We start from the raw sequence: 239,636 nt of genomic DNA, 5'->3' as shown, positions 1-239,636 counted from the left end.
AAAGTTATCTTAGGTAACTTGCAGTGACACCCAAGAAACTTATTTAATGTAACAAAGTATTTGTAAAATTTCAAAGTAAGTATGGTTCGCGACGGTTGTTTCGTTATTCTTCGGCATTGTGTATTTTGAGTTCAATATAAAAAGTCGACAACGTTGTAAACATCATTTTCTAAGTTAACTATTTAAATGAATACACCAGCCTTGAAGTTAAAGAAGGTAAGTGAACATACGGGGTAAAGTATATCAACCGTTCCACTTAGAAATCTTCATCGCTTCGATTTGAATGAAATTTGGTGAAATTGCTGTGCTATATAGTAGTGTTAATTTCGCTTAAGTTCGCTCCTAAATTTTGGATGGTTACGGAGATATAAGCGTCTGAATTCTCAATTTTTTTGTGGAAGCCTTTTTTCTATAAATCATAAGTCGTGTAATTGGCTTTCTAAGAAGAAATGAATAAAACGGTTTCTAAATTATGTTTTCCATTCTTTTCGAATATAAATATAAAAAAATTTTAGAAAAATTTGAGTAACAATTTTATAAAAAAAAAAATTTTTTTAATTTTTTTTAAAGAGGGGCATTTTTCATATTTTTATTTTAAAATAAAAGCTTGATATTTTTCCTTTAAAACGATACCTATTTTATTTTGGCACGCGAAAATTTCTTTAATACAATAATTTTTAAAATGTCTTTAAAATCAGTTCTTGAAGATTTTTCTATATCTTTACCTTTGCATGACAGAAGAACTTTTATCTCACTCATGCTTGCCTATAATGTAATAAACTTAAGCACGAATAGCTCTGATTTATCTAATTTGTTCATTCCATATATTCCACTGCGTGACCTTCGGCATAATAGATTACACAGGTCGACAACATCTCAGACTCAGGAACCGGACTATATATTTTCGAAGGATTTTGATGCGATGAATCGAAATCTGGCCTTGCTCTATCAGCTCTGGTTTTCGATATATCCTAACCTTTGCCCATATTTGAGCCTTGCAGATGTTTTCTTTCACCAAAATTAAAGGCCAGCATCTTTGAATATAAGTCTTATTCTTTCAAATGGCGTTGAGTTTGCTCAAATATAATTTTTTTTTTCGCTGAGATATCGTATTTTGAAATTTTGTGGTGTGGTTGGAGTGGTTTCTAGGGGTTAGGGATGTGTGTGACTTGGTACCCGATGTGTAGATAGTGTAGGGGTGTGGTCAGTTAACAAATTTATAGTGTGAGACAAAAGTTTAAGAAAAATAAGACTCAATTCAAGAAAAATAGTAATCGACTATATCATGTCTATGTTATCTCAATCGATTTTCAGGTGTAGGGAAATTTAGAAACATGAAAATTTGAAAATGCGATATCTCAGCGAAAGAAAACGATATTTTAGCAAACTCAACACCATTTGAAAGAAGAGTACTTGTTTTTTGCACTTTTAGGTTAGGATATCTCAAAAACCAGAGCTGATAGAGCAAGGCCAGATTTGGATTGAGCGCATCATAAACCTTCGGAAATATATATTCTGGCTTTTGGGTCTGAATAATGGTTGAATTTTGTCGGCCTGTGTTATTTATCGAAATAACTCCTAAAAGGAATTATGCCATGAATCAACCTATAACTAGGACTATACATCTACATAGCAAATAGATTCAGTAGTGTTATTAATTTTAATAACAGCTTATATAAGTTTAAACGTGAATTATTATCTATTTTTAACTAGTCTGTAAGAAAGCGTGTAGTTATCGACATGTAAAAATTGAAGTAGATAAAAGTCAGCGCAAAGCATTTATCAAAGACCAAAGGCATGTCTCAATTGGGTGAATCCAATTTCAAGGGGTTGTGTTCGCAGCCCTCTCAAGGGGCTGCGAGCGCAATATATAGCTTCTCCAACCCAATTGTCAACCTCACCTACCCGTGGTGAAACATGTTTCATTGACAGCCGAGGCTCTGGCGACCCCAAGTTCATCATGGGGTGGGGAGGACGGGATGGCCTGGAAGGTTTAATGTGGTCATATAAATCGTTCCCGAGATGGTCGGGCTAGTACTTTAATAGTGCTTTGTTACCGGAACGAACCGGCTCTATATCCAACAAAAGACCATCAACATCGGCCCAAAGCCCTCTGGGAGTGTATTTATCGTTAATACAACAACAACAACAAAGCATGTACTTTTAGACTGAATGAATTAAATAAGTAAATAAAATACGCGCACAAAGAAATGACTAGTAATTCAGATTGATATTATTGACTGGTTGACTTAGCACATTTACACATCATTGCCCATAGCACGTAAAAATGAAAAATTTAAATATTTTTTTTTTGTTGATGTTGTTTTTATTTTTATTTTCGGCCTTTCAAAAGTTATATCAAAAAGGATTTCCGAGCTCTAGGCGACACATATATATTAATAATAAAAATGCAATTAATTATACCATATATGTTGTATTTATTTATTTTGTCGATATTTCGATTTCAATTAGAAATCATCTTCAGGGACTTGTGAATGCACCTTGTCGACTAATTTATGACCCTATTACGGTGAACAACACAACTTAATTGGGTTGTAATTAAAACAACTCAACTTTTAGACAACTCAACTCCTGTTTGGTATTACGAATTACAACTTATTTCAGTTGAAGTTGAATTGAGTTGCCAACGTCAGAAAGTGTTGATTTGACAGATAAATGAACAGCTGATCAATTTGTGGAGGAAATTTAAGCATATACGAAATAAAAGCAAAACGGACATTATATGAAAATCTATTTTATAATGGCGAAAATGTTGGAGATTGACATGTCGCGAATGCGGAAAACATTCGCGTGATCATTCCAATCCCTTGGAACTACCAAGCACCAAGTAAGAAAATGTTTAAGTGACAAATGATCAGCTCCTCATGAAGTTATTTTGCAGATTTGAACCGAAGCATTTTGCTCATTACTAAACAAAATTAAGGACCATTTCTGCATACGCCTTCGTATTTTAAAATTATGCGCCACACTCCGATTCCTTGCTGACGGCAGCTATCAAATATGCTGTAGAAATGATTTTGGTGTTGGACTGGTTTTAGATATTATTGAGGAGCATATTTGTGCGAAGTGGATTAAAACCCAAACAGCAACAATTGTATTTTACTCTAAAACAGGATTCCCAGGAGTAGTAATTAGTATCAATGGGACTCATGTTCGCATTATTTCACCTATTTTGGCTGCATCCGAACTGCGGCCAGCCTCGTCCAACTTCGGAATGTCGCTCCATAGAGTCAAAAAATTATTCAATGTAATCCTTCGTTTTAAAATTGTTGTTTATTGTTTGATTAAAAAAGGTTTAACTACCAGCTTTCAATTTTTTGTTTTTATTAGGTAACGTTTTATGAGACCGTGCACCATTTAACTCTTATTAAAGGTGGTACCAAAAGACGTGTTTCGATCTCCGTTTTTAGGATTCGAAAGCGGAAATTAAAAATTGTATTCCTGTCGAAAGATATTTACAAAAACTCACAAAATGGCCCCAGAGGCTCCGAAATATGAGGTCCGATGCACAGTTTTTTTGCACAGAACATCTTTCTGCGTTCGCGGCCTTTGCCCGCGATTTGTAAAAATAACCCTGGGTGGATCGAACGCCTTTCTGCATTAGTGTGTACAAAAAATCTGGCAAAATACAACAACCACATGAAAATTTTAACCGAAATGATGACAGAAATAAAATTTTTAATTTTTGTTTTCGGATTCTTAAATCGGCGGTCGAAACGTGTCTTTTGATACCAACTTTGAAAATTTTTGTTAAAAATTAGATGGTGAACCGTCTTCTAAAACTTAACATTTTTTCAAAACAACTGCAAAATTGTATGAGACAACTGCTAGTAATCAGTTGTAAGATTTTGAAGTCTTTGACAACTACACCAACACAAGGTTGTAAACGGTATTGCCAAAGAGGATAGATAATAAGAGCAAAGAGGATAGATAATAAGAGACACCAGATGACAATGTCGGGCAGAATTGCAATTTGCCAATGTACCTACTTCTTGGGCTCGGCCATTCCGTCTCTTCCTATTTTTCGTAATTTCTTGTCTCATATTTTTTGTTTCGCCTGACGAAAATTAAGTAGACAATAAGTCAAAATGAGTGACATTGAGACATTGAGTTATTTTCTGCATTTAAGCTTTTTGAAATTTTGTTAACTTTTGTACAAATGCTTACAAAATGCGATTTCATGCAAAATAGCATGTTAATACTTTTGTACAAATGACTAGAATATTTATGCACAATTTATGTTCAATATTTATGCAATATTGAAAATTTTAACTTAAATAAATAAATTATACCATATTACAATTTAATTAATCAGGGGGAGATTTTGCGTTTTGCCGACGGCAAATCTTAATAATTTGCGTTTTGCCGATGGTAAACCATATTATTGGTCACTAAAATTTACATACATTGCATAAAGTAGATATGTATGTATGTACTTATAATAAATAAAAATGTAATTATTTTATTCGCAAACAATACGAATTAAGCGTTTTCATTGGGATTTGGGGGTGGTTGCATGGCTGCATTTAAATATATGTACATATGGACATGTGTCAGCTGCCATTGAACATATACATATGTATGTATAAACGAAAACATATATCTATTTATAAATACAAATTTACGTATACGAATGGTGAATACAATCGAATACGAAGGGCTGGCATAGTTGTCGGCTGTCAAAAGTGCTGCCGCTTACAGATTTCAGATAACGGGAGACAAAAAAGGGAATTAAATAATTGCTGGAATTAACTAAATTCTAGCTGTTTTCATCAATAAGGCTATTTAAGTCATCCATACTATTCTGGAAAGACTGTTCGCAACCTCCTTTTGTATATTACATTATAAAATTAGCGCAAATATGCTACTTAAACGAAAAAAATAGCAACAAATGCAAATTTTGCCATCGACGTGTCAGTGCGAATTTGTGCCATAGAGGGCAAATTAGAAAGACTTCAGCCGCAACAGCAACATTGCCGCATAAAATCATGGCAAGAATAAAATAAGCGTATCCATATAAAAGATGAAAAATATGAAGCGGTGAACCCGCGAAATTATTCACTTTAGATAAATATTAAAAAAAAAAATGTATTTAAATTTATTCGCATAATAGGGGGGAATTTATTCATTATTTTTTATACATCTTTGCTATGCGATAGCTATGCTTCTTTGTGAGATACACTTTTTCCGAAATACTTATTTCCACACAGCCGTATGACCGTACAATCATTATTGCTTTGCAAAAATCTTTCATTTTTAAAGATAACTTTGTTTTATATTAAAATACTTTACCTTTTTCCTTCGTTTTACATTTGAAAAGCGTTGTGTAGTAACACCGCACCTAAACCATACATTGCATTCACTTGGTAAAGTGAACATCTCAGCTAAACCTTGCTTGCATATTTCTAAATGAATATCTGAAATAAAGTAACGTAGCTTCATATGCGCGGTTTAGTGAAAGCCCCTAATATGAAGTCAAGTTGGAAATTATAAAAATCACAAAATTGGACTTTTGATGATTTTGTAAGAATGCTGTGTTGCAAAGTTTCATCATGAAGTTTTTGGAAGTAAAGAAGAAGCATTTTTATGAATCAACATTCAAGAGGAAGCATCTTTATGAATGAAATGTTTGGACTTTTGCAAGAAGCTACGTTGCAACATTTCTTTCTTCCTCACGAATTTATTTCATTTGCAAATAAGTAAAAATGATACAGATTTTAGTGGTGGTTTAAGGAATGTATGTATGTATGTTGCATGTTAGCAGAGGGGTTAGTGCGGTAGAGGTATGTATATTAAACGACATTTGTACAAATATATATGTATGTGCGAATGTTTGTTGGTTTTGCCTTTGTTAACGATTTTGTAGTTTGGATATTTTTTGATAAGGAATTCAATATGAGGTTAGTTAGGTGTATGTACATATGTAGGTATATGAATGTATTTGCATTTGTAATTTAGGTGCATTTTGCTAATCTTGAAGGAATTGTATACTTACTACAAAACTTTTAGGTAACCATTGAATTAAAAGATTGTTTTTTATGGTTTGAATTTAATTATTATTTCGATAATAAAAATTTAACTTACATCTTAGCATTTTGCGATGACTAAAATTTTTAATGGTTATGCATTATAGCAATTTTACCATTTTTCGAAAATTTTAATGTCGAAAAAGCGGTGTGGTCATCGCTTTATTTTGAGCATTTTGAAATTTTTAATTTTTTTTAAACTGTAGCAATTTGAAAAAAACAACCTAATTCGAGTTAGGATAAAAATGATATTCTGGCTTCATAACGCAAATCTGTTACAGATCTCCCTGTGTTACTTACTTTTTATCATTTTTCATTCAGATTTCTGAATATATACATAGGTCACTTTCACGTGCTTAAGGAAATAAAGTTATTATGTAGTATCTTATTTTGAATGAGATATGAGGAATAAATGCATCATAATCGTATTCAAAAATTATTCAAAAATTTCAGCCAAAACTATTAACAAAGGGATTCGGTGCATACTATTATGTAATAGGCTAACACCAATCACATATATGTTAGAAACTCTGAAATGGTTAAATATCAATCAAAGAACAATTATGAACGTACTTCTTTTTGTGTTGAAAATGAAATATCACCTACTACCAAAGTACTTAACGAGCCAAATAGCATATGTAGGAGATGTGCAACCATACGGCTTAAGGAACAAGAATGATTTTAGAATTAAATTTTATAAATCCAATAAGGCACAAAATGTTTTAATGTACAAAGGCCTAAAACTTTTTAGCTGCACATAATAAAGAAGCTAATAATAATAATAATAATAATCTATTGCTTCTTTCTTTAGCCGCCAGCAGATTTTTGAAATCCTTCACCCATCATTAATCTACGCGCGATGTGCTGTACCAAAAACATCATTAACCACTTAACTGAATTTACACAATCTAAAGTATCACGAATTTACACAATCTTAAGGTATCACATAAAAACTTGAAAATAAAAAAAATTAATACTTACCTAAGTTGGCAGTAGGAACTGCATTCTCCTTCAACCTTTTGTTTGACCATACGGCTTCAGGCCTGAAGTGAAGGGAACATAGAAAGTTCTCCTTCTTCTTCAGGCTTGAAATTTTTAAATTATCCATCCATTTTCTTAATAGGTCGGGATCGGCGGAAAACGAAAAGAAAGTTAATTCTGGATCTGCCCTTGAATTTCTGCAGCACCCAGGAGCGGAACACTTTCTTAATGAAGGCATTGTTCAATGTTAAAATTTATTTTATAATTATTATTTTCACAATTTTCACAAGTTAATTTTTTCAATTATTTAAAATTTATTTTAAAAATTTGTTTTTGTATGTTTGTATAAATATAAGTAAAAATTTGTTTGTTAATTTTTTTTTTGATTTTCACAATTTTCACAACTTTTTCACAGATTTTGATTTGCACAGAAATATATGCTTCTACTTAATTCGAAGTTTTCTGTATATTAAATGTTCATTGGAATTTTACCAATTTTGGCGCAATTTTCTTCCGATAATTTCCATTAAATCAGAGGTTAATAACTTTATTGCTGGAATCCAAATACATATACATTTATATAATATTGTATAGACTTAAAAACACATATACAATATATATATAATACATATATAAATTTTGGAAAAACTTATACACCTGCATAATTCCTTTTAGTTTCTTTAATAACACACAAATTCTTTTTGAAATTATATACCACGATTTCAAACTTCACTTAACACTTTACAACATTTTTCACAGTTTTCTCAACTTTCTGCACAATTTTCCGAAACAATTTTTTTTAAAATGTTTATTTATATTTCCACTTTTTTGCACAATTTTCCGTAACAAATTTTTCTAAAATTTTTGTTTATATTTCCACTTATTTGCCTTTTGAGCATAAACAACACAACACAATCTTCTTTTCACTCATTTAAGCTCAAACGAACAACTTCTTTTTTCAAGAAATCTTATTTTTATGACAATATTTCACATCACCTAACTTTTTTATCCTTTTTTACACAATTTAATGAACTTTTTACACAATTTTAATCACTTTTTTACTAATTTGCACAGAATATTTATGTACGTGTTTTTATTCCTTCACTTTTTATCCTGTGTTTTGTTTAACAGTTTCATTTACACTGACATTTCACATTCTCACTCAATTTATGCTTTAGCTCAAACACAAAACTTTTTGCACAATTTCTTGATTTTAAGCCAATATATCACTTCACTTCACTTTTTTATATGTTTTTACACAATTATAATAAATTTTTACACTATTTATTTGCCTTTTTTATTCATTTTTTACACTATTTTAACACAAAAACACAATATTTACTTCACACTCACTGAGTTAATTCTTCACTGCATTTTACCAAATCTTCGCGGACAGGCACAAAGTGGAATGGCCGAGCCCATGAAATGGTACATTGGCAAATTTCATACAAAACGCAGTCGGTTTTCTGAAATGGCGATATGACGCCTCTTATTATCTATCCTCTTTGGTCGTGCCATATTCACCGATACTGTCAAAAGTTTTTCAGACTCACACAAATGTTGAGTACTGTAACTTAGTAAAGTCTATCAAATACATTTGTAAATATGTGAATAAAGGAAATGATATGGCTGTTTTTAGAGTAGATGGTGAAAATAGAAATGATGAAATCACTCAATATCAGGCATGCTTAACGAACGAAACGATATCATTTCGTTACGATAATCAACGTTAATAAACGAAACGAAGTCATTTCGTTTCGTTTATTAACGTTAAGAACGCCAAATTAACGTTAATTTGACGATCTTAACGTTAATAAACGAAACGAAGTGACTTCGTTTCGTTTATTAACGTTGATTATCGTAACGAAATGATATCGTTTCGTTCGTTAAGCATGCCTGCTCAATATCAAATGGGGCGATGATACATAAGCAGTAATGAAGCAGTTCGGCGTATCTTTTCGTTTCCTTTGCACGAAAGACATCCTGTTGTTGTTCATTTGGCAGTTCATCTGGCAAAGCCGGCCAAAAGTTGCACATTGTGCAATTTGAGTTCGTATTTTCACACCGACACTAACGATGTGTAATCACGGTCGTTTCCTTTCGCTTGTCACTCACTAAAATCAACAGTGAATGCAAAAGGAAAAGTCCATGCTACTTTTTGGGCACATAATAAAAACAATATGCTGCATTGTTAAAGTGGCTTTTAATACGTTTTATTTAGTATTATTAAGTTCCTTTGAACATACATATTAATATTGATAATTTAAATATTAATAATTAATAATAATTAATTAATTATTAATAAATATTGTCAATTTAATATAAATATATTTTTATACGTTCTACTTAGTTTCATTAATTTTCTTAATTTTTTTTTTTTACTGAATAACTTTATGTTTTATTTTTTTATTTGGTATTTTTTTAAGTAAATTTTGCATTGAATAAACACGATACCTTATTTTATAAAAAAGTTTCATCTGACTAACTCGGACTCCGCGTTTTTAGTTATACGAATATAAGTAAATATAGTCAGGATTAGCTTGAAATCAAATAACCAAAATCCTTCTTAATTTCAAACTTCACCGTCCACATTTTCTTTTAGCACACTGTGGGGAGTTGTCACTCAATTTTTACACACACTCATGCAATTGTTTTAGTATTTGTGTGGCCGGCTCTGATCTGGATAATGGCAAAGAGGATAGATAATAAGAGACACCAGATGACAATGTCGGGCAGAATTGCAATTTGCCAATGTACCTACTTCTTGGGCTCGGCCATTCCGTCTCTTCCTATTTTTCGTAATTTCTTGTCTCATATTTTTTGTTTCGCCTGACGAAAATTAAGTAGACAATAAGTCAAAATGAGTGACATTGAGACATTGAGTTATTTTCTGCATTTAAGCTTTTTGAAATTTTGTTAACTTTTGTACAAATGCTTACAAAATGCGATTTCATGCAAAATAGCATGTTAATACTTTTGTACAAATGACTAGAATATTTATGCACAATTTATGTTCAATATTTATGCAATATTGAAAATTTTAACTTAAATAAATAAATTATACCATATTACAATTTAATTAATCAGGGGGAGATTTTGCGTTTTGCCGACGGCAAATCTTAATAATTTGCGTTTTGCCGATGGTAAACCATATTATTGGTCACTAAAATTTACATACATTGCATAAAGTAGATATGTATGTATGTACTTATAATAAATAAAAATGTAATTATTTTATTCGCAAACAATACGAATTAAGCGTTTTCATTGGGATTTGGGGGTGGTTGCATGGCTGCATTTAAATATATGTACATATGGACATGTGTCAGCTGCCATTGAACATATACATATGTATGTATAAACGAAAACATATATCTATTTATAAATACAAATTTACGTATACGAATGGCGAATACAATCGAATACGAAGGGCTGGCATAGTTGTAAAAGTGCTGCCGCTTACAGCTTTCAGATAACGGGAGACAAAAAAGGGAATTAAACAAGTAAGGAAGGCTAAGTTCGGGTGTAACCGAACATTACATACTCAGTTGAGAGCTATGGAGACAAAATAAGGAAAATGAACCTGGGGTAACCCTGGAATGTGGTTGTATGACATGTGTATCAAATGGAAGGTATTAAAGATTATTTTAAGAGAGAGTAGGCCATAGTTCTATGAATGGACGCCATTTAGGGATATCGCCATAAGGGTGGACCAGAGCTGACTCTAGAATTTGTTTGTACGATATGGGTATCAAATGAAAGGTGTTACTGAGCATTTTAAGAGGGAGTGGGCCCTAGGTCTATCGGTGAACGCCTTTTCGAGAAATCGCCATAAAGGTGGACCAGGGGTGACTCTAGAATATGTTTGTACGATATGGGTATCAAATGAAAGCTGTTAATGAGTATTTTGAAAAGGAGTGATCCTTAGTTCCATAGGTGGACGCCGTTTCGAGATATCGCCATAAAGGTGGACCAGGGGTGTCTCTAGAATGTGTTTGTACGATATGGGTATCAAACGAAAAGTTTTACTGAGCATTTTAAGAGGGAGTGGGCATTAGGTCTATAGGTGGACGCCTTTTCGAAATGTCGACATTAGGGTGGGCCAGGGGTGACTCTAGAATGTGTTTGTATGATATGGGTATCAAATGAAAGATGGTAATGAGTATTTTAAAAGGGAGTAATCCTTAGTTCTATAGGTGGACGCCTTTTCGAGATATCGCCATAAAGGTGGACCAAGGGTGACTCTAGAATGTTTGTACGATATGGGTATCAAACGAAAGGTGTTACTGAGCATTTTAAGAGGGAGTGGGCATGAGGTCTATAGGTGGACGCCTTTTCGAGATATCGCCATTAGGGTGGGCCAGGGGTGACTCTAGAATGTTTGTACGATATGGGTATCCAACGAAAGGTGTTACTGAGCATTTTAAGAGGGAGTGGACATTAGGTCTATAGGTTGACGTCTTTTCGAGATATCGCCATTAGGGTGGGCCAGGGGTGACTCTAGAATGTTTGTACGATATGGGTATCAAACGAAAGGTGTTACTGAGCATTTTAAGAGGGAGTGGACATTAGGTATATAGGTGGACGCCTTTTCGAGATATCGCCATTAGGGTGGGACAGGGGTGACTCTAGTATGTGTTTGTACGATATGGATATCAAATTAAAGGTATTAATGAGGGTTTTAAAAGCGAGTGGCCCTTAGATGTATATGTGAAGGCGTTCTCGCGATATCGACCAAAATGTGGACCAGGTGATCCAGAAAATCATCTGTCGGGTACTGCTAATTTATTTATATATGCAATACCACTAACAGTATTCCTGCCAAGATTCCAAGGGCTGTTGATTTCGCCTTGTAGAACTTTTTCATTTGCTTCTACTTAAGTGGTAGGTGTCACACCCATTTTACAAAGTTTTTTCCAAAGTTATATTTTGCGTCAATAAACCAATCCAGTTACCATGTTTCATCCCTTTTTTCGTATTTGGTATAGAATTATGGCATTTTTTCATTTTTCGTAATTTTCGATATCGATAAAGTGGGCGTGGTTATGGTCGGATTTCGGCCATTTTTTATACCAAGATAAAGTGAGTTCAGATAAGTACGTGGGCTTAGTTTAGTAAAGATATATCGGATTTTGCTTAAGTTATTGTGTTAACGGCCGAGCGGAAGGACAGACGGTGGACTGTGTATAAAAACTGAGCGTGACTTCCACCGATTTCGCCCATTTTCACAGAGAACAGTTAACGTCATAGAATCTATGCTCTTACCAAATTTGAGAAGGATTGGTAAATTTTTGTTCGACTTATGGCAATAAAAGTATTCTAGACAAACTAAATGAAAATGGGCGGAGCCACGCCCATTTTGAAATTTTCTTTTATTTTTGTATTTTGTTGCATCATATCATTACTGGAGTTGAATTTTGACTTAATTTACTTATATACAGTAAAGATATTGAATTTTTTGTTAAAATTTGAATTAAAAAAAATTTTTTTTTAAAAAGTGGGCGTGTTCTTCATCCAATTTTGCTAATTTTTATTTAGAACAAATATAGTAATAGTAGTAACGTTCTTGCCAAATTTCATCATGATATCTTGAACGACTGCCAAATTACAGCTTGCAAAACTTTTAAATTACCTTCTTGTAAAAGTGGGCGGTGCCACGCCCATTGTCCAAACTCTTACTAATTTTCTATTCTACGTCATAACGTCAACCCATCTATCAAGTTTCGTCGCTTTATCTGTCTTTCGTAATGAATTATCGCACTTTTTCGGTTTTTCGAAATTTTCGATATCGAAAAAGTGGGCGTGGTTATAGTCCGATATCGTTCATTTTAAATAGCGATCTGAGATGAGTACTCAGGAACCTACATACCAAATTTCATCAAGATACCTCAAAATTTACTCAAGTTATCGTGTTAACGGACGGACGGACGGACGGACATGGCTCAATCAAATTTTTTTTCGATCCTGATTATTTTGATATATGGAAGTCTATATCTATCTCGATTCCTTTATATATGTACAACCAACCGTTATCCAATCAAACTTAATATACTCTGTGAGCTCTGCTCAACTGAGTATAAAAATGGAGTATATTCGGTTAACGCGGTTTCGAATTCAGTAGCGCAAAATTCTTTGGCTGAAAATTTGGTAAAAACTACTTCTTTGATGATTGAAAATTTTCAAAAACTTTCTTTAGAATTATCTGAAATAAAAACTCAAGTTTATCAAAATCAATCTAGATCACGGTCGAATTCCAGAAATTATTTTAGAAATTCATTTAGACGTCGTTCCAATTCGCGTAATAATCCAAATTGGCTGTGTAGATTTCACTACAAGTTTGGAAGTAATGCCCGAAATTGTGAACAACCGTGTTCTTATAATAAAAATAATAATTCAACAAACTAAATTCAACCGTTGTTGCAGCGACGAACAACAGTAATTTGTAATTTACAACTCGTCGCTTGTTCATTTTTGATAAAGATAATAAACTACATTTTTTGATCGATAGTGGAACAGAAATTTCAGTGTTACCATTGTGTAAATTTCCACATACGAAACGTACAGATATAATTCTTATAGCAGCTAATGGTTCAACAATTTTCACATACGGGAAAGGGCTTTTAAACGTAAATTTAGGTTTAAGACGTGAATTTCCCTTTACATTTTTGATAGCGGATATAGCTAAGCCAATTATTGGAGCAGACTTTCTTTGTAAATATGGTCTCCTTATTGATATGAAACATAAGCGCTTAGTAGATCCTTTAACAAATCTTTCGGTCAATATCATTTCTTCTTTTTGTGGCATTCCTTTACCAAAGTTATTTGCGGTTGATAATAAATTTACGAAATTATTAAGATAGTTTCCGTCACTTATTGCAGAACCAGATTATACGAAACCTGTTAAACATACAACGGTACATCGACTTGTAACGGAAGGTAGTCTTCCATTTTCTAGACCCAGGCGCTTGGATCCGATAAAATACAAAATCGCTAAAACGGAATTTGATTTTTTAGTTAAAACAGGCATTTGTCGGCCTTCAAATTCTTCAGTAGCATCTCCACTTCACTTAGTACCTAAAAAAGAGTTGAATGATTGGCGTCCTTGCGGTGATTTTAGGAGATTAAATATTGTAACTGTGCCGGATCATTATCCTTTACCACACATACAAGATTTTAATATGAATCTTCGTAATAAAAATATATTTTCGAAATTAGACTTAGTTAGAGCATATCACCAAATTCCTATGACTGAGGAAGACATTTATAAAACTTCGATTACAACTCCTTTCGGTATGTTTGAATTCATGCGAATGCCCTTCGGACTTAGAAATTCTGCACAAACTTTCCAAAGATTCATTAACGAAATAGTCAGTGACTTAGATTTTGTATATTCTTATATCGACGACTTACTTATTGCAAGTAAAGACAAAGAACAACATTTAAAACATTTGCGTATACTTTTTCAATTCCTTTCAGAGTACGGTTTAAACATTAAACCAAGTAAATGTACTTTTGGCGTATCAAATATAGACTTTTTAGGACATAATATTTCTGGTACAGGTATTCGACCTTCTGACGAAAAAGTAGCAGCTATTCGTAATTTCGAACGTCCGAAATCAGTTAAGCAAGCCCAAAAATGAATAGGCATGGTAAACTATTACCCTAGATATATTCCAAAATTAGCAGAATTTACGAACAAAATTTATGATCTAATTAACAGAACAAGTAAGAAACGTGACAAAACTTTAATATGGGATGATATATCGAGTGAAGCTTTTGAATGCATTAAGGATAAATTTGCATCTACGATATTGTTATATCATTTTAACAAAGATGCCAAATTATCTTTAACAGTAGATGCATCTAATACGGCTATTGGTGGTGTTATACAACAAACGTATAATAACAAAATTAAACCTCTTGCATTCTTTTCTAAAAAACTTTCTCCAACCGAAATTAAGTACAGCGCATTTGATAGGGAATTATTGGCAATTTATTTAAATATAAAACATTTTCGATATCTTTTGGAAGGACGACAATTTACAGTCTTTACGGACCACAAACCTTTAACTACAGCTTTAAATTCAAAACCAGAACGGAGTCCCAGACAAACGAGACATTTGGAGTTTATAGCACAATTTACTGATGACATACAATACATTAAAGGAGAATCCAATGTTGTAGCAGATACGCTATCTAGAGCTTTCGAGATTAATGCAATACACAATACAGAGCTGAATTTCAAAATTTTATAAAGCGAACAACAAAATGACAGTGATTTAAACGAACTATATTAAATTTCAATATTTGGTGTGAAGTTTCTGGAGATACACCTAGACCATTTGTACCGAGTAAATTACGGAAGACGGTATTTGACATGCTGCATGGAATTGCACATCCTGGTACAAGAGCTACACGACGGCTCATAGTTAAAAAATATTATTGGCCTAATAAGAATAAGGATATTAATATTTGGTCAGAAGTCTAAAATTAATCGTCATACAAAATCCCCTGTTGTCAAAATTCAAATTCCCAAAAATAGATTTGACCACATCCATTTAGATATACTTGGACCATTACCTATTTCAAAAGGACATCGCTATATTTTAACGATTATTGAAAGATTTACTCGTTGGTCTGAGGCATATGCATTAAAAGATATTTCAGCATCTACAATTGCAAATACGTTTTTTAGAGAATATATTTCTCGGTTTGGAGTTCCGTTAAAGATAACAACTGATCAGGATAGCCAATTTACATCGAAATTATTTTCAGAGTTAACTAAATTACTTGGTAGTCATCAAATAACAACATCCGCATATAACCCCCAAGGAAATGGTATGGTTGAAAGGTTCCATAGGCAATTAAAAGCTTCTATAACGGCTAGAGAAGACACAAATAATTGGTATGACGAGTTACCTGTCATATTACTTGGTTTGCGATCTATTTACAAAGAAGATATTTCGGCTACACCGGCGGAAATGGTTTTTGGCCAGAGTTTACGTTTACCCGGGGAACTTGTTGTTCCATCAGCTGAGAATAGTTCATCAACTGAAATTTTGAGTAGTTTACGTGAACATTTTCGGAATATTAAATCTAATTTAAATCATCATAAAAATGTCGATACCGGAATTTACGTTCCTAAAGATCTACAAACTTGTAAATTTTTTTTGTTCGCGTTTTAAATAAACATTCGTTGCAACAACCATATGAAGGACCTTTCAGAGTTGTTGAAAAGGATAAGAAATATTTTAAACTTGAAATTAATGAAAAAATTAAAACTATTCCTATAGATAGGTCAAAACCAGCGATTATTGAAACAACGTACACAAACAATACCACTAATAATACACATAAAAAGAGAGTAACATTTAATTTGTTTGATATTAATTTTTCGTGAAGGGGGAGTACTGTAGGGTTCTTATATTCAATTTGTTTATTGTTTATACTAAGTTATATTTATTCTACTTTAATATTTATTACTTAAAAATTTTGTTATTGTAAATGTAAAAAATATTTAATTTTCAGTTTTGATTTTTCTGTTTTTCAAAAATTTTCTTGTTTGAAAAATTATTTTATTTTTGTGGTGTTAGAAATCATACGTTGGTTTTGATAATAAAATAATTTAAAATAAAACCAACATCTATCTTACTTAAATGGATAGTTACATAGTAAACCTAAAAATGTCACAATCGACAGTAAAGGCAACCCTGCCTAAAGCGAACAGCAAATCAAAAATTCGCATAATTCCTTTGATGGCTCCTGACAAAAATAGTCATGAAGCAATATAAAATTGTAGGACAGTGGAAATAGGCAAAAACTAAGAACAAGAAAAATTTTAAAAACCAGCCCATAACAACAAAAAAGAAAAGAATGAAGAAAAGTCACAAAGAGAACCCATAAAAATATAAGTGAAGCGATATATAAATTTGCAGCAATAAGACATGTCGCGCTCCTAAAATGGTAGCGTAAGAAATACAAGCCACCTGATTGTGGATGATAAAATTGACTTAGGACAATTACTTATCAGGCTGTACCCACGTTGTACAAATGCCGCCAATCCAGGACTTGAAATTTTTAAGAAAAACACAGTTGTCCTGAGGGACAAATTGGTGAAAAATAATTGAATATTTACTCGAGTAGGCAAATTTAAAATAATAAAAGTAGGTACTCAAATTTTCAAGATCAAACAATTGCACAAACCCAAAAGGGTTGTGAAAGTGACAAATCCCGGTATAAAAATAAAAATAAATTCTTCATAAAAGTCATGACGATTCTGTCTTGGTGGCCGCTGCAGAAATCACATGACAAATAAAATCAAAATAAAAAAAAATTCCACTTATCCATTAATAAAACTACCCCGCTCTTCCATCAGCAACCCCCTCTATTATATATACAATTTATTACAGATTTACCTAATTATGAAAAAAAAATAAGGTCAAGTGAACAAAAAAAAAATTCCTTTTTCCTTGAATAAAAATTAAATTATTATTAAATATTAAATAAATACGATCATTTATTACCTAGGTCTCATAAGCTCATATTTTTACATATTAGGAAAGTATTCTTCTTTAGCCCCAATAGATTAGAAAATATTAATAGCAACACTTTTTTTCTCTAACCCTAGGTAGATAAATAATAAAAATTATTCAATAAATTATATACATAGAAAAATTTCGATAGGAAAATAATTTGCATAAGTTACTAAATAATAGTAGGATAAAAATGGTACGAACTATAAAAATAATTTAGAAACTAGTAATAGAAGCAAGAAATAAGGAATTAGTAGTCCATCTAAGATATCTCTATCTAGTAATAATTAGTATCTAAGCAATTGAAAACAAATCTTTTTTCTGCTTCATATTTCCATATAAATATTAGAAAATAATTTTAAAAAAAGCGGATTTTAGATGGGTCGACACATTTAAAATGCGGCTATAAAATATATACAATAAATACAATAAGTAAAATAATCATTAAACTTAAAATTTTGAAAAAAAAGGGATATGCATAAAATGTAAACAATAAAAATATCAAGGTCAGCAAATCAGAAGCAAAGCAAACAACATCTTTCACTACAATATCAAGTTACAGTAAAATATCAAAATCATTGAAAATACGACAAAGAGTCTTATACAATTGTTCGCAAAACAATTATATAACTCTCTTTTTCTAAGGCGGTTGGTGTAGCATTATGCGTCATACCCACCTATGTAATACACTTGCGGCATTACGCATCATGAACTTCTATGCCAAATACATTTTAGTAATAATCATATTACAATATTATACAACATAAATTATTGAACTAACCCAGCGGTTAGCTAACATCAATGAAATGCCGAATATGAAACCCTTGTCCGTTCACAGCTAATAAATTCTGCTTATTATTTACATACAACCAATAATGTGAATTAACCAAATACACACATTGATCTGCTGACTTTGCAAGCATGCATACAAATCTACATGTATGCATAGCATTAACCAGGCATGCTTAACGAACGAAACGATATCATTTCGTTACGATAATCAACGTTAATAAACGAAACGAAGTCATTCCGTTTCGTTTATTAACGTTAAGAACGTCAAATTAACGTTAACGAAGTGACTTCGTTTCGTTTATTAGCGTTGATTATCGTAACGAAATGATATCGTTTCGTTCGTTAAGCATGCCTGGCATTAACCAAATTACTCGCATTGACCTGCTGACGTTGCAAGCAGGCATACAAATCTACATGTATGCAAGCATGCATACAAATTTACATGTATACAAAGCACGTATACAAACCTACATGTATGCATACCCCATTACCAATGTACATATTTTTAATTTATTAGTATTAAGATAATTATGAATGTATAGGTTAAGAAAATAACTATAAAAGGGAAAGAATTTATTTAATAAAAAGAATTAATGTTTGACTACCAAAGGTGAAAGGTATCTTTTATTCCAAATCAAACATTTCAGGGTATTCTGACTGGACACTGCCTTCTGGCGTTACATGCCTTTAAAGTAGGCTTGGTTAGTCATAGCAGATGCAGGAAGTGCGGGTTGGAGGAGGAAACGATCGAGCACGTTCTGTGCTCGTGTCCTGAACTTGTCAGGCTAAAACTCCAGCTATTAGGAGTGATACAGCTGTCAGATCTAGAAGCAGCACGTGGCTTAAGTCCTAGGAGGCTTCTATTATTTGCCAAGAGGACGGAGTTATTTTATAACATAGATTCTGGTTTTTGATACGATTTTTCAGTTTGGTCGTTAAAACAAACTTCTGGTAGCACTACGGACTCAATCAGTATATGTGAGGTCCTCATGGACCGGCCAGTTTAACCTATCCTAACCTAACCTAATGCCGAAATTGTCCTTTAAGTAACTAGAAGTTACAATCTTTTATACTAACATCTGTATAAACCACGAACCCTGCTTACATATATATATTATATAAATATAATATAAATGTGAAAGTTGGGATGTTCGATGTCTGGATTAACCAAAGTACTAAGGGGATGCAACTGAGAGGGGATGCAACTGTTCACTTCACCATAATTTGCAAACCTTGACCTATGTGGTCATATACTAATTGTTTAGGCCAGCGGTTCAAAACCTCATACTTTTGAGGTAGCCCTAGTATTTATTTTTGTTCAATAATATTAACAGAGGCGGTCGAACGGTTTAAGCTATCTATGTTAAAACATAGATAAACCGTTTGACCACAACCGGTGCTAACATTTTTATAAGTTTTCTGCCACTTGGATTTTGATTGCTTTCCGATCGCACGCAGCCGTCCTGTTCCAGATTTTATAAGGTAACCTGTAATTACATATATTTACATATATTAAACAAAACTTTATAATTATTAAAGAGCAAGTTTATACTTAAAATTAATACCAACCTTTTTATTGTTTTCGTTCCATTGAAACTTGACCGGTCAAATTTTCCGAGTTTTTGGTTCGCGTCAAGACACTAATATAATGGCCCATAGTCATAGTCAATGTTATGGATACGCATTTTCTATGGGAGCGACAAGGAAGGCAGTCGGCATGATCTAGTGGTGCTCTGTGGCTAGTCATGTCGGCTGAGCGGGGTTCTTGCCAACCTTGCCTTCCTGCGCCATAAACAGAAAAAAACCTATCATGCCTTAAAAAATGGTCAAAAGCGCATAACAAATTCAAAACGGTCAAATGGACTAAAAACAACATCCGGTAGAACCGGATGTCACGGACAGACCGTTAAGCATTCAAATTGAAAATTCAAAAGACAAATCTAAACGCATAAAAAAATTAACCGGGAAATAGGACTCGGATTTGAATTTAAACTACAACTGAAAACTACCAACTGAAATTTTAAAACGACTCACAAAACAAAAAAAATCCGAACCGGATACGAGCATTTGCACGCTGAGAACCAAATAACAAAAAAAAAGCTGAAAATTAGAAAATGGGAAAACAACAAAAAAAGGTCGAATATACATAAGGGGCGCCGCGGGTGTTGTTGCGACGCCCGGTGCTTGACCCCACCCTCAATAACCATGGCCACCGACGCACCTATATTTCGGTGGCCCCTGACCTGTGTTACCTATACCTTCTAAATCAAAAGAATGCCAGCATTCCCATTTTAATTACAAAAGTTTATTCAAAATTCGTTTCAAAATAGTTCATAGACTATGGATTCAACCATTTGCGATTGTCGTTAAACGTATACCGCATTCTTGAAAATGTTCAATACTATTATATATATATATATATCTGTATATGTATGAATATTAGCTTATATATCTATATTTCTTTTCGTACGTTTAATTATTTCATTTAATCCCTCACACGCCTAGTGTGGATATAATATATAATTATGTAATACAAATTATGTAATGAAAACAAAACTATGTGTAATGAAAACTATATTAAGATTGTATTTATGTGTGCAAATAAATAGCCCTCGTATAAGGTAGTGGTTTGTCTAAATGTTGTTTTAAAAACAACATTGTTTAATTGTAACGAATAATTAAAAAAAGTGTACCTATAGGTTCCTGCAAAGATTCGCAAACGAGCTCGCATACGACTATCGCCAGGAAAACTGGGAAAGTAAAAAATGTTAATGTATTTGTATTTGTTGGTTATAAAATATAACTTCATTTTCTAATTCCCTTTTTTTTTTTGTTTTAAATAACTTATCTGTCTATTTTAAAGAAAGTTTTCGGTTGTTTTGCAAATTTTGCAATATTTTAATTGTAGGACTATATAAATTGTAGTATGTGTTTTATGAGTGTAACTTGTTGAAATATGTATTAGGTTCAAAATTATTCGCTTCATAGCACATAGAGTACCAACATGTTACTTTGTACGACTCACGAAAAATTGGATCTTAAATACAAGCGCGCAATACGGCAATCAACAATCTTCGGATACCATTATATCAGTAAAATCGTTTTCGAATTTCTTACACCATTTTTGGTTCATTTAAGTACATTAATTTTTCTCTACCATGCAGGTATATAGTGTAACGAATTTACTTGCAAATCCTCTTATTTGCAATCCTCTGCTAAGTTCGAATCACTAAACTGTTGAATAAATAACTCCAATGTTGAATAATGGAAAAATGGTCTTTATTAAAATACTTCACAATAACACTCAAACTGTGGAACGAATAGCTTAATAACCAAACTGATATCTTAAATGAAACTGACTTTCAAAATAATACTGCTATTGCTCGCTAGATATCGTCTTAGTCGTAACTGCTTGACAACTCAAATCAAACTAAATTTCTGCGCCTCTACAATTGTCGCCTTTTATACTCTTTGATTTCAACCTTCGCATCTTCTAGAATCTACTAGTCAAGCAGCTCTCAAACTTCGCAGCTGTAACTACAATTGCACAATTTTATACATCTTCTAGGAGCTTCCAGAATCTACTAGTCCAGTAGCTCTCAAACTTCTCAGCTGTAACTACAATTGCACAATTTTATAGTTTTTCTCATTGCATACTTATAGGAGTATCTCAGATATATGCATGTGTTTGTGCATTGACCCTCCGCTGCTCGCATACGTACATGGTACATATATGTAAACTCAGTTATTGTTTCGTTTATGTAGATACATAATGATTGAATTATTGATGTGAATGTTTGTAGTTTACAGTCTCTCGCGCACACATAGGCGTATAAGTAAATGCATATGTGTGTGACATCTCTCGGCTGCCTTATATATGTGTATACATGATTTGATTATTGACGTAAATATCGCTTAGCATGGCCTTAGCATCGCCTTAGTGATGGTATAGCTTAGTGATGCTAATATCCGTGACACTGCCCTCCACCTAAGTCTGATCGTCCCGATCAGACAAATCTCTCGATCTAAACGCTGCTAATCTCTCCAAATGAGCCACTTTCATTTTGGTTCGTGGTTTGGTAGTGGTTTGTATGCGGTACACTACATCGTTGATCCGTTTTACAACTTTGTATGGGCCTTCCCAGTTACACTGCAGTTTCGGGGACAAACCTTTTTTTCGTTGTGGGTTGTATAGCAGCACCTTCCTGAAACCCTTCAGAATTAATTGCTTTATCGTACCTCGCTTTCATGTTGTCACTCATAATCTTTGCTCGTTGCCTTACCAGATCGTGTATCTCTCTCAGCTCTTCTTCCAAGACACCAGTGGATTTCTTGACATTCCTCTCCGCATTGGCATCTATCCCATACTTCAAATCAGCTGGCAGTCTAAGGTCATTGCCAAAAATTACTTTTGCTGGGGTTTGGCCCGTTGTCTCATGCACTGCTGAACGGCAAGCCATCAAGAATAATGGTATGCGGGAATCCCACTCTTATGGTACTTGCCTACTACTTTCCTTAAGTGCTCCTCCAATGTTCTATTGAATCGTTCTACCATACCATCGGATTGAGGATGCAACCCAGTTGTCCGTGTTTTTCGAATGCCCAATGATTTACACATTTCCTGGAACACAGCTGATTCGAAATTCCTGCCTTGGTCAGAATGTAACTCCATTGGTACACCATACCTTGCAACCCAATTGTTTATAAACACTTCTGCTACCGTTTCCGCTTCTTGATTTGGGATTGGGTATACCTCTGGCCATTTGCTGAAATAATCCATAACTACCAGTACATATTTGTTTCCGCCGTTGCTAGTAGGAAATGGACCGGCAACATCCATAGCGATCCTTTCAAATGGCGCACCTGAGTTATATTGCTTCATCTGGCCATGACTTCGGGTTCTGGGCCCTTTCGCTCTGCTGCAAACCTCGCAGTTCGCAATCCACTCTGTGACCGACTGACGGCAACCAACCCAATAGAATCTCTGTTTGATCTTCTCGATCGTCTTCGTGATTCCAAGATGACCTCCGCTTGGACCATTATGCAGTTCGCTGAGCACGTCAGGAATCCTCTTTCTGGGAACAACTATCAGTTTCTTCTTGCATTTACCATCCTCACTCTCCCATACTCGATGAAGGCAACCGGATATCAATTCTAAACTGTTCCACTGTGCCAAATATGACTTCGCAATGGGACTCTCTGCTGACATCTCTTCTCTGTTTGGTCTTCCGTTTCGTTCGAGCCCTTGCATAACACGTGGCAGATCTGTACCTTCTAGCTGACATTTTCTTAGCTGTTCCTTGTCCCATTCATCTGTACATATTATAGTCATTAGCCGAACATCTATAATGTCTTCTTTAGCCTCGGCCTTTGAACAGTGCTTGCATTCCAAACTACATGGTCTTCGTGGCATTGCATCAGCATTTCCATGGGTACTAACTTTTCGATGCTCAATGGAAAAGTCATAGCTTTGTAGTCGCTCGATCAACCGTGCCAATTGTCCTTCCGGATTACGGAACTGCAGAAGCCATTTCAACGCTGCGTGATCTGTCCTGACGCGGAATCGCTGGCTGTAGAGGTATTTGTGGAAATGTTTAATGCACTCTACCTATGCCAACAGCTCTCTTCGTGTAACGCAATAGTTCCTCTCTGGTTTTCCAATTGAACAGCTGTAATATGCAACTACCTTCTCTTGTCCATCGACCAGTTGTGATAAAACGCCTCCTATAGCATATCCGCTCACATCTGCATCTAGAATAAACGTTGCTCCTGGAATTGGATATGCCAACATTGGGGCAGTGCACAAACGCTCTTTCAATGTTTGGAAAGCTACTTCTTGCTCCTTCTTCCATTCAAAAGCTTTATTTTTTCTTGTTAACTGGTGGAGACTATGGGCTACGCTGGCAAAATTTGATACAAATCGGCGGTAATATGTGCACAAGGGAACTTCTGAATTCATGCAGATTCTGTGGTCTTGGCCAATCCTTTACTGCCTCTATATTTTCATTCGCTGTACAGATACCTTCTGTCGATACCTTGTGGCCCAAATAATTTACTTCCTTTTTAAACAGCGTACACTTTTTGGGACCTAACTTCAGACCAGCGCCAGCTATTCTCTGGAAAACTTCCTCCAAGTTCTTAAGATGTTCATCAAAATTCTTGCCCAATACGATGATGTCGTCCAGGTATACCAAGCATGTTTTCCAATGTAGTCCTTTCAGTACCTGGTCCACGAGTCTCTCAAAAGTAGCTGGTGCATTACAAAGTCCAAAAGGCATCATTGTAAATTGCCAAAGACCATCACCGACATTGAAGGCTGTTTTCTCTTTATCTTCCTCCTTCACCTCAACTTGCCAGTAGCCGCTTTTCAAGTCCAGTGTGGAAAACCATTTCGTACCAGATAGCGAGTCCAGAGTGTCGTCAATTCTTGGCAATGGGTAGCTATCCTTTTTCGTAACGTCATTCAACTTCCACGCAAAACCTCATTTTTCCATCCTTCTTCTTTACAAGTACTACCGGTGAGCTCCATGGACTAGCTGATGATTCAATGACGCCGCTGTCGCTCATTTCTTGTATGATTTGACTCACAACTTCCCGCTTTGCCAGTGGAACACTACGTGGAGCTTGACGGATCAGCCTCGCATCTCCAGTGCCAATTTGATGTTTCACAACATTGGTGCGGCCTGGTTTGGAACTATCCTGGTCAAATATGTTCGCGTACTTTATGAGCAGTTCTTTTGCCTTACTCTGATAGGCTTCCTCTAGCCCATGCGTCCATGCCGTGATGTCATTTGAAAGATCAGTATTACTAGATGAAACGTGTTCCTGGAGCTGTTCACAGTTAATAACTACTTCGGCCTCTTGGCATCTTCCCAAAAAAGCTCCTTTGGTCAAATTGAATGGTGACTTGAACTCATTGAGTACTCTTACCGGAATACGTCCATCTTGTTTTGTCATAGCCAGGGTTTTTCCTACAAGTATGTTCAGTGCTGATTTATTTGCTGCTTCGACAACCCACAATTTGTTTGTCCACAATCTACATCAATCTTTGCCCAGATGACTGCTTCTGATTTTGGTGGTATTTGCAGCCTCTCTCGTAGCCGAAATTAAGTGGCACATCCATGTTCTTATATCGCATCGTCTTGCTTTGCATATCGATTTTGATGCCTTGGTTGATTAAGAAGTCCACTCCAATTATGATTTCATCAACAATACCTGCCACTATAAAATTGTGTAGTACCGTGACGTTCCCAATTGCTACTTCACACTCTACTTCTCCAATTACCTGCGTGTCCTCTCCCGTGGCTGTACGTAATCTTGCAATGGTCTTATCTTTTTGTTGACTAAATCCGCTCTAATGATGGAATGAGATGCACCCGTATCTACAGTTAGTAAACGTTCCTTTCCATCCACATGTCCTCCGACAGTAAGATTGTTTGACCTTCTTCCAATTTGTGAGATAGAGATTATGGGGCATTCAATTGCGGGAGCCAGCTGTCGCCCCTTGCGGCTGACTCGCTTTAGTTTAACGATTGAGTGGACTTGGAGATTTGCTCATCTTCAGCTCTGCGTTTACGGCCACCCACATTGTTGGAGCTATTGGAACGGCTGCTGCAATGTCGTGCAATATGACCTGGGTTGCCGCACTTGAAACATTTAATAACTCCGGCATTTTTCTGTTGTGATTCCTTCAGTGCTTCCAAAATTGTGTCTACCCAATCTGGTCTTTCCACTTCCACACGATGAGCTTTGTATGCTGGTTTACTCAATAGTGAGGCCGTTTCCTGAGTCAATGCATGTGATACCGTTTCAGCAAATGTCAGCTTTGGGTTTGCGTATGTAGCTCGCTTTGTTTCCACGTCCCGTATGCCATTTATAAAACTCTGGATTTTTACCCTCTCGGTGTATTCCACGGGTGCGTCCGCATTTGCAAGATGAGCCAACCTTTCAACATCCGAGGCAAACTCCTGCACAGTCTCATTAGCTCTTTGGTGACGGTTTTGCAACTCAATTTGGAATACCTGTTTCCTACGCTCGCTTCCGTAACGTCTCTCTAAAGCGCTCATCAATGTTTCGTAGTTGTTCCGCTCGTACTCTGGGATGGTCTGTAAGATTTCCGCAGCTGGTCCTTTTAAAGCTACGAACTATGCAGCAACTTCATCTTCAGCATTCCAGTTGTTCACTGTTGTGGTCTTCTCAAATTGTACCTTTAAGACCTGGAAAGGAACAGAACCGTCAAAGGATGGTGTTTTTACCTTTGGATTACTAGTTGAAACTGCTGGGCGATTTAGTTGCAACTGCTCGATACGTCCTCTCAAAGCATCTACCTCGGCCTCGATTTTTTCTTCAAATTGTACAATTTTTGTATCTTGCGCCTCCAACTTCGAGGAATTACGTCCCTCTTGCTCTTCCAGTTGAGCAGAGATCTACGATGATATCTGTGCTGAAATTTGAGCCGATATTTCGGATATCCGTGCCTCTTGTGCTTCAATCTTCGCTGTTATACGGTTCTCCTGCGATTCCAGCTGAGATGACATTTGCGACGACATTTCGGATATACGCGTTTCTTGTGCTTCCATCTTCGATGTAATCTGTGTCGACATATCTAACATACGCGTTTCTTGTGCTTCAATCTTCGATGTTATTCGTGTCTCTTGGGATTCCATCTGTGATGACATATACGTTTTCTGTTCTTCTAGTTGAGATGACATATACGTTTTCTGTTCTTCCATCTTGGATGTTAAACGTGTCTCCTGCGATTCAAGCTGAGATGCCACTGTCGATGTTTGAGCAGTTATTGCAGCCAATATCATGTTCAAGTCTGTGCTCGTAACTGTCTGCGATGTTTCGTTTTTCCTTTCAATTTTTGTTGTTGTTTCGTCCCCATCAGGATAAAAGACAAACTCGTCCACATCAATTCCTTGCGACTCCATTACCTCTCGTAGCCGTGCTTGAAGTTCGATCTTATTGCCGGTTATATTTAATCTACGGTTCTCCAACTCCTTTTTCAGTTGCTGGATCTTCAATTCACTGAACTTTGCCATGTCCAAGTTATATTCCCAATCTTCGGAATTTGTTCAACAATTCCTCTTCTGACACCAATTGTAACGAATTTACTTGCAAATCCTCTTATTTGCAATCCTCTGCTAAGTTCGAATCACTAAACTGTTGAATAAATAACTCCAATATTGAATAATGGAAAAATGACCTTAATTAAAATACTTCACAATAACATTCAAACTGTGCAACGAATAGCTTAATAACTTGCAAATCCTCTTATTTGCAATCCTCTGCTAAGTTCGAATCACTAAACTGTTGAATAAATAACTCCAATATTGAATAATGGAAAAATGGCCTTAATTAAAATACTTCACAATAACACTCAAACTGTGCAACGAATAGCTTAATAACTTGCAAATCCTCTTATTTGCAATCCTCTGCTAGGTTCGAATCACTAAACTGTTGAATAAATAACTCCAATATTGAATAATGGAAAAATGGCCTTTATTAAAGTACTTCACAATAACACTTATACTTTGCTACTCGCTGGCTTACTAACCAAACTGATTGATAACTCAAATTAAACTCTACTATTGGCCGCCAGATCGCGTGCTTAATCCATAACTGATTGATTGCTCAACTCAAACTGAATTACTGAATTACAGCGCCTCTACATCTGTCGCCCTTTAAACTCTTTGGTTTCCTCGTTCGCATCTTCTAGACGCTTCCAGAATTTACTAGTCCAGTAGCTCTCAAACTTCTCAGCTGTAACTACAATTGCACAATTTTATAGTTTTTCTCATCGCATACTTATAGGAGTATCTGAGATATATGCATGTATTTGTGCATTGACTCTCTGCTGCTCGTACACGTACATGGTACATATATGTAGACGCAGTTATTGTTTCGTTTATGTAGATACATGATGATTGAATTATTGATGTGCATTCACGTCACTGCTTAGCATCGCTTAGAGCTGGCAGCACTCCTTAGTTTTGCTAATATTCGTAACAATACCTTAGATGAAAACTTTTCTTTAATATATTCAAAACCTTTAGTTAATGTGTCGTCCCGTATTAAAGTTTTATCGGTTTTTTTTTTTTTTTTTGTTCTATTAATTAAATCATATTGTCACGGATATTAGCATCACTAAGCTATACCATCAGTAAAGCCATGCTAAGCAGTATTTGCGTCAATAATCAAATCATGTATGCACATATATAAGGCAGCCGAGAGATGTCACACACAGATGCATTTACTTATACGCATATGTGTGTGCGAGAGACTGTAAACTACAAACTCACATACATCTGAGAGACGCTAAAAAGTAGAAAATTGTAAACAAGTAGAAACTATATGAGAACTATAAACACTCGAAATAGTTGGTAAGTTCTGGAAATAGAAGAGCCTAGATGTATGCATGTAAACTATAAAAGCGGCACAAGCGAGTAAAAAGTAATTCAGTTTGAGTTGAGCACTCAATCGGTTATTGATTAAGCACGCGATCTGGCGGCCAATAGTAGAGTTTAATTTGAGTTATCAATCAGTTTGGTTATTAAGCCAGCGAGTAGCAAAGTATAAGTGTTATTGTGAAGTACTTTAATGAAGGCCATTTTTCCATTATTCAATATTGGAGTTATTTATTCAACAGTTTAGTGATTCGAACTTAACAGAGGATTGCAAATAAGAGGATTTGCAAGTAAATTCGTTACAATTGGTGTCAGAAGAGGAATTGTTGAATAAATTCCAAAGGACAACAAGGACATGGCAAAGTTCAGTGAATTGAAGATCCAGCAACTAAAGGAGTTGGAGAGCCGAGGATTGAATACAAGCGGCGTTAAACTCGAACTTCAGGCACGGCTACGAGAGGCAATGGAAGCAGAAGGAATTGATGTGGACGAGTATGTCTTTTATCCTGATGAGGACGAGACAACAGCAAAAATTGAAGAGAAAAATGAGACAGCGCAGACAATGGCGAACACAGACCTGAACATGATGTTGGCTGCAATATCCGCACAAATATCCGAAATGTCATCGCAAATATCTACCAACATGTCGTCACAATTGGCATCCCAACTGGAATCGCAAAAGACAGAAATAACATCTCAACCGTCATCCCAGATGGAATCCCAAGAGACACGTATAACATCAAAGATTTAAGCACAAGAAACGCGTATTTCGGAAATGTCAGCACAAATTTCAGCACAGATATCATCTCAGATCTCCACACAACTAGAAGAGCAGGAAGCCCGTATATTATCTAAACTGGAAGCGCATATGGAAGAAAAACTAACCCAGTTTCATGAAGGCTTCATTGGTCGACAGGATAAAATCGAGGCCGAGGTGGATACTTTGAGAGGACGTATCGAGCAGTTACAACTAAATCGTCCAGCAGTTTCAGCGAGTAATCCAAAGGTAAAAACACCATCCTTTGACGGTTCTGTTCCTTTCCAGGTCTTTAAGCTACAGTTTGAGAAGACCGCAGCAGTGAACAACTGGAATTTGGAAGATAAAGTTGCCGCACTCTTCGTAGCATTGAAAGGACCAACTGCCGAAATATTACAGACGATTCCAGAGTACGAACGGAACAGTTATGAAACATTGATGGCTGCTGTAGAATGACGTTATGGAAGCGAGCACAGAAAACAGATATTCCAAATTGAGTTGCAAAACCGATACCAAAAAGCAAATGAGACATTGCAGGAGTTTGCTTCAGATATTGAAAGGTTGGCTCATCTCGTAAATGCGGACGCACGCGTGGAATACACTGAAAGGGTAAAGATTCAGAGCTTTATAAATGGCATACGGGATGTGGAAACGAAGCGTGCTACATATGCAAATCCAAAACTAACATTTGCTGAAACGGTATCCTATGCAGTGACTCAAGAAACAGCGCTGAAGAGATCTCAACAGAAGAATGCCGGAGTTATTAAATGTTTCAAGTGCGGCAACCCAGGTCACATTGCACGTCATTGCGATCTTGGTCCTAATAGTTCCAACAATGTGGGTGGCCGTAAACGCAAAGCTGGCGGAAAGGAGCAAGAGCGTGTCGGATGTAAAGAACGAAAACTTGCCCCTGCTATTGAATGTCCTGTGATATCTGTGTCGCAGATTGGAAGGAAATCAAGCAGTCTTACCATCAGAGGGAAGGTGGATGGCAAAGAACGAGTACTGACTGTAGATACGGGCGCATCTCATTCCTTGATCCGATCTGATTTGGTCTACAGGAGAGTAAAGTCATTACCTGGAGCAAGGTTGCGTACGGGCACAGGCGAGTATAATCAAGTCCAAGGCGAAGTGGTATGTGAGGTATTAATTGGAAAAGTCATGGTTCTACACAAATTCGTTGTGGCGGAGATCGTTGATGAAGTCATATTGGGAGTGAACTTCTTGGTTGACCATGACGTCAGGATCGATATGCGGAGAAAAATTATGCGCTATAAGAATCAGGACATACCACTTAACTTAAGTTTGGAAAAAGGGTTCAGCAGTAATCGGGTACTGGTGGAAAAGACTCGACAAAGACCACTAAAGTCAAAGGCAAAGGTTGATAGATCGAATGGGCCAAATAAATCAAAATCAAAAGTACCTGCGAGATAAACACTGGCCTTGACAAACCCTAATGGACGCACTAAAACGACTGAAAGAATTTTCCAGAAAGGAAGCAAGTGTGGTTTCAAGCCAGCGTGCACTACTGTTGTGAAACGTCAAGACGATACTGATGATGCAAAGTCAATCCGTCAAGTTCAAGCTCTGCGAAGTAGTTCTTCATTGGCCAAAGAACAGAGTATGAGGAAACGGCCCAGGGTAATGAGTAGTAAGATGAAACACAGGTACGACAAGAACGATAATTCGGAAGGTTTCCGGGAGGGAGATTTGGTGCTGTTATACAACCCTCACCGGCGGAAAGGTGTTCCAGCCAAATTTCGGTGCAGTTGGGAAGGCCCGTACAAAGTTGTGAAGAAGATCAGTGATACCATATACCGCATACAAACCACTGGGAAACCACGGATTAGAAGAGTGGTACATTTGGAGATGCTAGCGGCAGTTAGATCGGGAGATTTGTCTGATCGGGACGATCAGACTTAGGTGGAGGGCAGTGTCATGGATATTAGCATCACTAAGCTATACCATCACTAAGGCCATGCTAAGCAGTATTTGCGTCAATAATCAAATCATGTATGCACATATATAAGGCAGCCGAGAGATGTCACACACAGATGCATTTAGAGCCTCCTGCGATTTACAACCAGATTGACGGAATTTTTGTATGTGTGCGTGTAGGGTATTTGACGCTTGCCCCGCGACTATCAAATAAAAAGCCATCAATCAACATTTGCATTGAGAAACCGTAGCGTTCGGACGTGAATATGCCGTCATCGGATGATGACTTTTTTTTACTTGCAACTACAGCAGTTTTATTAAATAATAAAAAAATTAATAAAAATTGTATTAAATAATAATAAAAGCTTTACATTCCATAAAGCTGCTAAACATTGATCATTTTCAATAAATTTTAATATGAATTGCTGTTCTTCCGCGCACTTGTTCATTTTGAATGTCGACACAAACTAAATACAACACTGCTGTTTTGTCAATCACACCCCGCGACTATCAAATAAGCAAGCGTCAAATGAAAAAATCAAAAATTTTTGATTTTCATCAACGTGTAGCCGACAACATATACGTGAGTCACGAAGCCACCCGACTGCACTAACACACACAAAATTCAGTCAATCTGGTTGTAAATCGCAGGAGGCTCTTATACGCCTATGTGTGTGCGAGAGACTGTAAACTACAAACTCACATACATCTGAGAGACGCTAAAAAGTAGAAAATTGTAAACAAGTAGAAACTATATGAGAACTATAAACACTCGAAATAGTTGGTAAGTTCTGGAAATAGAAGAACCTAGATGTATGCAGCGTTAACTATAAAAGCGGCACAAGCGAGTAAAAAGTAATTCAGTTTGAGTTGAGCACTCAATCGGTTATTGATTAAGCACGCGATCTGGCGGCCAATAGGAGAGTTTAATTTGAGTTATAAATCAGTTTGGTTATTAAGCCAACGAGTAGCAAAATATAAGTGTTATTGTGAAGTACTTTAATAAAGGCCATTTTTCCATTATTCAATATTGGAGTTATTTATTCAACAGTTTAGTGATTCGAACTTAGCAGAGGATTGCAAATAAGAGGATTTGCAAGTAAATTCGTTACAATATATTATATTTGTGTACTCAGCAAGATTTGGAATATACTTATGGTAATAGTTTAACATTCCTATAAACTTTTGTGCCTGTTTAATAGTTTTCGGACGTTCAAAATTACGTATGGCTGCTGTTTTCTCATCGGATGGCTTCATTTCAGAACTACAAATATTGTGCCCTAAAAAGTCAATGTTTTTAACACCAGAAATACATTTACTTGGTTTAATATTTAACCCGTACTCGGATAGTCGTTCGAAAAGTACACGTAGATGTGTTAAATGTTCTTCTTCAATTTCACTCGCAATAAGTAAGTCATCAATGTATGCAAATACAAAATCTAGACCGTTAACAATTCCATTAATAAACCTCTGGAAGGTTTGTGAAGAATTTCTTAATCCGAAAGGCATACGCAAAAACTCGAACATACCGAAAGGTGTTGTTATTGCCGTTTTGAAAATTCTTCTTTGGCAATTGGTATCTGATGGTATGCTTTCACCAAATTAATTTTGGAAAATATATTTTTGTTTCGAAGATTCATATTGAAATTGTTGAGGTTTTCACTTTTAGCAATTAAATTGTATCTTACAATGTGGCAACTACATTTCTTTTCCTGTATGTCATAATTAAAAATATTGCGGATTCTGTAATTCTTCTTCCGGTTTTGTTATCTCTCTCTCTCTAAAAGATCTCGCTAAGGTGAACACGTTTCTTTTTGATACGTCTTGTATATTTCATAAATTGTAATCAATACTCATCTATTAATTACTTGAATTAAATCATTTATCACATAGCATAAACCTTTGTCGTTATTACTTGGTCTGTTCTACGTTTTTATTTTGAGTGATCCTGGAAAAATCTTCATTATCTTAACAGAAATCGTGGAGATGGGGGAAAGGATATAGATCAGAAACTGTAACTACATTAAGTGTACGAAAATCGCCACAAGGACGCCAGTCATTAGCTTCTTTTTTGGGTACTAAATGAAGAGGGAATGCAACGCATGAATTTCATGGTCTACAAATTCCAGTTTTTAAAAAAAAATCAAATTCGTTTTTGGCAACTTTGAATTTAATCGGATCTATGCGCCTGGGATTAGCAAAAGGAAGGTTTCCTTCAGTCGCAAATCTGTGCACCGTAGTATGCTTAACTGGTTTCGAATAATATGGTTCAGCTATCAATGATGGACCACTTTTTAATAATTTTGTATATTTGTTATCTACTGAGAAAATTTTCGGAAGAGGAACATTACAGAAATATGAGATCGTGTTGACTGAAAGATTTGTCAATGGGTCAACTAAACGTTTATTTTTGATATCAATAAGCAGGCCATATTTATATAAAAAATCAGCACCAATTATTGGTTTCGCTATGTCAGCTATTAAAAATGTAAAAGGAAATTCGCGTCTCAAACCTATATTTATATTCAAAATCTTTTTTCGAAGTTGAAGAACCACTAGCTGCTGTTAAAATAATATCGGATTTATTTTTCCTTAAAAATTTTGAAACAGGCAAAACTGAAATTTCTGTTCCACTGTCAATAAGAAAATTAAGTTTATTATCCCTATCAACAAGCGACGAGTAGATACTTCAAAATGTCCATTGTTTGTCGCTGTCAATAAGAAAATTAAGTTTATTATCCCTATCAACAAGCGACGAGTAGATACTTCAAAATGTCCATTGTTTGTCGCTGCAACAACGGACGAAGTTAGGTTGTTGAACTATTATTCTTTGAAAAGCACAAGATTTTTCACATTTTTTAGTCTTGTTACCTAATCTATAATGATACCTACATACCCAATTCTGATTATCGCGAGAATTTGATCTATACCTTAATGGACTTCTTAATTTACTTCTACTAGTCGAACGAGATCTTGAAAAATTTTGATGTATTTCTTTCGCTTTTTAAATTTTGAAAACAGAAGCGATTTAATTTTTATTGATAACTTCCCCTACATTATCAGCTAATTTCATTAATTCGTTTATATCACTAGAATTTGAACTAAAATTACATTCAAATACTTTGGCAGTTTTCTCATCCAAAGTTTCTTAAGAACTCTTGCCTGAAGTTAGTCCCACAGAGTAATACTAAAGACCGATAATATTCAGATGGTCTACGATCCCCCACCTCAGAATCAGATAAAGCTTTGTCAAATTTGGCATTCTCACTCAAAGAATGTCGTTCAATTAAAACTTTCCTTAATGCAGTGAATTTATTATTTTCAGGAGGGTTCTGAATGAAATCTAAAATTGTCATAATGACATCCTGTGGAAGTGCACTAATTATATACTCATATTTGGTTATTTCCTGACTAATATTTTTTCTACTAAATTGCATTTCATCGTGGATGAACCACGCTTCAGGACAATTTGTCCAAAACTGAGGCAACTTCACTGAAGTGGCAAAAATTTCATTGTTGTTTTGATTCTCATTAGGATTTACAAGATCATTTTGAAGATTAGGATCTTGAAAGTCAATAAGTGAATCTTTTCTATTATGTGTTGGTGTGGTGCTGTATGATACATATTGTGACGAATATTAGCAACACTAAGGGGTACTGTCATCTCTAAGCCGATGCTAAGAGTGACTTGTATGCACATCCATAAATCAATCATTATGTATATACATAAACGAGTCAATCATTATATCTACACACATCAACGCACAAACACATGCAGATATCTTATCTGAGATGCTCCCAAAAGTATGCAATTGTAATTGTGGAAGTGTCCCTCACAAATACATGCGCATATGAGAGCTACACACGTGCATTTGTAGTTATAATTATATACCAGTAACTAAGTAAATTCTGGAAGCGCGTAGAAGATGCAACGAGGAAATCACACAGTATAAAAGCAGCAACAGTAGAGGCGCGATAATCAGTTTGAATTAAGTACGCTATCTGTCGGGCAATAGTAGTGTTATTGTACTTTAATAAAGGACATTTTGCATTATTGAATAGCGGAGTTATTTATTCAACAGTTCAATGATTCGAACGTTAGCAGAAGATTGCAAATAAGGGGAATTGTAGTAGATTCGTTACAATATTTAATGAATAAAAAACTCTGAAGAAGGAGCAAATAATTTTAAAATGTAAATATATATATGATTATTTTAAAATAATATATTGTAAGGTATACTATTTTAAGTGTATAATTAAAATATCTATTATTTGTGTTTACAACTTGTTTTAAATTTGCTTGATTTTTTAATATTTTAAATTTTGCGCGCTCCTTTCAATAATGTATAAAAATTCCCCTTCGTCGCACTTCTAAATTTCATTCGCCGTTTTCTTCTTGATTGAATTTTCGTGGTTGCAATTGATTGCTTATAACTAGTTAGATGATTAATAATGAGAGTGGTTGAAGAATTTTAATTTCTTATCGTTATTTACAACTTTACTCACTCCGGTACCAATAGAGCGATGAGATATATATGTGCAGTGGCTTTTGTTGGTGACTTTTGTTGCAATGGCTTTAAAATTAAAAATTTGAACAATTTTGGTCAATGAGTTTGAAAGTCATCAAGAGATACGATTACTTCTGTTCTTCGTTTCCTTAGTGGAGACCGCAATATACCTCACTAGGAATTGAAGATGCTAGCTCTATTCTCAAGAACAAGGAAGAGTTTGTGCATGTAGAACATTTAGCAGCGGAAGTTGCTGAGGGTGTTAAAGTTGAATATGTATTGATCGATTTCAGCACGAACGGGTTACTAAGTAATCAATTTCTTTCAACGTATAGCTGCACTAACTACATATAAGATGCAATTATAAAACGCCATTTAATAAAATATACAGCACCATTCTAAATAGATTTTCTCTATGAGATTTTGCTGATCTTAATATATTTTTATGTAAGAACGGAGATCTCCACTAACAAAACGTATATTAATCTATTTCAGATTTTCGCTATTTAAGCACCAAAGGATGTTATATTTTTACAATAAGTAATTTAGCACTTTCAAGAAAATTTGTATTATGCTTTTAAACGTTGATTTTATTTTGCACAACAGTATTCAATATTTGGTTTTTAATTGTTCTTTTGCCTGATTTTAGGCGCACTAATTAATTACATTAGTTTGCTGTAGTACAATTTCAGGTGTATGGGCCGGATCGCCAAATTGTAGGTCACCATTAAGTTTCTTTTTATAGAAACGTATTTCGGTTAAAGTTTATTTAGATCTTTTCAAATCTTTTTATTTTAACAAACTTCAAAAAATTAAAATTTTTGATGTTATAAAATTCAACATTGAAAAATAACATTTAGATATATATTGAAAATTACAAAAATTCAAATAATAAATTTACAAAGTTAAATTAAATTAATAAAATTAATCTATTACTAATCCCTACAGCAGCAACATGGATTATGGGCGTCGCACCATGGCGCCTTTTGAGTTATTTCTTTGCAAAATTCATAACTTTTGCACTAATGAAGATATTTTAAAGATTTATACTGCACCTGAAAGCTAATTATTTAAACTTTGAACAATTTAAAATACAGAGTCAAAGTTCGTCAAAGTTGGAAAATTTTAGAAAAATACAAAAAAAATTTTTTTGTTAAAAACTGAAGGACAAACTTTGAATTTTTGTATGAGGATGTATTTGAACATGAAATTAGATAAACTTGTGATTTGTATGAAGGAGTGTGGCTCTACCCCCTTATGATTAAAAGTTTTGTCTTAGTAGCAAGATTATTAATCTCCACCAAACTTGATGGACGCATTACTTTTTTTAAGATGCTATACTCTTATAAATGTGATAAGTATATAAACAATGCTTGAAAATTAATTGTATAAATTTACTTACATACATATTTTGAAAAATTCAAAAACCAAATATTTTATTAATACTTAACTAAGAAAATGTATTAAAAGTTGTTCAATATTATTGTATTTGAGCCAAAGATGAACAAATAATAAATTTTTGAGCACTGCCCACTTATTATAAACAGTTTTATCTTAATAACCGCTTTACCAATTTTATTGATTTATGTAAAAATTTACTACTCTTCTGATAGACAAAGCCTAAGCTTAAAAATAAATATACATAAAGGGTGCTTCAAAACTCATCTTAAAATTTGATAAATTTTAAAGATTTAAAAACGAAAATTATATGATTATAATTACTAAACGAAATAACTGTATTATTTATAATAAATAATAAATCTTTATTTATTGATTTCTTTTTTTTTTAATAAAATAACAAAACTAAGTACTAAATAATTTGTTTGTTGTGATAGAAAAAGGTGGATCATTTATTTAATCTTAACGTAATCTTCGTCACTTGAAAATATATCTAACAAGGAACCCATTTCTGAGCTATAGGTGTCTGTAAGATCTTTTTATGATCTTACATGCCTCATTAATGATATGACTGGATCAGAAGAGATGGTCAACATGTTGGAAAGGTCCTCGTTTTGTCTAACTCGTGAGATTTTGCAAGCGTTAGTACTTCCATATCTTTTGTAGTCCTTGTTTTTAGATTCTTCAGCTTCTTCAGAAAATTCTCCTAATGGTAAACATTGGTATTATATTAAATCTTTTCAGTGGACCAAAATGTTATGTACCGTTGGTATGAGCTGTTTCTCAGGGTACTTTTGAAGCAGCAGCTCAGCAGTTTTCGATGCATATTCTTTAAATTTAGGTCCATTAACTTTTTAAGGGAAATTTAAAATTACTCGCAATCGTTTGACAATATCTCTATCGACTCCAGTAATGCGAGCAGTCATTTCATCGTGTTCAAAAAATCTTCTTGAGGAGTTTCCATCATTTGTGTTGCCGAATCCATACCTTTTGCAGTCAGGCCAAGCTCTTTATAAAATGCATTTTAAACTATTTTTTTCTAAGGTTTTGTTTTTCCTTAGATGTTGCATTGTCGTCGAAAGCTTCTCCTTGTTGTGGTAGTGTATAAGCCAGTTTCAAAACCAATTCCATGCACCTTATCTTCGCATGCAAAGGAGATATTCCATACTCATAGTTTAGTTCGTCAATAATTTAATCATCAAGATTTTCAAAGGCTTTTTGACTCTTCTTACAGATTGGACATTTCAATGTAGATGATGTGTTTGTTACTAAGTTTAAAACTTTTCCATCGACCATTGTTAGAAGAAAATCATGCTTTATGGTAATAACATTCCCGTCTTCGATTTCAATTATTGTTGGTTCTAATTTTGCGATTTGATTTTTTATGAAGCTTCATCTTTTCAAAGAAGGGGAACAATAGAAGCCATAAACATTTTACCATCTGTAATTGTTCCATCGTCTAAATTTATTCTTTGTTTATATGCGCTTTGTCCTGATGATCCATCACAGCCCCATTTATTTATAACTGTTAGGCTTTTTGGCAGTGAGTTCAACTTTTGTTCAGAAAAACTTTTCAAGATTCGCATAGGCGTATGCTCCGTTAAGTTTTGGAGCTCAACTTCAGCTGATACTTCGGTTATTTTGGCTCTTAGAAGAACTGCTTCGTTCTTGGCTTGAGTGATTTGTTTGTATCCAGGGAAAAGATCGGCATTATGTTACAATAATGACTCACGCAATATATTATATTTATCCTTCGATAACCCGAGATCTGTAAACAGCACCAAAGACTCTTCAGCAGTGATCTCTTAGGTAGCGCTCTTGGGGGTTTGGGAATGCTGATCCTTCTCAGTCGCACTGGACTTGCTAACTCAACTGCTCCTATGATATGGGACTTGGTGCTTTCTTCCTTTATGTATTTAATAGCCAATGCTTCTGTTCTAGTATAATGTGACAGCTTCCTTTTCCTTGTGTAGGTCGAATATTCTTTTATGGGTTTTGTTGGTCTTCCTCTAGTTCGATAGGTTGATGTGCTAGACATTTCTTCGTCTAAAAAACTTTTATCAGCTAGCCAGCTTTCATGCTTACTTATAAACCTTGAAGTAGAACGACCGACTGCTTGTAATTTTCTTTGTATTGGAATGTAGAGGAAGCCAATTTTTGCTTTCAAGTCTTCGTCTTCGTCTTGGTAATTCTGTCATAATAGCCTCAACCAACTCTGCTTTTGTATTTGAAGCTTTGAATACCTCAAATGGTTTGGAGTTTTCTAGAGACATATTAAAATTTTCCATCGAGTATATCTTACTAAAAAAATATGTGAGCTATATTTATGTTTATTTAAATAAACAGAATACTTTATTCTATAGACTCCAAAAAACGACTGATTTTGGCGTTGTATTAAACATTGCTTTATATACTCAAATTATGGAAATGAGTTCCAGGTATATTATGCAGCTTGTAACCGAAAAATTTGGTTTTATTAACAAATTCCAACAACAAAAGTGACCGTACTAAATTCGCCTCCTTCTTACCTATACCTGCTCAGGCGCGTATTTATACCCAAGGTTGCTTCACCTTATTTGATGTAAAAAGTGAAATCGTAGCTGGACGCAGGTAGACCTTATGAATTCAGGTAACTGAATATTTAGCAAATACCTACTGTAAATTTCACGGACACCTTTTTTTCTCCTTTTTTTATTTTCCATCAAAGTTCGAAAAGGTCATAAAAATTGGCTTTTCGAAAAACAGGTAGATCTGACAACTTTTATAAAAAAAAACAAATTTTATGTTTTGCTTCAACCTAGAATTAATTATCCTTTCGTAATGATACAAGAAAGCAGCAGCAGGCCGTTTTATTTAGAGACAAAACAATTTTTAATACAACAAAAAAGAACAAAAACCACAAATTTTTCTAAGTGTTAAAAATTAATCAACTTTGAGCGACTCTACCTCCTAAAATATCATTTTCTGTTTAATTAGAGTTATATATTCGTAATCCCTGGAAAATTTTCCATTAAATACATGTATTAGATTTATCGAACGCTTACATGAAATTTTTGATTTTTGCCAGACTTTTCGGGCAGAGGCGCAATAGTGCGTCGTTCGCGATGTTGATGTTTCATGTCGATGTTGTTCATGTTTCAATATTTACCGACAATTGATCGCAAACGATCTTCGCTTGTGGCTTAAGTAAAATTGAGAAAATTAATAGTTTCTCTTTAAACATTTTTTGATATCTTCTAATAATATTGTAACGAATTTACTGAAATTCCGCTTATTCCAAATCTTCTGCTAACGTTCGAATCACTAAACTGTTGAATAAATAACTCCACTATTCAATAATGCAAAATGGCCTTTATTAAAGTACTTCCAGTAACTCTTATACTTCGCTGATAGCTTGCTTAAATCAGACTGTTGCTGCCTTTTATACTCTGTGATTTCTCGTTCGCATACTTCTAGGCGCTTCCATTTCTAGAATTTACTAGTTGGTTGTCAGCTATAAAATTACTACGTTTATAGTTCTCATATGAGCGTGTATATGTGAGCACAATTATAATTGCATACCTCTGGGAGCATCTCAGATAAGGTATCTGCATGTGTTTGTGCGTCTCTTTTCCGCTGCGTGTACGTACATATATGTGGACATAATGATTGATTTATTGATGTGCATACAAGTCACTACTTAGCATCGGCTTAGAGATGATAGTATCCCTTAGTGTTGCTAATATTCGTCACACTGCCCTCCACCTAAGTCTGATGGTCCCGATCAGACAAATATCTCGATCTAAACATTGCTAGCATCTCCAAACAAACCACCCTTCTATTTCGTGGTTTCCTAATGGTTTGTATGCGGTAGATGGCATTACTGATCTTCTTCACAACTTTGTACGGGCCTTCCCAACTGTACCAACATTTGGATGGAACACTTTTCCGCCGGTGAGGGTTGTATAACAGCACCAAATCTCCCTCCCGGAAACCTTCCGAATTATCGTTCTTGTCGTACCTGTGTTTCATCTTACTACTCATTACCCTGGGCCGTTTCCTCATACTCTGTTCTTTGGCCAATGAAGAACTACTTTGCAGAGCTTGAACTTGACGGATTGACTTTGCATCATCAGTATCGTCTTGACGTTTCACAACAGTAGTGCACGCTGGCTTGAAACCACACTTGCTTCCTTTCTGGAAAATTCTTTCATTCGTTTTAGTGCGTCCATTAGGGTTTGTCAATGCCAGTGCTTCTCTCGCAGGTACTTTTGATTTCGCTTTATTTGGCCCATTCGATCCATCAACCTTTACCTTTGACTTTCGTGGTCTTTGTCGAGTCTTCTCCACCAGTACTCGGTTACTGCTGAACCCTTTCTCCAAACTAAAGTTAAGTGGTATATCCTGGTTCTTATAGCGCATACTCTTTCTCCGCACGTCGATCCTGATGTCATGGTCAACTAAGAAGTCCACTCCCAATATGACTTCATCAACAATCTCCGCCACAATGAATTTGTGTAGAACCATGACCTTTCCAATTAATACCTCACATACCACTTCTCCTTGGACTTGGTTATACTCGCCAGTGACCGTACGCAACCTTGCTCCAGGTAATGGCTTTACTCTCCTATTGAGCAAATCAGATCGGATTAAGGAATGAGATGCGCCCGTATCTACAGTCAGTACGCGTTCTTTGCCATCGACATTCCCTCTGACGGTAAGACTGCTTGATTTTCTTCCAATTTGCGACACAGATAGCACAGCACATTCAATAGCTGGGGCAAGTTTTCGATCTTTACATCTGACTCGCTCTTGCTTATATCCTCCAGCTTTGCGTTTACGGCTACCCAAGTTGGAAATACCAGGACCGGTGCTGCAATGACGAGCAATGTGACCTGGGTTACCGCACTTGAAACATTTGATTGCACCATTATTCTTCTGTTGCGTTTCTTTTAAAGCTTCTAAAATTGCGTCTACCCAGTCTGGCCTTTCTACTTCCACACGGCGTGCTTTGAAAACTGGCTTACACAGAAGCGACGCTGTTTCCTGAATCAGAGCATGTGATACCGTTTCTGCGAACGTTGGCTTTGGGTTTACGTATGCAGCTCGCTTTGTTTCGACGTCCCGTATGCCATTTATAAAGCTCTGAATCTTCACCCTTTTAGTGTATTCCACGGGTGCGTCCGCACTCGCTGAATGTGCCAGCCTTTCAACATCCGACGCAAACTCTTTCAGTGTTTCACCGGGCCTCTGGAAGCGGTTCAGTAACTCCATATGGTATATCTGTTTTCTATGCTCCGTTCCGTACCATCTCTCTAGAGCGCCGATCAATTTTTCATAACTATTCCGTTCATACTCTGGAATAGTCTGCAAGATTTCAGCTGCAGGCCCTTTCAATGCCGCCAACAATACAGCACCTTTATCATCCACATTCCAGTTGTTCACTGCTGACGTCTTTTCAAATTGTAGCTTAAAGACCTGGAAAGGAACAGAACCGTCAAAGGATGGTGTTTTTACCTTTGGATTACTCGCTGAAACTGCAGGGCGATTTATTTGCAACTCCTGTATACGACCTCTCAAAGCTTCTATCTCGGCATCAATTTTGTCCTCGAGCTGTACAATTTTTGTATCCTGTGCTTCCAGCTTTGATGTTACCCTTGCATCCTGTGCTTCTAACTGCGAAAACATTTGTGCCACTTGCAATGATAAGCGCTCCTCTTGTGCTTCCAGCTTGGATGTAATCTGTGTCGACATTTCTGAAATACGCGCTTCTTGTGCTTCAATCTTCGATGTTATTTTTTACGGCATTTCTTCTATACGTGTCTCCTCTGATTCCATCTTGGATGCCATATATGTCTTCTGTTCTTCCATCTTGGATGTTTCATTTCATTTCGTTTGCGACGACATTGATGTTACTGTCGATGTTTGTGCAGATATTGCAGCCAATATCATGTTCAAGTCTGTGCTCGTAACCGGCTGCGATGTTTAATTTTTCTCTTCAATTTTTGTTGTCTCCTCGCCATCAAGAGGAAAGACATACTCTTCCACGTTAATTCCCTCTAATTCTATTGCCTTTCGTAGTCGTGCCTGAAGTTCGAGTTTATTGCCGGTTGTATTCAATCCACGGCTCTCCAACTCCTTCTTCAGTTGCTGGATCTTCAATTCACTCCACTTTGCCATGTCCAAGTTGTATTCGAAGTCTTCGGAATTTATTCAACAATGCCTCTTCTGACACCAATTGTAACGAATTTACTGAAATTCCGCTTATTCCAAATCTTCTGCTAACGTTCGAATCACTAAACTGTTGAATAAATAACTCCACTATTCAATAATGCAAAATGGCCTTTATTAAATTACTTCACAATAACACTTATACTTCGCTGATAGCATGCTTAAATCAGACTTATTGTCGTGCCTCTACTGTTGCTGCCTTTTATACTCTGTGATTTCGCGTTCCCATACTTCTAGGCGCTTCCATTTCTAGAATTTACAAGTTGGTTATCAGCTATAAAATTACTACGTGTATAGCTTCTCATATGTAGACATAATGATTGATTTATTGATGTGCATACAAGTCACTGCTTAGCATCGGTTTAGAGATGATAGTATCCCTTAGTGTTGCTAATATTCGTCACAATATAATAATAGTACACTGAATTCGGAGTAGAGCGTAGTGGCGTAATAAATGTTTAAACTGTCCCAAAAACTTAGCAAATCGACTTCGATCGAAGTTCGAGACCTGATAATAACCACACAGTAGCTAAAAGGATCGTACGAGAAATTGGTTTCGCTAACATATGTATCTAATGATACCTTGTGTATTGGTCTGAATTTTTTACTGAGATGTATTATTTTATTTTAAGACAAAACATGACTTTTAAGTATTTATGTCAATTAAACACGTCTGTGTGAAATGAATAAACAAATTAAATGCTCTAATTATAAATGAAACAAACGAAATTGTGTGTACTTGTTAGTTTCTGTTACAAAAAAAGAAGTGAGATAATGCTTTTTAATGTGTTGTGTACATTCTATGTGTTACTTAAAAAAAAATACAATACAATAGCAATATTTTACCAAAAAACCTTTGTTTAAAAGCCCTGCAACCAATGTAGAAGAAGAACAGCAACAACAATATACTTAATGCTTTCAATATTATTATTATTGTATGTAAATTATTGCAAATAATTTGTAAATATTTAGGTATGAGTGAAATAGATTTATAAAATATCTCAACAATAACAAATATGTCCTAATTATTTCGTGTCTGTGAAACTTTTAAAATATTGTAACGAATTTTACTTGCAAATCCTCTTATTTGCAATCCTCTGCTAAGTTCGAATCACTAAACTGTTGAATAAATAACTCCAATATTGAATAATGGAAAAATGGCCTTTATTAAAGTACTTCACAATAACACTTATACTTTGCTACTCGCTGGCTTAATAACCAAACTTATTGATAACTCAAATTAAACTCTACTATTGGCCGCCAGATCGCGTGCTTAATCAATAACTGATGGATAGCTCAACTCACTGAATTACATCTTACTCGCTTGCCCCGCTTTTATAGTTTACGCTGCATACTTCTAGGCTCTTCGATTTCCAGAACTTACTAGTTATTTTCGCTACAAAATCGCCAGCCACAACTACGTGCACAAATTATTGCCCTCTCTTGTGACCACTGAGATAAGATATATGCATGTGTTTGTGCATTGCCGCTCCGCTGCTCGTATACGTACATATGTGCAGACGCAATTATTGATTCGTTTATGTAGATACATAATGATTGAATTATTGATGTGAATTCACGTCACTGCTTAACATCGCTTAGAGACGATAGCATCGCTTAGTGCTGCTAACGTTCGTTACACTGCCCTCCACCTAAGTCTGATCGTCCCGATCAGACAAATCTCTCAATCTAAACGCTGCTAGCATCGCCAAATGTACCACTCTTCTATTTCGTGATTTCCCAATTGCTTGTATGCGGTAGATGACATCACTGATCCTCTTCACAAACCTGTACGGGACTTCCCAACTGCACCGATATTTGGATGGAACACCTTTCCGCCGGTGAGGGTTGTATAGCAGTACCAAATCTCCCTCCCGGAAACCTTCCGAATTATTTTCCTTGTCGTACCTGTGTTCCATCTTACTACTCATTATTCAGGATCGTTCCCTCGCACTCTGTTGCTCGGCCAATGAAGAACTACTTCGCAGAGCTTGCGCTGGACGGATTTGCTTTGCATAATCAGTATCGTTCCGACGCTTCACAAGGGTAGTGGTGTCTTGGCTGGAAACCACCTTTGCATTCTTTCTGAAAAATTCTTTCAGTCGTTTTAGTGCGTCCATAAGGGTTTGTCAATGCCAGTGTTTTTCTCGCAGGTACTTTTGATTTCGCTTTATTTGGCCCATTCGATCCATCAACCTTTGCTCGATCTACTTTCCTTGACTTTCGCGGCCTTTGTCGAATCTCCTCCACCAGCACTCGCTTACTGCTGAACCCTTTTTCCAAACTGAAGTTAAGTGGCACATCTTGGTTCTCATAATGCATCACCCTTCTCTGCATATCGATCTTGATGTCATGGTCAACCAAGAAATCCACTCCCAATATAACTTCATCAACAATCTCCGCCACGACGAATTTGTGTAAAACCATGACCTTCCCAATTAAGACTTCACAGATCACTTCTCCCCGGACTTGGTTATACTCGCCAGTGACCGTACGCAACTTTGCTCCAGGTAACGGTTTTATTCTCCTGTTGACCAAGTCAGATCGGATCAAGGAATGAGATGCGCCCGTATCTACAGTCAGTACACGCTCTTTACCATCCACATTCCCTCTGACGGTAAGACTGCTTGATTTCCTACCAATTTGCAACACAGATATCACAGGGCATTCAATAGCTGGATCTAGCTCTCGATCTCTACCTCTTACTCGCTCTTGCTCATCTCCTCCAGCTTTGTGTTTACGGCCACCCACCTTGTTGGAACTATTAGGACCAAGATCGCAATGACGTGCAATGTGACCGGACTTCCCGCATTTGAAGCACTTGATAACTTTTTCACTCCGCTTTTGCGATCCTTTCAGCGCCTCCAATATTGCGTCAACCCACTCTGGCTTTTCTACTTCCACGCTATGAGCTTTGTACGCTGGCTTACTCAAAAGTGAGGCTGTTTCCTGAGTCAGTGCATGCGATACCCTTTCAGCAAACGTTAGTTTTGGATTCGCATATGTAGCCCGCTTCGTTTCCACATCTCGTATGCCATTTATGAAGCTCTGGATTTTTACCCTTTCAGTGTATTCCACGGGTGCGTCTGCATTTGCAAGATGAGCCAATCTTTCAATATCTGAAGCAAACTCCTGCAATGTCTCATTTGCTTTTTGGTAGCGGTTTTGCAACTCAATTTGGAATATCTGTTTCCTATGCTCGCTTCCGTAATGTTTCGTAGTGGTTCCGCTCGTACTCTGGGATGGTCTGTAAGATTTCCGCGGCAGGCCCTTTCAGTGCCACGAACAGAGCTGCAACTTTATCTTCAGCATTCCATTGGTTCACTGCTGCGGTCTTCTCAAACTGTAGCTTAAAGACCTGAAAAGGAACAGAACCATCAAAGGATGGTGTCTTTACCTTTGGATTACTCGCTGAAACAGCTGGGCGGTTTAGTTGTAACTGCTCCATACGACCTTTTAACGCTTCTATTTCGGCATGAATTTTGTCCTCGAGTTGTAAAATTTTTGCATCCTGCTCTTCCAGTTTCACAAAGAGCTGCGATGATACCTGTTCCGAAATTTGTGCCGACATTTCAGATATACGTACCTCTTGCGCTTCCAGTTGAGATGCCAAATATGTCTTCTGTTCTTCCAATTGTGATGTTATACGGGTTTCCTGCGATTCCAGTTGGGATACCATATACGTCTTCTGTTCTTCAAGTTGTGAAGAAATTTGTGTTTCCTGTGCTTCAATCTTCGATGTTATTCGGTTCTCCTGCTCTTCCATCTTGGATGTTATACGGTTCTCCTGCGATTCCATATATGTTTGCTGTTCTGCCAGTTGAGATGACACTGTCGATGTTTGAGCAGATATTGCAGCTAAAATCATGTTCAAGTCTGTACTGGTAACCGTCTGCGATGTTTCGTTTTTCTCTTCAATTTTTGTTGTCTCCTCACCATCAAGATGAAAGACATGCTCTTCCACATCAATTCCTTCTGCTTCCATTGCCTCTCGTAGCCGTGCCTGAAGTTCAAGTTTAACGCCGCTTGTATTCAATCCACGGCTCTCCAACTCCTTCTTCAGTTGCTGGATCTTCAATTCACTGAACTTTGCCATGTCCTTGTTGTCCTCTGGAATTTATTCAACAATTCCTCTTCTGACACCAATTGTAACGAATTTTACTTGCAAATCCTCTTATTTGCAATCCTCTGCTAAGTTCGAATCACTAAACTGTTGAATAAATAACTCCAATATTGAATAATGGAAAAATGGTCTTTATTAAAGTACTTCACAATAACACTTATACTTTGCTACTCGCTGGCTTAATAACCAAACTTATTGATAACTCAAATTAAACTCTACTATTGGCCGCCAGATCGCGTGCTTAATCAATAACTGATGGATAGCTCAACTCAAACTGAATTACATCTTACTCGCTTGCCCCGCTTTTATAGTTTACGCTGCATACTTCTAGGCTCTTCGATTTCCAGAACTTACTAGTTGTTTCGGTTACAAAATCGCCAGCCACAACTACGTGCACAAATTATTGCCCTCTCTTGTGACCACTGAGATAAGATATATGCATGTGTTTGTGCGTTGCCGCTCCGCTGCTCGTATACGTACATATGTGTAGACGCAATTATTTATTCGTTTATGTAGATACATAATGATTGAATTATTGATGTGAATTCACGTCACTGCTTAACATCGCTTAGAGACGATAGCATCGCTTAGTGCTGCTAACATTCGTTACAATATTTATAATGAATTATAATTATTATAAATAAAAACTGAACATGCCTACTTAATATGTAGTTAAACTAAATTAACACACAAAAAATTTATTTAGTATGAAGAAACTAACAATGAATGAAAAACTAAACTAAACTAAAAGGAATAGAAGAAGCAAATTTGCCAGTCAAACAAACCACCGCTGTATAGTTAATGGTTAGCGCAGCGTGCCTAAAGCGTACTGATGATGAAGGCTTAGCACCCTTTGAAATGGATCTATCTGCACAGCTATGGCAGGTTGTCTGAAAAATTTTCTACTTACTATTCCAAAAACAAAATACAATTTTTCAAATTTAGAAAAATTAAAAAATAACAATAATTATCTTTAGAAAAAAATTATTGTTCTGGCCTTGAGCTCGAATCGAACCTTGAATCATTTATCAATAGGCCGATAAAAACAAAAACAATTGTTAATAAACCATGAGCACTTGGGAATGTCAAACAAAGTAATTGACAATAAACAAAAATTCAGCATTATCAATGATTTGCACCAGATGGCGCAACACTGAATAAATATAGTTGGTAATAGGAATAGAAGTAGCAAATTTGCCAGTCAAACAAACCACGCTGTATAGCTAAATGGTTAGCGCAGCGTGCCTAAAGCGTACTGATGATGAAGGCTTAGCACCCTTCGAAATGGATCTATCTGCCCAGCTATGGCAGGTTGTCTGAAAAATTTTATACTTACTAATCCAAAAACAAAATACAATTTTTCAAATTTAGAAAAATTAAAAAATAACAATAATAAAAAAATTATTGTTCTGGCCTTGAGCTCGAATCGAACCTTGCATCATTTATCAATATGCCGATAAAAACAAAAACAATTGTTAATAAACCATGAGCACTTGGGAATGTCAAACAAAGTAATTGACAAGAAACAAAAATCCAGCATTATCAGTGATTTGCACCAGATGGCGCAACACTGAATAAATATAGTTGGTAAAAGGAATAGAAGTAGCAAATTTGCCAGTCAAACAAACCACCGCTGTATAGCTAAATGGTTAGAACAGCGTGCCTAAAGCGTACTGATGATGAAGGCTTAGCACCCTTCGAAATGGATCTATCTGCGCAGCTATGGATGGTTGTCTGAAAAATTTTCTACTTACTATTCCAAAAAAAAAAATACAATTTTTCAAATTTAGAATAATTAAAAAATAACAATAATTATCATTAGAAAAAAATTATTGTTCTGGCCTTGAGCTCGAATCGAACCTTGAATCATAACAAATGAATTGTAAGTTAGACTTAAGCTAAATTCTTAACAAAACAAAAAATACTACAAAATAAAGATAATTAATAAATAAATGAAAAAATTTAACTTCAGAACTATTGTTATTCACTTTTTACTCATTTCTGAGCTGCTGGCCAGGGATAAGGATGGAAAGCGAAAGAGTACAAAGTGGCTAGTTTGTCCCGATACTCAATTTTTAAATCCTTGGTTTTTTTACAACCTTTCTCCGGAAGTGTTAGGTTAGGTGGTTAGGTCAGGAGTTGCTATGGTCAACTCATCCCACTTTTCGTTACTTTATACATATGCCTATATGCTAATGTCACCATGGACCCAATATAGATGTTTGACAGATAGATTCAATGTACAGTCGCACCCACGATGCAATAAAACCAGACAGGTGAAGTCAATTTTACAAAACGGAGTCCAATTTGACAATACTCGCTCGCAGAGTGTGAGCCGCCCTCTTCCTCTGCTTCCATAGGCGGGTTCCGATAAGTATATTTTTTTTTTGGCCGGAGAATCGTATTTCATAGGGCCATAAATCGTCGAAGAATTTTTCTCCCGAACACTCTCAGAGCCGCCTCATCTAATGGTGTCATGAATTTTAGAGCATCATTTTCGCTTGCCGGGATTTTTTTGCCTAGTTAACCCATAGAAACATTTATTGACAAGAGTGATTCTTCTCAGAACTGACGTTGTTGTTTGTGTTAATATTTGTTCCCAAATATACGACGTATTTTACTATTTCAAAATTATGGTAGGCAACAGTGACGTTATGGTCAAGACGCAAGTGCGCTGACTCTTTGCTCGTTCACCATCAATCCCATCCAGAACTTACGATGCGTGTGTTTAGGCCGACCATATCAATGTTGTCAAGATACGTAAGTAGTAATTTCACGCTTCTATAGAATATTTTTCCAGGGTGGTTAGGAACTCAAACAACATCAAACTGAAGAAATAGCACGCCTGAGGGTCACCCTTTTTGTCACCTCATTTAGTTTCGAAAGACTTGGATAGGTCCTTCCCAATTCTGACTGAGCTGGTGATGTCGCTCAACGTAATTTTGCACAGCCGTATACGTTTTACGGGAAAACTAAATTCAGTAAAAGCAGAATATAGACAGCTACTTCTCACACTTTTGAATGCGGCTTTAAAGTCAGCGAAGAGGCGTCCATAGGAGATTTACCAGGTCTAAAGTCGCACTGATTTGGTCCAATAAGCCGATTCACTGTTTGACAGAACCTACTGATTCCTTATTATTTTTAACCTGGTTCTTGCTATTCTGACTTCATCATAATCAAATAGGGGGATATTAATTCCACCACCATCGATCACTGACTCGGGCTCATCGTCTTCCCTGGGCGGTGCATCGCTGTCTCCAAAATCTAAGTACTCCCTGAACATCGGTTACAAGGTCGCTGTTTTTGTCCTCACAGAAGTTTGCTCTGGACTTAAACCTTACGTATATGGCGGAGTTTTTTTGTAAAAAAAATTTTGTAAAATGTGCATGCTTTATTTCTGGGAGCTGGCAGCTCAAGTTGCTCACCTTCTGGTCTTTGTGTCTCTGCTTGTTTCTTCCTGTAAAGGCATCTCCGTCCTTTTCAGCTTGCGGTGGCAGCGACTTTTCTTTCGGCATTCGAAAAAGGTTGACTTTTTCTTTCGGAGAGCTAGTGTGAGAGTCGAGTTGCGAAATCAATGGCAGTCTGTTGCAAATGCAACTTTTCGATCTAAATTGCAACCGCACTTTTTGGGGCCGCCACCGTTATTTTGAGCGGAAATAGTTTCGGCAACATAATTGAATCGTTTATTATTAAGTGGGCATATTTCCACATTTTCAAACTGGTTAGCAGACTGAAAAAAACGGTCATGAAATGAGCATAATTCAATGTAATCATAGCATATAAAATCATCCCAGCCAGCATTTTTTGAAAATTTTTTCAAAAAATATTCAAATATCACACCCCCAGATAATTGAAAACGTTCAAATTTAAAAGTATTTTTTATTCGAAAATCAATGTTTCGTCGGGAGAAAAGTGTACCTTAAATGTGATTATTCCTGAATAATCTTTTATGATTCATATTTTTAAACACTTTTTATTCATCTTTTTATCATACTTGATATTATTGGAAGATTGTACTTTACTTCTTTTGGAAAAACATTTGATTACTTTTCACATTCATTTTTTGATCACATTTAAGAACATTTTTCAATCATATTAATGATGGTTTGGAATTTGGCGGCCACCGTGGTGTGATGGTAGCGTGCTCCGCCTATCACACCGTATGCCCTGGGTTCAACTCCCGGGCAAAGCAACATCAAAATTTTAGAAATAAAATTTTTCAATTAGAAGAAAATTTTTCTAAGCGGGGTCGCCCCTCGGCAGTGTCTGGCAAGCGCTCCGATTGTATTTCTGCCATGAAAAGCTCTCAGTGAAAACTCATCTGCCTTGCAGATGCCGTTCGGAGTCGGCATAAAACATGTAGGTCCCGTCCGGCCAATTTGTAGGGAAAAATCAAGAGGAGCACGACGCAAATTGGAAGAGAAGCTCGGCCTTAGATCTCTTCGGAGGTTATCGCGCCTTACATTTTTATTGGAATCATTTGTGAATACGATTGTGGTTCACTTTTCCATCATATTTAATACATAACTAAAGACTATTAAAAATCATATTTTATCAGGGGGTGAAAGCATCCGGAAGCTCAGAAGTAAGCTTTTTGAACCGCAGGTAGTAATTAATTTGACCGTTGCACACACACACGACTACAACATCCAACATCATCTATGATCATCATCTTAGATCATGGTAACGACGTCACTTTAAAAATCATGATTTTACTATGTCTCACATCATTATTTAAATATAACGTGATGTTTTTGACAATCATAGCTCATGGGGGATGTTGAAGCCGGGTCCAGGCGTGTCGATCAAGCTTTACTTACCAGCGGTTCAAACAGCTTTCAACTTCCGTACATAGGTTCCATCCAGTATGTCTTTTCTGGGAAGCTGCATCTAGAAAAATGCTAGAAGACATCTTGGGTTAAGAGTAGCATTTCTATTACTTTTGGTATTGAATATGTTTTGTATATTTGTAATTTTTTGGGATTTTATGATTGAAAAAATGTGAGCTAATGAAGAAAAATCAGATTTTCAATGAAAAGTATAGTTTTAACAAATATAAAATTCATCATTTATTCAAGAAAGGTAGTCTGAAAAGATTAAGAAAGTTGATTGAAAAATGATTTTAAATTTTTGATCACTGAAGATAAAGAAATTAAATTCAAAAATGATTCAAAATTGTGATTGAAAAATTGTTCTCAGTTATTGATCATCAAAAGAAAACAAGTTTTATTATTCTCTATGTTCATTTTTATAAAATCTTAAAATTTATTCATCAAAGTTATTCGAAAATGATTTCAAAAAGTGATCGAAAGACGATTTTCAGTTTTTGATCATTAAAGTAATCTTATTTTATTATTTATTTTGTTCAAATGTATGAAAACTCAGTATTTAGTCGCAAGGAGTAATCAAATTGTTTTGATATGAAGGAAAGTTCAAAAATGTATCATCTAAATGCTGTGTGGGATATAGGTCTAACGTGGATATATGGCGTTTCATTATTACATAGGTGTTGCTAAAAGATACACATTGTAAACAAAATTAAATTTTTGGCTTAAAGGTGCAGATGAACAATGGGTGATTCATGGGGTTGTGTAGCGCAATACATAGCTTCTCCAACCCAATTGTCAACCTCACCTTCGAGCGGCGAATCCCGGGATTCAAGGGGTTGTGTAGCGCAATATATAGCTTCTCCAACCCAATTGTCAACCTCACCTTCGAGCGGCGAATCCCGTTTCACTAACAGACGAGGCTCTGGCGACCCCAAGCTCCTCATGGAACTTGGGGGTGGGGAGGGAGGGATGGCCTGAAGGTTTAATGTGGCCATATAAATCGTTCCCGAGATGGTCGGGTCAGCACCTTAATGGTTGCCATATAAATCGTTCCCGAGATGGTCGGGTCAGCACCTTAATGGTGCTGTGTTACCGGAGCGTATCGGATCTGTATCCGACAAAGGACCATCACATCGATAACACTCCCCAAAGCCTTCGGGGAGTAACTAATCGCTACAACAACAACAACAACAACAGCGGCGAATACCGTTAAACTAACAAACGAAGCTCTGGCGACCCCAAGCTCCTCATGGAACTTTGGCGGAGATAGGGAGGGATGGCCTGAAGGTTTAATGTGGCCATATAAATCGTTCCCGAGATGGTCGGTCTAGTACATTAATGGTGCTGTGTTACCGGAGCGTACCGGATCTGTTTCCGGCAAGGGACCATCACATGGATAACACTCCCGAAAGCCTTCGGGGAGTAACCTTATCGCTACAATAACAACAACAACAATATGGATATAAGCAGTCTATGTGAGGTCTTTATGGGCGCGCCAGTTAAACCTTAGGTGGACCAGTGCCGTTTTAATAAAAATACTCAATTGTTGCCTTCACTTCATCTTGATTATTGTTGTTAAGGAAATTCTTTACTTTATCTCCTAACTGCTTAAATTAAAATATCGGAAGAGGTGTCAAAGAACGCGCTTTGGACCCAGGACAACGATTATCCCTAGGCGGCAGGAAGAAATGTATCTGGCGCGGATATAGTTTTGATCTCGAAACCAGTGTTGAGCACACACATGCTAATTTTTCATAACCGTGACTAAAGGCTGCAGAAGTAAAATGTTTCCTTTCCGGTACTGAACCCAAAACGCGTCTTTGGCTCTTCTAATATTTTTGGGCGAGGTTTAGAAGTTGTGACTAAAGTAGGGAACTGTACCTTATATGTTTCTGAGAAGTGTATTCGGTCTAAAGTTACAACAGTTCAAGAGTTACAAAAAATTTATGCCGAAAACACAAATCTGGCAGCACAAAGAAGTATTTTGACGTTTTGTGTCAATTTTTTAGCATACTTGAAAAAAATTTTACGAGATAGGAAACGTCAGAAAAATTAAAATTTGCCAACAATATTTAAACAAAAAATGTTTTAAATAACAATTTGGAAGCCTAAAGTACGCATAAATATAACATTTAGTTAATAATTGTATTCGCTTTAGATTAAGCCAAGAGTTTGTGGCGCAAGATAAGAAAATTGTTTGGTTCTACAGCACCTACAGGTACACAAAAAAACCTTGCACAGCTGGTGCACGTCGTGTAAATGTGAAAATGCAAAAAAAGTAAAGTAAATTTAAGTATAAGTTGGTGTTATAACAAATAGTTTCGTGTGTGTTATATACATAGAAGTCGCTGTTTATCTATTTGTTTGGTAAAAATGTTTTGGTAAGAATGTTTTTATCGGCCTTCAAAACACTTTTAAAGATATTGAAACCACTTGAATGTGTAATTTCTGGTACACAAACGGTCAGTTAAGGGCCACAAACATTTTATGTAAGTAAATATGATGCCTTTAATATAATTACTTTTACTTTACGTTGTCTCTTGGTTAGGCACACAGTCGGACTCGAGCTTGGTTCAAAAATATGTACTCTTCTGTGTAACCAGCTCTGCACTACCCCTTACCGATTGGCCAAAACGCGAAAAGTTGAGCGTGATATTAAAGTGATTAAGTGATGACGCATTTACTACCGCTTGAGAAAACGGAGAGCTCGACAACTTACACTTTGTGCATTAATTGCAATTACAAAAAAAATTTTGTTTGAAATTCAACACTACAATAACTTGCTTGATATATAGGTATGCATTTTTCAGGCATAACGAGTATTAACACATCAAAGTGAGAAAATTGTAAAGCATAAAAATAAAAAATGGCAGGTGCGCCTACAATACCACCGCTCCTTTGCAATACACCGCCTCCAATTGATTTCGATGAAGAGGACGATGATTCCGGTTTACCGCCTACATTGGCGCTAGAAGATGATGATGGTTTTGGTGAATTCGCCTTAGTAACCGATATGAATGAGGATGAAACAAATGGAGATGGTAAGAAACAAAAGAAATATTTTTGATTTCTCGATTATTTTTGCATCCAAATGTATATGTTCTAACAAGCCTTGAGTTCCTTTGGGATTCAAGGGGTTGATAAGCGCAAGAGCTACCGCAACCCAATTATCAACCTCACCTACGCAAGTGGAATCCTGCCACAAATATGAATGTATCATACACATATTAAGCAGGCGATGCTCTGGCGATCTCAAGTTCCTCATGGAACTAGTGGGTGGGGGTGGGATGACCTAGAAGGTTTAATGTTAATATTAATCGTTCCCGAGATGGTCGGGCTAGTACTTAAATGGCGTTTGGTACCGGAACGTACTGGATATATATTCGGCAAAACATCAACATCAAAACCCTCGGGGAGTGTCCTTATCGTTAATACAACAACAACAACAACAATTGTATGTGTAGATATATTTACAGAAGATAGTTTTATAGATGGTGGAGAACAATTATGTCCATTTTAAGCGTCGTCGGATGAATGTTAATTCGTCTAACCAGACATTACTCCGTTTATTTAAAAAATTCCAGCCTATTTTGTAAAACATGAATATTAAAAAAATGTGTTCTAAATATCCGGCCAACCCCATATTTTAGGTGGAATACATTAGTGACCGCCGTGGGGTGGTATTAGAGTGCTTCGCTTACTTCACGGAAAATGCTGCGTTCGAGCACCGGAAAAGAACATCAGAAATATAGAAACAAGTTTTTTCAATTAGAAACAAGTTTTTCCAGGCGGGGTGGCCCCTCAGTAATTGGCAAATGCCTAAGTGTATTTATGCCATGAAAATCTTCTCAGTAAAAACTCGTCTGCCCTGCGAAGTCTAGTTAAAACATGTAGGCAGCATGTCGCAAATTGGAAGTCAAGCTCGGCCAAAAACCTGTGCCGAGGTTAACCCGCCTTTTATTTATTTTTTATTTATTTACTTAAATTTGAATTCTAGAATCTGCTTGGTATTATCTCTGCACTATACGTCAAGATAAGCGTCCGTTGCTTTACGTATGACAAGAAATGGTTGTTGTAACAAAGCTTCAGCCTGTTCAGCAGTCACAACTACTCAAGCATTGTTATTAAATTCGTCTAATGGAAACCAAGGACACTAGCAATATTTGGTGATCGCAGAAACTTTCGGCGAAAAGCTTCAGCCTGTTCAGCAGTCACAACTACTCAAGCATTGTTATTAAATTCGTCTAATGGAAACCAAGAACACTAGCAATATTTGGTGATCGCAGAAACTTTCAGCGAAAAAACCTTGCACAACTTCTTCAACCAGGCCAAACGTACTGCTAACAGTTTTTATTGAGATGATTAAGAAGGGCAGAAGAAGGAAGAGCATACGTCTTGCTAGCAGCCCACTTATCAAGTGCCTGAATGAATATGATGGAGGCAATGCCTTGATTATTCCGACAAACTGAAGCCGCCCGATTAAGCGATGGCGCAGTGAAATAGACAATTGATGGTAGACTTTAGTTAAATCCTAAATCTAACAAATACCATGAGAAAGTCGCGCTAGCCTAGGCTAGTGTAGGCTAAATCTGATCTTCCCAACCAAGATTACGGAAAAGGACTACTCCGTGTCGAAATTCTTCTGGCTGATCAAATTAACATCCTCTGATCTGAAAACAATAGAAAAAATAATATAACGCCAGATCTAGTTAAAAAGTCTAGAAATCAAATACCTATTGAACACGCAGGGTATGCACTGTATCAGTTGGCCACAGAAATACGTGCGTAAAGCTGGCAGACCCAAGTGCTCAAAAATAAGTTTAAGTTGTTTGAGAATTAAGTGAATTTTAGGTGCTATTTGGGGCCACAAAAAATAATTTCGGTGCTCATTTGGTTTTTGAGATATTCGCAGAAAAGTGTGGGTCTGCTAGCTTAACGTCAAGCTGGCAGACCCACAACTTAAATTTCATTTTATTTTAAATAAAAAATATACCAAAATTAGGAGCTATTAAGGTGCTTTTTAGGGCCACAAAAGATAATTTTGGTTTTCATTTAGTTTTCGAAATATTCGCAAAAAGTGTGGGTCTGCTAGCTTAACGTCAAGCTAGCAGGCCCCCAATTTAAATATCATTTTATTTTAATTAAAAAATATATCAAAATTAGGAGCTATTTAGGTGCTTTTTAGGGCCACAAAATATAATTTAGGTTTTCATTAAGTTTTCGAGATATTCGCAAAAAAGTGTGGGTCTGCTAGCTTAACGTCAATCTAGCAGACCCACAATTTAACTATCATTTTATTTTAAATAAAAAATATATTAAAATTAGGAGCTATTTAGGTGCTTTTTAGGGCCACAAAAGATAATTTAGGTTTTCATTTAGTTTTCGAGATATTCGCAAAAAAGTGTGAGTCTGCTAGCTTAACGTCAAGTTAGCAGACCCACAACTTAAATTTCATTTTATTTTAAATAAAAAATATACTAAAATTAGGAGCTGTTTAGGTGATTTTTAGGGCCACAAAAGATAATTTAGGTTTTCATTTAGTTTTCGAGATATTCGCAAAAAAGTGTGAGTCTGCTAGCTTAACGTCAAGTTAGCAGACCCACAACTTAAATTTCATTTTATTTTAAATAAAAAATATACTAAAATTAGGAGCTGTTTAGGTGATTTTTAGGGCCACAAAAGATAATTTAGGTTTTCATTTAGTTTTCGAGATATTCGCAAAAAAGTGTGAGTCTGCTAGCTTAACGTCAAGCTAGCAGACCCACACTTTTTTGCGAATATCTTGAAAACTAAATGAAAACCTAAATTATCTTTTGTGGCCCTAAAAAGCACCTAAATAGCTCCTAATTTTGATATATTTTTTATTTAAAATAAAATGAAATTTAAATTGTGGGTCTGCTAGGTTGACGTTAAGCTAGCAGACCCACTCTTGTTTTGCGAATATCTTGAAAACTAAATGAAAACGTAATTTATCTTTTGTGGCCCTAAAAAGCACCTAAATAGCTTCTAATTTTGATATATTTTTTATTTAAAATAAAATGAAATTTAAATTGTGGGTCTGCTAGGTTGACGTTAAGCTAGCAGACCCACACTTTTTTGCGAATATCTTGAAAACTAAATGAAAACCTAAATTATCTTTTGTGGCCATAAAAAGCACCTAAATAGCTCCTAATTTGGATATATTTTTTATTTAAAATAAAATGAAATTTAACTTGTGGGTCTGTTAGGTTGACGTTAAGCTAGCAAACCCACACTTTTTTGCGAATATCTCGAAAACTAAATGAAAACCTAAATTATCTTTTGTGGCCCTAAAAAGCACCTAAATAGCTCCTAATTTTGGAATATTTTTTATTTAAAATAAAATGAAATTTAAATTGTGGGTCTGCTAGGTTGACGTTAAGCTAGCAAACCCACACTTTTTTGCGAATATCTCGAAAACTAAATGAAAACCTAAATTATCTTTTGCGGCCCTAAAAACACCTAAATAGCTCCTAATTTTGATATATTTTTTATTTAAAATAAAATGATAATTAAATTGTGGGTCTGCTAGCTTGACGTTAAGTTAGCAGACCCACACTTTTTTGCGAATATCTCGAAAACCAAATGAGCACCTAAGTTATCTTTTGTGGCCCTAAATAGCACCTAAAATGCACTTAATTCTCAATCAACTTAAACTTACTTTTGAGCACTTGGGTCTGCCAGCTTTACGCACGTCACAGAAATGCAAAGTTTGCAGAAATAGTCCTATGCTCGTTCTTCGACATAGAGAGAGTGTTTGACACTACAGCTGGCGATAGTGCGCTTGAGAGATTCAAGGGGTTGATGAGAACAAAACAAAGCTGTATAGCTTTAAAGTTTCCGGAACTCAGTTGTCAACCTCACCTACCCGAGGGGAATCCTGTTACAAATATGAATGTATCATACACATATCTAACAGGCGAGGCTCTGACAACCCCAAGTTCCTCGTGGAACCAGGGGGTGGGGCGGGATGACCTAGAAGAATTAATATGGTCATATTAATCGTTCCCGATATGGTCGGGCTAGTACCTTAATGGTGCTTTTTAACCGGAACGTACCGGATCTATATCGGGCAAAGGACCAGCAACATCGATAATACTCTCCAAAACCTTCGAGGAGTGTCTTTATGGTTAATACAACAACAACAGCAGAGAAGAAAGGTTCAGCGGCGTCAGAATTTGACAAGATTCTACTTCCGACAAGAATAGCAAAAATCGCAGTTGGAGACGACGACGTACCACTTAGAACCACAAAAGGGAGCCCACAGGTAGCGTGCCGTCACCCCTTCTGTAGATTCTCGTAGCGGATTAAATCCTGCAAGGGCTATCAGAGAGCGGAATCCGCTGTGAATATAGCTTAGGCAGAACGAATTGGATCTGGTTGGAATGCACAATCTTGCGGCAGATAAAGTCACCTTTACACGGTACAACACAATGGGATAAAAAGCCAAGAATAATCTCCCATAGAAATATGAGAATTTTAAAACCCACAAGAAGAAACTAGGCATATGATCTAGAAGCTTTTGCTGATACTACTTTCGCAGGGATGAGGCTCCAGAGAATAGCTCAGTGGACCGTTTAGGACGCAGTACAATCCTTCTATCTAACGGTCCTCGTGACATTTGCCCTACCAAAATGGAACCATTCTCCTTTCCCAACTTCTAGGAGTGGTGTTAAGGTGTATATTTAAAAAATACGTTTGTGTAAGATCAGATTATATGATCTCAGTTTATTTTGTTCTGCAATATTTGTATAGTTAATAAAATATGTTTCCTGCATTCCAGTGTCTTCATTACCGCACACACCATTGCAGTTCGAACTGAGTTCAACCACCACAAGTGGCTTCACGGATGTTCCTCCCATATTCGAAGATTGTGGAACTGTGCCGATTACACCTCCACCACTACTCAAATCGTCTTTCGAGAGTAAATCAGAATATGAGGAAGAAAAAGATAAAACTCAATTAAACGAAACCTACAATAATAATAGTACAAAAGCAGTTAACGCAGATAGAGATCATGCGGAAGCCACTGACTCTGGTGGGGAGGAAGTTAAAAATATACAAGAGACTACTAACGCGCAAACTCAAAAAGTTCAAGTCGACAATAAGCAAACTACTATTTATTCTAGCGATACCAAAATTACAAACTCGTCTCGCATTACTCAACCACAAATGTCAACTACAGTGGGGGAAGAAACTGATGATAACGTCTGTAACTCAGCCAGTAAGCAAGAATTAAAAGGAAACTTAAGTAATTTGTCTAAAATTTCACAACAAAATTCTCCATCGCATTTAGCTGATAATGTGTTACTAGAAGATGTAGCAGACGATAGCAGCGACGAAGATTGTAATCACTCATCAAGTAAATCGCTCTCTTCACCGACGTCAAAATTCGCGCATATAGATGGCTTTGGCTCTGATGATTTCTTTGCAATTCATGTCGCAGATGCATTGTCGTCTTCTTCAAGCACAATAAAAACAGACAAAAGAACGTCAATCTTAGAGAATATAAATATGAATAAATTTGCAAATCATAATAACAATATTATCGATGATATAAAAAATAAGACAGTTGCCAATTTAAATCGTGATGAGGAGCCTGTAGATTTTGCTGATTTCGCGTCGGCTTCGGAATATACAAAATCAGCTAGTAATGTGGATACTGCAGTGGACCCAAGTAACACGGTTGTAGACTTAGTTGTTAATAGCGAGAATGCGGAAAAGGGAGACGAGGTAACTTTATTTAATGGGTAATTCCATTCCAAATCGTCCAATGATGTCCTGCCTTTTGTTTGGGATAAATTTATCTCAGCAACTTAATTTCATTATTTTTGTTTTCAAGAAGTTACATGAAACTATTGTCATATACATTTTTTTTGCAAAATTCATCTAAATCAATAATGGGTTCAACACTATTCTTGGTCGCTTGAAAATGGAATTCCGCCTAATATAATATTCCCAACATTTAATGTTTTCTTCTATTTCACTACAGACTGTTGATATTGGCGCTTTTGCTTCTGATGATGATGATGATTTTGATGATTTTCATGATTTTTGCACAGCCCCAACAACAGAGTCTACTGCCGTTCCAAACATATCAACAGCTTATGCATTAATTCAATCTACAAATAATAATATCAACACCGCAAAAAATACAGAAGTTGCAGAAAGTTTGACATCACCAGAGGTCAACTCGTTAAAAAATGACGATGACGATTATGACTTTGGTGACTTTGAAGGTGCTACATTTGACACACCTACATGGGAAGTAGCTAATACTTCTTCTAAATCAGATACATATAAACCAACTGTGGGCAGTGGTAATATATGTGAAAGCGTGGGGACAGTGCTAAAACAAATGTTTCCATCTACGAATGATCAAGTTTCTGGCAACGATTCCAAATCCGAAAAAGAAACAAAATTGGTGAAAACCTTACCCGGTCTACAATCAAAAGATACAAAACTACGTTTTGAGTCAATAGAAACTGCAAAAGCGTTAGAATTCCAGTGGCCACAATCGGAAATGCGACATGCACTTATACGTTCAATTGGCATTGATTCGCGAAATATAGTAAGATCAAAAATTGCAATGGGTAAACTAATAAATTTTGTTATTAAATTGTTATTTATATTATATATAGCTCTTTGGAGAGAATTGGAATCCATCAATGCCACGTTTTGCTGCCAATCTTAGCTTCAATCCCTTAAAGCCAATGAAACCAGAAACATCCAACACTCCAAATTCCATATCTACCAGCAGTGGTGGTAGTGGCGCAGCATATGCAGGCGTCACCGCAGATTCAATGCATTTTAGCACAACTACATACGCAGCTAATACAGATAATAGTAGTTATGCTATTAAAACGGATGTACCTGAAGTTGATTTTGATTGGCGAGGTGGCGATTTAGTGAATCCACTTGACGGTAAGTTTGATTACAAAGCTAAGTAGAATGCTTATAGCCAGTTTCACCATATTAGTCTTCAGTGCAAATTTGTATATCTTAATTAAATTTTATGTGAAATCTAACAGGAAAAAAATATTTTTCACTTCATTTACTTAATTGAAACCTGCTATTGGGGTTGATTAAATACAAAGCAATACACTTATACTTTTAAAGCTTACAATCAAATATATCTAATATATCTTCCTTAATGTTATTGGTCAAAATCTACAAACGCAAATGCAAATTATTATTAACTTTTTTTGTTCGAAATTCCCAATACTACATATGGTCTTTTGTTTATGTTTTAAACGCTTTTTAAATTGATCTAATTTTTATTTGTATGTACTTGCAATCTGCATGGAAATCGCTTCGTTCTTTAAATGTTCAACTGTGTGTAAAAAGCAAAAGCTGCGTAAATTTAAATGCTTTGCAGTACTAAATGTGTGCAAGTTTAAATAACGCAATCATTTCACCGCGTTTCTCTATTTCGTATGCTAGTAGCAATATCTCTAGGTAAATTTGACGGTTTTCAGATTTTTTTTTTTTGAGATTTGATTTCTGTGGTAGGGATTCTTAGATTCTCATAAATCAGGTTACCAGGTTATATTCCGACAATATTAAAAATGTTTAATTTTTAGAATAACTTTCCAAAGTATATATGTAATTTTGGCACCGCTGGTACACAATGGTAATACCATAGAGGCAAGAACCATGTGTAGCAGCTTGCGGTTTAGTATTAAGTTCTTTAAATTTTGTAATTGTTCTTTTAACAGGGTTAAATTTCATTAAAATTTGTTCGTGATTTTTGTCCAAAAGTATTTTCAATTCAGTTGGTTTTGACATGGCACCACGCCAGTCACAAAATCAGTAATGTTTTTAATTTTTTTTTCCATGTTCACGATAAAAAGTGAAATTCAATTCAAGTATTGCATAGTATGTAAAACGAGCTGCTTATTCAGCATAAAGTATATATGCAATCAGTTGTCTTTTATACACCATAATTTGTTCGTTAGTTGCATTATAATTTCGAGAGTTATCTTAAGTTCCAATATATGGCCTGTTGCCATGGTTGCCATGTGTTAATCACTGTTCCGTTACGATACGTTATATATAAAGCGAGTTGGTTTTTATATGGCACCACGCCAGGTTTTTCAAATATTTCAATATGCGATCAATTATAAATTCACTGATTCCTGTTAGGAGTACAGAAGCCAACCTTGAGGCACATTTAAATTTTTAGCTCAACCAATAAAGCCCGAAAAATTGCAGTTGAGCCAAGGATGACACTGCACGACCATTCAGACGAACCGACTAGAAAGGAATGGCGGAATTTTGTGCTTAATATTTTAAACTCCAGTTCACTTTGTAATATTGGTATTTACTATCTCTATTCATACAAAATCTGGATTTTTTTATACATATTTTTTTTTTAATTTCCGTTTCGGTTTTTCTGTTTTTCTATTTAAATTTTTTTTTTGTCTAAGCTAGAGCTATAATTTAATTAATTAATTACTCTGCACAGCGCTGGGTACTAGACTAAATCAATTTTTTGAAATTACTGATTCATAAGCAAATAATTAATTTCCCACTTTTTCGAAGCTAACCTTCAAAATTTAGATTATAGCTTTCGATATTCGAAATATCACGTTTCCTAAAATATATTTTTTATTTATAGTGTAACGAAGTTAGGGAAATTCCGCTTATACCAAACCTTCTGCTAACGTTCGAGTCGCTAAGCTGTTGAATAAATAACTCCAATATTCAATAAGGCAAAATGGTCTTTATTAGACTACTTTGAAAGTACTTCACAATAACACTTATACTTTACAACCAATAGCGTGCTTAAGCAGTGGCATAGCAAAAGTGGGAGGGCGGTGGGGGCGTGCCGCACCGGGTGTCTCAACTTTAAGAACAATGTACAAACAAACAAAAAATCGCTAGCACAAAAATGTCTTTCTAGGATTCCCACACTAGCACTATCTCAGCTCTATGTATAATACGGTGATTCCCGCAAAAGAGCCTGAGGCTGTCGTAGAGGATTCCCCGTCCCACACTCGCGATGCTTGACGTCTCAGTTGCAATATTTCTCATGTGTTTCGTGAAGTGTGTTGCGTTTGGTTGGCGTGAATTGTTAAACGTGCATATACTGTAGTGCAGGCATGCTCGAATCGTTGGTTAAGCATGTCTGCTGTAGTGATAGATAATAAAAAGAAAAATATATATTTTAGAAACCTAAATGCTGTGTTGTGAAGATTGAAAAGTTTAATTGATTCATATCGAATATTTTACAGGTAAGATAATTTACTAGTCTTGTTATTCGAATAATTTTACTAATTAATTAGTCTAGTTAATTTATTTCTTGTTTTTTCAATAAAGTTTTTAGTAAATTCGTTTCATATTGCTTAACTAGTTTATGAGAAAATACTCTCACATTATAGACCATAACAACTGGCTTTTTGTTTTAGTGTAAGAAACAAACATCAAGTGAAATATTCCCCGGGGAGTGCATACATCCAAAAGGAAAAGTGGATTTCAGCAAAGGAAACCCAAACAGGCTAGATTGGATGTAGCTCAGAGTATGTCTGATTTAGATAATATCAGCTCATCTTCAGGAAGCAACATTGACAGTATAGAATTAATTAACACAAACGAAGAAGATGCTGAAAATAATAGTAGCAGTACAATTATTGCTACCAATGAACCATTTCCTCAATTAAATGATGTGTCAGAATGGAGTATTCCTGTTCCTTACAATGTTCGCATTGAAATAATAAAAAATATAAAGGAAGTAAAAAGGAAGTGAATATTTCCAAAACAAAGAAGGACCATTTGTTACTGTTTCTAGACACGGAACCAAAATAAAAGGTGACGCTCGTCATCTCTCAAAAGATTAGTTTTATAAAATTATGCCTAATGGTGAAAAAATCCTACGGTCATGGACGGTTTATTCCATCAGCTCTAATAACCTGTACTGTTTCTGCTATCTTTTATTTGCTGTGGCCAATAATACCAATGCGGGAACATTTACGACTGCATTTCAAATGTGGTGGAAATTAAATCAGAAAGTAGCTGATCACGAATGTTCAAATGAACATCTACAAAATCTTGAGAAATGGAAAACTTTAGAAATGAGACTAAAATTGAATAAAACAATAGATGATGCAGCTTTGCAATTGATGGATATAGAAAGACAGAAGTGGAAGCTACTTTTAACTAGATTACTGGATATAACTTTATTTCTGACTAAACAAAACTTGGCGTTTCGTGGACATGATGAAGGACAAGACTAAAAATAAAGGCAATTTTTTGGAATTAGTAAAACTATTGTCAAAGTATGATGTAGTGTTGAAAGAACACGTGATGAAATTGGAGGAAGATAAAACTTCAAAAGTATCATATTTGTTAGCAGACATACAGAATGAATTCATTAATGTTCTATCAAACCCATGATGGAATAACCAGGTGAAGTAAGCCGTCAATTGTCTCGATCTAAATTCTTCTTTGTTCTGTCATTCGGTTATCTGAGAATTTTTCACCAATGTTGTCCCCCAAAAAGTGTTGGTTTTTGCATTTTTTTTTCACATAAACTATTAGGTGAATATAGCTGGATCTTTACTGGATTTAATTACAGATATGCATCATATGATGTTGGCTTCCATTAGTAAGGCAGTGCTAAACTAATATGACCATATTTTTGATGTTTTCATTATATATGTTTAATTTGTTCTCAAAAAAATTGAAACAGGTCTTTGTTGAAACAAACTATTTGCATTCACGTCGTAATCAACCAAGGATCTCCCCTGCACAGTGCTAGTGAAGACTTTCAAAGAATGTTTTTCTCATTCCTACAAGAGCACCACAATTGTCGTATTATACCTTATTTTGAAAATACAAAAAATTTTAACTCATTGTTGCTGTTTTGCCCTAAAATCAGACCAATAAGATTAGATGTATGTTACACTTAAGGATTGTAATTTAGAATATATGAATCCAGCTCGCTTCGGATCAGCATCTTCTGGTCCTGGGATTCAAGGGGTTGACAAGCGCGATACAAAGCTTTATAGCTTCAGAGCTTCTGCAAACCAATTGTCAACCTCACATACGCGAGAAAATATGAATGAATCATACATATATTTAGCAGGCGAGGCCCTGGTGACCCCAAGTTCGTTATGAGGGGTGGGGAGGCGGGATGGCCTAGAAGGTTTATTGTGGTCATATTAATCGTTCCCGAGATGGTCGAGCTAGTACCTGAATGGTGCTTTGTTACCGGAACGTACCGGATCTATATCTGGCAAAAGACCATCAACATCGATAAAACTCCCCAAAACCTTCGGCGAGTGTCTTTATCGTTAATGCAACAACAACAACATCATCTTCTGGTTCTAAGCCGACTGGCGCTGGGCTAGTATATGCCCTGACATATTTTGGTAAATAATAACTTGGTAAAATTAGTGATACATCATGAATTCAACTGTCAAGAAATTTTGGGGCATCTTCTGATTAAATTTGTTATTTTTATTTGGAGGAGCATACCGTTTACTCCCGACTCTCAACGACAAATCAACAAAGCAGATGAACATGTCAAAGAATTTTAAGGGATGGTAATACATTTAAAAAACATTTGTAAAACTTTTCATCGAACCCGAAACCCATTTAAGTTCCGCAAAAGGCAGAAAAGTTCAACTAAATAACTGACGTGCATACCTACAATATATGACTAACTCATGTTTCTTTTATGTCCGTTTTTTCAATGAACGTTTCAACTACAGTTGAAGTTGAGGTCAGTTTGCTAAAGTAGAAGTCAGGCATGCTTAACGAACGAAACGATATCATTTCGTTACGATAATCAACGTTAATAAACGAAACGAAGTCATTTCGTTTCGTTTATTAACGTTAAGAACGCTAAATTAACGTTAATTTGACGATCTTAACGTTAATAAACGAAACGAAGTGACTTCGTAGCGTTTATTAACGTTGATTATCGTAACGAAATGATATCGTTTCGTTCGTTAAGCATGCCTGGTAGAAGTAAAGTAATGTAAACTCGCACTGGTCCTTTGTATTCAGTTTTTCATTTGCGGTAGGTGGCTGAATGATGAAAAAAGCACTTTCTGTAATAGTTTTCGTAGCAAGGTATTTATTTTTCTACACCAATTTTTTCAAAGCGGGAAAAAATTCTACCATCTTCTGACCGTAGAAAATACAACCCTACGTTTCAGATAGCGTACATCTTCTGTCTTTTTATACCTTTCATGAAAATGAAATGGTATATTAATTTCGTCACGAAACCGAAAATTGTAAGTCCTTAAAGGAAAATAGATAGACCCACCATTAAGTATACCGAAATAATCAGGTTGAAGAGCTGAGTTGATTTAGCCATGTCCGTCTGTCCGTCTGTCTGTTTGTATGCAAACTAGTCCCTCAATTTTTGAGATATCTTGATAAAATTTGGTGAGCGGGTGTATTTGGGTGCCCGATTAGACATTTGTCGGAACCGACCGGATCGGACCACTATAGCATATATCCTCCATACAACCGATTTTTCAGAAAAAGAGGATTTTTGTAATATCTTACCCAATTTAACAGATTGAAGCTTCAAACTTCACCATGTACTTTCGTATATTGCACGTATTGTTGCCTGAAAAAATTGATGAGATCGGTCGTATATATAGTATATATCCCATACAACCGATTGTTCAGATAAGGAACTTTTCGTAATTACTGCCCTATTTTAAGAGCTAGAGGCTTCAAATTTCAACGAATGCTTACGTATATAGCATATATTGTTGTCTGAAAAAATCATAAAGATCGGTGGTATATATAGTATATATATATAGTATATAGTATATATATATATTTTTGCAAACTTTAGCCCCATTTTAACAGCTAGAAGCTTCAAATTTCACAGAATACTTTACGTATTCGGTTGTATATATAGTATATATCTCATACAACCGATTGTTCAGATAAGAAACTTTTCGCAATTTCTACCCCATTTTAACAGCTATAAGCTTCAAATTTCACCGATTGCTTACGTATATAGCATATATTGTTGTCTAAAAAAATCATAGAGATCGGTTGTATATGTAGTATATATCTCATACAGCCGATTGTTCAGATAAGAAACTTTTCGCAATTTCTACCCCATTTTAACAGCTATAAGCTTCAAATTTCACCGATTGCTTACGTACATATATAGTATGTATTGTTGTGTCAAAAAATCATAGAGATCGGTGATATATATAATATATATTTGATGGTATATATAGTATATATATATATAGTATATATATTTTTTTTTGCGATTTTTGCCTCATTTTAACAGCTATAAGCTTCAAATTTCACCAAATGCTTACGTGTATAGCATATATTGATGTCTGAAAAAATCATTGAGATCGGTGGTATACATAGTATATATCTCATACAACCGATTGTTCAGATAAGAAACTGCGCAATTTCTGCCCCGTTTTAACAGCTAGAAGCTTCAAATTTCACAAAATGCTTACGTATATAGCAATATATCTGAAAAAATCATAGAGATCGGTGGTATATATATTATATACTTCATATAAACTGTCATTTTTGCCCCTTTTTACGGCTAGAAGCTTCAAAATTCATCAAATTTCATCAAATAGTTACGTTTACGTCATATATTTTTGAAAGACGTGATTCGTAGTCATAGTTTTTACATGCAGACCACAAAAAACGTGAAGCTTTGCATCCCCACACAGATTACCTACCTATTTTTATACCTTTCATGAAAATGAAATGGTATATTAATTTCGTCACGAAACCGAAAATTGTAAGTCCTTAAAGGAAAATAGATAGACCCACCATTAAGTATACCGAAATAATCAGGTTGAAGAGCTGAGTTGATTTAGCCATGTCCGTCTGTCCGTCTGTCTGTTTGTATGCAAACTAGTCCCTCAATTTTTGAGATATCTTGATAAAATTTGGTGAGCGGGTGTATTTGGGTGTCCGATTAGACATTTGTCGGAACCGACCGGATCGGACCACTATAGCATATATCCTCCATACAACCGATTTTTCAGAAAAAGAGGATTTTTGTAATATCTTACCTAATTTAACAGATTGAAGCTTCAAACTACACCATATACTTTCGTATATTGTTGCCTGAAAAAATTGATGAGATCGGTCGTATATATAGTATATATCCCCCACAACCGATTGTTCAGATAAGGAACTTTTCGTAATTACTGCCCCATTTTAAGAGCTAGAGGCTTCAAATTTCAACGAATGCTTAGGTATATAGCATATATTGTTGTCTGAAAAAATCATAAAGATCGGTGGTATATATAGTATATATATGGTGGTATATATAGTATATATATGGTGGTATATATAGTATATATATATAATATATATATATATATATATATATTTTCGCAAATTTTAGCCCCATTTTAACAGCTAGAAGCTTCAAATTTCACCGAATACTTACGTATATAGCATATATTGTTGTCTGAAAAAATCATAGAGATCGGTTATATATATAGTATATATCTCATACAACCGATTGTTCAGATAAGAAACTTTTCGCAATTTCTACCCCATTTTAACAGCTATAAGCTTCAAATTTCACCGATTGCTTACGTATATAGCATATATTGTTGTCTGAAAAAATCATAGAGATCGGTTGTATATATAGTATATATCTCATACAACCGATTGTTTAGATAAGAAACTTTTCGCAATTTCTACCCCATTTTAACAGCTATAAGCTTCAAATTTCACCGATTGCTTACGTATATAGCATATATTGTTGTCTGAAAAAATCATAGAGATCGGTTGTATATATAGTATATATCTCATACAACCGATTGTTCAGATAAGAAACTTCGCAATTTCTACCCCATTTTAACAGCTAGAAGCTTCAAATTTCACCAAATGCTTAAGTATATAGCATATATTGTTGTCTGAAAAAATCACAGAGATCGGTTGTATATATAGTATATATCTCATACAACCGATTGTTCAGATAAGAAACTTTGCGCAATTTCTGCCCCGTTTTAACAGCTAGAAGCTTCAAATTTCACAAAATGCTTACGTATATAGCATATATTGTTGTTTGAAAAAATCATAGAGATCGGTTGTATATATATTATATACTTCATATAAACTCTCATTTTTGCCCCTTTTTTACGGCTAGAAGCTTCAAAATTCATCAAATTTCATCAAATAGTTACGTTTACGTCATATATTTTTGAAATACGTGATTCGTAGTCATTGTTTTTACATGCAGACCACAAAAAACTTGAAGCTTTGCATCCTCACACAGATTACCTACCTATTTTTTATTTTGTATTTATCTTAAAAATCGTTTAGATATGTTCAAATTTCACTAAATGCTTACGTGTATAGCATATATTGTTGTCTGAGAAAATCATAGATACCGGTGGTATATATAGTATATATCCCATACTACCGATTGTTCAGATAAGAAACTTTGCGCAATTTCTTCCCCATTTTAACAGCTAGAAGCTTCAACTTTCACCAAATGCTTACGTGTATAGCATATATTGTTGTCTGAAAAAATCATTGAGATCGATGGTATATATAGTATATATCTCATACAACCGATTGTTCAATTAAGAAACTTTGCGCAATTTCTGCCCCTTTTTAACAGCTAGACGCTTCAAATTTCACCATATGCTTACGTATATAGCATATATTGTTGTCTGAAAAAATCATAGAGATCGGTGGTATATATATTATATACTTCATATAAACTGTCTTGTTTGCCCCTTTTTTACGGCTAGAAGCTTCAAAATTCATCAAATTTCATCAAATAGTTACGTTTACGTCATATATTTTTGAAATACGTGATTCGTAGTCATAGTTTTTACATGCAGACCACAAAAAACGTGAAGCTTTGCATCCTCACACAGATTACCTACCTATTTTTTATTTTATATTTATCTTAAAAATTGTTTAGATATGTTCAAATTTCACTAAATGCTTACGTGTATAGCATATATTGTTGTCTGAGAAAATCATAGATACCGGTGGTATATATAGTATATATCCCATACAACCGATTGTTCAGATAAGAAACTTTGCGCAATTTCTTCCCCATTTTAACAGCTAGAAGCTTCAAATTTCACCAAATGCTTACGTGTATAGCATATATTGTTGTCTGAAAAAATCATAGAGATCGGTGGTATATATATTATATACCCCATATAAACTCAATTTTTGCCCCCTTTTTACGGCTAGAAGCTTCAAAATTCATCAAATTTCATCAAATAGTTACGTTTACGTCATATATTGTTGAAATACGTGATTCGCAGTCATAGTTTTTACACGCAGACCACAAAAAACCAGAAACTTTGCATCCTCACACAAAGTACCTACCTGTTTTTTATTTTATATTTATCTTAAAAATCGTTAAGGTATGCAGATCTGTTCACTATATATTTCTTATCTTATACATCCGATTATTCGGAGGTTACGAACGGGATAAGATTATTGTTCAGCCCCATTCATGAAAGGTATGAAGTCTTCGGCACAGCCGAAGACAGTCCCGTTCTTACTTTTTTCATTTATTTCGCCTGGTGATTCCACCATGATCAAACCATGTAAAAACTAAGCTTGTCAACGAAATTAAAACAGCGAAATATGTTGGTATCATGTTTGATAGCACACCTGACATTTCAAATATTGACCAAATGTCTGAAGTGATACGTTATGTGAAAATAGAAAATAGAGAATGGGAGTACAGTCAATTATTAAAACAAAAAACAATAAAGCAATTTTTATTGGTTGTATTGATCAATCGATTAATTTGTGTGGTCAACTTTCATTTGCCCAAAATGTATCATGCGTTTTTGGAACGGTAGAGACGATTTTTTCTATTTTTTCCGCCTCCACTAGCCGTTGGGAAGCGCTTATGAAACACAGCAAATTATACCGTGCAGTAAAAGCACTAGCAGATAATTTTGAAAGGACTTGTAGACGCGATTGAGGAGTTATGTGATGGACGAGAAAATGTAGACACCAGAGGTGCTGCACAAAACCTCATGCCTACTATGTGCAATTACACTCTTTTATTATGTTATCTTTTCTTCTGGTATGATGTTCTTCGGGAAATAAATGCTGCACAAATTGCATTGCAAAGTAAAGGCTTGACTGTTGACGAAACTGCTACAAAAATAGAGGCACTCCGTTTTTATATTGAAGAAAAACGGGATCACATTGTGGAAGAGGCAATAGAGATTGCAACAAAAAAATCAGAAGACTACGATATTCCAACAGAAAAACGACTTCGGCGTAAAAAACGGGTGGTTGGTGAGATGGCCAGCTATGCAGGACTCACACTGTAAGAGGAACTTCAAAATGATATGTTGGAATGTCTTGACCGATTCAGAGTTGAACTCCAACCAAGATCGAAGTCTCTTCAAGATGTAGCTTCATTGTTCGAGATCGTACAATCTAATGCTTTTCTTTTGGCGAATACTGAAGAACTGAAATTAGCTACATCTAAATTTACTGATTTTTATGATGAGGTCTCAGAAACCGAATTACTTTTGGAGATACCAAGACTGCGAAGACACTTAAAAGCCGCTAATTTTACGGTTCCTGACTGGGTGTCTCTAGATTGTTTAAAGTTCATTGTATAATCGGATTTTACAGAATCTCTTCCTAATCTCATGATTGCACTGAAATTGTTCATGACGGTTTGCGTGTCCATAGCTTCATGTGAGAGAAGTTACAGTAAATTAAAATTAATAAAAAACTATTTACGGGCAACCTTGGTATATTAGCCATCGAACACGAGGCAGTACAAAATATAAATTTCGATGAAGTAATTGTTGAGTTTGCAGCTGTCAAAGCTAGAAAGGAGAAATTTTAATTGTATACCAATTCCTTTTCTGGCTTAGTTATTATTGTGTTTTGTTATTTCTTCAATATTATAAATAATAAATGAACCATGACAATTTATTGCTTTTTACTTTCGATGGGGTGACACCACCAACTTCCGCACCGGGTGCCACCCAAGGTAGCTACGCCAAGATCTAGTTGTTTCGAGAACAGTTGCATGTCATGCTTGGTTAGTTACCAGCTATAAACATGCATATCTGTAGTCCACGCCTCTTCCATAGCCATATGCGTGTGTACCTTTGTGTGAGTAAATACTTCGGCTGATGATTACATGTGTTTGTGAGTATCTCTTCGTTGCCTTGTATGTATGTGTGTAAATGATGATTGATTTGTTTATGTACACCAGTGGCTGCTTCATGTTTCTTATTGTTGCGTGATTATTTATTTAGTATCGGTTAGTGATGCCAATATTCGTCACAATATACATATGTATGCTCGGTTCACGGTTTATATAGATGTTAGTCTAAAAGATTGTGTATTCTGGTTACTTAGAGGACAATTTCGGTCCGGGACCGTTTCCGTACTCCCCAGATTATGTCCAGACTGTTTGGGATATTTTTCAGGATGAAATCGGAACTACGTTCGAAACCGTGTATGGAATATTTTCGGGTCTACTTTTAGAATACCTTATGATTATATAGGGATTGTGCTCGGAATCGTTTTAGGACTGTTTATAGATTAGATACTTTGAGACTATTAAACGACCGTCTCGGGATTATTTGAGGAACATTTACGGGACTATTTACAAATTTTTCTAGGACTATTTCGGGGCCGTATAGAGACTGTGTTCGAGATCTTCTTGGGGCTATTTCGCATCCGTTTCTGGATTGCTTTCGTAATAATATCGTCGAGAGTTTTTAGGGACTAACTTCATATAGTATCAAGATGGTTTTCGAATGTATTACACGATTGCTTAGGGAATCACATCGGAAGGACTGACACAGAATATTTTTTGACTATCCCCGGATCTGTTCGTTGTTTTCGGAACTATTTCAAGACCCTTAAATAAAAAAAAGTATTTCAGGAGAGTATTGGATCCTCTTTTTTTAAGAAGTCCTATATCCTTCCCTCTGTTTATCACCGTGTGCTTATCTAAGCAACTGCGAGTATTTCGCGATAAAGATTATTTTCTTGACGGTCTCGGTACTTTTTTCAAGATCATATCTTGGCATATCGTGCGGAATGGGACGCGGTTTTAGGCTAGTTTTACGAATATGTAAAAGAACAGCAGACGTTTAAATCCACATCAAATTAACGCCTTACTAACACTTAACGAAAGATATTGATTACGTCAACCCATTTAAGTTCGAGCAGTGTTGTTGTTCTTCATAATTCCGTGCACTGCTCCCAAATCTGGTTTTTTGGCAATAGACAATAGAAACAATTAGCGGGTTGGAAACAGATAAAACTAATTAAGTGTATCATTTGTACTTTTCTGTATTTATTCACAAGAAATACTATCATTGTACACATATCAATTCAACTGTGCAAATATACATATATATATATAAACAAGTAAAGGTGTCTAAGTTCGGGTGTAACCGAACATTATATACTCAGCGTGACCTTCAATTGTACATTTCATTTCAGATAAATTACTTTTCTACATAACACGTGGCACCACCCGTTTAAAAAAAAATGTCTCCCTATTTCCTCCTACAGTAAAACATGATAAGCGAAATATTGATTCAAAACCATTATTTGCTAAGTTATAGCTTATTATTCTAGTCTACGACCCTTTTAAACTTGATCCCGTCCATTTTTACTACAAATATTTTCTGCTATAAAGAGAATATGTCTAGATACACAATTTCATTACGATCCGTTAATTTTTCTTCTAGTTATGGCTCCCGAAACATAGAAAATTGCTTAGTCATAAAAGGGGCGGTGCCACGCCCATTTTTCAAAATTTAAAGTTTTTCCTATTTATTGTTATAAATCCATATATATATATATATATATATATATCCATGATATAAAGCTCTTTTTTGCAAAGATATAGCTTATTTTATTCGTCCACGACCCTATTAAAAATCTTTTATATAAAAGTGGGCGTGGTCCTCAACCGATTTCGTTAATTTTTCTTCAAAGCATTCCTTATAGTAAAGGCAACCTCTCTGCCGAATTTTGTTGCGATAGGTTTAACGGCTTTTGATTTATAATTAATAATATTTGTAAAATTGATTTATCACAAGTGTGCGGTGCCACGCCGATTTAAAAAATTGTTTTCAAATTTTTATCATGAATGAATATCCGTCCACACGTCAAATTTCAACATTCTAGGTGTATTATTTACTAAATAATCAGGTCTTTTGTGTTTTCCAAAATTTATATATATAAAAAGTGGGCGTGGTTATCATCCGATTTCGCTCATTTTCAATACCAATCTATTCTGGGTCAAGATAAGCCGTGTACCAAATTTGGTGAAGATATCTCAATATTTACTCAAGTTATCCTGTTAACGAATAGACGGACGGACGGACATGGCTGAATCAAATTTTTTTTCGACACTGATGATTTTGATATATGGAAGTCTATATCTATCTGGATTCCTTTATACCTGTACAACCAACCGTTTTCCAATCAAAGTTAATATACTCTGTGTGCAAAGCACGCTGAGTATAAAAAACAATTAAGTACTAGAAAGTATAGCAAAATGTTTTGTCAAAGTCACGTTCATTTTATTTCGCCGGAATATGCGTAGATATGAATCTGTTTGCTTAACTAATTAAAAATTTCCATTAAAGTTATTAGTTAAATAGGCTTATTAGGCTCCTATAACAGAATATTTATATGGAAATGTCATTATAAACGCTTGTGTGAGTGAAAACAAATAAGATTTTTTATTGTATTGCCTTGATTTTAATTAAGAGTATTGTTGTTATTTGAAATTCCTGAAACTTAGACTGACAATTGTTGCTTATTTTTTATTCACATGATTCAATTAGGTATAAATAGCGCAAACAAAATTCATCTCGGTGTACTTCATACTTAAAAAGTGTAGTAAAAGTTCTTAATCTAAAATGAATTCGCGTATTTATTTGGTGATCCTGTTTGCCGTTCTATGCTGCAGTTTATCCTGTACGAATGCGGAATTTCGCATTGTAAATGGCGTAGGTATAAGAATGCAGGACAGCGCACATTCTGTATCAATATTTATTTGTGAGCAATATAGTTGCGTTGGTACCTTAGTCACTATGAAATCGGTGGTTACAGTTGCGAGTTGCGTATTCGAGGAACAACCGAGCACTATCGACATTCTAGCTGGTATGGTCGATATATGTACGTCAATTAAACAAAGGAATGGGGCAACAAAGCAAAGCGCATAGCATAATTCATTATCGTTTATTTACTCAAGGATCGCGGTATATGGATATAGCTGTAGTTAAAGTGGATATATCTTTTCAAGAGACTGAGACAGTAAAACAAGTCGAACTTTGTGATTCCGTATTAAAACCGGGAATGGATATGAAAGTTAGTGGATGGGGCGCGGTAACTTTACATGAAATGCCTCCTACTCCTTCAGATATTCTCTTAACTACTACAGTGTCCATAATAAAAAAGGATGAATGCCAGAACTCTTATGCAAGTTTTCAGACATGGGTAATTCTACCAAACACAATCATTTGTGCTAAAGGTAGGGGAAGTCATATGGGTTTTAGAGATGCTGGAGCAGGTGCAATTGTGGATAACAAACTTTGTGCGGTGGTACAAGGTGGTTGTATTAGACCCAATATGCCGAATTTATTTACAGATGTAACAAATTCAATAGTTTTAGAATTTTTAAGATCAAATATAGAATGAAGGGTGTTGTTATAAGTTCACTGTTAAGTGGAATATCACCCTTACTCGACAGAACCCTGAATTTCGAAACATTTTGAGATAGGTCGTTTTCGAAAAAGCAGTTGAGATATGGTGACATTCCACTCAGGAGTCGAACTGGCGATATTTTTTTATTCATCATTTATAAATAAATTTTTATGATTGTGAGTAAATAAAAATATTTTTCATTGTATGCAATGAAAGTGGTACGTATGTAAATGCCTTAAATTGTGAGACCAAAGTTTGATCACGACTGCAAAGTTCCTTCGTGTATGAATAGATCATGAGATAAAAAGAAAATAAAAAAAAGAAGATAACGCCTTAGTCCTAACGATGCCATAGCCAGCCAATTAGTTTTTGGGTTTTCCACATACCCATAACCTATACATTTTTGCGTTGGCGAATTTATTCACATGTTGGAGATTGTATTTTTCGTTTCGAAATTTTTTCCATTTTTTATTTCATGAAGTTGACCCAATAAACGATGTAAGTATACATATATCTATGGTTAACTGAAAATATGTTTACAAATTGGGCGTTATGCATATGGAAAGTTTTCCAGGGCTTTGAAGAGCTGATATTTTGCTAAAATATGATTTTACTTTGGCAAAAGGTGTCGCTGGATGTCGCACTGATCAAACTGTTTTGAAAACCCTCAGGAAGCGGAGCCGCTATTAAAAAAAATACTTGGCATGATTTACCTTTGAGGAGTTGTTAGCATAAACTTCGCTTCCAATTTACGTTGTGCTTCTTTTTAGTTTGTCCCACAAATCGGAGGGACGGGACCTACATGATACACTCGGAGTGTTTGCAAAACTACTGCCAAGGGGCGACCCCGCTTAGAAGAACTTATTTTCTAATTGAAACAACGTTTTTATTAGTTGTTGATGTCTCCTTGCGCCGGATTTCAACGCAAGACCTTCAGTGTGTTTGGCGGAGCATGCTACCACCATCCCAGCGATCACAGTATCTGACGTTTTAGAAATATTGTGATTTTACATTAGTACTCTCAGCTGAGAGCTTTGGAGACAAAATAAGGGAAAATAACCATTTAGCAAAATGAACCTAGGGTAACCCTGGAATGTGTTTGTATGACATTGGTTTCAAATGGAAGGTATTAAAGAGTATTTTAAAAGGGAGTGCGCCATAGTTTTATAGGTGGACGCAATTTCAGGATATCGCCATAAAGGTGGACCAGGGGTGACTCTAGAATGTGTGTTGAACGATATGGGTATCAAATGAAAGGTGTTAATGATTATTTAAAAAGTAGTGGGCCTTAGTTCTATAGGTGGACGCCTTTGCGAGATATCGCAATAAGGGTGGACTAGGGGTGACTCTAGAATGTGTTTGGACGATATGGGTATAAAATGAAAAGTGTTAATGAGTATTTTAAAAGGGAGTGGGCCTTAGTTCTATAGGTGGACGCCTTTTCGAGATAACGCCATAAAGGTGGAACAGGGGTGACTCTAGAATGTGATTGTACGATATGGGTACCAAATTAAAGGTATTAATGAGGGCTTTAAAACGGAGTGACCCTTAGTTGTATATGTGAAGGCGTTTTCGAGATATCGATCGAAATGTGGATCAGGGTGACCCCGAACATCATCTGTCGGGTATTGCTAATTTATTTATATATGTAATACCACGAACAGTATTCCTGCCAAGATTCCAAAGGCTTTTGATTTCGCCCTGCAGAACTTTTTCATTTTCTTCTACTTGATATGGTAGGTGTCACACCCATTTTACAAAGTTTTTTCTAAAGTTACATTTTGCGTCAATAAACCAATCCAATTACCATGTTTCATCTCTGTTTTCATATTTGGTACAGAATTATGGCATTTTTTTCATTTTTCGTAATTTTCGATATCGCAAAAGTGGGCGTGGTCATAGTCGGATTTCGGCCATATTTTTTACCAAGATAAAGTGAGTTCAGATAAGTACGTGAACTAAGTTTAGTTAAGATAAATCGATTTTTGCTCAAGTTATCGTGTTAACGGCCGAGCGGAAGGACAGACGGTCGACCGTGTATAAAAACTGGGCGTGGCTTCAACCGATTTCGCCCATTTTCACAGAAAACAGTTATCGTCATAGAATCTATGCACACACCAAATTTCACAAGGATTGGTAAATTTTAGTTCGACTTATGGCCATAAACCCTCACTAGGGTAGGCACCTTGTCGTTGGTGTGAGGGCTTAGCCGAACTCCATAGCGCCCGACTATGAGGCGGAGCTGGTTAGGACTGACATCTACGCCGTTTCGCCTCATACGAGGGCGGCGGGCTGTCGGTGACCAAGAACTGCCAACCCCCTAATCCAGGGTGTTATGCGGACCGTGCCTATTGGACGATTTGCAGCCAGGGGATAAATTCGGCTGTATTCGAACGGAGCCTTCCCGATACCGGGCCACCTCGGGAAGTATTAATGGCCTAACCACAGCAAGAGGCGCTGCTGTGGCGGACGGTTCTTTCCCCGTATATAATACTGGACCGCTGAGCCCGCCTTGTCGGGCAGGTGGTCGTACGACCAAGATGAACGACTCATTAACTGACTGTAATAAGGACGATGTAAAGAGGAGGACTGAGTCGCAATCCAAGGACGACAAATACGAATTAAGCGATGCGTCGGACACGGGGAGCGAGAGTAGTGCTGATTCAATGAACTCCGTGTTGGAGAAGCACACAAATGAAAACGAAGTAGAAGAGTGGAGAAGGGTACGGAGCAGAGGAAGTAAAAGAGCTCTCTCGCAGTACCGTGCAGCACTAAGAATTGTTCAACGCTTGGGAGCAGTGGTCGACCCAACAGAAGTGGAGATCGAGCGCTTGGAATGGGCCCATGAAGCGGTAGAAGTAGGTCGAAGGCAGTTCAAAAGGTTTGCTACGAGAAACCCTCGGTTCTGCAACCGGTACGAGGAGGAAGAAGCGTCGAATGGCAGAATGAAGAGGCAACGTTCGGCGGAAGGCGACAAGCCTGCTTTCAAGAGGCAGAAAGGACCCAGTCCTAGAGCCGCGACGCAGGGCAGTCGCATAGACAAGACAAGTAGGCCCAAAGCTGTAAGACAGATGGGCTCCAATAGCGAGGTAGCAACTACCTCGAAAGCTGAGAGTCAGAGGGAAGTTACAATTAAGGAAGTAGGAGATAAGCCAAAGGGAGATAACGCTAAGACTCCGGCTTTCTCGGAGGCGCTAAAGGGAGTTAACGCTGAGACTCCGGCTTTCTCGGAGGTGCCAAAGGGAGATAACACTAAGACTCCTGCTTTTCCCGAGAAGATGAGTGATGTGGCAAAGCAGTCACTGACTGTGGCGCTGGTTGATCGTAGCAGTCCTTTCGGACAAATGACTACTGAAAGCTGGAGATCTGTGGAAAGGGAGCTTATTAGCTTAAGGCTTAAGATGATGCGGGAACAACCAAGTAAGCCCCTTCCAACCTTTGATTCGGGGGGATGGTATAACGGTGTGAAGATGATAGCGTGCGACAACATCGCGAGCTTGCAGTGGCTGGAGGAAGTGGTTCCAAACCTCCAAAAGCAAGGCACGAACGCGCTGTTTGAGGTGGTGGATAAAGCGCAAATCCCCACGGTACCAAAAGTTAAGGTATGGATATCATGCGTGATGAAGTCGGAGGATACACTGCGACTTCTGCAGAATCAGAATCCGAACATACCGGCACAGGATTGGAAGGTACTTACTGTATCTCGGCCTACCGAGGATGGTCAGTTCTACATCTTCCAAATAAACAAGCAGGCGGAGGATATTTTGTACACGCAGCTTGGTAAAATGTCCTTTGGCACTGGCAAAATTTACATGCGACTCAGGAAAAGAAGTCCCGAGGATAAAAACCCTAACGCGCTAGAGGTGGGCGAAGTCGAAAAGGACCTCAAAAGCCTAAGGAAAAAAAGACAGGTGGAGGTCCCCGACGTCTCCACGAACGTGCTAGAAGAGGACCAACCGCTAAATGGTGCTGTGACTCGCACAGAGGAACACCCTGCACAACAGTCACGAGAGGCTGAAGGGGGCCTCGAATACTCTAAACCAAAAGGGCAAGGGGAGGACGACGACGTCAAGACGAAGGTGCTGGAGGGGACAAACAGCCCAATGGTGCTGCGAGTCCTACAGATAAACCTCCAACACAGTAAAGTGGCGTCGAGCGAACTCCTAACCCTTGAGGAGGGTTCGTTTGACGTGGCGCTGATCCTTAGCGCGCGCGGGTTTGGCGTTTACTACGCGCAAACGGAAGGACGGGTGCGAGCTGTAGTAATGGTAAGAAAACAGCTGCATTCATATATGCTGCCTAATTACACCACTGAGGATCTCGTAGCGGTGGCCGTTGAGCAAAAGAATAAGCAGGCATTTATCCTGGCGTCCTGCTACATGGCCCATGCTGCGGAGGTCCCACCGATGGAGTGCAAAAAGCTAGTACAGGAGGAAGGGCGCAAAGGGCGGTTGGTCATAGGCGCAGATGCAAACGCGCACCACAATGCGTGGGGAAGAGCAGATACGAACGAGAGAGGCGAATCTCTGTTTTGTTACATCCTGCAAACCAATTTGCAGATAGCCAACAGGGGAAATGTCCCTACATACATTGGGGCCAACATCCAGCAATGTTCTGAATATTACATTGAGCTCCGAGCGTGATATATCAAGGAATGATTGGATGGTTCTTGATAGACCATCCTTCTCCGACCATGCGTATATCAGCTTCAACATCCCCCTAAAGAGGGTAGAGAAGGGAGGAACCTTTAGAAACCCTAGGTCAACAAAACTGGGACAACCCAAAGAGGTTACTAATGTAGAGGAACTGGAGGAGTCGAATGAATTCCTAACAAGGACGCTTATGACTGCTTGCCCTCTAAGAAGATTCAAAGGAAAAGCAAAGCTGCCATGGTGGAGCAATGAGCTGAGTCTTCTAAGAAGACAGGTTAAAGAAATGTTTAAGCTCGCAAAGACCGCGGAAAGCTAAGCGTGTCGGGACGAGTACAGGGATCTACTGAGGATCTACAAGCGTGAAATTACCAGGGCGAAGAGAAACTCATGGAAAAGTTTCTGTACGGACATAGAGTGCTCCAGCGAAACAGCACGGTTGAAAAAAGTCCTAGCAAAGGGAAACATAGTCCAGGGACTAATAAAGAAAGAGAACGGGGAATGGTCACGTAATAGTGAGGAATCCCTTGAGGTGCTTCTCGATACACATTTCCCATCGGGAGACGGTTTAGAGGAGCCAGCAGACATCACTCACACTCCGATCACGGAGCTAGTAGTGCCGGGCTTGGTGACCGATACCAAGATCGAGTGGGCAGTGAAGACGTTTTCTAAGTTTAAATCGCCGGGCCCAGATGGTATATTCCCGGCCATGCTACAAGTCTCAAGTAGGGCGGTCGTGGAATGGCTTAAAATAATATTCGATGGGTGCATACGACTGAATCATGTACCGCACTCTTGGAGAACTGCTCGTGTAGGCGGGGAAGATCGGTCACATGTATTCCAAAGACTATAGACCCATTAGCTTAACATCATTTCTGCTCAAAACCTTTGAGAGGATGATAGATGTGTACATAAAGTCCAACGTGGATGAAAAGCTGCTCTCCACAACACAGCATGCGTACACCAAAGGCAAGTCGGTAGACACCGCATTGCATAGGGTGGTAATAAGCATAGAGAAATCCCTGGAATATAAGGAGTATGCTCTAGGAGTCTTCTTGGACATTGCCGGGGATTTCAATAATGTTGCAAAATGGGCGATTATGGATGGTCTTAATTACATTAAAGTACATCCTGCCTTAATCAGATGGATCGGCTGCATGTTAAATTGCAGAAAGATTACATCACAATGGTGATTGTACGAGGCCACGAAATCAGAGGACAGGGGCACGCCGCAGGGAGGGGTGCTATCACCTCTGCTGTGGACGCTGGTCATCAACCAACTGCTCAGGCAATTCGATGAGGGACCCGTAAAACTTACGGCTTACGCAGATGACGTTGCAATTGTCATAAGTGGAAAGTGCCTTCCAACGATTAGTTCTTTGATGGATCGGGCGCTTCGCGATATTCATACCTGGGCATCTAATGTCGGGTTGAAAGTCAATGTCAGAAGACGGATATGGTCTTGTTTACAAAGAGGTACAAGGTCCCAAATTGGACCAGGCCTAAGTTAGGAGGGGTGACCTTACAGGAGAAACCTTGCACAAAATATTTAGGAATCATCCTAGACAGTAAGCTGTCATGGAAGCTCAACGTGGAGGAGAGGGTCAAGAAGGCCTCAACGGCACTCTACGCATGTAAAAGAATGCTGGGGTGTACGTGGGGCCTATCGCCCTCTCTTTCTCATTGGGTTTTTACAGCGATTGTAAGCCCTATTCTATACTATGGAGTTCTTGTTTGGTGGAAAGCCACACAAAAAACAACATACCTCAAAAAATTAGAGGGGGTATGCAGACTATCGATGCTTAGCATTACGGGAGCCCTGAAAACAACCCTGACGACTGCACTGTATGCCATTTTGCACATCCCACCTGTAGACCTGGTAGCAAAGAACAAAGCGTTAACGACCGCAACCAGGCTGGGTGCTTCGGGGCAGCTTGAGCGCCGACCATATGACCATAGTAGTATAGCGTTATCAATCACAAGACGAACAGACTACATGATTCCCTATCTGCGCTTCGAGGGAGATCTTAAGGCCACAATAGAGGTGGACGGTTGGCGCAAGGGTGCGCAAATGGCGGACGAGGCGATACATGTGTACACCGATGGTTCCAAAGTAGTGGAAGGAGTAGGGTCTGCGGTATACTGCGCTGATCCGGAAAAAATCAGATCCTACAGGCTACCGGATTACTGTAGCGTTTTCCAAGCGGAAATATTAGCCGTAACCAAAGCAGTAGAAACCCTGGAAGAGAATAGCTTAAGCTGCAACCGTGTTATGTTTTATATTGACAGTCAAGCAGCAATTAAGGCAATAATCTCGCATAGCACAGCATCTAAATGCGTGTTAAAGTGTAAGCAGTCTCTGGAGAGAATCGGGACAGGGAGAAGCATACATCTATATTGGGTCCCAGGGCATATGGGAATAGATGGGAATGAAAAAGCGGATGAACTAGCTAAAAAGGGCGCATCCCTTGAAGCTTGCTCCGTAGATGTCCCAATTAGATTGGGCGAGATTAAGCGAAGGCGAGAGGTGCACATGATCGACCAAGCGGGAAAGGCGTGGTTTCAAGCGCGGGGCTGTAAAGTTTCGAAGATTATGTGTAGGTCTTACAACCTTAGACTAACACAGTTGCTCCTATCATTAAAAAGAGAGGATTGTAGACTCATGACGGGTATTCTGACTGGACACTGCCTTCTGGCGTCACATGCCTTTAAACTAGGCTTGGTCAGTGATAGCAGATGTAGGAAGTGCGGGTTGGAGGAGGAAACGATCGAGCACGTTCTGTGCTCGTGCCCTGCACTTGCCAGGCTAAAACTCCAGCTATTAGGAGTGATACAGCTGTCAGATCTAGAAGCAGCAAGTGGCTTAAGTCCTAGGAAGCTTCTAGTATTTGCCAAGAGGACGGAGTTATTTTATAACATAGGTCCTGGTTTTTGATAGGGTTTTTCAGTTTGGTCGTTAAAACAAACTTCTGGTAACTCTACGGACTCAATCAGTCTATGTGAGGTCCTCATGGACCGGCCAGTTCAACCTACCTACCTATGGCCTTAAAAGTATTCTAGACAAATTAAATGAAAAAGGGCGGAGCCACGCCCATTTTGAAATTTTGTTTTATTTTTGTATTTGGTTGCACCATATCACTACTGGAGTTGAATGTTGGCATAATTTACTTATATACTGTAAATGATTCAAGGTTCGTTTCGAGCTCAAGGCGAGAACAATAATTTTTTTCTAATGATAATTATTGTTATTTTTTAATTTTTCTAAATTTGAAAAATTTTATTTTGTTTTTGGAATAGTAAGTAGAAAATTTTTCAGACAACCTGCCATAGCTGCGCAGATAGATCCATTTCGAAGGGTGCTAAGCCTTCATCATCAGTACGCTTTAGGCACGCTGGGCTAACCATTTAGCTATACAGCGGTGGTTTGTTTGACTGGCAAAAATAAAAACAATTGTATATACTGCAAAGATTTTAAATTTTTTGTTAAAATTTGACTTAAAAAAAAAATTTTTTTTAAAGTGGGCGTGTGCGTCATCCGATTTTGCTAATTTTTATATTTTATTTTATTTAGCGCACATATAGTAATAGGAGCTACGTGCCTGCCAAATTTCATCATGATATCTTCAACGACTGCGAAATTACAGCTTGCAAAACTTTTAAACCAAGTTTCATCGCTTTACCCGTCTTTGGTAATGAATTATCGCACTTTCGGTTTTTCGAAATTTTCGATATCGAAAAAGTGGGCGTGGTTGTAGTCCGATTTCGTTCATTTTAAATAGCGATCTGAGATGAGCGCCCAGGAACCTACATACCAAAATTCACCAAGATACCTCAAAATTTACTCAAGTTATCGTGTTTACAGACGGACGGACGGACGGACGGACATGTCTAAATGAATTTCTTTTTTCACCCAGATAATTTTGATATATAGAAGTCTATATCTATCTCGATTAGTTTATGCCGTTACGGATTACCGTTATGCGAACAATGTTAATATACTCTGTGAGCTCTGCTCAGCTGAGTATAAAAAAACAATGAAAATCGAATTGAAATTGACGCTACAATTCGATTAGAATTTTAGCCCTCGATATGAGAACAAAGTTCCCTTTTTAAACGCTATAAAAGTTCTCTAATATAAATGTTGGTGGGATATATCTATATCTATAATAAATCTTATAAAATAAAGTCGCTAAATGCCATGTATGCACATAACTTCACACAGATTGCTCCGATTTTAAAACGGTTTTTTGCATTTGAAAGCTTAGCTACGTGAGATGGTACAGTTAATATCATTTGAAGATATATATTATAGAGGCATGGCAAATTGCCAAAATGTAGTAAAAAATCATAAAATTTTTGTTTACACAGCTATAACTCATAAACGGATGGATGGATTTAAAAAATTCTACTTTTCAGTAAAACTTTGAAATATTTACCTTCGATCTGCATCAAAAAAAATACTTGATTCCTTTCTTATATCAGCCAAATTGTTTAAACAATAGTAACATTTTTACCAAAAAATTCGTGTGTGTGATTGTTCGGTGTCAACTGTTCGCGCTAATTGCTTTTGAGTTAGGTATGATGCGACACATACGTACATATGTACATAGCATTCGCTGTGTTTAAATTGGGCGTAGGTTTAAAGGCATGTATGAATGTACATATGTATGTATGTATTTTCATATCACATCAGTTTGACATAGGTATGTACATATGTACATATTTATGTAACATAAATGGTTAATTGTTAATGCAACATAAATGGTTAAGAATGCATACATCTATTGAAAAATAATCTTTCGTTAAAAATATTAAACATTTCCTTAAAATTCTTCAAAAAAGTTTTATTTTTTGGTATTTTTGCATATTACAAAACAAAGTCGCTTTTTCTGTCCCATGTCCCTTTGAATGCTCAAACCTTTAAAACTAGGCAACGGATTTTCATGCGCTTTTTTTTAATAGAGTGATTGAAGTTTGTAGATTGTATAATAACATCCATTAAATAGTGGAAAAATACTGTTATTTTTGAAGTTTCTAATGTGATGTATATATGTACATATGTATATAAGAGAAAGTGGTGTTAGTTACACTATTTATAACTCAAGAACGGATGAACACATTTGGCTGAGAATTGGTGGAGGGGTAGCCAGGAGACAGAAATTCATCCCGTTCTGGATAGGGTCTTGAGATCACAACGTGGACCTGGGAAATCCTGGGATATGTTTGTAAAATGTGGGCATCAAATGGAAGCTGTTTATGGGTACTTTGATACGTACCCGTGGGTGACTAGGGTCTCGAGTAATAGGTCAAAATGTGGACCCGGGTACCCCTAGAATGTGTTTATAGAATATGGATAACAAATGAAAGCTGTTTATGAGTGCTTTAGTACAGGGTAGTATTCATACCTATTGGTGACTAGGGTCTCGAGATTGAGGCCAAAACGTGGACCCTGATACCCTAGAAAGTGTTTATACAAGAAGGATAACAAAGCTGTTGATGAGTGCTTTAGTACAGGGTGATTTTCATATCTGTTTGTGACTAGGATCTTGAGATGTAGGCCAAAACGTGGACCAGGGTAACACTAGGATGTGTTTTTACATTATGGGTATCAAATTGAAGCTTTTGATGTGTGCTTTAGTACAGAGTAATTTATACCGCTGGGTGACTAGGGTCTCGAGATATAGGCCAAAACGTGGACCCGGATACCCCTAGAATGTGTGTGTAATATGGATATCAAATGAAAGCTGTTGCTCAGAGCTTTAAAGTAATTTTCATTGTGATATTAGATTTAGTCGCATCAACCTGCCAAAACTGTTAAATATGCATGCGAAGCCGAAAAAAAGCATGAATTGATAATACCCCCATACCTATTTATATACGTCCTACTCGATTTGTCTGAAGTTTGGTATATAAATTTGCCTATATTAGTATTTACGATCCTTTTTTCGGGGAAGTAGACCAGAGACGGGCTGGGAATGCGATTAGGACTAGGATTGGGACTGAGACTCGGAGTGGGAATGGAACTCGGAATGGGACTGGAACAAAATACATACCACCCTCTGGGACTGGCAATAAGGGATGAAGAAGAATGGGAAAAACTTGAGAGAAGAGAAAAGAGGGAAGAAAAAGGAGACTGAGAAAGAGATATAGTGAGACGAAAATAGAGATAGATGAAGCGAAAAAGACGGAGAGAGGACAGAATAAAATAATTAAGAAGAAGTGAAGAGGGGAGGGCAGAGTTAGAGAGAAAAAGCTTATTAAAATGTATGCAGGTAGACCAAATTTAGGGCAGAACAACGTCTGGCGGGTCTGCTAGTCTATATATATAAAAAGAAGTGATCATTTTGATTGTCACTCCATAACTCGAGAACGGATAGAAAGATTGCAATGAAATTTTTAGGAAAGATACAGGAAGGAGCGATGATAGTTAGTTGATTTTGAAATCCCAAATCGGTTTAGCCATTCTTGAGTTATGATTTTTTTTTAGAAAAAATTCAATAGGTATATAAAATTTTTCTGTCACGGTGTTAGAGGCTTAACTCCTCCGAAACGGCTGAACCGAATCTCATCAAATTTTGTGAGCATATTGGGTAGGTCTGAGAATCGGCCAACGTCTACCCTTTTTGTCGCTACGAGCATAGGGTCTTGAGATCAAAACGTGGACCCGGGTACCCCTAGAATGTGTTTATACAATATGGATATCAAATGAAAGCTGTTGATGAGTGCTATAGTACAGGACAATTTTCATACAACTGGCAGGCTAGGGTCTCGAGATATAGCATAAAACGTGGACCCGGGTACCCCTAGAATGTGTTTATACAATATGGATATCAAATGAAAACTGTTGATGAGTGCTATAGTACAGGACAATTTTCATACAACTGGGAGGCTAGGGTCTCGAGATATAGGCCAAAACATGGACCCGGATACACCTAGAATGTGTGTGTATTATGGATATCAAATGAAAGCTGTTGCTGAGAGCTCTAAAGTTCATTGTGATATTCGATTTAGTCGCATCAACCTGGCAAAACTGAAAAATATGCATGCGAAGCCGAAGTAAAGGCAAGAATTAATAATACCCACATACCTATTTACATACGTCCTATTCGATTTGCCTGAAATTTCGTATATAAATTTGCCTATATTAATATTTACGATGTTTTTTTCCGGTAAGTATACCAGAGACGGACTGGGATTAGGACTAGGACTGGGACTGAGACTGCGACTCGGAGTGGGAGTGGAACAAAATACATACCACCATCTGGGACTGGCAATAAGAGATGAAGAAGAAGGAGAAAAACTTGAGAGAAGAGAAAAGAGAGAAGGAGACTGAGAAAGAAATAGAATGAGACGAAGATGGAGATGAAGCGAAAAATGCGGAGGGAGGAGTGAATAAAAAGATTAGGAAAAAGTGTAGAGGGGTAGGGCAGAGTTAGACGGAAAAAGCTTATTAAAATGTATGCAGATAGGCCAAATTTAGGGCAGAACAACGTCTGCCTGGTCTGCTAGTTTCGTATATAAATTTGCCTATATTAATATTTACGATGCTTTTTTCCGGGAAGTATACCAGAGACGGACTGGGACTGGGATTAAGACTAGGACTGGGACAGACTGCGACTCGGAGTGGGAGTGGAACAAAATACATACCACCCTCTGGACTGGCAATAAGAGATGAAGATGAAGGAGAAAAACTTGAGAGAAGAGAAAAGAGAGAAGGAGACTGAGAAAGAGATAGAATGAGACGATGATGGAGATGAAGCGAAAAAAACGGAGGGAGGAGTGAATAAAAAGATTAGGAAAAAGTGTAGAGGAGCAGAGTTAGACGGAAAAGGCTTATTAAAATGTATGCAGATAGGCCAAATTTAGGGCAGAACAACGTCTGCCTGGTCTGCTAGTAGCATATAAAAATATTACACCTCTAAGATCTCCGTCCGTCTTTCCGTTAACACGATAACTTGAGTAAATATTGAGATATCTTCATACACATTTGGTACACAAGCTTATCTGGACCCAGAATAGATTGGTATTGAAAATGAGCGAAATCGGATGATAACCACGCCCACTTTTTATATATACAACATTTTGGAAAACACAAAAAACCTGATAATTTAGTAAATAATACACCTAGAATGATGAAATTTGACATGTGGTCTGATATTGAGACTCTTGACAAAAATTTGAAAATTTTTTTTTAAATGGGCGTGGCACCGCCCACTTGTTATAAAATCAATTTTGCAAATATTATAAATCATAAATAAAAAATCGTTAAACCTATCGTAACAAAATTCGGCAGAGAGGTTGCCTTTACTATAAGGAAGGCTTTGGAGAAAAATTAACAAAATCGTTTAAGAACCACGCCCACTTTTATATAAAAGATTTTTTAGAGGGCGAATAAAATAAGCTATATCTTTGCAAAAAAGAGCTTTATATCAATGGTATTTCATTTCCCAAGTGGATTTATAGCAATAAATAGGAAAAACTTCAAATTTTAAAAAATGGTCGTGGCACCGCCCCTTTTATGACCAAGCAATTTTTTATGTTTTGGGATCCATAACTTAGTTCAGGATAGAAACATATGTATTGTAACCAATTTGGGGGAATTCCACTTATTTAAAACCTGCAACTAACATTCGAATCGCTAAACTATTGAATAAATAATTCCAATGTTCAATAATGCAAAATGGTCTTTATTAGCCTACTTTGAGAGTACTTCACAATAACACTTATACTTCACAACCAGTAGCGTGCTTTAATCAAAACTGATTAGTCATGCCTCAGCTTGCGCTGCTTATATACTCTCGGTTTCTTCGTTCACCCATTTCTCGTAAGGTCTAGTAATTTCGCGAACTTCATGCTTGGTCACCAGCCATATTCATGTATATTTGTAGTTTGTAGCCATATGCGTGTTCAGGACCGTAGAGAGAAAATCCGGGCCCGGGACTAAATAATTTACGGGCCCCTTTTAAAAAATCCACTAATATATTTGATTAATTTGAATTAATGACGTCTCATTCATGAATCATAACAGGCATTTCTGTAAATTTTTTGAAAAGTAACTTAAAGTAAACTTGCTGTGTTACATGCCAACTTAATAAAACCGCACTGCGTTTTTTAGCGCACGCAAACAACCGGCGTTTTTTGCCCTAACCCAAATAAGTATGCGTTGCGATAATTTAAAACATGTATGCAAACGTCAAATCTAAATGTCACGCAGAATAAAAATTGGAAATCGAGTTAGGTTTTCACGCAGCAAATTAAATTTCGGTTGCTCTCATACAAGTTGTATGTGCATGAGACATTTTTGACAGAAAATGAGTTGCGTGCGTTTATATTAGGTTGGCATGTTAAACGTTATATAAACGTTTTAAGCAGGGTTTGAATTGCTTATACGCCAATTACACGGCTCAAGTATCCTTGTGCCAATTACCAATTTGCACAAGGATTTACCCGGTGTGTGCACTGGTTGCGCTATTTGCGCAGAAAACTGCGCTAAAATCAAAACGATTTTGATATTTACGCATGTCTGCAAATATTGCACATGCTTTTTTCTTCGTGTGTGGTGAATCTTACACAGTTTACCTGTGGTTCCTGATAATATAACATCAGTAATTATTGCTTTAAAATGTTAATATCGAAGGCGCAAGGACCATATCTAGCTTGTAACAGGAATTCACACAAATTCAATAATAAATAATTTTTTATACAATTAGAACACATGTTTCATTTGTTGCGGTAGTTGAAAAATGAATATTGCGCAGTGCTGCAATGAGTTGAGCTGGTCTTGCAATTAAAATATATATTTTATAAATACAATGGAAAATAAATGCTTCTGTGCGAGTTTTTCGACTAATACCGTGAATTACCAGCACTGTGGAAAATAAATAGTGAATTTTTATAAAATTAATGCCTTTTTTATACAATTAAAATACATGTTTCATTTGTTGCGCTACTTTAAAAATGAATATTGCGCAGTGTTTTTGAGCCGTGTATGTAAAAATTTTCATTTGCTCAAATTTCGTCGTTTTATATTTGCGCAAGGTTTTTGTGTCATGTATGGGCCGTATTACTGAAAAATAGTAAAATTTACAAATTTTTGGCTTTACCAGCAATGAGTTTTTTGTCGGTTTGGAATTTTTGTATACAGCTTACATTTGTATTTGAAAAATATTTCAGCAACAGAAAAAAGCAAAACAAAAAAAATTTTTTTTTTCTCGTCGTCAGCAGAAAAAAAACTTGAATATTTTACTGTGCTTTGAATCTATAAGTATTTCATAATGAACTATTTTTAAGTAAACATTTTTCAGTTTTTTAACAGCCGAAATTGTGGTTTCGAATTACGTGCTGAAAATAAGTAAAAGTAAATTTTGTTTACTATTTCAGCAGAAATATTTGACTTTCAAAGGGACATACAAGCTTACATACAAATTGTACGATGTATTGATCGTAATAGCCTTCATCTACGAGTAGGTATTTCTTGTTTTTATGTTGTTTTAACACCCGACACACATATATACGCATGCTTCTACTGAAAAAAAGAAAAATATGTACGCACAAAATCTGGACCTCCGCCGGTAGCTTGGCACCAAAGCATGGCATTTCAATGTAACATGGCTCAATTTCTCGCGCATCGTTCAAAATTTGTCATCCAATGAGTAGCTCCTTGGGGAGAGAGACTGTCCTTCTTTCGGTCCTAGAGCCTAGCACTGCCGCGTCTACCGAGGAAATACATATTTATAAAACGGGAACATATATGTCACATGCAAAACGCGATGTTTTAGGCTAACCCCTAATACTTGTTGTCGACGCGATTTCTTTAAAACATGTATGGCTCCTTTCTGTTCACAACCAAGAGCAATTCACGTCGCGTTTAAGCGCACCTCCGTTCCTTCCTCATCTATTAGCACCAAAGCCGGTCTGATAGCCAGATAAAATTCTCGTTTGTTGCTAGCGCTAAAAGGCTCCTGAAGTTAAGAGATACAATCTCACAAGCTCGAAATGCCCCACCATCAACATTTTCGGCACAAACATTCATGTGAGAAAAGATCATAAAATGACTCACACCGTATGCACCGTATGTCAACGATAAAGAAACTCCCCGAAGGCTTTTGGGAGTGATATCGATGTTGATGGTCCTTTGCCGGATATAGATCCGGTACGTTCCGCTAACAAAGTACTATTAAGGTACTAGCCCGACCATCTCGGGAACGATTAATATGACCACTTTAGGCCATTCCGACCTCCCCATCCCATGGTTCCATGAGGAACTTGAGGTCGCCAGAGCTTCGCCTGTTAAATATGTATATGGTTCACTTATATTTGAAACAGGATTACCTACTACATCGAAAGAACTGGGTTATAGTACCTAGAAAATCAACATCAACATCGCCTCTTAGCAGTGGGCTCGCAGATACTCAGAGTGTATTTCTGCTATGAAAAGTTTTTCAGCGAAAATACATCTTCCTCGCAGATGCCGTGCGGAATGGGTTCAAACAGAAAGAGAAGCTCGCCCTAAATCTCCTCGAAGGTATATCGTGCCTTTTGTTGATTTTTTTAATTTTTTAAGGGACATTGTGTCATGGTCGTCAGAATAAGTGCAATAGTATACATGGGCCAATAAGCCGTTGCCCGCCAGTTTTTTAATTTAAGTCATCATTACGAGGATATTCCCCTTAATTTTTATGATTGCAGCTCTTCGTAAGATACAGAGATATCTTATATGTATATATGTGTGTATTATTATAAAGAAAGTGGACGTAGTTGTCTGCCGATTGTATTTTTTTTTTTATTTTTTTTGAGCACTTCCTCCTTGAATAGGAATATCTGAAGATATTGCACCCGACTTGAAGGCAATAGCTCAATTAGGTATTTAAATATCGAAAAGAGAATTTAGAGGATATATTTGATATACACATAAAAACTCTGCGTGGCTATATACCGATTACGGCCACTTCTTGTAGGAACCTTACTCGTGTTCGAAAGCAGCGGCATGACAAATTTCATTACAACAAGTAAGGAAGGTTAAGTTCGGGTGTAACCGAACATTACATAACCATGTAGGAAAATGAACCGAGGGAGACCCTGGAATGTGTTTGTATGACATGTGTATCAAATGAAAGGCATTAAAGAGTATTTTATGAGGGAGTGGGCCATAGCTCTATAGGTGGACCCATTTAGGGATATCGCCATAAAGGTGGATCAGGGTTGACTCTAGAATTTGTTTGTACGATATGGGTATCAAATGAAAGGTGTTAATGAGTATTTTAAAAGGGAGTAATCTTTAGTTCCATAGGTGGACGCCGTTTCGAGATATCTCCATAAAGGTGGAACAGGGGTGACCCTAGAATTTGTTTGTACGATATGGGTATCAAACGAAAGGTGTTAATGAGTATTTTAAAAGGGAGTGGGCCTTAGTTCTATAGGTGGACGCCGTTTCGAAATATCGCCATAAAGGTGGACCAGGGGTGACTCTAGAAGGTGCTTGTACGATATGGGTATCAAACGAAAGGTGTTAATGAGTATTTTAAAAGGGAGTGGGCCTTAGTTCTATAGGTGGACGCCGTTTCGAAATATCGCCATAAAGGTGGACCAGGGGTGACTCTAGAAGGTGTTTGTACGATATGGGTATCAAATTAAAGGTATTAATGAGGGTTTTAAAAGGGAGTGGTGGTAGTTGTATAGGTGGTCGCCTTTTCGAGATATCACCATAAAGGTGGACCAGGGGTGACTCTAGAATACGTTTGTATAATATGGGTATCAAACGAAAGGTGCTAATGAGTATTTTAAAAGAGAGTGGGCCCTAGTTCTATAGGTGGACGCCTTTTCGAGGTATCGCAATAAAGGTGGACCAGGGGTGACTCTAGACTTTGTTTGTACGATATGGGTATCAAATGAAAGGTGTTAATGAGTATTTTTAAAAGGGAGTGGGCCTTCGTTCTATAGGTGGTCGCCTTTTCGAGATATCGCCATAAAGGTGGACCAGGGGTGACTCTAGAATATGTTTGTATGATATGGGTATCAAATGAAAGGTGTTAATGAGTATTTTAAATGAGAGGGGGGCTTAGTTCTATAGGTGGACGCCTTTTCGAGATATCGCCATAAAGGTGGACCAGGGGTGACTCTAGAATGTGTTTGTACGATATTGGTATCAAATTAAAGGTATTAATGAGAGTTTTAAAACGGAGTGGTGGTAGTTGTATATGTGAAGGCGTTTTCCAGATATCGACCAAAATGTGGACCAGGGTGACCCAGAACATCATCTGTTGGATACCGCTAATTTATTTATATATGTAATACCTGGCAAGATTTCAAGCGTTTTTTATTTCGCCGTGCAGAACTTTTTCATTTTCTTCTACTTAATATGGTAGGTGTCACAACCATTTTACAAAGTTTTTTCTAAAGTTATATTTCGCGTCAATAAACCAATCCAATTACCATGTTTTATCCCTTTTTTCGTATTTGCTATAGAATTATGGCATTTTTTTCATTTTTCGTAATTTTCGATATCGAAAAAGTGGGCGTGGTCATAGTCGGATTTCGTTCATTTTTTATACTAAGATAAAGTGAGTTCAGATAAGTACGTGGACTAAGTTCAGTAAAGATATGTCGATTTTTGCTCAAGTTATCGTGTTAACGGCCATGGGAAGGACAGACGGACGACTGTGTATAAAAACTGGGCGTGGCTTCAACCGATTTCGCCCATTTTCACAGAAAACAATTAACGTCATAAAATCTATGCCCCTACCAAATTTTCAAAGGATTGGTAAATTTTTGTTCGACTTATGGCATTAAAAGTATCCTTGACAAATTAAATGAAAAAGGGCGGAGCCACGCCCATTTTGAGATTTTCTTTTATTTTTGTATTTTGTTGCACCATATCATTACTGGAGTTGAATGTTGACATAATTTACTTATATACTGTAAAGATATTAAATTTTTTGTTAAAATTTTCCTTAAAAAATTTTTTTTTTTTAAAGTGGGCGTGGTCCTTCTCCGATTTTTTATTAAGCGTACATATAATAATTGGAGTAACGGTCCTGCCAAATTACATCATGATATCTTCAACGACTGCCAAATTACAGCTTCCAAAAGTTTTAAATTACCTTCTTTTAAAAGTGGGCGGTGCCACGCCTATTGGCCACAATTTTACGAATTTTCTATTTTGCGTCATAAGTTCAACTCACCTACCAAGTTTCATCGCTTTATCTGTCTTTGGTAATGAATAATTGCACTTTTTCGGTTTTTCGAAATTTTCGATATCGAAGAAGTGGGCGTGGTTATAGTCCGATATCGTTCATTTTAAATAGCGATCTGAGATGAGTGCTCAGGAACCTAAATACCAAATTTCATCAGATACCAAAAACTATTGATTTAGGAGAAAATTTATATTGAGTTATAACAATTTATAGATTTTACACCAGAGTGGTAGATAAAGGGGGGAGGGGGGCGGAGGGTGTCACTGCTTACTTTGTAAGCCCTCGACTTATTTGACCCCTTGAGTCTGTGATATTGGTGAAGGCCAGTATACGTAAAGGTATAATGTGTAAAAATTATTAAAAAGTAATTGCTCGAAGGGGTCGTGAGACTCCCACCCCTCTTTCCATGTTCGAAAAAAATTTTGCTAGTAGACTACTGTCTGTGTCCCAAACTTCATCAAAATCCGTGTAGCCATACTGGCGTGATTCAGTCGCAAAGACGAAAAAATATAATAATTAAATTATAACTGTTCCTAGGAGGCGGGGACCACGCCCCTTTTGAAAAATATATAGCTAGTAGATCCTTCTAGACTATTGGCTATATGTGTGCAAAATTTCATCCAAATCGGTCCAGCCGGTCTTGCGTGATTGAGTCACAAAGACAAACGTCTGGACAAACATCCAAACTTTCCCATTTATAATATATACTAGCCTTTACCCGCGGCTCCGTCCGCAAGGAGAAAATGCAATATATGGGCTATTCACGTTAGCCTGCTTATCAAGTTATCTGTTTAAAAATTTTTGTCTGTCTAATGCAATTTATTTTGTAATTGAGTAAAAAAAAGAACTATATGATCTGATAACCTGATAGGATCCCCAAATGATCCCGAAATTATCCAGAAAAAGCCACGAAATGACCCCGACGCTATCGCGGACGGATCACGAAACCCATACAGAAACGCGCCGTAAGGGTCTCCAAAAGTTCCCGAAATAGTCCCAAAAAACCCGAAATGACAACGACACGATTCTACACTTATCCAGAGAACCACACAGAAATGATCCCTGAAGGTTACCAAAGTGATCCGAAATAGTCCCGAAAAAGTTCCGAAATTACCCCCTCGGGCTCCCGGACGGATCTCAAAAACCATCCAGGAAGGGTTCCTAAATTATCCCGACATAGTCCAGAGTAAGCTCCGAAAAATTTCCGAAATGATCCCGAGGGATCCACGACAGATAGCGAAAACCATAGAGAAATGATTCCGGAAAGGTCCCGAAATAGTCCGAAAATTACCCCCATGGAATCCCGCACGGATCCAGATATGATCCCGGAAGGGTTTCAAACCTATCCCGAAAAAGTAACAAAACAATTTTCAAAATGAATCTTACGGCATCCTGGACGGATCCAGAAATGATCCCAGCATGGTCCCGAAATGACCTGATGGATCCGGCAAACGATTAAGAATTGATGGCTGAAGGGTCCTCAAATGATCCCGAAATAATACAGATAAAGTCATGGAATGACCCCTAAAGGGTCCCCAAATGATCCCGAAATAGTCCCAAAAAAGTCCCGAAATTACCCTGATGGGTTCCCTTACAGATCTCGAAATCCATCCAGGAGTGATGCCGGAAGGGTCCCCAAAAGATCCCGTATTATCCCTGAAAAAGTCCCGAAATGACCCCTACGGGATCCCGGACGGATCTCGAAAACCATCCAGAAACGACCCGAAATAGTCCCGAAGAAGTCCCGTAATGTCCCTGACGGGATCTCAAACGGCCTCCTAACTGACCCCGACGGGATCCCGGACAGATCCCGAAATCCATCCAGGAATCATTTTGGCCCAAAATGATTCCGAAATAGTTTCGGAAAAGTCCACAAATTACCCTGACGGGATCCCGGACGGATCTCGAAAACCATCCAGAAATGACCCGAAATAGTCCCGAAGAAGTCCCGTAATATCCCTGACGGGATCTCAAACGGCCTCCTAACTGACCCCGACGGGATCCCGGACGGATCCCGAAAACCATCCAGAAATGATGCCGAAAGGGTCCACAAATAATCCCATATTAGTCGAGAAAAAGTTTAGAAATGACCCCGACGGGATCCCTGACGCATCCCGAAAACCTTCCAGAAATGATGCCGGAAGGGACCGCAAATAATCTCGAAAAAGTCCCAAATTGACCCCGACGGGATCCCGGACGGATCCCGAAAACTATCCAGAAATGATGCTAGAAAAGTCCTCAAATGAAAAACATCCAGAAATGATGCCGAAAGGGTCCCCAAATGATCCCGTATTAATCGCGAAAAAGTCCCGAAATGACCCTGACGGGATCCCGGACGGATCCCGAATACCATCTAGAAATGATGCCGCAAGGTACCCCGAATGATCCCAGACGAATCCCAAAAACCATCCAGAAATGAAGCCGAAAGGTACCCAACATGATCCCGAAAAAGTCCCGAAATTACCCCGACGGGATCCCGAACGGATACCGAAAACCATCCAGAAATGATGCCGGAAAGGTCCTTAAATGATCACTTAATAGTCCCGAAATGACCCTGATGGTATCCCGAACGGATCCAGAAAACCATGCAAAAAATATACCGAAAGGGTCCCAAATGATCCCGTATTGTTAGAGAAAAAGTCCCGAAATGACCCCGACGGGATCCCGAAAACCATCTAGAAATGATGCCGGAAGGTACCCCAAATGATCCCGAAATTTCTCCGGCGGGATCCCGGAAGTCCCGAAATGATCAAGACGGGATCCCTGACGGATACCGAAAACCATCCATTACCCTGATGGGTTCCCGTACAGATCCCGAAGCCCGTCCAGAAATGATGCCGGAAGGGTCCCCAAATGATCCCATATTAGTCGAGAAAAAGTCTTGTCGAGAAAAAATCTTTACTCAAGTTATCGTGTTAACGGGCGGACGGACGGACGGACGGACATGGCTCAATCAAATTTTTTTTCGATCCTGATGATTTTGATATATGGAAGTCTATATCTGTCCCGATTCCTTTATACCTGTACAACCAACCGTTATCCAATCAAACTTAATATACTCTGTGAGCTCTGCTCAACTGAGTATAAAAATTAGCAACAAACGAAAATTTTGTCTGGCCATCAGACCGGCTTTGGTGCTAATAGATGAGGAAGGAACGGAGGTGCGCTTAAACGTGGCGTGAATCACTCTTGGTTGTGAACATAAAGGAGCGATACATGTTTTAAAGAAATCGCGTCGACAACAAGTATTAGGGGTTAGCCTAAAACATCGCGTTTTGCATGTGACATATATGTTCCCGTTTTATAAAGATGTATTTCTTCGGTAGACGCGGCAGTGCTAGGCTCTAGGATTCATTCGGTCCGGACAGTCTCTCCACAGGGAGCTACTCATTGGATGAATATATCCAGAAACTCGAAGGTTTAAGCGTACTTCGAGTCGAGTTCTCGATTTCTCGGGTCTCGAAAATTTCGCTTGTGTTCGAGAAGAAATCGTAAGCTCTAGTTACAATCCATGAAAGCCAAAAACCGTTCTTGAATTGTAAAATTTGTTGCTTTCGAATTGGAATGGAGTTAGCGAAAAATGAACGTAGTCAATGTGACTAGCATCAGGCGTAGCATCAACGATAATAGCAAACTACTTAGCTTTCCTGCGTTGACCTAATATAGTTTCCCTCACGTTTTTTGCACAAATTTATAAACAGCGTTTTGAGCCAGGTGCCAAATGAAATATTTATTCTTAAATTTTAAGGAAAAGGACTTTTCAAAATGTTTTTCACACTTCACTATAATATTAAAACGAAATGCAGATATTCGTTGCTTTTGAAATTCGGCTTATGAATTACACATGGAACAACTAAAGACTCTCCTGAATTAAAAAATGTCTTAGTACCTCTAAATCGCGGGCCCCTGAGAAACCCCGGGCCCGGGGGAATCCCCCCCATTCCCCCTCCCCTCTCGTCAGGCCTGTGCGTGTGTATATGTGAGTACTACTTCGGCTGATGATTACATGTGTTTGTGAGTATCTCTCTGTTGCCTTGTATGTATGCATTTAAATGATGGTTGATTTGTTTGCGTACACAATAGTGGCAGCTTGTTTTATTGTTGTTGTGCCGCTATTTAACAAGAACTTAGTAATGTTAAAATTCGCCACACTGCCCTCCACCTAAGTCGGATCGTCCCGACAGATAAATTTCCTGATCTAAAAGCTGCCGGCCTTTCCAAATGAACCACTTTCATTTTGGTTCGTGGTTTGCCAATGGTTTGTATGCGGTAAATTACATCGTTGATCCGTCATACGACTTTATATGGGCCTTCCCAATTACACTGCAATTTCGAGGACAAACCTTTTTTTCGTTGTGGGTTGTATAACAGCACCAAATCTCCTTCCTGAAAACCTTCCGAATTAAATACTTTATCGTATCTGGCTTTCATCTTGTCACTCATAATCTTTGTTCGTTGCCTTGCAAGATCGTGTATTTCTCTCATCTCTTCTTCCAAGACTCCAGTGGATTTCTTGGCATTTCTCTACGCATCGGCATCTATCCCAAACTTCAAATCAGCTGGCAGTCGAAGGTCATTGCCAAAAATGACCTTTGCGGGAGTTTGGCCCGTTGACTCATGCACTGCCGATCGGTAAGCCATCAAGAATAATGATATGTGTGTATCCCACTCTTTATGGAACTTGTCGACTACTTTCCTTAAGTTGTCCTCCAAGGTTCTATTGAATCGTTCCACCATACCATCGGACTGAGGATGCAATGCAGTTGTCCGTGTTTTTCGAATGCCCAATGTTTTGCACATTTCTTGAAACACAGCTGATTCAAAATTCCTGCCTTGGTCAGAATGTAACGCCATTGGTACACCATACCTTGCAAACCAATCGTTTCTAACCACTTCGCGGTTGCTAGTAGGAAAAGGACCGGCGATATCCATGGCGATCCTTTCAAATGGTGCACTTGAGTTATAATATTGCTTCTGGCCATGACTTCGGGTTTTGGGCCCTTTCGCTCTGCTGCAAACCTCGCAGTTGGCAATCCACTCGGTGACCGACTGACGGCAACCAACCCAATAGAATCTGCTTATTTTTCTCGAGCGTCTTCGTGATTCCAAGATGACCTCCGCTTGGACCATTATGCAGCTCGCTGAGTACGTCAGGAATCGTTTTCCTGGGAACAATTATCAGTTTCTTCCTGCATTGACCATCCTCAGTCTCCCATACTCGATGCAAGCAACCGGATATCAATTTTAAACTGTTCCACAGTGCCTAATATGACTTCGCAATGGAACTCTCTGCTGACATCTCTTCTCTGTTTGGTCTTTCGTTTCGTTCGAGCCCTTGCATAACATGTGACAGACCTGTATCTTCTAGCTGACACTTCCTTAGTTGTTCCTTGTCCCATTCATCCGTACACGTTGTAGTCATTAGCCGGACATCTATAATCTATTCTGTAGCCTCGGCCTTTGAACAGTGCTTGCATTCCAAACTACATGGTCTTCGTGACATTGTATCAGCATTTCCATGGGTACTACCTTTTCGATGCTCAATGGAAACGTCATAGCTCTGGAGTCGCTCGATCCACCGTGCCAGTTGACCTTCCGCATTAAGGAACTGCAGGAGCCATTTCAACGCTGTGTGATCTGTCCTGATGCGGAATCGCTGCCCGTTGAGGTACTTGTGAAAATGTTTAATGCACTCTACCAATGCCATCAGCTCTCTCCGTGTAACGCAATAGTTCCTCTCTGGTTTTCCAATTGAACGGCTGTAATAGGCAACTACCTTCTCCTGTCCACTAACCAGTTGTGAAAAAACGCCTCCTATAGTATATCCAATCGCATCTGTATCTATAATAAATGTTGCTCCTGGAATCGGATATGCCAACATTGGGCAGTGCACAAACGCTCTTTCAATGTTTGGAAAGCTACCTCTTGCTCCTTCTTCCATTCAAAAGCGTTATTTTTTCTTGTTAGCTCGTGGAGGCTATGGGCTACGCTGGCAAAATTTGGTACAAATCGGCGGTAATATGTGCACAGCCCAAGGAAACTTCTTAACTCATGAAGATTCTGTGGTCTTGGCCAATCCTTCACTGCTTCTATCTTTTCATTCGCGGTGCAGATGCCCTCCGTCGTTACTTTATGATCCAAGTAACTAACTTGCTTCTTGACAGAGAACTCTTTTTGGGATTAAGTTTTAGACCTGCACCAGCTATTCTTTGGAAAACCTCCTCCAAGTTCTTCAGATGTTCTTCGAAGATCTTTCCCAATACAATGATGTCGTCTACGTACACTAAGCATGTTTTCCAATGTAGTCTTTTCAGTACCTGATCCATTGGTCTTTCAAAAGTAGCTGGTGCATTACATGGTCCAAAGGGCATTACTGTAAACTGCCAAAGACCATCACCGACACTGAAGATGGTTTCTCTTTGTCTTCCTCCTTCAGCTCCACTTGCCAGTAGCCACTTTTTAAGTCCAGTGTGGAAAACCATTTTGTACCAGATAGCGAGTCCAGAGTGTCTCAATTCTTGGCAATGGGTAGCTATCATTTTTCATAACGTCATTCAACTTCCGGTAGTCCACGCAAAACCTCATTTTCCCATCCTTCTTCTTCACAAGTACCACAGGTGAGCACCATGGACTAGCTGATGGTTCATTACGCCGCTGTCACTCATTTCTTGTATGATTTGACTCACCACTTCCCGTTTGGCCAGTGGAACACTACGAGGAGCTTGACGGATCGGCCTCGCATCCCCAGTGTCAATTTGAAGTTTCACAACGTTGGTGCGGCCTGATTTGGAGCCATCTTGGTCAAATATGTTTGCGTAATTTACGATCAGCTGTTTTGCCTTACTCTGATAGTCTTCCTCTAGCCCCTCCGTCTATGCCGTGATGCCATTTGAAAGATTAATCTTGCTAGTTGAAACGTTTGCTTGGAGCTGTTCACAGTTAATAACTACTTCAACCTCTTGGCATCTTTCCAATATAGCTCCTTTGGTCAGTTTGAGTGGTGACTTGAACTCATTGAGTACTCTTACCGGAATACGTCCATCTTGTTTTGTCATAGCCAGGGTTTTTCCTACACGTACATTCGGTGTTGATTTGTTTGCTGCTTCGACAACCCACAATTTGTTTGTCCCACAATCTCCATTAACCTTTGACCAAATGACTGCTTCTGATTTTGGTGGTATTTGCTGACTCTCTTTCACCAGCACTCGTTTACTGCTGTAGCCTCCCTCGTAGCCGAAATTGAGTGGCACTTCCATGTTCTTATATCGCATCGTCTTGCTTTGCATATCGATCTTGATGCCTTGGTCGATTAAGAAGTCCACTCCAGTTATACTTTCATCAACAACCTCTGCCACTATAAAATTGTGTAGTGCCGTGACGTTCCCAATTGCTACTTCACATGCTACTTCTCTAATTACCTGGATGTCCTCTCCCGTGGCTGTACGTAATCTTGCTCCGAGCAATGGTCTTATCTTCTTGTTGACTAAATCTGATCGAACGATGGAATGAGATGCGCACCCGTATCTTTAGTCAGTAAACGTTCCTTTCTATCCACATGTCCTCCGACAGTAAGATTGCTCGACCTTTTTCCAATTTGCGAGATAGAGATTATGGGGCATTCAATTGCGGGAGACAGCTGTCGCCCCTTGCGGCTGACTCGCTTTAGTTTAACGATTGCGGTTTGCTCACCTCCTTCAGCTCTGGGTTTACGGCCACCCACATTGTTGGAACTATTAGGGTTGGTTGTGCAATAACGTGCAATGTGCCCTGGCTTTCCACACTTAAAGCGTTTGACGGCACCATCGTTTTTCTGCTGCGTTCCTTTTAATGCTTCCAAAATTGTGTCTACCCAGTCTGGCCTTTCCCCTTCCACGCGATGAGCATTTATAAATTTTATTTATATTTTGAAATGATTAATTTTAATCGAAATCAATGAAAATTGTCTTTCTACTTGACATTTTTCTGAACGAATTTGTTGACTTCGCTTTGCCATCACCTTGTACGGATTAGCCTTGTTGCTTGTAGGAAACTTCTTATAGTAAAATGGAGAACTTTCTACGTTTTCTATGGTTTCACGACATAGAGAATTACTTACTTAAGTGGCACTTAACCGTTTAAACGGTTATGGCCGTCCAACAAGGTGCGTGGCTTCTTTGTTGGGTTTACTGGTGACAATTGGTCACGCCAATGTAATTTAAATATTTTTACACCTGGTCCTTCCAGCGGAGTTGGGGCCGCCCTCTTTCTTTGCTTCCATAAGCGAGTTCTGATAAAATGCTTTCTGATCCGGAGCATCATCTTTAATTCGCATAACATGGCATAGCCAGCGTAGACGCTGCGTTTTAAGTCGTTGAACTATGTTGATAACTGTGTAAAGCTCGTACAGTGCAGCATAAAATCTTCTTTGGCACTCGCCATCGTCAATATGTACAGGTGCATAAATCTTTTGAGAACCCGTTCTTTCGAACACTCCCAGAACCCCTTCATCTGATGTTGGCATGGCCCATGCTTCTGCACCATATAGCAGGACGGATACGACAAAGTTAATAGAGAGGAATTTACTTTTCCATAATCCAAAGTAGCATTTGTTGGTAAGACAGAGAGAATACCTTTGTTGTTTCTTGCCGAAAAAAGTATGTGGTTTTCCCGCTTCCCCAATGCCTGCTAACCATTTAGTACAATATTAGATATTATAATTAGTTGCATTTTACCGATAAATTTAGTTTATTTCATTATTAACAATTCATGAGCTTAACACCGGCTTATAATAATTGAATATTCAATTATTATGTTTTTCTAAAAGAAACTTAAAAGAAAGAAACATTTACTGGCATATTGCGATGGTACCATTTCGAAAACCGCCACGTAATCATCATCAGGCAATTTCGTAATGTTATCAAAGGTTTCACCGAGATTCGAACCGCGAATCACATGGTTAAACTGCAGTTGCCTAAACCACTAGGCAATCCTGCTTGTATTTGTTTCCTTGCTTAATTCAGTTTATTTCATTTCTACACTAACAACAGAACTGAGACATTCTGTCTCTATTAATTTGTGTGTTGTGTAGATTTGTTTTTGTAAAGTTTCTTTTTCGTTACGAATGAGAAATTTTGTAAACTCGTGCTCAGTTTTACATATTTATGTTTGTTTGTTTTTTAATGGTGTGTTCAATTTATACTTATTATTAATATTAATTAAAATAATTTGTGCTATTTATTTCACTTATTAAATTATTGAGAATTTGTTGCTTAAAAAATAAAAAATAAACAATTTTGTTATTGCTTTAATTCCTTACATTCTCTACTTACTAAATACTTACCACTAACCTAATATTAACAATAATTTAATTTAATTATTTTCAATCTTTGGCTTATTAATTAACAAAAAAACACTTATATATGTAATTGTCCTAACATAATACAACAACACAAACCAACTACTCTATTCCAAACAAAAATCCAATTGAATGATGAATTAAAATAATTACGAAAAATGTAAAAATTATTAGCAAAACACGTTCACACTTTACTATTGGATCTAGACCAAGTTATGCTGATGGCTTCAACCAAGTTTGATAACATAACTGTTGATTCCTCATCCTTTTCTGCATGTGCAACATTGGAACAATCAACAACGACAATTGCCGCAACTATAACTACTCCAACAACAATAACTAATGCCAATCATAAAATAATTAACCAAATTCAAACAACTGCAACAACAATTAACAACAATATTATACCCATTTTGATTGCAACAAATCAAACAAAATTATCACCATCATATTCACCATTATTATTAATTTATAATAATTCATTGTTTCCCTCTAATACTATGCATTTGAGTAATTCAAATCTCACCACACCCTATCACTCCACTAACGCATTCAAAAATATTTGTGCATATGAAAATTCAAATATAACAACAACACATGAATTTGTTGGCGGTTTTCATGCTTCTCACATTGCAAACACTTCCACTAAAAATTCAATTAACAATACGTTTAACGCTCTATGTCCTGTTGGAAATCGCAATACTAATAATAATGAAACATTAATGTATTTAAATAATTTTACTAATCAAATTGCTGATTATAACCAAAATCCTACACTTACTGCACACACTATCAACAACAATATGAATAACAATGAAATTTCGTATGGGGACAATTCAAATCCAAATGATCATTTTACAATATTGAAATGCGACGCTGTAAATAATGAAAATAAAAACAACTTAAACAAATCAATGGAAACTGTCAACTTTCACTTGATATATGATCGCTTACGGAAATTCAGTAGTAAGTTAAAACTATTGTTGTTGTGGCATGTTTTTTTAGCTATTTTCAATAATGTAGGTTAAAGTAGAACAAGGTGCGGTACTTGATATTCTGCTGCGCTTTGTCACATCACTAGAAAAGTTCATTTACATTGTTTCGAAGTTTTTTTTTTTAACGTGGTGATCCGAGGAGAGCTTGAGGTTAAGACTATTCATACATATATTTCATACAGCGATAAGAAATTTTTGGATATAATGAATCATCCAAGCCTTTTTCATAGTCAGAAATACCACTTTTAGTTTCTAATTTTAAATGCTATAGTGCTTTTAGCAAAAAGCTTCAAAATATTCCTCTTTATAGGTGTCTAGTCTTTTAATCTTAAAAAATTTATTTACGAGATCCCAAGGTATAAATAGAATAAATAAATGCGAGGCGCGATAAACACCGAAGAGATTTTAGGCCGAGCTTCTCTTCCAATTTGCGTCGTGCTCCTTATAATTTTTCCTACAAATTAACGGGACGGGATCTAAATGTTTTATGCCGACTCCGAACGGCATCTGCAAGGCAGAATAATTTTCATGGCAGAAATACACAAAAACTGTTTTCTAATTGAAAACACATGACTGCGGTATCGACTGAAATACTTTCTTGGCAGGAACGTCTTCGTCCATACGCATAGCATAACCTAGCCTCTCGGACACTTCAAGAGCCATATCACCTTCTCTCGAAACCGTCAATGATTCCAAGCCATACTTCAGGACAGTATGATGTGCGACTTGTAGAGCGTGAGTTTTGCTCGTCGAGAGAGGACTTTACTTTTCAATTGCCTACTCAGTCCAAAGTAGCACTTGTTGGCAAGAGTTAATCTCCGTTTGATTTCTAAGCTGACATTGTTTTTGCTGTTTATGTTGATTCCCATATAGACGAAATTCTTCACAGTCTCGTATTATATTCGTCAACAGCGAATTGGCTGCCAAAAAATTTTAGCATTAAAAAATTTTCATTAACAAAATGAAACTTGATTGATAAATATTTAAAACATAAAATACAAAGTTTAAATAACACCATTGTGAGCGCCGTGAGTGTAAAGTTTTTTCTTTTGACCATGTGAAACTCTGTCAATCTGTTATTTTAACAGTTTCGATCAGTATTCGTAAGGTGACAGCTATCGCTATAGTATGATGCATTTATTGTTGATTTGATTCTTGAAATGATCCATTCAGAATTAAACAATTTTTGCGATCGATAAAAATTTACAAAAATTTCGGTTGAACTTACGAGTCTGTTGCTTTTACCAGCTTGCTTCTATCAGTGTAATGAGCATAAAACTGCCGCGTTTCGTGTTTCAAATTACTATGTACCTTTTGTCAAGTATCCGGCCACATAAGAAAGATAACCTTTTATCATTTACTAACCAAACAGAACTCACATTACCTTCACACCCACTGCTAGCGATAGGTATTTTTTTTTTTTGGAAAGAGTATATGTGACCCGGCCTATGAAAAGGTGGCTTATGACTCCAAAAAGAAATTGCGAGAAAAAGCTGTTGACAGCTGTTTTTTTTTTTTAGTCATAAGAGCCACCTTTTCATAGACCGGGTCACATACATATGTGCTCTGTGTTTCCACTGCCAGCTTAAGTACGTTAGAGCGTAATCGTAATAGAAAAAGCTTTTAGTCAGAATTGTTCGACGTGCCGATCTACATTTGACTTGATTATCCTCGGACCCTAGATACCTTCTTCTGCGATATACATTCATACATTTAACATGAACTTGCAAATCGTGTAAAGAATTTTTTATATTTTTAGTAAAACTTTTTAGAGGGATGGTAAATAGCCCGTTTCTGCTTGGGTAAATTTTATTTACTGTTCCCTTTAGACCACCTAGACATGAAATGCACGAATCTCTTCGTTGTCTGTGTACTAATTTCATTAAGCACAACATTGATACGTGTGAATGACCCCTCGTAATAAAAAATATATACTGACTCCCTTAAATCCTCAATGATTTGGGCGGGTGGTGTTTAAGTGACTTAAACTATGAACATTTTTCGTTCGTTTGTTTCATTAGCCATTGAGTGTACTTGTAATTCTCAACTGGTTAGTGAAATATTCTAAAGACATAGTTTAATTTTTTTATCCCAAAGCGGAGTTTTTCAAAGCAAAACAAGGTGGCTCAACCCGCAGCCAATACCTTGGAGCCCCCAGTGCCCGCCCCCAATGAATACATACAAGGTGTAACAGGCGCATAGCGACCTCTCTCTAAATAAAATAATATACAGCCCACTTAAATAACAAATAATATAATAACAAAAACTATTCACCCGTCGAATCACCACCAAAGCTTATTTGGAATCATGGTTGGAACTCTCACACATCGCAGCGCTACCTTTTGTGTGTTAAATATACATCATCTGCTTGAATCATGTCCATTCCAACAGCAGTAGTAATCAATTCCCGTTGCCTGGCATCACAGTCCATTCCGACAACTGATTTAATAATATACATACATATTCTATAATATAAATTTTGTTCACTTTGTATGCTTCTATACAGTAAATCCGTAATTATATTCAGTCTGATCGAATACATCCAACCTTTATAAGAAAATTTAGGACTTCTTGCTAGAAATAGCAACACATTTTAAAGGATATAATTTACTTTTCTTGAACCCATATAGTCCATAAATATATACATGCCGTTATATTGAGTAGCTCTTTTCCCCCTAGAATATTTGTATCTATGTTAAATTAAAACTGCTACTTTGGTTTAGTTACATTGGTTTTTGTTATTAGAATCTGCTCTTATACATAAACACACCAATACTTGTATTTGTTTTAAACAAGCGTATTTCACTCACACGTTTAAACCACTGATAAATCCAAAACCGCATGAACTTTTTACGAAAGCTTTTAAGACTCGAACTAAAAATGTGCATCTGTATTGCCCTACTTTGCCCTACACAATTTTTAATGTATAAATATTTATAACTTTTTATATACTATGTAATATGTAATGTATTTTTTTTTTGTTTGATATTTCTTAATCCTTGTGTTGCTCATAAAATTTATAACATTTGAAACACTTGAAGCAACAAACTTTCACAGCGAAGTGATAGGTAAAAAATATTAACACATCCACTCACCGCATTTTTATGAAATTTAAATCCGGTTTTAGGAGATAAAATCAAATTAGCATCTTCTGCTTCTTTAACACCGCGGAAACAAGCATCAATAAAGTGATAGTCTGACCATCTCGAGAATAATTCCAAGTGGCCACGTCATCCCAGCCCCTCCTGCCATGATCAGCTTAATGTATAATGGGTATGATGCATTCATATATGTGAAAGAACTCGTTTCGTGTAGGTGTGGTTGACAAGTTGATTGGAGAAGCTATAAATTGCGCTGGCAACCCCTTTGAATACGGTTGTTTTAGTTTGATGAGTAATTTTTGTAAAGTTTCTTTCCTACTTCCCTTATATTAGTTACGTCTCATCTTTTTCCGCGAATTCCATTTTTCCCATGACAATTTAACAATAGGTGATCCAGAGATCGTGAAAATTTAAGAAATCCTCCGAACTTGAAAATTTGTATCTCGAGTTTTAAGGAACTTCGCGATAACCCACAGACCTGAAACTTTGAACGAAGCTTTAGGCTCTATTAGGTTGTAATATTTAGGATAAGCGAGTTTTGTAGATGAGACAGGGGTTGAGATATTTAGAAAAAACATGTGGAATCTTGCGACGGCTATTTGAGTAACTTCCAGTAGAATCAGTTCCTTGAAACTGAGAACATAATTCATAACCCTATGGCAATGCAACATAAGGGGAAACAATTTCGTATATGGTCCAGGGATCGTGAAAATTCAAAATATCCTTCGAACTTGGAAATTTTGCTTTTAAGTTATTAAAAACTCCTCAATAACCCAGAGACTTGAATCTTTGAACGAAACTTTGGACTCTTTTGGTTTGTAATATTTGGGATACAAGTGTATTCTAGATGGGGCACGGATAGAGATATTTAAAAATTCCCATTTAAAACATGTGGAATCTGGCAACAGCTATTTCAGTAATTGATCGCCCTGCTAGACAGAGCTGACGGAAACTCCAACACATTAACAGAATTGTTGACATCACTAATACATTCGCATAAATTTTTCCTTTTATTCGTATGGAAAACCATGGTATGCATGTGTATGCATACACGTATACAGAATCTTTACATCAGGTTTGTCATGTCGCTTCTAACAAGCTGATAGAAACTTTGCTTTACGCTGTGATGTAAATTTCCATCAGCCATATCTGTCAATTGATGCCTCAAATGACTGATAGCTGTCTAGCAGGGCGTAGAGCTAGTTTCTTGAAACTAATGACATACTTCAGAACCCCAGGACAAATCAACATAAGGGAGAAAAAAAACTTTCGCAAGGCAGTTTTTTTGATAAACTATTTACAATAACTACTGTTAAAATTTTAAAATCAAAGTTCATCAACGACATTAAAGACACATATTGCGCGGCATTTTGAACAATTTATATAAAGGAAAAGTTTAAAAATTGTGTATCTTCTTTTTATTTCGCTTTACGTTTAGTTAGATTAACACCATGGACACATTCAGTCTACATGAGTTATTTATTAACCGACCAGTTCAAGTTAGACTGACATTCGTTTTATTCCATCTACACTTTCGGACAGACGTAACTTACTATCTACTTAACTTTTCCCTGACACATATGTATTTCCTGTAGCAATTTATTTCTAATATTTATTTCTATATTTATGAATTTAACTTCATAGCTGAGCTCTTTACTGCCTTTTATTCGTTATTTATATTTTAAAGTTTTCGGCAATAACATTTATTATTTCTTATGCTTAATAATATTTAAATGATCCCTTTTTATTACAGGGATCAAGGGCAAGACAAACGCGAGAGAGACTGAAACGATTCACCCGGCGCCGCCTGTTGCACGGTTTGATACATCCGATGACCAGCCGCAATCGCATACAAGCTTTACAAACATCGGCGATGTTATTTCCGAAAACTTAAACAACACAAATATTGAAGTCACAGCATCACCACTAAGGGACGTTTCGCATATGTCTCTATCATTAGATATGACAACACAACATTTTGGCACAACAGATTCTAACATTACAAGCGACAACAACAATTTTAACAGTAAAACTTACGATAATAGTAAAATTTTAACAACATTACATTTGGGTGCTAATATTATCAATAATGAGCAAGTTAGTATTGCCGAAGATGAGGATGATGATGATGAAACAGTAGTAACATCCACTTATGCAGGCCCTTTAAAGGAGACACACATTTATACGCCATCTAAAACAGAATTAGCATTAGCAAAATCTAACAAATCAACAGCCATTAATAGTGAACCAATTGATTTTGATTATGAAATTGCCGCAGCGGGTATCATAATTGATGAGAAAGTGGTAAAAAAAGAATATCGAGATGTTGAGTATAATCCTGGCTTCAGTTTGGAAGTAGTAAATGAGTATGCGGAGGAATTGGCTGTAGGCACACCTACAATACTGACAAATAATGACCAAAGTATTAGAACGGTGTTACAAACACAGACACAAACACAAGCACAAATTTCAGCAGCCGAATTTGATAATGATGACTTTACGGAGTTTACAGAATTCCAATCGGTGCCACCAACACAACAAGTTACATCATTACCAACACCTGCAGTTGATGGGCCTTACGCTGCCGCAACAAGCCCACCAGGTACCATAAAGTCCGGGTTCCCAGAGCAATCAACTGCAATTATAAAAGTGAATAACAGCGGTATACAACCCATCCGCCCAGTAGCGGTTGCCAAAACAAAAGAAACTAATAATACGCCAAGTCGTACAAACTCTCCATCAATTATAGACAACATGATCCTCAGTCCAGCAATACTATTGCCACAAGCGATTCCTATTGGAACAAATAATACAACAGCAAAGAAATCAACGACGCCCGCTATTGAATGGGGTGACTCAACTGCAAATATTGATCCCGATGAATTGGCGCGTATTGAAGAACTCTTTCCGCAACCGAAAATGACAGCAACAAACTTAACGCAAAAACAATCACCTACGCATACAAATGCAGAAAAGAAAGCAATGCAAATTGCTACAACAACAATAAGTGCTAGTGTAGCAATGAAAGAGCAGGACTCTACGCTGAACGATGATTATTGGTCGGAGTTTGTATCAGTTCCGGTGAAGCCACAGATTTCAAATCGCGATAATCGGCTCAACAATAACAGTGATAACCCTAGTAGGAATAATAACAATAACAACAATCAATTGGTGATAACAACAAATAGTGCACTACGCTCAACACGCCAACAACAGCAGCAGTTAAAAGTACAACGTACACTTACGCCAACACCACAACAAAAGTCAAATGCCGCCACAAACGCAGTGACACCCAGTACAAAAGTCAGTGCTAATACAACTAGTTTATACAACAACAGTAACACGAATAGTAATAGCAATAGTAATGATGACGATTGGTCTGATTTTGTGTCAAGTACACCTGCAGCAACAGCATCGTCGAATTCCTTCACACCCGCTACGCATGCGCCACAGTTTAATAGCGCAGCTTGGCAAAATGCTAACTTTTATAATAATCCCCTTGGTATATATCATCAGCATGCACGCAATGCGCAATTGTTGACGCCACTCCAACAGCAATTACAATTACAACAACAAATACATATAATGCAAGATTTCTCTACAGCACCAACAACAACAACCGCCCGTCCACATATTAATTTACATAAAAGCAGTACGGGGCATATCAATAATATGCAACATTCCTCATATTCACCAATGCAGGTGGGGAATGCTAGAGTAGCGCCAAGCATTTCTCTGATACCCGATTTGGGCTTTGTTGCACCAGCGTTGCCAGTTCACACAGCATTTGTTAACGTCTTACCTAAAACAAGTTTTAATACCAATAAAAAATGACGTTTATTAAGCTGCGAGCAAGCGCATAGCCGTGGTAATCGTACAACAACGCACCTCACACATTCCTATCGCAAACATATACCGAATGCTAGTCCCGTTGCATCTGCTGCCACCACCACCACCAGTTCCATGCATGACATCTTGACATAGAAGAAGACAATGGCAAAGCAGAAGCTACACTATTATGCGATAAAAGTTGTGGAAAGTCGTAGCTGGGTATGAGGTAAAACGTATTAGAATAAGAGTAGAAACATTAAAATGCGTGAAAGTAGTATTGAGCTGTAACTAATGTCCTTAATATGTTATTGTTTGTCTATTATGCCTTTAGTTTAGGTTTTCTTGGTATAACAAATCAAATTCGAAATTAAGAAAAGTTAAAATGGTATAATTTTTTCGCTTCGAATATATTGAAATTTGTATAATTCTATAACGAGAAAATGGTGGAAGGTGAGAAAGTAATATTAAACTTATACCGATACTGTCATTACTAAGTTATTTCGACAGTTTATTTTGAATAACTGCTTGTGTAGTAAATCCTGAAAAGATTCGATATCGAAAAACCTTTATGATGTATTTTGGCCTCAAGAAATCTTTATTTGTTCAAGGTCACATGCAATTATATATTTTATGGGCTATATGAAGTTCTTCTACGCAAGATCAATTTTTGTTTTTTTTGTTTTTTTTTTTTTTTGTTTGTTGGCATAGACATGTAAGATATACCTTTTACTGCTACTTTATTATACTGTGGAGGTATTGATCCAAATCTGTAGCAGGAATTGGGTAACCGTAGAATATGTTATTACATTATGAGTACGGAAACCTTTACTTCAGACCACGTATAGCCCCTAGGAGTGGTAGCGATATGTGTATCAAGCGAAAAGTATCAAGACTATATCACTATAGAATAGCTAATTTTGAAAAAGCTCTATTGGTGTCGGAACAATATACCCAAATATGGGGTATTAAAAGGAAGATACAAGCAAGAACTTCAACCTTAAGTGATTTTCAGTACAATTTCAAGCGAATCTGAGGTGTAAACAGAGGTAGAAGGACAAGAAGTAGGAAGAAAGTCAAGAATGGGGAGAAGGGAGACTGAGAGTGAGAGATAGAAAGTAATTTTATTTGTTTTTATTTTTTTTTTTATTTTACGAACAAAGCAAAAAGCAAAGTTAGGCTGGGAAACGTATGTTGAATTTACTTTAATCAATGGAGCTAACTATTGAATTTTTTTAAAATTTGGTACGTGGGCACCTTGGTCAGAGCATTTCATATTTCAACTGCTGAGTGGAGTATCTCACTCTCACGCCTGCCGTTTGAAATAGCTCAAAAATTTTTTAAAAAACGAACTACCACAAAATTTTGTTGACATGAGATAGGGCAGCGATGAAAAAAATTCTCTACCGATTTCTGAGAAACCGGGTTTTGAAATGATTTGTAAGATAGAACGTGTTTGAAAAATATTTTGAGATATGGCTTTCTAGTGTTAGCCAATGCACTTTAGCCCACAATTTTTTCAATTTTCAAGGTGATTTTATCAAATCTCGCATTTTTTCGAAAACGTTTTCGAAATTGATCCCCAAAGTTTCAATAAATTTGAAAATAACAAGGACAAAATAGCTAAAAAAATTTGCAAATGATTTTTGCTGCTATTTTTTATGCGTCCGGAAAAATTTTTTTTTCGCCAGAATTTGGAAGAATGAAAACGGCAAAAACAAATTTACAAAAACTACAAAAAAAATGTCGCAATATTTAGGACTGAATTTTCCGGACCAGTAGGGACAACCAATTTTTTACTTGCAGGTATGTATTTTGGCTGTTTTGGCTGTCCCTATATTTCCAAAAATTCAATATAGAAATTTACGAAATTTATTTTCGTGATATAGTACATATTTATATATATTTTCAAAATGTGATTTGTATAAAGTCATTGAAGAAACAATTAAATACCTGAAAAACTAGCTCAGTCAATATGTCCCATCGTGATCCTTTCTAAAAGCATATTTAACTATCATTTAACAAATACGTTGTTTGCGTAGTCGCGTTTTTGGCTCAAGGGTGCGGTAAAACGTCATACATACGGGAAATCGCTGAAGATAAACTGTGATAGTTGTTGTTTTGTAGCGATAAGGACACTCCCCGAAAGCCTTGGGGAGAGTTATCGATGTTGCTGGTCTTTTGTCGGATACAACCTTCTGGCCATCCCCTAGATCCATCGGGTGTTCGGGGTCGCCGAGCCTCGGCTGTTAATGAAAGAGGATTCGCAACGGGTTTTTGTCTAAATGACTCATTTTTCATATACAGCCACAAAAAGAAAAATAACATTGGCAATTTTTATCAAAGTAAGTCAATTAAATCTAGATTCTGCGACCACCGTGGTGTGATGGTAGCGTGCTCCGCCTACTACACCGTATGCCCTGGGTTCGCACCCCGGGCAAAACAACATTACAATTTTAGAAATAAGGTTTTCCAATTAGAAGAAACTTTTTCTAAGCGGGGTCGCCCCTCGGCAGTGTTTGACAAGCGCTCCGAGTATATTTCTGCCATGAAAAGCTCTCAGTGAAAACTCATCTGCCTTGCAGATGCCTTTCACAGTCGGCATAAAACATGTAGGTCCCGTCCGGCCAATTTGTAGGGAAAATCAAGAGAAGCACGACGCAAATTGGAAGAGAAGCTCGGCCTTAGATCTCTTCGGAGGTTATCGCGCCTTACATTTATTTTTTTTTTTTTAAGTCAATTAAATTCTTCTTTTTTTATTTTCGATATATTAAAAAAAATACTTCAAATAAATTTTGTTACTGAAAATACATATACAAACCAATCTCTTCCGAGAAAATTCAAAAACTCGGGAAAATTGTGTACGACTAAATTTGAAAAGGCTACATACAAACATAAAAAAAAACAAACATGTACACCCAAAAAAATGCAGAGAACTCAAAATAAAAAATTCGAAATTTTCAAATGTTTTCGAAAATAGATTAGGCTACAAAAAATGCAAACTCAAAAAAAATGCAGAGAACTCAAAATAAAATATACGAAATTTTCGAAAATTTATTAGGCTAAAAATGGGCAGAGAACCCAAAACAAAAAGTTCGCCATATTCAAAAATGTTTTTGGGATTGGTGTGCATAATCTCTGTTACAAAATTCATAGACGTTTTTCCTTAAAACAAAAAAATTAAAAATGAGTATTTAATTGACGAAATTCGATAAAAATTGTGGCTCCTTTTTTTCAGTTCCCTGCTGTAATAATATGATCTAAAATCATAAGTATTTACAAAAATAACAAAATCCCCGTCTTGAAATCGAAATTTAATAACACAATGCTCTCGTTTAAATAGTTGAGCTGTTTGGAAAAGTAGAGAATTGGGATGTGCGTCTTCTTTTTTATCGCTATCTGTGGATTGGAGTACAAGTTAAAGGTTGATAAACCAAGGCCAGTGATTGTTTTTACAATATTTGTTTTATAGTAATGGAAAAGTAGTAGTCACCGTTACAAGTTATTGAAGTCAAGATATTGAAGTAATACATTTGTATACCAGAAACAGAAAAGTCAGGAAAAGAGAACGGAAAATATAGATATTTCCCTATGATAGTTTTTTTTTTTTTTTTGAATACGTACAAATTTTTCAACATTTGCTGCAAAAGTATCCGAATAAACCAAAGCTCTCAAGTAAGGTGAAAAGGGCGGCCGCTGTTGCTAAAGATACATCAGAAATAATTGTACAATCCACAAGAGTCTCGTATTCATTTCAAAGTTTAATTTTTTAGATTGCTTACTTGGTTTCCCATATTAAATTTGATTGAAGCATAGCACATAAGATGAAATGGAGACCTTGCGAATACACTAAATAAAACACTAATAAGACATGGAAAACAACAAGCAAATATGAAACTGCGATAAATATTATAAAAATCGATTTTCTACTACTTATGCAAACTTCAGTTGGACACAATACAATAAAGACGAAATTAAATAAATTTGTCTGCTTATGTACTATATATTTGTTTGTTAAGTTTATTTTGAAAATAAGGACAGGTGTTTGTTTGTTTGTCATTATTTATTTAGTGTTATTAAGTAATTATGTAGGTATGTATATCAGCATTAGTCGTGTTATGTGTGAAACAAATTACGTGAACTAAACAATGTAAATTCTATTAAACTAAAAAAGTAGGCACATTTGTTGTTGGAGAGTCGAAATAACTCTACTAAAATTATAGTACCTAAATATTGTAGCCTATGCAAAAACAAAAAGAACAAAGACATACGTTTTAGGTACAATGTAACGTCAACTAGATGAACATACATATACATACATACACTAAAAAATTTATGCCGACTCTTTAATGAAATCGTAAAGTTACGTTTAAAGAGATGACATTATTATTCAAATTTTTTTAAATCGGCTTTAGTTACGTTGGAAGTTGATCCAATAACTGATTGTAAAAACTGACTCTCTGGCATACAACTAACAATTTTATAATAAATTTTTAGAACGCAAATTTTGAGTTACCTTTTGAACTACCTTGGTAGAATTTCGCCCGTTATTTTTAAATAACAAATATAAATTTTTACTTTTAAATATATATTATATTTTAAAACAACAAACATAAATACCCCAAAAGTATGTACAAGCGCCTCACGAATTTCAAATTATCAACACTTTTACTTCCAAAAAATGAAAGCAAAGGGTAGCATAAAAAAATTGTAAAAATTTATAATTCATTGGTTGCACCATTTTCAGAATCAACTAAAAATTTTTCGAAATCGCAGCGTTTTTCATAACAGAGTTGGGTGCTCCAGCATCTTAGCAACATTCAATTAAATTCAACTTAGTACTTCTTTGGCTGATAAGTAAACTTTGTTTATATCTTTGACTTACGAAATTCATTAAGTAAGGCTACACGTCCTGATAAACGAGGCGGAATTCTTTAAATAGTTATGGCTTAGGATCGAAAGAGTTTCCACTTTCTTAATAAAAGTCTGTATTTCGACAAATTTGATTTATTTAGCTTGAGGCCCAGCAAAAAGTAAACTCGTAAATTTCAAATCTTCAGTATAGCATTTTCAGGTCAAATGAAACTTTTTTCATTTCAAATGAAACTTTTTTCATTTCAAATGAAACTTTTTTCAAGTCAAATGAAACCATACTACTAAGGTAATTGTCAATATATTTATATAGTATTTTATAACGCTATTTATCAAATTTTTCTTTAATTCAACTATTTCTAATTAGCCACATTGAAGGCAAAATTTTTACTTAAATTTTCTTTGTGAATTTAAGCTGCAGTTAAGGTCGGCCTTGCCTTTTGATCGTCTCAATTGTTTAATAAATAATAAGCAGGGTTAAACGCTAGGCAATTTATATACTACAGTTTAAGCTCCCACTGAAAATGAGCACCTATATTTTTTACTTATATCTCCTCCTTTATGTATATATGAAGCACATTCTTCTTCTTACATATACGTCGTTAATAACGTAGGAATAAAACAACGTAGAGAACAAAGAGAAGGAACCAAAGAGCATGGTGTGAGCGAATTTCCTATTCACTGTCTGCACCAACTAACACATCGGTTGAATCCTCTGTATTATGCTTTGCTCTTTGTAGAGACCAACGACTTACCAAACAACATAGAACGATTGCAAGGTATTGAGAGAAACATTACTTTTACCAACTATAAAGTAGAGCATGAGGACTGCGGAGAGATCGTTTTTAGCTATGCTGAAAAACATAACCGTAAAAAGTGATCTTTTCTACTCTGTGACGCAGTCACACTGCACTTCACTCGTTTGGGCCTTTGAAAAGCAAAAACAAATATTCCATTATTTTTCATTGTATATTTTATTTAAATGTAGTACTTAGAATATATACATATTCGAATTTATATACATACATATATGTATATTAGGCTGATTTTTTTCACCATCACTTTTTTCTTTACTGCCACGCTGAAATTTTGTGCGAAATACCTAAAGAAACATTCTTTGAAAATTTTAGCTCTTAATATACATATTTAGTACTCGCTCTCCGTGTTTGAAGATTTCCTATATCAAATACGCGTCAACCAGATTTTTTTTTAAATCCCTCTATCTCAGAGGTTTTTATGCGATTTGATTGTTTCGAAAAACATACTACCAAATATGAAAGAATGTACAAAATTGCTGAGCCAGTGCTGTGCAATAAAGCCGATTTTTAGTAGATCCTTTCATTCTGAGTAACATGTTTTTTTGAAACAATGAAATCGCATACAAAACCGCTGAGATAGAGGGATTTAAAAAAACTCTGGTTGACGCGTATTTGGTATGGGAAATCTTCATACGCGGAGGGCGAGTACTAAATATGTATATTAAGAGCTAAAATTTTCAAAGAATGTTTCTTTAGGTATTTCACACACAATTTCAGTATGGCAAAAAAGCACCCTAATATATATAAACAAACCCTATTTAGCCTAAGGCCCTTGCTGCTATGGCTTTATAGCTATATTATAATTTCATATTATAATTTTAGCTTTTGAATAAATAAATAAATAAATATATAAACAAACTCAGAAAGTAAAACAGTACTTAAAAAAACATCAGTTAGTGAATTATTTCTTTTTCTAGAGCTAAAGGAATTTTCATTATCATATTTATAACATAATTAGTACAATCATTTTGTGTCAAATTGGCAATGCTTTGTTCAATTACATCACGCATGTTACTGTCGAGTCCCGGACTACCTAATATAGACCGAGGACAGGTTTTAACTTTAGAAAATGCGTTTTCTATAGGATTTAACATAGGGGAATGTGGTGGAAGAAACTTAACGATATGTGCACTATTTTCTATCAAGTCTTGAACCTCTCGAGCCCTATAAATACTAGCATTGTCCATAATTAAAAACACAGTTTGCAAGTCTAACATTTTTTCAAAAAGCTCCAACAAAAATATTTTGAGATGTTGAGCGTTCACGTTTCCGTTTGAAACGATTTTGTGATGAACAACACCATCGATGTTAATTGCATGCGACCAGTGAAACGTTCCTACCTTTAACAGTAGGTATAACTACATGTGCTCTCTTGCCCATTTGGAACAAGCCTGCGAGTTTCTTAGATGAAGATTAAAGCCGCATTCATCAATAAAAATTATTCTATTCCTTTCTTGAGGAACACATTGCGAAAAATTTCTGGCGTAAGTTTGTCTCAAAGTTAATGTACGTTCCTCATTCATTTCCCTAGAAGCCAACTATAATGTTCTTTTTAAAGTCTTAAGTGCATTAAATATCGTTGTTTGCGACAGAATTATATTTTTGTTATCAAAAATATTTTTTTTTGTTCTTTAAAGTAATTCCTGGCTCGTTTTCTACGATGGTTTCAATTAATTCAAATACTTCGGTTGTTAGCTTTTTTGTGCGATATCCTCCTCGGCGTTTAATTAATAATTCCCCATGGTTTGCTTTGAATCGCCCCAGCAATGTTTTTGCTGTATTCACATTAACTGACGTCATGTTTGCAGCTTCAGCGACACTTTTACCGTCTTCGTATGCTTTTATTAAAAGTAGTTTTTTTTTCTGCAGAAACTTTTTAATATTGACCAACTCTTCTTCTTCGATGACTATGGGGGGTTTGGTTACGCCGACGATCTTGGTTGCCTTCGGCAGGCTCCCAATTATTTGAGCTATCAGAGCTGAAATCAAATCCCCTTTCACTTTCACTATGTTCAAAGATCAATAGCAACTGAAAACGTATTGCACTTTTCTTTGCGAATTTGAATAATTATTGAATCCGTTATCTTTGGAGAAGTGCAAGGGAGAAATAATCATTTGGAGAGTGGAGGTTTTATATAGTTGTTGGTAAAAACTGTTTACTAAATATATAGTAACAGAAAAGTAACAAAAAATCTACAGTGGGGAAGTTGCCATAGTTCACTTTTAGAAGCATAATCGTTTTTTGAGTGTAAAAGCAAGTGACAAAACCTGTAGAATCACGTGACGTTCTGCAAAAATGCTGTAGGTAATAGTACCCATTTTCCTATTCAGTGTAAAAATACTTTATAAAAGGAATACATAAACCTGTCGCCAACAGGGCGACATTATGTTCACAAACCAAACGCCATACAATTGCTATTTTTTTGATTTTTTGTCAATTAATGTTTTTATTTTTATTTTCGGTATTTTAAAAAATCAATTTCAATCTAACACAGAACCATGACTCAATTACTTGAGGTTTGTTCTGCAGTGATGACAGAGCTTTGACACTCCTATATTTAAAAATCTGGACGGGTTGCTTTTACGAAGTAAGGAAAATGTGTGTAAGGTGGGCTTCGTCGAAAGCTGGCAATCCAGAGTCGAAAAAGGACACCTATTTCCTTTCGTTGCAGAGAGGTAGACCTGGCCGAAGAATGGAAGGTGGACTGTAACCGAAGGTTGGTGAGTCGGTGGATAGATTTCCGGAGGTCGGTGGAATCGATGCACGTCACAATTGGGCAGCTGGTGGATTGCAGCGGGCCGGTGGTTAGGGCTGGTGGATCGGTTTCCAAGCAACGGAAGGTTGGTGAAACCGATACAAGTCCCTGGTTGATTCCGGTGAGTCGGTGCACACGGAAGGTGGATCGTTGGATCGATTTCCAAGCAACCGAAGGTTGGTGAAACCAATACAAGTCCCTGGTTGACAAGCTGGTGGACTATGGTGAGCCGAATGGTGGATCGATTTCCGAGCAACCAAAGGTTGGTGAAACCGATACACGTCACCAATTAATAAGGTGGTGACTTCCGGTGAACCGGGAGTTAGTTACTGAACCCAATTTATTCGGTGGTATCTTCCCGTAGATGGGGAGATGACTCACCAGTGTCGGAGGGAAACTGTGAGGTGGAAATTAGATCTCCTCACTCACTACTCCCTGGACACACAAAAAAAGGAAGCGCCCAAGGTCGCCCACTTCTCACAGGATCGAAAGTACCAGACAAGGTAATGGTATCCACTCACACGCATGAAGGTGGAGCTTTGGATAATTATAAAATGCAAATTATTTGTACTTAAGTCGAAGTGGATATGAAAGAGTTCAGAATTTCACGCAGCCTTAGCTAGACGATCCGTGCGCGAATGAAATGCTTGCCCATTATTACTTACATTTGTCCGTGCCAGTAATTCGCTTGCAGCCAGCTGTTACAGTGGTGGCATATTTAATAGGGACAGTGCATTGGTTACAGTGGGGTGCATGTAGAAAATACTTGTAATGCAGATAAAACGACATTACAAAGGGAATAATTCAATCCCTTTCAGCGAAAATTGTAATAGAAAAGTACCTTTAGCAGTATATTAGTATTTTCTACTAAATATTTCGTGAATCGATGAGAGTTGTGTTGGTTTGGTAATTTTTTCAGAATTTGGTTAAAGAATGCCGTACTTCAGAATTTTATTCAAAAATACCTACACTATCTCAAAATTTGTTTCAAAAACTCCCTATCTGAGCGTAAGTTCAATGGATTTTAACATGAGAGGGAGTTAATGAAAAGCATTCGTAGATAAGGCGTTCTTCAATCTAATTCTAATATAGGGAGCTTTTGTGACAAATCGTGAAATGGGAAATTTTTGAAAAATGTTTTGGGATAGGACGATTTCGAACTGGCAGCGGACATGGAGTGATACTCTACTCAGCAGCCGCAATGAACTGTCAAGGAAATGGCCTATTGTCTTAGAACATTATATTCCGGACTTGACTTTGACAGAAGAGTGAAGCTTTTGTGCTGTCCTCATACACAGGGAGTATTTACCTTTTTATTCTGAAATTTCGGAAAACTCCTTTCCGTTTAAGTATTCATGGAAGTTTTCCGGATAAACCGCTAATTTAAAATATTCGGATAATTTAGGTCATGGCATAGCTAATCAATTCATCATAAAATTTAAAAAAATTATTATAAGAAATTATACAGTTCAGTACTTATAGGGTATTTGTGAACTGATTGCTTCCTATTTCTACTACTAATGTTTTTCGAAAAATCGCAATGAAACTACACAGTTAACGGCTGTCAATTCGACTTGGGAGCAAAATGGCTGCAATTGTCAAAAAATTTATCAGCCGAGCAAACCTCTTGTGATTGAATCATGACTAAGAACAAGTTATAGGTGACTGTTTGTTTCCTCTTCTTTTATTGCTGTAGTAAATACTATTGAAATTTTTCCGAACAGTGTTTCAAGAATTTCTTCCATGTAAAGTCTTTAAAATTTTATTTTTTATTGATTCCATAAATCGGAAACATGATGCGGTAATAAAAAATTGTCAAAAATCAATGCGAATTTTTATGTTACTTATGTATAACTCATATTTTGATAGACTAAAATTTATTGCACTACAAAACTGCATACTTAGAATGTTTTTTAAAACTTCAGATCCTTCATATACATAACGAGCCATAACCGCACAAAGGGCTTAACCGACATTATTTTTGATTTTTTGTTTTTGATGGAATAAAAACATTGATCTGCATCACCAACCACTGTTTTATTGTTTTCAAATGTGTATTTTTTTATATTTTAGTTTTGGCTTAACCGACACTTTCAAGTAATGATGTCTTTTTTTTTGGAAAGCAAAAAGGGCGTAAGCGACAAATGCGTCATTTTAGTTAAAGAAATGCAAAAAAATCCTACATTAGTATACGTCAATTATATAGTTAGTCTTATATACAAACCAACTTTCACGTTACTATCTAAAGTAATCGCAATATAAATACAAAAAAAGCATCTACTGAACAATTTTGTTTATGCCGGTTAAGCCCTTTCTGCGGTTATGGCTCGATATATTCGTAAACAGATCTCAAATTTTTAAATTTTTTCGAATTTGTTTTATCGCTTTTCTATTATACAATACATTAAGCGAGTTCAGGATTTTGTGCAAATGGTCCAGCATAATTGCCTTGTATGTCATATTTTATACAGTACACTAACAAAAGACATGGCTATGTATTTGCTACGTCAAAGCAAATAAGCAACATCAAGAACCGCAGTTTTTGTTTTTTTTTTTTTTTCAATATTGAAAAACAAACCAAAAAATGTCAAAAGAAAAAAAATATGCAAAGAAAAATTGAAAAGAAAAAAAATGTATTCGATCCGTAGCTTTTATTTGCTATAGCAACGTTTTCAACATCAAATACACAAAAGTCTGAGCTCTCTTATTACAGTTTCTTTCGAAATTCACATTAATTAAAAAAAATTAAATAACTAATGAAATAAGCAAATAATCTTAGTTGTATTTTTTCTCTCAAGTGTATGTATGTACGTACGTGGCATCTCAACAAAACTAAAAATAACCAACCTAAACTAAAAATGTAATTATAAACCCATAAATACTTATTGTAGTATTCCAAATCCCATACAAAAATATTACTAATATTTATGTATGTATGTAATTGTACTTAGTAAACTAGAATGGAATATTAAGCATTCACAATTATCTAATAGTTAAATAAAAAGATTAATATTATGTTGTTTGGGCCAATTTAAAAATATTTGGTTTGCTAAAATGAGCATTTGTGGCCATAAATTAAAACAGGGTATATTTGTTTATCCCGACGCGTTTCGACGTTACCTTACGTCTTCTTCTTTGGGGATCTGTTTAATGTTAAGTATATAAAATTAAATACATTAAACTTCATTTTAAGATATCTAACAATAAACATAAAACTGGCACATCACTTAACACTTATTTAGCTACTTACATTAATATTCACATTAATAATTATTTTTTTCAGGTACTAATATAATTTTGCACAACATTATTAACATAGTTACATTAAACTGATTTTTTTTTTTTTTTTTTTTTTTTTTTTTAAATAAATTTAACAAAAAATCAAAAAATATCGCGAAACAAAAAGAAAGGCTTAAATTTCTACTCAAATGCAAGAGGTACGGAATCACACCACCACACTTACGAGGTAAAATTAGATTCTTAGCAAACTCCTTTAAACACCAGTCCACCAAAACCCAACTACAAAAATTGGAAACCGGTTTTCTACTAAAAATATTAAACCTAGAAATTAAGGAAACTAATATAAACATTAAAATAATTGAAAACGAATTAAAATACGTAACAAATACACTAAAACATAAATTAAATGAACACGAATATTGTAGAAAAACAAAAACATTTCACAAAATACTTCATCAACGCCACGGCAAGAACACACCTAAAGAAGATCCAAACACAAATAACAAAAAACATCGACAAATTTGGCATACGATGCAGCGAGGACTGGTTCATTAACAAAACGAATATCGACGTACCTCAAGAAAGCTGCTTATTGCTCTCGTTTGGCACAAAGTTTGCATTACCGGTCACAAAAGATAATTTTTCTCCAATACATATTATCGCGCAGCTGGAACAAGGTTTACATGAGATCGAAGATGAAAAAAGTAAGGACGCAATAAGAAGCAGTATAGCTGAAAAAATCACTAGCTACCAAAGACGAAGCAACCAGAACCCCAAAGATAAGCTAATTATGAGAATTTTCGAAGACACAAAGAAGTTTTTACGTCAACACAAGGACAAAATAGTACTGACTCAGGCGGATAAAGGTAACAAAACGGTATTAATGAATAAAACCGAGTACGAGGAAAAAACGACAGACTTACTAAGCGACAGGAAAGTCTACAAAATAATTAGGAAGGATCCAACGCAACAACTAATGAGGAAAAACAATACCATCGTTAACGAGCTATACAAAGAAAATAAAATTAATGTAAGAGAAAAATTTCAACTATCATGTACTGCGGCTGTCGCGCCCAGATTATACGGTCTACCAAAAATCCATAAAGATAACATGCCACTGCGACCGATCTCATCATCTACGAAAGTACCATGCTATAGGTTAGCTAAACATACCGGTGCCATACTGAAAAACTTAATATCTGATGATTACAATGTAAAAAATGCGTTCCAATTAAAAGAAAGATTGAAAAATATTAATATTTACGAAGACGAAATACTTATATCATTTGACGTAATTTCACTTTTTACAAACATTCCCACACACATAGCAATACATACGATAATGAAACAATGGACGCAGTTGGAAAGACATACAAATATTTCAAAGAAACAATTCCAAACTATACTAGAATTTTGCCTGCGAGAAAACAATTATTTCATGTACAATTCAAAATTGTATCAACAAACCTACGGGATGCCAATGGGAAATCCACTATCGCCAACTATAGCGGATATAGTACTAGACACAATTCTTGACGACAGCATAGCTGAATTGAAGAAAAAGGACATATACATCAAATACATCAACAAGTATGTAGATGATGTATTCGCAATAATCAAATCTAAGGACGCGGAAGAAATATTAAACACATTAAATTCTCAACTCACGAGTATAAAATTCACGATTGAAACGGAAAAAGACAACAAATTAGCCTTCCTAGATGTAGAAGTGAGTAGAAAAAATAAAAATTTACTGATGAATTGGTACGCAAAATCCATTGCCTCGGGAAGAATCATAAATTACAACTCAAACCATCCATGGAAACAAAAAATCAACACAACAACAAATTTAATAAGAAAAGTAATATTACTTAGCAATGAGGATTTCTTGATGGATAACATTAAACAGATAAAGAAAATTCTATTTAAAAATAGCTATCCAAGTTCTCTTACGGATAGACTCATCCAAAATACGGTGAACAGAGTTCACCAAAAAGATAACAACACACAACAAGATAATACGAAAAAGAAATATATCGGCGTTAATTACATCCCGGGCCTTACAGAAAATAAAATATTACATAAAACTATAAATAACAAAAACATTAATTACGCGCATAAACCAAATAACACGCTCAAAAAAATTTTCACTAGAACAAAAGACCCAATTACAAAAGAAGAACAAACAGATGTTGTTTACAAAATAACTTGCAATGGCAACGAAAACGAAAAATGTAACAAATGTTACATCGGTACAACAAAACGGCAACTAGGTATAAGAATTAATGAACATAAGAAAGATGCAGAAAACAAAAAAACGTCGACCGGTCTAGCACAACACCTTACAAAGAGCAAACACGTAGCGGATTTCTCAAATGTTAAAATTTTAGACATTGAACGGAGAGAGAAAACGAGAATGACGCTGGAAAGTATTCGCATTCAACAACAACTACAAAACGCGATGAACTTCAAAGAAGATTTTGACAACATAAGCAGCGCCTACTCAGCTATTATACAGAGATGCAAGAGAATGTAAAAAATAAACAAATGTCAGTTTACGGTAACTATGTTAATAATGTTGTGCAAAATTATATTAGTACCTGAAAAAAATAATTATTAATGTGAATATTAATGTAAGTAGCTAAATAAGTGTTAAGTGATGTGCCAGTTTTATGTTTATTGTTAGATATCTTAAAATAAATTTTAATGTATTTAATTTTATATACTTAACATTAAACAGATCCCCAAAGAAGAAGACGTAAGGTAACGTCGAAACGCGTCGGGATAAACAAATATACCCTGTTTTAATTTATGGCCACAAATGCTCATTTTAGCAAACCAAAAAGATTAATATTTTAAAGAAACAAAAAAAAATGTTTTTTATTTGAATATATAATACATACAATATGTATAATATGAAATGTTTTTGTTTTTATTACTTTAACAATAATTGAGTAAATAAATAAGCATAGCGTTTTTTGAAAAATAAATTCGGCTTTTTATTTTTGTCTTTATTTGTTTTGCGAGCAAAATAAAAAAAAAAAAAAACAAAAATCAAGAGAAATAAAAAACTGAAAAAAAATTTACTAAAAAGCGTTTTTTACAAAAAAACATAACAGCTACGATGCCTGGCTGAAATGCTAACTATATTGAGTTTGGCCAATGATTGTCACTTTATGAAAGAAAAATTACACAGTTTACTAGCGGCGATGGTACTATGACGTGTTTTTAAATTTCACTTCTTCAACAGCTAGCTTCTCGGTATTGAACTCGAAATCTCCAAAATTCATACTTTATACTAGTGTAAAGGCAGATGCCTTTATCCACTCAGCCATATGAATGCCCCGCTGTTCACTTGGCAATTGGTCTCTAAGTGTTGCCTTTTTGTTGCTATTGTATTATATCAATATTATTATCTGTATTTAATTAGCGAGACATGCTCATGTTGCTCTGTACAATTGTTTTTGTTATTGATATTAGAGAAATTATATGGGTCATGTATATTGATGTCTAAGCAATTTTTGCAACACGAAAAGCGAGCTCCCATCAGCTTTTCTCAGGGAAGAGTTGTTTTTTTTTTTTTTAACCGGTATAACTCTCGAGTCTTTTTGATATAGACCAATGGTATTTGTTATTTGGGTTATATAAATCGAGGTCCAAGCAATTTTAGGAATTTGTACAAAATTAGCCGCCACCAACGTAGGATAGATCGATGCTGTTTTGGTGGCATTTAACCACCATTTTGTGACGTCTTCGAGATTGTTCCGAATGGTTTTGGATAGTTTGAATAGGATCATCTCGGGACTATCGCCAAATAATTTGAGACCTCTTTCTTGATAATTACCGGACATTTTAGTAATGGTTTTCGGATTATTTTCGGACCATATTAGAATAGTTTTGGGATCATATATGTACTATTTCGGAATCATTGCGTGACTGTTTTGTGGACTGCTTCGGGTTAATTTCGGGAGCATGTCGTGATTGTGGGCGCCCGCCGTGGTGTGGTGGTAGCGTGCTCCGTCAACCACACCGATAGTCCTGGGATCAACTCTCGGGTAAAGTTAAATTGAAAATTTAGAAAATATTATTCAATTACAAATAAAAATTCATCTGTCGCATAAAACATGTAGGTCCCTTCACACCAATTTGTAGGAAAAATTAAGATTAACAAAACGCCCCAGTCGCTTCTTCGCTGTGCTAACTGGCGCCAATTGGTCAAACCAAAGGTATTTAAATCCTTTATGACCTGGTTCAATTAGAAAAAAGTTTTTCTATGCTCCGAGTGTATTTCTTCCATGAAATGCTTCTTTGTGAAATATCATATGCCTTACAGATGCCATTCATAACCGGCTTTAAAATGTACATAGGTCCCGTCCCGCGAACAAAGTTTTTTACTATTTCAAAGTTATGGTTGCCAACAAAGGCGGAAATACACTGGCTCTATGCTTGATTAGACCAGGTACTTAATTGAGTCCTCATTCACCATCAAGCCCATCATTTCCACTTTTTTTCATTTTGCGGTAAGCAGAACTTAGGGGTGTTCAGGCGATGATATCAATGTCATCAGCATACGCCAGTATGCATGCTCTTATAGAATATTGTTCCAGAGCGGTTAAGCTCTGGAAATTGTATTATTTTCTTCAACATCTAACTACAGAAATCCAACGATAGCGAGTCATCCTGTCTGAATCCTTGTTTTGTTTTGAAAGGCTTGAAGAGTTTCTTCTCAAGACGTAGATTCGAATCATTCGCCATGTTGATGTATGCGCCTTACCAACTCCTCGCCTCCGTATTCGAATAGCTCCGCAGGCAATCCAATAGCTCGCGCGCCCTTGTTGTTCATTAATCTGATTATTGCTTTTCTGAGTTCGTCATAATCGGGTGGGGGGATATTAATTCCATTGTTGTCTGGTTGATTTTGGGTTGTGTTATTGACGTTCATGGTCCTCTGCCCCATATACATAGATCCGGTGCGTTCCTGCAGCTCGCACTTCCTACATCTGCTGTTACTGACTAGGCCTAACTTATAAGCATGTGACGCCAGTATTTGCACATGATCTTAAAAGTTTTGCAGTCCCGCGCTCTTGTTCAAGCCTTTCCTGCTTTGTGGATCATATGCAACTCCTGTCTCTTTTTGAAACGGATAGGGACGTCTATCGTGTTGTTGTTGTAGCAATCCTTCGCCCCACCTAACAGCCGCGACCGATCACAAATTGTCATCAATATCCTCTGACGGGAGTCCAAGGAAACTTGCCGTTTCAACAGGGGTGGACCATAAGGAAAGGGGTGTTAGAGGCGTTGGTTCCACATTACAATTAAAGAGATGGTTGGTGTCATGTGGGGACACATTGCAAGCGGGGCATACATTTTGTAGGTCGGGGTTGATTCTGGATAGGTAAGAGTTTAACCTGTTACAGTATCCAGAACGAAGTTGAGCAAGAGTGACACGCGTTTCCCTGGGGAGTATGTGTTCCTCTTCCGCAAGTTTTGGATACTTTTCTTTAAGTACTGGATTCACCGGGCAATTCCCGGCATAAAGGTCCGACGCCTGTTTATGGAGTTCACCAAGGACCTGCTTGTGTTTTTTCGCTTCATACTGCTGGGTTCTCAGGTGCAGTATTGCCTCAAAATGCTTACGGAGATGACCCCTTAAGCCCCTTGGCGGTGCTGGTTCAACATACATAAGTCTGTTGGGATGCTCAGGTTTCTGGGTATTCAACAGGAACTGTTTGGTCAGCATCTCATTTCTCTCCCTGATGGGGAGTATTCTCGCCTCATTATGCAGATGGTGTTCTGGGGACATAAGAAGACAGCCCGTGGCTATTCTGAGAGGAGTATTTTGGCAGGCCTGTAGTTTCTTCCAGTGGGTAATTTTTGGGCTTGGCGACCATATGGGTGACGCGTAGCACGTAATCGGCTGGCTAATTGCTTTGTATGTAGTCATGAGCGTTTCTTTATCTTTTCCCCAGGTACTGCCAGCGAGGGATTTGAGCATTTTGGTACGACTCTGAATTCTCGGAGCAATTGCGGCTGCGTGCTCACCAAAATGTAGATCCTGACCAAACGTCACACTCAAGATTTTGGGGTGTAGGACAGTCGGTAGTGTAGTGCCATCTACGTGGATGTTCAAAATGATCGACATTTGGGACGCCCATGTTATAAATAAGGTCGCGGAAGATTTAGTCGGTGATAATGCCAGGTTTCGCGAGGCGAAAAAACTGGAGAGATCAGGGAGGTAGCCGTTTATTTTATTGCATAGCGCATCGATCTTTGGGCCTGGGCCTGTGGCCATTATTGTGCAGTCATCGGCGTAGGAAACGCTTGTGACTCCTTCCGGTGGTGAAGGTAGCTTAGATATGTAGAAATTAAACAAAAGTGGGGATAGGACACCACCCTGTGGCACCCCTTGTTTAATTCTCCTTGGTTTTGATGTTTCGTTTCTAAATTGCACCGATGCCTGCCGACCACCCAGATAATTTGCGGTCCATCTTTTAAGACATGGTAGGGTAGACCCTTCCAGGTCTTGAAGTAACGAGCCATGGTTGACCGTATCAAAAGCTTTTGATAGGTCTAGCGCTACGAGTACTGTTCTATGCTGGGGTATTGATTTAAACCATCTATTGTCAATTCAGGGAGTGCTGCACGCTTCTTTGCCAACTAATTTATCCAGTAGAGATGAGAAGTCCGGACTGGGCGAAGTTTTTCCAATGCTTCTTTGTATTCCAGGATACTACTTGATTAAGTACTGTGTGAAATTATTACGTTATTAGTCAGGCATCCTTATATATTGACGCGACTTCGGCTTAAGTACGCTTCCTCCAGAATTATTTACGACTGTAATTTCCCCATGAAAGACGATACAGTAATCTGGCAGCCTATAGGATCTACCTATTTCTGGATCGACATAGTGAACAGCAGACCCAACCCTTTCCGTTAATTTGGAACCATCTTTATATAAAGGTAGTCTTAAACTTTTTTATTATCTTTTTTTAAAAGTTAATACCGTTACCTTAATTTGTATTTTTAGTCTTTAGCTACGCGTTGATAAATAAATTAAAAATGATCACAAAAATTTGAATATTGTCGAAACATTTCCGTTTCATGTTCAATATAATCTCACCAACTACAACGATCTCAGCTGTTGTTGTACACATCGCGTGTTAAAATTTTCGAAGCATTTTATATGAAAACTGCAATGCTCTATAATGAAGCGCTTCAAAACGTTATTAACAACTGAGATACAAAAATGGAATTTAATTTGTTGATCTTCAATTTAATGTTATGCGGATTTTTTGCAATTACCTCCTTTGCGGAAGAGCAAAAAAAGTTCAAATTTATTTTAGATAATGTCATCACTGAAAAGGAATCTGAAGATGTTGGCAAAATCAAAGTTGAATTAGATAAAAGTGGGGATTACTTGAAAATCAATGGTGAAGCTGAGCAACTGGTTGACTTGGATAATACGTGGAAGGTTAAATAGATTTTTTAATTCAGAAAAAGTTTTATAAATTTCATTAAAATGCTGCCGCACGTTCTTCTTTTGCAGGTACAAATTGTATTAAAAGGTGCAAACGAGGCAAATGAGGAGTTCAAGGAACGTTTGACTTTACCGCTGCTCGGAGTTTGCGATTTTATGAAATTTTATTACAAAATGTATATTTATGAGTCATTGGTTAAATACGCAAATGCTCCAGCACCAAACGTTTGTCCCGTTGTAAAGGATACTTATGTCCTACGTGATTATCCTTTGGTATCGGAGAAATTTCAAAAATTTCTACAACCAGGTTTCTATCGTATGGAAGCGAGCTTATACCACGAGGAAGAAGAAAAAATCAAATATAGTGTAGAAGGCCATGTGGTTGAAGAGGAATAAATGGGAAATTCTAAAAAGACCCCAACGAAGCTGACGCATCAGTTTTGAGCTTCTTTTGAATTACGTACCGTTGGTGCCATCTGTACAATGGAAGAAATTATAACTTTATACTAAACTTGCTTTACCAGGCGCACGTTGTAACGCCCGAGATCGAATGGATGTTGCGTTGTTTTTTGTTTTGTTTGTTGATAATTTAATTTATTGTTCTGTAAATTGAATTGAATTTTGTACGCATATCTGGTGAAATTTTCTGTTAAAACATTTTATTCTTGTATCTTATTGTGTCTTATGATGATTGTTGCTTTAATTACATTCCGAAGAAGCATGACTGGTGAGCCAATTTTCAAAGTTGATATATGCGCAGGCATTTCTTTTGGTTCTAAGGAGTATAGAAATTCATTTGGATAATTCACAATTTTATCTTCATCTGTAACTGTGTCGATCGATTTATATTTCGTCACTTCACCAGGAAGTTGATTTTGAAAGCGATCATTGATTTTGTCAACATGATCATTTTTGGGAGCTAAGATAGTTCCTTCGCATAGCCAAAAAACAAAAACATTTAAATTTAAAATTCTTAATTCTGAAATATGAAATATGAAAAACTTTCGTCTTGATCGAAGGAACCTCGAGCCAAAATTTGGTGATGGTCGAAGTATAGCAAACACGTTTTCATAGGGAACACACATACAGAATTTGATTTTTATAGAAGATGTAGATAGACTGAAGCTAAACAATTTTTTTAACAGCGGCATATTACTAAACGTCCAAAAGGCATAACAGCTAAACTCAACAATGCAGTCAAACTTTAGGTGTTAAAATAACTTAAGTTTGTACGGCAGCCATAGTTTTTCCCCATTCCACATTTTAGTGGAGGTTTTAGGACTTAACGTCACATAGCTTCTTACCAATTTTAATTATCCTAACATTACGACATCCAGATATATGCAGTAGAATATATTCCATTTGTATGGGAGGTGCCACGCCCCCTTTTTTCCAATTCCATATTTTCTTGGTGGTGTTAAGGATTGACCTCAAATTACTGAATTTCAATGTTCTGGCATGTATACCTTCAAAGTTATGCAGTACCAAAGATTCCATTTGAATGGGAAGTTCCACGCCCCCTTTTTCCCAATTCCGCATTTTCTTGGTGGTTTTAGGGATTGACCTCATATAACTCCTTACTGAATTTCAATGTTCTGGAATGAATACCTTCAAAGTTATGCAGTACCAAAGATTCCATTTGAATGGGAGATTCGACGCCCCCTTTTTCCCAATTCCGCCTTTTCTTGGTGGTTTTAGGGATTGAACTCATATAACTCTTTACTGAATTTCAATGTTCTGGCATGTATACCTTCAAAGTTATGCATTACTAAAGATTCCATTTGTATGGGAGGTGCCACGCCCCCTTTCCCAAATTCCGCATTTTCTTGGTGGTGTTAGGGATTGATCTCATATAACTCCTCATTGAATTTCAATGTTCTGGCTTGTATACCTTCAAAGGTATGCAGTACCAAAGATTCCATTTGTATGGGAGGTGCCACGCCCCTTTTATATATCGAAATTATTTTTAGCCTAAAACCTTCCCGTTGATCGAAGGAACCCATAACCAAAATTTGGTGATGATTGATGTGTGGGAAATACGTTTCCATAGCGAACACACACACACAGAATTTAATTTTTATATATATATGGCTAAACCGATTTGGGATTTCAAAATCAACTAACCATCATCTCTCCTTCCTGTATCTTTCCTAAAAATTGCATGGCAATCTGTCGAGCCGTTCTCGAGTTATGGAGTGACAATCAAAATGTACACTTCTTTTTATATATATAGATAAAGCTGAAGAGGGTGCACTCAAAAAAGGGTTTCCTAAAAATTAGGAAGCCCCATATAAATTTAAGGACAAGAAGGGAACAAAATTGCACTAAAGTATTATCCTCCTCGAATAAAGGATATCATTTACTTAAGCTGAATAAGCAAAGGCCAAGTAAATATTTCTTTAACTTTAGTAACAATTGTACTTTAAACAAAGAAATATTTTTCCTCAATTCAAGTATAAGTGATACTTAAAATTTTTTCAATTTTAAAGATATGTTGGCCTCAACACAAGTAGATAAAACTACTTAATTTTAGTGCTAATATGAGTCTATATCATACTTACTTTTATGATATTTTTTCCTTTATAGAAGTAAATGGTTTACTCAGTAAAATAATTTTTCATATATATGTATATGTACATATATTTAAATTGTTATTAATAAAGCTTTTTACAAAATGTTTAGAAATAATATTTAAGTTTCACATACATATTCTTATTTAATATATGTGCCTTTATTGGTGGGTACGACATTTATTTTAAATGAACGACTTTAAAATTGTTTATTTCTGCTCCTAGCATATACGATAATAAATGTTTTTCATATTTTACTACAGAAACTTGCTGTAAAAGTGTATACACCTCATTCTCCAACTTAAAAACTTCTTTAATTTTGAAAATAATAATACTAGGTTGGAAAAAACATACAAACATATTTGATAGATAAACCGTGCCATACATCTTACAAAAATCAAAACAAATGCATTTTTCTATATCCAGTGTTGTGTAAAACATTTCAAATATGAATGAATTTTTCGATAAAGGGCCACGAAATTGTTTTAAGTTGAAAATATATGCTTCGTCTTCAAAGTTGAAAATATAATTTGAAAAATTTAAAGATAATTTAAAACCTTATGATAATATAATATTTTTACGAGAACATGTATTTTTTGCATAAGCTTTTAACTGCCTATGCTTGGCTTCAAATAAAAAAGTCCACAAGTTTTTCAAAGGTCCCCTGCAGTAGTGTAAGAGTAAATGGTGTTTTGGCTTTAACGCTCACAGTATTTTTTGTTATGAATATTAATCATTTCTTTTATCGATAACAAGTCGAGGCTACCACATTCAGGTAGTAGAATTAAGTTCAATAACTCTAACAAATTAAGCATAAAAGGCCACACTTTGTCATTTTCAGGCACTTTATCTCCTACTAGAAGCGGAAAGAAGTGTGCAAATGTCAACATTTCCTTGCCTGTCATTTTTATATTAAAATTTTTCAAATTTTGCAAGGAAATAGGTGGCGACGAATTGCCCATTTCAGATTTGTCCTATTCAAAATTATGTTTTCTCATGTTTAAAAAATATAAAGAGAAGTATTTTGCTTCCAAAAAGTACAAAAGTATGTGACTAAGGTCGTATTTCAGTATTCCTTCAAATATATCATGAAGGATATCCACTGAATAATTATTAATTACATAAAAACCATTGATATTATTGAAAACAGATTTCTCATTTATTCCTGTTTTTTTAACATCTAACAAGAGAGTGTCCTCATCATAATTATTCTTCGTGCGCATTACAAAATTATTTTCCTCAAATTGAATTTTTGTTTCATTTTTGCTTGCTTTACAAAACCTGCAAAAGTAATTTGCAGAAAACGAACGAGAAAACCCTAAAATATTGTTCAAAGCTAAGTTGTCTCCTAGCACTAGTCCCAAGGAAAAGTAAACTGTTCTATTAGTATTATTTACATTTAATTCTAAACCTTTTGTCTCCAAATCATTGCAAATTTCAATTAACTTATAGAAACATTTACTATTACCGTATGTTTTTATGTCTTCAGAGTTGAAAAGTGCAGCAGGAAAAATTGAATTTAATTTATGCTTTAAAGAAACAGGAGCTGTTGGAAATGAATAATAAACTGCCAATATTGGTTATGTGTGAGTACCTAGAGCATTGTTTAGCTCAATATCATCAAAGTATAAAAAAAAGGTATGTAATACTTTTCACAATGTCGTTGCCTGTTTTTCCAAAGTTTTCCAATAACAAAGTTTTTTAACGAGCTTGATCGAGATAATTTGAACATTTCTTCATCAAATTTTTCTAAAACGTTTGGCAACTCAAAAAATTTCTTCATTTGAAATTGTATAGGAAATAAGACACCTTTCGATGCTGAGCATTTATAACTTTTAGACAAATTATATGTAATAGATTTGTCAATTTCAAAAACTTTCGGTGTTTCAAGTACTTCGAGAGAAGTAATTTTTTTTACAAACTTATATTCGGAAGCTATTTGGTCAAAAGGATTTTCGCAAAACTGTATAATTTTCTCAAAATTTAGCTTTAGTGATCTTTCCGCGGTATCTAGTTGTGAGCAAATAATTTCTAAGTGTTCATAAATTGGTTTAGTTATCATTGTACGGATATCCTGCTGTAGATTACTTACTTCGTTTCGGGGATAAAAATTGGTAGCATATTTTTTCATTGTAAATTTAAGAGAATTTTCGTATAATGGTTGCAAATCAAAATCCTGAGAATTTTTTTTTGCTCTTTTGTTTCATGAGTTTTACATGAAGAAAAGCAGGTATCAACTTTCGATAATTGTGTATTTAAAGAACAATTTTGTTTTAATATTTCGTTATGCTCAAATTTGTGATTAGTGTTGCGCATATGTCGGCGAAACGACTTAAAGTCCGTAAAAATTTGATGGCAACTAATGAATCCACATTCAAAAATATCAATTGGTTTTTTCTGATGGTAATATTTCAAATGAACCAACAAATGTTCGCAAGTTAAAAATTCTTTTTTACATACAAAGCAAATCATTGTAAATCATTAATTATTGTAGATATAAAGCTGTCTTTAGTATTAGAAATTTTAAAAAAGAATTTTTCTACAAAATTTCATATTTGTTCACAATTTTGTGGATATTTCAAATCCAACACATGAAATATTTTGAAACATATATCAATGCTTTTAACAATGTTACTTAATTTATAATATATACCTGCGAAATAAACGTAAAACTCTTTTAAATCGATGATGTCATCACCGATCGCACACAAAAACGGCTGCAGTTTTATATTCTGTCCATAAACTTCATCCGTGATTGCATTGATTTTTTGCTGTAACTCTAGTCGGCTTGTTGCGTAACACAAAAATGAGTCCACCGAGTTAGATATTGTCGTTTTATTTTTACAGTTTCTGTTTTTCGGCTTTAGAAGAGCTGGTAGACTAAGGCAAATGATAATATCACGGATATATAAAAAAAAGAATATAAACATTTATAACTACACATATTCAATAAGTTTTGAATTAATATTTAACCTTTTTCTAAATTTTCTGAGTCTATTTTATGAAGAAAAGCCAAGGTGAAAGGATCTTTGATTGTACGTTTTAATATGGGAGTCACTTTCTCAACAAATGAGTCCCAATTTTCTAATAAAAGATTTTGCCTCTGCTCATAAATATTCACAAAATCGCTATCAATCTGTAAAAAATTATTATAAAAATAAATTTTAGTATAATTTAACATAAATAAAATAAATTGAGAACATTTACCAAGCAGTAGCCAAAGCTTTGTTTCAAGATCGGCCACTCAACCAGAATATCAGATATAGATGCAGCAGATTTGAAAAATTTGGTTCTGCTGATAAAACAATGTTGCCATTTTTGTACAACCTCGTCGTAGGGTGCAATATTGTATAGAAGCCAGAGTTTATTTTCCTCACATTCAACAGTAGTTTGGATGACTGTTTGTGAATTTATTTGGGGTTGTTCATTCTCCTTGAAACTGTCTTTCCGCAGCCGATATAATGCGTTGTGATATTTCGCATATAGGGTCCTCCTGGCTTTCTCCCCTTTCTATGTAAAAAATAATTATCCTGAAATAAACGGTTTTTTTATTAAGATTTTTGTTTTGATTAATTAATTGGCTATTATATTTTATAATCATTTTTTTTTTTTTTTTTTGTATTATTTACGGTATTCACAAGGTATCCTATTCGTCATATGTGCTATGTTATCAAATTTTATATTGGAAACCATAGCAACAGACAGAAACTAAATACTTTACAACGAATACGACAGCCCAATTATTGTTTTGTAATTAAAACTCTACCTTTGTTTCTGTAGGAAAAATCACAACAAGTCTTAGAAATATTTTCGAATAATTTCGGCCCAACTGCTATCTTATTATCGAGAATGTATGCGCAAATGGAAGAAGTTATAATTTTTCTCTGTGGTTCTGAAAGTTTTTTGTATATTTTGTACGACTTCAATAGTGCTGCTCCACCAGAACTGGATTTTAAGACGTCTAAAATTGGAATCTATTAAATTTAATGATATTAAATTAATGATAGTTTCCTGGCTATTTTTCCAACAATTACCTCATTTACGTCATAAACGGCATCACAAAAGCTATTGCTGATAGATTGTGTTGATCCACTGTGGCACTCGCTGTCGTAGCCTTGTGATATTTGCCAAAGACGCAAATTATGTTCAAAAGTGATCCTGTTTCCAAACAGAGATTTTGGCACTATCTCACTTAAATGGCTGCCTTTCATATAGCTCAAAGCGTCTAGCGTTATGTTGTGTTCTAGAAAAAATAGTAATAACAAATAATAACATTTAATATTAACAAAAAGTTTTGGATGTCCGATTTAAGATGAACAAAATGTGGATAAATGACTTATACACTCTTATCAATTTATGTACACGCAAAAAGTTATCGGCACATATAACTTATCACCATGTATGCTTCTTAGTATACAGCAAAAATAATTCAAAAGGAATTAAAATATTCCCTTACATTTATCACATTTATTACACTTTTACACTCTTAACTCACCTCTAAATACATAAGTCAAAAAACATTTCATCTTTCAAAGAAAATAACAAGTCTAAAAAATCAGCTTCACGCATGCTACATTACACCGGTACTCACAACTTCTAACGTTAAACTGACAAAACTCTTATTTTGACAAAAATAATGAAATCTAACGGGACTTTGCGAAAAACTCCAGCCTGTTGCAAGCCGATGGTATGTATGTACATACATATATATGCACATTTATGTGGATTTACATACATATGTATATATTTACTTATATTCATATTGCTAGCCCTGTTATGAGATTTTGTTTTTATTTCCTTATTTTGAGGAACGTGTCTTAAACTTAAGTATAATGTGTACTTATTTCTGGTTTTAAGCAATTTGTTACTTGATATCATCGAAATTTACTAAAAATTAGTAAAACTTTATTAAATATCAGGTCAAAGAAATTACTTACTTGTTTTAAGCAGGCATGCTTAACGAACGAAACGATATCATTTCGTTACGATAATCAACGTTAATAAACGAAACGAAGTCATTTCGTTTCGTTTATTAACGTTAAGAACGACAAATTAACGTTAATTTGACGATCTTAACGTTAATAAACGAAACGAAGTGACTTCGTTTCGTTTATTAGCGTTGATTATCGTAACGAAATGATATCGTTTCGTTCGTTAAGCATGCCTGGTTTTAAGTGCGATTTTTCTTACATTTTAAGAACGAATTTCTTTAAAACCATAAGTTTTTCCTACAAAATTGGAAAATTTCCTAACTTTTGTGCAAAGTAGCATGTTTCCTTAACTTTAGGACAAAAAATTTTTTGAGTGTGACAAATACAAAATGTTAGTACTTTTATGCGCGCAAGCCTACTAAAGAACGGATAGGCTACGGCAGGGATGCACCTTAACGTTAAGCTAATCGTTTATCAAAAAATTTCCACCGTTTCCGTTGAAACACTTCGAAATATTATCGATAAAGAAATTATCAAAATAAATTGTATCTCGTTTTTAACTGAAACGAAAAGCTTTCGTTAACGTTAAAAACGTTAACAAAAACGTGATACTTTATGTTTGAATTGTGCTGGCAATGCTATAGCAATGGTGAAGCCGTAAGGTGGCAACAACGAGCGCACATACACACACAAACTCTATGTAATTTGTTTGTGTAATTCGTTGGTGGTAATGTCAAAAATACTCTGAGAAATGTTCGTACTGTCAAAATTCATGAGAAAAGTTGCAATCAGCTTGGCTAATGCTTTCACCTTTAATGACTCCGCCATCAATCAGCTTTGCCAGCATAGTTTGAAATTAATAATCAACATAAACGATTTGATTTCGTTTTGATATGGCAGAAAACGAAACGAAATCATTTCGTTAATTTGACGATCTTAACGTTAATAAACGAAACGAAATGACTTCGTTTCGTTTATTAACGTTGATTATCGTAACGAAATGATATCGTTTCGTTGGTTAAGCATGCCTGGGCTACGGTTACACGCGAAGAGGTTGAGGTAGAAATAAAAGTAAGATGCAGAGAAAAAGAGAGATAGAATGAGTTAGTGAGAACAAAAACAGACGGTGCGGGCGAGGGCAAGAAGTTGGATTTCGGATAGTGTGAAGAAAACTGAGAAAATTGAGACAATAAGGGATATGGCAGATGATGAGAAGAGAGGAAAGATAGTGATGCAGTTATTTTAAAATTATATTAGATGAGGTTGATAACGCAGTAGGGGTGCTCCACTTATTACATTACCACCTACGAGTAGCTATTAGAAAACCTGCTGGACCGGTACTACATAAGTTGAATTCTAAAGATTGCAGATCAAATTCCTAAAACTGTTCCGATCCATCGGCAAGTATCTCGACGTGATAAATCCAAATTTGTGACTCATTTACCTTTGTTTCATTTAAGCTAAGTTTATTCCATAGTGAACCGATCATCAGTTCCGGTTCCGATTTCAGTCTCATTTTCCGTTTCTTTTCTGGCCACAGTTCAGTTACATTTTTGGTTCCAGTTTCTTTCAGTTAACGGTTTTACGGTTTAATTCTCGTTTTTGGTTACGGTTTCGGTTTCATTCCGTGTCCTTTTCCCATTTCCATTTCTTTTCCCATTGCGGTGTTTTCCCTCTTTGGTTTCTTTCCCATTCCGGGGTTTCCCCTCTCTGATTTCTTTGCCCATTCCGATGTCTTTTCCCTTTCCGGTGTTTCCCCTCTCTGGTTTCTTTGCCAATTCCAATTTATTTTCCGGGTTTAATTTTCTGCTTTCGATTTTTTCCGGTACTGTTTTTATTTTCCGAGTTCAGTTTCTTTTGTTTCCGGTTGCAGTTTCTTTTGCTTCCGCTTTCTTTTCCGGTTCAAGCTTCTTCTTTTCCCTTTTATTTACCAGTTTCCAATCCATTTTCCGGTTTCGTTTGCATCTCCGGTTCCGGTTTCTGTCCCCTCTGTCGTTTAATTTCAGCCTACGATTTGAGTCTCCTCGGTTTCAGTGTCTCGTCTGTTTTTTTTTTCGTTTTCAGCCTTCTTTGCGGTTCCGGTTTCAGGCACCTTTACGCTTTCAGCCTCTTCGGGTTTTACTTCCGTTTTCAGTTTAACTTTCTGATTGCCGTTTCTTTTCTTGTTACGGTTTATTTCCCGTATTTAGTTTAATTTCCGCTTTCAGTTAAACTTCCGGTCTTCTTTTCCGTTTTCAACTTCTTTCCGCTTTGAGTTAACGTCCGGTTTCAGTTTAATTTCCTGCTTCAGTTAAACTTCCTCTTTCTATTCTGGTTTAAGTTCAACTTTCGGTTTTTATTCCATTTCCAGCCCCAGTCCCCTTTCTGGTCGCTTTTTACGTTTTAACTTCCGGTGTCAGTTTGATAACCGGTTTCGTTAAACCTTCGGTATCTTTTACGCTTTCAGCTACTGCTCCAGGTTGAGTTTAATGTCCGGTTTTAGTTTGTATCCCGTTCCGGTTTTTATTTCCCAAAGATGAAACTGTTGGGCTTAAAACCCTTCCGGTAAGAATATTTCGGGTTGGTATACTTTCTGTAAAAAACTAAAATTTCTTGAGAGATTTAAAAACCTACAAAAATAACCATTGTTTTCCTAGCGAAATAAAACAATAGAAAAACAAGTAAGGAAGGTTAAGTTCGGGTGTAACCGAACATTACATACTCAGTTGAGAGCTATGGTGACAACAAACGGGAAAATAACCATGTGGGAAAATGAACCGAGGGAAACCCTGGAATGTGTTTGTATGACATGTGTATCAAATGAAAGGCATTAAAGAGTATTTTATGAGGGAGTGGGTCATAGTTCTATAGGTGGACGCCATTTAGGGATATAGCCATAAAGGTGGATCAGGGTTGACTCTAGAATGCGTTTGTACGATATGGGTATCAAATGAAAAAATGAAAGGTGTTAATGAGTATTTTAAAAGGGAGTAATCCTTAGTTCCATAGGTGGACGCCGTTTCGAAATATCGCCATAAAGGTGGACCAGGGGTGACCCTAGAATTTGTTTGTACAATATGGGTATCAAAAGAAAGGTGTTAATGAGTATTTTAAAAGGGAGTGATGATTAGTCCCACAGGTGGACGCCGTTTCGAGATATCGCCATAAAGGTGGACCAGGTGTGACCCTAGAATTTGTTTGTACGATATGGGTATCAAATTAAAGGTATTAATGAGGGTTTTAAAAGGGAGTGGTGGTAGTTGTATAGGTGGTCGCCTTTTTGAGATATCGCCATAAAGGTGGACCACGGGTGACTCTAGAATGCGTTTGTACGATATGAGTATCAAATGAAAGGTGTTAATGAGTATTTTAAAAGGGAGTAATTCTTAGTTCCATAGGTGGACGCCGTTTCGAGATATCGCCATAAAGGTGGACCAGGGGTGACCCTAGAATTTGTTTGTACAATATGGGTATCAAAAGAAAGGTGTTAATGAGTATTTTAATAGGGAGTAATCCTTAGTTCCATAGGTGGACGCCGTTTCGAGATATCGCCACAAAGGTGGACCAGGGGTGACCCTAGAATTTGCTTGTGCAATATGGGCATCAAACGAATGGTGTTAACGAGTATTTTAAAAGGGAGTGGGCCTTAGTTCTATAGGTGGATGCCGTTTCGAAATATCGCCATAAAGGTGGAACAGGGTTGACTCTAGAATGTGTTTGTACGATATGGGTATCAAATTAAAGGTATTAATGAGGGTTTTAAAAGGGAGTGGTGGTTGTTGTATAGGTGGTCGCCTTTTCGAGATATCGCCATAAAGGTGGACCAGGGGTGACTCTAGAATGCGTTTGTAGGATATGGGTATCAAATGAAAGGTGTTAATGAGTATTTTAAAAGCGAGTAATCCTTAGTTCCATAGGTGGACGCCGTTTCGAGGTATCGCCGTAAAGGTGGACCAGGGGTGACCCTAGAATTTGTTTGCACAATATGGGTATCAAAAGAAAGGTGTTAATGAGTATTTTAAAAGGGAGTAATCCTTAGTTCCATAGGTGGACGCCGTTTCGAGATATCGCCATAAAGGTGGACCAAGGGTGACCCTAGAATTTGTTTGTACAATATGGGCATCAAACGAAAGGTGTTAATGAGTATTTTAAAAGTGAGTGGGCCTTAGTTCTATAGGTGAACGCCGTTTCGAAATATCGCCATAAAGGTGGACCAGGGGTGACTCCAGAATGTGTTTGTATGATATGGGTATCAAATTAAAGGTATTAATTAGGGTTTTAAAAGGGAGTGGTGGTTGTTTTATAGGTGGTCGCATTTTCGAGATATCGCCTTAAAGGTGGACCAGGGGTGACCCTAGAATTTGTTTGTACAATATGGGTATCAAAAGAAACGTGTTAATGAGTATTTTAAAAGGGATTAATCCTTAGTTCCATAGGTGGACGCCGTTTCGAGATACCGCCATAAAGGTGGACCAGGGGTGACTCTACAATTCGTTTGTGCAATATGGGTATCAAAAGAAAGGTGTTAGTGAGTATTTTAAAGGGGAGGGGGCCTTAGTTCTATAGGTGAACGCCTTTTCGAGGTATCGCAATAAAGGTGGACCAGGGGTGACTCTAGAATGTGTTTGTACGATATGGGTATCAAATTAAAGGTATTAATGAGAGTTTTAAAAGGGAGTGGTGTGAAGGCGTTTTCCAGATATCGACCAAAATGTGGGCCAGGGTGACCCAGAACATCATCTGTTGGATACCGCTACTTTATTTATATATGTAATACCTGCCAAAATTTTAAGGGTTTTTTATTTGGCCTGCAGAACTTTTTCATTTTCTTCTACTTAATATGGTAGGTGTCACAACCATTTTATAAAGTTTTTTCTAAAGTTATATTTCGCGTCAATAAAACAATCCTTACCATGTTTCATCCTTTTTTTCGTATTTGGTATAGAATTATGGCATTTTTTCATTTTTCGTAATTTTCGATATCGAAAAAGTGGGCGTGGTCATAGTCGGATTTCGTTCATTTTTCATACCAAGATAAAGTGAGTTCAAGTAAGCACGTGAACTAAGTTCAGTAAAAATATGTCGATTTTTGCTCAAGTTATCGTGTTAAAGGCCATGCGGAAGGACAGACGGACGACTGTGTATAAAAACTGGACGTGGCATTAACCGATTTCGCCCATTTTCACAGAAAACAGTTAAGGTCATAAAATCTATGCCCCTACCAAATTTCAAAAGGATTGGTTAATTTTTGTTCGACTTATGGCGTTAAAAGTATCCTAGACAAATTAAATGAAAAAGGGCGGAGCCACGCCCATTTTGAAATTTTCTGTTATTTTTGTATTTTGTTGCACCATATCATTACTGGAGTTGAATGTTTACATAATTTACTTATATACTGTAAAGATATTAAATTTTTTGTTAAAATTTTACTTAAAAATTTTTTTTTTTTAAGTGGGCGTGGTCCTTCTCCGATTTTGCTAATTTTTATTAAGCGTACATATAGTAACAGGAGTAACGTTTCTGCTAAATTTCATCATGATATCTTCAACGATTGCCAAATTACAGCTTGCAAAATTTTTAATTTACTACCAGCTCATCATTAAATCTTCTTCGGTACACGCCATCGCCAACGCGTAGAGGTCCATAAATCTTTCGAAGAACTTTTCTCTCGAACACTCCCAAAGCCGCTTCATCTGCTGTTGTCATGGTCCATGCTTCTGCATGGGCGGGTACGATAAGTGACTTGTAGAGTATGATTTTGGTTCGCCGGGAGAGGACTTTACTTTTCAATTGCCTACCTAGTCCAAAGTAGCATTTATTGGCAAGATTGATTCTTCGCTGGATTTCAGTGCTGATGTTGTTGCTAGTGTTGATGCTGGTTCCCAAATAAACGAAGTCTTTTACTATTTCGAAATTATGGCTGCCAACAGTTGCCAAGGCGCATATGCGCTGACTCTTTGCTCGATGACAGCAGGTACTTCGTTTTGTCCTCATTCACCATCAAACCCTTCTTCACCGCTTCTTTTTCCAGTTTGGAGTAAGCATAACTAACAGCGCTGGTGTTTAGGCCGATGATATCAATGTCATCAGCATATGCCAGTAATTGCACGCTTTTATAGTATATTGTTCCAGTGCGGTTAAGTTCTGCAGCTAGTATAATTTTCTCCAGCATCAAATTAAAGAAATTGCACGATAGGGGGTCACCCTGTCTGAAACCTCGTTTAGTTTCGAACAGCTCGGAGAGGTCCTTCCCAACTCTGACTGAGCTGATGGTGTTGCTCAACGTCATTTTGCACAGCCGTATAAGTTTTGTGGGGAAACCAAATTCAGACATAGCGGCATATAGGCAGCTCTTTTTCGTGCTGTCGAAGGCGGCTTTAAAGTCGACGAAGAGGTGATGTGTGTCGATTCTCTTTTCACGGGTTTTTTCCAAGATTTGGCGCATTGTGAAAATCTGGTCGATGGTAGATTTACCAGGTCTGAAGCCGCACTGATAAGGTCCAATCAGCCGGTCCACGGTGGGCTTCAATCTTTCGCACAATACACAAAGGACCTTATATGCGATATTAAGAAGGCTGATTCCACGATAGTTGGTGCATTTTGCAGTATCACCCTTCTTGTGGACTGGGCAAAAAACACTTAGATTCCAACCGTCGGGCATGCTTTCGTCCGCCCATATTTTGCTAAGAAGCTGCTGCATCCGCCTTACCAACTCCCCGCCACCGAACTTGAATAGCTCCGCAGGCAATCCATCAGCGCCCACGGCCTTGTTGTTTTTCAACCTTGTTATTGCTATTCTAACTTCGTCATAATCGGGCGGGGGGACATATATTCCATCATCTTCGATTGCGGTATCGGGTTCTTCATCTCTGCGCAGTGAATTGCTGCCTCCATTTAGGAGAGCAGAGAAGTATTCCCTCCATAATCTAAGCACTCTCTGGACATCAGTTACAAGGTCGCCGTTTTCATTCCTACAGGAGTTTGCCCCGGTCTTATAACCTTCGCCTGTCACCGTATTTTTTGGTAGAATTTTCGGGCGTTATTCCTGGTGGCTAGCAGCTCAAGCTCCTCGCACTCACGCCTTTCTGCTTCTGCTTTTTTCTTCCTGAAAAGGCGTCTCGCTTCCCTTTTCAACTCGCGATAGCGTTCACACACTCCTCTTGTCGCACTCGCTTTTAACGTAGCCCTGTAGGCAGCGTCTTTTCTTTCGGTTGCAACGCGGCATTCTTCATCGTACCAGTTGTTTTTTCGTGGCCGCCGGTAACCAATTTTTTCCTCGGCGGCAGTACGAATTGCTTTGAAGATATGCTCCCACTGCTCCTGTATTCCTTCAGGATGAGTTGTGCTCTCAGAGAGCAGGTGTGAGAGTCGAGTTGCGAAATCATGGCAGTCTGTTGTGATTGAAGCTTTTCGACGTCTAGCTTTCCTTGTGTTTTTTGTTCCTTGGTTTTAGCCGCGCTGAGGCGGGTGCGTATTTTGGCTGCAACGAGATAATGGTCCGAGTCGATGTTAGGTCCTCGGATCGTGCGCACATCTAAAACACTGGAGGCATGCCGTCCGTCTATCACAACGTGATCGATCTGATTCGAGTATTTCGATCAGGAGACAGCCATGTAGCTTGATGTATCTTTTTATGCATGAACCTCGTGCTGGATATGACCATGTTTCGAGCACCGGCAAAGTCAATCAGCCTCAGTCCGTTAGGAGAAGTTTCATTGTGTAGGCTGAACTTTCCGACTGTAGGGCCAAAAACACCTTCTTTGCCCACCCTGGCGTTAAAGTCGCCAAGCACGACTTTTATATCATGACGGGGTCAGCGCTCGTATGAGCGTTCTAATTGTTCATAAAAAGTGTCTTTCACCTCATCGTCTTTCTCCTCTGTCGGCGCATGGGCGCAGATGAATGATATAATAAAAAATTTTGCTTTTATTCGGATAGCGGTGAGACGCTCGTCCACAGGCGTGAACGCCAGCACTCGGCGACAAAGTCTCTCTCCCACCACGAATCCGACGCCGAAACTGCGCTTATTCGTATGGCCACTCCAATATATGTCACAATTTTTGATCTTCTTTCTTCCTTGCTTCGTCCAACGCATTTCTTGGTTTGCGGTGATGTCAGATTTTGCTTTGACGAGGACATCAACCAGCCGGGCATCTGCACCAATCCCATTCAGGGAGCGGACGTTCCAAGTGCATGCCCTCAATTCATTGTCCTTCAAACGTTTCCCATGGTCGCCATCAATAGAGAGTGTATTTATCCGAGGCTTGTTGTTATATTTCATTGGAGTATCGTTTTACGTGGCGGGTCCCAAGCCAAGCGCACAACCTGCTCAGCGGGGGTGAAAATATTACTTGCACGTTTATATAGCGAGCCGCTTGCTCCAAGACAGACGCCCGCTTGCAGCCGCACCTAGAGGTGTACAGACGCTGTCGATGAGATCTCCCCCGGCTGGACCTTAAACCGATTATGTCAGAGTGGCCTAGCCAGGTTGTCGCCTTCTCACATTAGCTCACCGCTAAACGGATGTTTAGCGGCTACCCAGAGGATACTTGGCCGCAAGCGACCGGCAGTAGTGAGCTGCTTGAACCGCATGCAAAAGAATCGCTCTGGCCATTCCCAGGTGAATGGTCGTCAGAAGCTTTCCCCACTTTCGTGGACTTCTACACACGGCCCCACCCACATCGATTACATCTGCTAAAATATCATTTTCGCTGTGATAAATGTATGTTGGCACACTTAAATTTGAGAGGTCATAATCAGGCGGCGAGATTTCACCATATTCTTGCAGATTTCGCAGACTGCCGTAGTCGAATTGATGAAATTTGCCCGAATTGCATAACTGTGCGATGTGTAAAAACTGATTGAATGAAGAACCGGCAGGTATGACAGCACCAATTTCAGGCAATTGAGTCTGGAAGAAATTAAAAAATCAGTATAGAGTACACATATTTAATTTTTATATTTAAATTATTACCGTATTAAGATATGGCGAAACCCCACCAAAAAACAGGAATAGTAGATTGGAACATTGGACTTGAGTTACATCACCATCTTTACATGTTGCAGCTGCATATAATTCAAAAGCTCTGCTGCTAGGTATAAATTCTGTGCTACCTGTAACTTCAACAGTTGGATTTAATGCGCCCAAAATAGGACCGACAGTTTTTAATAACACACTTGGCGCATTGCTAATAAAAGCGACTGGTGTTAAGAGATGCGCCGAACGAATACGATCGTTTGCGAATTCCGGAAGCAACGCACTTAGTACAAGGCGCCTTGCGAGTGGGCAATAAAACGAACTTGTCGCTCACCAGACACATTAAGAGCGTAATCAATCATGGCTGGTAAGTCGTAAATACCGATTTGATGCCACTCAAAATTATAGAACTCTTGCGATTCGGGACTTAATGTAGTATGATTTCTGAAATAAACATTTCCTCTTTGGTTACCCATCCAAACATCGTAACCGGCATCGGAAAGTATATAAGCAAGACTGCGCTTTGGACCATTAAGAACCCAAACACTCGAAGAGCAAATTATACCACGCATTAAAAAAACCACCGGAAGCAGGGTGGCGGTATTGTTCAATATCGGTGAATAAGGTATGCGATGCATGGTTAGTATGTATCCATCGGATGTTACCGCGTTGTGTTCTTCTACAGGATAGCCAACTTGTTGGATTAATAAAGGCTGCAAAAATTTAACATATACATATATCATCAAGCTTAGGATAAGTTCCAAATACTACACTAAAAGAAAACAGCTGGTAAAATCAACCGAATTACAGGTCAGTTGAACCGATATTTTTGTCAATTTTTATACTCAGTTGAGCAGAGCTCGCAGAGTATATTAACTTTGATTGGATAACGGTTGGTTGTATAGGTATAAAGGAATCGAGATAGATATAGACTTCCATATATCAAAATCATCAGGATCGAAAAAAAATTTGATTGAGCCATGTCCGTCCGTCCGTCCGTCCGTTAACACGATAACTTGAGTAGTTTTTGAGGTATCTTGATGAAATTTGGTATGTAGGTTTCTGAGCACTCATCTCAGATCGCTATTTAAAATGAACAATATCGGACTATAACCACGCCCACTTTTTCGATATCGAAAATTTCGAAAAACCGAAAAAGTGCGATAATTCATTACCAAAGACGAATAAAGCAATGAAACTTGGTAGATGAGTTGAACTTATGACGCAGAATAGAAAATTAGTAAAATTTTGGACAATGGGCGTGGCACCGCCCACTTTTAAAAGAAGGTAATTTAAAACTTTGGCAAGCTGTAATATGGCAGTCGTTGAAATATCATGATGAAATTTGGCAGAAACGTTACTCCTATTACTATATGTATGCTAAATAAAAATTAGCAAAAACGGAGAACGACCACGCCCACTTAAAAAAAAAAATTTTTTTTAGTCAAATTTTAACAAAAAATTTAATATTTTTACAGTATATAAGTAAATTATGTCAACATTCAACTCCAGTAATGATATGGTGCAACAAAATGCAAAAATAAAAGAAAATTTCAAAATGGGCGTGGCTCCGCCCTTTTTCATTTAATTTGTCTAGGAAACTTCTAATGCCATAAGTCGAACAAAAATTTAGCAATCCTTTTAAAATTTGGTAGGGGCGTAGATTTTATCACGTTAATTGTTTTCTGTGAAAACGGGCGAAATCGGTTAAAGCCACGCCCAGTTTTTATACACAGTCGTCCGTCTGTCCCTTCCGCATGGCCGTTAACACAACAACTTGAGCAAAAATCGATATATCTTTGCTAAGCTCAGTTCACGTACTTATCTGAACTCACTTTGTATTGGTAAAAAAATGGCCGAAATCGGACTATGACCACGCCCAATTTTTCGATGTCGAAAATTACGAAAAACATGCCATAGTTCTATACCAAATACGAAAAAAGGGATGAAACATGGTATTTGGATTAGTTTATTGACGCAAAATATAACTTTAGAAAAAAACTTTGTAAAATGGGTGTGACACCTACCATATTAAGTAGAATGAAATGAAAAAGTTCTGCAGGGCGAAATAAAAAACCCTTGAAATATTGGCAGGAATACTGTTCGTGGTATTACATATATAAATAAATTAGCGGTATCCAACAGATGATGTTCTGGGTCACCCTGGTCCACATTTTGGTCGATATCTGGAAAACGCCTCCCATATATACAACTACCACCACTCCCTTTTAAAAGCCTCTTTAATACCTTTAATTTCATACCCATATCGTACAAACACATTCTAGAGTCACCCCTGGTCCACCTTTATGGCGATATCTCGAAAAGGCGTCCACCTATAGAACTAAGCCCCACGCCGTTTCAAAATACTCATTAACACCTTTCATTTGATACCCATATCGTACAAACATATTCTAGAGTCACCCCTGTTCCACCTTTATAGCTATATCTCGAGAAGGTGTCCACCTATAGAGTTAAGGCCCACTCCCTTTTAAAATACTCATTAATACCTTTCGTTTGATACCCATATTGTACAAACGCATTCTAGAGTCACCCTGGTCCACCTTTATGCCGATATCCCGAAAAGGCGACCACCTATACAACTACCACCACTCCCTTTTAAAACCCTCATTAATACCTTTAATTTGATACCGATATCGTACAAACACATTCTAGATTCACCCCTGATCCACCTTTATGGCGTTATCTCGAAAAGGCGTTCACCTATAGAACGAAGCCCCACGCCCTTTTGAAATACTCATTAACACCTTTCGTTTGATACCCATATTGTACAAACGCATTCTAGAGTCACCCCTGGTCCACGTTTATGGCGATATCTCGAAAAGGCGTTCACCTATAGAACTAAGGCCCACTCCCTTTTAAAATGCTCATTAACCCCTTTCATTTGATACCCATATCGTACAAACAAATTTTAGGGTCACCCCTGGTCCACCTTTATGGCGATATCTCGAAACGGCGTCCACCTATGGAACTAAGGATCACTCCCTTTTAAAATACTCATTAACACCTTTAATTTGATACCCATGTCGTACAAACAAATTCTAGAGTAACCCCTGGTCCACCTTTATGCCGATATCTCGAAAAGGCGACAACCTATACAACTACCACCACTCCTTTTTAAAACCCTCATTAATACCTTTAATTTGATACCCATATCGTACAAACACATTCTAGAGTCACCCCTGGTCCACCTTTATGGCGATATCTCGAAAAGGCGTCCACCTATAGAACTAAGCCCCATGCCCTTTTAAAATACTCATTAACACCTTTCGTTTGATACCCATATCGTACAAACACATTCTAGAGTCACCCCTGGCCCACCTTTATGGCGATATCTCGAAAAGGCGTCCACCTATAGAACTAAGCCCAAAGTCCTTTTAAAATACTCATTAACACCTTTCGTTTGATACCCATATTGTACAAAGGCATTCTAGAGTCACCCCTGGTCCACCTTTATGGCGATATCTCGAAAAGGCGTCCACCTGTAGAACTAAACCCCACGCCCTTTTGAAATACTCATTAACACCTTTCATTTGATACCCATATCGTACAAACAAATTCTAGGGTCACCCCTGGTCCACCTTTATGGCGATATCCCTAAATGGCGTCCATCTTTAGAACTAAACCCCACGCCCTTTTGAAATACTCATTAACACCTTTCATTTGATACCCATATCGTACAAACAAATTCTAGGGTCACCCCTGGTCCACCTTTATGGCGATATCTCGAAACGGCGTCCACCTATGGAAATAAGGATCACTCCCTTTTAAAATACTCATTAACACCTTTCATTTGATACCCATATCGTACAAACAAATTCTAGAGTCAACCCTGATCCACCTTTATGGTGATATCCCTAAATGGCGTCCACCTATAGAACTATGGCCCACTCCCTCTTAAAATACTCTTTAATACCTTTCACTTGATACACATGTCATACAAACACATTCCAGTGTTACCCTCGGTTCATTTTCCTACATGGTTATTTTGCCACCATAGCTCACAACTGAGTATGTAATGTTCGGTTACACCCGAACTTAACCTTCCTTACTTGTTATCTATCACGACGTGGTGTGGTACATCACCGAGGTTTCTGGGCTCAACTCACCTGCAAAGTAACATCAAAATTTACAAAAAATTCAATTAGAAAAAGTTTTTCTAATGTGGTCGCCCCTCGGAAGTGATTTGGCTAACACGCCGAGCATATTTCTGCCATGATAAGGTTCTCAGTGAAAATTCATTTGACGTTCGGAGTCGGCGTAAAACATGTAGGTCTCGTCCTGCCAATTTGTAGGGAAAAATAAAAGGAGAACGATGCAAATCGGAAAAGAAACTCGGCCTATATCTCCTCGGAGGAAAATCGCGGTTAGTATTTGTATCTTTTTTTATCCATCCCAAATAGCTGTTGAATCGCACAAATTGTTGAGTCTGAATTAAGTGTTTCAACAGTCAAATCAAAGGCTTGAGTACGAAATACGCTAACCCAGGGGTCTAAGTTAGCCCACAACAGAAGTAACTTTAATAAAAACAAATAGTTCCGGAATTTTTGAGAAGTGCTTCACCGTCTTCTTATTGTTAACAACCAATATGGTTTTAATGGGCTTACTATAGAAAGCGTATAATTATAGTCGACTTATCGGTTTGTAATCCGGCTTGCTATCAGCTTGTCATTGACATCATATTGGTTTCTTATCGGCTTTTTATCGAAGGGTTACACATGTGTTATCGGTTTTATATTGAACTTTTATTGACATTTGCTATATAACAAACCGATGAGTCGTCGTTAACAAATTGACAACGTACCGATAGAAAATCGTAACAATAAGAAATCGTTAGCTTTTCCATAGCAAACCGATATATTTTTTATAACAAAAATATTGGAATAAAAATCGATAACACTCGAACTCATCGATAACATATTAATAAAAAATATATAATTTTTCGATGATCAGTTCAAAACTGTTCGATTATAAACGGATAACTAGTCGCATGCTTTTAGCATTAGAGGCAGAGTATACGTGAGAGTGCAGAGAAACACGGAGGCGAAGCTAGTGAAAAGCAGAGAAGAAATAAATGCTCTTGTCAGCTAAGTCAAACAATGATGATGAATTTCTACCACGAAGCAAGCATGATATTTATATTTATGTTTATTACTACGATAACTTTTTTATCTTTCTCTCTTACTTTTTCAAATATGTATATTTATTATTTGCAAATTCCTCTTTTCTTTATTATTTTCAATTCCACAAACCAAAGCCCATTACATAGCGCTAAGTGCATTAATCCTAATGATCAGTGAAAATGAGTATCTGAGTACTGACAACGAATGTCCCAACACCATTTTAACCCTTGTAAGCAACAGTCATACAGGTTTACAGCATTGCCAAATAAATGTACGTAGTCTTAATTTACAGAAACTTGATTACATGAACCACATTTTGCAAAATACAAAAATGTATGTACATATTTTGTGTGACTGCGACTTGGTTTAGAGATGATATTGAGGATGAATTTTATAAACTACACGATTACACATTGGCACGGAATGATAGGAAAACCGGAGCAAGAGGTGGAGGTGTTGCCATATATTGGAAAACATCGATGAGGCATCAGGTTATCATCAAATCAAACGATAATGATCCTGTTGAGTACTTGATTATAGAAGTTAGTGATGCATTAAAGAACCCAGCGGGTTGGAGGGTCAGAATATACCCGCGGTAGGTATGCCTGTCGTAAGAGGCGACTAAAATACCAGATTCAAGGGGCTGTGTAGCGCAACACTTTCAGGTTGCCAGCGCAATATATAGCTTCTCCAAACCCAATTGTCAACCTCACCTGTCCGTGGCGAATCCTGTTTCACTAACAGACGAGGCTCTGGCGACCCCCAATAGTATCACTTATACAAATGTGTTAAATAAATAATCAACAGTTTTTCTTCTGTTGATATAACTAAACAAATTTGTTCTCTTGACGAAATACTCGGTCGAATTAACCATAATGTGGTCAATTGATCGATTGATTTTACTAGCTTCATTTTTTTCGGTGTATAAGGGTTTCAGCCCAAAAGTTGTGTAAATACGACTGTTGCACTCCCTATCTATTACTGTGCTAGTTTATCTTAAATATGCTAAAACTATATTTTTACCAACTCATATTTCAACATCTTAGTGGAATATCATCCTATCTCGGCTGCCAGTGTACAAACGCAACCATCTGACAATATTTTTCAAAAACATCCTATTTCAAAATATGTTCCAAAAGCGCCCTATTTATAATTCGATTGAGGAACGCCCTTTTTCAAAACTTTTTTCCTTAACGCCCCAGCTAATATCAAAAGGTCTTGAATTTAAGCTCAGATATGCCGCTTTTAGAACAATTCTGAAATAGGGTGTTATTGAAGGTTTTCTGAGATAGGGTTTTTCAAAACGACAGCCGCGATAGGTTGATATTCCTTTCAGCAGTCGGTATATGGATACCTAGTGATGGCTTACGCCACTATTGTATTGAACTTTCAGCAGCGCCGTTGCGCGAATAAATTGTGGGTTTCACCAATTTTGCTCTGATAGCCTCATAGTATACAGATGTAGTTAGCTTAATTCACAAAAGCCCTAACCAACATATTTAAAATTTTACAGAAGAAGCGAAAAATAATCTATTTCCATATTCACTACATACAGATTTGACTTGTTAAAAGTGCCATGACTCCATTGTTATTGGTGGTAGCACTTAAAAAATTTTACTGTGGCTGTATTTTAATATATCACACCAAAATCTGTGAAAAAAAGCTGTTTCGAAAATTCTGTTGGTTAGGGCTTACGATTAATAATTACCGTGGTTAAGGTACTGCTCAAACTTTGAGCACAGCAAACTGTAGCCAAAAGGCACAAAACCGAAGTTCTAAATTTTTGAAGCATGTCACTTGGTTGTTTAGAAGACTAAGACGAATGATATTAAGTAGTTCAACCGGCTTTTTATATACAAACACAGAAGATTAGAAATCCCCACATACGAGGTTTACCTCAAAAAACAGTTAATTTTTTTTTTTTTTTTTGTGAATTTGGAGCTTTTTGGCCGAAAACCATATATCAAAAAGGTTTATATTTTCTTGTATCCTTCCACGCCTTTTTTAGGGACATTCGCGTCGAAACGCGAAGGGGTAGAGCTGAAAATGTAATATTTTGCATTATAAGAACAAATAAAAAAATTCGTCCAACGGAAGAACAAAAATTACAATATTTATCAAAAACTTTATTTTATGTCCTTCGAAAAATTTAACTGTTCAAAATCTCCATAATTATTGGTTCTAACGATGAGAGCGTATTTTAATAAATTACACCAAAATCTGTGAAAAACGCAGTTTCGAAAAATCTATAAATCTTGTAAATGACTTATTTTAGAAAAAAATGCAGATACCCACATTCTTGATTAGAAAAGCTGTATGCGTCCGAGCAAAAGATCCTGTTTATAGGAATTAAAAAATATTGACCGGATTTCAAACCTGCCCTCGTTAAATAATGTGTTTTATTATAAAGATGTTATCAAGGTACTTGCTGTTATATTATAATTTTATACCTTTCCTATAAACTTTAACATGAGCGTATTTCACTTTACATTTACAGATGTCTATTGATGGACACGGTGCTAAAATTTAATCCCGATTTCCAGCCCGGCGTTTTATAGACCTGCCATCTTTTTCTGCTTAATTGCTATCGAATAGTCTTTTGAAAACGATAATTTCATACAAGCTCTTGCTCGATATCGATATGAGTTTACATGAGAAGTTAACTCTGAGTAAAAAAGAGAACTTGACCTTCTACGAGTGAGCCTTATAGATATTCAAAGGGGTGTTAAGTTTTAATTTGAAAACTTTTTAATTCTACCATTACAAATTTAGTTTTTCTTTTCACTGTGCTTGTTTAGACAATATTAATCAGCTTAAAGCGTGGTATGCACATCATATGGAAGCGCTCAATATAAAATACGTAATTACTCTCTGTTCTCTATAAAGACTTCCATGTCGATTCTATTTGTTTTAATGTTATATCAGCTGGTAAAGTAACCAGACCAAAGAGCACAGGAGCAGCCTAACTTTCGTAATGTCGTTCGCACACTCTTACAAATCCTTCCGATGCAAATCATTTTAAAGTCACTCTCGTGTACTGCGGTGTTTTCTGGGTACATCTCTTATATATAAATCCCAGCCAACCATCACATCCGTACTTTCCAGCGAAGTCCACACAGTGCAACTGAAGCACTCGCTGGGCCGAAAGCTCCCCCTTCTAGGAGGATGCTAAAAGCGTACGCAGGCGATTCGACGAAGGACTCGTTAAACTCACGGCGAATGCAGATGATGTTTCAATATTGTGACGAATATTAGCATCACTAATTGATTCACATCACTAATATGATACTAAAGCGCCAAATACACGACACGAACATTTCCGCGAACATTCCGCAATCTTGTTCGCAGCTTTGGCCATACACCATACGAACTTTTGGCCGAACATTAGTTCTCTTTCAGACAGCGATGAATACGGACAACAATTGTGCTGCAGCAATATTGCTCGCTGTGGCAATTAAGCGTAAAAAAAAGAGAGAAGATCGCAAAAAAAGAATTTGGTGCAAAGAATGGTTTAAAAAACGAGCAGTTCTTGGACAAAGTGAGCTTATTAAAGAACTGTAATTCACGTCACAAAATGATTTTAAAAATTACATTCGTATGAGCAAGGCAACATTTGACCAACTTTTATAAAAAATTTTTTAATTTTTCGATTAAAGTCGCATAATCATTATTCTTTTTAATTCTATTACAATAATCTTTGCTTTTTACTTGCCACAATGATGGCAAAGATTTATACATTTGAATAAATTCACTCAGAAATTTTTTATTGTCTATTTTACTTTTCCGCGCACGTCTGTTCCGTTCAGAAATTACTACGATTATGAGCTATTTCGCCATACACGCACGAACAGTTCGCGCAAATATTCGCCAAAAATTAAAATATTTTGATTTTTGGCGAACATTTGCGCGAACTGGCAAACACCACCATACACGACAGAAAAGGTCGCAGAAACATGACATAACGGGAATGTTCGCGGAAATGTGAGCAGCTTTGGCCATACACCATACGAACTTTTGGCCGAACATTAGTTCTCTTTCAGACAGCGATGAATACGGACAAAAATTGTGCTGCAGCAATATTGCTCGCTGTGGCAATTAAGCGTAAAAAAAAGAGAGAAGATCGCAAAAAAAGAATTTGGTGCAAAGAATGGTTTAAAAAACGAGCAGTTCTTGGACAAAGTGAGCTTATTAAAGAACTGGGATTCACATCACAAAATGATTTTAAAAATTACGTTCGTATGAGCAAGGCAACATTTGACCAACTTTTACAAAAAATTTTGCCACTCATAACGAAACGGGGTACAATAATGAGAGAAGCGATTCCCCCTCATCACCGCCTTGCTTTAACTTTGCGCTTTGAAGACTTAAAATTTTTGACAGCAATTGCGCCCCAAACGATTGGGAAAATAGTTACAGAGAGTCGCATAATCAGTATTCTTTTTAATTCTATTACAATAATCTTTGCTTTTTACTTGTCACAATGATAGCAAAGATTTATACATTTGAATAAATTCACTCAGAAATTTTTTATTGTCCATTTTACTTTTCCGCGCACGTCTGTTCCGTTCAGAAATTACTACGATTATGAGCTATTTCGCCATACACGCACGAACAGTTCGCGCAAATGTTCGCCAAAAATTAAAATATTTTGGTTTTTGGCGAACATTTGCGCGAACTGGCAAACACCACCATACACGACAGAAAAGGTCGCAGGAACATGACATAACGGGAATGTTCGCGGAAATGTTCGTGTCGTGTATTTGGCGCTTAAGTAAATAAAGGCACAACAACAATAAAGTAAGCTGCCACTCTTGTGTACATCAAATCAATCATCATTTACTCACATACTCACATTTACTTACATACAAGCAAGGAAGATACTCCCAAACGCATGTCATCATCAGCCGAAGTAGTACTCACATTAACACACGCATATGGATAAACTACAAATATACATGTACATATATAGATGGTAACCAAGCATGAATTTCGAGAAGTTACTAGACCTTAGGAGAAATGGGTGGACGAGACAACAGAGTATAAAAGCAGCGAAAGCTGAGTAGTAAGCAGCAGTTTGATTTAAACACGCAATTAGTGGTGAAGTAAGAGTTGTTGTGAAGTACTCTCAAAGTAGTCTAATAAAGACCATTTTGCATTATTGAATATTGGAGTTATTTATTCCAGAGTTTAGCGATTCGAACGTTAGCAGAAGGTTGCAAATAGGCGGAATTTCACTAAATTCGTTACAATATTTATAAGTGGCGAATTCCCGCCAATAATTAGCTCTCTGATTCTCTCGCTTCGCGATATACATTTCGGGGCATATGATGTCGTGTTGAGGACACCGGATTGTACACACGAAACTATATGGTTCAAAATTTTACTAAGTCACAGCAGCTTAAACACAGTAAAATATAGTTGGAAATCAATTTGAACAGTAAGTTGTCGGGGAAGCTTGTGGTATGGAGGAGTGCCTGAAGAAAACCTCCACGACACTATATATGGGAAACATAAACTGTGCTACGGAGTCCTTGTTGGGTGGACATTCATGCAAAGAAGAGCTTATGCGTACTCGGTGACGTCCATATATGAAATGGATGCAAGATTTTCGCATGATCAACTGCAATGTGGTAAAGTTTATGACAAGTCTATTGGCCTAAGACCAACAAAATTTGTACTCTTAAATTGGGATTGGTCAGTGATGAAAGAGCTACGAGCGCTGGCTTCAGTATGAAACGCTGCATTCGCCACAGGCTTCAGGTATTAGGACTTGCAGAATTGTTCGTTCTAAAAGTAGCAACCCTCCATCCTATGCAGTTTCTATTGTTTGCGCACACGAAATATTTGTTTTATAGCTTAAATCCTGGTTCTTGATGGAGCCTTTCCGTTTCTCTGGTAAGATCATGGCGACATAAAATATACAAAGTTTAACCCTAAAACACATTTCTTCTTCTTGTAGCGACAAAGACACTCCTCGAAGGTTTTGGGAAGTATTCTTGATGATAATAATTCTTTTCTGGGCATTTAGCCGATACATTCCGTAAATTTACACCATTAAGTTACTAGCCCGACCATCTCTGGGATGATTTGAAATGACCACGTCGAACCTTCTAGGTTTTGCCTACAGTAAAGACATTCCAAGCTCGTTCGCGGATGGCGTTCAAAAAAACAGTTGTTTGGTGGGGACGAGCCGAAATTCGAGGCCCAGCTGTGAGGGTTTACCTCTTGCCGTAAATTAACTGTAATATTAAGATTGCAAGACACCGAGGGATGACCTTATACACCATTTTTAAAATAGTTTAAAGGAAGGGTGCAGAGGACGGCTTGTCATAGGTGCATATGGGAATGCACATCATAGCGTATGGGGAGGGGACGATATTAATGATAGAGGTGAGCCTCTTTTTTGTTACATACTACAGAGTAGTCTGCAGGTGGCCAACAGGGGTAGCGTGCCTACATATGCTGGTCCTACGTCAAGCAATGTGCTTGATATCACATTGAGCTCTGAGCAGTATTTATCGGGATATGAACGGAGAGTCCTTGACAGGCCATCAATCTCAGACCAAGCATATATCAGCTTCAGAATCCCCCTAAAGAGGCTAGAGAAGCCGAAAACCTTTAGAAACCCTAGGGAAACGGACTGGTACACATATCAGAAATGAGTATCAAGAAGATTGGGGCAGCCTAAAGAAGTTGCCACCGTAGAGGAGTTGGAGGAGTGCAACAACTTCTTATCAAAGGCGCTGACAACTGCTTACAACAGAGCTTGTCCTCTGAGAAGACTCAAGGGAAAGCAAAGCCACCATGGTGGAGTAAGGAGCTGAATCTTCTTGGAGGGCAGATAAAGAAGATCTTTAAGCTGGCAAACGTTGCGGAAAGCGACGAGTGCTGGGACGAATACAGAGATCTGTTGAGGATCTATAAACGGAAAATCAACAGGTCAAAGCGGGGTTCATGGGAGAATTTCTGTGCCGACATAGAAAGCTCCAGCGAAACGGTGAGACTGAGGAAAGTCCTATCTAAAGGAGCTGCACTCCAGGGATCGAGAAAAATGGACTACGGGGAATGGTCACACAATAGTGAAGAATCCCTTGAGGCACAACTTAACAAAAGAAAGAAGAAGATGCGGAAAAGTTATGTAACCACGTCTACAGTCCTAATATGGAGCGAGAGGTACCAGAATTGATGACAAATACCAAAATTGAATGTGCATTAAAAATGTTTGCTATGTTCAAATCTCCGGGCCCAGATGGGATATTCCCTGCTATGCTGCAGATGGCCGGTGGAACGATTATAGAATGGCTAAGAATAATCTTTGAGGTTTGCATAAAACTGAACCACGTCCCGCAATCTTGGAGAACGGCGCGAGTAGTCTGCATACCGAAAGCGGGATAGGATAGGATAGGTTAGGTGGTAGCTGCCCTGATAAGGATAGCTCACTTGGACAACACGAAGGTCCGTTGTGATACCACATACACCAAAAATAACGGTGACCTAGATCCAGCTACTTAGAGAATCGTTGGGTAGCAACGATAAAGCTCCGAATGATACCGATCTCAACTTTGGATATATCCTCGGGAGATCCAAGTGAGTCGCGACCGAAGTACTTTCGCCTAATTCTGGCAAAAGCTGGACAATCAAGCATAAAGTGATTTGGTGATTCCACCTCATCATCCTCCATACAGCTGCAGCAGGATGGAGTTTCCAGTATATTGAGACGTACCGCATGGATACCCATGGGACAGTGCCCTGTCAAAACCCCAATGACCATTGATAGGTGAGCCTTAGTGAACCCAATTATTTCAGCAGACCTCCTGCCATCCACTTTCGGCCAGAAAGATCTTGCTACCCTGCAAGACGTGGTATCCGCCCAACGTTTGCTGAGCTGATTCGAGGCCCAGCTATGGAGGAGCAATCCACAGGTGGCCAGCGGGATCCCGAAGTCCCTACAGCCATCTTCATCCGGTTCAGTTGTACCGATGCGGGCTAAGAGATCCGCTTGACAGTTACCCGGGATATCACTATGGCCCGGGACCCAGATAATCTTAATTGTAAAATAATTCGATGCAATCGCAAGCGAGGTCAGGCACTCCCAGACCACCCTCGATCGCACTGTAGTTGAGCTCAAGGCCTTGATAGCCGATTGGCTATCAGAGTAGATGTTAAATTCCCTAACCGTGGTAGCACTGGATAGCGTTCCATCCACCGCATCCTTAATCGCAGCAATTTCCGCTTGGAATACACTGCAGTGATCAGCCAACTTAAACTTGCGGCTTAAATTTAGCTCTTGACAAAAGACCCCCCCACCAACCTTTCCATCCAGCTTTGACCCATCCGTGAACAAGTTAACCGGTCCCATGCCCCAGATAATTCCTCTTCCCCAATCCTCTCTCTCTGGAATAACTGGGGTGAAGGTTGTATAGGGAGCTGTTATCGGCATACAGTAGTCCGTTCTGTCCGGGATGAAGTCGAAACTGGTAAGAAGGCTAGAGTGTCCGCGGTCAGAAAGTCTATATCCCATATCACGAAGCCTGACCAACGACCTTGCCGCGGCCGCCTTTCCCGCAATATCTACTGGGTATATGTTCAGCATGACGTTCAGTGCCAAGGTAGGCGTTGTTCTGAGAGCGCCACTGATACCGATCAGCGCCGTCCGTTGCACTGACACTAACATTTTGGAGGTGCTCGCCGTGTCCAGTGCTTTCCACCAGACCAGCACCCCATATAGCAGAATCGGTTTGACCACCATCTCATAAAGCCAGTGTACTATTCTTGGCGAGACCGAAAGCGGGAAAAGCCAGTCATCTGCACCCGAAAAACTAGAGACCTATTTGTTTGACATCTTTTCTACTCATAACCCTAGACAGATTAATAAATGTGTATATAAAATCAAAAATGAACGAGGAATTATTCTCTTCAGCACAACATGCTTACACCAAAGGCAAGTCAGTCGATACTGCATTAACCGCCAACGCGGAAAAAACCGATCTAGTATTATTTACTAGAAAGAAAAGGTCCCTTATTGGACTAATCCTAAACTTGGAGGGGTAACTCTGCAAGAAAAATATAGTTCAACGTATCTAGGAGATATACTAGATAGTAAGTTGTCGTGGAAACTTCACGTGAAAGAGAGAGCGAAGAAAGCCCCCGCGGCTCTGTATGCGTGCAAGAGGATGCTAGGATGCACGAGGGGCCTATCACCCAAACTCTCTCATTGGGTATTTACGGCAATTGTCAAACCCATACTTTACTATGGGGTTCTTGTTTGGTGGATAGCCACATAAAAAAGTACGTATACCAAAAAACTTGAGAGGGTATACAGAGTATCTATGGTTAGCATAACGGGAGCCTTAAAAACTACCCCGACAGCAGCATTGCATGCCATTCTACACGTCCCGCCTACAGACCTAACGGCCAAAAACGTCGCTTTAGCAACTGCAACAAGGCTTAAGGCCTCGGGGCAACTTCAGAGCAGACCTTATGGCCACTTCAGTATAGCGCCATCTAATATCGGACAAATGGAATATATGGTCCCGTGCCGTTTACTGTGTCGACCCAAAAATAATTAGATCCTAAAGGCTGCCAGATTACTGCAGCTTTTTTCAGGCGGAAATTATAGCAGTGAAGAAAGCAGCATAAATTCTGGAGGAAGCGTGCTTAAGCTGCAGTCGCGTCAATATATATATTGATAGTCAGGCTGCGATTAAGGCAATAATCTCAAACAATTCTTCATCAAGAAGTGTTCTAGAATGCAAAGAAGCATTGGAAAAACTTCACTTAGGCAGGACCATACATCTTTATTGGGTTCCCGGTCATAAAAGGATAGAAGGTAACAAAAAGGCCGATGGTTTGGCAAAGGAGGGTGCAACACTCGCTGAGTCGACGATAGACGTCCCAATCCGCTTGGGAAAAATCAAAAGGAGACTGGAGTTCCATATTATCCATTAAGAAGGAAAGGCGTGGACAAAAGCGCGGGAATGCAAAATTTTTAAGATCATGTGCAAAGCCTACGATATTAGACTCACAAAGTGGCTCATATCTCTGAAGAGAGATGGGTATACTGACTGGACACTGCCTTCTGGCGTCACATGCTTATAAGTTAGGCCTCGTCAGAAACAGCAAGTGCGGGAAGTGTGTGTTGCATGAAGAAACGGTTGAGTACGTTCTGTGTTCCTGTCCTGCGCTCCTGAGAATACGGCCGTATATGGCCTATACTTCCTGGAACGCTTTTTGGAGAATAATTCCGAATCAGTTTCAAGCTTGAATTTACTTGCGCATATTACGATCCTGGAACATTAGAGTGAAGAATCGGGTATATTTCGTTTTATACCAAAACTTTAGTCCTTCGCAGGTTCTGTACCATAATAACAGCCACCATCTAAGTCGATATAAGTTGTTTTGTGAACACTACCTACTAAGTAAACAATAACAATGATATTTCGGGCCGGTGTACCTTCGAGGAGAATAAGACCAAGCTTCCCTTCCAATTTTGAATATGCTGCTGTTTCATTTTCCCTACAAACTCCCAGGCAGGGGTTTGGCAAATGCTCCGAGTGTATTTATGCTATGAAAATATTCACAGTAAAAATTTGTCTGCCTTGCAGCTGTGGGTCGGAGTCAGCATTAAACATGCAGGGCCCGCCAATTTGTAGAAAAAATTAAATGGAATACGGCAAATTGGAAGAGAAGGTCGGCCTAAATCTTCGCGGAAGTAAATCGCGAGAAGGTTTTATATTTGCTTGTATCATTGTTCTTTTATTGAATTCAAATTAAATGTTGTATCATAAACTGTGAACGTTTTATGAAAACCTTTGTACACCTGCTTTGGTTGCATTACTTTTTATTTCGGTTGTCAAGATTTGTGATAACAGATGCAATGTACATAGAAATATACTAGGAGCAATATACATCTGAGAAGGTTTCGACCGAGCTTCTCTTTCAACTTACTTCGAGTTATTTGAATTTTTCCTCCAAATTGGGGGAATGGACCCTACATGTTTTATGCTAACTCCGAAGAGCATCTGTAAGCATATTGTTACGAATATTAGCAAAACTAAGGAGCGCTGCCAGCTCTAAGCAATGCTAAGCAGTGACGTGAATGCACATCAATAATTCAATCATCATGTATCTACATATACGAAACAATAACTTCGTCTAAATATATGTACCATGTACGTATACGAGCAGCGGAGAGTCAATGCACAAATACATGCATATATCTGAGATACTCATATAAGTATGCAATGAGAAAAACTATAAAATTGTGCAACTGAGAAGTTTCAGAGCTGCTGAACTAGTAGATTCTGGAAGCGACTTGAAGATGCGAATGTTAAAATCAAAGAGTATAAAAGGCGACAGATGTAGAGGTGCTGTAATTCAGTTTGATTTGAGCTATCAAGCAGTTACAACTAAGACGATATCTAGCGAGCAGTATTATTTCGAAAGTCAGTTTCGTTATTAATCTATTCGTTGCACAGTTTGAGTGTTGTTGTGAAGTATTTTAATAAAGGCCATTTTTCCATTATTCAATATTGGAGTTATTTATTCAACAGTTTAGCGATACGAACCTAGCAAAAGGGCAAATAAGAGGATTTGCGGCAAATTCGTTACAATATTAATTTTTGCTGAGAAGCTTTTGATGGCAGAAATACACTAAGAGTCCGTCCGTCCGTCCGTCCGTTAACACGATAACTTGAGTAAATATTGAGATATCTTCACCAAATTTGGTACACAAGCTTATCTGGACCCAGAATATATTGGTATTGAAAACGAGAGAAATTGGATGATAACCACGCCCACTTTTTATATATATAACATTTTGGAAAACACAAAAAACCTGATTATTCAGTTAATAATACACCTAGAATGTTGAAATTTGACATGTGGACTGATATTGAGACTCTTGCTAAAAATTTGAGAAATTTCTTTTAAATGGGCGTGGCATCGCTTTGAAGAAAAATTAACGAAATCGGTTAAGGACCACGCCCACTTTTATATAAAAGATTTTTAAAGGGGTCGTGGACGAATAAAATAAGCTATATCTTTGCAAAAAAGAGCTTTATATCAATGGTATTTCATTTCCCAAGTGGATTTATAACAATAAATAGGAAAAACTTCAAATTTTAAAAAATGGGCGTTTCACCGCCCTTTTATGACTAAGCAATTTTCTATGTTTCGGGAGACATAACTCGAAGACAAATTAACATATCGTAATGAAATTGTGTACACATATTTTTCTTATAGCAGAAAATATTTTTAGTAAAAATGGACGGGATCGGTTAAAGACCACGGCAACTTAGATATAAAACAAGTTTAAAAGGGTCGTAGACTAGAATAATAAGCTATAACTTGGCAAAAAATAGTTTTGAATCAATGATATTTCACTTATCAAGTTTTATTGTAAGAGGAAATGGGGAGGCATTTCTTTTTTAAACGGGCGGTGCCACGTGTTATGTAAAAAAGTAATTTTTCTGAAATGAAATGTACAATTGAAGCTCACACTGAGTATATAATATTCGGTTACACCCGAACTTAGACACCTTTACTTGTTTTTCAGTTTCTTCAGTAACGTTGTTTGAGTAGATCAGTGGTGAACTCGAGAGCTTCCATGTACTTTGTTTTTGCAAATCGATGGCCTAATGTCAAAATCGTACTGCGCCGGAAGTTGTATCAAATCATATTAAAAAAAGTACAAATCAGCTCTCATCGTGCTCCCACCTTGTATAAAGCAACCAGTCAATCAGTTTTAGCTTTTTTTATTGGAAGTTGGGGTAGCGCAATACCATCAAGTGACCTAATAAAACCAGGCTAATCCTGGTCATGTGTCCGCACCCCGTGGGACCGCCTTTAGGCATAGCGTCGCGGAGGGGAAAGGCGATTTAGTCGCCTCTACTTCGTATGTGGATTTCTCTGCACTCCCTTTCAGCATGCATCAATTGCGTCATAACTATGAAGGCCATCTTACTCACAGTATTCCAACAATCTATTTGTCCGCACATTCGGGGAACTGAATTCATAATGGAGGGCTCCTCTCCAAAACTCGGTTTACATAGAGTCTCTCGTCGTGAAAACGAGACCAGTGAAACATTACACGTGTTCTGCGCTTTCCAATTCGGAGGGACAGTGTGGACAGAAAGGATCCTCCTCTATTCCACGCTTATGTAGATATTCTTTGAAGCCGCCATCCCCCCTCAATATCTGTGTGAGGTGGTAATTTATTTCGCCGTGTTTTCGCTCGCACCATTCCGCTATATTCCGAACTAGCTTTTCTTAGCATCTTCAGGTGGTCGGCTAGTTCCAATACCATTCAGATAGGCCATTTCACCTGAGATTAGATCTACTGGAATTTTCCTGGATAAAACACGGATCGCGTCGTCGGACACCGCCCGATAAGCACATGCTATTCGTATAGCAGTAATACGGTAGGCTGCTATTATATCTTTTTGGTGGACCATTTTAGATCCGTGCCATACTGTTGCTGCATATAATATTTTCGAGCTGGTTACGTTGGATAATAGCTGACGGGGGCTTCGCCTGGCCCGCCGATATTGATCATTATCAGTTTTAGCTAGTACTTGGCGCAGGAAACATACCATGCCGGGTTTCTATGCTCAAACATTCTCCATATTAACACATACTAACTACAACAAAAAATTGCGTTTGTGTTCGAAACTATGCGAGGTCGAGTTCGGTTTTAACTAAAACTGGGTCGAACAGACGAACTTTTTCAAAGAGTATTTTTTGAGCTCAAAAGCTGCCAACCTGCAAAAAAAAACAAACCGTAACTTTGGCACATGACAATATACGAAATATGTATTGTGCAAGGAATAAAATAGGCAAAGAAAGCAATTGGGATAAGTTTACAGTAACTAAGGCATGACGTCGCTGAATGCGTTTGTAACAGCTCAACCATCGTAGGAGTGCGGGTTTGAATCCCACTCCTGGGAGTAAAGGCTTTGAAGAGATTTTCCGCTCTGATGTCACATTCTTTAAATTTTTCGCAAATTATTAAATAAAACGTTGTTGTTAAGCGGCTCGTGGTTGATGTGTGATGACAATATTTAAGCACGGTATCCATATCACAAGAAATGAAAAATTTCATACAAAATTATGCTCAGGAAATGCCAAAGAAAAACTCCGTTTTTCAAGTAGCTTCCACCTCTCAAGAAAATTCATACGATATCTGCTACTTTTTTTTTGGATTGAAGATTAACCGAACGTGTACAGGGGAGCCCTGGTTTATATATGTGCGTCTCATTATTTCTTGAGCAAAGACCCTGTAAGAACACAGTCGGTTAAATGGCAGGGATAACAGTGTATTTAATTTTTTAACGGAATTAGTAGTTCTGTTTGAGAACAAGTGTTCTCTTTCTCTTTTTTAGTGTATTATCTTTAACTTAAGTGAATTCAATTCGAATATATTAATTTGTGCTGTATTGATGTTGTAACGATAAGGGCACTTGCATAATAGTTCCCCTTTGAGGAGTGTTATCGATTTTGATGGTCCTTTGCCGGATATAGATCCGTCACGTTCCGGTAAAAAGCTTCATTAGGTCCGACTATCTCGGGAACGATTTAGTATAGCCACATTGAACCTTCTAAGCCATCCCGCATATTTGCAACAAGAATCGCCTGGCGTAAGTGAGCTTCACAATTGGTTCACGGAAGCTATAAATTGCGCTTATGAACCCCTTAAATCCCTGAATTTCGTGTCTTCCGGGGAAGTGACGCCGCTTTATAAACAACAGAGAGATACAAGAAATTTCAGAATTACTTTGCTGTGTTTATTGAGCATGAATACTGGATGTGCGGTGCATTGATCGAAATTAAAAAAAAAATACAACATAATAGGGGGACTCATGTAACCGTATAAATGCCTTATAAAGTGTGTAAACGTATAAATTTATCTAGTGCGTAAACGAGCTGTCAAATTTTGTATGAAAAATCATTTACACAATTTGTATAAACTTACGTGCACATTTCATTGTGTAAACGCGGTAAACTCAAAGGAATGCAACCTTGCAGACATTACAGCAGGCATTTTCATCAGAAATCTCCAACATCAGCAAGTAAAGACGTTTTAGTTTTTATTTTTCACTTAATCTTGGCATTTTTTAATTTGTATAACAATCAAAAAAAAATTTGTTTGCCATAATACAGCTGATAAACAATCAAGTTTATCAAGAGTATTACTAGGTGCGTTCATATAACCGCGTGTGTAAATGGATATAATTTTACACCCTATAAGTTTATATGCTTTCATGAGTCCCCCTAATGGGCCGTAGCAGACGAACCCCATTGAAAACAAACTCTTCAATACATTAAATAAACAGTAGTAATGAAAAAAAATGTGGATTGTACTCAATACAAGAAAAGTTTTTCTTATCGACGGACAACTGTTTTAAATAATGGCTTCCTCATTTTAAGTATCTATTTGAAAATATTTGGGCTCGTTGAAAAGTTTCGTATTGCATACAGAAAAAGTACATACCTCGCAAAGACAGAGCGGTAATATTTTACGATAAACTGACTCCTACCCCACCTTCGGCAATGTCTCATGAGTGTTTTCAAATAAAATCAAGTAAAGGTGCCTAGGTTCGGGTGTAACCGAAAATTATATACTCAGCTGAGAGCCGTAACTAAAGCAGTAGAAACACTAGAAAAAAATAGCTTAAACTGCAACTGCGTCAACCAAGCAACAATCAAGGTACTAATCTCGCTTAGCACAGCATCTAAAAGTGTCTAGAAAAAATCGAGATAGGGAGAAGCATACATATTATGTATGTCCCAACGCTTATGCGAAAAGATGGGAGTGAAAAAGTAGACGAGTTAGAGGGGCGAATCCCTCGATGCTTGATCCGTAGACATCCCGATATGATTAGACGAGATCAAGAGAAGTCGAGAGTTGCACATGTCTAACCAAGCGGTAAAGGCGTGGATCCAGGCGCGGGGCTAAGAGGGACTCTTACAACTTTAGACTAAAAAAGTTACTCCCAGCATAAAAAAAAGAAGACTAAAAACTCATGGCGGGTAATCTGACTGGACACTGCGTTCTGGCGTCAGATGCTTGGTCAATGTGCGGGTTGGAAAAGGAACGATCGAGCACGTTTTTTTATCTTGTCCTGCGCTTGCCAGGTTAAGAAAGATTCTAGTATCTAACAAGAGGAAAAATTCATTTTATAACATAAGCCCTAGTTTTTTATACGGTTGCTTTTTTATACTGAACTCATTCAGTCTATTTAAGGTCCCCACGAACCAGCCAGTTCAACCTTACCGAACCTAACTAGCTGAGAGCTCTTTTCAATTAAAATACTGTGACCAATATTAGCAACACTATGGCATACTATCATCTCTAAGCTGATACTAAGCAGTCACTGGTATGTACATAAAAAAATTAATTATTATGTCTACACATATATACGTACAAGCAGCGGAGAGAAACGCACAAACACATGCATATATCTGAGACAGTGATGATAATCATGGTACATTTGTACTTTTTTTGGTACATTTTGATTCCCGAAAGTACGTTGGTATTACATTGACATATTTAGTACATTTTTGTAAAATACAGCACTACACTTCGAGTCCTTTGCAAATCAGCAAATGTATTTGTTGCAATTCTTCATTTCTGGGCGGACTTGTTCATATCAAACGACGTGCGTGCTCTGAAGCTCATATTCCAGCTGAAAATTTAGCCAAAACTACACCGAAAGTTCTAGAGTACGTTGACAATAAATTTACAAGCAATTCAGTAAGCCAAGCTGCAAAGAGCTTTGAGTTAAAGTTAAGATGTTTTGTTGCCGAGCACAATTTGCCATTTGCAATTTTGATCATTTAAATATGCTTATGAAAAATAGCATAACTGATTCTAAAATTGCATCAATAGAATTAAAACACAGAAAATAATAACTCAAATAACAGAGCCAGAAAATTATAAATCCATAATTGCATTTTGTCAGAAGAATTATTACTCTCTAATAACCGATGAAACGACTAATATATGTACATATCTATATCAAAAAATGTGGCAGTTTCGATTCGAATTTTTGATAAAAAGTGCATTGAGAGATTTTTAGATTTGATACTTTTGACCGATAGTAGCGCGGAGGGTATTTTCAATGCAATTATTAAATGGTTGAAAGACAATTAAATACCACTTGAAAATATGATTGGTTTCACTGCCGACAATTGCTCGGTTATGATGGGAGCAAAAAGCGGAATGCAAACAAGGCTGAAGCAAGTTGTTCCAAATCTGCATGTTAATGGATATTGTTCAATGGCCGCTTGTGATGCATTTGCCAATAAAATTGATAAATTTTTAAATGACGTAAACTATCATTTTTGTAACACTCCCCTTAGGAGGGCAGATTTTTAGAGTTTTCAAGAACATTTCGTCATAGATAGAATTCTTGAGCAATGGGATGCCCTCAAGTAATACCTTAATCTTTACGTATTTGAAAATTAAAGTAGTAATCAAAATATTAATCGTATATCTGAAAATTTTCAAACTGCTATTTATAAAGTATATTTTACATTTCCTTCTTATATTTTAAATGAAATAAATAATGTGAATATAGAAATGCAGTCTGAAGATATTCGCATACATTTACTTCTTCCCAAATTAAAAGGTTTAGTTTATCAAATGGAGAGAAATTTTATAAAAAAATCTTATTTAGACTCCAGTCCTATTTGGATGTTAAATATTGATTCAGACGAAAATCACTTATCCCCAGACGAAGTTTACTGCGGTGTTAATGTGTATATTATTCTATCAAACAACCTTTTAGAAAAAGATGACGTACACATATTTAAAAGATGTGCTAAATAATTTTATATACAATTTTGTAGTACTTTATTAAAGAAAGTAAATTTGAATGCTAAAACTTTGTTGCGGGGGGCAAAGCTTTCACCAGAAAGTATTTTAAGCGGTGAAACAAATAATATTGTGCCTTTAGTTATGGACTTGTTTCCGAAATCTGAATTTGATATAATAGAGGAATTAATTCTGAGTTTAGAGCTTCAGCAGAGCATGAGAGAGAAATGTTTCTGCATTTTTTAAATATTAATTTTATGTTCCTTACTGGTACTCAATAAAGAAATATTTATATATGTACATACTTGTACGCTTTAATCGATAAACTCCATTTATTATTTTTACTGGAAATGGATTTCTTCATAAATCATATTTCCCTGTTATACTACCTTTAATTTGTGTTAGGAAGTTTCCTGACTAAAAACAGTTTTTGGATAAAGAAGCAAATTCGCATCCGAAGACTTTTGGTGCATTTTTTTGGATGATTTGGTACATTTTTTTTCCTCGTTTGGTACAAATAGTCTCACAAAAGTATGCAATCATCAGTCACATACATGCGCATATGGCTATGCGAGAAGCTATAATCGTGCATCTGGAGTTTATAGCTTGTAAACAAGTAGTAAATTCTAGAAAAAGAAACGGGTAGAAGTATGCGAACGAGACATCAGAGAGTATGAAAGGAATTAATGCTGAGTAATCAGTAATCAGTTTGATTTAAGCACGCTATTGTGTGCGAAGTATAAGTGTTATTGTGAGTATAAGTGTTATTGTGAAGTACTTTCAAAGTAGCCTAATAAAGACCATCTTGCATTATTGAATATTGGAGTTATTTGTTCAACAGTTTAGCGATTCGAACGTTAGCAGAAGATTTGGAATAAGCAGAATTTCACTAAATTCCGAAGATTTCGAATACAACAAGGACATGGCAAAGTGGAGTGAATTGGGGATCCAGCAACTGAAGAAGGAGTTGGAGAGCTGTGGATTGAATACAACCGGCAATAAACTCGAACTTCAGGCACGACTACGAGAGGCGATGGGAGCAGAAGGAATTATTGTGGAAGAGCCAGAGATTAAAATGGAGGAGAAGCTAGAGACTCCGAATCCATTGACACTAACGCGATACTAGCAGTGTTGAAGCAAATGTCGTCACAAATGTCATCACAATTGGAATCCCAGGAGAACCGTATAACATCCAAGATTGGAACCCAGGAAAGACAAATGTCATCTCAACTGGAAGAACAGAAGACATATATGGCATCCCAACTGGAATCGCAAGAGACACGAAATGTCGTCACAAATAACATTCAGGATGGAATCACAGGAGGCACGTATATCCGAAATGTCGGGACAAATTTCAGCACAGGTATGATCGCAGATCTCTGCACAACTGGAAACCCGAAAAAATAATGATTTTGTAAATATTTCCCAGAGTTGCTTTTTATAACAAGCGTAATCAGTTTACCGAGTTTCGTGGTGACAACTTAAAGGGTTTTTGTTGTCAATAACATTTGAAAAAATTGTTTTGTCAAAAGGGGTTGCTGTCACGCCTTTTATTTTTAAAATTCCAAAAAATTTTTTAAATGGGCGCTATTTCAAACTACATACGCAATTTGGTTATAATATGTGCCAAGGAACCCATATAAAAAAATTTAATATTTTTACTTAAGTTATGGTATTTACAGACAAACGAACGGACCAACATGACTAAATGAATTTCTTTTTTGACCCTAAACATTTTGTTATACGAAAGTTTATATCTATCGCGATTAGTTTATGCTGTTACAAGCTACCGTTATATCAACATAGTTAATATACTCTATGAGCTTTGCACAGCTGATTATAAAAAATGGAATTTATAAAAAATTTAGTTACGTGGTTAACACAGAAACGCGAATGACCGTATGACATGGGCCATAGAATACTTATCAACTTAAAAATTTTTGGTTATTTATCTTGCATATATACAGAGCCCCTATTTGAAATAGTTGATAATACTATTCTAGTATTTGACTATTAACAATGTCTGCTAATACATTTAAAGTTGTTGTGTTATTTCTTCTAGCAACATTTTGTTCAGCTCAAGAATTTGCCAGCTCCGTAACAACTGTAAGTACGCAATTAATTTACACACATGGTTAATTTTAACCTTATATATGTATATCTGTCTGCTACATTTTTTTTTTTTTAGGAGTCATTAGTAGGACAACATGGCTATCCTTTGGAGACGCATGAAGTTCAAACTTCTGATGGCTACATTTTGACAATGTATCGCATTCCTTATTCACCGAAACTGAAAAATAGCGCCAGCCAACGTCCAGTTGCTTTAGTTATGCATGGTTTCCTTTGCGCTTCCAGTATTTGGTTCCTTAATGGTCCAGATGAAAGTCTTCCCTATATGCTTTCTAATGCCGGCTATGATGTTTGGTTGCCCAATGCAAGAGGTACTAGATATTCACGAAAACATGTCACATTGAGTTCCGATTCTGAAGATTTTTGGAAATTTGATTGGCATGAAATCGGTGTTTATGATCAACCCGCATTGATTGATTATGCACTCAATGTAACCGGTGAAGATCAACTTTACTTTATTGGACATTCAGAAGGTACAACAGCCTTCTTTGTGATGGGTTCATTATTTCCAAGCATGTTAGATCGCATACGTTCAGCACATCTTTTGGCGCCGGTTGCTTATATGATTAATACGAAAAGTTCTCTATTTGTTGTTGGTGGTAGTTTGTTGGTTGAACCAAGTCCATTCATAAATACATTCCCTAATACTGAACTTTTTGCCAGCTCCAGATCGTTTGAGTTAATTACAACTGAGATGTGTAAAGACGGCTCAATGACACAAAACGTATGCACCAATCTATTTCTCGATGCTTTTGGTCTTGACTCGCCATATCATAATAATGTAAGTATCAAATTTGAATTATATCCGTACTTTAACATATATATAACACAATTCCTTTCTGTTTTTCTAGACAAAGATGCCAGAACTTTTCGCTGTTTATCCATCCGGTGCTTCAATCAATCAATATCAACACTTTGCTCAATTATACTTCTCGGGCAAATTTCGTCAGTTCGACTATGGAGTAGAAAAAAATTTGGAAGTATATGGTACAACAGAGCCACCGGATTACAATCTCGAAAATTTGGATGTGCCAATGTATGCATATTACAGTGACAATGATTATTTAGCCGAACTCTCGGATTCAAATCGACTGTTTATTCGTTTGAAAACCTTGAAACGCGCCTATCGAGTACCCGAAACTCAATGGAATCATTTTGATTTCGTTACCGGAAAGGGTGTTGGCGATGTTGTATACAAAGTACTACTGGAGGATATGGCGAAGGCATAAATGATTGATAAAAAGTCAAATGAACTAGTTATGTCTTTTTTTGTAAAAACTTTCAACAAAAAAGAAGAAAAAGTTGGCGTTACATAAAAATGTTAACGTGAGAATAAAAGTGGTACCTTTACATTTGGGAGCCAAAAATCCTATATAGTTCCGAAGCTTGACAAAGTAAAATGTAACTTTCAATATCACAAATTTATAGACCCAGCTACCGCACCGAGGGTCCTGCGTTCAACTCCCGGGAAAAGTAATAAATATATTATAATCGGGGTCGCCCCTCGGCAGTGATTTGCCAAGCAGTCCGAATGTATTTCTGCCATGAAAAGATTCTCAGTGAAAGAGCGAAGATATTACTAATTTCCATCACTATAGCTTAACCCGTTGTTAAGATATCTCTACCTAAAGTCGACGCAAAACTATTCTAAAGGGTTTAAATAGGCGTCACCACACCCACTTTTAAATTTACTAAATGCGTATTTTTACTCGTCCTTATGAGATAGTCCCTCTAAATTTTAACATTGCAGCTTGATAATTTACGGAGATATCACTTTGTTTGCTTCAGAAAACGCGTTTCTGTATTTTTATATAGATAGCGGGCGTGGTCATCCACCGATTTTCTGAATTTTACCCAGAGTGAATAAGCTTAGATACCAAATTTCATCACTGTATCTTTAACCATTTTCATGTATCGATACCGTAAACTGATCAAACCCCTTTTAATAAGTGGAGGTTGCCACGCCCATTTTTAAATTTGTTAATGCAGATCCAGTCAGCTCTATATAGGGAACAAGTTTGCCAATTTAATTTGCTACTGGAATATGAAATAACTTTATTTGTAGAAAAAATATGATACATAAAAAGGGGCGTGTCTATATTCCGTATATGCCCTTAATAGTGAGAACACTACTCGTGGTAAGAAGATTATGTGTGCCGAATTTCAGTATGATGCCTTTATTCAAGTGAATAGTATTGCAAAAATACATGAGAGGATTACTCTTAGGACGGGTAGCCTGACGGATGACGATTTGAATGATTAAAATCATCAGCCCTAGTAAATGACCCTGGGTGAAATCATCAGCCCTAGTTTGGAGATCTCAAAAAGATTTGAAGATATCACTGATGGGTACACAATCCCAGACAGGCATAACCTTTAACAAGGGGTGCCAATCTTGTTTAACTTTTACAAATCGAAGCTTCTTTTCCATCACAATGAGTTACGATTATGTCCCACGACGTTGACTGCACGAAAATAACAGCGCGTTCCGGCCCATCCATAGCTATGCTATGAAATAAGCGACTATCTCCCCAGTCTTTCCAGTTTACCTCGCAAAATCTGACACCGTCACACACCAAATCCTGGGCAACCTTATTTACAACGTGGACATAGCAAATGTCGACCAAATTGGACATACAGAACAATACGTTCGATCACAATCAGCATTTTTGCGAGCATACATCCGAAGTTGTACCTAAGGTCCAGACCCGTAACAAAATCCTTAAGTCTCTTGCCGGTAGCACTTGGGGCAAAGATAAAGAAACGCTCATAACCATTTATAAATCGTTTGGCCGGCCAGTTGTATGCTACGCGTCCCCAATATGGTCACCGAGCCCAAAAGAAACGCACTGGCAGAAACTGCAGGCCCGTCAAAACACCGCACTCAGAACTGCCAAGGAATGTCTTCTGATGTCTCCAGAACATTATCTACACAGTGAGGGCGAGCGTACTTCCCATAAAGGAGAGCAATGAAATGCTAAACAAACAAAAAAGCCCCGCCTCCCAGGAAATTAACACGTAATCTCTATAAGGATTATGAAGAAATCCGACAGCTAAGGACTTAGCCCGGAACTTGCAGTTGGGGAAAGCAGCCTCCCGCGCGTCACTCTAGCTCAACTTCGATCTGGGTACTATATAAGGTTAAACATACCCAATGTATGTATGTATAGCTTGTAATGTGTCTCCATATGAAACTAACCATCTTTTCAATTGCCATGTGGAACCAACCCCTCTAACACCCTTATCTCTGTAGTGCAACCATGTTAAAAACGCAATTTTTCTCGTACTACCATTAGAGGATATTGATGACAATTTTTGAGTGGTCACGTCTATTGGATGGGGCGAAGCACTGCTACAACAGCAACAACAACAACATAGACATAACATCTGTTTGTACAATATGGGCCTGATACAAAAGGGGTTGTGACTTAGACCTAGTTTGCCTATAACAAGATTATCTTCATTATCATACTTGACTCCTAATCTTTAGTTATATAACTAGATTATGAAAAAAGTTTAGGGATGACGACTTTTTTCCTAGTCCTAGAACCATCTTTAGGGTATCAACTCCAAACAGTTAATAATCTAGTTTCTAGGGATGGGACATATATGAACACCTATGTAAGCTATCGTGAGTTTATTGTCTATTAGTGTATGTGTAAACGTGGTCTTAGGCGTTTCCTTTGTTTGATCAATTTGAATCAGGGTTCTGTATTCCATAGCAGAATTGTGCTCTCATTACGTATGCGAAAGGGCTATCACTTTCAAATTTTGAAGACCAATGATTTAAATACATTTAGCTCAAACTTAAGCGCTGTTGGTATGAGTGTGGCTGACCAATATACCACTCTACATCCTTTTAGCACCAGTTCAGAAGTATTCGTTAAGCCTGTACTAAAAAAATTTGGCTTTGCGTGACTGCCTCCCTTTTTTCTGCAGGGTAGGCAAGGCGTGAAGAGAGCCCTCTAGAAAAAATAAAAGTTACGCTGAATTTATTCGAGGAAAGACCCTTACCTTTTTGCACAAGTGTCATATAGAACAGAGCATAATGTTCATTTTCCTTATTTGATCCCAAATAATTCCCTAATCAGGTTACTTAAAAGATCTATTCTTGCATATTTGTAGCATAAACATTGGGAGCCGAACGACACTTGGGCCGTGATTGATGCAACTTTACTCTCACACCTGCTCTGAGAGAGCACAAGTCAACCCGAGGGAATGCACGAGCAATGGGAGCATATCTTTTAAGCACTACATATCGCCGCCGAAGAAAAAATTGGTTACCAACGAACACGCAAAAACAACTGGTACGATGAAGAATGCCGCGTTGCAACTCAAAGAAAAGACGCTGCCTACAAGGCTACGTTAAAAGCGAACGCGCGCCCCAGCGGCTTAGGGGGCTTAGACTATATCCGCAGTAGGTATGCCTGTCACAAACCTGAAACAAGAAGAAAAAAGCACAGACAGAAAGGCGTGAGTGGGAGGAAGATGAGCTGCTAGCCACCGGGAATAACGCCCGTGAATTTAACCAAAAAGCTCGGCGAAAGACAGAAGGTTTTAAGTACGTTGCAAAAACCCGATGTCTAGAGGGTCCTTATACTATGACGGAACACTTCCCCACGCTCCTGAATGGGAATCGTGATAAAAAGCCCAGGGAAGATGATGACCCGGCCAGGCCAAAAAAAGGGAGATCCTGCAAACTGCGCCAACTAACGTGTAATTACCCTTCGTAGTACCGCATATAACATCATATCAAGCGTTCTGTGCAAAAGATTGAAGCCCATCATGAATCGGCTCTTTGGACCTTATCGGTGCGGCTTCAGACCTGCTAAATCTACTATCGACCCGATTTTTACTATCTGCCAAATCTTGGAAAAAAACCCGAAAAATCATTGATACACATCATCCTTTGCCGATTTTTAAGACGCCCTCGCATGTTGTTGTTGTTGTTGTAGCAGTGCTTCGCCCCATCCAATAGGTGCGACCAATCACAAATTGTCATCAGTGTCCTCTAACGGGAGTCCAAGGAAACTTGCAGTTTCAACAGGGTTGGACCATAATGAGAGGGGTGTTAGAGGCGTTGGTTCCACATTACAATTAAAGAGATGGTTGGTGTCATGTGGGGACACATTGCAAGCGGGGCATACATTTTGTATGTCGGGGTTGGTAAGAGTTTCAGATATAAGTTGAGCTAGAGTGACTCGCGTTTCCCTCGGGAGTGTGCGTTTCCCTTCCGCAAGTTTTGGGTACTGTTCTTTGAGAACTGGATTCACCGGGCAATTCCTCGCATAAAGGCCCGACGCCTGTTTGTGGAGTTCACTGAGGACCTGCTTGTGTTTTTTTTTGCTTCATATGGCTGAGTTATTAGGTGCCGCGTTTCCTCATAATGCTTACGGAGATGACTCCTTAAGCCCCTGGGCGGTGTTGGCTCATCAATCAGATGTCTGTTGGGATGCCCACGTTTCTGGGTATTCAACAGGAACTGTTTGGTTAGCATCTCATTTCTCTCCCTGATGGGGAGTATTCTCGCATCTACATATGGTGTTCTGGGGACATAAGAAGACAGCCTGTGGCGGTTCTGAGAGCAGTATTTTGGCAGGCCTGTAGCTTCTTCCAGCGTGTAGTTTTTAGGGTTGGCGACCATATAGGGGACGCGTAGCATGCAATCGGCTGGCCAATTGCTTTGTAAGTGGTAACGACCGTTCTTTTGCCTTTTCCCCAAGTACTGCAAGCAAGAGATTTGAGGATTTTATTACGGCTCTGGATTTTCGGTACAATTGCGGCTGCGTGCTCACCAAAATGTAGATCCTGATCAAACTTCACACCCAAGATTTTGGGGTGTAGGACAGTCGGTAGCGTATTGCCATCCACGTGGATGTTGAAAGTGGTCGACATTTGGGACGTCCATGTTGTAAATAAGGTCGCGGAGGATTTAGTCGGTGATAATGCCAGGTTTAGCGAGGCGAAAGAACTGGAGAGATCAGGAAGGTAGCCGTTTATTCTGTTGCAAAACTCATCGATCTGTGGGCCTGGGCCTGTGGCCATTATTGTGCAGTCATCGGCGTGGGAAACGGTAGTAACTCCTTCTGGTGGCGAAGGTAGCTTTGATATGTAGAAGTAAACAAAATTGGGGATAGGACACCGCCCTGTGGCACCCCTTGTTTAATTCTTCTTGGTTTAGATGATTCGTTTCTAAATTGCACTGATGCCTGCCGACCACCCAGATAATTTGTGGTCCACCTTTTAAGACATGGGGGAAGGGTAGACCTTTCCATGTCTTGCAGTAACGTGCCATGGTGGACCGTATCAAAAGCTTTTGATAGGTCTAGCGCAACGAGTACTGTTCTATGGTGAAGGTTTTGATTTAAACCGCAGTTTATCTGGGTGCTAATGGCATTTAGCGCGGTGGTGGTGCTATGGAGTTTTCTAAAGCCATGCTGATGACAGGCTAGCTGCATATTTGCTCTGAAGTAGGGGAGCAAAATGGCTTCAAGCGTCTTGGCTACTGGCGATAGGAGAGATATCGGACGATACGACTCTCCTATGTTAGCTGGTTTCCCAGGCTTTAGTAGCGGGACCACCTTGGCCATTTTCCATTTTTCGGGTATGACAAAGGTGGAAAGAGACAGGTTGAAGATATGTGCTAAGTATTTGAAACCCTCTTTCCCTAGGCTTTTAAGCATCAGCATGGCTATGCCGTCTGGGCCCACTGCTTTGGATGGTTTAGCGTGACCAATGGCATCTTCAACCTCTCTGGCGGTGATGGTAATTGGTGACGCGCTGAATTTATGTTTAGGTGCGTGTCTGTTGGCCCTCCGTCTATCGTTGTTGACCGTAGAATGCATTACATATTGACGGCAGAAAGCGCTCGCGAATTTTTTTGGAATCCGACAGCACTTTATCGCCGAAGGCGATGGAAATTTAGTCATTGTGCTTAGACGGATTCGATAGGGACTTTACGGTGGACCAAAGTTTACCTACACCGGCAGAGAGGTTACAACCGCTTAGGTGCTCCTCCCATTTCCCCCGCTTGTGCTCATCCACAAGCATTCTGATGCGTTGGTTTATATCCCTTATTTGGGGGTCGCCGGGATCGAGCTGACTTATAAAGTCACGTTCAACGACCTTGCGGAAAGCACGCTCCCCTTGGCGACCATCAGTCGGGATAGGGAGGGCAGCAAAGCGGTTATCTGTAAAGGACTTGTATTCGTCCCACTTTCCTTTTTTGAAGTTTATGAAAGTGCATTTTTCTGTGACGATGAAGTCGGCGGTACGCTCGAGCGAAATAAGTATAGGCAGGTGGTAAGATGCCAATGTTACCATCGGCTGACAATCGACGCAGTTTACGAGTCCTGCGCTCACGCTTGATATATCCGGCGAACTGTGACAGCTTCCTACCATACGTGTGGGGGTGTCTCCATTTATTGTGCAGAACGTCGTTTCTTCTATTTGATCCGCCAACATCTCACCCCTGCTGTCTGCCTGCAAGTTTAAATGTCATAGATCGTGATGGGCATTGAAATCGCCCAAGATAATGCCACTGAGTAAGGTGCTGATATGGGGGGGGGGGGGGGGGGGGGGGGGGGGGGGTGTATCCACTGGAGCAACAGGTGGCAGGAGGGATGTAGATGTTGATGATTTCTAGGTTTGCATCGCCTGACCGGACAGATATGCCTTGACGTTCTAAGACACTGTCCCTGCGGCCGATTTCGGGGTCAAATATATGATATTGTACAGAGTGGTGTATGATAAACGCGAGTCCGCCTCCATTTCCGCTCTCGCGAGCTTTTCTGTGGACATTTTACCCAGAACAGGTGTGCAGAGCAGATCTAGCTGTGAGTTTAGTATCTTTAATCGCAGGAATGCGGATGTTGTGCCGCTTCATGAAATCAGCTATCTCCGTGATCTTCCCAGTTAATCCATTACAGTTTAACTGCAGAATTCTGAAGTGCAACGGGGGAGACGTCGTCACTCCGGGAGCAAGTGACGGGTGACTACGCCTGGGTTGTGAAAGGCTAGGACGCAACTGCTGTTGTAGCACTGGGACTGAACGTCCTTAGGTAAGCATTGAGGTACCCGGTGTATTTGGGTATGCGGCCTGACAACATGGCGCAATGAAACCCGTCGGGGGGTTGCCGTCGCGGAGACCAGAAAATCTAGGAAAGTGGCACCGTCCAAGGCAGGACCTGCATTGGCGGATGTCGCAGACATATATATTCTGTGCTGGCAAGCTGCTGGAAGGTAGGGGGGGCGCACTAAGGCGTAGACTACGGGACACCCTTAGGCGTGAACAGCAAGGGGCCACAAAAGATTTATAGAAGCTATGTGGACGTCTGGGTTTGGGATCTAGCCCAGAGCAACCTGTCCGATGCAACCACAAGAGTATGACAAGAGTATGAGGTGTCAGGAGACAGACCCGGATTGGATTGGATACCTTCCCGGAGCAAGAGAATATGGAGCAGTCCCGCTGCAAGGAGCTGCTGGGAGGATGACAATTTGTGGGAGGAACGCAACAAATTAAATGGGGTTACATTGAACGGACAGTCGTTGGTCGGGAAAAATCCCGCGTCGCTCCGGTACATAGAACCGACTGCCTTGGGAAGCGGACGCCTTCGCATCACGAAAAGTAGCTGCCTATATGACGCAAATTGGGACATAATTTGATTTCCTCGTTTATACGACAGTGCAAAATGGCGTTAAGCAACACCATCAGCTCAGTCATAATTAGGAAGAACCTCATCGATCCATTCGAAACTAAATGAGGTTTCAGACAGGGTGACCCCCTATGCGATTTCTTTAATTTGATGCTGGAGAAAATTATACTAGCTGCAGCTGCAGTACTGGCACACGCTGACGACATTGACATCGGCCTGAATACCCGTGCGTTCTGCTTACTCCAAACAGGAAAAAAAGCGGAACAGATAAGTATGATGGTGAACCAGGATACAGCGGGGTATCTGCTGTTATTGAGCAAAAAGTCAGCACGCTTGCGTCTTGGCAACCACGGCACTGTTTGCAACCATAATTTTGAAATAGTAAAAGATTTTGTTTACATGAAATCAGCATTAAAACAAACAACAGCTTCAGCCTTGAAATCCAGCAAAGAATCACACCGATAAATGATACTTTGAACTAAGTAGGCAATTGAGAGTTAAAGGCCTCTCTCCGAAAATATGAATCATGTTCTTCCAATCACTTATCGTACCCGTCCTAATATATGGCGCAGAAGCATGGACATGCATAAGATATAATGAGGCGATTCTTGAGAAAAGTTCAACAGGTCGTCGTTTTCTTTTTTTTTTTTTTTTGTTTGGATACGGAAACGTAAGACCATGTATAAAATGCATATACATTATTGCTTTTATATAATTTATTAAAAGAATTAAGAGGCAAATATCTTAAAATTATATGGTTTGAATATTGAAATATCTTTGCAAAGCGACAGTTTCGAATAACATGTTAAATAGGGTTATGATTTCTTTTAGATTTAAAACACTGTAGTGGCAAATGATAAACTTTTGTATAGAAATCACGAAAATAACAATAATTTCAATAAATTCTAAAAAAAAACGTTACGCGCACATCGAAATTTGTATCAGTATGAAGAAAATTTGCATATAATTTTTCTGTACTGCATATGGTTTACAATATTCAACTTTTCATTACTTTAAATTTCTAAATTACTGTTTATGAACTTGTAATTGAGATTTTTATCCGTTTTGCAAGTGCTGTGAATCTCTTCCATCAGTTTTACAACTCGTTCAGCCACCATATTTGAACGAGGAACATCGAGCACAGAAGGTTCCGCTTTCCAATGAGTAGTAAAAGACTTCAAAGCCTTAGCATATTTCAGTTTAGCGACAGCAGCATGTAACTCGTCGTATATTTCCTCTGAATAATGCTGATTTGAAAACCATGCCTTTGCCCATGCATTTGCTATAAAGTCACAGATAAATTTGAGCTAATCTCTCCACTTGGGAATGAGAAAATAAGCAATCAATGCAAATATTGCTCGTCAATTCCACCTAGCACTATGAAGGGACGGTAGCTTTCGCCATTTGAGTAAAGGCCATTTTTTCCCTTCTGGTAGTAATTATACCCCTCACAGAGGTCGAAAAGAAACTTGAAATCATCTCTCCATCCCGGGTTTTTAACCGATAATGTAACTTTTATACCCACATAGTTATTTTGAATGTTATCATATTCTGCCAACACGTCTTCAACGAATTGATAATTGATGCTGGGTGACTCCGATGTTGTTGGAAACAAAAAATCCATTAGGTGACGCAGAACAAGGTCGAGAATGTGATGTTGACAGCCTATGAACTGAGGTGCCTTTAGCCCGATTTTTCGGAACTCTGTTTGGAGTTTGAAAACTACCACATTCTTGCTTCCGGTATTTACTGCAGTTGTGTCAGATACAATCGTTTTGATATTTCTCCATGCATTATACTCATCCAACAAGGAACGCAAAGGAATAAAGATGTCCTTAGCTGATCCGCTGTTGCAAGGCAAAACTCCAAACTGTATAGTTCTTTTAGAATTTTTGAGACAAACTACCTGATATTCCTTATTTTGTATTCTTTTTCCATCAAAGTGCAGACAATATTCCTCTTCAGAAAGAAGCTCTTTAATCCGGACTTTTACATTTTCTGCATCCTTGATCACTCGACGCCAAATACCCGATTACGACGGTTTTGGAACTTTTATTTCGTCTTTAGCTAATTTTTGAAGAACTTTTGCCACTTTTCTTGTTGACACATGCAATTCTGATACTACGTTCGCTGCAAATTTTGTTGGTTCATACTTCCGTTTCATGGGGACGCACTCTTCCACATCGTTCCAATCGGTACTGTTAATATCTTCTTCAGAACTATCATGGTCGGTTGTAAAATACAGTACTTGGTTTGTTGACTTATCGGATTTCCTAATTCGTTTTGATGGATGAATTGTTTTCTTTGAAGCCTCTTCCTCAGTTGTGTAACCTACTCGGCCGAATGATTCGATTTGTTTTTGATAAAGCTCTTTGTCTTCCCTGCACAATTCCCGGTCACTTTCGTAATATCAAAAAGAGTTTTCAAGTTGTTATCAAATTTTTCGCTCTTTCGCTTTCTATGAGCTTCAAACGATTTTATTAACTTGTCAACCTTAGTATAAACCTGTGGCCTTGAGAGAGAAGGGAAATTGAGCTTCTGCCAGAGCTTCAACAATTCTTTTGCTATTTTTCTTACTCGATTTTCTCGACCCTTTTCTTCATCGATCAAGCCTAAAAATCTACCTACGATATGACTTTTTAAAGGCATTTTACACATAACCCCATCCAAATCTTTTTTGACTTCAGGTATCATGGGACAGCGCTTTGTAGTTAATTTTAATTTTTTTTCCATATTTCTGCTCCTGATTCCACTAGTGAGTTTGGCTGTTTATTTTTGAACATGATTTAAATCTAAAAATATAAAAAATATGATGATAAATGTATTTTAAGAATTTTGTAAAAAAGGAATTTTTTAAGAAATTTTCGTAAAAAGGCACTACTTTAGGTGCAGAAATCTATTATTTCAGAATGTTTTTACTAAGAACTTTTTTTCTATGTTATTACAGTAAAACATATTTGTGCCTTTAAGCTGATTCGCATCGTTTTTATACTCAGTTGAGCAGAGCTCACAGAGTATATTAACTTTGATTGGATAACGGTTGGTTGTACAGGTATAAAGGAATCAAGATAGATATAGACTTCCATATATCAAAATCATCAGTATCGAAAAAAAAATGTATTGAGCCACGTCCGTCCGTCCTTCCGTCCGTCCGTTAACACGATAACTTGAGTAAATTTGGAGGCATCTTGATGAAATTTGGTATGTAGATTCCTGGGTACACATCTCAGATCGCTATTTAAAATGAACAATATCGGACGATAACCACGCCCACTTTTTCCATATCGTAAATTTCGAAAAACGGACAAACTGCGATAATTCATTACCAAAGACGGATAAAGCGATGAAACTTGGTAGGTGAGTTGAACTTATGACGCAGAATAGAAAATTTGTAAAATTTTGGACAATGGGCGTGGCACTGCCCACTTTTAAAAGAAGGTAATTTAAAAGTTTTGCAAGCTGTAATTTGGCATTCGTTGAAGATATCATGATGATTTGGCAGGAACGTTACTACTATTACTGTATGTATGCTTAAAAAAATGTCATAATTCTATACCAAAAACGAAAAAAGGGATGAAAAATGGTAATTGGATTGTTTTATTGACGTAAAATATAACTTTAGAAAAAAACTTTGTAAAATGGGTGTGGCACCTACCATATTAAGTAGAAGAAAATGAGAAATTTCTGCAGGGCGAAATCAAAAGCCCTTGGAATCTTGGCAGGAATACTGTTCGTGGTATTACATATATAAATAAATTAGCGGTACCCAACCGATGATGTTCTGGGTCACCCTGGTCCACATTTTGGTCGATATCTCGAAAACGCCTTCACATATACAACTAAGGGCCACTCCCTTTTAAAACCCTTTATTCTTTTAATTTGATACCCATATGGTACAAACACATTCTAGAGTCACCCCTAGTCCACCTATAGAACTAAGACACACTCCCTTTTAAAATACTCATTATCACCTTTCCTTTGATACCCATATCGTACAAACCAATTCTAGAGTCACCCCTGGGCCGAATTTATGGCGATATCTCGAAAAGGCGTCCACCTACAGAACTAAGGCCCCTCCCTTTTAAAATACTCATTAATATCATTCATTTGATACCCATATCGTACAAAAACGTTCTAGAGTCACCCCTGGTCCTTCTTTATGGCGATATCCCGAAATTTCGTCCACCTATAGAACTATGGCCCACTCCCTTTTAAAATACTCTTTAATACCTTCCATTTGATACCCATGCCATACAAATACATTCCAGGGTTACCCTAGGTTTACTTGCCTACATGGTGATTTTCCCTTATTTTGCCTCCAAAGTTTTCAGCTGAGTATGTAATTTTAGATTACACCCGAACTTAGCCTTCCTTACTTGTTAGTATAAAAATTGTAGACAAGGAGCTCTTTCGGTAGATTGTTATACTAGGTACTGGGTATTGCCATGCAGCCGCCTTGTAAAAGAAAAAATAGTTTGCGCGTAACGTTTTTTCACAATCTAACAAAAATTTTACCAATAATGTAATAAGTATACAAAAGTTCATCGCATGCCACCACAACACTTTGGAAATTCAGAAAAAGGTGCCAAAAATCATAACCCTAATGTTAAATGACTACTTCCGAACTGGTGCTAATCGGATGCAGAGCGGTACAGTTGGATGCAGAGCGACACTTTTATCATCAGTGCTAAAATCTGAGTTAAATGTATTTAAATTAATTTATCAAAAGTTTCGACATTTTCAGAACTACCTTCTGTTGAATCAGTTAGGGACGTGTTCAAAAGGTCTGCAGAGTGGGGTAACTGCCATTTTGTAGGACAACATAATGTTGCAAATAAAAATATAAAAATAAAATGCGATAAACATACCTCCGAAGAGATTTAGACCGAGTTTCTCTTCGTATTTGCGTCGTGCTGATTTTAATTTTCTTAGCAATAAGTTTTCAGACATCTCAAATAATACCTCAAGAACTTTGAGTTACACTCGTAACTCATAACTATGAAGTAATATTTATTAATGTGATATTTATTTTATTACCAAATGTGTTTTTTTAAGGGAACGCCCGCATCTCAGGAAACACCCATATTTGTATATTCACTATATATGTATGTACATCAAAGATGTTGCTTCTAAAGACATTTCTACAAGGTCACCAAATTTTTTAAACTTTAAAAAATTTACTGAGATATGCTGTTTTTTGGTAAGATTAAGTTGAATTGACCGGAAGCTGAGAACCTCACATAATCCATAGTGTTACCAGAAGTTTGCTCAACGACCAAACTGGAAACCCCTATCATAAACCTATTTGCAAAACGACTCCGTCCTCTTGACAAATACTAGAAGTTTTCTACAACCTATGCAACTTGCTGCTGTTACATCTGACAGCACAATACGTACTCGATAATAAATTTCGCATGAAATTTGTTTATATTTACCACCTCATTAAGAATAAAGCTGCATAAACAATAATATAATTCATGATACACAAAACGGAGGGAGTTTCACTAATGTGACGTTAGCCATTTTGACAATAAAATTTTACCTACCAGATTACAAATACAGAGTATTATATTCAAATTCACACTAACAAATTGTCAACAAAAATTTTTTTGAAAATATTGTGGCACTGAAAATAATTAAGGGGACCATCAAAATTCTTTAAACATTCTCAATTTGAACAAGTAAGGACGGGACTGTCTTCGGCTGTGCCGAAGACTTCATACCTTTCATGAATGGGGCTGAACAATAATTTTATCCGTAATCTCCAAATAATCGGCTGTATAAGATAAGAAATATATTGTAACGATTTTGCTGCAAATCCTCTTATTTGCCCTTTTGCTAAGTTCGAATCACTAAACTGTTGAATACATAACTCCAATATTGAGGAATGGAAAAATGGTCTTTATTAAAGTACTTCACAATCACACGTATATTTTGCTACTCGCTGGCTTAATAACCAAAATGATTGATAACTCAAATGAAACTCTACTATTGGCCGCCAGATCGCGTGCTTAATCAAACTGATTGATAGCTCAACTCAAACTGAATTACTTCTTACTCGCTTGCCCCGCTTTTATAGTTTACGCTGCATACTTCTAGGCTCTTCGATTTCCAGAACTTACTAGTTGTTTCGGCTACAAAATCGCCAGCCACAACTACGTGCACAAATTATTGCCCTCTCTTGTGACCACTGAGATAAGATATATGCATGTGTTTGTGCATTGCCGCTCCGCTGCTCGTATACGTACATATGTGTAGACGCAATTATTTATTCGTTTATGTAGATACATAAAGATTGAATTATTGATGTGAATGTTTGTAGTTTACAGTCTCTCGCGCGCACATAGGCGTATAAGTAAATGCATCTGTGTGTGACATCTCTCTGGACTGCCTTATATATGTGTATACTTGATTTGATTATTAACGTAAATACTGCTTGGCATGGCCTTAGCATCGCCTTAGTGATGGGATAACTTAGTGATGGTAATATCCGTGACACTGCCCTCCACCTAAGTCTGATCGTCCCGATCAGACAAATCTCTCGATCTAAACGTTGCCAGCCTTTCCAAATGGACCACTTTCATTTTGGTTCGTGGTTTACCGATGGTTTGTATGCGGTACACTACATCGTTGATCCGTTTTGCAACTTTGTATGGGCCTTCCCAATTACACTGCAATTTCGGGGACAAACCTTTTTTACGTTGTGGGTTGTATAACAGCACCAAATCTCCTTCCTGAAAACCTTCTGAATTAATTGCTTTATCGTATCTGGCTTTCATCTTGTCACTCATAATCTTTGTTCTTTGCCTTATCAGATCATGTATTTCTTTTAGCTCTTCTTCCAAATCATTAGTGGATTTCCTGACATTTCTCTCCGCATTGGCACCTATCCCAAACTTCAAATCAGCTGGCAGTCTAAGGTCATTGCCAAAAATTACTTTTGCAGGGGTTTGGCCCGTTGTCTCATGCACTGCTGATCGGTAAGCCATCAAGAATAATGGTATGCGGGTATCCCTTCTTTATGGTACTTGTCTAGTACTTTCCTTAAGTGCTCCTCTAATGTTCTATTGAATCGTTCTACCATACCATCGGATTGAGGATGCAATGCAGTTGTCCGTGTTTTTCGAATGCCCAATGACTTACACATTTCCTGGAACACAGCTGATTCGAAATTCCTGCCTTGGTCAGAATGTAACTCCATTGGTACACCATACCTTGCAACCCATTCGTTTTTAACCACTTCTGCTACTGTTTCTGCTTCTTGGTTTGGGATTGGGTATACCTCTGGCCATTTACTGAAATAATCCATAACCACCAGTACGTATTTGTTTCCGCGGTTACTAGTAGGAAATGGACCTGCGACATCCATGGCGATCCTTTCAAATGGCGCACCTGAGTTATATTGCATCATCTGGCCATGACTTCGTGTGCTGGGCCCTTTCGCTCTGCTGCAAACCTCGCAGTTCGCAATCCACTCAGTGACCGACTGACGGCAACCAACCCAATAGAATCTCTGTTTAATCTTCTCGAGCGTCTTCGTGATTCCAAGATGACCTCCGCTTGGACCATTATGCAGCTCGCTGAGCACGTCAGGAATCCTCTTTCTGGGAACAACTATCAGTTTATTCTTGTATTTACCATCCTCACTCTCCCATAGTCGATGAAGGCAACCGGATATCAATTCTAAACTGTTCCACTGTGCCCAATATGACTTCGCAATGGGACTCTCTGCTGACATCTCTTCTCTGTTTGGTCTTTCATTTCGTTCGAGCCCTTGCATAACACGTGATAGATCTGCATCTTCTAGCTGGCACTTTCTTAGCTGTTCCTTATCCCATTCATCTGTACATGTTATATTCATTAGCCGGACATCTATAATGTCTTCTTTAGCCTCGGCTTTTGAACAGTGCTTGCATTCCAAACTACATGGTCTTCGTGACATTGCATCAGCATTTCCATGGGTACTACCTTTTCGATGCTCAATGGAAAAGTCGTAGCTTTGTAGTCGCTCGATCCACCGTGCCAATTGTCCTTCCGGATTACGGAACTGCAGAAGCCATTTCAACGCTGCGTGATCTGTCCTGACACGGAATCGCTGGCCGTAGAGGTATTTGTGAAAATGTTTAATCAGTCTACCAATGCCAACAGCTCTCTCCGCGTAACACAGTAGTTCCTCTCTGGTTTTCCAATCGAACGGCTGTAATATGCAACTACCTTCTCCTGTCCATCGACCAGTTGTGATAAAACGCCTCCTATAGCATATCCACTCGCATCTGTATCCAGAATAAATGTTGCTCCTGGAATCGGATATGCTAACATTGGGGCATTGCACAAACGCTCCTTCAATGTTTGGAAAGCCACTTCTTGCTCGTTCTTCCATTCAAAAGCTTTGTTTTTTCTTGTAAGCTCATGGAGGCTATGGGCTACGCTGGAAAAATTTGGTACAAATCGGCGGTAATATGTGCACAGCCCAAGAAAACTTCTCAATTCATGTAGGTTCTGTGGTCTTGGCCAATCCTTTACAGCCTCTATTTTTTCGTTCGCAGTGCAGATGCCCTCTGTCGTTACCTTGTGACCCAAATAATTGACTTCCTTTTTAAACAGCGCACACTTTTTGGGACTTAACTTCAGACCAGCGCCAGCTATTCTCTGGAAAACTTCCTCCAAGTTCTTAAGATGTTCATCAAAGTTCTTGCCCAATACGATGATGTCGTCCAGGTACACCAAGCATGTTTTCCAATGTAGTCCTTTCAGTACCTGGTCCATGAGTCTCTCAAAAGTAGCTGGGGAATTACAAAGTCCAAAAGGCATCACTGTAAATTGCCAAAGACCATCACCGACACTGAAGGCTGTTTTCTCTTTATCTTCCTCCTTCACCTCCACTTGCCAGTAGCCGCTTTTCAAGTCCAGCGTGGAAAACCATTTCGTACCAGATAGCGAGTCCAGAGTGTCGTCAATTCTTGGCAATGGGTAGCTATCCTTTTTCGTTACGTCATTCAACTTCCGGTAGTCCACGCAAAACCTCATTTTTCCATCCTTCTTTTTTACAAGTACTACCGGTGAGCTCCATGGACTAGCTGATGGTTCGATGACGCCGCTGTCGCTCATTTCTTGAATGAATTGACTCACAACTTCCCGCTTCGCCAGTGGAACACTACGTGGAGCTTGACGGATCGGCCTCGCATCTCCAGTGTCAATTTGGTGTTTCACAACGTTGGTGCGGCCTGGTTTAGAATCATCCTGGTCAAATATGTTCGCGTACTTTAGGAGCAGTTGTTTTGCCTTACTCTGATAGGGGTCCTCTAGCCCATGCGTCCATGCCGTGATATCATTTGAAAGATCAGTATTACTAGATGAAACGTATTCCTGGAGCTGTTCACAGTTAATAACTACTTCGGCCTCTTGGCATCTTCCCAAAATAGCTCCTTTGGTCAAATTGAATGGTGACTTGAACTCATTGAGTACTCTTACCGGAATACGTCCATCTTGTTTTGTCATAGCCAGGGTTTTTCCTACAAGTATGTTCAGTGCTGATTCATTTGCTGCTTCGACAACCCACAATTTGTTTGTCCCACAATCTCCATCTACCTTTGCCCAGATGACTGCTTCTGATTTTGGTGGTATTTGCTGACTCTCTTCCATCAGCACTCGTTTACTGCTGTAGCCTCTCTCGTAGCCGAAATTAAGTGGCACATCCATGTTCTTATATCGCATCGTCTTGCTTTGCATATCGATCTTGATGCCTTGGTTGATTAAGAAGTCCACTCCAATTATGATTTCATCAACAATACCTGCCACTATAAAATTGTGAAGTACCGTGACGTTCCCAATTGCTACTTCACATTCTACTTCTCCAATTACCTGGGTGTCCTCTCCCGTGGCTATACGTAATCTTGCTCCAAGCAATGGTCTTATCTTCTTGTTGACTAAATCCGCTCGAATGATGGAATGAGATGCACCCGTATCTACAGTCAATAACTGTTCCTTTCCGTCCACATGTCCTCCAACCTTGACCTTCTTCCAATTTGCGATATAGAGATTATGGGGCATTCAATTGAGGGAGCCAGCTGACGCCCCTTGCGGCTGACTCGCTTTAGTTTAACGATTGAGTGGATTTGGAGATTTGCTCGTCTCCTTCAGCTCTGCGTTTACGGCCACCCACATTGTTGGAACTATTGGAATTGCTACTGCAATGACGTGCAATGTGACCTGGGTTACCGCACTTTAAACATTTCATAACTCCGGCATTTTTCTGTTGTGATCCCTTCAGAGCTTCCAAAATTGTATCTACCCACTCCGGCCTCTCTACTTCCACACGATGAGCTTTGTATGCTGGTTTACTCAATAATGACGCCGTTTCCTGGGTCAATGCATGGGATACCGTTTCAGAAAATGTTTGCTTTGGGTTCGCGTATGTGGCTCGCTTCGTTTCGACGTCCCGTATGCCATTTATAAAGCTCTGAATCTTCACTCTTTCCGTGTATTCCACGGGTGCATCCGCATTTGCAAGATGAGCCAATCTTTCAATGTCCGAAGCAAACTCCTGCAAAGTCTCGTTAGCTTTTTGGTAGCGGTTTTGCAATTCTATTTGAAATATCTGTTTCCTGTGTTCGCTTCCGTATCGCCGTTCTACAGCAGCCATCAATGCGTCATAACTGTTCCATTCGTACCCTGGAATAGTCTGTAAGATTTCGGCAGCTGGTCCTTTCAATGCTACGAAGAGTGCGGCAACTTTATCTTCCGCCTTCCAGTTGTTCACTGCTGCGGTCTTCTCAAACTGTAGCTTAAAGACCTGGAAAGGAACAGAACCGTCAAAGGATGGTGTTTTTACCTTTGGATTACTCGCTGAAACTGCTGGACGATTTAATTGTAACTGCTGAATCCGATCTTTCAAAGCATCCATCTCAGCTTCCATTTTATCTTGTCGTTCACTAAAACCCTCCAACTGCGATGATATGCGATCCTCTTGCGCTTTCAACTGCTGAGCCAACTGAGATATCATATATGTCCTCTGTTCTTCCAGTTGCGATGCCATATATGTCTTCTGTTCTTCCAGTTGAGATGACATTTGCGACGACATTTCTGCCATACGCGTTTCTTGTGCTTCAATCTTCGATGTAATCTGTGTCGACATTTCTGACATACGCGTTTCTTGTGCTTCAATTTTCGATGTTATTCGTGTCCCTTGGGATTCCATCTGTGATGACATTGTCGATGTTTGAGGAGATATTGCAGCCAAAATCATGTTCAAGTCTGTGCTCGTAACTGTCTGCGATGTTTCGTTTTTCTCTTCAATTTTTGTTACTTCCTCGCCATCAAGATGAAAGTCATACTCTTCCACATCAATTCCTTCCGCTTCCATTGCCTCTCGTAGCCGTGCCTGAAGTTCAAGTTTCACGCCGCTTGTATTAAATCCACGGCTCTCCAACTCCTTCTTTAGTTGCTGGATCTTCAATTCACTGAACTTTGCCATGTCCTTGTTGTCCTCTGGAATTTATTCAACAATTCCTCTTCTGACACCAATTGTAACGATTTTGCTGCAAATCCTCTTATTTGCCCTTTTGCTAAGTTCGAATCACTAAACTGTTGAATACATAACTCCAATATTGAGGAATGGAAAAATGGCCTTTATTAAAGTACTTCAAAATCACACGTATATTTTGCTACTCGCTGGCTTAATAACCAAACTGATTGATAACTCAAATGAAACTCTACTATTGGCCGCCAGATCGCGTGCTTAATCAAACTGATTGATAGCTCAACTCAAACTGAATTACTTACTCGCTTGCCCCGCTTCTATAGTTTACGCTGCATACTTCTAGGCTCTTCGATTTCCAGAACTTACTAGTTGTTTCGGCTACAAAATCGCCAGCCACAACTACGTGCACAAATTATTGCCCTCTCTTGTGACCACTGAGATAAGATATATGCATGTGTTTGTGCATTGCCGCTCCGCTGCTCGTATACGTACATATGTGTAGACGCAATTATTTATTCGTTTATGTAGATACATAAAGATTGAATTATTGATGTGAATGTTTGTAGTTTACAGTCTCTCGCGCGCACATAGGCGTATAAGTAAATGCATCTGTGTGTGACATCTCTCTGGGCTGCCTTATATATGTGTATACTTGATTTGATTATTAACGTAAATACTGCTTGGCATGGCCTTAGCATCGCCTTAGTGATGGGATAACTTAGTGATGGTAATATCCGTGACAATATAGTGAATAGATGTACATACCTAAAGGATTTTTAAGATAAATATAAAATAAAAAATAGGTAGGTACTTTGTGTGAGAATGCAAAATTTCACGTTTTTGTGGTGAAAGTATGACTACGAATCGCGTATTTCAACAATATATGACGTAAACGTAAGTATGTGATGAAATTTGAAGCTTCTAGCCGTAAAAAATAGGCAAAAATGACAGTTAAATGGGGTATACAATATATATACCACCGATCTCTATGATTTTTTCAGACAACAATACATGCTATATACGTATGCATTTGGTGAAATTTGAAGATTCTAGCTGTTAAATGGGGCAGAAATTGCGAAAAGTTTCTTATCTGAATAATCGGTTGTATGAGATATATACTGTATATACCACCGATCTCTATGATTTTTACAGACAACAATACATGCTATATACGTCAGCATTTTGTGAAATTTGAAGTTTCCAGCTGTTAAAATGGGGCTGAAATTGCAAAAATATATGGGGTATTCCATCCCATTTCGACCAATTTTGAACCCGACCCCTTTAGAATTGGCTGAAAGTTTTTCTTCTTTTTCTAACTTACGAAAGACGTTTTTCAGAATTTTTTCTAATTTATTCATCCAACTCAAAAAAAGTTATGAATTTTTAAGAAACACCGTTTTTGTTTTCAAAATGCTATTACTTTTTCAAAAATTGACTGTTTGGAATCTTTTTGTTTTTTTAAATTTGTTTTTAAATGTAATTTTCGGAAAAAATACAAAAAAATTTTTAAAGTTTTTTTTTCAATTAAATAAAAAAAAATCGGCCCACTCCGGGATTAGTGGGGATGATTGCAGAATTGATTGAAGTTTTTTATGAGAAAAAAAAAGGCGAAATTCGAAAAATCTCGAAAAACTGAAAAATTACAAAAAAAAAAAACTTTAAACATTTTTTTGTATTTTTTCCGAAAAGTACATTTAAAAACGAATTTAAAAAAAAAAAAAGATCCCAAACGGTCAATTTTTGAAAAATTTATAGCATTTTGAAAACAAAAACGGTGTTTTTTTAAAAAATTCATAACTTTTTTTGAGTTGGATGAAAAAATTTGAAAAAATTCTGTTTCGTTTATTAACGTTGATGTCGTAACGAAATGATATCGGTTCGTTGGTTAAGCATGCCTCAAATAAGTTATGAATTTAAAAAAAAAGCGGTGTTTTTTTCAAAATGCTATAACTTTTTCAAAAATTGACCGTTTGGGATCTATTTTTTTTTAATTTGTTTTTAAATGTACTTTTCGGAAAAAATACAAAAAAATTTTTAAAGTTTTTTTTTTTTAATTAAATAAAAAAAAAAATCGGCCCACTCCGGGATTAGTGGGGATGATTGCAGAATTGATTGAAGTTTTTTATGAGAAAAAAAAAATGGCGAAATTCGAAAAATCTCGAAAAACTGAAAAATTTAAAAAAAAATTTTAAACACTTTTTTGTATATTTTCCGAAAAGTACATTTAAAAACAAATTAAAAAAAAAAAAGATCCCAAACGGTAAATTTTTGAAAAAGTTATAGCATTTTGAAAACAAAAACGGTGTTTTTTAAAAATTCATAACTTTTTTTGAGTTGGATGAAAAAATTTGAAAAAATTCTGAAAAACGTCTTTCGTAAGCTAGAAAAAGAAGAAAAACTTTCAGCCAATTCTAAAGGGGTCGGGTTCAAAATTGGACGAAATGGGATGGAATACCCCATATATATATACCTTATATACCACCATATATATACTATATATACCACCGATCTCTATGATTTTTTTACACAAACAATATATGCTATATACGTAAGCAATAGGTGAAATTTGAAGCTTTTAGCTGTTAAAATGGGGCAGAAATTGCGAAAATTTTCTTATTTGAACAATCGGTTGTATAAGATATATACTATGTATATCACCGATCTCTATAAATTTTTCAGACAACAACATATGCTATAAACGCAAGCATTCGTTGAAATTTGAAGCCTCTAGCTCTTAAAATGAGGCAGTAATTACGAAAAGTTTCTTATCTGTTGTAGGTTGTGAGGGATATATACTATATATACGACCGATCTCATCCATTTTTTAAGACAACAATATGTGCAATATACGAAAGCATGTGGTGAATTTTGGAGCTTCAATCTTATAAATTGAGGAAGTTATGACAAAAATCCTCTTTTTCTGAAAAATCGGTTGTATGGAGGATATATGCTATAGTGGTCCAATCCGGCCGACAAATGTCTAATCGGACACCTAAATACACCCGCTCACCAAATTTTATCAAGATATCTCAAAAATTGGGCGACTAGTTTGCATACAAACAGACAGACGGACATGGCTAAATCAACTCAGCTCTTTATCCTGATTATTTCGGTACATTTAATGGTGGGGCTATCTATTTTCCTTTAAGGACTTACAATTTTGAGATTCGTGCCAAAGTTAATATACCATTTCATTTTCATGAAAGGTATACAAAGTTTCAGTGTACATATAATAATGTTACGAATATTAGCAAAACTAAGGAGTGCTGCCAGCTCTAAGCCGATCTAAGCAGTGACGTGAATGCACATCAATAATTCAATCATTATGTATCTACATAAACGAATAAATAATTGCGTCTACACATATGTACACATTCCGACGAGCAACATTTACATACAAGGCAGCAAGAGATGAGATGTCACACACAGATGAATTTACTTATACGCTTATGTGTGTGAGGGAGACTGTAAACTACAAACACAGGCATATACCTTATCTGAGTTGTCACAAGAGAGAGCAATAATTTGTGCACGTAGTTGTGGCTGGCGATTTTGTAGCCGAAACAACTAGTAACTTCTGGAAATCGAAGAGCCTAGAAGTATGCAGCGTAAACTATAAAAGCGGCGCCAGCGAGTAAGAAGGAATTCAGTTTGATTTGAGTTGTCAAGCAGTTTGATTAAGACGATATCTAGCAATAGCAGTGTTATTTTGAATAGTAGAGTTTCATTGAGCTATCAATCAGTGTGGTTATTAAGCAAGCTATTCGTTGCACAGTTTGTTATTGTGAAGTACTTTAATAAAGGCCATTTTGCATTATTACAAATTGGAGTTATTTATTCAACAGTTTAGTGATTCGAACTTAGCAGAGGATTGCAAATAAGAGGATTTGCAAGCAAATTCGTTACAATAATTTAAATGTATTGTGATTTGCACTTCAATATAAAAATGTTGAACAGCCCTGGAAAAATATAAGGATTTATTCCGATTTTGATGGATTTCGCATTAACTGATATGCGTGAATTATTTCCGTTGTCATTTTAAATAAAAAGGAAAAATATTAGCTGCGTGCATTGGATTTGTGTAAATACAAAATAACAGTCTAGAAAAGATGTGTTTTCTCATTTGATGAGATAAAAGTCCAGAAAGAATGGACATTTGATCGGAATTATGACGTAATTTTTCCTCCTTCAAAAAAGGTTCAGGGCGCCAACTTGCGGTCGAAGCATGAAAGATGGAAACAGCCAATATTTTATAATTTTGATACGAAGATGATAGCAAGTTCTTTTAATCTATTTAAAGATTCGCGGCTAAATTTGTTTTAAGTCCGTGCGGCTATATTAATTGTATTGCCTAACGGTACGTCGCACAGTGTATTATTTTCATGTTCTAGAAAATATTAATTAAAAAAAGTATATCATTGAATTTCAAAAATTCTTTTTAAATTCTATTTAGAAATGCGTAATTAAGCGAAAAAATAAAAAACTAAGAAATTTTAACTAAGTTGAATCGACTAACGGAGCTTTATTTGGAAGCATATCAATTGAGAAAAAGTTTTAACTCGAATTTTTGGCATTGAATGTGAAAGTTTAAATTGCTGGCCTGCTGTGAGTTATACTTCAATTGCTAAAATATTATATTGTCTTTATTTTCTGAGGTATGCTAATTTTCGTAAATATACATTTTTGTGATTTTAATTGAACAGGAATTAGTGTTTCATGTTATATTGGGATAATGTTAAATTAAGTAAAATTTTTGAAATGTTTTGAATTCATAAGAGCAGAAATCTCGTTATCCGCGTTTATCCGCTTTAATTTTTATCTAAGCTTGTTTGCTACTATTCGCATAACTAAAATAATGCAACCTTAGCTGCAGGAAAATGCAGGTTTTCATGTAATACTTTGTTTTCAGGAAATATGGAAATTTCAAAGGACGAACTTTTCGTGATTCGGTATAAGCAAAATAACGCAAAAGAAAAAAATTACAACTCAAAGTTGACTCCAATAAAAAAGCCGTTTCAAAATTTGTGAGTGGAAAAGTTGCACACATTTTTAAAGATGAAGGGATGAACACGGATATCTTTTTCGGAGACTAGTCATCAGTCCGAAAGGAAAAAGTTGTCACATTTGAAAAGAAACTGTTCAAAAGAAGAGTTGGCTTTTGCAACTGCTTCTAGCTTGAGGTTATCTGGTCAGCGGGATGCAGCATTAATGGTAGAAGCCATCACCAAAAATGCAGACGCAACTAAAATATAACATGCCCTTACTCGGCCAGCCTCAGTGAGAGTTAAATATACTCCAGAAGAGGCAGTAGCTCTATACATAAATCGAAAGTTTACAGTTAAAACGTATTTAGAAATACGATCTGGGGTTAAATAAAGTTATGCTGACATTTACCCAGCATATGAATTCCTTAGAAAAGAAAAAATTGCATGCTATCCTCGAAAAGAATCCATTCTTATAACTGATCTGTCAGCGAAAGTCCAGCTGCTGGCGTTGGTGAACAAAACTCTTGAAGGACCGGAAAAAAAGATTGTTGAGAGAAAAAAAAGATTTAAAGAAGACATGGGGTTATTAGTAGATCTACCAAAACAAGTTTTTGGAACGACCAATGATGGCAACACAGCCAGACGTTTTTCCAATGCCCTTCAAATGCTGCGGAAATAACGGGAGTTGACGAAAATCTAATTAAGCGATTTGCTTTCATACTTCAAACAATGTCATGTGGATTCGCCGTTGAGTCTGAAGCATTTCGAAAGTATGCCATTTTAACCATAAAAATTTTTGTAGTTTTGTACCCATGGTATTATATACCATTGAGCATTCACAAAATTTTGATTCATGGGGCAGATATTATTAATAAAGCATTACTTCCAACAGGAAAGCTCTCAGAGGAAGCACTGGAGAATAGAAATAAAGATTTTAAGAGCTACAGGCAAAACATTATAACAAAGATGTCTCGTAAATATGCAATGGCAGATTTATTAAATATTTGTTTTTTGTCGCGAACCCCTAATATACTCTATTTCAGAAAAGAACTCGAATGAATTTAAGGCAAATGAGGCATTCGACAAAGAAGTACTTAAACTATTGTCAAACCCAGAAGCAAATGTTGATCAAGGTTCCGATATCTCAGACCTAGATGAAGATTTCGACTCAAGTTTCAGCGATTAACTTAACGTTATCGACTTAGATTTTTTTTGATTTTTTTTTTTTTTTTTTAATTTAAATTTATTTAGCTCAATGAAAACTTAAAAAGTGGTGAAATAATAATAAATGTTTACAAATAATATATTTATTTTTATGTAAAAGCGTTAGTTGATGAGTAGAGCTGGAAAAATTAATTATTTATTCCAATCGTGACTTTATATCAGCTAGGTTGATGACATATCACACTGTGTGTCGTAACGTCATAAACGAAACATAAGTGATACATACTTCTATATATAAAAAAGCGGGCGCTGTGGTGTCATACCATTATTTTATAAACTTTTTTCTAAATAAAAATATATGTTTTACTGTATTTTCAATAGATATGTGTGCACATAAATCATGCTAAAGCATATTATTATTGTCTCCATTATATGACCATTTGTTTTCGTCCTGAAAGAAATTCTTATCCCTAAACACCTCAGTTTTGCTTTAAATAGTAATGGTATGGCAATGTTGCTAGCAAAATAACAAAGCTCCCTCCTTTCTTTTATATACCACGGTAAAGTTCTCTGATAAGGCTCCCTTGGAGAATGGCAAGTTTTGTTTATAACTTGGAGTTATTTTTGAAATTTGTCTAATCTTGTGTACGGCAATCGGTCATTTTGGATTTATTCTTTTCACATATAGTTTTAGATTGACAGTTGCTGATTTGCTATTCAATATTGAAAAAATATACGACGATTTTTTATATTAGGTTATTTGCTATATATTATCAAATGCATAGTTGTATATTTTGCTAGTGTATTGTAAAAATACCTAACTAAAGTTTGCAATGCAATGATGTTAGACCATGTGCACAAAACCCAAACTAAAATCCAAACTAAAGCGATTCTAAATATTTAACCAAAAAATGTATAAATCGAAACCTTGGTGCATTGAATTAGTTTCAAATGTATCATCGGGTTTACCTAATAATCCCGAAAGTTCCTAGTCCCAATAAGCCGTAGGTGTTATTGCGCAGAAATACTGTGGATCGTGCAGACGAAGTTAAATCCGATAACGGTTATTTTTTTAATGCGCAGCCTAAAGTTGGTGTTGGATTGAGTAAGTATTATTAAATCGGAGAACAATACCGAAGTTGTGAGTTTTTATGACATCATTTGTGATCATATGCTTTTAAATAAGAACAGTGCAACTTAATAAAAGTTCATCCGCTTATTTCCTCTTTACATCCTGTATACTAGATTGACGTCGGTTCCTTTGTCCGAAAGCGTTAAATCGGAATTCGGGCATCAGATTGGCTTGAGGTTTTTGCCAACGGACACTGTGGTTCGTGAAGGAAAGTTCGCAGGATTTTCATCAGCTTATTGGTCGCAATTCAAACCAAAACAACTGATACCTTCTATCGTCTAGTTCATTTAGTTTCAGTCTTTTGACACTAAATATTATCACACTTTTATTAAAAATATTCCTCTTTATAAAAGAAATAAGTGTATAAAGATTTTTCACGATGGGATGATTATTCTTCCAGTTGAAGCTCCCGAAACGTAGAACAACGATTTCACAAAAAATTGCATGCCACTCCCATTTACAAAAATTTTTCATTTTTATACTGAGCAGAGCTCACAGAGTATATTAATTTTGTTCGCATAACGGTAACCCGTAACAGCATAAACTAATCGAGATTGATATAGACTTCTATATATCAAAATGATCTGAAAGAAATTCATTTAGCCATGTCCGTCCGTCCGTCCGTCCGTTTATCCGTCCGTTCGTTAACACGATAACATGAGGTATCTTGATGAAATTTGGTATATGGGTTCCTGGGCACTCATCTTAGATCGCTATTTAAAAAAAAACGAAATCGGCTACAACCACGCCCACTTTTTCGATATCGAAAATTTCGAAAAACCAAAAAAGTGCGATAATTCATTACCAAAGCCGGATAAAGCGATGAATCTTGGTAAGTGGATTGTCCTTATGACGCAGAATAGAAAATTAGTAAAATTTTGGACAATGGGCGCGGCACCGCCTACTTTTAAAAGAAGGTAATTTAAAAGTTTTGCAAGCTGTAATTTGGCAATCGTTGAAGATACCATGATGAAATTTGGCAGGAACCTTACTCCTATTACTATATGTGTGCTAAATAAAAATTAGCACAATCGGATGACGAACACACCCACTTATAAAAAAATTTTTTTTAGCCAACCTTTAACATAAAATTGAATATCTTTACGGTATATAAGTAAATTATGTCAACATTCAACTCCAGTAATGATATGGTGTAACAAAATACAAAAATAAAAGAAAATTTCAAAATGGGCTTGGCTCCGCCCTTTTTCATTTAATGTGTCTAGAATATTTTTAATGCCAATAAGTCGAACAAAAATTTACCAATCCTTGTGAAATTTGGTAGGGGCATAGACTCTATGGCGGTAACTGTTTTCTGTGAAAATGGGCGAAATCGGTTGAAGCCACGCCCAGTTTTTATACACAGTCGACCGTTAACACGATTACTTGAGCAAAAATCGATATATCTTTACTAAACTTAGTTCACGTACATATCTGAACTCACTTTATCTTGGTATAAAAAAATGGCCCAAATCCGACTATAACCACGCCCACTTTTTCGATATCGAAAATTACGAAAAATGAAAAAAATTCCATAATTCTATACCAAATATAAAAAAAGGGATGAAACATGGTAATAGAATTGGCTTATTGACGCAAAATATAACTTTAGAAAAAACTTTGTAAAATGGATATGAAACCTACTATATTAAGTAGAAGAAAATTAAAACGTTCTGCAGGGCGAAATCAAAAGCCCTTGGAATCTTGTCAGAAATACTGTTCGTGGTATTACATATATAAATAAATTAGCGGTACCCTACAGATGATGTTCTGGGTCGCCCTGGTCCACGTTTTAGTCGATATCTCGAAAACGCCTTCACATATACAACTAAGGCCCACTCGCTTTTAAAATACACGTTAACACCTTTCATTTGATACCCATATCGTACAAACACATTCCAGAGTCACCCCTGGTCCACCTTTATGGCTATATCTCGAAAAGGCGTCCACCTATAGAACTAAGCCCACTCCCTTTTAAAATACTCATTAACACCTTTCATTTGACACCCATATAGTAAAAACAAATTCTAGAGTCACCCCTGGTCCACCTTTATGGCTATATCTCGGAAAGGCGTCCACCTATAGAACTAAGGCCCACTCCCTTTTAAAATACTCATTAGTACCTTTCATTTGATACCCATATAGTACAAACACATTCTAGAGTCCCCCTGGTCCACCTTTATTTCGAGATCTCGAAAAGGCGTCCACCTATAGAACTAAGGCCCACTCCTTTTTAAAATACTCATTAACACCTTTCATTTGATAGCCATATCGTACAAACACATTCAAGAGTCACCCCTGGTCCAACTTTACGGCGATATCCCGAAATGACGTCCACCTATAGAACTATGGCCCCAGGGTTACCCTAGGTTAATTTTGCTACATGGTGATTTCCCCTTATTTTGTCTCCAAAGCTATCAGCTGAGTATGTAATGTTCGGTTACACCCGAACTTAGCCTTCCTTACTTGTTTCATTTTCTTGTTATAAGCCGAGCTGAGTAAATGCGATTTTATTGCGTTGCCATTACATTCCTCAGTAATTGGAAAAAGTAATCAATTCCTTTTCTTCACAGCAAATTAGTACATTTCAATTCTTAAAGAAAATTTCCAAAAGTATCTTTTTTGCTTGATACGTAGTTTTTTTGTAATTAAAAAAAAAAAGAACTAAAAAATGTATTTTAATCTCAGTACTTACGGAAGGAACTGGAACTAGAATTGATATTTTTTTCAATTACATTACAAAGAAAAACAAAAGAAGTTTCGAATTTCTCATTCCATTTTGCAAAGGAATTGTGAATGTAATTGAAAAACTTTAAGTTAATTTGCATATAAAAACTTACTCCGGTTGATGTGAGTGACTTTTCGGGTCACACTTTTCATTATTTTAGGAAAGGAGAGCATAGACGGGGAATAAGAAAATAGAGGGACGGAGAAGGAATTAAAAATAGTCATTATTTTATGTGTTTTTTTTTTTTGTTGCTTTTTTTTCTTCCTCTTCTTCTTTAAGTAATTGGCGCTTAGTCACCTTTGCAAAAAGCTGGGGAAAGATCTTAAGTGCACTTATGCCCGATGATTTTCGGGGTTTGCGTGATCTGATCGCTTTGCTTATGCTTCCCGGAAGTGTATCTGGTTTTCGAAATAGTAATTTACATTGTTTATTTGATCAACATTCTCGTACTCTCGGGAAGTTTATATGGTTTTCGCAATAATTATTATATTGAATAGTTTATTTGATCAACATTCTTGTACTCTCCTCCATACTTGTCATAGTTGCCCTGTTCTGCGAGTTTTGCGGTTATTGTTCTTATTGTTAGTTTGGCCGTATAATTATACGCTTATCAAATGCCGATTTGCGTCGTAGCTCTTTTAAGCTCGCATATAAGAAGGTACGATAGGTAGATATATGATAATTTCATTCAGATCTCATGTCATATATCATGGATATGCAGATATTAAAGATCTTGACTTTGTGTCTTTGGGCTAAAATCTGCTGCGCCCAAAATTCTGGTCGCCTAAGCACGGTAAGCACTGACGCATACTTTAAAGCAATAAGTTTTTTTTTATATTCTTTCTTTCCGCAGCCGGCATTAATCCAAAGACATGGCTATCCATTCGAGAATCACACAGTTCAGACATCTGATGGCTACATTCTAACTATGCATCGTATTCCTTATTCACCTAAATTGAATAATGGTGCCACTCAACGTCCCGTCGCCTTTCTGATGCATGGCGTGATATGTGCTTCCAGTGTTTGGGTACTGAATGGTCCACAACGTAGTCTTGCCTATATACTTTCAGATGCTGGTTATGATGTGTGGTTGGGTAATGCACGTGGCAATGTTTACTCAAAAAAACATATCTCGTTAAGTCCACGCTCGTCAAAGTTTTAAAATTTTGATTTTCATGAGATAGGCACTTATGATACAGCAGCCATGATAGACTATATTCTCACCAGCATAACTGTGTCTCTTTTTATGACGTCCAAAGTACTCATTCAATCTTGAAAAAATTTTCACAGTAGGTTCAAGTGATCAGCCGGTATCTTTCTGGCTACATCAAATTTTGAAAAAGTGAGCGTATAGTATGGGATTTAATTTTCATATATGTATGACTTAATTTAGGGGGCCACCGTGGTGTGATGGTAGCGTGCTCCGCCTACCACACCGTATGCCCTGGTTTCACACCCCGGGCAAAGCAACATCAAAATTTTAGAAATAAAGTTTTTCAATTAGAAGAAAATTTTTCTAAGCGGGGTCGCTCCTCGGCAGTGTTTGGCAAGCGCTCCGAGTGTATTTCTGCCCTGAAAAGCTCTCAGTGAAAACTCATTTGCCTTGCAGATGCCGTTCGGAGTCGGCATATCCCGTCCGGCCAATTTGTAGGGAAAAATCAAGAGGAGCATGACGCAAATTGGAAGAGAAGCTCGGTCTTATATCTCTTCGGAGGTTATCGCGCCTTACATTTATTTTTATTTAATTTAGGTCTCCTAGGGAGTGGAAATGACAGTGGAAGTAGGAATGAAAGCGGAAGTGAAACAAAAATCATTCACTATATCTGCGTAATTATTTGAAATCGGTTTCGAATCTTTTTTAAATAGCTTCATATGTAAGGCTATTTAGGTGGAAGAGGTAGAGGGATTGGAAGTGGGAGGGAGAGTGTAAACGGTAATGATTAAGAGAGTTGGAATTTGTTTTGGCAGTGGGAATGGGAGTAAGATTGGGCCTGGGAATTGGAGTAGAAATTGGTTGGGCAGTGGAAGGAAGAAATAGAATGAGAAGGGAATGAAGATAAAGGGAATAAGGGAAGGGCAGAAATAAGAAGGATAAATAGTAGGTAAACCAATTTTCTGACAGGACAACGACTGCCGGGTTCGCTAATTCCAAATATTAAATTTTTATTAAAATAAAAATTTGAAAATTTTTGGTCGCATTGTCGCGGGGTCCTAATTTTCATTTTCATTTTTTTCTTTTAATTAAGGAAATTAATGCGACCCAATTGAACATTTTAAGTAAAAAGCGCTCGCAAATTTTCTTCTGTGATGCGATTTTTTATGTTTTGGAAATTTAGTATTTTCTAGTGCACTCGGCAGACTTTGCCACGAGCCTCACTTCCCTCTTCTCTGTGTATACGATTATCGTCTTCTTTATCCTACCTTTTTCTTTTTATTCCATTCTAGCTCTCACTCCCACCCACGCCCTCTCTCCCACCCCACTCCCAATCCAACTGCGACTCCCGCTCCTACTCCCACTCCCGCTCCTACTCCCACTCCAAGCAAACAAAAATTTATCGAAATCTTTTAAGCCGTTTTTGAGTTTTAGCGAGACTAACGCACAGGAACTCGTTTTTATTAATATATGTAGATAAAATTAAACTTGGCCGATAAAAGGATGTGAGGCATCATGAAACAATGACAAAGCATCTTGAAGTCAATTTACATAAATTGTTCTTCGGCTCGAGAATTAATGTCCCTAAAATTTATTCGGTTTTAAAAAAGAATTGTTGACAATTCCATTGACATTATTGCACGTCACCGAAAGTTAGCTCCGTCGATCATTCCTTAAATTTACAAGTCTTATAATACAAGTAAATTAGTTTTGAAAAAATGTTTCCAGTTTTCGCCTCGTATATAACCAATGACAAGGGCAACACTTCTTTCTATCTCCCTGCAGTCAAAAGCCAAAGTAGTCAGCAAACATTCTAGTTCATTGACTAAAATTTTGTGGGTTTATTCATACTAGTCAGCTTTTGAATAGTTCATTGACTATAATTTTGTGGTGTTATTCATACTAATTAGTATTTAAATAATTCGTTTGACTAGAATTTCGTCTGTCGGCTCGAGGAAATGCGCGAGTGCTTTCTGTAGCCAATTTGCAATGCATACTTCAGTTGACAATTCTAGATATCGTCCAAATCAACGGGCACATAAACACAAGCCTGACGATTCAACCCTAACCGTTACCTCAACAGAGGTTAAAGAAGTTATTGAAAAGGCCAAGCCTTCCATATCAATAGTCCCAGACGGAAGACCAATACCGATGCCAAAACACTTTGGCCATGAGGGCATCAGTTTCCAGAATAACAGAGAAAGACCAGAACCAAGCCAGTATCTACCGATATTATCCCTTTAGTCAGTAACGAAAACGTTTAAAGCCGTTATGATTCCCTCAATTAAATGAAATTGTTCGGTTATCCAGGCATAAGCATGACTTCCGTAAAGTGCATATCACTACCAACATTCTGAACTCCATTAACACTCATAACAGGACGGCGCTAGTGCAGCTTGGCCTGTTTTTACACAGTCAACCACTACTGGTTCGTTCCTTCTCCGTTAGATAGATGGATAATTTATTGAGGATTGCACTGCGACCTTTGGTCAGCACCTCATCCCATCCGACTTCCAGCAGTTCTCTTGGCTTGAGGAATTTAAATTGGGAATGTTCTGGCGATGGTGAACCCATACACTTGCCCTGCGTCTTGAGATTGCGTCACATTCGAGTGTTATTCCGTTACTTTTTAGTTTTCATATATATGTACGTATTTTTATTAAAATTTATTCCAAAGTATAATGTATTGAAGTGATAAATTTTAAAGTTATATACATATGTATATATATACATACCTTTTATATATATGAAATATTATGAATAACATAAATTTGAGCTAATTTATCAATTTTCAAGTAATTTTTCAACCCAACTGAGACTAGTATATTAAATAGTAGGATGCTGATGCAAATATCGACTAGTATGTCAACTAAATGGGGTTACACTGAGCACGCAGCCGCAATCAAATCCCTTGCTGGCAGTACCTGGGGAAAAGATAAAGAAACGCTCATGACTACATACAAAGCAATTAGCCAGCCGATTACGTGCTACGCGTCACCCATATGGTCGCCAAGCCTAAAAATTACCCACTGGAAGAAGCTACAGGCCTGCCAAAATACTGCTCTCAGAATTGCCACGGGCTGTCTTCTTATGTCCCCAGAACACCATCTACATAATGAGGTGAGAATACTCCCCATCAGGGAAAGAAACGAGATGCTGACCAAACAGTTCCTGTTGAATACCCAGAAACCTGGGCATCCCAACAGACATCTGATTGACGAGCCAGCACCGCCTAGGGGCTTAAGGAGTCATCTCCGTAAGCATTTTGAGGAAATACGGCATCTGAGAACACAGCCGTATGAAGCGAAAAAACACAAGCAGGTCCTTGGTGAACTCCACAAACAGGCGTCGGACCTTTATGCCGGGAATTGCCCGGTGAACCCAGTACTCAAAGTAAAGTATCCAAAACTAGCGGAAGAGGAACGCATACTCCCCAGGGAAACGCGTGTCACTCTGGCTCAACTTCGTTCTGGATACTGTAATAGGTTAAACTCTTACCTATCCAGAATCAACCCCGACATACAAAATGTATGCCCCGTTGCAATGTGTCCCCACATGACACCAACCATCTCTTTAATTGTAATGTGGAACCAACGCCTCTAACACCCCTTTCCCTATGGTCCACCCCTGTTGAAACAGCAAGTTTCCTTGGACTCCCGTTAGAGGATATTGATGACAGTTTGTGATCGGTCGCGTCTGTTAGGTGGGGCGAAGCACTGCTACAACAACAACAACAACAGTATGTCAACTGTTATTACATTGATGCATAGACTGAGGAGTATACCAACGGGTATGTTGATGTTGAACACACTGACTAGTATGTCAATTGGTATGAGTCTGAGATGGGTATGCTGACTAGTATGTCATCTGGTATGATGTTGGTGTATATAATGACTAGTTTGTCAATTGGTATGATGCTGATGCAGAGGCTGGCAATTGATATTTCGTAGGACATCGCCGTGTTAAAAATACCAGTTGCTAATATGGAAAAAAGACAGAACTCATACTAGTTGAGATTTTTGGCAAACTAGTATTCTTCTAGTATACAACTAGTTGGTTTGACTGCAGGGCTTTATAGCTTGCGAAAGTTTTGGACTTTTTCCCACACTCATTTTCTATCATTAGCCAAGTCTCATAAGTATATCAGTATTGGTTACTAAATTATCACATTTGTTCCATATTTTTCGGTATCGGAAATGTGTGGGGGGGGGGGGGGGGGTGGGGGTGTGTGTGTGGTGGTTATGGTCCAATTTTGTACATTTCAAATCGTAATAAATAAACCCACGACCGAATTTGGTAAAAATATCTCGTAATAATTTAAACGATGGCCAAACAGACGGATATGGCCTAGTTGAAATCTGTTTCCACGACGATAATTTTAATATTTGAAAGTCTTTATCTCACCATTCCTTATAATATCCTGCGTAAAACTACAGCCGGGTATAATTATCACAGCAATTCGCTTACTATGATTTGCAATCAATACCATTTAAAACTTTGGGCCAATTTTTCCACCTGCTACTGTACTTATAAATATATACATATGAATGTAAATTAGACTGGGTAGATTTATTAACTGATATCGCGCCGTAGATTTTTTGATAGGATTTGGGCTCAGGAAAAAAAGTTCCACTACGCATACCCAAAAAAATAATTTGTTTGACTTTTTTTCTACTTGATTTTTAAGGTTTTTTTTCATGACCTACTAAAAAAATTTTCATTTGATTGTAAAATTTTCATATACCCTGTCCGACCCAAAAAAAAATATATATTTTTTTTTTTTTCAAAAAACTGTTATCGACAACGTTTTTAGCGGACATTTTTGGGTCGGAAAATTTTACAATTAAATGAAAATTTTTTAGTAGGTCATGAAAAAAAACTTAAAAATGAAAGTCGAAAAAAAGTCAGAAAAACTAAATTTCGCAGGATCGAAAATTATTTTTTTAAGTATGCGTGGTGGAACTTCTTTTTCTTGAGCCCAAATCCTATCAAAAATTCGATGGCGCGATATCGGTTAACTGTCGTCCATACAAATTTTGTATTTATTTGAGTATTTATCCTGGCACTACAATTTTTACAAAATTATTTTATAGTACCAGTCAGGAATGTAAAAGTGAATTACAATAATAATAATAACAATGTAAATAATTAAATTAATATGTGAAAATTACTTATTACAAAAACTTAAAAGTAAAGTATCATAAAATAAAAAATAACAAAAACAATAGATTTAAATTAAATAAAACCTGATCCAACAAAAAGTTATAGAGTAGATTATCTTTTATAATTATGTTATTATTCGGTATCATCACTTTCATTCGATGAGTCACTTGTGGAATAGTCATGAGCATCAGCAACACTTCTGTGAAAGCTTGAAACAACTGGGGTATTTATTGACTCCTCAACATTATCGGGGGACAGTAAGTTTAAGACTTCTGAAGTCAGACTTTTAATTTTTTTCTTAGGTATCTCCCTAAAACTGTTAACTAAAGGATCCGATGTTATAAGCAACATATTCATAAGATCTCTATTCGTGGCTTGACGCAACTGCCTTTGTATGTTATCATCCCTGAATCGTCTCAAATCTTTGTTACGGGCTTCCTGTGCTTCCTCAGAAAGTTGACCAATAGGTAAAATTGCTGATTTTATAATATCAGTACTATGCACTAAAATTTTATGAACTGTAACAGGTATATTAAACCATGGATAGAGATCTATGTATAGTTTTTTAGTCTCGACCGCAAATTTTTCAAATCTTTGGATATTTATATTGTACCCAGATGCTAATTCGCGAAGGAGAGTGTCGAATCTTTTGATGAGCGTAACATCCAGTCCCGTAATCTCAGCACCAGCCTCAGAATTTTCGAAAAACCTACGAGCAGTGTTGCCGTCATTAGTATTGCCGAAACCTGGTTTTGGTTTATCCAAGTTTTGCAGTATTTATATTACATTCAGGTATTGGCGTAGATGCTACCAAATGGGGTTGTTTTGTGTAGCGTTCCTGTGTGGTTATACCTGCATTAGGATTGCTTTGTATGTACCTGTTTTTATGCCTTGGTGACTGGTGCGGTAGGTTGTGGCAGGTTGAAGTCAGTGATCTTCGCCTTTTTGCTTTTGGTGTGCCCTTGTTGACCTTGCGCGTTTATTTTTGTGTGTTTTATTGCTACGTGTTTGTTCCCTGTGCCTGGAAATTGGTTTTGCCGTTTGTAGATCAGCTTTAAAGGTTCAAATATCTCGTCGGAGCTGGTACGTACATACATCCTATTTTATATGTAGAGATAACTAAATCTACAAAAAAAAAAAAATTAAAAATAGATGTGCAAAGAATTCGCAATGGTTTTTCTTTCGACTATTAGAGAATACTTGCGACTATAACATATGTAAAATTTAGCCCGGATGTCGGCGGATGTATGTAACTTTTTTGTCCCTAAAGTTAAAAATATAGAGAAAAAAAGAAATATGAAGCTTAATATTCAACAAGAAGTATGCAAATTAATCAATGCATTTTACGGCCACTCCCGCCTTCTTACTTCAATTACTCAATATATATGAGCAAAAATATCAAAAAAAAAAGCAAAAATCCCGTTATTTTGTTTGTTTTCTTTCATTTCTCATTACACTTTTCTTGGAATAAGAACTTTGTTTTTGTCCAGCTAGCTTGTTCTACACGAAACACTGTGCGGCGCTTCATTCAAACAGATGATGCACTACTTACAGCTGTACAAATCCGGAAAATTCCGTCAATACGACTATGGTATGCTGAAAAACATTTTTCGATATGGTAGCTTGCGACCGCCCGATTATGATTTCCAAAAACTTTACACACCAATTCATCTCTATAACAGTGCCAATGATGGTGTGGTAAGCGAGGCAAACGTCTAAATGCAACGAACATCTTAAGAGGTGTTTACAAGGTGCCGTATCCTGAATGGAGTCATCTTGATTTCTTGTTTGGTATAGATGTGGAAAATGTTCTTTATAAAGTTATAATGAATGATATTGCTAATTCATAATTCAAAAGTCTGTGATTAAATATTATGAGATCTAAATTGCCTTGTCTTCAGTTTAATAATAGCATTAGCTGCCGCTTCTGGTGGAGTGAGAGCTGAAAAGATTTGTAGGGTCATTTTGCTGGGCGAAACTGTTATTCCAGGATTATTTAAGCGTTTTAGTGACCAATTCAGGTCTCATGTATTTTCCAGATCATATATTATTGGGACTATTTCCGAGAAAAGTTAATTTCAGACCCATTTCGGTTTTCGATCTTTTCAAAATTGCATTTGGGATAGTAACGAGATTAATTTCGGAATCTTATCGCCAATTTTTGTTTGGAATAACTTCGAGACCGTTGCGAGATAACTTTGAACTTATTTAAGGATTGTGCTTTTGTCATTTAAATTGTTTTCTGAATAAACTATGTGCGGGATATATCCGGAATTGTTTTTGGTATCAAGTCTGGACAATTACGAGATTCTACTTGGGATCACTTTGACACGACTACGGGATCACTTTATGATCATTTCGCAATGGTTATTGGGAGTAACCCGTTCCGCAAAAATACTGAAGATCGTAAATTTTTCCTACTGTTTCCGAAAATGTTGCCAGTTCAAAAAACAAATAAATTCTTTAAACTTAAAATTAATGAGTAAAATTCCGATAAGTTAACTAGTGCTTACAAGGTATTGGTCAGAAAAGTAACCAGAGTTGGAAAGATTAGGAACATCAAAACGAAAGAAAGCCAATTCTAGAAAAGTAGCAGCTTCCGAAAAGTTTAACTGTTCGAAAAGTAACCAATAGCGAAAAAATTAGGAGTCCCGAAACTAAAGGCAGCCAATTCCGGAGAACGAACCGGTTCTGAAAAAGTAAAGGGTTCCGAATCAAATTAGAAAATATAACCAATTCCGAAAATGTAATATTAAGCGGTACCGATAAACAATAAATTATTCCGAGAAAGCTATCCGTCCATACAGGATCAGTAACGGAAAAATTTGGAGCCAAAAAACTAAAGGGAACTAGTTCCGCAAAAGTTACCGATTCCGAAAAAGTATCCGGCTCAAAAAAGGTAACCGGTTCTGAGAAAGTAACCGGTTCCGAAAAAATTTCCAGTTCCGAAGAAGTATCCAGCTCCGAAAAAGTAACCGATTCCGAAAAAATAAACGGCTCCAAATAATAATCGGTCTCTAAAAGTAGAAGGTTTCGAAAAAGTAGCCGGTTCCGAAAAAGAAACCAGTTCCGAAAAAGTATCTGATTTCGAAAAACTAACCGGTTCCGAAAGAGTATGCGGATCCAAAAGAGTAACAGCTATAGAATCGTAACGTGCGTGATTGTATAAATCGTTACGTAAACAGATGGTTTTCGGATTATAACATACTTGATCGCACGAATGAGTAATTGAACGTAATCGCTGAATTAATTATTTTTTGACATTTTTAAAACCAATTCGATGTTTTATATCACGTATGCGATACGTGCTCATATTTTACAATTCGTCTCCGGTTTCGAAAAAGTAGCCTATTCGAAAAAAATAAACGGCTTCCGAAAGATATCCGGTTTCGTAAAAATCAAAAGTTCGATAAAATAACCGGATTTGGAGGCATGCATCTGAATCTTAATAGCGCTAGCGACTGTTCGGCTTATTGAGATTCTCGTAAATGCAAAAGCTAACATTACCGCGCTACATGCATTGCAATGAACGCGATAAGGCATGAATACGCATACGAGAAATGGGACTAGCCTACCTTTATATTCAATTTATAAGTAAATACCGGTTAGGATTTAAGAGGTTGTGAAGCGCAGTGTATAGACTATCCAATACGCATATTTAGCAGACAAGGTACTGGTTGTCACACGTTTCTTACAGAAGTTGAATAACGAAGATACATACATCAACAGTATTAGTATACCGCTACTTCCAGATTATCATCCGACAATGAACGAAAACGTTTGAACTGGCCCAACAAACAAGGGTGGATAGCAATATTCCTGCTTTGAAAGGAAAGAGAGCCATAAGGATATAGTTGGTCATTCAGATCAATACAAGTACTATTTAAAAATTGTTTTTTTTTTTTTTTGTTTTGCTCAATATTAAGATTAGTATTTGGTGGGCTGAGCACGCCACCCTCTGGCAATGGCCCTGACTTTGTCGCGCCCAGTGTAGTAAACTCAGTTCATGTTATTAGGAGGTCGTTATATCCCTTTTCAAAGGACACGTATGTTGAAAATTTTGTAACCCATGGTTACTATAAAAAAAAAACAACCACAACAAGAACTAATTTTTCTTCAATTATCACTTGCATACGTGGAAAGTAACTATATAAAATTGGCAAAAAAAAAAAACGTAAAAATCTTTTTTTCCAATAATTTTGGTGCAAAATAAAAATAGTGAAAAATTCAATAAGGGCTACAATAAATAAAAGCAAAATGAAGCATCAACAAGTTGTTGTGAATTATTGGAATATGATAAAGGCTTCGTTTACATGTTTGTTGTTGGCTTTTTCCGGCTACATTTTAATTAAGTAAGTCCTAGATATTGATATACTGAAAAGGTCTGAACATATTCAATACCCAATTACTCTTTTAACCCTAGGATGGTACAAACGATTTTTTGGCTACCAGCATATTTACAAAAGAATCAAAAACGCTTGGAAGAGTTGGCCTCGCAGTATTCTGTGGAACTAAATGCAGATAAATCTAATGGCATTGATGTTAAAGCTCCTTATGAAGATACGAATGGCGAAGAGCGGCAGCCATTATTGAAACAGCAAAGAGACGTTAGCGCAGCTCAAGCTATAAATGAAGTTCTAGAGCCAAAAAAGCATAAATAAATTTCCGCTTAGAGCTATATACTTTGTGATACAGCAATTATTTTATAGTCGCGCTCCTTTAAAAACAAGAGTAATTCGCTATATCTGTGAAAAAGTTTTAGGAGTATAACCAGTACTTGGTATAGTAGTCTCATATATGTATGGCACATATAAGTAGGAGAGGAGGAGGAGGTGAGAAACGAAAGGGAAAAGAATAAAGAAAAGCAGAGGAAGAGAGATATATTTGTGGGAGGGACGCAACAAATTAAATGGGGTTACATAGAAGAGAGATATATTGACAGGGAGGAGGGTGGTTAGAGCCCGCTACTAAAGCCTGGGCAACCAGCTAACGTAGGAGAGTCATATCGCCCGATATCTCTCCTATCGCCAGTAGGCAAGACGCTTGAAGCCGTTTTGCTCCCCTACTTCAAAGCAAATTTGCAGCTGGCCTGTCATCAGCATGGCTTCAGAAAACTCAATAGCACCACTACCGCGCTAAATTCCATTAACACCCAGATAAATTGAGGGTTAAATCAAAACCCCCACCATAGAACAGTACTCGTTGCGCTAGACCTATCAAAAGCTTTATATACGGTCAACCAGGGCACGTTACTGCCAGACCTGGAAGGGTCTACCCTTCCCCCATGTCTTAAAAGGTGGACCGGGTGGACTGGGTGGTCGGCGGGCATAGGTGCAATTTAGAAACGAAAAATCAAAACCAAGAAGAATTAAACAGGGGGTGCCACAGGGTGGTGTCCTATCCCCACTTTTGTTTAACTTCTACATATCAAAGCTACCTTCGCCACTAGAAGGAGTTACTATCGTCTCCTACACCGGTGACTGTACAATAATGGCCAGAAGCCCAGGCCCACAGATCGAGGAGCTTTGCAACAGAATAAATGGCTACCTCCCTGATCTCTCCAGTTTTTTCACCTCGCGAAACCTGACATTATCACTGACTAAATCCTCCGCGACCTTATTTACAACATGGACGTCCCAAATATCGACCATTTTGAACATCCACGTCGATGGCATTACGCTACCGACTGTCCTACACCCCAAAATCTTGGGTGTGACGTTTGATCAGTATCTACTTTTTGGTGAGCATGCAGCCGCAATTGTACCGAAATCCAGCGCCGTAATAAAATCCTCAAATCTCTTGCTGGCAGTACTTGGGGAAAATACAAAGAAACGCTGATTACCACCACATACAAAGCAATTGGCGAGCCAATTGCATGCTATGCGTCCCCTATATGGTCGCCAAGCCTAAAACTACTAACTGGGCATCCCAACAGACATCTGATTGATGAGCCAACACCGCCCAGGGGCTTAAGGGGCCATCTTCGTAAGCATTATGAGGAAGTACGGCAGCTGAGAGCTCCACAGGCGTCGGACATTTATGCCAGGAAATGCCGGGTAAATCTAGTACTCAAAAAATAGTACCCAAAACTAGCGGAAGAGGAACGCATACTCCGCAGGGAAACACGAGCCACTCTGGCTTAACTTCGATCTGGATACTGTAGCAGGTTACACTCTTACTTATCCAGAATCAACCCCGACATACAAAATGTATGCCCTGCTTGCAATGTGTCCCCACATGACACCAACCACCTCTTTAATTGTATTGTGGAACCAACGTCTCTAACACCCCTCTCATTATGGTCCACCCCTGTTGAAACTGCAAGTTTCCTTGGACTCCCGTTAGAGGATATTGATGACAATTTGTGATCGGTCGCACCTATTGGGTGGGCGAAGCACTGCTACAACAACAACAACTACTACAACAAGGGTGATTGGAGAAGACGCAACAAATCAAATGTCAATTGCACGCAGTTGAGGAAACCAATCTTCCCAGGGAAATACGTGTCACTCTTGCACAATTTCCAGCTGGATACTGAAGAAGCTTAAACTCTTACTTATTTAGAATCAACGCCGACGTACCCAATATATGCCCCCCCCCCCTTATAACATTTCCCCACATGACACCAGCCATATATTCAAGTGCAGTGATAACCAACATCTCTAATACCCATCCCCCTTTGGTTCAACCCCTTTGGAACTGCAAGTTGCCTTGGACTTCCTTGAAGGGATAAGGAAAGGTGGCAAAGGCCGAAAGCAAGAAGAGAAAGAGGACGACAAAGAGAAAGCAAAATAAAAGGCAGAAGGTGCAGAGGAAATGTGGAATATTTAGAGGACTGAGAAATGGAGAAGGAGAGGAAATAAAAAAACGTAGCAGGGGAAGAAAAAACCGAAGGAGGGCTACGGATAGGTAAAGAAGGCGGAAGAAGAAGTAAAACAAGAGATTAAGAGCAAAAGTAACTATACAAAGATAAGAAAAAGACTGATGGAGAGAGTCCGGTGGAGGGGAATATTTCAGATTACTTTGGAACTTTTTTATATTGGTCTAATCCGCAAATAGCCCTACAAGAAAAGTACTGAACGAAATATCTAAGAATTATGCTAGATAGTAAGTTGTCGTGGAAACTCCATGTGGAGAAAAGAGCGAAAAAAGCCTCAGTGGCACTGTATGGGCGCAGGAGGATGCTTTTATGCATGTTATTATTGTATTAACAGTGCTTCGCCCCATTCAATGGGCACGACCACTCATAAATTGTCATCAAAATTCTCTAACGGGAGTCCAAGGAAACTGGCTGTTTCAACAGGGGCGGACCATAGGCAGATGGGTGTTAGAGGCGTAGGTTCCACATTACAATTGAAAAGATAATTGGTGTCATGTGGGGACACATCACTTGCAGGACATACATTACGTATGCCGGGGTTGATTCTGGGCAAGTAAGAGTTTAACATGTTATATTATCCAGAACGAAGTTGTGCCTTGGTAGTGTGCTTTCTTCTTCTGCAAGGGTGGGATATTGCGTATTAATAACGGTGTTCACCGGGCGCTTCAAAGGCGTTTACCGATTCTGTGTGGATTTGGCTTATGCTGCTTATGCTTGCCTGGTTCAAACGGCAGTGATGGCAGGTGCCGGATCTCGTCATAGTGCTTTAGGAGATGTTTCATTAATCCCCGTGGAGACGGTGCTAAATTAAGCAGTTGTTTGCTGGGATGTCCTGGTTTGTGACAATTAAGCAAGAACTGTTTGTTTAGCATTTCATTGTGCTCTTTATTATTGAGCTCTTTGGCCTCACTATGTAGATGGTGTTCGGGAGTCATAAGGAGATATCCGGTAGCAGTTCTGATTGAGCGCTCATGAGTGGCCGGCCAATTGCTTTGTACGAGGTTAGGAACGTTTCTTTATCTTTTCCCCATGTGCTGTCAGCAATCGACTTGTGGATCTTGTTGCGACTTTGTACTTTAGAAACAATCTCGGTTGCATGAGCCTTGAAGGTTAGAGTATTATCGAACGTTGCCCCTAAGATCTTTGGCTGACTGACTGTCGGTAGTGCGACACCATCGACGCGTACGTCCAATACTAGCGACATCTGTTCCTTCCACGAAGTCGTTCTGGGAGTCAGAGAAGGATGAAGGCGCCGTGGAGGATATGGGCTTTGTCGAGTGTGCTGTCCGGTTGCTGCTGGTGTATCTGGTGTCAGCAAGTTGGTACTAGTGTTTTGGCAGCAAGGTGCAACGAATTTTCCGGTCGGACGATTTCCGTTTGTAAACCCAGAGCATCTATGAAGGTGGCATAAGCCAAGCATGAACTGCATTGGACTGATGCCGCGATCGTAAATACTCTGAGCCGGCATACGGAACACACGGTGTGGGGGACAAGGAGTTGATGACTCCTTTTTACGCGAGTACGAGTTTCGGAAAGGGAGGGGAGGAACGGGGGTAAAAGCTGGTGCTCGGTATTGCTACTATCCATGCTACGTAGATTGTAGTGATGGGTTGTAGCGGCCGCATTAGGTGGAAGCGCAGTTAGAACCGAGCAACAGCGCTTCCCAAGGCCGTCGGTTCTATGTACAGGAGCGACTCGGGATTTTTCACGACCAAGGACTGCAATTTCAGTTTAACCCCATTTAATTTGTTGTCGAAGGTATCGAACCCAATTCGAGCCCGTCTCCTGACCCCGGTCCTGAGAAATGGTTTACTGCATCTGCCGGAAAAGAATCTTTTTAGGACGGTCATACTCTTGTCAGTGTGTCTCGTGTAAGGGATGGTTGCATCGGACAGGTTGTTCTGGGCTAGACCCCAAAACCAGACGTCCACGTAACTTCTATAAATCGTTTGTGGCTCCTTGATGTTCACGCCCTAGGACGTCCCGTAGTCTGCGCCTTAGTGCCCCCCGCTACCTTCCAGCAGACCCACTGCTCAGCAAGCCACAACAAGTACCCGCTGTTGCTCGCGCCCACGGCGCCACCAACTCACAAGGCTGCTCCCACTCATACCTACAATCTCCATAGTAGAGTCGGGAGCATTGCCGAGCATCAGCCCCTGCCCCCGTCTTCTTCCCCCTCTTTTCCGGCAGCAATTGTGTAGGTCAGGGAAACAGTCTCTTAGTCCCTACCTCCATTTGCACCGTTTACCAGCACAGAATATATACGTTTACGACATCCGCCCAATGCAGCTCCTGCCATGGACGGTGCCTCTTTCCTAGATGTTCTGGTCTCCGCGACGGCAACCCCCGACGGGTTTCATTGCGCCATGTTGCCAGGCCGCATACCAAAATACACCGGGTACCTCAATGCTTACCCAAGGACGTCTAGTCCCAGAGCCACAACAGCAGTCGCGTCCTGGCCTTCCACAACCCAGGCGTAGTCACCCGTCACTTACTCCCAGAGTGACGAAGTCTCCCCCTATGCACTTCAGAATTCTGCAGTTAAACTGTAATGGATTAACTGGGAAGATCACGGAGATAGTCGACCTCATGAAGCGGCACAACATCCGCATTGCTGCGATTCAAGAGACTAAACACGCAGCAAGATCTGCATTGTCGACCTGTTCTGGGTATAATGTCCACAGAAAATATCGTGAGAGCGGAAATGGCGGCCTGGCGTTTATCATACACCACACTGTGCAATATCATATATTTGATCCTGACATCGACCGCAGGGACAGTGTCTTAGAAATCCAAGGATTATCTGTCCGGTCGGGCGATGCAAACCTAGAAATCATCAACATCTACATCCCTCCGGCCACCTGTCGGACCAGTGGATACCGCCCTAATATCAGCGCCTTACTCAATGGAAACAATCGCATTATCTTAGGCGATTTCAATGCCCATCACGATCTATGGCATTCAAACTTGCGGGTGGACAGTAGGGGTGAGATGTTGGCGGATCAAATAGAAGAAACGACGTTCTGCACAATAAACGGAGATGCCCCCACAGGTATGGTAGGAAGCTGTCACAGTTCGCAGGATATTTCAATCGTGAGCGCAGAACTCGTAAACTGCGTCAACTGGCAGCCGATGGTAACATTGGCATCCGACCACCTGCCTATACTTATTTCGCTCGAGTGTTCCGCCGACTTCATCGTCGCAGAAAACCGCACTTTCATTAACTTTAAAAAAGGGAAGTGGGACGAATACAAATCCTTTACAGACAACCGCTTTGCTGTCCTCCCTATCCCAACTGATGCCCGCCAAGGGGAGCGTGCTTTCCGCAAGGTCGTTGAATCCGCCTCTGCTCGTTTCATTCCCACCGGTAGAATTCCCGATATTCGGCTCCACTTCCCGGCAGAGGCCGCAAGCCGCGAGAGAACGTAACCTTATAAGACAGCTCGATCCCGGCGACCCCCAAATAAGGGATATAAACCAATGCATCAGATTGCTTGTGGATGAACACAAGCGGGCGAAATGGGAGGAGCACCTAAGCGGTTGTAACCTCTCTGCCGGTGTAGGTAAACTTTGGTCCACCGTAAAGTCCCTATCGAAACCGTCTAGACACAATGACAAAGTTTCCATAAGCCTTTGGCGATAAAGTGCTGTCGGATGCGAAAAAATGCACAACCGCTTTCTGCCGACAATATATTGTAACGATTTTTACTTGCAAATCCTCTTATTTGCCCTTTTGCTAGGATCGTATCGCTAAACTGTTGAATAAATAACTCCAATATTGAATAACGGAAAAATGGCCTTTATTAAAATACTTCCAGTAACACTCAAACTGTGCAACGAATAGCTTAATAACCAAACTGATATCTTAAAGGAAACTGACTTTCAAAATAATAGTGCTATTGCTCGCTAGATATCGTCTTACTCGTAACTGCTTGACAATTCAAATCAAACTGAATTACTTCTTACTCGCTGGCGCCGCTTTTATAGTTTACGCTGCATACTTCTAGGCTCTTCGATTTCCAGAACTTACTAGTTGTTTCGGCTACAAAATCGCCAGCCACAACTACGTGCACAAATTATTGCTCACTCTTGTGACAACTCAGATAAGATATATGCATGTGTTTGTGCATTGCCGCTCCGCTGCTCGTATACGTACATATGTGTAGACGCAATTATTTATTCGTTTATGTAGATACATAAAGATTGAATTATTGATGTGAATGTTTGTAGTTTACAGTCTCTCGCGCGCACATAGGCATATAAGTAAATGCATCTGTGTGTGACATCTCTCTGGGCTGCCTTATATATGTGTATACTTGATTTGATTATTAACGTAAATACTGCTTGGCATGGCCTTAGCATCGCCTTAGTGATGGGATAATTTAGTGATGCTAATATCCGTGACAATATAATGCATTCTACGGTCGACAAAGATAGACGGAGGGCCAACAGACACGCACATAAACATAAATTCAGCGCGTCACCAATTACCATCACCGCCAAAGAGGTTGAGGATGCCATCGGTCATGCTAAACCATCCAAAGCAGTGAGCCCAGACGGTATAGCCATGCCGATGCTTAAAAGCCTAGGGAAAGAGGGTTTCAAATACTTAGCACATGTCTTCAACCTGTCTCTTTCCACCTTTGTCATACCCGAAAAATGGAAAATGGCCAAGGTGGTCCTGCTAACTAAAGCCTGGGAACCAGCTAACATAGGAGAGTCATATCGCCCGATATCTCTCCTATCGCCAGTAGCCAAGACGCTTGAAGCCATTTTGCTCCCCTACTTCAAAGCAAATTTGCAGCTAGCCTGCCATCAGCATGGCTTCAGAAAACTCCATAGCACCACCACCGCGCTAAATGCCATCAGCACCCAGATAAATTGCGGTTTAAATCAAAACCCCCACCATAGAAGAGTACTCGCAGGGCTAGACCTATCAAAAGCTTTTGATACGGTCAACCATGGCACGTTACTGCAAGACCTGGAAGGGTCTACCCTTCCCCCATGTCTTAAGAGGTGGACCGCAAATTATCTGGGTGGTCGGCAGGCATCGCTGCAATTTAGAAATGAAAAATCAAAACCAAGAAATATTAAACAGGGGGTACCACAGCGTGGTGTCCTATCCCCGCTTTTGTTTAATTTCTACATATCTAAGCTACCTTCGCCACCAGAAGGAGTTACTATTGTTTCCTACGCCGATGACTGCACAATAATGGCCACAGGCCCAGGCCCAGGGATCGATGAGCTTTGCAACAGAATAAACTGCTACCTCCCTGTTCTCTCCAGTTTTTTCGCCTCGCGAAGCCTGGCATTATCACCGACTAAATCCTCCGCGACCTTATTTACAACATGGATATCCCAATCCACGTCGATGGCACTACGCTACCGACAGTCCTACACCACAAAATCTTGGATGTGACGTTTGATAAGGATCTACATTTTGGTGAGCACGCAGCCGCAATTGTACCGAAAATCCAGAGACGTAACAAATTCCTAAAATCCCTTGCTGGCAGTACTTGGGGAAAAGACAAAGAAACGCTCATTACCACTTACAAAGCCGATTGAATGCTACGCGTCCCCTATATGGTCGCCAAGCCTAAAAATAACCCACTGGAATAAGCTACAGACCTGCCAAAATACTGCGGTCAGAACCGCCACGGGCTGTCTTCTTATGTCCCCAGAACACCATCTACATTATTGGGCGAGAAAAGTCCCCATCAGGGAGAGAAATGAGATGCTAACCAAACAGCTCGTGTTGAATACTCAGAAACCTAGGCATCCCAACAGACATCTGATTGATGAGCCAACACCGCCTAGGGACTTAAGGAGTCATCTCCGTAAGCATTTCGAGAAAATACGGCACCTGAGAACTCAGCCGTATGAAGCAAAAAAACACACGCAGGTACTTGGTGAACTCCACAAACAGGCGTCGGACCTTTATGCCAGGAATTGGCCGGTGAATCCAGTACACAGGGAACAATACCCAAAACTTACGGAAGAGGAACGCATACTCCCCAGGGAAAAGCGAGTCACTCTGGCTCAACTCGTTCAGGATACTGTAACAGGTTAAATTTTTACATATCCAGAATCAACCCCGACTTACAAAATGTATGCCCCGCTTGTAATGTGTCCCCAGATGACACCAACCATCTCTTTAATTTTAATGTGGAACCAACGCCTCTAACACCCCTTTCATTATGGTCCACCACTGTTGAAACAGCAAGTTTCCTTGGACTCCCGTTAGAGGATATTGATGACAATTTGTGATCGGTCGCAGCTATTAGGTGGGGCGAAACATTAGGGGATCAGAATATACCCGCGGTAGGTATGACTGTCGTAAGAGGCGACTAAAATACCAGATTCAAGGGGCTGTGTAGCGCAACCTTTCAGGTTGCCAGCGCAATATATAGCTTCTCCAAACCCAATTGTCAACCTCACCTATCCGCGGCGAATCCTGTTTCACTAACAGACGAGGCTCTGGCGACCCCAAGCTCCTCATGGAACTTGGGGGTAGGGTGGGAGGGAATGGCCTGAAGGTTTAATGTGGCCACATAAATCGTTCCCGAGATGGTCGGGCTAGCACCTTAATGGTGCTATGGTACCGGAGCGTACCGGATTTGTATCCGGCAAAGGACCATCACATCGATAACACTCCCCAAAGCCTTCGGGGAGCAACCTTATCGCTACAACAACAACAACAACATTGCTATAACAACAAGTCTTCGGTGTGTCCATATCGCGGTCCACCTTTTAAGACATGGGGGAAGAGTAGACCCTTCCAGGTCTTGCAGTAACGTGCCATGGTTGACCGTATCAAAAGCTTTTGGTAGGTCTAGCGCAACGAGTACTGTTCCATTGTGGGGGTTTTGATTTAAACCGCAATTTATCTGGGTGCTAATGGCATTTAGCGCGGTGGTGGTGCTATGGAGTTTTCTGAACCCATGCTGATGGCAGGCTAGCTGCAAATTTGCTTTGAAGTAGGGGAGTAAAATGGCTTCAAGCGTCTTGGCTACTGGCGATAGGAGAGATATCGGGCGATGTGAATCTCCTATGTTAGCTGGTTTCCCAGGCTTTAGTAGCAGGACCACCTTGGCCATTTTCCATTTTTTGGGTATGACAAAGGTGGAAAGAGACAGGTTGAAGACATGTGCTAAGTATTTGAAACCCTCTTTCCCTAGGCTTTTAAGCATCGGCATGGCTATACCGTCTGAGCTCACTACTTTGGATGGTTTAGCATGACCGATGGCATCCTCAACCTCTTTGGCGGTGATGGTAATTGGTGACGCGCTGAATTTATGTTTATGTGCGTGTCTGTTGGACCTCCGTCTATCTTTTACGACCATATAATGCATTATATAATGTCGGCAGAAAGCGCTTGCGCATTTTTTCGCATCCGACAGCACTTTATCGCCAAAGGCGATGGAAACTTTGTCATTGTGTCTAGTCGGTTTCGATAGGGACTTTACGGTGGACCAAAGTTTACCTACACCGGCAGAGAGGTTGCAAACGGTTAGGTGCTCATCCCATTTCGGCCGCTTGTGTTCATCTACAAGCAATCTGATGCATTGGTTTATATCCGTTATTTGGGGGTCGCCGGGATCGAGCTGTCTTATAACGTCACGTTTTGCCGCTTAATTTGCGGCCTCCGCCAGAAAGTGGGCCGAATTTCGGGAATTCTACCAGCGGGAATGAATCGAGCCGATGCGGATTCAATGACCTTGCGGAAAGCACGCTCCCCTTGGCGAGCATCAGTGGATAGGGAGGGCAGCAAAGCGGTTGTCTGTAAAGGATTTGTATTCGTCCCACTTTCCTTTTTTAAAGTTTATGAAAGCGCGTTTTTCTGTGACGATGAAGTCGGCGGTATGCTCGAGCGAAATAAGTATAGGCAGGTGTTTGTTGTTGTTGTTGTAGCAGTGCTTCGCCCCACCTATCAGCTGCGACCGATCACAAATTGTCATCAATATCCTCTAACGGGAGTCCACGGAAACTTGCTGTTTCAACAGGGGTGGGCCATAATGAAAGGGGTGTTATAGGTGCTGGTTCCACATTACAGTTAAAGAGATGGTTGGTGTCATATGGGGACACATTGCAAGCGGGGCATAAATTTTGTATGTCGGGGTTGATTCTGGATAGGTAAGAACTTAAACTGTTACAGTAGCAAGAACGAAGTTGAGCTAGAGTGACTCGCGTTTCGCTGGTGAGAATGCGTTCCTCTTCCGCAAGTTTTGGGTACTGTTCTTTGAGTACTGGATTCACCGGGCAATTCCTGTCATAAAGGTCCGAGGCCTGTTTGTGGAGTTCACCAAGGACCTGCTTGTGTTTTTTTGCTTCATACGGCTGAGTTCTCAGGTGCCGTATCTCCTCAAAATGCGTACGGAGATGACTTCTTAAGCCCTTAGGCGGTGTTTGCTCATCAATCAGATCAGATGTCTGTTGGGATGCCCAGTTTTCTGGGTATTCAACAGGAACTGTTTGGTTAGCATCTCATTTCTCTCATTGATGGGGAGTATTCTCGCCTCGTTATGTAGATGGTGTTCTGGGACATAAGGAGACAGCCCGTGGCGATTCTGAGAGCAGTATTTTGGCATGCCTGTAGCTTTTTCCAGTGGGTATTTTTTAGCCTTGGCGACCATATAGGGGACGCGTAACACGCAATCGGCTGGCCAATTGCTTTGTATGTGGTAATGAGCGTTTCTTTGTTTTTTCCCCAAGTACTGCCAGCAAGGGATTTGAAGATTTTATTACGGCTCTGGATTTTGCGGCTGCGTGCTCACCAAAATGTAGATCCTGATCAAACCCACACCCAAGGTTTTGGGGTGTAGGATAGTCGGTAGCGTGGTGCCATCGACGTGGATGTTCAGAATTGTCGACATTTGGGACGTCCATGTTGTAAATAAGGTCGCGGAGGATTTAGTCGGTGATAATTCCAGGTTTCGCGAGGCGAAAAACTGGATAGATCAGTTAGGTAGCCTTTTATTCTGTTGCAAAGCTCATCGATCTGTGGGCCTAGCCCTGCGGCCATTATTGTGCAGTCATCGGCGTAGGAAACTATAGTAACTCCTTCTGGTGGCGAAGGTGGGGATAGTGGGGATAGGACACCACCCTGCGGCACCACTTGTTTAATTCTTCATGGTTTTGATGTTTCATTTCTAAATTGCAGCGATGCTTGCCGACCACCCAGATAATTTGCGGTCCACCTTTTAAGACATGGTGGAAGGGTAGACCCTTCCAGGCCTTGCAGTAACGTACCATGGTTGACCGTAATAAAAGCTTTTGATAGGTCTAGCGCAACGAGAACTGTTCTATGGTGGCGGTTTTGATTTAAACCGCAATTTATCTGGGTGTTGATGGCATTTAGCGCGGTGGTGGTGCTATGGAGTTTTCTGAAGCCATGCTGTTGACAGGCTAGCTGCAAATTTGCTTTGAAGTAGGGGAGCAAAATGGCTTCAATCGTCTTGGCTACTGGCGATAGGAGAGATATCGGGCGATACGAATCTCCTATGTTAGCTGGTTTCCCAGGCTTTAGTAGCGGGATCACCTGGGCCATTTTCCATTTTTCGAGTATGATAAAGGTGGAAAGAGACAGGTTGAAGACATGTGCTAAATATTTGAAACCCTCTTTCCCTAGGCTTTTAAGTATCGGTATGGCTATGCCGGCTGGGCCCACTCCTTTGGATGGTTTAGCATGACCGATGGCATTCTCAACCTATTTGGCGGTGATGGTAATTGGTGACACGCTGAATTTATGTTTATGTGCGTGTCTGTTGGCCCTCCGTCTATCTTAGTCGACCGTAGAATGCATTATATATTGTCGGCAGAAAGCGCTCACGCATTTTTTCGCATCCGACCGCACTTTATCGCCAAAGGCGATGGAAACTTTGTCATTGTGTCTAGACGGATTCGATAGGGACTTTACGGTGGACCAAAGTTTACCTATACCGGGAGGGAGGTTACAACCGCTTAGGTGCTCCTCCCATTTCGCCCGCTTGTATTCATCCACAAGCAATCTGATGCGTTGGTTTATATCCCTTATTTGGGGTCGCCGGGATCGAGCTGTCTTATAAGGTTACGTTTTCTCGCTAAATTTGCCGCCTCCGCCGGGAAGTGGGGTCGAATTTCGGGAATTCTATTGGCGGGAATGAAACGTGCCGAGGTGGATTCAATGACAATGGGATAGGGAGGGCAGCAAAGTGGTTGTCTGTAAAGGATTTGTATTCGTCCCACTTTCCTTTTTTAAAGTTTATGAACGTGCGTTTTTCTGTGACGATGAAGTCGGCGGTACGCTCGAGCGAAATAAGTATAGGCAGGTTGTCGGATGCCAATGTTACCATTGGCTGCCAGTTGACGCAGTTTACGAGTTCTGCGCTCACTATTGAAATATCCGGCGAACTGTGACAGCTGCCTACCATACGTGTGGGGGCGTCTCCGTTTATTGTGCAGAACGTCGTTTCTTCTATTTGATCCGCCAACATCTCACCCCTAATGTCCGCCCGCAAGTTTGAATGCCATAAATCGTGATGGGCATTGAAATCGCCTAAGATAATGCGATTGTTGCCAGTGAGTTAGGCGCTGATATTAGGGCGGTATCCACTGGGGCAACAGGTGGCAGGAGGGATGAAGATATTTATGATTTCTAGGTTTGCATCGCCTGACCGGACAGATAAGACATGACGTTCTAAGACACTGTCCCTGCGGTCGATGCCGGGAGTAAATATATGATATTGCACAGAGTGGTGTATGATAAACGCGAGTCCACCTCCATTTCCGCTCTCGCGATCTTTTCTGTGGACAGTATACCAGGAACAGGTCGACAATGCAGATCTTGCTGTGTTTAGTCTCTTGAATCGCAGTAATGCGGATGTTGTGCCGCTTCATGAAATCGACTATCTCCGTGATCTTTCCAGTTAATCCATTACAGTTTAATTGCAGAAGTCTGAAGTGCATAGGGGGAGACGCCGCCACTCTGGGAGTAAGTGACGGGAGACTACGCCTGGGATGTGGAAGGCTAGGACGCAACTGCTATTGTGGCCCTGGTACTGGACGTCCTTGGGTAAGCATTGGGGTACCCGGTGTATTTGGGTGTGCGGCCTGGCAACATGGCGTAATGAAACCCGTCGAGGGGTTGCCGTCGCGGAGACCAGAACATCTAGGAAAGTGGCACCGTCCATGGCAGGAGCTGCATTTGGCATATGTCGCAAACAAATTTGTGGGAGGGACGCAACAAATGAAATAGGGTTACATTTCCACATCGTATGACGCTCTGGGGGAGAATACCCCCTCCCAGCATATCCGTTCTCACCTTTTTCTGAACCGATGTTGAAAAACTCTGAGATCTTATTTGCCTACATATATTTCTTTATTTATTAACAATTAGCTGATTTACATAAACATAGTACATACATGTTTAATAGCTTCATCTGTTAGTAAATTGTTTAACCGAATTCAACTATAACCGGCATATCCTCAGGATCTTCATCTAGCAAGCCCTCGAATTCCCAATGCAACGTTTTATGTAATTTCTTCATTAACTTATCTGCACACACATCCAAACCGCCCAGTTTCAAGTTTGCGAGCAGCAAACGTACATCCTTATAAACTGTATTATATTCACCAGGTTCCATTAATTCCTCTGGCAAATGTGGCAGTTGTTGCATTAATGCATCACTATATTTCTTATATAGCATCTTGTAATTATGCACCGCTTGTTCCGAATGCGCCAACAAATGTAAGATTTTACGCCAATGAGCTAAAGACTCCACCGAACAACCAACTAAATAAAAAACAAATGCTAATTGTTCCTCTTCAATAAATGCTTCTGAAGTATGAAACATGCCTATCAATTGGTCAATTGCGCTTACACAATCTATACTGTGGCGCGTTAAATCTGCAGGTGTAGAATTTTGAGGAACACGCTCAGGTAAGGCTGTGAAACGTGGAGCAGTACCTTCAACGGGTTTTAAATTAGGCAACAAATCATTTTCTTGCACAATTCCTTTGCCACATTGTTGTAATGCATTGATGTGTTGCAATGGACCACGTGGACGATTTTCATCTGTGCAAGATTGTAATTCAGCATTCGTGCGTATCGCACCCAGTGAAGGTCTGCAGCGTTCAACTGTTGCTTCACTGATCTTCTCTGTTAGTGACTTCCATTTGTTGTAAAAGCGATAATCGTAGGGTGCAAGGAAGCAATCAAATTGTTTCAAATTTTCGCGTATACGTTTCTTTTCCAGTTCTCGGTCGTTCACTTGACTCTCCTGCATTTCTTCGTCGCACTGATTCCATTCTCGAACAACAACCTCTTTGCTTTTAAAGTAATGTACAAAGCCTACACGTGGTGCTACATCACCATATGGACCACACGATGCACACCAAATGTAATGGATTCCAGGTGGTATCATTTTAACACCACGAAACTTTTCACCAATTTTATAGTTACACAAATCAATACCGAACTCTGTGCCCACCGGCGCTCCTGTTATAATTAACACTGCCCCTGTAGCGAAGAGCTCTTTGGCCAGATTGGGATCCATTTCTAGCGAGGATTCGTCAATATTCATTTCCTTTTTTATGTTATTGTGTATTGAGTTAAAATTTAATAAATATCCCTTGGCTGCTGGAAAATACTATTCAAACACAAAACAGCTGTTCGAAACTGTATACCATAGTGTACCTATACAAGCATGATACAAAAAATGGAGGTAGTTCCATTTGGTGTGACGTTAACCACTTGACTTTTGCGGGGACAATGACAATTACACCAAAAACAAGCTACCAGATTGAAAAATGTTACGAATTTTTCTAATTTTGATGGATTTTATAATAACGAATACGACTAAATTTCTTTCATAGTTATTTTAAATGTAAAAGAAAAAAAAATGAGTCCCATGCCTTGGAAATATTTTAATACGAAATATCAGCCTAGAAAAGAAGAGTTTTAATAAGTTTTTCGAGCTCCTGAAAATTGTTTTTGCGGAAGAAACATGGATCGAAGTATGCAAAGCAAGTGAATATAGCCTTCTTAAGTGTACGTACGTTTGCTCAGAACATTTTGACAAAACATACACGTTTGCCAATTGCTTGCTCAAAGGAGGTCCTTATAAACCCACACCGCAATTTCTTGTTAAATTAGCTACAAGTCCACATTTTTTATTTTTTTATTTATTGTATAATTCAAGCGTTGCGCTTTGGGAGGGAAATGTTAAACCATTCTGGCAAAACAACAAACACTATGAAACTTCAAAAAACCCAAATACGTCAAAAAATTTTGAGTGGAACTACCTTCTTTTTTGTATCATGTATACAAGTGTGTCCATAGTGTAGGTCATAGTGTACAAGTACAAGTGTGTTGACTTCTTTATGACAGGCACTCGTTATATTTACTTTAAAGCGACCAAAGCGTTTATATAAATTTGCCCTTACATGCCAACATAATAAAACCGCACTGCGTTTTTTTAACGCACGCATTGTTATGGAATCGCATTTACAGTGGAAGCAGTAAGGAAGGCGGTCGGCATGATGTGGTGGTGCACAGTGGCTAGTCATTGTCGGCTGGGCGGGTCCTTGCTAACCTTACTGTTCCTGCGCCATAAACAGAAAAAAAGGTCATATCATGCCTATCAAAACGAACTGCTGTCAAATTCAAAACAAACTGACAGAAGCGCAGAGACCGACTCAAAACGCTTATAAATTCAAATCAAAACGACATCCGGTCGAACCGGATGCCACGGACAACCCGTTAACATTCCAAAATTTAAAAATTCAAAAAAAATTACCGCAAAAAAATTTACCGAACCGGACATGGCCGGTTACCAACGCTGAAAATCGAAAATAAAAAAAAGCTGAAAATTAAAATACAACAAAAGGGCCGAATATAACTTGGGGGCGCCGCGGGTGTTGTTGCAACGCCCGGTGCATTTATCCCACCCTCAAATAACCATGGCCACCGACGCACCTATAATTCGGTGGCCCCTTACCTGTATGCCCTAAGTGCTTTCTAAAAGAATAGGGTAGTCAACATTCCCATTTTAATTACAATATTTATTCACAATTCATTATAAAAAAATATATATATAAAGTTCTTGCTAGTTTTGGTTATTAACGTAGGAGGTTGGTGATTGTGTTGGTGTTGTTGGTTGCGAGTGTATATAAGTTACATACATACATACTTGATCTATGCACATACTATTTTAGTGTTATATGGTTTAGCCCCTTACTCATTTTGCCCTTATATTAGTACGTTGTTACAATAATCACCTATTATATGCTTTGTGGTAAAACTTAATTTTTTTGAGTGTAACTAAATATCAATTTGGTATAACGCGCATATTATAATGATAATAATAATATGTAATATGTACTGAGAAAATTTGTTACAAAAGCAATAAAGGTAAATTTTATGTAGCGCTATGCATTATATGCACGTATATTACCTTCTTCTGGTGGTTCGAACAATATTGCTAGCAATAGTAATTCATATGTGTAGATATATATATATATATATATATTGTACTTGAATGATATAAGAAAAGAAAGTTTAAATCTTCTAGCCGATTCGTGCATAAAATTTCCTTTTTTTTTCCTAACATTTTATGGGTGAGCTCCAAAATGAATCGCTAAAACGTTTCACGTGATTGCGTGAGCTAACTTCAAACATTTTAAAGCGCCAAAATATATTCTTAAAATGATAAAGAAAAGGGTATGCCTTTTAAATTTTTTTTTTTTTTAAATCTAATGCTTAGGTAGGTATTAGATAAATGGAATTATGCTCGTGAATTGCTGAATACAATTTTAGTTATATCTAAAGAGTTTTGTTCAATATAATGTGTCTAAGATGCATTCACAAATAAACGGCGTATGTTGGAATTAGGGTAAGCGTTCTAACAGGTAGGTGCTGCTTGACCTGGCTGAGACAAAACTGCCTGTTTATTTGTGAACAAACCTTTAAAATGTGTAAATATATTAACTGCGTTTACAACCTTTAATGTCTTGTCAAGTGGCAAAACATACGCGTTCATGTGGTAATTCTTTTGGTTAGATAAATATTACAAGCTAAAGTTACATAGTGGCAATCATTTATGTGTGACTTTTCTTCTATAAAACGTTAAACTACCTTTCTATCTTTTAGGTTGATAATTCGAAGGTAAAAATGTCGTAATTTTGACAAAAAAAATCGATCCTTGTCGAATGGTTCACCCGGGCTATATAAAACCCTCCAAGTACCACTTGGAAGTTCTTTTAACTACCCTGCAAAAAATGCTCTAGTCATTCCACGCCGTTTAACCCGTTACTTTACAGTCATAGGTTATGTTCTTAGTCACATTTGCATGGCGTGGGTAAGTTTCATGACCAGAATTTTTTGTAGGGTAATTACATCTAAATTTATACCTTGATGTTTGCTTCTTTTGTTGCGCCTCCAGCTGATGTTTCAGATGTTGGAGTCTTGGTTGTAATTGTGGTACTAATTCAATCATGCAAGTACCAAATTTTGTGATTATTATAAGATTTTTAGCGCTGGGATTTGGAATTTTAGCCACTCTGCATATACAAGTACGATGGTGGCAGGGCGTTGACGAGGAACAAGACGCTGCTGTTATTTCTTGTTTATGCCCGTGATACGCCACTTGGTTGCAATTGATATATGTATGATGATGATCCACCCAACTTGCTAGAACAGCAGGGCGCCGCGACAATTGTTTAACGCGATTCCGTATTGTTGGTTTATGACTAATTCTACGTTCAAGAAATATGTGCATATGTAACACATGCAGTTTTAAGGTTTAGTTGATTGGCGTTGATCACCATAACTTTTATAAGTAATTATTGGCGTAGTTGAATTATTTAAACTTTTCAATACATAGCAGCAATTCCACAAAATAGTTCCCGCTTTTATTGTGCATCAGCCTTCGCAGTATGTATTTGTGTATATTTTCTTTTGCTCTTCCAATCTTCCTTGCACCAGTAAAGGATTATTTCATAGAACTTTGGAAAATGTTCAAGTTCTACCCATTGAGTTTAAATTCTTATCAGGATGACTTACTAGAACTTTACGCTGCTGGCACCTCGTGCTAAAAGAAAGAATTTTTTCGTAGTGATGGCCGGTCTGTCTTTTTTCTTGTCTTCGATATTTTTTTTTTCGCCACATCGCTAGGTGTGTTCGCGTGAACACGCTCCCAAGTGGGTCGTAGCCGTAGACCGTAGCAGCAGACCGTAACAGCATACAACCGGCGTTTTTTGCCCGAACCCAAATAAGAATGCGTTGCGACAATGTAAAGCATGTGTGCAAAAGTCAAATCTAAATGTCACACAGAACAAAAATTGGAAATCGAGTTAGGTTTTCACCCAGCAAATTCAATTTGGGTTGCTCTCATACAAGATTTATGTGCATGAGAAATTTTTGACAGAAAATGACTTGCGTGCGTTTATATTAGGTTAGCATGTTATGCATTTGTGTAAACAGCCTTAGAAGATAATTTTTCCATGTTACACGTGTGGCGCTTTATATTTTGACTCTAATTTAAATAAATTTTGCTTCCCGTGTGTTTTCGCATTATTGCAGGCTACAAATCTTCTAGTATTTTTTCCGCGGAAATATATGCAACTATTTCATCTGTAAATACTACAATGTTTTATTAAACTATCAAATGCAACTCAGCTTGAAGTACTCTTACGTACCAAAAATGCAACTCTAGACCTGAGATTTGCATCAGGTGAGCGAGGCTGTTTGTAGTTTTGACGTTTATCGCTTAGTTGACACACTTGTCTAGGTACACTATGAACAGGAGGAACACTTTTGTGACTACATAAACCCTGTTTCAATCTTTTGCGTCTCTGCACAGAACCCTAATTGACCGTTTTCAACCGAAACAACAATGGCAACCCAGATTTTCCCGTTATGCTCACTTAAGCGAGTGCCTGTCAGAAAGAAGTCAACACACTTGTACTTGTACACTATGCTGTATACAACCATTTGACACTTTGATGACCGTTCAAATAAGTTACAACGTTGTCGTACTGATGGAAAATCCCACTTTATATTTAAGGGTTCTTCGTTAGAACACACATCCCAACATCTTTGGTAAAATTGCGGTACCCACATCATAAACAACAAGTACGGAAGGCTAATCGCTTCCCAAGGCGGTGGGTTCTATGTACCAGGGCGACCCGGGATTTTGGTAATAGTCTAGTTGAGGGGTCGACTGCTAATACGCTACCAAAAATATCGAGAGAGGTGTCAAAAGACGCGTATTAACCTCGAGAACAATAATCTGAAGGCGGAAAAGAAAAATTTTATCTCTGTCCGGAGATATTTGCAGTTGAAGTTGGCGATTTCCATGTGGTTGTTGTTGTGTTGTACCCACCAAAAAAATTGTGCATCACCGTGGCGGTAGCCACGGTTAAACCACACACCCGGACGTGGCATGGCGTAGCCCAGGGTTATTTTTTATAAGCGCGGCCGAAGGCCGCCAACGCCGAAAGGTGTTCTGCGCAAAAATACTATGGATCCGACCCCCGGTTTCGGAGGTACCCGCGGGTCTTTTTTCGGGTTTTCGTTAATATCTTTTGAACGCGTTAATATTTTTATTTTCCGCCTTCGGATTATTAATACTGATGTCAAGACGCGTCTTTTGACACCTCTCTCGATATTTTTGGTAGCGTATTAGCAGTCGACCCCTCAACTAGACTATTACCGGGATTTTTACCGACCAATCACTGTAATTTCAGTGCAATCCCAGGTAATAGTCTAGTTGAGGGGTACTGCTAATACGCTACCAAAAATATCGAGTGAGGCGTCAAAAGACGCGTATTAATCTCGAGAACAATAATCCGAAGGCGGAAAAGAAAAATTTTATCTCTGTCCGGAGATATTTGCAGTTGAAGTTGGCGATTTCCATGTGGTTGTTGTTGTGTTCATACCCACAAAAAAAATTGTGCATCACCGTGGCGGTAGCCACGGTTATACCACACACCCGGACTTGGCATGGCGTAGCCCAGAGTTATTTTCTATAAGCGCGGCCGAAGGCCGCATCGCAGAAAGGTGTTCTGCGCAAAAATACTATGGATCCGACCCCCGGTTTCGGAGGTACCCGTGGGTCTTTTTTCGGTTTTTCGTTAATATCTTTTGAACGCGTTAAAATTTTTATTTTCCGCCATCGTATTATTAATACTGATGTCAAGACGCGTCGTTTGACACCTCTCTCGATATTTTTGGTGGCGTATTAGCAGTCGACCCCTCAACTAGACTATTACCTAATCCGATTTAATTTGTTGCGTCCCTCACACAAATTGTCATCTTCCCAGCAGCTCCTTGCAGCGGGACTGCTCCATATTCTCTTGTTCCGGGAAGGTATCGAATCCAATCCGGGTCTGTCTCTTGACCCCCGTTCTGAGAAATGGTTTTGCTGCGACTGCCGGAAAAGAATCTCGTGCAAGGGATGGTTGCAGCAGACAGGTTGTTCTGGGCTAGATCCGAAAACCCGACGTCCACGTAACTTTTATAATTCTTTTGTGGCTCCTTGCTGTTCACGCCCAAGGGCGTCCCGTAGTCTATGCCTTAGCGCCCCCCGACTACCTTCCAGCAGCCCTGCTGCTCAGCAAGCCACAACAAGTACCCACTGCTGCTCGCGCCCCACGGCACCACCAACTCATGCGGCCGCTCCCCCTCATACCTATAACCTCCGTAGTAAAGTCGGGAGCAATGCCGAGCATCAGCCCATGCCCCCTTCTTCTTCCCCCTATTTTCCGTCAGCAATCGTATAGGTCAGGGAAGCATACTCTTAGTCCCTACCTCCTTTTGCACCGTTTGCCAGCACAGAATATATATGTTTGTGACATCCGCCCAATGCAGCTCCTGCCTTGGACGGTGCCACTTTCCTAGATTTTCTGGTCTCCGCGACGGCAACCCCCCGACGGGTTTCATAGCGCCATGTTGCCAGGCCGCAAACCCAAATACACCGGGTACCCCAATGCTTACCCAAGGACGTCCAGTCCCAGGGCCACAACAGCAGTTGCCTCCTACCCTTTCACAACCAAAGCGCAGTCACCCGTCACTTACTCCCAGAGTGACGACGTCTCTCCCGTTGCACCTCGGAATTCTGCAGTTAAACTGTAATGGATTAACTGGGAAATTCACGGAGATAGTCGATTTCATGAAGCGGCACAATATCCGCATTGCTGCGATTCAAGGGACTAAACACACAGCAAGATGTGCTCTGCAGAATTGTTCTGGGTATAATGTCCACAGAAAAGATCGCGAGAGCGGAAATGGAGGTGGCCTCACGTTTATCATATACCACTCTGTGCAATATCATATATTTGATCCCGGCATCGACCGCAGGGACAGTGTCTTAGAACGTCAAGTCTTATCTGTTCAGTCAGGCAATGCAAACCTAGAAATCATCAACAGCTACATCCCTCCTGCCACCTGCTGCCACAGTGGATACCGCCCTAATATCAGCACCTTACTCACTGGCAATAATCGCATTATATTAGGCGATTTCAATGCCCATCACAATCTACGGCATTCAAACTTGCAGGCAGACAGTAGGGGTGAGATGTTGGCGGATCAAATAGAAGAAACGTCAATAAACGGAGACGCCCCCACATGTATGGTAGGTTGGTAGGTAGGTGAGCGCAGGACTCGTAAGCTGCGTCAACTGGCAGCAGACGGTAACATTGGCTTCCGACCACCTGCCTATACTTATTTCGCTCGAGCGTACCGTCGACTTCATCGCCACAGAAAAATGGACTTTCATAAACTTCAAAAATGGAAAGTGGGACGAATACAAATCCTTTACAGATAACCGCTTTGCTGCCCTCGCTATCCCGACTGATGCTGGCCAAGGGGAGCGTGCTTTCCGCAAAGTCATTGAATCCGCCTCGGCTCGCTTCATTCCCGCCGGTAGAATTCCCGAAATTCGGCCTCACTTTTCGCCGGAGGCCGCAAATTTCGCGAGAGCGTGACCCTATAAGACAGCTCGATCGCGGCGACCCCCAAATAAGGGATATAAACCAACGCATCAGATTGCTTGTGGATGAACACAAGCGGGCGAAATGGGAAGAGCACCTAAGCGGTTGTAACCTCTCTGCCGATGTAGGTAAGCTTTGGTCCACAATGACAAAATATCCATCGCCTTTGGCGATAAAGTGCTGTCGGATGCGAAAAAATGCGCGAGCGCTTTCTGCCGACAATATATAATGCATTCTACGGTCGACAAAGATAGACGGAGGGCCAACAGACACGCACATAAACATAAATTCAGCGCGTCTTCAATTGCCGCCAAAGAGGATGAGGATGCCATCGGCCCAGACGGCATAGCCATACCGATGCTTAAAAGCATAGGGAAAGAGGGTTTCAAATATTTAGCACATGTCTTCAACCTGTCTCTTTCCATCTTCGTCATTCCCGAAAAATGGAAAATGGCCAAGGTGGTCCCGTTACTAAAGCCTGGGAAACCCGCAAGGATAGCTACTAAAGCCTGAGAAACCAGAGTCATATCGCCCGTTATCTCTCCTATCTCCAGTAGCCAAGACGCTTGAAGCTATTCTGCTTCCCTACTTCAAAGCTAATTTGCAGCTAGCTTGTCATCAGCATGGCTTCAAAAAACTCCATAGTACCACCACCGCGCTAAATGCCATTAGCACCCAGATAAATTGCGGTTTAAATCAAAACCCCCACCATAGAACAGTACTAGTTGCGCTAGACCTATCGTTACTGTAAGACCTGGAAGGGTCTACCCTTTCTCCAAGTCTAAAAAGGTAGACCGGAAATTACCTGGGTGGTCGGCAGTCGTCGGTGCAGTTTAGAAACACAACATCAAAACCATGAATAATTAAACAAGGGGTGCCACAGGGTGGTGTCCTATCCCCACTTTTTTTTAACTGCTACACATCAAAGCTACCCTCGCCACGAGAAGGAGTTACTATCGTTTCCTATGCCGATGACTGCACAATAATGGCCACAGGCACAGGCCCATAGATCGATGAAATGTCGACCATTTTAAATATCCACGTCCATGGTACTACGCTACCCACTGTCCTATACCCCAAAATCTTGGGTGTGACGTTTTGATCAGGATCTACATTTTGGTGAGCATGCAGCCGCAATTGTACCGAAAATCCAGAGCCTTAATAAAATCCTCAAATCTATCGCTGGCAGTACTTGGGGAAAAGACAAAGAAACGCTCAGTACCACTTACAAAGCAATTGGCCAGCCCATTGCATGCTACGCGTCCCCTATATGGACACCAAGCCTAAAAACTACACACTGGAAAAAGCTACAGGCCTGCCAAAATACTGCTCTCAGAACCGCCACGGGCTGTCTTCTTATGTCCCAGAACACCATCTACATAATGAGGCGAGAATACTCCCCATCAGGGAGAGAAATGAGATGCTAACCAAACAGTTCCTGTTGAATACCGAGAAACCTGGGAGTCCCAACAGACATCTGATTGATGACCAATACCGCCAAGGGGCTTAAAGAGTCATCTCCGTAAGCATTATGAGGAAATACGACATCTGAGAACTCAGCCGTATGCAGCAAAAAACACAAGCTCAGTGAACTCCACAAACAGGCGGCGGCCTTTATGCGAGGAATTGTCCGGTGAATCCAGTTCTCAAAGAACAGTACCCAAAACTTGCGGAAGAGGAACGCACACTCCCCAGGGAAACGCGAGTTACTCTAGCTCAACTTCGATTTGGATACTGTAACAGGTTAAACTCTTACCAATCCAGAATCAACCCCGACATACAAAATGTATGCCCTGCTTGCAATGTGTCCCCACATGACACCAACCATCTCTTTAATTGTAATGTGGAACCAACGCCTCTAACACCTTTCACATTATGGGCCACCCCTGTTGAAAAAGCAAGTTTCCTTGGACTCCCGTTAGAGGATATTGATGACAATTTGTGATCGATCGCTCCTATTAGATGGGGCGAATCACTGCTACAACAACAACAACAACAACAAGGAAGGCTAAGTTCGGGTGTAATCGAACATTACATACTCAGCTGCCAAATTACAGCTTGCAAAACTTTTAAATTACCTTCTTTTAAAAGTGGCGGTGTCACGCCCATTGCCCAAAATTTTACTAATTTTCTATTCTGCGTTAAAAGGTCAACAAAACCAAGTTTCATCGCCTTATCCGTCTTTGGTAATCAATTATCGCACGTTTTCGATTTTTCGATATCGTAAAGGTGGGCGTGGTTATAGTCCGATTTCGGTAATTTTAATTAGCGGTCTGAGATGAGTGCCCAGGAACTTACATACCAAATTTCATTAAGATACCTCAAA

General features: G+C 37.9%; 6 protein-coding genes, 1 long non-coding RNA gene and 1 pseudogene across 18 annotated transcripts; 5 read left to right on the top strand and 3 right to left on the bottom strand.

The window, feature by feature from the left end:
• Nucleotides 1-54,546: 54,546 nt before the first annotated feature.
• Nucleotides 54,547-196,934, top strand: Afti (aftiphilin). Of its 11 annotated transcripts, none has more exons than XR_010948905.1 (7): nt 54,547-55,013; nt 55,073-55,565; nt 60,326-61,275; nt 61,535-62,113; nt 62,184-62,466; nt 111,224-113,527; nt 196,916-196,934. XR_010948905.1 is itself a non-coding variant. In XM_067760825.1 (7 exons), exons 3-7 carry the CDS (start codon nt 55,391-55,393, stop codon nt 113,302-113,304), a joined length of 4,068 nt encoding a protein of 1,355 aa, XP_067616926.1. In that variant the 5' UTR covers nt 54,547-55,013; nt 55,073-55,279; nt 55,335-55,390; the 3' UTR covers nt 113,305-115,178. The 11 variants fall into 11 exon arrangements, 8 of the variants coding, with proteins under 8 accessions (XP_067616926.1, XP_067616933.1, XP_067616929.1 ...); XR_010948904.1 differs by lacking the exon at nt 196,916-196,934 and adding an exon at nt 156,335-156,353; XR_010948906.1 differs by lacking the exon at nt 196,916-196,934 and adding an exon at nt 130,954-130,972.
• CheA87a (Chemosensory protein A 87a) lies at nt 131,377-134,985 on the top strand. Of its 2 annotated transcripts, XM_067770574.1 has the most exons (3): nt 131,377-131,944; nt 132,012-132,455; nt 132,531-134,985. In XM_067770574.1, exons 2-3 carry the CDS (start codon nt 132,231-132,233, stop codon nt 132,855-132,857), a joined length of 552 nt encoding a protein of 183 aa, XP_067626675.1. In that variant the 5' UTR covers nt 131,377-131,944; nt 132,012-132,230; the 3' UTR covers nt 132,858-134,985. The 2 variants fall into 2 exon arrangements, with proteins under 2 accessions (XP_067626675.1, XP_067626667.1); XM_067770566.1 differs by having other exon boundaries at nt 131,377-132,455.
• On the bottom strand, nt 138,256-139,268 carry LOC137243185 (uncharacterized). Its single transcript, XR_010950468.1, has 3 exons — nt 139,066-139,268; nt 138,798-139,005; nt 138,256-138,561 (listed from the first exon to the last, which is right to left on the bottom strand). It is a non-coding gene; the product is annotated as an uncharacterized lncRNA (long non-coding RNA).
• Nucleotides 147,755-153,782, bottom strand: LOC137240505 (lipase 3-like). The gene is given in 5 exon segments (XM_067766893.1): nt 147,755-147,819; nt 148,618-148,852; nt 148,916-149,214; nt 149,217-149,631; nt 153,708-153,782. Coding segments are annotated over 5 exon segments (1,089 nt in total).
• Nucleotides 173,584-175,354, top strand: LOC137243182 (lipase 3-like). Its single transcript, XM_067770544.1, has 3 exons — nt 173,584-173,980; nt 174,063-174,785; nt 174,856-175,354. The coding sequence occupies exons 1-3, from the start codon at nt 173,894-173,896 to the stop codon at nt 175,231-175,233; spliced, it is 1,188 nt and encodes a 395-aa protein (XP_067626645.1). The 5' UTR covers nt 173,584-173,893; the 3' UTR covers nt 175,234-175,354.
• A 7,921-nt stretch (nt 196,935-204,855) lies between the features above and the next one.
• On the top strand, nt 204,856-212,181 carry LOC137240502 (lipase 3-like; annotated as a pseudogene).
• A 2,166-nt stretch (nt 212,182-214,347) lies between these two features.
• LOC137240497 (uncharacterized) lies at nt 214,348-215,123 on the top strand. Its single transcript, XM_067766865.1, has 2 exons — nt 214,348-214,814; nt 214,886-215,123. Exons 1-2 carry the CDS (start codon nt 214,720-214,722, stop codon nt 215,121-215,123), a joined length of 333 nt encoding a protein of 110 aa, XP_067622966.1. The 5' UTR covers nt 214,348-214,719.
• Nucleotides 215,124-228,676: 13,553 nt separating this feature from the next.
• LOC137243173 (protein AAR2 homolog) lies at nt 228,677-230,027 on the bottom strand. The gene has a single exon (XM_067770535.1). It carries the CDS (start codon nt 229,900-229,902, stop codon nt 228,775-228,777), a length of 1,128 nt encoding a protein of 375 aa, XP_067626636.1. The 5' UTR covers nt 229,903-230,027; the 3' UTR covers nt 228,677-228,774.
• Between the last annotated feature and the right edge of the window lie 9,609 nt (nt 230,028-239,636).

Source organism: Eurosta solidaginis, chromosome 1, assembly GCF_040869045.1.
Source record: "Eurosta solidaginis isolate ZX-2024a chromosome 1, ASM4086904v1, whole genome shotgun sequence".
Taxonomy (NCBI): Eukaryota; Metazoa; Arthropoda; class Insecta; order Diptera; family Tephritidae; genus Eurosta; species Eurosta solidaginis.
Note: the sequence above shows the minus strand (reverse complement) of the source record. Positions and strands in the feature narration are given on the sequence as shown.

Coding starts and splice junctions, on each gene's coding strand:
- Afti (XM_067760828.1), top strand. CDS start 55,391: ATGGCAGGTGCGCCTACAATACCACCGCTCCTTTGCAATACACCGCCT. Junction 62,114..62,183: donor GCATTGATTCGCGAAATATA/GTAAGATCAAAA, acceptor TATTATATATAG/CTCTTTGGAGAGAATTGGAA. Junction 62,467..111,223: donor TTTAGTGAATCCACTTGACG/GTAAGTTTGATT, acceptor TTTTTATTACAG/GGATCAAGGGCAAGACAAAC.
- CheA87a (XM_067770574.1), top strand. CDS start 132,231: ATGGAATTTAATTTGTTGATCTTCAATTTAATGTTATGCGGATTTTTT. Junction 132,456..132,530: donor ACTTGGATAATACGTGGAAG/GTTAAATAGATT, acceptor CTTCTTTTGCAG/GTACAAATTGTATTAAAAGG.
- LOC137243182 (XM_067770544.1), top strand. CDS start 173,894: ATGTCTGCTAATACATTTAAAGTTGTTGTGTTATTTCTTCTAGCAACA. Junction 173,981..174,062: donor TTGCCAGCTCCGTAACAACT/GTAAGTACGCAA, acceptor TTTTTTTTTTAG/GAGTCATTAGTAGGACAACA. Junction 174,786..174,855: donor ACTCGCCATATCATAATAAT/GTAAGTATCAAA, acceptor CTGTTTTTCTAG/ACAAAGATGCCAGAACTTTT.
- LOC137240497 (XM_067766865.1), top strand. CDS start 214,720: ATGAAGCATCAACAAGTTGTTGTGAATTATTGGAATATGATAAAGGCT. Junction 214,815..214,885: donor TCCGGCTACATTTTAATTAA/GTAAGTCCTAGA, acceptor TTTTAACCCTAG/GATGGTACAAACGATTTTTT.
- LOC137243173 (XM_067770535.1), bottom strand. CDS start 229,902: ATGAATATTGACGAATCCTCGCTAGAAATGGATCCCAATCTGGCCAAA.